At 40.1% G+C, this 225,504-nt stretch overlaps 3 protein-coding genes and 1 pseudogene across 15 annotated transcripts; 2 read left to right on the forward strand and 2 right to left on the reverse strand.

Moving 5' to 3' along the window:
* The first annotated feature begins 20,379 nt into the window (after positions 1 to 20,379).
* On the forward strand, positions 20,380 to 64,060 carry FBXL5 (F-box and leucine rich repeat protein 5). 6 transcript variants are annotated; one of them, XM_025437054.3, is made up of 12 exons: positions 21,239 to 21,368; positions 25,539 to 25,571; positions 29,365 to 29,580; positions 32,427 to 32,522; positions 34,049 to 34,235; positions 36,413 to 36,595; positions 38,584 to 38,709; positions 42,531 to 42,679; positions 43,303 to 43,385; positions 44,445 to 45,170; positions 56,972 to 57,120; positions 63,265 to 64,060. In XM_025437054.3, the coding sequence occupies exons 3-12, from the start codon at positions 29,446 to 29,448 to the stop codon at positions 63,339 to 63,341; spliced, it is 1,911 nt and encodes a 636-aa protein (XP_025292839.1). In that variant the 5' UTR covers positions 21,239 to 21,368; positions 25,539 to 25,571; positions 29,365 to 29,445; the 3' UTR covers positions 63,342 to 64,060. The 6 variants fall into 6 exon arrangements, with proteins under 6 accessions (XP_025292840.1, XP_048964566.1, XP_048964567.1 ...); XM_025437055.3 differs by lacking the exons at positions 21,239 to 21,368; positions 25,539 to 25,571 and adding an exon at positions 20,380 to 20,510; XM_049108609.1 differs by lacking the exons at positions 21,239 to 21,368; positions 25,539 to 25,571 and adding an exon at positions 20,844 to 21,048.
* A 4,004-nt stretch (positions 64,061 to 68,064) lies between these two features.
* On the reverse strand, positions 68,065 to 204,492 carry CC2D2A (coiled-coil and C2 domain containing 2A). Of its 8 annotated transcripts, none has more exons than XM_025437044.3 (38): positions 204,212 to 204,491; positions 198,213 to 198,271; positions 195,978 to 196,061; positions 194,170 to 194,293; positions 175,588 to 175,676; positions 175,156 to 175,257; positions 166,055 to 166,156; positions 165,150 to 165,323; positions 160,229 to 160,400; positions 156,416 to 156,552; positions 155,667 to 155,798; positions 149,400 to 149,609; positions 148,354 to 148,460; positions 144,058 to 144,150; positions 142,930 to 143,070; positions 139,811 to 139,967; positions 138,970 to 139,208; positions 136,351 to 136,528; positions 122,079 to 122,235; positions 119,509 to 119,656; positions 118,330 to 118,468; positions 116,135 to 116,338; positions 113,907 to 113,999; positions 112,518 to 112,609; positions 109,092 to 109,259; positions 105,200 to 105,305; positions 104,648 to 104,757; positions 103,084 to 103,180; positions 102,539 to 102,637; positions 99,496 to 99,672; positions 94,285 to 94,488; positions 88,468 to 88,557; positions 86,576 to 86,689; positions 84,813 to 84,947; positions 73,418 to 73,540; positions 71,667 to 71,725; positions 70,000 to 70,177; positions 68,065 to 68,377 (listed from the first exon to the last, which is right to left on the reverse strand). In XM_025437044.3, exons 2-38 carry the CDS (start codon positions 198,249 to 198,251, stop codon positions 68,189 to 68,191), a joined length of 4,962 nt encoding a protein of 1,653 aa, XP_025292829.1. In that variant the 5' UTR covers positions 198,252 to 198,271; positions 204,212 to 204,491; the 3' UTR covers positions 68,065 to 68,188. The 8 variants fall into 8 exon arrangements, with proteins under 8 accessions (XP_025292829.1, XP_025292830.1, XP_025292831.1 ...); XM_025437045.3 differs by having other exon boundaries at positions 204,398 to 204,475; XM_025437046.3 differs by lacking the exon at positions 144,058 to 144,150.
* LOC112653152 (V-type proton ATPase subunit E 1-like) lies at positions 106,669 to 107,716 on the forward strand (annotated as a pseudogene).
* Positions 204,493 to 211,357: 6,865 nt separating the features above from the next.
* On the reverse strand, positions 211,358 to 211,738 carry LOC112653957 (60S ribosomal protein L32-like; the record flags this gene model as incomplete). Its single annotated transcript, XM_035714111.2, has 1 exon — positions 211,358 to 211,738. A coding segment is annotated over one exon (366 nt), but the record flags the coding sequence as incomplete, so codon positions are not given.
* Positions 211,739 to 225,504: the final 13,766 nt, after the last annotated feature.

Raw genomic sequence — 225,504 nt, forward strand, 5'->3', positions numbered from 1 at the left:
CATAGCATTTCATCTAATATCCAGTGTTTTCTAATTTTCTAAAAAAAGTCTTCACCCTGTTTTCTTTCATTAGGCTCTAAACCATGTCTGTATGTTTCATTTGATTAATATTTTTTACCATGTCTTTTAATACCATAATGGCTGTCCTTCCCTCCTTGAATTTATTTGTTGTAGCAGTTAGGTCATTTGTCCAGTTGAATTTAAGTTTAAATGATGGCTACATTAAAGTTTTGAGGGAGGTGGGAGCGTTTAAAAATGTGTTTGAAAATACGTAGTGGCTCATAAACATTCTGTTATTAAGAGATGAAAGACCGATAACATTTTTTAATCCATGTCCTAATATATATGAATTACGATTATAAAGCAATGATATAATTTCATAAACCAGGTTTCTCATATCTTATTTCCTCTAACCTCCCTATTTATATAAATGGGGAAACTAAGGCTCAGAGAGTTAAGTATTTGCCGAAGGCCAAACATCTCATTTCATAGAAGTAGGGTTCTTGGGTGTCTGGGTAGTGCAATCCATTGAGTGTCTGACTCAGGTGATCTTGGGGTTGTCATGTCAGGCTCAGTGCCTAGCAAGGAATCTGGGGTTCTCTCCATTTGTCCTTCTGCTTGCTCGTTTCCTCTCTCTCTCTCTCTCTCTCTCTGGAATAAAATATTTTTTTTAAAAGGCAGATGGGTGGGCACTTGGATGGCTCAGTCAGTTCAGAGGCTGACTCCTGATTTCTGCTCAGGTCATGATCTCAATGTTGTGAGATCCAGCCCTGCACCAGGCTCCACGCTCTGCAGTCAATTTGAAATTCTCTCCTCTCTCTGCCTACCCCCCACCCTGCTAGAACACTCTTGCACCTTCTCCCCTCCCCTCCAATCTTTAAAAAAAAAAAAAAAAAGGACTCTTCAACCTATTTCTTTTAAAATTTCCTTCAGTTGTAAATAATTCCATCTAAAGGCGTTTGTGCATCAGAAAAGAGGTGGTCAGCATAGCATTACTGCCCACCCAACTGGTTTTTGTAACTGAGAAGGTAAGACATGGTATGTTTGTAAACTTCTAATTCCCTTGAGTGGTTCTGTTTTGCACTGCCAGTGTTGTAACTAAGACCTGACTTTGAAAGTAGTGGGGAAGGGCCTTAGGACCTTGGGCTGAAGCCTGGTATATCTAGGTTAGGAAGAATGCAGGACAATCTTTTTTTTCCTTAAAAATGTATTTATTTTAGAGAGCCTGGGCAAGGAGTTGGACAGACAGCAAAGGGGCATAAACTCACTGAGCATAGAGCCCATCGAGAGACTCAGTCCGGTGACCCTGAGATCATGACCTGAATGGAAATCAAGAGTCAGACACTTAACCAACTGTGCCACCCAGGTGCTCCTGCAATAAAATTTATAGGCCACAATAGTAGTCTGTTATTTGGTCCTAAATAATTTTTTGAAAAGATTTTATTTATTTGAGACAAAGCAAGCGTGAGCAGAGGGAGAAAGGGAGAAGCAGATTCTCTACTGAGCAGGGATCCCAACACAGGGCTGGATCCCAGGCCCCTGTGATCATGACCTGAGCTGAAGGCAGCCACTCAACTGAGCCACCCAGAAGCCCCCTAAATAATTTTTCACTTAGGAATTTGTTCACCTCATTTCTTTTTGTACTAGTATGCTTTGTTTCCCTTTTTGGTTTCTATTTGTCCTATAAATATTAGCTCTAAGTTAATTTGAAGAAAATGAGTTATGTAACAAGATACAGGAAAACTAGAGGGAAGTTACATTTCTCTACAGCTTATGTAACTGAACAGATGCTTTGTAATCAGTGATGCGAAAAAATCTTCTATAAGCCTGGTTACACTTCACTGAAATATCTTAGAGTTGCTTCATCTGTTTGATATGTAAAAGTGGCCTGCAGTGGCAGGCTGTTTTCCTTTCTATGACTCCCAGTGAACTATTAGGAATTTGCAAAAACAATGGTTGTAGGTAATGACAAATTAATTCATTAAAAGCCATTACTTTGATTATTTTCCAACAATAGAAATATGTTAGCTGATAGGGAGAACGGAAGGTTATATAACCAAAAACTTTAATGAAGTGATACCTTTGTAGAAAAAAAAATCACATATAAATTCACTTAATATATAAATGCAACAAAGAATCCCAAGTAAACGCAATGCAAATAAAAACTGGGGAGCATTTTATTTAATATGACAAATGTGCTGTCTTTATAAGTTCATTCCAGTGTGGGATACAGGAAGGCAATTCCCACATGTCTGATACATTATTAACACCTGTTTCTTGTGTTTTTATTTGGATTAAGTGTTAAAAGTACTAATAGTACTACAGTAATTCTGTTTTGTAATGTACAATCTTATCCAAAAGAATGATAAAGTTAATGTCTCATAAGCACTGTTTAGTGTTTATGAAAAGTAAATGAATGTTTTTATGTTCTTTAATTCTCAAGTATAACTCAATTTTTGATTCCAGATGTTAGAGAGCAAGTGACTATCCAGACATTTTTCTTGAATGCTTCAATTTTTTTTTTTCCTGGGACATAATGGTTAAAAGGTTGAGATAGGGGATCCCTGGGTGGCGCAGCGGTTTGGCGCCTGCCTTTGGCCCAGGGCGCGATCCCGGAGACCCGGGATCGAATCCCACATCGGGTTCCCGGTGCATGGAGCCTGCTTCTCCCTCTGCCTGTGTCTCTGCCTCTCTCTCTCTCTCTGTGACTATCATAAATAAATAAAAATTTAAAAAAAAAAAGGTTGAGATAGGACAGTAATAGTAAAAAAAAATTTACAATATGAAACACTGCTTTTCAAGACATAGGGCAATGAAGGATGTAAGCCCTCACGGGGTGGAAGCAAACAAGGTGAGTTCTATGATTGCTCCAGCTCACTGCTTTGAGAGAGTTTGTGTTCTAAACCACAGCACAGGGAGAGGGAGATGGAGAGCCTGGTGGAATGTTTGACAAGACAAGGCTGAGAGTCTGGTGAAACCAAGATGGCTAAAGTTTGTAGCACAGAGTAGTAGAGAGAAAATTGCTGCACAGAAAGAGAACTCAAAATTTGAAAGGACTCTCCTTGACATTTCAGGTGAGCACTAATTAGTGCATGTAGCTGAGGAAAGGAAAAGACAATGCAAAGTAATAGAGCATCTCAAAGAGGGCTGGGAATAATGGCTGTCCCCACACGACTGGAAAATTTCATCAATCTCAGACATTGGGTAGAGTACATAGAAGGGTTTAACCACAGTTGGTAATGATTGGTCCTAGGCTGAGCATCGTTCTGTCCTGCCTTGTGTTTAAATCAAGACCTGAAAGCATCAAATTGTTTCCAAGTAACTGTAATAGAACAAAAACTATCAAAGATGTAAATAAGTAGGGAAATAGGACATAATGAGACATATCAATTGAAACTGACATAGATTTTAGAATTTGCAGACATACTGTTATTCATACAACTATTCCAATTGTTGAAAAGTAGAGCCATGGATGATGGAAAGACAAACTTTTATTAGAGATAAATGTGTGAAATATACAACACCATTGGGACTACTGGCAGACTTGACATTGAAGCAGCAAAGATTCATGAGTCTGAAGACCTATCAATGGAAACTCCAAAATCAGAAAAAGTTTTTTAAAAGCATCTAAGGTAACAGACTAAGGAGTGGAGAAGAAATATGAAGAACCTTTGAAGAGGTGGTGATAGCTAACAAGTGTCTGATTATGATGAAAATTATAAACCCACAGATCCAAGAAGATCAATGAGTCCCAAGTACAAGAAGCATGAGAACAAAGTACATCAAGGCACATAATTGTTTCATACCAATGAGAGATTTAAAAAAAAAAAGGAATTTCTGGGTGGCTCAGTGGTTGAGCATCTGCCAGCAGCTCAGGTCGTGATCCTGGTCCGGGGATCAAGTCCTGCATCAGGATCCCTGCAGGGAGCCTGCTTCTCCCTCTGCCTATGTCTCTGCCTCTCTCTCTGTCTCTCATGAATAAATAAATAAAATCTTTAAAAAACAAAAACATCAGAGGATAAAGGCACTATCCACCATTTAAGGTTAAAATAGGAGAATGACATCAGATTTCTTTTAGAAAGCAAATTGTTGAAGTCAGTATATATAATATACTACAAAGAATGCTGTCAACCTAAAATTCTATGCCCAGTGAAAATATATTTTAAAAACAAAGGCAAAGGGCACCTGGGTGGCTCAGTCAGTTAAGCCTCTGCCTTTGGCTGAAATCATGATCCCTGGGTCCTGGGATGGAGGCTGGTGTCAGGCTCCCTGCTCAGTGAGGAGTCTGCTTGTCCCTCTCTCTCTGCTCCTGCCCACCCTACTTGGGTGCTCTCGTGCTCGCTCTCAAAATCTTTAAAAAAAAACAAAAAAAACAAAGGCAAAATGCTTTTTCAGACTAAAGGTGAAAGAATTCATCACCAGCAGATCTATTACATAAGAAATGTTAAAGGAAGTCAAATCTTTTCAAGCAGATAGAAATACACTAGAGACCAAAAACTGTGATCTGCAACTTGTTATTTAACTGCCCATAAGCTAAGAATAGTTTGTACTTTTTAAGAAAAGATATTTATTTATTTATTTATTTATTTATTTATTTATTTATTTGCTTGCTTGAGCCAGAGAGCATTCACACAAGAGGGGAGAAGGAGTGGAAGAGGCAGAAGCAGACTCCTCACTGAGCAGGGAGCCCTATGCATGGGCTTGATCCCAGGACCCTGAGATCATGACCTGAGCAGAGGGCAGCTCACCCAACTGAGCCATAAAATCTAAGATTTTATTTATTTATTCGTGAGAGGCAGAGAGGGCTGGGAGCAGAGACACAGGCAGAGGGAGAAGCAGGATCCTTGCAGGGAGCCTGATGCAGGACTCGATCCTGGATCCCCAGATCACACCCTAAGCCGAAGGCAGATGCTTAACCATTGAGCCACCCAGGTGTCTCCCCGCAAAAAACAAATCTAAAAAAAAAAAAGTATAATTTTAGCTTATTTCCAAGTAGCTTTTATTTTATTTTATTTTTTAAAGGATTTTTTATTTATTTATTCATGAGAGATACACAGAGAGAGAGAGAGAGAGGCAGAGATGCAGGCAGAGGGTGAAGCAGGCTCCATGCAGGGAGGCCGATGTGGGACTCGATTCCGGGTCTCCAGGATCACGCCCTGGGCCAAAGGCAGGCACCAAACCGCTGAGCCACCTGGGCTGCCCTATTTCCAAGTAGCTTTTAAATTTTGAGATCTTATGCTTTTATTTTTAAAATGCCAACAATTTGATAAACCCACATACTAAATCATCTTTATTATAATCTTCTGTATTTTTTTCTTTTTAGAATGTGGCTAAAATAACAGGGTGCTTGGCTGGCTCAATCCTTGGAGCATATGACTCTTGATCTTGGGGTTGTGAGTTTAAGCCTCCCACTCTGGGTGTAGATATTACTTAAAAATCAATTTTTAAAAAGATTTTATTTATTCATGAGAGACACAGAGAGAGAGGCAGAGACACAGGCAGAGGGAGAGGCAGTCTCCCTGTGGGGAGCCTAACATGGGACTCGATTCTGGATCATGACCTGAGCCAAAGGCAGACGCTCAACCGCTGAACTACCCAGGCATCCCCAAAATAAAATCTTTAAAGAAAAAAAAATACATAGCTTGAATGAAATAAAGATTTGCTGTTTAAAATAAACATTTTTTTCTCCATATTTCCATTATTTTACCTTCCAGCTCCAGCAGTGAGCTGATTTGAGAGAAAAATACTGTTTTCACTTCATACTTTAAAAAAAATTTTTTTATAAACTTTTTCTTAAAGTAATCTCTACATCCAACATGGAACTTGAACTCATGACCTTGAAATCAAGAGTCGCATGCTCTACCAACCGAGTCAGCAAGGCTCTCCTTCACTTCATACTTAACTATTTTTAAAAATATGGTTTATGTCCAGTTTGTATTAGTTTGATGAAAGTGTAACAAGCTACAAATTAGAATGGGGAAGGAGATGGGGTGACTGGGTGACGGGCACTGAAGGGGGCACTTGACGGGATGAGCACTAGGTGATATGCTATATGTTGGCAAATTGAACTCCAATAAAAAAATTTAAATAAATAATAAATATAAATAAATATAAATATAATACATAATCTAAAATTAAAAATATATACATATAAAAAATAAAATAATTAAAAAATAAATACTGCACATGGGCTGAACATCTACAGCTGAAAATCTTGATACTTTCTGTCTGCAGTAGATGAAATGCCTTCACACGCTAAGCCACAAATAATTGGATTATATTAACCAAACATTTAATTGTACAATTATGAGCCTTCTCAATAAAGCGATAGTTAAATTGGCCATCTTATACCAGGAAAGCGAATGAGAAGGCAGCCATCAAACTATCCTAGCAATTCATATTTTATTTATTACCTCCTTTCCATTATTTGATTCTCATAACAGTTACCAAGGTTGATCCTGGTATTTGTGGCAATAGACATAGTCCTTGCTCAGACTTTAGGCAAGTTGCTCTGGCATTTTCTATTAAAAAGATTTGTTGGTTTCAATTCACAATTATCTTGTGGCCTGTTGTTTAAAAAAGCACTATACTATGCCATTAAATTTGCATTTAGAGGCAATAGAAGACTTTGCTTGGACTCATTTGAATGTAATGATGGATGAGTCTTCCCCAATCTGCCTGTCAAATAGGATACTGCTACTTAGTATGATACTCATAAAGAATACAAGTTGTTTAATATGTGTTAAATAAAACTTCCATTTTAACAAATATTAAATTCCTGTAGAAAATGCCAAGTGTTATGCTAGGCACTTATTTTTTTTAATGAAGATCTTATTTATTTATTTATTTATTTACTTACTTATTGAGCATGAGTTGGGGGAGGAGCAGAAGGAGAGAGAGAGTCTCGAGCTGACTTGACATGCAGCCTAGAGCCCAATGTGGGGCTCAAGCCCAGGACCTTGAGATCATGACCTGAGCAGAAGTCAAGAGTCAGATGCTTAACCAACTGACCCACCCAGGCCTAGCCACTGCTAGACACTTTATGATGTTTTATAATGGATTGCCATAAAGGTTAAAAACCTTGCTTATGACCATGTGGTGGTTTAGTGAAAGAGCCAAAGAATCTAAGTACTGTGACGTGCATTTAAGCTCTTTTAATGAGCTTAATGCTCAAATCATTAAGCATGGGATAAAATTTCTTGATTAGTAGTTTGAAATTGTAATAATACTAATATAATTTATAACTTCACTTAATTTTTTAAAAAAAATTTATATAGTTTTTGAGAGAGGGGGGGAGAACATGGATGGGGACAGAGAGGGAGAGGGAGAAGCAGACTCCTGGCTGAACAGAGAGCCCAGTGCAGGGCTTGACCCCAGGACCTAAGACCATGACCTGAGCTGAAGGCAGACACCTAACCGCTTAACCAAATGAACCACCCAGGTACTCCTATAATTTCACTTTAAACTGGGAAGTACTCAACAACTAGTGATTTCTTTTTAAATGAGTCTTATTTAATACCAATGAACTGGAAACACTACCAATGTTTAAAACCCTGATCTAGTTAGCAATTTGGGTGAATTTTCTCCACTAATACCACATTGTGTAAACAGGTTGCAGTTTCATCAAAATTACAACAAACAACAAATACCTTGTATTTAAAACAGGAAAGTCAAATCAGCCTAAAAGATTTACATTACATATGAACAAGACAACAAAATGGTTTTTATTGTTTGTTTTATCCAAAATGTGTTTAAAGGAATGGTTTCTCATCTTGATTCAGGGTGCTTTTAGTGCTGCTTCCATCTGTAGGAGCGTTCTTCCCTAAGCCTTGCTTTTCCTCCTATAGGCTGGCAAAGGACATTGGAGCAACCAACACACAAAACTACTGTTTATGCATGGTTAACAATGGTGGTGATTTTGTAGCATTCTGGGTACTTCTTACCCATGAAATAGGATTTGGGGCTCTGCCCTAGGCACGTCTTCTTGTGCTTCCTCTTCTCTCTGGAGACTGGTGGAAGAGGTCCTTCACAAGGATTTATGTTCTCATGGGGAGGTCATCACCACCAGGTAAGCATTCTTTTTAAAAGGAGTGTGTCAACAGGAACTTGAGGCAATTTTGTCTACAGTGGGCCTCCAGAAATGTGACCTAGCTTTCTCTCACTTCAACCAAAGGGTTTGGCTTGCAGTCATGAACACTTGTGACCCAGATTCCTTTGGAGGAGTCATTTGGAGAACATAAATGCACATATACTGTAGTCTTTAGAATCCTGGCAACAGTCAAATGCATCTCAGGTGACAGCCCATGTTTTTTGCTTTTTTCCTTAAGTGCCAGAATTTCTTTGTAATTTTGGATTGAGGGCCAGAGAGTCTCATCCTAAATTTGTGTTCCTTCCCTCAGATAAAATTTAGCTCTTCTCAAATGGCATAAAAATCATTTTTATTATGTTTAAAAACATTTATTGAGACTTTAGTATGCACAAAGCTCCGTGTTAGGCAGTGGAATTGGTGAGGGGTGTGGGAAGGGGGAGACAGTTGTAGCTTAGATCATATCCTTTGAGTGTTCTCTGCAGGCACTCTGGACTCAAATAATATTAAATATACTTGGCATACTGGTAGGGTGGCCCCATAAAAGTTTCACCAAATTTTCTTTTTTCTTTCTTTCTTTTGTGTGTGTGTGTGTATGTGTGTGTGTGTGTTGGCTTGGTGGATTCTCCAGCAACCCTCCACCAAATTTTCTGTGATGACTTGAGCAAGGCAGATCATCCTAGGGGAAAAAGAAATGAGTTGGACTGGTACTAAAACCATTGTTGGAGTAAAGGAGGGATTCTGAATACGATGGCGTGGCTGTACCTCAAATTTGTCCTGGCTCAGATTCCTGAGAGTGTATCTGATGCCCAGGGAGCTAGAGGCAACCCTACTTTAACAGTATTTCACAAGGAAGAAAGCTATTCTTTTAGTACTTGTGGCACATAGCTCATTCTGACAATCAGAATACAGGGCTCAAAGGAAGAACGGGAGAACCACAGTGGCTCACTTGTCATGTGGGGTAGCAGCCTAGCTACCGTGGGGAGAGAATCTGCTACTGAGTATGTGGGAAACATTCCTAGGGAGTCAGGAGTACTTTGTAGTATGATGGATTTTGCTGAAGCTACATGTCCTGCACTTGCTAGAGGAGCAATGAAGGAGTAAGATTCATATATTGATGATATTGTGACCTCATTTGTACCTGTGGGCTCTTGGAGCCTGGGGCAATATGGTTATATAAGGATAAACAAAAGTATCCCTACTTTCAAAGAGAGCCCACTTTAGTGAGGAAAAAGACACATTGATAACAATAAAAATAAGATGCAATGTATTCGTCATTGTAAGGGAGATACTGCACTGGTTGCCTTATTGAACAGCACATAGAAGTATTATGTAGAATCCTGGGTCCTATTCTGTAGAAATTGAGGTGCCATTACATGTTTTTAACTAAGAGTCATTTAGCATATCTGTGTTTTAGATATACTTCTGACAAGTTCGTTTGATGGAACAATTGAATGAGAAGCAGCCAAAATTAAGGAGACTGATAGTTCAATCAGAACATCAATTGGCTCTAACTTAGGTCTGTATTAGTGTGAATAGAGAAGAGGGGGTGGATCAGAGATGTTTAAAAGGACTATGTATCTTATTAGATATTGAAGTGATGGAGAGTGAGAGCTTCTAAAATAACTCAAAAATCTTTAGAGGCAGTATTTCTTTTTAAGACTTAAAAAAAAATAATTGCTACACCCAGTGTGGGGCTTAAACTCACAACCCCAAGATCAAGAGTCACATGCTCCAGCCATTGAGTCAGCAAAGCACCCCTAGAGGCAATATTATGTACACTAAAAGATATAGGTTCTGAGACTATACTGTGTAGATTTGAAACTTGACTCTGCTGTTCCAGGATTGCCTTGGGCAAATCATGTATCCTGTCCATCTCAGTTCTTTCATCTGTAAAATGCAGATGATAGTAGTACCTACACTTCATACAGTCATTCTGTGTGAATAGATATAATTTAATACCAAAGGAGTCCTTAGAAGAGTGCCTGGTACTCAAGTTTGTTTGCTATCATTATTTTAGCTAGGGTACACAGCTCATCTAACTAGATGAGCAGCAATAATAGTCACTGAAATGAAAATACAGAGGATTGACAAACTCGGAGGTCAGAGAAAATGGTGAGTTCATTCTTGGATATACTGAATCTGGAGTTCCTGACCCATTGTACTCACACAGTGTTTGTTGAAAAGTAATAGAAATGATGGGATCCCTGGGTGGCGCAGCGGTTTGGCGCCTGCCTTTGGCCCAGGGCGCGGTCCTGGATATCCAGGATCGAATCCCACGTCAGGCTCCCGGTGCATGGAGCCTGCTTCTCCCTCTGCCTGTGTCTCTGCCTCTCTCTCTCTCTTACTGTGTGCCTATCATAAATAAATAAAAGTTAAAAAAAAAGATAATTATTAAAAAAAAAAAGAAAAGTAATAGAAATGAGCAGATTTTTCCTTTTAAAAGCTCTTTGATCATATACCAGACATGGTCATAAACTCTTTACCCGTATAATCTCACTTCATTCTCAGACGATTGTGATAGGTAGTATTATTTCCATTTTACAGTTTATTTAGCAGAATAATGAATAGGTTTGTGGCTTAACAATATTAACAAAATCCTCATTTCCAGAAGGCAAAAGAAGTTCTGATTTACTATGCTAGTGGTGAGAAAGTAGACCAGCTGAGATTTGAACCCAGGCTGACTCTAATTCCAAAGCTGGTGTTCTGGATCACTATAATGGATTGAACCATTTTGAAACCTCTGGTCCCTAATCTCTCTCTCTCTCTCTTTGTTAAAGATTTTGTGTATTTATTTATTTTAGAGAGAGAGTATATGTGTACAAGTGGGGGTAGGAGCAGAGGAAGAGGGAGAGAGAATCCCAAGCAAACTGCACTGAGCATGGAGCCCATGATGGAGCTCGATCTCAGAATCCTGAGATCATCACCTGAGCTGAAATCAAGAGTTGGGCACTCAACTGACCAAGCCACCCAGGTGCCCTCCTCAGTGTCTCTTAATACTAGAGTCTGTTAAGATATGGCATTCTAGGGGTGCCTGAGTGGCTCAGTCGGTTAAGTGTCCGACTCTTGGTTTTGGCTCAGGACATGATCTTGCAGTTGTAGGATCAAGCCCTCCCTGCATTGAGCTCTGTGCTTAGCGCAGAGTCTGCTTAGGTTCTCTCTCCCTCTCACTTGCTCTCTCTCAAATAAAGAAAATATTAAAAAAAAAAAGATATGGCATCCTATTTTATACAGTGTTGGATGTTTAATGATAAGAATACCTATCATTGGGGCACCTGAGTGGCTCAGTGGTTGAGCATCTGCCTTTGGCTCAGGTTGTGATCCCAGGTCCTGGCATCAAGTCCTGCAACAGGCTCCCCACAGGGAGCCTGCTTCTTCCTTTGCCTATGTCTCTCTCTCTCTCTGTATCTCTCATGAATAAATAAATAAAATCTTTTAAAAAAAAAAAGAATACCTATCATTCATTTGACAGCTATTATGTATCAGGCATTACACATATATTGTCTGAGTCTTCACAAGACCCCATAAAGGTGTTATCTATATTTTAAAGCAGTGGAAATTAAGGCTCAGAGATGTTCAGAAACTCATTCAGAATTGCATAACTACTAAGCAGGAGAGGAGAGAGTTGAGCTCAGGTCTGTTTATTCCCAGTTCTGTACTATTTCTAGAGTAATCCATCTTTAGCTATATCACGTTTAATGTATCATGTCACATTTTGCAAATGATACCATGAGTTCCATGAATTCTACAAACACCTCATCAAGTTTGAAAAATAGTTTTAATTGTGAAAGCAAAATAACTGGAATAGTATTTCTCAAACTTTAGTTTCATAAGAATCATATACAGAGCCTGAGACCTTGCCCCAAATTTACTGAATAGACTGTCCAAGGGTGAGTCTTAGAAATCAAATCTTTAAAAGGACCTATTGTGGTTCTAATGAAGGTTCTTCAAGGATCATGTTTTGAGGAATGGTGCAAGGACAGGGTTGGTTCAGGTGCTCTTGGCATTTGAACTCTCTGGGTGAAGACTTATGGCACTTTTATTGCTAGTAGTACCATAGCTTATTGCCTCCTCGTTATTATTTCAGATCTTCTACTGTTAATTTAGCTGATCACAAACACTTAGCTAAGAACCTTGAAGCAGTGTGCACTCTGCCTCCTGTTCTGTCAATATATTATTTCCTACTCTCTCCACCCCTTTTCACTGATGAAACTCCCAGCAAAGCTGCATTGGACTTGTGCTTCACAGAAAATGAAGTGTGATAGCTATATAAGAGGAAGCCCATTGTGGTGTGTTAAGAACATGAGTCCTGGCTTCAAGTCCTACTGCTGCCCCTCTGAGCTTCAGTTCCAGTAAAATTGGGTTGGCAGTGCCTACTTCACAATATTGTGAGATAATGTGAAGCTTGGTATAGAGTTAGTCTTTCAATAATTGGTGGCTATTATCAACGCGTAATACACCCTTATGTTTAGAGGCAGATCGTAGAATACTATGATGTCTGCAAAGGGAGGGATATCATTTCTCATGAATTGGTTCACTTAGAGGTTGGAAAGATTAAATGTACGTAAATCTGTAATTGTGAATGGGACTAATCACAGTAAAATGAACCGCAGTTAAACTAATTACAGTTAAACTAGTTACACAAAGAAAATAATGATTGAGTAAAGGTCAACTAACTCTTGATAGACTTATCTGGGTGGTTGGTGATTGATTTTCCATAATAGGAGAGCAGTTGTCTGGGAGAGTAGTTTTTACATGTGTTGTAGATTCTATGTATTAATTACTTATCACGCCTTATCACTCTCAAAACTGTCCCAGAAAGGGCAAATGATTAGCCCAAGGTTCCATGGGTCGGTAGGTAGTGGGCAGAAGTAGAATCAGAACTTTGGTCTATGTTTTATGTATTAACCAGGCTATTAAAAAACAAAGAGCTATTAGTTAACGGGAATCAGAGGTGTATATGACACTCATGTTTCTTTCTGCCTACAAAGCTGTCAGCATTTAAGAATTTACCAAGAGTTGTCTTATGTAATTCCAGATATTTTTTGTACTGTGTTTTGGGTTTATGAGGGTTTTTAAAAATGTCAGTGGGAAGGAGGAAGGAAACAGAACTGGCACTTCCCTAATACTACCCACTCCACCCCTGCCCTGCAGGGATTAAGCAATTGCCTGCCAGATTTCATCATTACAATAAATGTAAGTCCGACAATTTACAGGAAGCTTATCGGTCTTTTCCATTCCAGAAACTTGTGAGGCTTTTCATGGCTACATGGTACAAACAGCTGAGTCAAGTTGTCTTTAAAAGTAGCCACCTTTCCCTCAGGTTATATATACTGCACCATCCTGTTCCATGCAAGTTAGCCCATAATAGGGCCTTTGACTGAAAGTAAAGGAGTTGGTGTTGACTTGGCAATACTTACTGAGAATAAGATAAGTGACACACAGGTGCGTTTAGGAAATGGAGGGCTTTTAACTGTTTGGAATTTTTGCAAAGAAATGCAAATGTGAACCATCATGCACATTTATATGTCCATATTTGTAATGAAGCAAAATCTGATCTTAGCATTATCTGAACTACTAATTTTCAAAAGGTAACCTGCGGATGGAGACTATTCTATATTTGGACACATGTAGTTTATGATGTAGCCCATACTCTTCCTAGTAACCATTGACTCCAGTTCAGAGAATAAGAGCATATATTAGTCATTTAGTTTGTTGACATAAACTAATGACAAAATTGTTTTTCAGTGTAAGGTTACAGGTATGCTGTGGGATGAGTAAGACATAGATTTATACCCCTTAATTGGTATATTTCCTTTAGCCCCCACATTTTTTTTTTAGAGGGGGGAAGGCAGAGGGAGAAGGAGAGAGAGAATCTTAGGCAGACTCCAAACCCATCCCACAGCCTGATGCTCAGTCTCATGACTCTGAGATCGTGACCTCAGTGGAAATCAAGAGTTGGATGATGCTTAACCCACTGAACCACCGAAGTGCCCCCTTTTAGCACCTTTTAAATGTATTTATAAAATATAATTGTCATGGGACACCTGGGTGGCTCAGAGGTTGAACATCTGCCTTTGGCTCAGGGCATGATCCTGGGGGTCTGGGATCAAGTCCCGCATCAGGCTCTTTGCAGGGAGCCTGCTTCTCCCTCTGCCTGTGTCTCTGCCTCTCTCTCTCTCTCTTTCTGTGTCTCTCATGAATAAATAAACAAAATCTTAAAAAAAAATAATCAGATTGTAATATGCTCATTTCTGTATTTCTGACATTAAAAATAAAACATGTTCATTTAAAGCATTGGAAAGAATAGAAAAAAATGTAAAAGAAGGGGGGATTCACCTATAATTCTTACCACTTAGAGGAGACTTAAGATTTTGCCTCTTTTTTTTTAGATTTTATTTATTTGAGAGGGGGAGAGAGAGAGAGAGAGAGAGAGCGCATGAGGGGTGAGGGGCAGGAGAAGCAGACTCCTCTCTGAGCAGGGAGCCCAATTTGGGGAGCCCTGGGATCATTAACTGAGCCCAAGGCAGATGCTTAACTGACTGAACCACCCAGGAGCCCCTAGATTTTGCCTCATTTATTTCCAATTTTTCTTTTTCTTTTTTAAGATTTTATTTATTTAGTCATGAGAGACACAGAAAGAGAGAGAGAGAGAGAGAGAGAGAGAGGCAGGGACACAGGCAGAGGGAGAAGCAGGCCCCATGCAGGGAGCCCGGTGTGGGACTCAGTCCCGGGTCTCCAGATCAGGCCCTGGGCTGAAGGCGGTGGTGCTAAGCTGCCAAGCCACCCAGGCTGTCCTATTTCCAATTTTTCTTATGCATTCTGTAAACAGGGTAATAGATTATACATTAAGTACAATTTTGGTCTTGCTCATTCCAATTAACATTCTACCAGACCAATTTCCCCAGTGTCATTAAAACACTGTCTGTACCCTCAAAGATGCTTCCAGTCTGATGGGAAAGATGATTGTGGATCAAAGGGTAGTAGTGTACACAGAGAAACCAGAGGCAAAGCAGATGTACAACACACATCAGAATAAAATTTTAGGATAGGGGATCCCTGGGTGGCTCAGCGGTTTAGCACCTGCCTTCGGCCCAGGACGTGATCCTGGAGTCCCGGGATTGAGTCCCACGTCGGGCTCCCTGCATGGAGCCTGCTTCTCCCTCTGCCTCTCTCTCTCTCTCTCTCTGTCTCTCTCTCCCTGTGTCTCTCATGAATAAATAAATAAAATTTAAAATATATTAAAAAAATAAATTAAAAAAAGTTTTAGGATAAACATAAAATGGCTCTATGTCCAATTAGCCCCATTGCTACTGATTATTTGTAACCAAACATTTTTTCTTTAATAGTATTTTTAAAGATTTAAAAGTTATTGCCTTAATTATTTTATTTTTTATTATTTTTTAAAGATTTTATTTATTTATTCATGAGAGACACAGAGAGAGAGGCAGAGACATAGAGGGAGGAGCAGGCTCCATGCAGGGAGCCCAATGTGGGACTTGATCCTGGGACTTCCAGATCACTCTCTGAGCCAAAGGCAGATGCTCAACTGCTGCCACCCAGGTATCCCATTGCCTAAATTCTTTTAAAATTCATTCTTATTAACAAATTTTTACTTTCCAAATTTTAAAACTGCACCAAAGGGTACATATTTAAAAAGTATGTAACTGCTTTCCATCCCAGATACCCCACTTACAAATTTCTGTTTTTATTCTAGAAACATGCTTTTTTTTTTTTTAACACAAAGGAGATCATATTTAACAAAATATTCTCTACATTGTTTTTTTTAACTTAGAAAATGTTGGTTTTGTCCTTCATCAGCAAACATAGATGTATCTTATGATTTTTTTTTTAACACAGAGGCATACTTGTCTAATGAATGAATGTGCTATATTTTATTTATCTGATATCCAGTATCCTACTAAGGGACATCTAGTTGTTTCCAGGTGCTTTGTTGTTGTTGTTGTTTTGGTCATTGTTTGGTCAAAAAGTTTTATCATATCTTTGTGACAAACTTTTCTTTCCATAGTGTTACAGGCTGCATTGTATTCCCCTAAAATTTGTACATTGAAGCTCTAACCCTTAGTATTGCAGAATGGGACTATACTTGGAGATCAGGTCTTTAAAGAGGTAAGTTACAAAGATGTGGTTAGGGTGGGCCCTAATGCAATCTGACTGATGTCCTTATACAAAAAGGAGATTAGAACATAGAGACAGCAGACACATATAGGCACAGAGGAAAGGCCCGTGAGGGCACTGTGAGAAGGTAGCTGTATGCAAGCCAACAAGGGAGGCTTCAGAAGGAATCAAATGTGCTGACACCTCAATATTGGACTTTCAGAATAGTGAGAAAATACATATCTGTTGTGTAAACTGCCCAGTCTGTGGTATTTTGTTATGGCAGCCCTAGCAAGCTCATATACACAGTAACTCATCTATAATTACATAGTGACACTAAAAGGGAAATATCATTCACCATTTAAAATAAAATTTATTAAATATTTTATTTGTTTATTCATGAGAGACACAGAGAGAGAGGCAGAGACATAGGCAGAGGGATAAGCAGGCTCCATGCAGGAAGCCTGATGTGGGACTCATCCCAGAACTCCGGGATCATGCCCTGAGCCAAAGGCAGACGCTCAACTGCTTAGCCACCCAGGCATCCTTAAGATAAATTTTAGAAAGTAAGGATTTAGAGGGGCACCTGGGTGGCTCAGTGGTTGAGCATCTGCCTTTGCCTCAGGATGTGATCCCAGGATCCGGGATCAAGTCCCACATCGGGCTCCTTTTGGGGAGTCTGCTTCTCCCTCTTGCTGTGTCTCTGCCTCTCTCTTTCTGTGTCTCTTATGAATAAATAAATAAAATCTTAAAAAAAAAGTAAGGATTTGGGAAAAACTGCAGGCCTATATATATTTCATTTTCTGAGGGCGATTTGCATACAAAATGTCCTAAAGGAAGATGAAAAAAAGAAAGAAAAAGTAACCTCTGACATTGCATTTCAAGTCTGGTTATTTATTTATTTATTTTTTTTTAAATAATGCTATCACCATCATCCCTACTACAACCTGTACTCCTAAATCAGCCTAGCCTGCTGCAGCAAAATGTTGATTGGCTGTTCTGACTGACAGTGAGGATGAATTCTGGTACTGAGTTAGGATTGGGATTCCAACTGTTTTTGCAAGAGCAACATTCTTTCACTGCTTGTTTTCACAACTCACCCCTTGTTGGGGAAAGTGCTGTGTCACTCAGATAAACAGAGTTAAATGCCTTAGAATTGACTTTCCTTGACCACTAATCCTTTCCAGAGCTCTCAAAACTAGGGTTGGAAAATACTAGCGAGGAGGCTCACCATCATATTTTTAGGTCACCACGAAATGATTTGGCATCTTTTTTTTTGTCTTTCCCCTGTGGCATGCAGTTTTTCATAGAGAATGAGAGCAGGAAAGAAGGAACCATCGATACATCAGGCACCATACGATGTGGATGTTCATGGCTCTGTTCATGTGCCTATCCAGTCTCCTTGTGGTAGCTGATAGATAGATGGTCAGTTAGAACTTTTCTGTCATATATGAAAAAAAAATCATAGAGAGGTGATTAAATTGACAACCTTGGCCTCAGTAACAATGCCTTCTTTCTGGGGCTAAAGTTTAATGTAAATCAATCATTTATTCTAGATATAGCCAGTGATTAATTGCTACATTATTCAGCACATGGAGCTAATGTTAACAGCTTCCTTCAAAGGGAAGAATGACCACAGAACTTATTTTTTTTATCATTGTATTTTTTTTCATTTTGTCATCTTAAGCAAATTCCCTGAAATGACCAGAATCCAGAGGGGCTGTTATTACTGTTGAGCTGACTACACAGCTTTAAATTCTAGGTTACAGCAAAATTGTGTCTGGATGGATTTTTTCCTTGTTGTGAAATACTTATTTAATTTGCTTGCTTCAGGAGGTGCACAGGTGAACAACACGGACACAAACAGGGATTGGGAAATAGAACATGGTGTATTAAAAGTCAGTGAAAATGAGGAAATTAAAGAATGTCAGGAACTTCTCTCAATCCTTCCTTTTTTTTTAATATTTCATTTATTTATTCATGAGAGACACAGAGAGAGGTAGAGGCTTAGCAGAGGGAGAAGCAGGCTCCCTGCGAGGAGCCTGATATGGGACTTGATCCCAGGACTCCAGGATTACACCCTGAGCCAAAGGCAGACACTCAACCACTGAGCCATCTAAGCATCTCTCTTTCTTTTATTTTTTTTAAGATTTTTATTTTATTTACTTATTTTAAAGATTTTATTTATTGGTGAGAGACACCCACAGAGAGAGAGAGAGAGAGAGAGAGAGAGAGAGTCAGAGATACAGGCAGAGGGAGAAGCAGGCTCCATACAGGGAGCCCAATGTAAGACTCGATGTGGGGAACTTGGGGTCACGCCCTGAGCCAAAGGCAGCCACTCAACCACTGAGCCACCCAGGCATCCCTTAAGATTTTTATTTTTAGGTAATCTCCACACTCAACATGGGGGTCAAACCTACAACTCCAAGATCAAAAGTTGCATGCTCCACCGACTGAGCCAGCCAGGTACCCCATTCCTTTTTTTATTCAACAGATTATTGAGTACTGATTGTATGACAGGCATTGTTTTAAGTACTGAGCATGAAACGAAGTGCATGTTCTCATGGAACTCATTTCTCCATGTAACTGGTTCACTTGAAGTCTGTACATTTTAAGACAGCTGGAGTGAAAGATCAGAATGAAGTAAAGAAATAGAGCGGAAATAAGAAAATGTCTTCTGGGGGATAACAAAAAAGTAGAAGCAAAGCCGTAGTGAAAGAGCAGAGTTTAAAAGAAAGGAGGAGAAAGGGGAAGAGGATAACTGAGCTATTAAGAAATCTTATTCTATTACTTAAGTGTTATTCTTGTGTCTTTAGGATAGACTGTGCATAAACCTCATCTCTGTATCCCACACAAGTAATACAGTGTCTGAGAGGGTGTCACTGGACCAAGATTCGTATGGCCAGATTATTCGGTTACTGATTTATGGGATGCTAGGCAATTACCAGAATTTCTTCAAGACTTAGTTTCCTACAGGACTACTTCACAAGTTGTTTTATTTAATAATAACAGCTTATAGACAGTACTTACTATGTGCCAGGTGCCAATATAAACATTTCAAATATATGAACTCTCTTAATTCTCATAGCAGTGCCATAAGGAGGTATTTGTTTTAGCTCAGACTGCTGTAATGAAGATATCATAGACTGGATGGCTTACAAACAACTGAAATTTATTTCTCATGGTTCTAGAGGTTGGAAGTCCAAGATCAGGGTGCCAGTATGGTGAGTGCCCACTTCAGGTTTGCAAACTGCCTTATAAGGGGAAGGAAGCAAGCTCTCTAGTGACTCAGAAGGGCAACAATCCATCATGAGGACTTTTTTTTTTTTCTAAAGATTTTATTTGTTTATTCATGACAGACACAGAACGACACACGCGCACACACACACACACACACACACACACGCACGCAGAGGGAGAAGCAGGCTCCATGCAGGGATCCTGATGTGGGACTCATCCCTGGTCTCCAGGATCAGGCTGTGGGCTGAAGGCCGTGCTAAACCGCTGGGCCACTGGGGCTGCCCACCTTGAGGGCTTTGTCTTCATGACTTCATCTAATCCAACTACCTTCCAAAGGCCTAGCTCCTTATGCCATCACATGGTGAGGAAGAGGGTTCAACAAGTGAATTTGAGGACACAAGCATTTAGTCCATAGTAGTTTTGTCTCCATTTTCTGTATGAGGAAACTGAGGCTGAAAGATCTCATGTAGCTTATTCAAAGTCATACAAGCGGTATCTGGCAAAACCAGGAATCTAATTTTATCTCCAATCCGTGCGTTAGAAACAAACAGATGCCCTCTACTGCAAGGTTCTTTCTTGCCTTCTACGCCATCAGTTCTTGAATATTCATCAAACCTGTCCACCTTGTCATGGAACTATGGCAGATAATAGGAACAAAGGAGCGAACAGAACACATCTGGTTCTTGCCCTCCTGCAGGTTATAGTCACTAAGCAAATAACCAAACACTTCTAGGTTCTTAGCATTCTCTGTTTCCTCCCATTTCTCTATGACTGACTCCGTTAGTTAGTTCTCCAGCCAACCAGTGGAGAGTTGGTCAGGATTCGCAGAGCCCGTAAGAGTCTCCCTAGGCCTCTGGGATGGCCGGGGAGGGGGGGGAGGGGGGTGACCTCTGGGAACAGACTGGCCTTTTGCTTGACCTCGCCTGTCCCCTTACTCCCTGAGCCTCTGCTTACAAGGGAGGGATGCTACTGAGGTTCTTTCGGGCGCGAACCTTCGGGGATTGTTGGCCCTTTGCCCTCAGCGCCCAAGGCCTGACCTCCGTGACCTGGAGTTTCTGTGCTTCAGGTACATTCCTGCCTCCTCGACGCCCAGGGCACATTTCCCCCCTGCTTCCTCGGGCTCCCGCATTCCACGCCGCCCCCGCCCCAGCCCCCAGCCCGCGGCTCGGCGCGCCCACCCCGGGGGCGGCCGGTGTCCAGTCCGCTCGCGCACGCGGCGCCGCAGGCCTCCGAGCCTCGGTCGGTCGGTCCGGGGCACCCACTGCCGAGGCCTTTGGCCTGCGGGCCGGGAGGTCGAGCCTGCCACCTGGGAGCCACCTGGGAGCCACCTGGGAGCCACCTGGGAACGGCAGCGGGGCAAAGTGCGGCCTGGGAGGGCCCGCGGGCGCGCGGAGCAGCCACCCCAGCAAACGGGCGTCTCGCCCGCTGCTCCCGGCCTCAGCGCGGCCATTGTGCTCGGCCGCCCCGGCCTCAAGGCCCGCTGGGCGTAGCGGCAGCGCCGGCAGCGCCCCACAGCGACAGCCCACCCCTTCGGGCGACGTGTTTCATGTGGTGAAACAAACAGGGTAAAAAGACTTGGTTTCTCTCCGAACGCGGCGGCGGAGGTAGGTGCGAGCGGGCCGCCGCCGAGGCCGCCGCCGCGCGCCCGGTCACGTGGGCCTCGGCGACCGCATGGCGGCGGCCCGCGCGCCCCCGCGTCCCGGCTGGCGGAGGGGGCCGGGCGCGCGCGCCGACGGGGCGGGCGCATGCGCAGGGGGGCGCGCCGCCTCTGCCCCGCGGCGAGGGTGTCTATGGAGAGGCGGCGGCCGCGGCTGCTGAGGCGGAGGCTGAGGCAGCGGCGATGGCGCCCTTCCCCGAAGAAGTGGACGTCTTCACCGCCCCGCACTGGCGGATGAAGCAGCTGGTGGGGCTCTACTGCGACAAGGTAACGGCGTGCGAGGTCTCTTGCTCCGGGCGGCGCGGGCCGGTCCCCGGGCGGCCTGGCCTGCGCCGCGCCCGCAGCCCCCGGGGCCGCCCGCGCCGATGTCCGCCTACGCAGCTGTCAGCGCCGAGCTCGCCTCCCCGCACCTTCCCCCGAGAGCCCGCGCCGCCGCCCGCCCGGCGGCCTCGGACGTGCCCTCGGGGCCCGCGGCGCCGCTCCTGCCCCGCTGCGTGCCCCCGGCCGAGGGCCGCGCTCGCTGCGGCTGCGCTGGGCCCCCCGCGCCCCGCCCGCGCCCCCGCCCCCTCCCCCTCGGGGACACAGGCTCCCGGGCGCCCCGCGGGCCTTCGGGGACCCCGGGCCGGCCGCCTGCGCGGGCGCGCCGTTCCTGCAGCTGCCCCCCCCCCCCCCCCCGCCTCCCCAGCACCACCGCCCCTTACCCTGCTCCCGGCCCGTTTGGGGGCTCCCGAGTCCCCTTGCAAACACCCATCCATCCTCGAGAACCTCTAGCTTGCTGCTTCCTGGCTCAGCGGGCAGCTTCTCCCAACCACCCCCTGCTCCTTCCACACCCCAGCTTTTCAGCTGGCTTGACTTGGGGGAGAAAACCCAGGTTTCTTGGTCTAGGGACTGGAGAAGCTGCACTTTTCATTTACGGTTATCTTTTTTTTTTTTTTTTTTAATTTTTCCTTGCAACTTTTATTGTCCTGGAGCATTGACTCTCTGTAGATTTTGTTGTAAGACCGCTATTCTCTCTGGGAATTCTTAACGTGGGCTCGAATAAAAGGGACCTCGGAAAAAGTTGGTTTAACTGTGAAAACCTTTTTGGACTCTTAATTGGTGCAACATTAACTGGGGAAAAAAAAAAAGCACTTTCTGGAGATGATGCAGGGCCTTTTTAATGATTTTAAAACAGTATTAAGTGTCCACATTTTTATCATTTTTGCGTCGGGGGAAGTCCACATATATGCACATATATCCCAAAAACTTCAGGCAGTCCTGTCTCGTGTAGAAATGAACCAGATAAAAAGCATTTAAACAACTATTGTTTAAGCATAGAAACCAACTTTGATGAATTTTCAGAAATTACATAGCATTGAGCAAAACCACTGTTGAGGGAAAAGAGGGGTTCTTACAACCCAGTGGGGTAGTTGGGGAATGCCCCGTATTCAGTGCTAGGCCACATTCAAAACCCACGATTTAAAACGCACTCACAACCATCCTTTTCCTCCCTCCATTTTGAAAATTAAAAAATACCTGATTCAGATGCAGGTTTAAACAGGACAGTCCAGGACAGTGATTCTCAAATCTCGGTTGCTGATTAGAATCATCCTAAAGACTGTTAAAAATCCCAATGTCCAAACCACTGAGAATCAGCCTCTTCTCAAGGATAATTTAAAGCTCCCCAGGTGAGTCCAGTGTGCAGCCAAGGGTGAGAACCATTTATCCAGGGGAAGCGTAAGGAATGTGGGTAAGCCGTATGTTAAGCTGTGTAACCCTGAATTTTTTGAGTTAGATTGCTATAATGTCTTTACCTCCTTTGGCTTTTGAACTTAGTCTGACACTATTCACTAATTGCAGGAAATTTTTGAAATGGGAGGTTTTTTTTTGCTTTCTTAAAATCGAAAAGGGAAAGCTAGTGAGGACGGCTAGACCCAGTCGTCTCTTTAGTTTAGCCTGGAGATCACCTGAATTTGTTATGGAAAATTTTGTGCATGTGTACACTTCCCAAGGGACTTTGCGGCTTTCATTAAATGATTATGATTCTCTCCATAATAGTTAAGAGTCACAATTTTATTTAGTTACATGATAGAATAACCAGCCTCATACAGTGCCATTTAAAAAAAAAAATACGTGAGTCAAATGAGATTCTTTTCAGTAGTTAAATGTTTCTTCTCGCAGTAATTAAGAAAGCATTTTCAATTTGACATAGCATAAGTCAAAATTACCACTAATTCTTAATCAGATGTAGTTAATGAGATTGTTGTATATATTCATCAAGGAAATGAAAAGTGCAGTTTTCCAAACCATAGATCAGAGACCAAGGTGATTTAGGGAGGAAAAAAGTGTATGGGAATTCTACATCCAGATTTCTTGATACTAATGGCTAGTGGAAATCTCTCCTAGGATGATGCCCTTTGGGAGCTAAGGTGGAGAAGTAATTGTTTAATGATGGCTGAGTAATCTTAAAAGGACTATTTTTTTTTTTTTTTATTCATTTGTCATCTCAAGTTTTGCCTTCATCATCTTTCCGTTGTAAAGACCAGGGATATTCAACCCTTATAGCCTATAGTAGAACTTTACAAAATGGGAACTAGTTTTTGTACTCAAACTGAAAAGATACAAGGTATGTTATTTCCCTGTATTCTAAGTGTTGACTCTGAATGCCCAGTAATTGTAAAACAGTTTTATTTTCAGTATCAAACTTTCCAAATACAATATATTTTAGAAGCATTCATGTATTTACTACCATCAAATAGTTTATATGCTTTATACGTTTATATGCTTAGACTAGTTTACTTAGATTTATTTATTCTTGTAGGCCATTTTAAATACTGCTGTGTAATACCTAATTTAATCCTTTGCTCTTGGATTTCCTCTTACATTTAAAACTTTAAGTTTTATGGAAAGGTTTTTCACCGTTAATCTGGACAACATTCCTTTGATGTAGGTAAAGGAAGGGGCATTTCTCTTTTACAGCTGGGGACTTGTAGGCCTAGGTTAGATAGCCTTAGTTTATGTAAGCAGTGAGTTATAGATCCAGATGGAAACCCAAGTCATGATCTTGATTCCTAGTTAATTTTCTTTGTATGAAACCAGAGTAGTTTCTGAAAAATTTTTTTTGGTAACAGCCAGTTACGAAATCTTTTTGCTAATTCACTGACCTTCCAAATTGTTATAATTTTAGTGAACATTTCACTGGATGACATCCTTTTTCCAGTTTACTCCAGTTCTTTGGTCTTTCCTCTAATCCTCAAAATATAACGACATTAATTCTGCCAGTAAGTGTGGAGTCTCTACTGTCCGTTGGCCCTGTGTTTTGTCAGTATCTTGCACTGGTGATGTGCGATGTGGATTTTACTATCTTAAATTTGTGCTAAGGTGGAAATCCAAATGCAGTATAGTGGGAGTGGAGGGAAGCATACAGTTAGCTGGACATTGAAGTGTCAGGAGTGGTGTTACAGTGTCTTTGAATTGAGTTCTGGGAACAAAGTAGGTGGTGGTTCTAATGATGTGTATAATATGGAGATTCCTAGACTTACACATCAGCCAGTTGTAAAAGTTTGAAGTGGTGGAGGCTTTTATAGAGTGTCTAAATTTTTCAGGTAAGGATATTAATAAGTGCCATTTGCTTATCATTTTATAAACAAAGGACATTTTATGACAGAAGTCCTTATAGAGAAATAAGCTTATAATAATTGGAATAGATTATTTAAAAAATTGAATGAATATTATGAAGAATTTAGTTTTTTTTTCCTCTGCATATCTGTAAAAACTGTTGATTGGCATTGGGAAGATTGGTTTATTAGAATATTGAATTGAGAACTAGGGGAGGAAGGAAAAGGTAAATGAGTTCTTACTATATGCTTATGTTATTTCTTTTAATCCTCACAAGAGTCCCATGAAACAAGTATTATCTGTCATTTAAAGATGAGGAAACAGACTTAGTTAAGTAACTTAACCCAACTCAATCAACTAGTAATTAGGAGAGCCTGAATTTTAATTATAGGCTTTTTTCCCTCTTCCAAAGCCCATGTTTTTTTGTATTACCTTACTGGTTCTGCTACTTATTACTTATTACATGATTTTGTGCAAAACATTTCACCTGCAGGCCATAGTTTTTTTTCTGTCCATATAGTTGGTTTGACTAGATAGTTAATTGAGGTTTCTTTATTGAGAATAAATATCCTTTGGTTGAACCAAAGCATTGTGTGACTGAGTGGATAAAAAGTAAAAATTTATTTGTGGTAATAGCGTTTGGGTTTTTGTTGTATTATTTTTCATGTGTATTTTTGAGCTTAATCTAGTGACACAACTTTTCAAGTCAATTTGAAGCCAGGCTGTATGATTTTAGGTTGTAGAGTGTCTGAGACAGAAAGTCAGTTATAAATCTTTTTAAAATACGCCATGTCACTGGTTGTTATTATTCGTTGATTATGTGTATCCTGTTCTATATAGGTTCATCGTTGAATTTGCCAGGCAGCAGACTATGTAAGTTTATAGGTCATTTAGGAACTTTTATATCCTACTGTAGCATAGTGTTTTTCATGGTGTGTCCTATAATCCATTAGTGGGTCATGAAATCAATTTTGTGGGTCAGAAACAGCATTTAAAAAATGAAATGGAAGAGTAAATATTAGAGTACATCACAGGGTAGAGAGGGAAATACTGTTTCCTGAAATTTGTTTGAAGTGTTTGTGATGTGTGTGTGTGTGTGTCTAGGTTGCATTGTATTTCAGACTAACGGGTCATGGTTAAACGCGTTTGAAAAACACTTCTTTAGAGTAGCATTTCTCAACCACAGCACTATTGACATTTTGGGCTAGATGACTTTTTCTTGTGGCTGCTGTCCTGTTCAGTGTAGGATGTTTAGCTGGATCCCTGGCTTTTACCCACTAGATGTCAGTAGCACTTCTGCAGTGGTAACAACCAAAAATGACCTCACCCATTAGTTCCTAGGGGGCAGAATTGACCCTTGGTGAGAACTGTTGCTTTAGAGCAAGCATTCTTTCGGACAGTTTACTCTGTTGGATGTGGAAAGATAACCTTATGATTGGGACTAATACTGTATCTTGTGGAAAGAAGAGTCCTACTAGTTGTATGGTTTTGGGCAAGTTATTTTTTCTGAGCCTCAGGTATTTCATCTATAAAATGGGAAGTATAATACCTACTTTATCTAAAAATGCTTTTATAGTACATAAGTGCATCATGGATCTCAATGTGTCTCATATCATTAGTGTCTAGGTCTATTTTTGTCTCAATCTAGTTTGTATGTTTGAATAGCTTTGTAAAGGCAAAGAAAATTTTAAAAATTCATATAAACAGATTTTTAAAGAGTTAAATTGTATGTGCTCTGGTTATCTTTTTAGCTGCTAAATTTACTGATTTTTAGGTACCACGTTGAAACAGTTGCTCATTTCAAGTGGAGATAAAGTGATTTGGGAGTATAAGGACTTCTAGTGATAGTTTTATTTGGGCTAAGTATAAAAATAACAGAAAAACCCAAGTAGAGCTTATCTACGTTATATTTTGTTTTCTTTAGATATATTATGGAATTATTACAAGAACCCTATGAGGTAGTTAATATTAACTTTATTTTACAGATTAAGAAACTGAGGTACAGAGCATTGTAGTGACTTGCTGGCAGGGATGGATTCATGCCTAAGCAGTCTGGCTCCAGAGTCAGCAGTTTAGCCACTAAACTGGATTGACTCTATGAATAATGTAGAATCCTTTGATGCATCTTATTGGGTTCTCAATCTGTGGTATGAACCTGGTCTTATCTTAGCTTGTTATTAAATCTGAAAGATTTTTTACTACCATGAGAATGTATGCAGAATTTCCTGCATGTCTTTTAAAATGTTATTATCCTTAAGTCATGGAAGGGTGTTACTTATTTTTTTGCTATGCTTTTGGTTTTTGTTTTTTTAAAACTTGCGTAGCTAATACCATGTTTTTTTTTAGATTTATTTCTTACTTCTACTAAGACTTATTTTTAATTAAAATTTTAATTAAAATTTAATTTTATTTAATTTAAATAAATGACCCATGATAGTATTTGCTGAGATTAGCCACTAGTAAATTTTTTTGTGCTCTTGTGTAGCATTTCTTTTCTTTTTAAAGATTTTATTTATTTATTCATGAGACACACACACACACACACACAGAGGCAGAGACACAGGCAGAGGAAGAAGCAGGCTCCATGCAAGGAGCCCGATGTGAGACTGGATCCCAGGACTCCAGGATCACACTCTGGGCCCAAGGCAGACGCTAAACCACTGAGCCACCCAGGGCTTGTGTAGGATTTCTTATGATAAGATCTACAACATTGGTTTAACCGAATCTGTCCTGCCTGTTGTTTTTATATGGCTCAGGAACTAAGAGTGGTTTTTACATTTTTAAATGGTTGGAGAAAATCAAAGGAATAATATTTTGTGACATTTGAAAATTATACAAAATTCACATTTCTCTGTCCATAAATAAAGTTTTATTGCAACATAGCCACACTCATTCATGGACTGCTTCTATGTTACAGCAGGTAAATTAAATAGTTGCTACAGACAGTGTGCCCTGTAGAACTTAAAATATTTACTGTCTGGCCTTTTACAGAAAGAGTTGCCAACCCCTGTTTTAGATAACTTACTTACTTATTGTGGCTGCTGTTCTTTGTGTTACTTCCCTTCACTAGAATATCAGCTTGTAGAGCAGAGATGTTTGTTTTGCTCACTGATGTATCTATCCCAAGTACCAGAAGCAATGCTCAGCTCATAATAACTGCTCATTAAATATTTGAATACAGTAAACAATGCAAGAATGTATAAAAATGAATGATTAGTTTTCAAAATAGTGAGACTTAACATTTATTAAATACCAGTTCATTTTAATTTTACAACAACCATGTAAAGTACAGATGTTATCCTCATTTCTCACCAAGAAGAAACAGACATTGAAGGAAAAAAGTAACTTACCCAGGGTTACACAGCTAAGTAAATGGTAGAACTGGATCTGGTCCTAGAGACTCTGGTCTGGATTCCCATAAATGACTTAATACCTAATCCATAATGCCTTTTCCATAAGATACTTAACTAATTCTGCTATGTATAGTGGAATAGTTTTGCTTTAGGAGTTTACCATTTTTTCTCATGCTTTGTCACGAGCCTGCTACTCCTGCTGAGAACAGGCAATTAAGACAGCTAAGAGTCTACTCCATTTTAGGAAAACAGGATAAGACTTGACAAACCAAGTCCAGAAAGTGTGTTGTTAGTAGCTTCTTCCCCTCTACTTATGGTGTTTTTAATGTAATCAGATTTTCCCCCTTAAAATGAATTTTGAAACTGAAGTTGAATTGATAAAATAGTAAATTTAATATGACAATGGAAGTAATGGAGGATTTGAATATTATTTTGATCTTTAATTTGAATCAAGTTTCTAGATAAGATCTTTGCATGTAAACATGATGATTTAATTTGCCATTAGATGTAAAAAATTAAAATTACATCCAAATAGTAATTTTCTTTTGTTGAACAGTAGAATTAAAGAAGATGACAGTGTATATATTTCTTTGTATTTTTATTATTTGTAGCTTTCTTGAAGTGCTTTTACTTTCTCATGCCCTGAGGTACTAGGTTTCCATGTTGTACTACTTCAGAAAAGTATGTGCTTTCTTATATAAGCTGCTCTTTATCCCATTTTTAAGGGGGAAAGAAAAAACTAGTTCCCCTCAAATCATCTATATTCTAATAGCTTAATACTTTATAATTATTTCTGGAACAGATCAGACTCCTCTTGATATTAAAGTTTAAACAAACTATAATAGGGCATTTTTAAATTTTTACATTGTAAAAGTATTATAATAGCATAAAGAACATTTGAACAAAGACAAAAGCACTTGTAACATTATCCTAGCACAATTATTTTAAAATTTCATATAACTTTATAGAGTATCTATTTAGTATGTATATAGAGTAATGGAATTTTAGGTTTGGAGGGAGTCCGGTCTAATCCTTTACATTTAAAGAAATTATGTGATGTGTTGGTTGGTGCATGCATCATTTAACTATATCATCAAGCCCTTCAGAGCGCAAGCCAGTATCTTTTTGACCTAGCGTACTTTTTATTATACTATTATCATTTGTTAATTTATAAATTTCCCTTATTTGTACTTGAACCAAGCATACAGGATGTATTCTGCTATGTATAAAACTAAATAGAATGCATTTGAATATTTTTATTGGTGCTTATTTACATATATTTATTATGCTTTTCTTTTCAAATTTTTATTCAGCTTTCTAAAACGAACTTTTCCAACAACAATGATTTCCGTGCTCTTCTGCAGTCTCTGTATGCTACTTTTAAGGAGTTCAAAATGCATGAGCAGATCGAAAACGAATACATTATTGGTTTGCTTCAACAACGCAGCCAGACCATTTATAATGTACATTCTGACAATAAACTCTCTGAGATGCTTAGCCTCTTTGAAAAGGGACTGAAGAATGTTAAGGTGAGTTGCAAAAATGGGCATTTATCATAACTTGTGTCATTTGCTTGTATGTCAGCAAAAACTGTTAGAGTTTTATTGTAAATGATGTTATGTTATAGAAAAAATATTCTTACACTGGTTAAAGACTTTATTCAAGGGATTACTGCATTGAGGTTTTGCAGGAGAGGAGAGAGATGGGACTGAATTCTGCATTTATCAAGGATAGCTGGGGATTTGTAGCCAAGGAACAGAGTGGGGTCAGGAAGATTACTAAGAGGAAACATCCAGGCTAGGGAGGATCTTGCTAGACTGACTCAAGAGGGTTTTTGCTGAAGGCAGATCAGGGTGGTAAGATATTGAGGGTGGATAGATGATACTGAGAATGATCAGATGCCAAGGGTAGAAGGATTTCTGCTAAACTGACTCAGAACTTTTGCTAAAACTGGACTTCAGTAGGCCAAGGACAGAGCTCAAAATTGGGACCTAGTTGAGAAGAAGGCTCAGAGGAGCCTGTCCTGGGTTGATGATAATCTTTGTCAGTTACCTTTTCGTTACTATATATAAAATTTTATAGTGGATGTTACTCCCTAACTCTAAAAGTTGGTTTTGTAAATGGAAGTTTTAATCACCGAAACATTTTTACTTTTTGGTAACATTTGCTCAACTCTTAAAGTATAATAAATGCCTAATAAATAATAAATGTTACTGATGACTAAAGGTGAGATTGTTGCAAGAGTGAATACTTTTATTTTATAAAATTTATTTAAAAAATGAATGTTACTTATAATGTTCACTATATTTCCTTATTCCATATTTTAGGATGCAGGGATTGTTAAACAGGACAATTTTTTTTTTAAAGATTTTATTTATTAATTTGACAGAGCACAAGCAAGGGGAGAGGCAGGCAGAGGGAGAAGCAGGCCCGATGCGGGGCCTGATCCTAGAACTCTGGGACCATAATCTGAACTGAAGGCAGATGCCTAATTGACAGAGCCAGCCAGGTGCCCCTAAACAGGACAGTTTTTAATTGTATAACATAAAATTAGCCATTTTTGAGTGTAGTTTAGGATAATGATGCAGAAAGATTTTCCTTTTAATTATATTTACATATTATAGAAATTCAAAATTTGATCTTCGTTTATAGTTTCCCTTGTGGCTTAGTGAAGCATAGACTTAGGTTGCAACTGTCTCAAACTGCCACACACCTTTCACTTACAGATTTGTGTTCTAGAAAACCTGTTCTGCAGCAGAGAAGAAGATGGGCTAAAGGGATAGAAACGACTGAAGTAGGAAGATGATTCTCAAATGTATTGTAATAGTGTCTGGAAGAAGATACAGTAACTCCTTGGTAGGGAGGTAGGCGATTAGGTGAGGATAGGGTACTGGATATTGATGGAAAGGTGGTTTACTTTTTATCGAATACTCCTTTGTACTATTTTCAGTTTTATATTATGTTCCTGTATTACCTATTCAGTAAAATTATTAAGATCTGAACTAAAGTAGAGGGAAGGGGACAGACTTGAGATTTACATAGGACAAAACTGATAGCACGTAGTGCTTGCATAAAAAGGGAAAAGGAACAGAGAAGGAGAGAGGAAATGAGAACTGAGCCTAAATTTTTAGGGAATATAGAAGAAAAGCTTGGGGAATAAAAAGATCCCTTTTGGACACATTGGATTTGAACTGCTTATGCTTAATAAATGGTAGGCATTTATTAATAGGAGGCATAGATGGATTTCAAGGTCAGAAGAATAATTTGATTTGGAAAAGCAAATTTGGTTTATTATTAGCATTTGAAGTGGAAATGGAAGCCACTTGGGCATGCTTAGGGAAAATGCATAGAATCTTCAGAGAAAAGGATGTTGAATGGAATATTGAGAAATACATATATATTTTTTTAAGATTTTATTTATTTATTCATGAGAGACAGAGAGACAGAGAGAGAGAGAGAGAGAGAGAGAGGGGCAGAGACACAGGCAGAGGGAGAAGCAGGCTCCATGCAGGGAGCCTGATACAGGACTTGATCCCAGGACTCCAGGATCACACTCTGGGCCAAAGGCAGGTGCTAAACCGCTGAGCCACCCAGGCGTCCCTGGATAAAATATTCCTATATTTAAAAAGTTTTCTTGTTTTGTTAAATACCACATGTTTTAAGTTGAAAGGGCTGATGTAGAAGTGATAGATGTTATAGGGAGGAAATGGGATCTTAGTTCATTTGAGAAAGAACTTTGTAGTTACTGTCCAGGATTAGAATGTTTTACTTTAAGCTGGTCTGAGCCCCTTACTTTTAGAAGTATGCCTTTTGAAATAGACATGGGTTTCCGTCAGCATAGTATAACAGTTTTGGATTGTGTAGTGATTCTGAAGGGACTCTGTGGTGATACAGTCCACTGAGCACTTGGGGACTGCTCAGATGTAGATTAGGAAAACTGAAACAGAGATTATATAAATGGATACATTAGAAATCAATAGAAGTTTTGAGCAAATATTTGCTATTTTTTTTAGACTTTTTTTTTTTTTTTTAAAGATTTCACCTATTTATTCATGAGAGGTAGAGAGAGAGAGAGAGAGAGAGAGAGAGAGAGAGAGGCAGAACTGATTTCCTGGGCAGCCCCCGTGGCGCAGCGGCCACCTGTAGCCCAGGGCTTGATCCTGGAGATCCTGGATGGAGTCCCACGTCAGGCTCCCTTCATGGAGCCTGCTTCTCCCTCTGCCTGTGTCTCTGTCTCTGTCTCTTTCTCTGTCTCTGTCTCTATGAATAAATAAAATCTTTAAAAAATAAATAAATAAACTGATTTCCTAAGATCGGTACAATATAAATAATGAAGCAAAACTTTTATAGGATATAATTTTTTTTTTGTTTCTAGAATGAATGTGAGCAGTTAAATTATGCAAAACAGTTGAAAGAGAGATTGGAGGCTTTTACAAGAGATTTTCTTCCTCACATGAAAGAGGAAGAGGAGGTAAGCATAATTTTTTTTGCCTTGTGATTTTGATTTATAAAATTTTAAAGATGTTTTGCCTTTCATTCTTCAGAATAATGCATAGGAAGATAAGCCTCTGGTTCATTTTAGGAAAGGAAGAAAATCCGGAGGGAAAAAAGCATTAATTTTGTTCCCTCAGAGAGGTGGTTGCTTTTCACTGAATCAAGGTTTAATTCATTTACTCAACTAATATTTATTTTCTTATTATGTAGATATCACTGTATTGAATGTTAATAACTTTTTATGTTACCTTAATTTCATCTTAGAACCTTTAGAGGATTCTTAAAACTTTTTAATGTTGTATTTTCATGCTAAGTTTAAAGAATTTGTAGTGTTTTTTTTTACATATTTATTTGAAAGAAAGAGAGAGCATGAGGGGGTGGGAGGGGCAGAGAATCTCAAGCTGAGGACTCCTTGCTGAGCATGGAAACTAATGCAGAGCTCCATCTCAGGACCCCGAGATCATGACCTGACCTGACACCAAGAGTTGGACGTTTAACCAACTGAGCCACCCAGGCACCCCTAGTATTCCTTTTTTTTTTTGTAGTGGATTTTGGTAATCTAATGGTAGTGTTAAACTTAACAATTTTATTCCTGTTTACACATGTATTAGGATATCACTGAGCAGATGAGCAAAACATTTTCTCATTCTCTTTCTCTAAAAGTGGGGTGAATATTAGGACTAGAGTAAGGAATAGAAAAATTATTTTATGAGGAACTGGATTCTTACTCAGTTGTTAATCAGTTACTATGGTGATTATCACCTATGGCTTCACCTTATAATCAGATCTGTATTAAAAAAAAAAACAAACAAACCTGCTTTTCAGCTCTTTCCAGACTAATTAAATTAGGTGAGAGATACTGGCCTGGATGTATTTTAAGGGTCCCCAAGTCATTGTAATATGAAACTAGCATTGAAGTCACTGAGTTACTATAGTAGTGTTTCTTAACCTGTGATGCACATCAAAATGATCTGCAGAACCAAAAACAAAACAAAACAAAACTGTGGCTTCAATTCTTAAAGACTCTAATTCTGTAAGTTGGAGGTTGAGACCAAGCATCTGTTTCAAAGAAGGCATATAGATAGTTGAGGGTCTCAGTAGAGCTCTGAGTTTTATGGTTCTTAGTACACTGGGTACCTTTCTCATAGGATTTAGAGGTCCTGTTGAGGTAGAGTTCAGTTACTGTAGTAGCAGCAGAAGGCAGTTAACTGACTGAAGTGTCTACCTATCTGAGACTGAGTAAGTGTATTTGATAGCTCTGCACAGGAAAAACTTCTGATGCTTTTTAATTACTTGGGATTTATTAGCCAGAGAAGCCATAGAAAGAAGGGTCTTTTTGGTGATATTCTTCCCTACACTCTCTTTTAACTAACTTGGTTGCAACAACTAAAACTTTTAGCTCTTTGAAGTATGGTGTCGTAATACTACAACTGAGCCATTAATTAAAAAGTGTAAAGAAAACTAGTTAAGCATCTTTTCTTATGAATATTTTGTTTCATTTAGGTTTTTCAGCCAATGTTAATGGAATATTTTACCTATGAAGAGCTTAAGGATATTAAGAAGAAAGTGATTGCACAACACTGCTCTCAGAAGGACACTGCGGAACTCCTTAGAGGTCTTAGCCTGTGGAATCAAGCTGAGGAGCGACAGAAGTTTTTTAAATATTCTGTGGATGAAAAGTCAGATAAAGGTGAGATTTAGGGGATCCCTGGGTGGCTCAGTGGTTTAGAGCCTGCCTTCGGTCCAGGGCGTGATCCTGGAGTCCTGGGATCAAGGCCCACATCGGGTTCTCTGCCTGTGTCTCTGCATCTCTCATGAATAAATAAATAAAATCTTTAAAAAAAAAAAAAAAAAAAAGGTGAGATTCATACATTTAAATAGTGAGTAAGTTCTGAGGCCATTTGCATCTTGTTGATAGGAACTTTAGATTTTGTTTGAGGAATAATTTAAACCATTTATTTTAAGTGTACATTTAATTGAAGACAGTAATTTCTAAGAATTTGGCTTTATGATACTTTAACGTCCCATATGCATTATAGTGTTTCTTAAGGAACTTATGTAGTAATAATATAATTATTATTTTAGCCAATCAGAATTACTGAAAGCTATCATATACAGCACTTTTGAAGTATCATCCAACTTTTTTTTTTTTCTCTCCCCATCATCCACTTTTCTGAGCTCCATTAGCCATAGTGACTGATTTTATCTTTCCTTGTTTTTTCCATCAGGTTTTAAAATCAGTTATGCTTATAGCTTTATTTTTATCCTTTTTTTTTTAAGATTTTATTAATTTAAGAGAGTGCAAGAGCATGAGCAGCGGGGAGGGGCAGAGGGAGAAGAAGAAGCCAACTCCCCACTGAGCAAGGAGCCTGATGCAGGGCTTGATCCCAAGACCCCGAGATCATGACCTGAGCCAAATCAGATGCTTAACTGACTGAGCCACCCAGGCACCCCATATTTCTGTCCTTCTCCATGTATCATTCTCTTAGCTATATCCAGTAATACACAGGGGAGTGGGTATGAGAGGCATCATTTTCCTGTGTACAGTTACTTTGAGAAAACAAATAAATGTAAATAAAATGTGCTTGGCTTTTTTATTCATAGGCTACATGCTTATTCTTATTGATCTTTGATAGCTTTGCCTTTTAAACCATCATTAAAGAGAATTAGCATCCTCAGGCTAGTAAAAATTTCTTTTCTGCTTCTAGATGGGCAATAGCAATGACATTCCTGTTAACATAGCTTAAAATTCTTTGAAATTGATCCTTTTTCTCTTTATTTAACAAAGTAGGTGAGATGCATGTTAAAACAAAAATGTTTTTGTAAGTGAACCTGTAATTAAAGCCATAAAGCTTGTGTGCTTCACTCTGAAATACAGCTTGTGCCTTAGATACCAAGCCAAGACCTGTTGTGTCTAGTTTAATTGTAATTATAACATGGGATTTAAAAGCATCACACTTATACATTTAGTTTTCCCACTCCTTCAAAGCAAATTATAGCTATATTATGATTAAATATTTGCCTTTTGAAAAGGGTTAGGCTAAAGTAATTTGATCATAGCATTTCTGTATTTAAGTTGTTTTGTGGGGGCAAATCAGAGATACAAGGTGCTTCAAATTTTTCAAATCTTTATTGATGAATCTCCTGTAGTTTATCTTCTTTATTGTAGCATCTTATATGCATTTTTTTGAAAATTGCTACTTAAGTATTTCATTATAGGAAATTGGATATTCAATGACTACTTTTTAAAATAGTTGCTGACAAAAGATTGCTGATAAATGTACACCAGCATTAGAAATGTTTACATTACATTGTCTCAACTGGCTCACAAATAGTAGAAGTAGATTAGGCCACCTGTGGTTATAGAAGTTAGATTTCATAGATCTCTTATATCAAATGTGAAAATCAAAGAGGGAGCACAAGGAAAATATTGACAGTCACATGAATGGAACGTGTTGTGAAATTTGTGTGTGTCATTAAAAATGCCCTGAAGATCTCATAATCTGGCTGACTCCATACTTGAAGCTGTATAACCTGCTGAGTTCCTTTTTCAAATGATGCTTCTTATGCTACAAAGTGAGTATTGTTTTTTCTGTGACACCTTTGTAAGAGGAAGTCACTTTTGTGTTCATTATTGTAGCCGGCTGATGAAGTACGATTTGGGCCATGATAGTTTAACCCCACGGGTTCTTAACAAGTTAAACATCCCCATGTTACCACTAATCCATGTTATTTCCTTTTCGCATCTCGGAAGCAGAAAGAAGTGGACTTTAGGCACTGGATTTTATTTATAGAAATGTGATTATAATTTCTTACTGTATTTGCTCTTACAACCTTTAATTTTGAAGTTTTTCTTTCTTATTTCAGAAGCGGAAGTGTCAGAACAGTCCACAGGTATAACCCATCTTCCTCCTGAGGTAATGCTGTCAATTTTCAGTTATCTTAATCCTCAAGAATTATGTCGATGCAGTCAAGTAAGCACTAAATGGTCTCAGCTCGCAAAAACTGGATCGCTTTGGAAACATCTTTACCCTGTTCATTGGGCTAGAGGTAGGTAAATGAGACTTCTAGTTTGTTTTAAAAAAATAACATCAATCCATTTTTAAAAAATGATTACTGTAGACATTAATAAGCAGGGTCTGGGAGGGAAATTCTGAGAGGTTGACCAAAAAGTAGATTTCATAGATGCTGTGTTTTTTTGTATATACTTTGAAAAACTAGCAATGTTGAGGTGTTCATTGGTGATTTTTGTGATGTGTGCAATTTCTTTTTAAAATAATTGGTAAAAACAGTAGAGAAAATGCAAAATAACTGGCAAAATGTTGATAATTATTGAAGATAGATGATGAGGTCATGGCTATTCATTATGCTACTTTTAAAATTCTACTTCCTCCTACTTCTGACTGTTTGGAGCTAAATTGAAATTGATAGGTTGTCAGAACAGCTTTAAATAATTAGATTGAATATTTTAAAAATACAGAATTCTAAAACATTTAAAGATGAAACATTATGGCTGCCTTGCTAGTAGCTCAAAATAATGTTTTTGTCTGTAGCATATTTTTTTGTGATTGGTAATGCCTTACTTTACAAATCACAATTTCATATTTATTTCATTGTGGTAAGTTACTTTTTCATGTAAATAGTTAAAGAGAATTTCCTTTTTATGAGCATAAAGTGCAGTCATGGAGTAAATACAAGTACTATGGCATACACTATTTTGTATGAAACTGAATTAAAACCGTTTCTTTTAAGTGACTTTTAACTTCACATTTACATTAAATTTTTTTGTTTTCTATAATTTGTCACTTTGATGTGGAAATATATATTTCTCACATAATTATAAATTTAAAAAATTAAAGTTAAAAAATTTTAATATTATATAGCACTTTTAAAATAGCTGTTGTTAAATATTTATTTTTTGAGCAAAGTTGTTTGAAGTATTGAGTAGATTTATTAAATGATTGGAATTTTTTTTTATGTAGAATAATTTTTCCTGTTATAGGAAAATGAAATATTAAGTGAAAGGTCAAGGCTAATGTGGATATATTTAATACTTTATTGTTTAGTTATATTTTTTAACTGTTAATAACTAATTAGTAGGAATTAATACTTAAGTACTACTTGATGTACAGATCAAATGTAAAAATGCTGTACAAGACTTCTATGTTAGTCACATCTTAAGTATGCTTTTTTTGTCTTATATGTTGAGACAAAAAATTTCAATAAAAAGAGTTTTTATTTTTGTTCTTTTTTTTTTTTTTCTAATTTATGGTGTTTATTTCCAGTGACTCTTAATCAGAATTTATTTTACCACCCTCCAGGGAACATTTTGAAATATTTGTGGAGACATTTTTGTTTGTCCCATTTGGGAGGATTATACTAGCCTCCAGTGAGTAGAGGCCAGGGTTGCTGCTGAACACTGTACTATAATGCACAGGACAGCTCCCTATAGCAAAGAATTATCCAGCCCAGAATGTCAGTAGTGTTAAGATTGAAAAATCATAATTTAGGTATAATGTTAAGAGTTCAATAAATTAATTCTGCATTGTCTCTCACTTCACAGTTGTATAATTTAATTACAATGTATTCTCCAGGATCTTTAAATTTATGGTTTAGCTTTACCTTAATCTTTCCCCTTTGACTGTGTTCCTACCTTTTGCTAAATTGCCAACTATTCACTACTGAGCAGAAAGTCTTTGCTTACTTTTATTAGCCATCATCATTTGGAGGGTATTGCTGGTGCCATTGTGAAGCCATAGTAAGGGAAAAGGTTAAGTTCTTTTCAATGATTTCTAAAATTGCATGTAAGACTATTGATAATTATTTTCCATAATTATTTTTAGTATGTCTGAAATTCCTTTGCATATTATTTAAGTGTAATTTTTAAACCATAATTGTACATTTCTAATAATAACTGGCCCATTGCCTAGAGCTCAAGTATTTTCTGTGTGCAGACATTTTTACTGTAAATAGGTTATTTTTTTGTAATGGTAGCCAGTCTAATCTTATTTTGTCCCTCTTATTTATTTGTTGAGTAGGTGACTGGTATAGTGGTCCAGCAACTGAACTTGACACTGAACCTGATGAGGAATGGGTGAAAAACAGAAAAGATGAAAGTCGTGCTTTTCAGGAGTGGGATGAAGATGCTGATATAGATGAATCTGGTAAGCTAGATTTAGAATTAAAATTAGTACATGGTGCTTTAGCAAGTAATATATTTAATAGTTAAGTGCTTATAAATTATTAGGTGTTAAGATTCACATACTTTGTGTCTTCTAAAAAAATTGGTGTTTATAAATAAGCCTAGTACTTTGTAAAATTTGAAAGAATAATTTAAAATTTATTGTTTGATTTAATTGTATACAAGATTATTTCCCATCTATTTTTATATTTAAATACTTAGAAAATAATGGCAGTTCTTACTGAAGTAATGTGCATTCATTACAGCACTTTGCAGTGCAGTTTACTGTGTGTGTGTGTGTGTTATTTTTTTTTTTTTAAAGATTTTGTTTATTCGGGATCCCTGGGTGGCGCAGCGGTTTGGCGCCTGCCTTTGGCCCAGGGCGCAATCCTGGAGACCCGGGATCGAATCCCACGTCGGGCTCCCGGTGCATGGAGCCTGCTTCTCCCTCTGCCTGTGTCTCTGCCTCATTCTCTCTCTCTCTGTGACTATCACAAATAAATAAAAATTAAAAAAAAAAAAAGATTTTGTTTATTCATGAGAAACACAGGCAGAGACATAGGGAGAAGGAGAAGCAGGTTCCATGCAGGAAACCCGAGGTGGGACTCGATACTGGAACTCCAGGATCACGCCCTGAGCCTAAGGCAGACACACAACTGCTGAGCCACCCAGGTGTTCCTTTATCCTTACCTTTAAAGAACTCATATGGAAAAGAATTTAGAATATGTAGTTATTAATTCACAATATATAATAAAGCCATAGTAGAGGTGCAGAAAGATTCCATTTGCTATTTGGGAGTATGGAGAAGGAAGATACAAAAAGTGTTTTAGAGACTATTCTAGGAAATTACTAAAAATCAGTGAAATAGTAAAAAAAAAAAAAAATCAATAGGCAAGACATTCTAATACTTGGTAAAACCTAAACTGTAGGGAATTTTCATTTATAAGTTGCCCACTTAAAAATGATCAAACTGGGGGTGCCTGAGTGGTGTAGTCGGCTAAGCATCTGACTTTTGGTTTTGGCTCAGGTTGTGATCTCAGGGTGGTGGGATCGAGCCCTACTTGGGTTCTGTGCTCAGCAGAGAGTTGGCCTGAGTTTCTCTCTCTCTCCCTTTCTTCCTGCCCCCCCATGAATGAATGAATGAATGAATAAATCACCTAATCTATCTTTTAAAAATATAGTAAGCTAGTTTGGGAAAAGAACTAAAGATGTGGAAAGGGAAGACTATAAATATAAAGATTATTATTATTTTTAAACTTACAGTTTCAGGAGTTTTATTTATTTTTTATAATAAATTTATTATTTATTTATTTATTTATTTATTTATTTATTTTTTATAATAAATTTATTTTTCATTGGTGTTCAATTTACCAACATACAGAATAACACCCAGTGCTCATCCCGTCAAGTGCCCCGCTCAGTGCCCATCACCCATTCACCCCCACCCCCCGCCCTCCTCCCCTTCCACCACCCCTAGTTCATTTCCCAGAGTTAGGAGTCTTTATGTTCTGTCTCCCTTTCCGATATTTCCCACACATTTCTTTTCCCTTCCCTTATATTCCAGTAGCAAGGTTACTTCTGTGAGTTGAATCATTACATCATGTTTTAGTTTTGAGCATTTAGAGGGTGCTACATAAGGGAGAAGTCTGTTCCAGCTAGATTTGGTGAAGCGCTTACCCTGTGGCAAGAACTTTTTTGGGCATAAGGTTAGTAGTGAACAAAATCGGGGAAAAAAAATGCTAGGCCTTAAAATTTGGAAAGCAAAGGGGTACCTGGGTGGCTCAGTCGATTAAGAGTAAAGTCTGCCTTTGGGGACATCTGGGTGACTCAGCGGTTGAGCGTCTGTCTTTGGCTCAGGGCATGATCCTGGAGACCCAGGATTGAGCCCCACATCAGGCTCCCCGCTGGAAGCCTGCTTCTCCCTCTGCCTATGTCTCTGCCTCTCTTTCTGTGTCTCTCATGAATAAATAAATAAAATCTTAAAAAAAAAAAAAAGTCTGCCTTTGGCTTAGGTCATGATTTCAGGGTCCTGGGGTCGAGCCCCACATTGGATGCCTTGCTCATTTGGGAGTCTGTTTCTCCCTCTGCCCCTCCCCCTGCTCATGCTCCCTCTCTCTCTCTCAAATAAATAAAATACAAAAACAAATTTGGAGAGGGGATATAATAAACTCAGGCAAAATATTTGCTATGTTGGATAGTGTCAGTACTGTGGAAAAAAATAAAAAGTGCCAGGAAGAGAGGGAAGTTAAAATTTTAAATAGGGTGATTGGTTAAGATCCTCTGAGAACTTTGAGCAAAACCCATGTGAGTTTTAAAGTCTTTACCAAACTTAGTGTATTTGTCTCAATACTTGAAGATAACCAAAGAATGCTTATCAATAAGCATTCATTTTGAGATGGAAAGGTTAAAGCTGTAATGATTGAGCCTTGATAAAGTAATAGATCTCTTTAGCTGTTTGGTGTACCTAAGAATAAACTTTGGATCTACCAGCTGTGATTTATGTTGGCACCTTTTCAGTTCAGTTATCTTTACTAGTCTTGCAGGAAGATACTGTTCTTCATAGGATGGGTGATTTTTGTTTTTTAAGAATTTCAGAGTAAATAATACAGATTTAGATAGGATCACAGAAACAAACAATTATTTGGGAATAAAATTATAGTAGAATAAATATGGCTTGCTAAAAGTCATTTTTATGTCTACGTCTTACATAGATGTCTGACTAAACAGGGTATTTAAGGTGAATCTGTAAACATAGAAGAACCATTAGTCACAAATTCGGAATTTTTCTTTTTATATTTCGTTTGTTAGTTGTACTCAGTTTTGTTTTAAATGAGACTTTCTTAAAAATGAGACTTTAATTTATTCTGTTAAACTGTTTTATGTTTAGAGACATTCATTTAGGTATTTAGATAAGCATAATAATACTGAGAAAGATGATACAATTATTTATTCTTTTTAGTGTAGTTGGTGTGTTTTTTTTCCCATTTATATCAAATTGGGAGTTTGTAGTGTTTTTGTTGTGTTGGTTGTTACAGTGCTGCATCTTATTGTAAACATCCTAGCTCTATAGAAATTATTAAGCAAAAACCAAAAGCCATGCTTCTTAAAAGTTCTGAGGTACTTTTACTTTTGCTTGATTCATGATAATGAGGCTTGCCCAATTGTTTTAAATCTCTTCTAGCTCTATGTCCCTTTTATTTTACTAAAATAACAAATAATACTTTTTATTATGAGTCATTTTTCTTTTGATATCCTATATTTTCTTGAAGAGCTTCTACTATTCTTTTAAACATTCAGGGTTTTTCCAAAACTTTTTTTTCAAGTTCCTGAATCTGGGGTTATTTTTTCTCTCTCTGCTATACCTACCTTGATATGAAAATTACCTTCATCCTTGAAGCAAGTGGAAAAAAATCTTCCCTTCATTCTCATTGTAAACTTTTTTTTTCTTTTGTCTCTTTTTAGTTGACTGTTACATACTGAATTCTACTGAGACCTTGTTCATTGAAGTTGGCTTTACATACATAAGGGAATTGAAGAATAGCATGAAGTATTAAAAAGAGAAAAGGGGGCATCTGGGTGGCTCAGTCGGGTTAGGTGACCAACTCTTTATTGCAGCTCAGATCTTGATCTCAGGGGTGTGAGTTTAAGCCCTATGTTGGGCTTCACATTAGACGTGGAGCCTACTTAAAAAAAACCCAAAAGAATAGCAAAGAGTAGTTCTTATTTAGTGACTTGGTGATTCCTTGAGTAGCCTAATTATAATTAGTGGTATCCAATTCTTAGATTTTTGAATTCATTTTACAGAAGAGTCTGCAGAGGAGTCGATTGCTATCAGCATTGCACAAATGGAAAAACGTTTACTTCATGGCTTAATTCATAACATTCTACCCTATGTTGGCACTTCAGTAAAAACTATAGTATTAGCATACAGCTCTGCAGTTTCCAGCAAAATGGTATGTATAAATTGGCACTACTTCGGGTATTAAGAAAAAGTAGCAGTGATCTAAATTTGGTTTACCCATTTCTGAATTTAATAAAGGAAAAAAAAAAACCCCCAGCTATTTACCCATGAGAGTGCCCTCCCATGGGCAGGCTTACACTGCTACCTTCTCATATTATTTCACTTCAGTTTTCATAGTAATCTTGGTATATAGATACTGTGTACACATTATAGAAAAGGAAACAGACTAGGAGAGGTTAAACAATTTATTTAGTTTCACAGATACTAAGTTAAGTGATGAAGCCCAGGTTTATAAAATGCTTTTATGTAGGGCATGGTAAAATGGGCAAGTGAGATTAAATCACTGTTTTATAAGTCCATCTTGTAATGTCCTACATCAGAATCTCCTTGAGTATTCCTTAGAAATACGCATTTCCTGGGTCTAATCTCATGGTTACTAAAACAGATTCTCCAGAGTTTTAGTCAAGAATATATATTTGTAATGCAGAATTGAAATGATTTTTTACATGCACAGAAGCCTGAGAACCACTGGCTTATGTTATTTACTAAAAGTTATGTCTTTCTTAATCTACCTAAAAGTCTGCAGATCTTCATGATGATTTTTTTCCCCCTTAGGTTAGGCAGATTTTAGAACTTTGTCCTAACTTGGAGCATCTGGATCTGACCCAGACTGACATTTCAGATTCTGCATTTGACAGGTTAGTTATTTTTGAATATTTCAGTGTAATGTTTTCTACCTCTGAGTTAGTAGTATTTTCTGTAATTTCTTGTTTGCATAATTGAAGTTTAATTGTACTGCTATTTTTTACTATCACATCTCAGTCATGTAGGGCTATAACTTGATAGTACCGTCCAGGACTTTGCTTCTTGTCCATAGGGTCCAGCTGATCCAAAACTTCAATTTGCATCATCCTGTCATCTTTATAATCCTGTACTATGTCTAGACCTTTGAACCTTTCTGTGCAGTCAGTGTAGGATTGGCACTAATTTTTTTAAGATTTTATTTGTTTATTCATGAAGAGAGACAGAGATATAGGCAGAGGGAGAAGCAGGCTCCCAGTGGGACTCGATCCCGATCCCGGGACTCCAGGATCACGCCCTGAGCCAAAGGCAGACGCTTAACCGCTGAGCCACCCAGGCGTCCCAGCACTAAATGTTTTTAAGAAGTTTCCCGTTTCAGTTGGGCTCCAAATGCCAATTGGCAAAGCTTCCTCTTACATTCTTCATATTCTGGAACTGTAACATTTTCCTCAAGCTACAATCTTTATAAGTTTTATTTCCTTAGATGCCACTTTCCTTCTTATTCTACCTCACCTTTCTCTTTCCCACCCTCGCATTTATATTAGCATCTTCTTCCTGTTTCAGAAGGAGAGGTATACCCTTCTCTGGCTCTGGCTAACTCGGAGTTCCTAGAGCTTCTTTTAGATCTTCCTCTTTTAATTATTAGTTATTCTCTTTTGTTGGTGTGTGTGCAGCCTTTCCTTCACTGGTTCCTTTTTCGAATAATAAATTGAGGTCTCTCCCTTCAATACCTTTCTCCTCTCCTACCCTTCTGCTAGGCTAGCAGTACTTAGACCCCAGTTACTCTTACTGTCTTTTCCTATCCCTAGTATCTAAAATGATGCCTGACAGTAGGTATTCAGTAAATATTTGATTATATTAGATTTTAAATCTTCTAGTTCCCATCCACTCAGTGCAGTCAAATGGTTTTGAAGATTTTAACAATATCCACTAATAGTCTTATTTCTTAATTATAGTTGGTCTTGGCTTGGTTGCTGCCAGAGTCTTCGGCATCTTGATCTGTCTGGTTGTGAAAAAATCACAGATGTGGCTTTAGAGAAGATTTCTAGAGCCCTTGGAATTCTGACATCTTATCAGAGTGGCCTTCTGAAAACTTCTACGAGCAAAATTACTTCGACTTCATGGAAGAATAAAGACATTACCATGCAGTCCACCAAGCAATATGCTTGTTTGCACGATTTAACTAACAAAGGTATTGGAGAAGAAATGGATAATGAACACCCCTGGACTAAGCCTGTTTCTTCTGAAAGTTTCACTTCTCCATATGTGTGGATGTTAGATGCTGAAGATTTGGCTGATATTGAAGATGCTGTAGAATGGAGACATAGAAATGTTGAAAGTCTTTGTGTAATGGAAACAGCATCCAACTTTAGTTGTTCCTCCTCCGGTTGTTACAGTAAAGATATTGTTGGACTAAGGACTAGTGTCTGTTGGCAGCAGCATTGTGCTTCTCCGGCCTTTGCGTATTGTGGTCATTCATTTTGTTGTACAGGAACAGCTCTAAGAACTATGTCAGCACTCCCAGAGTCTTCTGCATTATGTAAAAAAGCATCAAGGACTAGATTGCTTAGAGGAAAAGACTTAATTTACTCTGGGAGTGAAAAATCTGATCAAGAGACTGGACGTGTACTTCTGTTTCTCAGTCTGTCTGGATGTTATCAGATTACAGACCATGGTCTCAGGTAAGTAAGCAGTTGCAGAATATTAGGAAATGGGTATGTCCACATTCTCAAATGGAATATAACAATTTGAATCTAAGTCATTCCTTTCAGCTGATTTGTTTAACCAAGAGTTAACCAGAATCTCTCCTACTTCAAAGCATTAGAACAATATAAACTTGAGCTCAGAGTTTCATCTCAGTCTTGTGATAGCAACGCCTCGGTGGCTCAGTGATTGAGCGTCTGTATTTGACTCGGCGTGATCCTGGGGTCCGGGATCGAGTCTCACATCGGGCTCCTGCGGGGAGAGCCTGCTTCTCCCTCTGCCTGTGTCTCTGACTCTTTCTCTCTTTGTCTCTCATGAATAAATAAATAAAATCTTCATAAAAAAAATTCTTTGTGATATATAGAAGAACGTTAAGAATTTATTTTTTATTTTATTTTATTTTTAAAAAAGATTTATTTATTCATACTTCAGGGGATGTTGAATAAAGGTTCTCTGGAGATCAAAGAGAGAGAGAGAGAGAGACCTATCATTCAGTTGTAGTAAATAATCAGAAAATTTAATGAGGCAGGATACCTAGCTGGCTCAGTCACCAGAGCATCTGACTCTTGATCTCAAGTTTTGAGTTCAGGCCCCCATGTTGGGCATGGAGGGAGCACCTACTTTAAAAAAAAAAAAAGAAAAAAACTTAATGTAAGAGATGACACTGAATTGAATCTTGAAGAAAAATGAAGGATTTTGATAGGTGTTAGTGGGATAGGACATCATTCATTCCAAGCAGTGGGGATTATTTGAGCACATAGGATACACAGTAGTAACTGTTATAGTTCTTGTTAGGTTATTTTATTGTTACAGCTGTTCTCAGCATTAATTACGTGCAATAATTACTTCATTTCCTTTGATAGGAACTTTTCAAAATTATTTACGTGTTTTCTCTTTTACCCTGTAATAGACTTGAATTTTATTAGGGTTCTTTAATAATGGGGTGCTAGGCATGATAATGAGAATTCATCCAACATAAAGCCTCTTTTCTTATAAGTACGATTTTTAGCAGATTATGTTGGACTCAATAGGGAATGTTTAGAGACTTGGTATTCTGGTTTGATCATAGTAAAGGATAAGTACTGGGCAATAGTAGGATGTGAGTGTATAAAAGTAGATTGGTGATATATAAGTGGAAGGTTAAGAAAAGCAGAAAAATAGTATTTTTAGAGTAGCCTTCTACTCTATTTTTTCTTTAAGAAGTTAGATCCTTAAAAGAAAGGCATTTATATTTTAGGTGTACCCCGCATGGTTTAATTTACAGAAATGCTATTTGTAGCTAAAACTTTTATAGATAAAATCCTGTTTTAAATCTATAAAATCTTGTTTTAAATCTGAAAGGTAGCAGAAAGATCTTTGTAAAGGTTTTTGGAAAGAAAATAATTATATACTAATTTATTGGCATTTATACTAGAATTTGGCCTACTAAAAATCATTTTTTTCTACTAAAAATCTTTTTTTTTTAAAAGATTTTAGGGTGCCCCCTAAAAGTAATTAAGGAAAGCATTTGGATAATATTCTTTTTTTCATTGGCTTATAAAATAAACACGTAGAGGTTGGTTCTTAAAGAAAGAACATCCTCGAAATGAGTAAATTGCTCAAGAGCTCAGGGAAGCAGTGTGGTCCTCAGCTGTTGATGGCCCCATTAGAAAATATTAGCAGTGGGGTTTGGCCCTGGAGATATGACAGTGGACATCTGAGACAGGAGTGCCCTTGCAGGGTGTCTCAGTGGTTGAGCATCTGCTTTTGGTTCAGGTAGTGATCCTGGGTTCCTGGGATTGAGTCCTGCATGGGTCTCCCCACAGGGGGCCTGCTTCTCCCTTTGCCTGTGTCTCTGCTGCTCTCTCTGTCTCTCATGAGTAAATTCTTTAAAAGAAAAAAAGTTGTTAAGGGGTGCAGACTTACATTTATTATTCCTTCATCATTTAGGATTTTCTTTTCTCTTTTTAAACTTAAAATTAGAGTTTTATTTTGGGGATTTTGGAAAATGTAGAATGTCTGTAGAAGTAATTTAGTGCCATTATATAGCCTTTAAGTCTTAAGCAAAGCACTGTTGAATTGTATTGGAATTGAGTAGCCAGAGTTTAGAGTTTTTGGTTTTTGAGAATGATCTACTTGTACTGCCTTTTAATTTTTTTTTAATTTTTAATTTTTAAAAAATATTTATTTATTCATGAGAGTCACTGAGATAGAGAGACAAAGACACAGGCAGAGAGAGAAGCAGGCTCCATGCAGGAAGCCTGATGCGGGACTCGATCCTGGGACTCCAGGATCACGCTCTGGGCCAAAGGCAGTCACTAAACCGCTGAGCCACCCAGGGATCCCTTGTACTGCCTTTTTAAGTTACAGAGCGACTATGTGGGAGAAGTTCTATATTTTACTTTTTTTTTTTTTTGGTCATTGCAATCTTTAGCAGATGAAATTGATCTGTTTTCCTAGAGCAAAGAAGGATGGAGGTGAAACATTCATTAGCGCAGAGAGGTAGTTCTCAGCAGCTAGATTCTGTCCTATGTTTTATAGGACCCACTTGGAGCTCTGTTAGATTTTAAGTATTCTTATGCAAAATGTTAGAGAAAATACTGTGATTCACTGACTTTGGGGCTAGATAGACTTGGTATAGATTAATCCTGGGTTGTTTTTTTTCTACATGACTGGCATACTTAACCTGAGGCTTATATAAAATGAATAGGTGACACATAGTAGGTTTTCAATAAGTAGTAGTAGCTATGCATGATTAGTTATTTTTGATACGAGCCTTTGGAAATTGATTACATGTTTTCTCTTTTGCCCTGTAATGCAGTTGACCTTTGAACAATATGCATTTGAACTCTGCAGGTCCACTTAAAGACAGAATTTTTTTTTTTTTTTGATAGAGTACATTTCTATAAATATATTATTTTCCTTCCTTATGATTTTCTTTATAATTTTTTCTTTTTTCTAGCTTTATTGTAAGAATACAGTATAGAATACATCTGTAAAATCTGTGTTAAGTCACTGTTTATGTTATGGGTAAGGCTTCCAGTCAGCAGTAGGCTACTAGTAAATAGTTAAATGTTTGGGGGTCAAAAGTTACACTCAGATTTTCTGTTGCATGAAATGAGGATTATTGATGTGCTTACTGCTGTATCGTTCAGGGATAAACTATAGATTTGAATATTACCAGACCTCATTAATAACTGGATGTCAAATATGTTATAATGAAGAAATCACGCAGCACAAAACCTAATATTTCCCTGCCATTATAAAAGATACTAAATATGAGATTATTAAAAAATCTTTCAGAAGTCATATACCAAGAATGTTCTCCCCTGAGGTAACTGTTGTTACTCTGATTTGGTTGCTGTGCATCATTCCATTAATTTTCTTTTTATTCAAACTCAAGTGCATGGATTGTAAGGAAAGCAATAAAACAAAAGACAACCATATTCTCATTCCTTTTTAAACTTTTTATTATGTTTTTCAAATATGTATACCTGATAGAGTTTTAGTTTTTTTTTTTTTTTTTTTTTTTTAAGATTTTATTTATTCATGAGAGATACAGAAAGAGGCAGAGACATAGTCAGAGGGAGGAGAAGCAGGCTCTGTGTTAGGAGCCTTATGCAGAACTCAATCCCGGAACTCCAGGATCATGTCCTGAGCTGAAGGCAGACACTCAACTGATGAGCCAACCAGGCATCCCTGGGTTTTAGTTTTTGAATATAATTTGGTTTTAAAGTAAAAGGAATTTTTGATTCAGTTTAAAACTAATAATCCATTTTCCAATATCATTATCTTTTTCATTACCACTATACCTTATTAAAACTTAGTTGTGGCTCTATTCAGTTGTGTTTTCTTGTTCTTTCTTTTCTTTTTTTAGTTTTATTTTAAGTGATTTCTACACCCAATGTGAGGCTTGAACTCAATCCTAAGATCAAGAGTTGCATGGTCTTCTGACTGAGCTAGCCATAGTGCTTTGTTGTGTTTTCTTTTTAAAAAAATTTCAAATTAAAAGAATTTTTTTTTTTTTTACTTTTATCATTGTTTTATTTTGGGGGTGATACAAAAAGGTGATTTTATTAAAGTATGGGGACAGGACCCGTAGACAGAAAGAGCTGCTGCCACTTTTAAGTAGGCTCCATTGCAGAGTACCCCATGGGGTTTGAACTCATGATTCTGATATCAAGAACAAGCTGAAATTAAGAGTCAGACACTCAGCCAAGCTAACCACATGCCCCCAGTTGCATTTTCAACATGACCAATTTTATTCAAAGAATGAAATAACACATAACAATCTTTTGTGATATTCCAGAGCTGTAGTGATATCTGATTAAATGGCAATTTTCCTATATTTTCTTAGTTTTGTTGGGCTTATTTATTTATTTTTAAATTTTTTATTATTTTTTTAATAATAAATTTATTTTTTATTGGCGTTCAATTTGCCACCATACAGAATAACACCCAGTGCTCATCCCATCAAGTGCCCCCCTCAGTGCCTGTCACCCATTCACCCCCACCCCCTGCCCTCCTCCCCTTCCACCACCCCTAGTTTGTTTCCCAGAGTTAGGAGTCTTTATGTTCTGTCTCCCTTTCTGATATTTCCTACCCATTTCTTCTCCCTTCCCTTCTATTGCCTTTCACTATTATTTATATTCTTGTTGGGCTAATTTAAAATAAGCCAGAATTTATTAAAAATTCTGTATAATTAAAAATCATTTTCAAAGGGAGTCAGAATTTTGATCAATATAATTAAGAGGAATTTTGTATTTGCCTTCACTGGAAGAAGGATTTAGAAATTTCTTGGTAAGTTTTGGAAAATGCTAGAAGAGTGCGGGCATATTTCACCTAAAAGCAGAATTATAGGGCTTCATTTGGATGCGAAAGAATTTCCATCCCCATTTCCCTCCAAGGCAGGAAGTGAATTCCTAAATGAAATTTGAAGAAAAGCATGAAAATGATTTTAGCTCTTACTTCACAGTATGATTTTGGGCCTTATTATTAAATGTTGATATTATTAACTTTAGAAATAACTAAATAGAAAGTTTACTGCTATTGGGATTGGGAATAAGTTACATTTTGCCTTATGGTTTTTACAAGTAGTGATGAGTTTGTATATGAGATGTCCTTGAAATAACACTTTTTTTTTTTAAGATTTCTTTGAGAGAGCATGAGTAGTGGGAGGGGCAGAGGGAGAGAGTCTTAAGCAGACTCTCCATGGATCAGTGAGCCTAACGTGGGGCTCCTTCCCAGGACCCTGGGGGATCATGAACTGAACTGAAGGCAGATAGATGTTTAACCTGCTCAGTCACCCAGGTCCCCTGAAAATCAAGATTTTAAAGTAGATTGAAGCCATAGAGAACAGAGATGGTATTGTGTGTGTAGTCTTAATGCAAGATTTTCAGTTTTTCAGGCTATTAAAAATAGCCTTTTATTTAAATTCTCAACCTTTGGCCCCCTCACATTGCTATTATTGTTTTGTTACACACTACTTCTCTCCTTGAGCCCAAGGCAACTGCTTTTTTAATCTTTTGCAGACAGCATATATTTTTAGGTCTTTAAAAACTCAGTCACATATTCTCTGTTATTTAATTGATCTATGTAGGCCATTTACATTTAGTATAATTATTGATATGGTTATTTAATTTTTATTTATTTATGATAGTCACAGAGAGAGAGAGAGAGAGAGAGAGAGAGAGAGGCAGAGACATAGGCAGAGCGAGAAGCAGGCTCCATGCACCAGGAGCCTGACGTGGGATTTGATCCCGGGTCTCCAGGATCGTGCCCTGGGCCAAAGGCAGGCACTAAACTGCTGCGCCACCCAGGGATCCATGATATGGTTATTTTTATTCCTATCACATTGCTGTTTGTTTTCCTCTTTTTTTTTCTTCTTGTTTTGTCTTTTCCTGACTTTTTTTTGGATTTATTAAGTACTTTTTAGTATCTTATTTTATTTCTCCAATTGGCTAGTACCTCATGTATTTAGTGTTTGCTTCAGAGTTTGTATGCATTTTTAAAAAAATATTTTGGTAAAATATACATACCCATAGAGATGAGCATTTTAGCCATTTTTGAGTGTACAGTTCAGTGACATTAAGAACATTCAGTGTTGTGTCCTTCACCACTACCTAGTTCGAAAACTTTTTTATCACTAGAAACAGAAAATAATGCTACCTACAATAGTATCAAAAAGACTAAAGTACCTATTAATTTAACCAAAAAGGCAAAAGACTTATTCACTGAAAACCATAAAACATTCCTGAAAGAAATTAAAGAACAAAAACAAAGACTCAAACAAATACCTGTATGCCATTTTCTTAACAGCATTATTCACAACAGCTAAAAGGTAGAAACAGTCCAAGCATCCACCAATGATGACATCAATGGATAAATGAAATATGATGTATAAGTACAGTGGTATATTATTCAGCTATAAAAAGAATGAAGTTCTGACACATGCTACAACATGGATAAACCTTGAAAAATCATGCTAAGTGAAATAAGCCAGACACAAAAGGACAAGCGTTAAGTGATTCTATTTATATGATGTATCTGTGATGTAGAAATGATGCAAATAGGGATCCCTGGGTGGCGCAGTGGTTTAGCGCCTGCCTTTGGCCCAGGGCGCGATCCTGGAGACCCGGGATCGAATCCCACGTCAGGTTCCCGGTGCATGGAGCCTGCTTCTCCCTCTGCCTGTGTCTCTGCCTCTCTCTCTCTCTCTCTGTGACTATCACAAATAAATAAAAATTAAAAAAAAAAATTAAAAAAAAAAAAAAGAAATGATGCAAATAGAGAGACAGAAAGTAAAACAGAAGTTACCAGAGGCTGGGAGGGATGGAAAAACAAGGAGTTATTGCTTGATAGTTATACAGTGTTTCTGTTTCTATAGTGATCCTGGAGGATCCTTTCTTAACTCTTCCAGCTTCTGGTAGACCTATGTGTTGATTGGCTTGTGGCAACAGAACTCCAGTTTCTGCCTATGTCTTCCCAGGGCAGTTTCTGTTTCTGTCCAAATTTCCCTCTTCTTATAAGGAAACTCATCATACTGGATTAAGGTGTCAAGTGTGGGCACTCCCTCCCCCCCCCCATCTAATCTTAACTTGATTAAATCTGCAAAGACCTTATTTCCAACTGAAGTTATATTTATAGATACCAGGGCTTAGGATCTCAGCATATTTTGGTGGGGAAGGAGGTGACAATAATTTAATCCATAATACTAAGGTATTTTTTTTTTTTTTTTTTTTTTTTTACCTTTTTTTTGGTGGTGGTAGTGGTGCTTTATTTTGGCTAATCTGGTTGTGTCTTAAAGTACACTCATCATTTCTACAATATCTAATCACTCCTAATCTCATTCAGTGTATTTTTATTTCAGAAATTGTATTTTTCATCTCTAGAAATGTCATTTGATGTGCTTCTTCCCCCTACCCCACTATATATATACATATACATATGAATTTGTAATATATAAGTATACAAAAGCATACAAAAATATTAAAAAATATAAATATTTTTATTCTTATGTTTATATTTTCTTTTAAATCCTTGAGCATATTTTTTTAAATTAAAAAAAATTTTTTAAATCCTTGAGCATATTCAAAATATAAAAGCTGTTTTAAAGTCATTGTCTGCTAATTCCACCATTATCATTTATTGGTCTGTTTCTATTGATTGATTTTTTTTTTTTTCTTGATTCTTTGTCTAGTAGTTTTTTCAGTTAATACCACATAGTGTGAATTATACAATCATATATTGTTGGGCTCTGGATTTTTTTCTATTTTTTAAAGATTACTACTTGTGAATCATTCCCTGGTCTGTAATATTTTTCTATAACTTGTATAATTTCTATAACACCATCTTATTGCATATATTGTCAATAATTTTTTTAGTGTTTCTTTCCCTCGTTGAGGGCAGAACCTATATTTGATTTGTTCTGTATTTTACTGTTTAGGCATGTGCCTGACATACTTGGGCATTGATGACAAAAGATGAGAGTGATCTTCCTAGAATGCATTTCTAATTACTTATTATTACTCTTCTACTTAAACCTTTTAGTGAGTTTTGTTGCACTTTGGTTAAGTCCAAATTTTTGGCCTTTGCTTACCTTTGTAGTTTATATCTTGTTATGTCCCTTAAATCTCTATAAATTTTTATTTGGTCACATCATCACCCCTGCCACAAAAAGACAACAAACAGGTAAATGTCACACACACACACACACACACACACACACACACAGCCATCCTTTCTCTAGCCATACTTAATTACTCTCTTTCTCCAAGGCACCATAGGTCTCATCTTTAGACATTTGTATTTGCTCTGTCTGTAATATACATTATTGGCTAATGTCTGTTCGTTTCTATCACAGTTTAAATGTCCCTTCTTGGGATGCCAGAGTGGCTCAGCAGTTGAGTGTCTGCCTTTGGCTCAGGGCATGATCCCAGTTTGGGGATCAAGTCCCACATCAGGTTCCCTGTGGGGGGAGCCTGCTTCTCCCTCAGCCTATGTTTCTGCCTCTCTCTGTGTTTCTTATGAATAAATAAATAAAATCTTTTTAAAAAAAGAAGAAATGTCCCTTTTTATAGGAAGCCTTTTTGGACTTTCCTCCTTCCCCCCCCCATCAGCACCCTTCTGTATAATTTTGCATATTTATTTTTGACTTTGATTTCCCATTAAGGTTAGTGAGGGCAGTGACTGCACAAGTGGTTTCTTCAAGTATACTTGTGATATGAAGTTTTCTATTCCATGCAGTCTGTCTTCTGTGTGCTGAAAATTCTTAAATTTTAAGAAATGGAGCAGTCTCTGCATTGAGATACCTTCTGAGATCTTTCAGACCACTTTTTTTAAAAAAATATTTTATTAGTTTAGGGGCCCATGGGTGGCTCATTCATTTGAGCATCTTGATTTTGGCTCAGGTCATGATCTCAGAGTCATGAGATTGGACTCCACACTCAGTAGGCAGTCAGCTTGAGAGTCTCTCTTTCTGCCCCCACCCCCCCACCGACTCATGCACTCTCTCTCAAAGTGAATAGATAAATTTTTTTAAAAAAAGATTATATGGATGTATGTATTTATTTATTTAGAGTTAGTGAGTTGATGCTTGTGAGCAGGGGGAGGGGTAGGAAGAGGGAAAGAGAGAGAAGATCCTGAGATCATAATCTGAGCTGAAACCAAGAGTACAGTCAACCAACTGAGCCACCCAGATGCCCTGAAACCACTTTTTTTTTTTTTTTTTTTAAGTAGGCTCCATGCCCAAGGTATGGAGCCCAGCATGGGACTTGAACTCACAACCCTAAGATCAAGACCTGAGCTGAGATCAAGAGTGGAAGGTTTCACTGATTGAGCCACCCAGGTGTCCCCAGGCTTCTTTTTGAAAGCTGTTTTATTTCTTATTATGAGCTATTCAACTTCATAGAAAAAAAAGAATTAACTTTAAACATTGTATTGTCTTCCTTTCAAGACCACTGTCTTTAGCTGCTGTGGCCCAGTCAAGCCACTGAAGTTCTGAACTGTTACTGGTGTTAATTTGAAATTTGAAGGCATGGATCAAGGAAACTTACGATTTAAAAGAAAAATCAATTTAAATTAATTTTTTTTTCAGTCAAAATGTAAGGGGAGTATGAATTTAAATCTCTTGGGGCTTGGAGTTTTGATAAGTTGTGTTTATTTTTTTTAAGACTTATTTATTTATTAGAGTGAGTGTGTACATGTGAGAGTTGGGGAGGGGCAGAGGGCGAGGGAGATAGAGAATCCCAAGCAGACTTCCTACTGAGTGCGGAGGCTGACATGGGCTTGATCCCACAACCCTGAGATCATGACCTTAGTTGAAATCAAGAGTCAGACACTCAACCAACAGAGCCACTCAGGTGCCCTGGTAAGTTGTTTTCAGTAGATAAATTTCATTTTTTTTTTTTTTTTTTTTTTTTTAATTTTTATTTATTTATGATAGTCACACACAGAGAGAGAGAGAGAGAGGCAGAGACACAGGCAGAGGGAGAAGCAGGCTCCATGCACCGGGAGCCCAACGTGGGATTCGATCCTGGGTCTCCAGGATCGCGCCCTGGGCCAAAGGCAGGCGCCAAACCGCTGCACCACCCAGGGATCCCTAAATTTCATTTTTTAAGCATGCAGTTATAAAACTTTAAAATCTTCCCTCCTAGTCTTTGCTAGTCAACAGTCCTTCACTGAATATATAAATATTTCCATAGTTTTAAAATATTTCAATAATTTATATATTTTTACTTATTAACTTTACTTCCTAATTTTCCTTTTTTTTTTTCCAAGATTTTATTTATTTATTCGTGAGAGACACAGAGGGAGGAAAAGCAGGCTCCATACAGGGAGCCAATGTGGAACTCGATCCCGCGACCCCAGGATCATGCCCTGAGCTGAAGGCAGAGGCCCAACTGCTGAGCTACCCAGGCGTCCCTACTTCCTAATTTTTGTGTACCTGCACAATCATGTTAAATTTTTATTTTTATTTTTTATTTTTTTTAATTTTTATTTTTTAATTTTTATTTATTTACAATAGTCACACAGAGAGAGGCAGAAACACAGGCAGAGGGAGAAGCAGGCTCCATGCACCGGGAGCCCGACGTGGGATTCAATCCCTAGTCTCCAGGATTGCGCCCTGGGCCAAAGGCAGGCGCCAAACCGCTGCGCCACCCAGGGATCCCAATCATGTTAAATTTTTAAACAAAATTTATTGTATTGTTAGTCTCTTGGCATCCCTCTTAAGATAGGCTGTTCCAGTTTTCACATTTTTGCTGTAGTATTATTGCTTTAAATATTGTACAGAAAGCTGATATTCCCAATTTTATTGTTGACATTTTCAGCTCTGCCTTTCTCATTTTAGCTAACTTCTCATTATAATCTATTTATATTAATGTTTTTATTCTTCTAGGATATGCCATTAGGTTTTCATTTTTACCAACGTGTAATTCACTACCATTAAATTCATCCTTTTGAACTATACAGATCAGTGGTTTTAGTAGATTTACAAGGTTGGCTGGCATCATCCACTAATTCAGAAACATTTTCATCATACCATAAGGAAACCCTCTGCTCTTTAGCGGTTAGTCCTCATTCCTCTTTGCCCCAGGCCCTGGCAACTGCCAGTCTTTCTGTCTCTATACCTATTCTGTTTTGGATATTTCATATAAATAGAGTCATGCAATATATAGCCTTTTGTGTCTGGCCTTTTTCACTTAGTGAAAATGCTTTCAAGTTCCTCCATGTGGAAACATGTATCAGTAACTTTATGGCTATATAATGTTTATCCATTCATTTTAATCAATTGAAATTTGAATTGTTTCCACTTTTTTGGCTATTATGAATGCTGTTCCTATAAACATTTGTTTGCAAGTTATCATGTGAACATATGTCTCAGTTCTCTTGGGTGTATACCCGGAGAGGAAGTTTTGGGTCATATGCTAACTCTCTAACTCTGAGGAACTGCCAAAACTCGTCAGGAATTTTCTTGATGATTTTCACTTAGACAACCTGTAGGAAAATGAAGATTACAGTTCCAAAAGATTCAGAACTTCTAAGAGTTGAGTTGCTGTAATGTTCTTATGAAGAGAAATTTCATTGTTTATGGAATGTCATTAGGAAAAATACAGGAAGTTTTCCTTAGTTAATTGTATTGCTGCCTTAGGATGAGGTTAGCTGACCATGTTTTATAGAAATTCTTGAATTTCCTCATTACCAAATTGAAAGATTTATGAATAGTGGTCCAGTAGGCCATAGGAAAACATAAATTTTCATAGATTAATACATTCTCATTGTTGGATTGCTTTTCTTACAGGGTTTTGACTCTGGGAGGAGGGCTGCCTTATTTGGAGCACCTTAATCTCTCCGGTTGTCTTACTGTAACTGGTGCAGGCCTGCAGGATTTGGTTTCGGCATGTCCTTCTCTAAATGATGAATACTTTTACTACTGTGACAACATTAACGGTAATGTCTCTTAATGAGATAATTTTGAAGGAATGGATTCAAAAATTTTTGGCAGTTCTGATGATTCTTAGGGTTTCTGTTTAATTTTCTAGATTTCTGATTACCAAATCGTTTTGCTTTCAGAGGTATTTCTTTACACTTGATAAAATTTAAAAATCACATGTTTTCATTAATTAGCTTCTATGAAGGTAAGTTTTTCTTGCAGATAGGTATTTCAAATATATATTCTGCCAGATTTTTGGGATATATCATAATAAATCCTAAAATGGCAAGTTGTAGAAATACTAAATTTTTATAGAATTTTGGGAAATTATTTGAGAGAGATACAGCACTCAGCAATTTAGAGGTATTGTTGTTCTAGATATACCAGTTTCTTAGGGATATGGTGACTCAGTTTTTTTGTAGCACAACTTTGAAAAAATGTAATTGAGAAGAGAAGACTTTGGTAATGCGAACTTGTTGGGGATCCTGGGTGTGGTTTCAAATCAATCTCATGGAAGATTGAGGTGGGATGTGTGTGTGTGTTGGGGGGGCGCGTATTGAGGAAGAAGCTGAGATGCTTTAGACAGGACTAAAATTCCTACAGTATTTTGGAGATTGATTCCTGAACATGTTATAACAATCATCAGGTAAATATTTTTTGATTGTTTTATTTCTTAAACTTACCCCTACCCGGTAGTGGGCATGCTGCATGGTTTTTCAAGGTATATACAGTGCCCTTTTGGGATTTTGATAGTGATAGAAACTGAAGTTTCTAGAAACATAAAAAGCTGCTCCTCAGTTATTAGTAAGCAAATCAACCCCCTGTATTATAACTGGAAAAACATTTACATCGTTCAGATTCTCTTATGTATCTGTCTTTTTACACCATATACTGTTTTCTTTGAAAGCCTGAGTCATCTTAAGATGACAAGATCACCTGAGTTTCTCTCAGGGAAAACAATTGACAGGAATCAGGAAGACTAGAGGAATGGTCTCTTTAATGACACATTTGTAGGCAGAGAAGTTAGCAAATTCCTATTTCTGGAGATTAGGTTTTCCTTAAATACATATAAAGTGACAGGAGATTGCAGCCCTTTTATTTCTGTCATCACATAGGTGATGCAGGAGATGACCTCCCTTGTTCTGGAAGTAGCACACTAAATAGGAGCATCTCTTTACTCTCTCTGGCTTTCAGTGTATTATGATCCAGGAATGATGAAGATGAGCATAATTTTATTTGCAACCTGCTAAGCGTACAAAAATAAACTTTGCTTCCATGAGCCATTTGCTGCTTTTGTAGATACAGTGCATTTGGGTGGGAGTTTTTTTTTTTTTTTTGTAATGTACAGTCATGTCATTGTAGGACAGTATTCTACTTCTTAAGGCTTATAGGACATATTATGAAAAGTAACTGGTAAGCAGTTATTTTTATAAGAAAAACCTCTTATTTGTATGTTGCATATGAATGATCTATAATTGATTTCAGCATAGGTTATGCTTGTGGGAATAAATGTCGTGACCAAATTTATTAGATTCTCTTTTGGGTATGTAGATGTTACAGGATGGGAGAGATTGGATTTCAGTTCATTTTTATGATCTACTTGTTTTGCTTGTGTAATTTTGAAAACTTCTTGAAATAATTTAGGTGATGGGATAAGTTAAATACTTAAAACCTTTTGCATTTTGTTAGGATATTAGAATTCATTTCATCTTAACTGGTTTTGAATATATAAATATTAAAGTGTTCCAAAGGAGCTGCTACATTCCTTTTGTTGAATGCCATTTTTTTTGATAAATGAGTGGTACTTTTCAAAAAATGGATTTTAATGAAGATATCTGACTTTGAAAGATTTGAAAGAAAATTGACAGTGCTTGTATAACTCAATATTAAGTCTCCTTTTTACAGCTTTTTAAAACATGATTTTGGGGAAATGGAAATCCTTTAAAGTTTAGGCGACTTGTCTTATTAACTTGTGTTCTAGAGTTCCAGCTATTTGCTCTTAAAGCAATACTCTGATAGAGTTTTTTCCTTAAAAGGACATATGGACAACCTAAGAAGTATTAGAATAAAGTGGCATTGTATCCAGTTTTCAAGATGACTCAATTGATCCCAGTATCTTTTACTACAGCTCCATTTGTATAATAAATACTTAATGACTGCTTAAGGGGCCCCCTTCTTCTTATTATTTTTATTTTTTTCTGAAAGTAGTTAAAATGTTTTATAAATAGTCTTAGAATAATAGGGAGCATATTTAGGGACAAACTATATTTTAAATATTTGAGTCATACATAACTAAAAATATATTTGTCAAAAAAAGCTTAGTATACTTAGCTCCTAGATTTCTAACTAAAAGAAGTAAATACTGGCAAACAATATTCATTAAGTAAATAATGAATGATAGATAAGTAAAGCAGAATGACCTGTTTCCTAAGCGCTAGCAGAGATTTTAGAGGAGTTAGTATCAGATATTCAAATAATATCTACTGTGAGCAAGATACTGTACTAAGCACTGATTAAAAAATGCCAGTTTTATTCTTTATGATTCCTCATTACATTTAAATTTGTTATTTGATTGATAAAGTTAAGATTTAAACATGGAAAGGCTTCTTTGCAATAAGATTGAAAACTTCTTTGTCATTTAAGAAGTGTTAAATGGAGTCACACAGTTTTGGAGCTCTGAAGAACACTTGAACAATGATAGCAAATAAACTTTTTGTGCTGATTTGCATTTCAATGTCTGTATAATTTATGAATTAAGATAGATTAGTTCATAGTTCTGGAGGTGACACAGTCTCAGATGATTTGCTCTCTTATGTTTCTAATTTAAGTTAAAGAGGAATTGAAGGTAAGTGAAGGTAAGTGCAGATATACAGCATAAATAATATACTTAAAATTCAGGAAAAACAAATCAATAATAAAAATTTGGGAAAATAACTTATAGTTAACATTATAGCTCTTTTTATGTAATATTTAAAAAATGCTTTCTTACAAATTTATTTTTACCGTGCCTTTAAACATTTAATGATTATGCTAATTTTATTTTCCTATTTTCTTTCTTATTCTTTAATATAATTTAGCCCTCAAGTATTACAACCACTTGAATTTTCTATTCTCTGAGGTAGACATTTGCAGGTGATGAGTCAGATATTGAAAGGGAATGTGGCCTTTTGAGTTGTCAGTGTCTGGAAGCACAGCTGTGTGCTGGAGATCCTGGGCAGATAACCTATGAGAGAGTGTAGCCCTGTTCCTGTCCAATGCCTCCTCCCTTTCTGTTGTCCACTTACTCGCTGTTCTCGGCAGTCCTTCTGTGACACCGAAGTCTCACTGTTAACATTGCTTACAATTTTTGTGCTTTGGAAATTGCTGTTCTCTACAATATGAGACTAACCTACATTAAAAACAGTGGTTGTCTTCACTTTTGCTTTGCCCCAGTCCTTTAATAGAGTAAAATCTTCCTCAGTGTTTCTCTTAGGATCAGACGCACCTGGTCTGTAATCGACCTTCAGGTGGAATTGTAGTTTTGAGATAGTTACTGTTTAAATCCTCATAGACTTCTCTAGATAGATCCTACTGTCAGATTTGAAAACACTGATGTATTAATTCCCTCTCTTCACTCTATACTTAAAAACTCAGATATTCTTGTGCATATCTGAAGGAGGGGTCATATTTTATATCATTGAGTGAGGAATTTGTTTTGTGATATTAATAAGATGTTGATAGATGAGCGGGATTGGGTTACTTTCAACCTAATATGGGACACCTGATTTTATTCCTACATTTTTGTTCTCCTGTTACCCCTATTACCATCCTTTAGACTTTGAGACCAAAGAGTGATGAAGTGGCCAGGGTGGCTCTGAGGTTGCTGAGCCTCTCTTTTGGGGAGGATGGTGACTAGCTGTGTGAATATTTGGAAAGATAGGAATCTCTAGAATAGCTTCCTTGGTCCTGTTGGCTCCTTTGAGGCTCCCTTGTATTTCCTGCCTTAAAACTAGTAGCATACTTCACTTGAATTGCTTTCAGCCATCACTTAGGATTTTTCCCAGGTCATAGTTGAATTCAGTGTAAAGGTTTCTTCCTTATCTCTCTGTCCTTTTAAAAAATAGGAATATAGAAATTTTAAAGTATTTTAGGGAGTTTTAGTTAGAAAATTGTCTAAAAATCTCCATGTCTCTTTCCTCTTCTCCCTTTTTAAAAATTTGGAGTAGAATTCCATACTGAGAAATATATTTTTGCCAAATCCACCAGTTCATTTCATCCAGGGACTGAGTGTCAGGCAGGGTATTTGGTCTTAAAGAAGGACACTAGGTGATTGTCAGAGCAGGAACCAGTTTAAGCATTGCAGAAAGGCAAGCTAAGAAGAGTTGGCATGAAGGGTTGAGTAGTGTGTAGGGAAAAAGCTGAAAATATGCTTAGAAAGGAAAACCTGGTCCAAAGGTTGACAGTGGGGGAGTAGTTTCAAACTACAGGGTTCCTTATGAGGACATTTCTAATAAATATGATATGTACTAGGACATTCTACTTTGATTTTGGTTAAGATGACTAACCTTGAGTCTTATTTTAAGGAAACCTAATGACAAATACTACTTTGTGAATTTTAAATATTTGACACATTCAAATTTTCATTTTAAAAATAGATTTTAATTTTGATTAAATAAAAATGGGCTTGTAGTAATTTGGCTTTATATTTGAAATTTTAAGCTTTTTGTTATGGAAAATTTTAAACATATAAACAGAATTTAATGAAGCCTCATGTAATATTTGGTTTGGCAGTTATAAAAAGTATGGCCAGTTTTCTTCCATTGCTCACTCCCATACCTGCTCCCCATATCCCAGGCATCACATCTATTTTAAAATTAAACATACGTTTTTGAAATTAAATGAAGTCCTAACCTATTGCAGTCCTACATATGCTCGTAAAGTTCATTAGTTTCTTTTTTTACTTAAAGATATATTATCATTTCTTTATTGAAATACATGAACATTATATTTCAATGATTATATACCCTAAGAAGCCTGCCCTTAGTATTTTGTGTGTGCCACTTCAGGAATACAGGGAACAGTTCTGGGAAATAAGTGTTTTGTGCATTTCATTGCAAATAGCCATTTCGTTAGGATGGTATTAACACAGATGCCTTCTTTTCCAGTGGACTGCTACTTTAAAAAACAAAGCTCATTTAAAATAGCTTCTGAGTTAAACTCTGATTTTTCAGTTATAATCCATTTGACATAGCCTATAAAATTATACTTCATGTACTTTTTGTATGATTCGTACATATCACAAATGCAAGGATTTTGTTTCTAATTGATGAGTAGAAAAGGAATCAGCTGCTCTTAATTTGTTCATGGTGCATACATACTGAAAGGCTTTGGTATGGTTAAAACATCCTTTTGCACATTTGCCTGCCTTTATGAAAACTGTGATTCATTCAGAGAACTTAACATTTGCTTATGTGCAATATCTCTTCTTTGATATTTCCTAATTCTCAGCTGTGTTCCCTAATGGATCTTTTATCTAGTGTCTGGGCAGCATAATGTGAATGGGATAAAATGTCAGTTATTCCATAGAGTTGCATTCTTCTTTTATTATTGAGTCACAATTTTTATTATGTCTTAGGTTTGTTTATTTAGCTAATCATTCATTATATACTTAATGCTAGAAGATAATTTCACTTAACCCTAGCCATTTATTTCAGCTGCAAATGTTATAAATAAAAATATGGAAAACATATTCACTCTATGTCTATATAATTTTTTCAAGTTTTGACTGTAATGTTTTTGTAATTGCTCTCCATACTGGATTCTTTAGCTGATCTATGGAGGGAGCTGATTTTGTCTTAAGTATATTTTTAGTAAAGATGTTCAGAGTGTAAGAAATCTGTTAAGTAAGCCTGGCAGTCTTGTTTCTGTGAGTTATCTTTTTGTCTTAGGTTTTTGTTTTGTAAGATTGTTGCCAAAAAATCGTTTCTTTCTTTTCTTTCATTTAGCTTTTGGACCAGTAGAGCTGCTGTTGGCTATTTTTGTGTCTAATTTTTATACACTCATTGAGACATTTTACTTCTGTGTTACAAATGTATTGCTAGTAAAAAAAAGTCAAATGTCTTAGCTCTTTCATGTGATCTCTATGAAATTTCCTCCTTTCACACTTTTCTGTTTTTATACAGGTCCTCATGCTGATACCGCCAGCGGATGCCAGAATTTGCAGTGTGGTTTTCGAGCCTGCTGCCGCTCTGGCGAATGACCCTTGACTCCTGACTTTGTCTACTTCATTTAGCTGAGCAGGCTTCCTTTCATGCACTTTACTTATAGCACATTTCTTGTGTTAACCATCCCTTTTTGAGTGTGACTTGTTTTGGCCCCATTTCTTACAGTCTCAGAAATCTTAATTTACCAGTCAATTGTACAGTGTTGTTTCTCTTGCAAATCATATTTTTGTTTTAGAAAGGGATTAGATCTTTTCATGAGGGTGAGAACAGTTTTATCAGTTTTCTTTTAAATGGAATGCTTTGAAAAGAATGTCACTAATGCCATGCCATTTAAAGTATTTTTTAGATTGAGTTTTAAAGTCAATGGGGATTATTGGTTCTCTTTATATATAAACACTGTACCAAGCTTTGCAGATCTTTTCAAACATACATTTTTGAAGTTTTATTTTCAGAGATTGCACATTTGAAAACCAGTCTTTTTTCCATAATGTTTCCTTTATTTGAACAATTCACAGAGGGCCAATTCAAACATACCCACATATAAGGTTCTTTAAGAAAATAGAATAAATTGGCTTCTTGGTGTTAGCTCAGTGAGCTGGCAAAGTACCAATGTATTTGTATTTGCTTTCTTCAAATACTCTTGGTTCCTGCCACTGTCCCTAAATTGTCAAATTTGGGAGGGATTTTTAAAAATTCCACAATCATTTGAAGAAATGTATCAATAAAACCTACTTTGAGGACTTTACCAAATAAATTTTTTGGTGTTTTGATTTCATTAGAAACCTCAATTCAAGATTATATTAGTGTAAAATAGGACTAACTAAATATTTTCTTTTGAGCTCCCATGAAATCATGATACTGGCAATTTTAGATACCTAATTTTGTTGAGTTGAATTGCCTTTTTAAAAAATTAATTATGCAATAGTCAGAGTTTGAATGTGTATGCCTTTCTTCATTGCTGTGTGAAAAGACAATGGGAGTGGGGACGTATCATTCAGAAAGGCACATATTGAGTCAATTTTACATAATGCTATATATAATTTTATGTCCTGAAGAAAAGAGTCAGCAGTATGCCATCTACTTTTGGAAATGCATGCAAGGCTGTGGAAGGAGGAGTTAATCTTGCAGTCTTGTTACTTGTGGTCCTAGGTATTCTTTTGTTTGTTTCATTGAGAGATAGGAAGAGTAGGAAAGGTATATATGATAGACAAGTTTCAGTTCAGGCAGAAGACTTTGTTTTAGACAGAGCTGTCTAAAGATGAACAAAGAGGGGCAGCCTGGGTGGCTCTGCAGTTTAGTGCAGCCTTCAGCCCGGGGCCTGATCCTGGAGATCCAGGATCGAGTCCCACATCGGGCTCCCTGCATGGAGCCTGCTTCTTCCTCTGCCTGTGTCTCTGCCTCTCTCTCTCTCTCGGTCTCTCATAAATTAAAAATAATAATAATAATAAAGGTGAAAAAATAATCATCTGATGAGAATATGAACAAGGAGACTCCACCCCGTTTTAAGTCTCAACTAATATTTTAATTAAACACTCCAGGGGAGATGGAGTTGGGTGGAGGCTGCTCTCTGATGGCTCTCCTGAAGTTGTACCTCCTGTCATAATTGACACTTGGAAAACGTTTCTTGCGTGTGAGACAAGGCAGCTGTGTGAGCAGACTATCTTACCTTCAGAGCTTGTACTTCTTAGGTATAAATAGTCTTGCCTTTTGTGGGACTGTGGCACCTAGCCTTCTCCTTCAAAAGTCTGGCCTAAGCACAAAGTAAGAAATGATTTTTTCTTTTTCCTTTTTTTTTTTTTTTAAGATTTTATTTATTCACGAGAGACACACACACAGAGAGGCAGAGACATAGGCAGAGGGAGAAGCAGGCTCCATGCAGGGAACCTGATGTGAAGAAATGATTTCTTGATTCCCTTACAGAACTTGAAAGGAAATATAAGCTTAGGGAGCACTTATGGTCCGAAGTTTCATTTTGTAAGGTTGATTGTCCTGTAGCTACTGTGTTTGTTTCCTTAAGTGTTTAATAAAGTGTATTTGAAAAGTTCATATCAGGGACTATTTCAAGAAAACAAGCTACAAGAATTTTTCTGAGTGAGTCCAACCAGCCCCATACTTCATCTTATCTGTATTTACATGAATTGTAAGTAAAATTACTCATCTATACTCCTGGCCCTGAGTTATCAGGTGAGGGAGGACTCAAGTTTATCCTCCCTGTAGTCACAAAACACTATAATATATTGGGGCGAGAAATTCTTATAATGACTCAGTAGTGTTTCAGGAGTTGACTTAAATGTTACTCTTTTAAATTAATTAATTTGAGCAGCTAATTTCCTCAGGGGTACCAGGTGATTGAGGTGCCTCCTTTTTGCTTTGTCCTATGCTACTTGATATTAGCAAACCATTAAATAAGACCTGGCAGTCTTGGACTACACTGACTGCACATCATCATGTGGAGACTCACTACTCTCTACTCTCCCTCTCCTTCTAGTTGCATGGGGAGACCAGACAACATAATTTATACTTAATTTTGATACACTAACTTCAGGGTATAGTCTTTGATGAGACACTACAAATACTTGGTTTATTTTATTTATTTTTAAAGATTTTATTTATTCATGAGAGACAGAGAGAGAAAGAGAGAGAGAGAGAGAGAGAAAGGTAGAGACACAGGCAGAGGGAGAAGCAGGCTCCATGAAGAGAACCTGATGTGGGACTTGATCCCAGGACTCCAGGATCACGCCCTGGACCAAAGGGAGGCACTAAACCGCTGAGCCACCCAGGGACCCCCCCAAATACTTGGTTTAAATTTGCCGTGGGATTTGTGATTGATTTAGTGCGTTATTGGAATTATTTATTCTTAGAATAAAACACAAGTTACGTGAACTGCCTTGGGGTGCCTGACAGACATCAGGTGCTCAGTGCTGGGCAGTGTTCTAAGTACCTTATACTTACATATACTGACTTGATTAAACTGTGAGAGGAAGGAAGGAGTGTGATCATTTTGATTCTGTATATGGGGAAATAAATAGCAGGAAGGTTAAGTAACTTGTCCATGCATGGTACTCTGTAATGACGAGGTATTGCCTGGTAATGACTCTTACAGGTCAGTCCTTGAGCTCTCTCTCTTGAAGAGTCCCTAATTGAGGTATCAGAGGCATGCCAACTCCTAATTATAATATAATCTGATAGAGGATGGCTTAAGGGAATAAAGTAAAAGGTGAAAGTTTTTGCCTAATTTGGTCCCTCTGGCTTTATGGTTTTTTTTTTTTTTTTTTTTTAAGTGAGATCGTATTCCAGCTATGTTCTCAGCTGGAGTCAGTTTATCCCTAGAGGACAATAGACAATGTATGGAAACATTTTTGGTCGTCACAGTTTGGCAGAGGGAAAGGATGCAAATGACATGTAGTGGGTAGAGATCAAGGATGCTGCTAAACACCCTCTAATGAACAGGTCAGCCATCCATAGCAAAAAATCACTTGGCCCACAATGTCAGTAGTGCCTCTGTTAAGAAACCCTGCTTTTTAATGTATTTCTATTTTGTGTACATTTTTCCATGTCAGCACATAGATTTAATACCTTTTAGTGACTTAGTGTGGTAGTACCTGTGTTTGTCTTAATCTGTTTGGGCTGGTATAACACAATACTATACACTGGGTAGCTTAAACAACAAACATTGACTTCTGCTATATCTGGAGGCTGAGAAGTCAGGGGTAAGGTTCTGGCAGATGTTTCTGGTAAGGGCTTGCTTTCTGATTTGCAGAGGGCTGTCTTCTCATTGTATCCACACATGGCCTGAAGAAAGGAAGCAAGCTCTCTACTGTATTTTTACAGTAGCATTCATCCCAACACCAGGCCTCCACTCTCATACCTAATTCCCTCCCAAAGGACCCATCTCCAAATACGATTACATAAGGGATTTGGGTTTCAAGGTAGGAATTTTGTGGGAGACACAAACATTTAGTCCATAGCAATGTCTTAGTTTTTTAAATGACTTTCCTTTGGGGGATGTTTAAACATACCCCCCTCCCAATACTATATTGTTTCAATAGGATTATGTGAGATATATATGGGCACTTTGTGTACATAGCGCATGTTTGTTCAGTATTTCTAAAGGATAAGGTCTTACAAGATGTTTGGTGTTAATTCTATATTGCAAAATTGTTCCTGCTTCCCCCAGAGAAGTTGTGTTATTTTGCTGGGTCTTAAAAGTATGGTGGGTATTCTGTTGGACAGGCAAAGAAGGAGGGCATTCCAAGTAGAAGGTAAGTACAAAGGCATAGACGTGGGGTGCCCACTTTTTTTTTTTTTATGACACAATCAGTCATAACTTGATAAATCTTTTATTTTCGCCTTTACATTTCCCTCCCAGGCTGCCTGATGTCTCTGTCCCCACCCAACTCTGGAGGCAGCCTGACCCCATCTTGTGCTTTTTATCGGGGGGATGGAGAAAGGGGGCCAGTGGTAAGCACTGTACCTTTATAGAGCTTGTAAACCTGCACCAGAATAGGGGCCAACCCCTCATCCCACCAGCTGGGTCTGGCCAGGAGATGGGCTCTGGGCAGCTCCTAACCTCCCTGGAGACCCGGAGCCTAAGGACAAGAGCAGCCATCCCCACCCCCTCCACTCAGGACTTGGAAAGGAGGGGGATGGGAAGCGTATAAAGACCCCCAGAGGCACCTGTGAGGGGGAACTCTGGGAAGCCTCAATGGAATGTGGGGTCAGAGTGGCAAGAGACAAGACCGACTACTAAATACAAACTTATTTTGAAAATAATGATAGTTTTATTTCATTATTTACAAATAATTTATGTGATCAGTATCACTTAAAAATCTCCTCATACCTTACAGTTTTTACATGATAAAAAAAGTATACAATGAAAAAATTACCTGTTGCGTATAAGGGAGGCAACATAAATCCAGACAGACAAAACATTTTTGGGGTATGGGTGGATATATACAGCTAAAGCAAATTCAACATTAGGAACATCAATATTATGTACTCCGGTGCTATACACTGCTTCAATTAAAGGCTTCAGTTCAGAATAGGGCATGTGAAGGGGAAATCCAGAGAACTGAAGGAAAAGAACAAAACAAAACAAAACAAAAAAAAAACAAGACTTGTAGTCATTAGTGAAGCTTGAAGATTTCATTGTATTTTTTTCCTCACATGCAATTCTTAATATTCTTGTCTTTCTTCTGCACCTTGAAATCGTTTATTTAGTTCTGCTTTCCTATTCAGCTATGTAGTAGCAATACAGAAAATGGAGGGAGGCCAAATGTCTTTTTTGTTCAATTGCTAGTGTATTGACTTGGTGTATAAGACAGCTGTTAGCACCCAGCCGCCCTCCACTGTTCCCTTCCCTCTGCCTGATAGTCTCTAGTTTGCATAGTAACTCACGTGATTTCAGGGATCTGGATTAATGCTAATCAACACATTACATTCTATCCCATGGCCACAGTGACTGATCTATGGGCTTGTGATAAAAGTGAGTCCCAGGAAACCTGCTAGGAATGATGGCACACAGATGTGCTCTCCTGCTTTGGACAACATGTGTGCAGATGTGAGTCCTGCCTGGAGCTGTTCCACCCGTTTTATTCCATGAAAATGAGCCTGAGGACGGTACCATCACACGGAGGAGGGCAAGTTGGGGAAGACTTACAGAAGAGTGGTACAGCTCTGACAGCTACTTACCTCTAATATTTACTGAAATAAGCCAATAAATTCTTTTCATTGCTCAAGCCTGTTTGAATACATTTTTTGTTACTTGATGACATCCTAGCTGAAAAACTCATTTTTTTTTTTTTTAAGATTTATTCATTTGTTTTAAAGACAGCAAGTGGGGAGGGGCAGAAGGAGAGAATCCCCTAGCAGACTATGCACTGAACGCAGAGCAAGGCAGGGCTTCATCCCAGGACCCTAAGATTAAGACCTGAGCTGAAACCAAGAATTAGACTCAGCCAACTGAGCCACACAGGCACCCTTGAAAACCTAGTTGAGTCACTGAATAGAATTAAATGTCCAGGGACACCTGGGTGGCTCAGTGGTTGAGCGTTTGCCTTTGGCTCAAGCTGTGATCCCAGTCCTTCTGCAGGGAGCCTGGTTCTCCCTCTGCCTATGTCTCAGTCTCTCTGTATCTCTCATGAATAAGTAAATGAAATCTTAAAAAAAAATTAAATGTCCAACTTGACGTAACACTGTTTAGCCAACAAAGTTTACTGTTTTGAGACTTTATTCTAGGTTTTATTATCTAGCTATATGATGTGAACACAGCACTACCGACAGGCAGTGGAGAGGACATGCCTAATGAGAGTTTTTCTTAGCTTTGAGAAGCAGTTATTATAAATCATATCCTTAAAATTGACCAAGAATGGTTGGTTTCACCTTTATGTACAGTTGACTCTAATATGATTTAGCCAGATGTTTTAATTGTATTTAATACTCTTGCAATGCATTTTATTAAAGATATTTTTCGTTGCCTAGTCTTATAGCATTTTCAGTTTATGGAGGCATTTTGCTGTTTAATAATAGCTTAATCACTGAGATTTGAACTTTTAATTACATCTTTTACTCTATGCTGCTTCATCTATGTATTTGGACAGCCAAGTAGGTATTTTGATTCTAAAAGTGTGTTACCAGGCAATTTCCAATTTGAAATGAAATCCACAGGTTCAGTTTAGAGCCATTTGTACTTACCCGGTAGTCTCCCAGCTGTTTGAGCAGCTCTGCTCTATGGTCATCTTCTACATCTTCTCCTCGACTTCTTTCTAACACAGGTAAGAAGTGTCGTAGCGCGGAGGTACAGTACCTGTTCCATCTAGTCAGATGGCGTGGCCTCCAGTCCATGATTTTTTCTTTCAGTATTTTTTCAATCCTGTTTATAAAAATAACTCTATTTTTTGCTGGTTTGACTTTTCTCTTATAAACAATGATATGGTTTGTATGCAGTGGGGATTCGGGTGGAGTTGTCATTCACTACACGTAGTTTATGTTGAAAGCCTTAAATATTTGTAGGGCTTTTATTGCTGCATATTGATTCTTAACCCTGTGCTGTGACTTCTGTTTATGAGGTTCTTTTTCTGAATTTCTTTAAGACTGTTCTTAGAATATCCATCATCACTAAGCTTTATGTCCTATAGATCCAGTACCTATCATTAGGTACAAAGCAGGATATCAAAAATTAAGTGGCAAACACAGAATAAAGGAAAATGTCATTTGTTGAGCCTTTATTTACCAGGTACTGTGTAAAATCCTTTCTGTTCATTTTTATTTAATCTTTTTTTTTTTTTCATTTTTATTTAATCTTAACTGTGACTCCTGAGGGGATCTTGTCCCAATCTTACTTATGTGGGGACAGCTTGAGGTAGGATAAGTGACTTAACAATGGCAGGGGATGTGAGGTTTGAGTTGAAACCCTGCCAATTCTAAGGCCTCTCATGCATCCCTAACCAAATGCACAGATTTAGAGATCCATCCAGCTCCTCACTGCTTAATAGCTGCAGGATCTCCTTCTCATTTGGCACATAACACATGTTTGTCCTGGGTTTCAAGACAGTCTGAGCAAGAGTATGATTGAATTGCCATGCACTTCATCAATGTTGGGTAGATAAATAATGTGGGTCTAAGTAATAGTATCCTGAAACTATCTGAAGAAACAAAGACTTTTTCGAGAATTAGTAGTTCTAGGTCAGTACCTCTAGTAGGGCTTTATTTAAAGTTTGAAATTGAGAATAATTTGGAGTTTTCTAGTAATATCTTAGAAAGGGTCACATTTATCCTTGAGTATTTGACATGCTGCTCTTTACACAGCTTGATATAGTAGAAAGGGCAGACTTTAAAATCAGATCTGACTCGGCTCAGAAGCCCCCTCTAACACTTAACAAGTAAGTTGACCTCTTTGAACCTTGGTTTCCACATTTGCAAAACTGGAAAAGTAAAGTTTTGTTTTACATGATTATAAGGATCATGGGAACTCTTCCCAGCCTTCTCCTTGTGTTAGGTTTATAAACTAGCTGAAGTTCAGTAAGCCACTAATTGGACAAAAGAGGCATATTAAGCTGAGGATTATGGTAAGTCTGAATAAGGCCTATAATAACATGATGCTGAGCTCTAACCTGAGGTGAAGTTTTGGGAGAACTACCTATCATTGCTGAAGGTCACTTCTGTTTGTTCCACACTGTACTGTTGCAAAGGTCTCCCTTTGAGCTGCAGGATTTAGAGATCAGATCTGTATTTTGTATCTCTCTATAAACATGAATTAAAGTTTTAATTGCTCAAATTATTAATCCAGGCCAGGAACCGTTCAGTTTTGGTATTACACTTCTAGTGACAGATTGCATGTGGATTTAAGGGTATCATATGACCTGTCTTGTAGCTCAGCTGCAGCCGCTTTGTCTGTGCGCTGGTAAATTAGTTCTTCTGGCTATGAAAGAGAAAATAGTTCAGAAATTCTAAGAATCACACTTAATTTGAATAACTTTCTAATTCTTTTCTAAATCTTTTAAAAAATTGTGAAATCTCAGACATTCATTCAGATACAGAGCATAGTATAATGGATACCAGTGTACCCATGAGCCATCTTAAGTACAATATCACAAAGAAATTAAAGTGCTGTGTAATTTCCTACCTCTCTCACCATAGAAGTAGCTACGACTTGAATTTATTTTTTAGCACTTTTATTCAACATATATCTACGGTGGGCCAGGCATTTTTTATAGGTGATAGAGATGTGGCCATGAATAAAATCACTGCCTCCTGATGTGTACATCATAGTTGGTGGAGATTAGCAAGTTAATAAAATGTATTTATGATTTTATTATATATCTATGTATCCCCAAACAATGTATTATTTTGGTTTGGGTGTTTTGTAAACTTTATGTCTTTTCTCTTTTCTTTTCTTTTCTTTCTTTCTTTCTTTTTTTTTTTTAAGATTCTATTTATTCATGAGAGACAGAGAGAGAGAGGCAGAGACAGGCAGAGGGAGAAGCAGACTCCATGCAGGGAGTGTGATGCAGGACTCAATCCCAGGACCCGGGATCCCGACTGAGCCAAAGGCAGATGCTCACTGAGCCACCCAGGCGCACCCCCCCCCCCCGCTCCCCCCCTTTTTTTCCAAGTATAGTTGACACACAATGTTACACTGGTTTCAGGTGTACAATGTAGTGATTTGACAAGTCTGTTTATGTAATTTTATCCTGTGAATATGCAGATTGCCTTTCTCCCTTAATAGAGATAATAACATCCACATTTTTAGAGTGCTAAGATTTATTAATGTTTCACTTGTGTAGCTACTATAAAATATTCCAGTATGTACTCTACATAATTTGTCCCTTCTGTAATTCCAGTTCTTAGGCTGTTATAAACAATGTTTCTATGAAAAATCTTATATATGTCACCTTGACACATGGAAGAATTTCTCTAGGGCACTGTTTTTTTTAAACCTCTTTTTGGAAAGGTCTGGATCACAGTAAAAAGTATACCTCATATTATACACTTACTGTACACATACACAGATACATATATAGCTAACAAATTTAATAGAACCCTTACTAAACAATTTTCACACTTATTAAAATCTTAACACTGGTCAGGACCTTCTAAATTAATTTTATGAGATCATGCCCTGCGGTTTGATTTCATGTTTTAATAGCAGTCATGAAATTTAGTCATTTAGTGAATTGAGACTAGCATTTAAGAATATATTCTAATGTACTTTTTAAGTCATGAGGTTCATTTTTTTCCCCCACACATATATATACTGGTTCATGATATGGTGGTAATTTCTTACTGTGAGTTGGGCTCAACTAAGTTTGAAAAATATTATTTTTGACTGAATAGTAGAATTCAGGGTAAAAAACATATCTGGCTATCCAGTATAATGATCTCAAATTCCTTACTTCTTTGCATATATAATTAACAGAAAGGGAGAGAGGGGCAGAGGGAGAGGGAAGAGAGAGAATCCTAAGCAGGCTCCTTACCCAGCAAGGCAGCCTACCTGGGGCTCCATCTCACAACCCTGAGATCATGACCTGAGCCAAAATCAAGAGTTGGACACTTAATTGACTGAGCCACTCAGGCACCCCTTTGTCTATATGTTAATAAAAGAATTATATACCTGAATACTGGAAAGGCCAGGATATGGAAGGCTTCTTGAAAAGAAAGATTTCCATAGCTTGGGTTTGGTGACATCAAAATTTATCCGTAGTGGGGAGTCGTATCGTTGAGTATTAAACCAAATCTAAAAAAGACAAGACTATATTAGCATATATGGCAGCAGATGTTTGTGTGTTTGTGTGTGTGTGTGTGTGTGCACGTGCATGCGTGCATGTATGTATAGAGGAAGCAGAAAGCAAGAGGACACACAGATTGCCTTTTTTTTCACATTTTAATTTGTAAAACCTGCATTTTATAATCCGAGGTATCATAAAATTGTCATTGGTCATTTTTTCAAATTTTTCATATCTGAAGTTGAGGTGCACCTTACCACTGATAATAAGTTGATGAAATAAGATAGTTCCTGATAAGATTAAAAATTTTTAGAAGATAGACAAAGCTATTCCTTTCTTAGTCTGGCTTTCCTAACTGTACTTCCTAACCTCCCAATTGAGTTATATGTCTACCTCTTTGCTTCCACAGCAAAGAGGAATCTCTGTAATAGATTACAGGAATCTGTAATCTCTGAATAGCACCTTCCCTGCTGAGGAATGTAGTAAATTGGTTCTGGAGTCAGGCCATTTTTATTTGAATTCTGGCTCCTATATTTATTAACCATATGATCTTGGATGATTTATTTAACTTCTTTATACTTCATTTTCCTCCTCTATGAAACTGGGATAATAGTACCCACCTCAAGGTTGTTGAGCAGATTAGTTAATTCATCTATACCCCTTGGAACAGTGCCTAGAACATAGTAGGTTTCCCAATAATTGTTAGCTAATTTATTACTATTATTTGTGCTTATCATTGTTAATAATTGCCTGTCCATCCATCTGCCATCCTCACTAAATATTACATTGTTGTCTTGACATTTGCCCTGTGCCTTGTTCACCTATTTTTAGCATTTAGCATAGCTTCTGGCACATAGTAGGCATATTGAATGACTGTGTGCATCAGTGATAAATTTGTCCATTCAACACATTTATCTAGTATTTACTATGTTTGGGCTCAGTTTCAGTCCCTAGAGATAAAATAATGAAACAGAGTTCCTACCCTTATGCAGTAGCTAGTGAGAAGATAATGTGAACAAATAAATAAATATATGGGATTTCAGATGATGTTAAATGATACAGTAGATTGTATCACTGACCTGAGTTCTTCCTGCCTTCCTATACCTACACTTTTTGCCATGTTACTTTAGAGTTCCTCCCACTAAAAGGGTTGAAATGTATTTCCCTGCTCCTAAATGTTTGGCCAATAGAATGAAATGGAAGTGTTAGTGTGTAACTTCTGATCTAAGCCTAAGAGGCTTTGTGTTTCCCTGCTTGCCTTCTTGTGCTTCTGCTATTGTCACTGCTGAGTCCCAGAATAAACATACATGAAGCAGAGCTGTTCCAGCTGACCCAGAGAATCATGAGAATAATTGTTTTAAGCCATTTAGTTTGAGGATGGGTTTTTACTATCTTTATTGTGGCAACAGCTAACTTATACAAGAGCTGTGGAGAAAACATGGGAAGAGATGAAATTTCAGGATCAGTAGGGAAATTCTTGCTGGAACAATGACGTTTGATCAGAAATGCAAGAAGTGAGGGAGAAATTAGGAAGATATCCAGTAAGGGGAAAGGTCATCTATGAAGGGGAAAGAGCAAATGCAAAACTTGCTTGATGTGTTGAGGAAGATGGTAGCTTTAGAGGAGTGAGCAAGTTAGAGCAAGTAAGAGATGACATCAGTGGAGGATGCGGGTGGTGGAGGGAGCAGGATGGCTGTCAGGTTATAAAAGGCCTTGTGAAGTATTTTAAAGATTTAGGCTTTGATTTTAGAGTGAGCTAGGAAGCAATTGGAGTACTTTAGGTGGAGGAGTGACATAGTCTGCCTTTCATTTTAACACTAATATAAAGAATATTATAGTCTGCTTTGAGACTAGACCGAAGAAGGTAAGGGCAAATAGTGAAGTCTCCAGTTAGGGGGCTATTTTCAAATAATCCAGGTAAGAGGTACAGTAGTGTGGACCAAATCAGTAGTGAAATTGGTCAGCTATGGTCAGATTCTGGATATACTATGAAACCAATAGAATTTGCTGATGAATAGGATGTGGGAGAAAGAGGAATCAAAGGTGACTCCAAGGATTTTGGCCTAAGTAACTGGACTGATGGAATTGCCCTTTATTGAGATAAGAAAGACTGCAAAGGAAATTGGGAGCTCAAGTGTGGGCACGTTGAGTTTGAGATACATGTCTGATATCTATATGAAAATGATGGGTACATAGTTGGATATTTGAGTCTGAAGTTCTGGGAGCTAGGTGAGCTAGAGATACACATTTGGGGATCATCAGCATTTATGTTTCTAGGGAGGAAGTGTAGATAGAAAAGATGTTTGATGAATTTGAACTTTGAAGTTCTGATTTTTTGAATTTGGAGAAATAACAAAAAAAGCAGCAAAGGATACAGAGGAGTGATAGCCAGGTTAGGGAGGCTTTGATACTTGTAATTCAAATTGTGAAATTGTTTAAAGAAGGCAAGGTCTTTAAGGACTACAATTTGGATAGAGGGTAGGGAATATGCAGAAAAATTGTGGAAAATAGTGCTGGAAAAAGTTGAGGTCAGATTATATAGGACTTTGAAATCTGAGGCAAGAAGTTTGTTCTTAAATCTGTATGTAGTGCGGTCCCTCCAATACTTTTTGAGCCATAGAATGATGAAGCCCAATGTTCATAAACTTAATCAGGTATCAGTACACCAAATAATGGATTGAGTTGGAGAGACTATTTAGTTGGTTACTTACAGTAATGCAGGATAAAACAATAATGGCATGGCCTAGAAAACAACAGGTAGAATCTATATGATTTGGTATCTGTTAATAGCATTGAAGTAGGAGGTTACAGTAACGGAGAGAGAAAATCAAGGATTCTGAGGTGTGAATCTGGGTAACTGACATCCGTAGAAACAGAAACCAGGAGGAGGAGCTTGTTTTGGAGGCAAGGGGGAAATGATCTGAATTTTGGATGTGCCAAGTTTGAGATTTTTGTAAAAAGATTTATTTATTTTATACATATACAGAAAGAGCAGGCACATAAGCAGTGGGAAAGGGAGAGGGAGAGAGAGAATCCTTAAGCAGACTCCTCAGGGATCACAGAGCCCAACGCAGGGCTCTATCCAAGGACCCTGAGATCATGGCCTGAGCTGAAACTAAGAGTCAGCCACCCAGCTGACTAGACACCCAGGTGCCCTCAAGTTTGAGATTTTGATAAAGCATTTGGGTGTCTCGCAGACAGTTGAAAATTCAGGATCCAAAGAAAGATTCTGGGGCTAGTGAAAGGATTATAACTTCTCTGCCAGGATAGCCTAGATAGAGTTACAATTAATAATAATAGGTGTGGTCCTGCAAGAAATCTAAATATAGAATCTTCAGGAATATTGACTTTTAAGGGGTCGAAGAAGAGCGAGTGAAAGAAACCTAAGAAACTCTTCCAGAGAAAATGTAAACCAAACATTCCTTTATCTGTAAACCAATTGGGAAAGTTTTTTTGTTTTTTTTTTTCATAAAGAGGTTATTAGTCATGTTATGCGCCATAGGAAAGGAGAAGAGAGGGAAGATGAGAGTAAACCTTTGGAGTTATTTATCTATTAGTAAAACAATGGTACCTCTCAGGTACCTCTCAGAGTTGAATTTCTATAGGATGGTCAGGGAAGAGGAGCTAGATTTTTAAAAGGGTTAAAGTCTGAGTTTACTGAGAACATAGAAGCAGGGGATATAATTAGTAATTGAAGAACTTTGGAAGCAAAGGAAAGAGAGGAGATGGTAATTCAAGGTTGGTAGAAGCATACAAGCACACCTCTGAGATATTATGGTTTGGTTACAGACCACTGCAATAAAGTGAATATTGCAATAAAGGAAGTCAAATGAATATTTTGGTTTCCCAGTGCGTATAAAAGTATATTTATAATATACTGTAGCCTATTTAGTGTGCAATAGCATTATGCCTAAAGAAACAATATATATACCTTAATTTTTTTAAGGATTTTATTTATTCATGAGAGACACAGAGAAGCAGACACACAGGCAGAGGGAGAAGCAGGCTCCATGCAGGAAACCTGACACAGGACTCCTGGCATCATGCCCTGATCCAAAGGCAGATGCTAAACCACTGAGCCACCCAGGCATCCCATATATAGCTTAATTAAAAGTATATGGCTAAAAATGCTAATCATCATCTGGGCTTTCAGCGAATTATCATCACAGATTATCATAACAAATATAATGAAAAAGTTTGAAGTATTGCAAGAATTACCAAAACATGACACAGAGACGTGAAGCGAGCAAATGCTGTTGGAAAAGGGTACGGACTGATTTGACTGGCACAGAGTTGCCATAAAATGTTCATTTTGTAAAAAAAAACACAGTGTCTGTGAATATGATGAAGCATAATAAATTGAGGTATGCCTGTATTTTGGTACTGTTGCACTTCCAAGCATATCAATAGAGAAAAAATGTAGGGGCAAGTTGGAATAATGAGTAGAGGCACGTCTTGGAATAAGAGTGAAGACACAAACATGGGTAGAAAGGGGAGACACTTCTTTCCTGGCAAAGGACTATAGGAGAAGAAAGGCTGACAATCCAGAGAGGTTGTGTTTGTGGAGCAGAAGGCAGTGGAGATTCTACAGTCAGTATCAGGCCAACTAGGCAAGTGTGAGGTCCTCTACCAAGAGAGGTTAAGGCTTAGAGCAGGTTCGGAACAGGTGCCATGAAGAATGCCCAACATCGTGAACTGTTGTGCTTCTTGTTAGTGAGGAGGAGGGGTCTTTCTTCCTCACAAAACCTGGGCTTTATGTAATTAGTCAATCACACAGTAATTGTTTTGAGAACTAATAATAATTTAGAGAGAGAATGGAATTATTTGAGGTCTTTTTCAATGCCTGTCGACTCTGCTTGATTCCAAATGGCCTTCACATGGTTCTCCAAACAGGAGGAGCTAGCAGCTTATTCACGATTATGATAATGCTTTTAATTTAAGAATGGTACTCCACAATGCTCTTCACACTTGTAATAAATAATAGTTGCCATTTGCTGAACACCTATGAAAACCAGGTGCTTAGCATATATTATCTCTAATTTTTAGCAGTAACCGAAAAGAGTAGATTAGTGATATGTATGTATGTATGTATGTATGTATTTCACACAAATGGGGAGGGGCAGAGGGAAAGAGAGAATCAGACTCCATACTGGGTTTGGACCCTGATATGGGGCTTGATCTCATGACTCCAAGACCATGACCTGAACTGAAAATAAGAGCTAGGTGCTAAACTGACTGAGAGACCTAAGAACCCCTAGACTAATGATCTTTACAGTAGGGTGCACACACCAGAGGAGAAAGTATTAGATTTCCTAATTCTTTTTTATTTTTAAGAGCTTTTTTTCTGTGTATAATGTAATAATATGTTGATGCACAATAAAAATATATAATTTATAAACAGAAATACATATATTGGGGATGCATGGTCAAGTGATTTGTTTTCTGAAAGATCAATGAAGATTAAAAGTGAAAGTATGAAAAACACCATACAAGTAGAAGCAAGACAAAACTGGGGTAGCAATACTTATATTGGAGGGGCACCTGGGTGGCTCAGTGGTTGAACATCTGCCTTTGGTTCAGGTCATAATCCCAGGGACCTGGGATCGAGTCCCACATCAGGATCCCTACAGGGAGCCTGCTTCTCCCTCTGCCCAAGTCTCTGCCTCTCTCTCTCTCTGTGTCCCTCATGAATAAATAACATCTAAAAAATATACTTATATTGGGGCAGCCTGGGTGGATCAGCGGTTTAGCACTGCCTTCAGCCCAGGGTGTGATCCTGGAGTTCCAGAATCGAGTCCCACATCAGGCTCCCTGCATGGAGCCTGCTTCTCTCTCTGCCTGTGTCTCTGCCTCTCTGTTTCTCTCTGTGTCTCTCATTAATAAATAAATAAAATCTTAAAAAAAAAACTTATATTGGAGAAAATAGAATTTAAAGCAAAGACTATAACAAGAGACACAGAAGAATACAACATAACAAAAAGGGGGATATCCAAGAAGATGATCAAAAATTGTAAATATCTATGCACCCAAGATAGGAGTATCTGAAAACATAAAGCAACTAGTAACAGACATAAAGGGAAAAAAATGACAGTAATATAATAATAGTAGGGGGCTTTTTTTTAAAGAAAGATTTTTTTTACTTATTCATGAGAGACAGAGAGAGAGGCAGGTTCCCCACAGGAAGCTGGATGTGGGACTCAATCCCCAGACCCGGGATCATGCCCACACCCTGAGCTGAATGCAGATGCTCAACCTCTGAGCCACCCAGGCATCCCTAGTAGGGGACTTTAACACAACACTTATATCAATGGATAGATGATCCAGACAGAAAATCAACAAGGAAACAGTGGCTTTGAATGACATGTTAGACCAGCTGGACCTAACAGTTATATATAGAACATTTAATCCAAAAACAGCAGGATATACATTCTTCTTAGGTGCATATGGAACTTTCTCCAGGATAGAACATATATTAGGCCACAAAACTAGTCTTAATAAAATAAAAAAGACAGACCATAATAGTTATGAAATTAGAAATCAATCACAAGAAAAAATCTGGAAAGAACACAAATACAAGGAGGCTAAATAACATGCTATTAAACAAGTGATTGGTTGAACCAAGACATCAGGGTGAATTAAAAAAAAATACATGGAGACAAATGAAGATGAAAAACAAAATCTTTGGGATGTAGTAAGAACTATTCTGAGAGAGAAGTTTATAGCAATTTACAGGCCTACCTCAAGAAACAAGAAAAATCTCTAATAAACAACCTAACCTACTCCTAAAGGAGCTAGAAAGAGAAGAAGAACAACAAAACCCAAAGCCAGTAGAAGGAAGGAAATAATAAAGATTAGAGCAGAAAAAAATGAACTAAGACAAAAAAGTAGAAAAGATCAATGTAACCAGGAACTGGTTCTTTGAAAAGATAAAAAAATTTATAAACCTTTAGCCAGACCCTTAAAGGGAGGGGGGGAAAGACTAAAAATCACAAATGGAGGAGAAATAACAACTGACCACAGATATACAAATGATTTTAAGAAAATATTTTATTTTATTTTATTTATTCATGAGAGACAGTGAGGCAGACAAGCAGAGGGAGAAGCAGGCTCCATGCAGGAAGCCCGATGTGGGACTTGATCCCGGGCCTCTAGGATCACGCCCTGGGCTGAAGGCAGATGCTCAACCACTGAGCCACCCGGGCATCCCTGATTTTAAGAGAATATTATGAAAAATTATATATAACAACAAACTGGACAACCTAGAAGAAATGGATAAATTCCTAAAAACATGTAACTTAAAACTGAATCAGGAAGAAATAGAATATTTGAACAAATTACTAACAATGAAACTGAATCAGTAATTAAAAAAAACTAACAAAATTTCAGGACCAGATGGCTTCACAGGTGAATTCTACCAAACATTTAAAGAAGAGTTAATAACTATTCCTTTTAAACTATTCCAAATGATAGATTTGGGATGAAAGCTTCCGAATTCATTATATGAGGTTAGCAGTACCCTGACACCAAAACCAAAGACCCTACAAAAAAAAAAAAAAAAAAAAACTATAGGCCAATATCTCTGATGAACATAGATGCAAAAATCCTCCACAAAATCTTAGCAAACCAAATCAACAATATATTTTTAAAAATCATTCATGAGGGACACCTGGGTGGCTCAGCGGTTGAGCTTCTGCCTTTGGCTCAGGGTGTGATCCCGGGATCCGAGATCAAATCCTGCATTGGGCTCCATGTGGGGAGCCTGCTTCTCCCTCTGCCTGTGTCTCTGCCTTTCTATCTCTCTCATGAATTAATAAATAAATATTTAAAAAAATCATTCATGATTGAATGGCATTTACTCCAGGGATACAGGGTGGTTCAATATTTCCAAGTTAATCAGTGTCATACATCACATTAATAAGAAAAAAGATAACCATATGATTACCTCAACAGATGAAGAAAAAGCATTTGGTAAAGTACAACATCCATTCACGATAAAACTCTCAACAAAGTAGCTTTAGAGGGAACGTACTTCAACATAATAAAAGCCATGTGTGATGATAAACCCACAGCTAACATCAAACTCAGTGGGGGAAACACAGAACTTTTCCTCTAAGATCAGGAACAAGAGAGTGATGTTCACTCTCATCACTTTTATTCAACATGGTACTGGAAGTCCTAGCTACAGCAATCAGAAGAAAAAGAAAAGGCATTCAAATTGGTAAGGAAGAAGTAAAACGTTCACTATTTGCAGATAACATGATACTATATAAAGAAAACCCTATAGATTCTAGCAAAATACTCCAAGAACTGATAATTCAGTTGCAGGATACAAAATTAATATACGGAAATCTGTTACAATCCTATACACTAATAATGAAGTAGCAGAAAGGGAAATTAAAAAAACAATCTTGTGTACAGTTGTGCCAAAAAAAATAAAATAGCTAGGAATAAACTTAACCAAGGAGGTGAAAGACCTGTACTCTGAAAACTATTAAACACTGATGAAAGAAATTAAAGATGACACAAAAAAAATGGAAAGATATTCCATGCTCATGGATTAGAAGAACAAATATTGTTAAAATGTCCATATTGCCCAAAGCAATCTACAGAATTAGTGCAATCCCTATCAAAATACCAATAACATTTTTTTCATAGAACTAGAATACATAATTATAAAATTTGTGTGGAACCACAAAAGACCCCAAATAGCCAAAGCAATCTTGAAAAAGAACAAAACTGAAAGTATCACAATTCCAGATATCAAGATATACTACAAATCTGTAGTAATCAAAGCAGTATGGTACTGGCATAAAAATGGACAAATAGATCAACAGAACAGAATAGAGAGCCCAGAAATAAACCCATGCTTATTTGGTCAATTAATCTTCAAAAAGGAGGCAAGAATGTGCAATGGGAAAAAGATGGTCTCTAACAAAGGGTGGTGGGAAAATATGCAAAAGAATGAAGCTGGCCTCCTTTCTTACACTGTACACAAAAATTCAAGATGGATTAAAGACTTAAATATGAGACCTGAAACCATAAAAATCCTGGATGAGAGCACTGGCAGTAATTACTCTGACATTGGCTATATTCACATTCTTCTAGATATGTCTAGAAGAGGCGAGGGAAACAAAAGCAAAATAAACCACATGGACTACATCAAAATAAAAAGCGTCTACACAGCATAGGACACAACAAAATAAAGGACAACCTATGGAATGGCAGAAGATATTTGCAAACAATATATCCGATAAAGGGTTAGCATCCCAAATATATAAAGAACAATGCAACCAAAACAACAACAACAAAGCCGGCAACTAATCCAACTAAAAAATGGACAGAAGACATGAGCAGAAATTTCTTTGGCCATACATATGGCCAACAGACATGAAAAGATTTCTAGTATCACTAGTCATCAGAGAAGTGCAAATCAAAACTCCAATGACATCTCACCTCGCACCTGTCAGAATCACTAAAATAGAAAACACAAGAAACAACAAGTGTTAGTGAAGATGTGGAGAAAAAAAACCCTTGTGCACTGTTGGTGGGAATGCAAACTGGTGCAACCATGGTGGAAAATAGTTTTTTCTCAAAAAATTAAAAAACAGAATTACCATATGATCCTATGATTCCATTACTGCGTACTTACTCAAAGAAAATGAAAACAATTACACACACACACAATGGAATATTACTGAGCCATAGAAAAGAATGAGATCTTGCCATTTGTGACAACATGGATGGACCTAAAGGATGTAACACTAAGTGAAATAAGTCAGAAAAAGACAAATACCATATGACTTCACACATATGTAGAATTTAAGAAACAAAACAAAGACAAAAAACCAGACCCCTAAATACAGAGAACTGAGGGTTGCTGGAGGGGAGGTAGGTGGAGGGATGGGTGAAACACATAAAGGGGATCAAGAGCACATATTGAGATGAGCACTGAGTACTGTGTAGAATTGTTGAATCATCAAGTTGTACACCTGAAACTAATATAACCCTGTGTGTTCATTGTACTTCAATAAAAAAAAAAAAACAAAAAAAACATTGGGGATACATGCTGAAATGATTTTTCTAGCAGATGCATAAAGTTCAGACCATTAAGACAGGTAATGACGATAAAAACAATCATAACAGTATAGAGTTTTCCCTGTGTGTTAGCTGCTTTACACTGATCATCTGCTTCATGGCTCACAACACTCTTCGACGTCATTGCACCCATTACCTTCCATTTACCAATGAGACGCTGAGGCTAAATGACATAAGAAACTTTCCCAAGCTCATTCAACTCTTAAATGATGAAGTTTAAACTCAGGTAGTCTGCCCCCATAACTCATGTTTTTAACTACTGTCCTATATGGTACGCTTCATAATTAAGTTTGCCCTCAATTACCTGGTGGGTACTGGGAGTCTCTCTTTAATAAAGGGGGGGCGCCTGGGTGGCTCAGTTGGTTCAGTGTCTGCCTTCAGCTCAAGTCATGATCCCTGAGTCCTGGGATCGAGTCCCACATCGGGTCTCCCTCTTCAGCAAGGAGCCTGCTTCTCCCTTGCCGTCTGCCTCTCCCCCTGACTCACACACTCTCTCTCAAATAAATTAAATCTTTTAAAAAAATAAACAAGTAAATAAATAGGGAAGGGAAGGGGCACCTGGGGGGCTCAGTCAGTTGAGTGTCTGTCTTTGGCTCAGGTCATGATCTTGGGGTCCTGGGATCAAGCCCCACGTCAGGCTCCCTGCTCTGTGGGGAGCCTGCTTCTCCCTCTCCCTCTGCTAGTCCTCTTGCTTGTGCTCTGTCTCTCTGTCAAATAAATAAATAAGACCTTTAAAAAGAAAATAAAAAGGGAAGGGAGGGGAAAAGGAAAAGAAAAAAGGAAGGAAAGATGGAAGGAAGGGAGAAGGGAGAGAGGAAGAAGACGGAGGGACCCAGTCTTCTCAAGTGATAAATTTGCCTCACTTACTTCTCAAAAAGCCCTGAGTTAGGTACTTATAAACTCTATTTTGGAAGAGACAAGTGAGGAGAGAGCCAGGACATAAGCTCAGGTCCTCTGAATCTGAGTTCTATATTCTTAACGTCATTGTGCTTCTCTGCAGAATCCGGTGACTAATTCAACTGAAAGTTTAGGACAGACAGTCTTGCCACTGTGCTTGACACTATATTTCTATAACTGTTCTATGTGTATGTTTATATACATTTTTTGATACATAAAATATTATTAAATCAGTAGGTCTATTAAAAAAAAAAAAAACGAAAGCAACAGTCATCCAAAGGTAATACTTACATTATCAGGACCAATTAAACAGCCCACACTTTTTAAGGGACAGAATGTATCAAATTGACCATAAAAATGTCCACTGCAGGGATTCCATATTAAATAGTGACTTTGCTCCCGAGTTAGCACATAGGCAGTTGGACCCTGAAGGAAAATAGTCATTAAAACAGTTTCCAATTATGCAATTGAGGTCAAGATCAGTTTGCACACACAATTCATTATTTTAGCCAGACCCCTCATTTCTAAAATTTATGGCTAATGATGAAAATTAGCTTGAAGTTCTAGGTTGCACTGGATTTAAAAACTAAAATCAAATGTTCCTTTTTGCAAAATGTTTGCATTTATTAGTTCAGTATAGTAGACCAAATAGGGATAGTTGGTTAAGTACATAGAAGGCTGGGACGCCTGGGTGGTTTGGCAGTTAAGCATCTGCCTTTGGCCCAGGGCATGATCCTGGAGTCCTGGGGTTCAGTCCCACATCAGGCTCCCTGCATGGAGCCTGCTTCTCTCTCTGCCTATGTCTCTTCCACTCTGTGTGTGTGTGTCTCTCATGAATAAATAAATAAAATATTTTTTTAAAGTATATAGAAGGCTGATTATCTCTGAATACTATTTGTTTCTAATACCGTAATTAGTAGTTTAGATATAATAATGTAAATGTGTAGAAGATGTTTTGAAAAGATACACACCAAACTGTTAGTGAATACACCTGGGGCGGGGTGGTGTGTAGATTTGAGAGTTGGAGCCTGAAGAGGGACCTTAACTTTTTATTCTGAATACTTCTATATTATTGGAATATTATTATTACTTTTTTATAGTGAGCATTTATCCATTTATTGCTCATGTATGGATTTCCTTTGATGCTCACAATAGCCTTCCGGGGAAGGCAGGACAAAATTTATTATCCTCATTTCCTTATAAAGCCCAGAGTTGTGAATTGACTTGCTTTGAGCCCCACAGCTCATGAGGAATGGGCAGACCTTTGAACTCAGGCCTTGTGACTTCCTAGCCTAGTATTCTTTTCCTTGTACTCGGCTCCCTGGAAGATAACAGTGGAGAATGAATTAGTTTTTGGACGTGATACTACCTGCCCAGTGGCAACTTGTACTACCTAATTCCGCAGGATTCCTGGAAACTTGTGTCTCTTTTTGATACAGTCTTTGACTACGCTGCTTCAACTCATGAATTTTGTAAACTCACGCTCCAAGTGATCCTAATTCTCCCCAAATTTAGGGACATTTGCATGGGCTGGGGAAACATTCTAATAGTTGCCATCTCCAGTCTAATAAAAGTAACAATAGTATGAAAATATAGCTGCTAACATTATTTTCTTTGCTTCTGGGGTTATCTGCTGTGTTTCCTTTTGCCTGCTGGTTAGTAGCAGAGGCCGGAGGAAGCAGTTCATGACAGGAGAGATCTCTAACCTTGTCACATTTCTTCAGATCCCTTTCACTCATCCCTTAGCATGAGTAACACTCGATCACCAAGGGAATCAAAATTCTTAGGAACGTGAGCAGGTGGGGCCTTTGAGTGGCAAAGAGTTCAGATTTGCCAAAAAAAGCTCCCCCAACTGAAGCAGTGATCAGAGTCCGAGTACCACTAAAAACCATTTCACGTCTCATCACTGCTTTTCTCTGACCTTGGTGGAATCTCTGGGCCACTTCCCTTGGAACTCAAAGGATCGTTATGCAAATTAGTTCATAATCTGGAACATAACACAAGCATGTTAGACAACTATTCTCTTTTGTTGGAGCCAGCCTGAGTGGTCTTACCTCAGGAATAGCATTGCCCATCATGAGCCAGGCCTTCTTTCCCAGAAAGAGAAAATAATTACATAGTAATACTGCATGCTCTTCTTCATCTCCTGCTAGGAGATCCAGAAATTGCTGACAGAAAGAAAAGAAAAAGTATGTTGTATTGAATGACTGCTTCATTTTGGATTGGCCATACAGGATTTTAAAAAATTCACTGTTAAAATTAGTGCCTTAAAGTAGAAGACCTCTTTTAAAAATCTTTTTTCCAGATTTTGGCACTATGTTTTTTGTTTTTGTTTTTTAAAATTTAAACTCAATTTGCCAACATATAGTATAACACCCGGTGTTCATCACATCACGTGCTCTCCTTAGCACCCATCACCCAGTTACCCCATCCTCCCACCCACCTCCCATGCTGCAACCCTTTGTTTATTTCCCAGAGTTAGGAGTCTCTCATGGTTTGTCTTCCTCTCTAATTTTCCCACTCAGTTTCCCTCCTTTCCCTTATGGTCCCTTTCACTAATTCATTGAAATGAACAAACAAACATTGGTATTTTCTCTGACACTGATTATAAGGATTTCTAGAATCAACACTTTGGGTGGGGGAGACAAATTTCAAAGTTTCACTTTTCATTTTGAATTTACGATAGCCCACCATGTGTCGAATAATTTTTTAAAGACTATTTTTACAGCACAGTTTTCATTTCATAGCATACTTGGGAGGAAGAGATTTCCCATCTACTGTTGCCCCCACCTAGTATCAATATCTATCCACAAAGTGGTATGATTGTTAGAACTGATAGACCAACACCCAGAGTCCACAGCTTATGGTAGGGCTCCCTCTTGGTGTTGTACCTCCTCTGGGTTGTGAGAAATGTGTAATGACATGCACCCATCATCAGAGTATCACAGAATGATTTCACTGCCCTAAAAATCATTTGTGCTTTGCCTATTTATATCTCCCCCTGCCCTGCTCCCAAATAGTTTTAAGCACATTGCATGCCTTAACTCCCCCTAGAATAATCCTAGAATAAACTTTTGAGGGAAGTACTCATCTTCCCATTTTATAGATGAGGAAGTGCAAACAGGGAGCGGTGAGGGATCCCTAGGGAGTGGTAAAGTTCGTCTGAGTCTGGAGCACATGAATTATTCTGTTCTTTGTGTATTTTCTTTAGATGTCTTGAGGTTGTAGAAATGCTACCTCTAATACTGTCAACATTATGTTAACAAAATATACAGAGGAATGAAAAAATTTAAAGTGTACTTAAATTTCTTTGGTTTAAAGATATCTTTCAAAGGGTGTCATAGGATATTGTTTAATTTTATGCAAACACAGTACCACATGAAATCCAGAAGCAGAATGAATACCTGTGATAATGTGTTCGCTTCATATAAGATCCATTTGCATGTTATGTAACATACATAGATTGTAAATTCTATGAGGGCATAGGCAATGTTTATTTTGTTCATAGCCCAAACTTAGTACAATGTCTGATATATAATAGTGGACCAGGAAGTACATGCAGAATCAGTAATGACATGGTGTGCCTTAAGAAGCCCATAAACTATGGAATATGCAAGTTCCAAATGTAATAGAGAATGTTAAGTTTTTTTTTAATAAATAAATCTGGGATATTGTTAAGGTCATACTGGGAGGGTAAATCAGTATTAAGACTTCTGAAATGTTTTTTTTTATTTTTGGTGCAAATAGTTTTTTCTTAATTTCTAAACTTGGGCAAACTGAACCAGAAAGAAAAAATACTGCAGAATTTAGCTCAGTATGCTAAACAGATGACCAAATGGATTTTATAAGGACTAATGAATGTTGCAATTTAAGATTATACAAGCCTTTGGCCAATGTTCAATGAAGTCAGCTCAAATTAGTAAATCTGTGAGAAAGAACTACTTACATCAGATGTGCTCCACAGGTCACAGATGCCAGCAAATGAAACAGTGTCAGGTAAGAAAGGAATCAATGACACATATCGAGCCACCAGTTCCTGTTTAAGCAGAAAATAATTGAACAGTTCCTGTTTAAAAAAATAATTTCTGACAAAATAGAAATCTGAATACTCTTTTCTTGCAAGAAAATTTCATAATATCACAAACATTTATGTGTACAAAATGAAGTGAATGCTCACCAAGTGTTTACTGAATGTTGTGTTAACATTATGTCATTTCATCCTCTGCACACATCCTATGAAGGAAGTCACTGTTAATATCCATCTTTTACAGATGAAGACACTGGCTCATAGATCTCTTTGAAATGTCCTCTTTTTTCCCCCTGTACTTCCTTACTTTCCCATATAAGAAGACTTTTCACAATAATCTTGTATTTTCTCTAGCCTAGTCCAGAAAGCAGCCATTTCTCCAAGGAGATTTTAGAGAGCAATAGTAATTAGAAATCAAGATCAGGGAATCATTGTAGTTTTAACTCATATTTCTGCAGTCTCTAAGGAGATTGAACATCTTTTCTTATACTTATTGGCCTTTCAAGTTTATACTTCTGTGAATTTTTTTTTTTTTTTAAGGGAGAAAACTTTTTGGCACAGTCATTCCTATCCTTGTTAAATTAACAGAGTGAAGTAGTGATTTTTGAACAGTTAAAGCTGGTTTCTCCCAAATGAGTTTCACTGAATTAGGTTGGTAGGCCAGTCAGGTTACTATCACCTAGTATTGTTGTAAGGAGAGAGACCGTCTGTGAAGCAAGTATACAGCTCTTCCAATGGTTACTCTTTCATTCACATGATCAGTTGAGGTGCACAAAATAATAAAACTTCTATTTAAAAAGGAATCATGTCAAGGACAAAATAGAGAGGGTGAGCAACACTGCAAAGCTCAAGAAATGCAGGGCTGGCCCTGGGAAAATGGCTTTCTCCAAAAGGGCTGCTCTACTATTTTCCTTCTCAGGCTATTCCAAATCTAACAAGCTACTTCCTTAGAAGTACTGCCATTGGTGAGAATTTGTCTTGTTAGGAACTCCACTTTCTATTCCTTTGGAAAACCTACAAACCCCTGAGGTCTCTGTCTCACTCCCTCGTGTGCATGGATAAGGGAGGATGTAGAAGTGACTGTAAGAGGAGTTGGACCAGCAGGCACCACACAGAGCCCTAGGCTTTGGGGGAAGGCCTTGCTTGCTTGCAACGGTGGCTTACGTGGTCTAAGCATACACTTGGATAGCAGTCTACTGCATGGGCTGGGAGGTAGCCAGGCCTTGGATGTGTTTCCTTGGAAGACAGCTCTGATGGTAGACACGATGTTTAGCCCTACTCTTCAGGTATTATCTAAAAACCTTTTGTATTTTATCGGAACTCAAAGACTAAAAGACATTCCTACCCTGTCTCATCACCAGCCCAACTGGCTATTTAGAGAAAAGTTGCCCCGTGGCTGGCAGGATCAGTCCCACTATGAATTTCTGTTTCAGTATTTTGTACATTTTCTTATTGATTTGCAGGTATTTTTAAAATATATTCTAGTTGGTGTTCATTTGTCTATTATATATGTTGTCAACATCATTTTTGTGGTTTTTCATTCTTTGTGGTGTCTTTGATAAAACCCAAGTTCTCACTCTTAATATGGCCAAATGTATCATTCTTTTTCTTTATAGCTTGTGCTTTTTTCTATCTTGTTTAAGAAATACTTTCTATTTCAAGTCATAAAGATGAAAATGCCTTCACATGTAAGTCCTCAATCTGTCTGTACTTGAGTGATATGAAGTAGAAGTCTATTTTTTATTTTTTCCATATGTAAAAATCAGTAAACTTTGTGTAATAGTCAATCTTTTCCTTACTAATTTCCAATGCCAGCTTTGTCATGTGTCAGGTTTGAGTGGGTCATATTTGAGTGGACTTTTAATTTTTTTCCATTTTTCCCTTTGTTATCTGTGTGCCAATACCATCTGCTTTAATTACCATGGTCTCATAAGTAGTCTGGATATATGGCATGGCAAATCTTCCCACTGAGTTCTTCTTATTCCTCAAGATATCTTGGCTATTTTGGCTCTTTGCACCATCGTATAAATATTAGAATCAGCTTGTCAAGGGCCACTATAAACAGTTTAAAAATCTAGTCTGGGGGCAGCCCGAGTGGCTCAGCGGTTTAGCGCTGCCTTTAGCCCAGGGTGTGATCCTGGAGACCTGGGATCGAGTCTCACATCAGGCTACCTGCATGGGACCTGCCTCTCCCTCTGCTTGTGTCTCTGCCTCTCTCTCTGTGTCTCTCACGAATAAATAAATAAAATCTTAAAAAAAAAAAATCTAGTCTGACAGGCTTTGTCTTTTAACTGTAAAGTTTAATCTGTTTGCTTTGTGATTACTGGTAAGCATTTAGACCATTTCTACTACCTTATTCTGTGCTTATTTTTCACATTTTTTTCTACATTTCTTTTGGTTCTCCCCACTCTCTTCATCCTCTTTCTTTTCTTTTCTTTTCTTTTCTTTTCTTTTTTTTAAGATTTCATTTATTTATTCACAAGAGACACAGAGAAAGGCAGAGACATAGGCAGAGGGAGATGCAGGCCCATTGCAGGGAGCCTGATGCAGGACTCCATCTCAGGACCCCGGGATTATAACCTGAGCCAAAGGCAGATGCTCAACCATTGAGCCACCCAGGCGTCCCCCATTTTATTATTTTATCTCCTGCCACTTTGAAAGTTACATGCACTTAAATTTTTTTTTTTAAGTGATTAATCTAGAAACTTCAACATGGGGGCATCTTGGTGGCTTAGTCAGTTGAGTCCCCAACTCTTGATTTTGGCTCAGCTCATGATCTCAGGGTCACGTGATTGAGCCATGTTGAGCTCCACACTTAGCACAGAACCTGCTTGTCCCTCTCCTCTCCCGTCTGCCCTTCACCTGCTTGTGCATGGTCTCTCTCTAAAATAAGTAAATAAAATCTTAAAAAAAAAAAAGACATTTCAACATGAATATTTAGCTTAAACTCTAAAAGTTAATAAATATCTTTGCTCTCCTCTTGGAAAAATACAAGGGTATTAATATTATCAATCCTATCCTGACATATATGCATTTTACCCCAGGATTTTTGTTTTATCACTGTTTTTCATCCTCATTACTATTATTATTGATTTGAAGATAATGCCTGTTTAGATTTACTCACAAATTTCCCATACCATTATGTGTAGTGTCTAGGATTTTTTTCAGAGTTTTCCTTCTCTTTGAAGTATATTTTTTAGAAATTTCTTAAGTGAGAATCTTCTGGTTGTAAATTCTCTCAATGTTCGTGTGAAAGATGGTTTCACTGGATATAAATAAATAGTTTGATGGCCATTTTCTTTCAGCCTTTTGAAAGCCTTCTCTGACTTTCATTTGTGCAGCTGAAAAGTCTATTGGATGCATCATTGATCTTTTGTAGAAAATCTGTTTTCTCCCCAGCTGCTTTTTTATTTTTTTAATTTTTTTTTATTTTTTTATTTTTTTTTCTCCCCAGCTGCTTTTAAGATCATCTTTGTCTTTGTAGTTCCCTATGGTATGCCTAGATTTTAATTTCATTTTATTTATCTTGTGTTGGATATATTGAGCTTCCTGCATCAGAGAGGATTGTTGTCTACATCAAATTTTATAAATTCTCAGTTTATCTCTTTGAACATTGCCTTTCTCCTTTCATACAGGTTTAGTCCTCCTCCCTCTATCCTCCATGTCTCTTAACCTTTCCTTTTAATCTTCTATTTTTTTGCTATCATTGTGCTATATTCCAAGTAAATTATTTGCATGCATATTCCAGTTAACTAGTTCTCTCTGTACTTATCTGTATGTAACTTAACTCTGTATTTTACTGTATTTAATGTTTTGCTTGAGCCAGTAGCTCATTTTCTAATTTTAATGATTCTATATTTCTATAAATACCATGCAATATTTTTAACAATCTGCCTGTCAGTTCTGATAGTCTACTGTTCTTCTGTCATATTTTCAATTCCCTGGATTTCTTAAACTTAGTAAACATATCTATTTTATATTCTTAGTCTGATAATTCTAGTATCTGCAGTCTTTGTGGCCGGATTCTGCGGTGTGTTATGTGTACTAACTCTCACCATCTTCATGGTGACATATTTCTTCATTGATGATCTTTTATATGGTTGTGTTGCTTGGAACTTTGGAACATTTTCTGTTTGTTTTTAAAAATTGTATTTATTTATTCATGAGAGACATGCAGAGAGAAAGGCAGAGACATAGGCAGAGGGAGAAGCAGACTCCATGCAGGGAGCCCGATGCGGGACTCGATCCCGGGTTTCCAGGATCACGCCTTGAGCCAAAGGCAGACACTCAACTGCTGAGCCACCCAAGTATCCCTTTTCTGTTTGTTTTTAAGGCTGAGGAAATTTAATTTAAATTTCAATTATATTTTCATTTGAAGTTTTTTTGGGGGGGTCCTAGAGGCAGTGTAAATTCCAGTCCCAAATGTGAATAAATACAACTTAGTGATTGGGAATTCTGTGGAGAGACTTTTCACATTTCTCTTCCATCCAGAGTCAAGACTAAGACAGGCAAAATTCCTTGCAGGGTAGTTCCTGATTTAGCCACTGTTGACATTACCTGTCAATGGTCCTAACTGTACCTGAGTCTCTAATTCAACCCTTCTGCCTACGCTGGCACCACGTATTAACTCCTTGCCCTATAGCCTTGTGGCTGTCTTGAAGCCCAATTTGAGGCATTAGGAATTATCAGATGACCTCAGAGCAAATGCTATTTCAGGCTCTCACCCTTATGAAATCTGCTTCGTGGTTTCCTATTTCCTGTCTCTCAAGTTTCCCCCTTCACCTTATTTCTATGTCAGCCATGATTTTAAAGATTTTTTAAAGATTTTATTCATTACTCCTAAGCGTTCTCTCCTGGGAGAAGTTTTCTGCATTATTTACTATGCTAAGAAGAATAGAGGGAAGTCCCTATTATGGTTTTTAATAAAAATTGATTAATAAAGCAAGTGAAATGTGGAACACAGGTTTTTCTTTTGATATATCTTTATCTGCAAATAGATATATCTTCACTGTGTTCCTAAATTATTATGTTAATGACTTATTAGTAGCAACTACTCCCTATACTACCCACTCACTAAAATAGTTATGGGTTACAGTATTCACTTAAAAATAGCCTGCTTAACATATGACTTCTGTTCGTGTGTGGTACCCCATCAGGGTAGGGTGCTTTGCAGCCAGAGAATGTGCATATATATTTAATGGCCCAGTATGGTTATATTCTGTGGTGATGAAGTTACATGTTGTGCATCCTCAAATCTTGGAAATAATTTGCTTAATTTGAATTCAATGATGCCTATAATATTAAGTATAATATTGAATTGTTATCTTGCTATAGTAGAATGTGCATGATTTCTAAAGTGAGAGGCCTAGGATCAAATCCCAAAAACTGATGGAAGACACATAATGAAGACATGTTTATGTAAGACACTGCAAAAGTGTAAAGCATCTTCCAAATGTTAATTTCCAGAACCCAATATAGTGCCAGGGACACAGGAAGCTCTGCATAATTATTCACTGAAACAATGAACTAAGGATTACTACCCTCTCTGGTACCTTCAGACTTTTCTACAGAAAGTGAGCCTCAGGGTAATAAAAAAGTGTTAGTCATTTCTTTCACCACTAATGATCTCAATATAGGGACTACTTAAGTACTATGAAATAGAGTAATTAAGAGGGCAATATATTAAAATTTTAACACATTTTTAGCAGCAGCCCTGATTGGCTATGAAATACTTACTGCCGTTGCCTGAGGATTGTTGGGACAGGCATCCAGGAGCTCCTGTGGAGGGTTTAAAGGCTTCAGGTAACGAGTGACAAAGACAGTTTTTCCACTTATGTCAGTCACTGTTGTGAGGCACTGGCGATGTGGAAACTTTAAGGCACATTCAGTTTGAAACTTCTCTGTTGCTTGAAGCAATTTCTCATCTTCCTGAGAATCAAACTTTAAAAACAAAGATTATGGAGTCACATATGATTACTGGAGACACAGCAGAACTTGTTGAAAACCCACAGTCAACCTGAACTACATATGTGCTTTTAGGAACTATGATTAAGTGACTCCTTACAATATTGTCATGCTTTTATTTAATTATATTTATAATCTAAAAATTAGGTGGATTCATTAAATGCTTAAAATATATTGAACAGAATTGAAAGAAAGTAGTCAATAGGCAAGCAGCCCTATGGAAACTTTAAACACCTCTAAAAATAAACTATGATGTACTAATTTTGATTGATGTGACCAAGCAATAGTTTTATGTGTATTTTGACATTGGTTTTAGAGCGGAGAGGGCTTCAGAAATCTAACATATCAAATGCAAAGCTTGAGCAACTCGTGTTAAATGCATAACAAATTGACAGATATATGTTGGTATGTTAAGTTTTGAATGCATAATCAATGTAATACATAATAGTAATGGGTCACAGGGAAAATGGAAACAACTAAAAAGAACAAATGTATTATGTTTATTTTAAGCCTTTCTTTGATCCAAGATGAGCTACCAGTTCCCAGACTTCTGGTAGTAACTCAAAGCAGATGAAACAGAACAATTTTCATTTGCCTTTAGACACATGTTGTGACTTTTTCCCTTAAAATTATTGCTAAAAAAAAAGTTTGAATAGAGCAGATATTTAAATGTTTTTACAAGATTTTTGTTGCTTAGTGTAAAAGTATACATATAGTTGCTTACATTTCAAAGGGTTTCAAGACAAACTCAAATACAATTTTTTTATTTTTTATTTATTTATTTTTAAAATTTGGACTTTTTTTTTAAAGGTTTTATTTATTCATGAGGGAGAGAGAGAGAGAGATAGAGAGAGAGAGAGAACGAGTTGGGGGAGAGACAGAAGCAGAAGGAGAAGCAAGGTCTCTGCTGAGCAGGGAGCCTAATGTGGAGCTCTATCCTAGGACCCTGGGTTCATGACCTGAGTTGAAGGCAGATGCTTAACCCACAGAACCACCCAGGCACCCCTGATCTTGTTTTTTATCTGCAGTACTAGTACCACCTGGCACATAGTACATGTCGTAATTGTTTCACAAATACTGTTCAGTGAATGAGCAAGTGCATAGAAAATATCCCCTTACTTTTTGATGACTTCAAATTGAATCTAGGCTATCCCTGTTGTTCTTGATTACTGTTACATTGGGGCTGGACTGTGGCTTTTGTTTCTAATTTGATTGCTACATCCTGAAGGATTGGGGTGGCGGTTGTGGGGATTAAGTAGGAAGCACCTCCAGAAGCCTCCCATATATTCTCATGGGATGTCCCTGACATCTGAATTTGAATATCATCATCATCATAACCACCTACTGCTCACCATAGTGCCAACACATGGTAGCTGCCCAGCAGACATTATGATGGAGATATAAATAAATGAAAAAGGTGAGCTCCTAAGACTTACTTGGTATGGGTGTGTCACCGACTCCTGGGATAGAACTGTCACCCCAGAAATAATATAACTTTATTATAAAGATGGGTAATTAGGAAACAAGGGTGGTATGAAACAAAGCACCTAGTGAATTCATCCATTTCCCTTAAACTCATTCATTTACTTACACATCCAATTGTTTGCTGAGAGTCTAAAAGGTTCCAGGCACTGTGAATAAATGAGTATGAAACAGTACCCTCAAGTAACTTCTAGTCTAGAGGAAAGCATTAATAATAATTTCAAGTCAGGCACTTGAAATACTTGACCAGAGATTCTATGGAGATAAACATGGTGTGCTAAGGAAGCACTTAAGAGGCAGAAATAGGCATTGTCCAGAGACAGCAGCAAAAACCTTGAATCAGTCCTGACCATTGGACTTACAGATTGAAGAAACGGTGTCTAAAACTTTTCCTACCACTTGGGCCTGAATGTGCTGTTGTGTTTTTTGAGTACATATCTAGTGCTTCATGAGAGCAGGGCCTATGCTTGAATCATCTTGTGGTCCTCTCTGCACTGAGCATACACAGGTAAGCATTTAAGTAAGTATTATTAATGGCCATTAATACTTGCTTAGGTCATCAGGATGCCATTTAATAGAGCGATGCAGTGATTTAAAGAGGAGTATGCCGTATTGGTAATCCAAGAAGTGCCAAAGGAAAGCTAAATACTAAAAGAAGTTGGGTAAAAAAAAAAAACAAAAAAACAAAAAAGAAGGGATCCCTGGGTGGCACAGCGGTTTAGCGCCTGCCTTTGACCCAGGGCATGATCCTGGAGACCCGGGATCGAATCCCACGTCGGGCTCCCGGTGCATGGAGCCTGCTTCTCCCTCTGCCTATGTCTCTGCCTCTCTCTCTCTCTCTGTGTGACTATTATAAATAAAAATAAATAAATAAATAAATAAATAAATAAATAAATAAATAAATAAATAAATAAAGGAAGTTGGGTTATTACAAAACAAATTAAGGGCTAACTGACAAATTCTCAGTTTGATTCAACATGAAGTTTGGAAGATTTCTTAACTGGGTCAATTTTTTAGCTCTAGGTTAGTGTCAGAGAAAATTGAATGGGTTTAAAACCTCCCTTTGGATAGCTACACTATGACAGCTCCACCCATCAGAAATCATTGTCACAGCTGCACTGTCTCTGTAAGAAGTAGCTCATGGATTTTATAGGCTTGGACACAGTAGAGATAGTGCCCAGGATGCAGGTTACATGCACACCTATAACTTCCTACATTCAAAGCTAAAAATGGGCCAAAAGACAAAGCTGGACATTCTTTAAGGAACTTTAGATGTCTGTGATTCATTGTCAAGAGATCACACATATACTAGGACCTAGCAGCTTCCATAAAGTGGCAAGGGACAAAAAGCAGCTAAGTGAAAGCCTAATAACTACTAACCAACGAATGTAAAACAGAATATTTGGTATACCTTTTTAAGCATGTCATTCATCTATCAGAGGCAAGAAGGAAAAAAAGAAATGAGAGGAAGACTTTATTAACAGAAATAATCTATTTTTAAAAATTTACTTTTATCAAGACAATGTAGTTACAGTAGGAGTTTCAGGAGTTGCTACCGATTCTTACGAAAATTCCATGAGTAAATCCATTTAAAAAGTCACAGGGAATGGGTCCCCATGGGATGATCGTGGAGGGAAGACTCTGATCTGCTAATCCTGGAAGTTGCTGATTAAGTGGAAAAACAGTTCCAGGTTGTAGCCTCTATTATCTTAGGGTGAGAGATTGTCTCTCCTGAATCATCTGCAGGGGAACCACCGAGTAGTGTTTTCTGCCACTGTGTTTAGGACATCTGAGTGCCTCAGTCCACATGCCTTCCTCATCAAATAGCAGCAAAGAACCTGTGTCCTCCAAAGGGTTTTTTAAGCCCTTGTTTCAGAGGCCTAAGAGAAATGCTCCATGCAGCCACAGCGGGGCAGTGAAATGCCACCAAAGGACAGCCTAGTTTACCTGGCTGTAGGCAGGGAAGGTTGCAGGACCTGGGGGCCCTTTCAGAGCCCAACGGGGGTCAATGCTAGGAATTGCGCCAGGTGCTAAGGCGGCTCTGGTTTTCAGGCTTTCAGCCGAGGTCACAGACTGCTTTCACATGTTTTGTAAGCTCACCTCCAGATGGAGTGCTTTTTCTTCATTAGGAATACATAGAAATAGCAAAATCATCTTTTGTCTGAGAGCAGTTTTCTATGTCAACATGCTTGTTGGCTTTCTCTTGAATTTATACATAAAGAAAAAACATTCAGAATACATACTTCACTTCCTAGAAATATTCTGAAATGCGTATATTTTGCCATGTTTTCTAGAGAACGTTTTTGTCACACTGTCAGTGACAAAGGCTAACATAGAAGATTAATTTGAATTTTAGTAGATTTATTTTTCCAATAATCCTTGCAAAGGGCAATAGTATTTTTCCCTGTGAACCAAATTGTAATACTGTAAAAGAAAGAGGAATGTACTCATTTTTCCCCATCTCCATCTGAGTCGTAATAATAGAGTCAGCATGAGAATGCAGTTGATGTTTTTAGTAGGTGACAAGCTGGGTTTAAACATGAACGTGAGCTCTGTGGGATTTTTATCTGCTTTTCTAGGCTGCTGTATCTCCATGCTTGAAAAATGCCTGTCACATAGAAGATGCTCAGTAAATATTTTTGACTATGTAAAGTTTCGAGTCAGACCTTTAATCGTTAGCTCTGCATTTACTGCCTGAATGAACTGGAGAGTTGAGCCTCGTTTTCCTCCTGTCTCAATCGGAGACCAACTGTACAGTACAGCTGTGAGTATTAAGAGAGCACGCGTGTCAAATGTCTGACACGGTGCTGAGGACTGAGTAAGAACTCAGTACATGGTGGTGGTGGTAGTGCCGATTGTATTAGTTTTTAGAATAAAGAGGTCATGATCAATACTTTCTCCCCAGACCAATGAAGGCAGCGCACATCAATGCTGCATAAGCATGTTACATTGAGAAAGTGTCTCCTGGCTATAAGGGTTGGGACACAGTTGCCAACAAAAGGAAATTCTGGAAACTCTTAGTTGTAGATCGGTTCAGAATTAGAGGTACTTTTGCATATATTTATTTGTTTCTGTCCGAAGGCACTGAAATGAGGTAACCCCTGGAGATCTAGCCTTATGATCCTATACATTGATTCAACCCACAGCACAACCAAGGATGTGAGGTTAGATATGGAGATGTATTTTGGCATGCTTGCCAATAAACATCAATATAAAAGAGGAGTCCGCTATTTTTTCTTCCATTAAGAAAATTCTTCTAAACCTGGACCATGTTTATGTTTGTCTTGCTTGAAAGTTTAAGTTGTTGATCAACCGAATTATTGGCTCAATGATACAAATCTGCAATCTCATATTCTGTTCAGACCGTAGAGTAGTGAATGGACAGTGTAAGGAGACCTCTGCATGTGCCATGCAGTCTGCATTTATGAAGCATAGCCTAGCAAGCATCTGTTGTGTCTCATCAACATCAGACATGCAATTCTAAAGTGGAAGTGGTGTTACCTTTTCTCGAACCAACTCCCCGGGAACCAGCTGAGGCTCGATGGTAATGAACAGGGTGATGTAGGAGCCTTCACTCAGGCTTCGTACAGAGTCAAAACCCCGCTCCATAATCATGCTTCGCTCCTTACTGTAGCCCAGAAGAACAGGGGGAATGTCTATTTTAAATGTTCCATCAATCTGTGAAGAACATATGACTTGGTAAACATACTGGTGGTTTTCCAATGGAAAAATGGAAAATGGACTCATCTTTATTGATGAGTCCAATAAAGACTGATCAGCCTGGCCTTCAGGTCTCACCCCATCTCTCACAGGAAGGCCTATGTCCCTGCCTCTGCACAGGTCAGCAGAGCATGTATCAGTTCTGTAGATTGACAGTAACAATAGGTCACCTGGGTTCAAATCCTGGATTACACTCCAAGTACCTCACCTTGTGCACTTATAAAGTACCTATTTGTATGGTAGTTAGGTGTGCTCACTGAATAGATACCTAACACTCCAAAAAATGCCTGTCATATGCTCAGCACTCAATATTGTTGGCCAGTAGTCATTCCCCCTTTTCTGGAATGCCCCAGCTTTTTATCCCCCCTTGCAAAGTATTCATCATTATTTTCAGACTTGAGCCAGATGTTGTCTCCTTTGTGAATTATTTTGTTATCCCCAGCAGCCTCACACATGGTTTGCATCGTCCGTGTTTGTTACTGTGACACGTTCGGCCAGACTTTATAGTTGTGTGCATATTTATCCATTTGTTCTGGATACCTGACTTCTCTGTGAATAGATCTATATATCACTCCCATTTAGACCACCCTTCTCCAATGTATAGCAGTGTTTTGTATGTACAGCAGGTGCTCAATATATGCAGGCTTAATGCACTACAAGTCACTTATATAAAGTGACCTGGTTTCTGTAGAGGCTCCAAAAGACAAGGATTTCCACTCTTGCATAGCCAACACAACAATAAATTTATTAAAGACTGTCTGGTGCCACACAAATATTCAGAGCTGGAATTTGAAATTCACATACTTACGGAGAATCTAATTTCCTTTCAGTCTTTAGTGGCATTTATGTCTCAGGAGAAACAGAGAAAGAAGTTAAACTTTCAGTGATTGCACCTTCCAGGGAGGTATTAAGTGAGCTGTTGTTTATTTTCCTCCTTATACCGGTGCTTTCCCCCAGAGCCTGCACCAGGAGGGCAGGTGAGAGGGTACAGGGAAAAGGATACAGAAATAATGCCGTGAAATGTGCAGCTGAAATAACTGAGCAGATCTGATCTGGGAAATAGGTAGATGACTTAGAAAGGATGGGAAACTATCTCCAAATAGTTGAAGTGTAAGGATTTAAGACAGCGTTTCTCAGCCTGGGCACAGCTGATACTGGGGCCTGATGATTGTCTGTGGTGGGGGCTGTCCTACGCCCTGTGGGGTGTCCACAGCATCCCTGGTCTGCACTGACAAGATGCCAATAACTCTCTCCCACTGGTTGTGACAAACAGAGGTATTTCTAGATCCTGCCAAATGTCCCCTGTGGGTACATGGAAATGCACAAGCTTTGGAGTCAGATAAAATTTTTAAGTGACAAATGTAATAAAATCATTCTCAAAAGTAATACTGAAATGTATAAACCCAAAACTTGAATGGTTCTCTCTCCTTTTACCAGTCTTATTCCCTAGGGATAAGCAATGTGAGAGCATTGTGGGAAGTAGGGAAAATTTGAATCCTGCTCTGCTGTAAGCTTTGGGATTTGAGTAGTGACTTCACCTCTCTAGGCTTCTGTTTATTCATCTGTAAAATGGGAACAATAAAGCTGACTGGCTTGTTGTGAGGTTTAATTGAGGTGACACACAAATCAGCTAGTAACGTCCTGTAATGTGTGTCTAAATATAGCTATTCCTACTGTTAGTAGTGAGTTGGGATTCGACATGTTATATGTAGCTCCAAACCAGGACCTACGAATAGGGAAGCACATAGATTATGGCAAGAAATTTATAACACAGCCTGGCAAAGAGATCAAATTGCCTCATGAAGTCATGAGTTCCCTGTTTGTAGAGACGCTCAGAGTATGGACATTATCACAATACAGTAAAGGACATTCATTTATCAAGAAGGGATTTGGAGTAATTACCTCTGAGTACCCTTCCAAATGTGAAATTCAGCAACGCCAAATAAATGGCTGTTTCGTTTACAAACTCATGTGCTCTTAAAAAAATTTTTTTTCATTTAAGATCTATTCAAAGAGGGAAATGTAAATTTTTTGGCCAGCATATCACGGAAGCTTTACCTGAGACTGACTGTCCCTTTGTCTAGGGGGAGAACTGTAATTCTAATTGTCCCTGAGATTCCAACCCATCCAAGCCTCGGTCTTACTGAAGACTCTGTGGCTGGGGTGACGCTTGCTCTGTGTGGTCATCTCCTGTGGAATTAAACCGCCCCCTCTGTAGCTGTGGGGGATTAGTGGCTCAAAGCCTCCTGTTGCCATGGATTTAATACTAGGGTATTAAAGCCATTGCAGAATCTTTCACTGTCCCAGATTAGAGCTACTAAATCATTCAAGAGTTGTTAACCTAATGGGTCCCCTTCAGCAAAATCATTAAACTCTGAAGAAGGGTGTCTTAGTTGAACGAGCCTGTACCAACCATTTTTCATGTCTGAAATAGTGAGCACTCTAGAAACATTAGTAGAATGCACGTGATTAAATGAGCCATCACTGTCCTGATTGTTCCCCTTACATTACTTTCAGGCACCCATCCACTCCACTTTTGTCATTTTGACAAGTTTCCGCTTTGTCCCACCTCTGCTTCACTTCTATTTAAATGTTAGAAAAATTCTCAGATTGGAACAGTTCTCCATTAACTCCTAACTCTGCAGGAATTGGATGTTTTACAAGTCACGCAAATATGACACAAGATCAATGGCTTTTTATCTTTCCAACTGCGGCTTGCACACAGGTTCTCTCAATGTAGAGGGTAGAGACCTGCAAAGAAAGCTGTAACAGAAGTGGATACAGCCATTCCCTCGTTTCATGGGATTCTGACTTCGATCCTTACCTTGGCTTGGAAATATATTGTGCTAAATGGAATTTTCACACTTCCCAACCAGTGTCTCTCAATACGGGTGTGGATTCCACTTCCTCTTTCACGGTCATCCTGAAGGAAAGTAGGAAGCGGTAACTTTAAGAACTCCAGCCACTCATTTATTTAATCTGCCCCAGGAAAATGGTGGGGTTTAGCTGAAAGCCCATGGGCAACGTTAGACAGACCTCAATCCCGTTCTGGTTCAGACACCTAATCATTTTGCCACCCTGGGAAAGTCACTTAACCCTTCTGCACTCACTAAATTGGAGATTTAACAATCTACTTCACAAAGTTATTCTAGAATCAAGACCATATGTGTAACACACCCAGTGCAATTCCTGGAACCTAGCAGACACTCAGTTGAAAATAAGAAAGCTAATTCTCTTCCTCCCTTCTCCCTTTCCTGTTTATACATGTAAAGTTTGAAACATTTCAAACACCACTAAGAGTATGTGTTAACTTACAGTGAGTAGAGGACATGAACATGAGTGCATGTCTTCCTGAAACTGTGAACTTACCTCTAGGACATCGTACAGCACTTCATCGAAAATGTTAATGAACACGTCATCTTTCACTGACTGCAAACTTGTTGTGCTGTAATCCCCATTGGGAGCCCTGCAAATGGGCACATGTGACCAGGGACCATGAGAATGAGTGAGATAGAAACAATGGGCACTCAAATAGCAAAACTTGAAAAATACTCAAATCTGAGCATAGATATGAAGATTAAAAGCAGTGCTTTCATTTCAAATATTTGTCTTTGCACTGAGATATTATAACATAATATCTATACTCAGGTGGAAGGAGTATTCGACTGGATGCTCTAGGCAGAGAGAGAAACCCCCTGTCTGCTGGCTTGCCCTGCCAAGCCTCACATCATCCCCCAACCTGCATGGTGAACTTTGCCAGGAGCCAGCTGGCCATGATTGAGCTGGCTCAGTAGACAGGCTACATTCAAGACCATCAGCTAACACTCATGCCAGTAGGCAGGTTTCCTAAGCAACTGGGCTCTGGAAGATGCTTCTCCAGCAGACCATTCCCTCCTGGTATTATAAGGCTGGTTGAATGGTCCCTGCCTTCCACTTACTTTCTCCACAGATAACTAGAGCAGTGCAGGGGTGAGGTTCATCTCCTATAATATCACCTGCTCTGAGTCCAGCCAGGCCTGGCCCAAGACTGTTGCATGTATTTTGTTGAGCATTTGCCTTTGTGTTTGCTCATTCTTTGTGCTTATTCTGTGCATAACAGTGATATGTGTCTCTGTCTTCTGACTGGACTAGCTCTAATCCTTGCTCTGTCTTTAAGATGCTATGTGGACTTAAGCAAGTCACCTTCCATCTTTGGATTTTCTTTTCTTTTCTTTTCTTTTTTTTTTTAAGATTTTATTTATTTATTCATGAGAGACACAGAGAGAGGCAGAGACAGGCGGAGGGAGAAGCAGGCTCCCTGCAGGCTCCCTAGGATTGATATGAGACTCAATCCTAGGACCCCAGGAATCACACCCTGAGCCAAAGGCAGATGCTCAACCACTGAGCCACCCAGCTGTCCCTAATTTCTATAGAAGTAGAATGAATGTTGCACTAGGTCATTTCTAAGGTTGCTTCAAGATCTGAAATAAGGGAGTCTTGTAAATATAAAAAATCACTTAAAATTTTAAATGCCTATGTATTATTTCTGGTGAGGAAGAAAGTGTAATTATGAAAAGCAGAGAGTTACAGGCTGGGGAGTTTACTTGAAGCTTCCAGAGTCGGGGAGATGAGGAATAAAAGAAAAGTAGTATAGGGGCCCTGTGGCCAAGGGAATGAGAAGCTTTGGGCCACAGAGGCCAGAGCCTGGAGAGGTGTGGGGGTATCCCAACAGTGAACCCGAGTCTCAAAAGTTGGACATTTTCCCATTTTGCTCTTGACTGGAGTCAGTTGTGGTACCACAGGAGCAGCATGGGACTCAGTGTTAGACTCTTTGATCTTGTCCTGGCTCATGAGCTACAGAAACTTTCACTGTAGTCATTTCCCCCTGGGGCTCCATTTTATTCACATTTCTTTCAAATATCCTGCAGTTACCTAAAGAGTAAAATACTCTTACCTAAAAGGAAGTTCAAGTTCTTCATTCCAGCTGGGATTTGGTCCTTCTGCTGTTGTTGTGTGGCAAATCGTTCGTTGAAAAGAAACTTCCACAAAAGGACGTACTAAAACCTTAAATGTAAGAGCAAGTTATTAGCGTCCATAACAGATTGTTGAATTATTTTGTTCTTAGCAGAGGTAGAATATGTTTACTGACTAGTGTGTTTCCAAAGAAAATGAAGCAGAAAAGAGACTATAAAGTTTGTAGGCAGTTCTGATGGGACAAGGTTCTTCTTCTTCTTCTTCTTCTTTTTTTTTTTAAGATTTTTATTTATTCATTTGACAGAGAGAGAGAGAGAGAGAGAGAGAGGGAGAGAGAGAGCACAATTAAGGGGAGTAGCAGGTGGGGGGAGAGGAAGAAGCAGGTTTCCCGAGGAGCAGGGAGCCCAATGCAGGCTCCATCCCAGGACCCTGGGATCACAACCCAAGCCAACGCAGACGCTGAACTGACTGAGCCACCCAGGCACCCAAGGGGCAAGGTTCTAAGCTGTCACCCAGCATCTAGGTATTTCACCTGGCCGAGGGGGTAGTCCGAACTGTGGGTTGGGCTGTGTGTGGTTGGGGAAGCAGCACGCTTCTCGCTGAAAGTCCTTGAAGATCTTGAAGGCTGCTGGAATTTGCTAGGGGCAAGAAATGCATGACAGAAATTAATGACAAGAAAAATCCAATTAGATACTCAGCAAGATAGCTTCTCCAAAGAGGTATGGCTCTGGTGACAGACATTTTCTTTAAGTTTGTTGACACTTCAGAAAGCTTTTCATATGCATGGGTCCTCTCTGTGACCTAGTAACTAATAGAGCCACCCCAACTTCCATCCCTAGACCTGCATGTCTGGCTGGAACAGAGAACAGTGTTCTCTTCCCACTCCTCTGCTCCCAGAGAATGCCTGAGTGAGGAATCTGTTTTTCCCCCCAACAAATGAAAGCACCCTGGCCAGCCTGCCCTATCTCCACCCAGACGCCTCCCACTGTGTTCTCTATGACCCTGCACTCTCTAATAAGACCCTTCTCTGGGCCCACCAGGCATCACCGGGATAAAAGGATCTCAGGGATTCCTAGCTTGAGTTAGGATCTATGGGTCTTGCCCTATTTCCCTTTGGGATTCTTTTTTAATAGATTTAATTTGCTGTACGATGTGGGTTTTTTTGGATTTTATTTGTTTATTCATGAGAAACACAGAATGAGAGAGAGGCAGAGACACAGGCAGAGGGAGAAGCAGGCTCCATGCAGGGAGCCCGACATCCGACTTGATCCAGGGTCTCCAGGATCAGGCCCTGGGCTGAAGGCGGTGCCAAACCGCTGAGCCACCCTGGCTGCCCTGGGATTCTTATTTTTAAGAGAGAGCTCACATGCAAGCTGGGGCAGAGGGGTGGTGATAGCGAGGGGTGGTAAGGGTGGAGATAGAGGGGAGGGGGCAAAGGGAGAGGGAGAGAGAGAATCTTAAGCAGACTCCACGTCCAGTGTGGAGCCCAAAATGGGGCTTGATCTCATGACCTTGAGATCATGACCTGAGCTGTAATCAAGTTGAATGCATAATGGACTGAGCCACGCAGGCACCCCATCCTTTTTGGGATTCTTAAAAAAAGGAAATGAAGATCATCTCCAGAGAGTCTCTCCCAGATACCTCTCCCCTCATCCTAACAACACACCTGCGTATTTGCACTGAACTTAATGGTTTACCAAGTATTTCATATTCATTACTGGGCAAAATATAAACTGTCTCTACCAGATTATCTTACCTTTTCACGGATAAGGGTATCAGACAAACCATGAGACAATAAAAGTGGAATATTTAACACAACAATTGCCAGAGAAACCCTTTTTCTCTTTGGAACACCACTTGATTACAGTATTACAAAACATCTGTGAAGTGCCTACTATATTTCAGGCCCTGTGTTAGACTCTGGAGCTGCAGAGACAAATCAGACACACTTCAGCTCCAACTAAAAGGCCAGCAGACATGTGAACAGATAATCATGATACAGTGGGACACACGTTAGAACATAGAGATGGGCATGGGCTGTAAGAGTACAGAGAGAGAGATGAAAAATCTGATCTAGTTGGATGCAAGGGTAGAGGGTTAAGATTTGGGCAGGCTTAATGCAAGAGTTGATATCTGAGCTGTCTTGATGAGCCTACACATATATATAACACAGAGGATCAACTAAGCTTCCTTATAATTTGAATGAAATGGTTTAACACCTAAAAAATATTCTATAGGAGCTGGAAGCCAGAATTATAAAGCAAAGGAAGATGAAACCGCCACTGGATTTTCTTTTCCCCTTCCTTCCACCACCCACTTCCAACCTAAGCTCAAGCCAGTGGCCTTCTGGCCCAGCACAGCTTTCGCCATGGTCCTCAACGGTGCTGACATGCAAGAACAGATTAAGCATATGATGGCTTTCATTGAACAAGAAGCCAATGAGAAAGCAGAGGAAGTAGATGTGAAGGCAGACGAAGAGCTCAACATTGAGAAAGGTCGTCTTGTGCAAACCCAAAGACTGAAGATGATGGAATACTATGAGAAGAAAGAAAGGTGGATCGAGCAGCAGAAGAAAATTCAGATGTCTAATTTGATGAATCAAGCAAGGCTCAAAGTCCTCAGAGCAAGAGATGACCTTATCACAGGCCTACCAAATAAAGCAAAACAGAGACTCAGCAAGGTGGTAAAAGATACAACCAGGTACCATGTGCTACTGGATGGACTGGTCCTTCAGGGTTTGTGCCAATTGTTGGAACCCCGGATGATTTATCCGTTGCAGGAAACAGGATTTCCCTCTGGTAAAGGCTGCAGTGCAAAAAGTGATTCCTACGTACAAAATTTCCACCAAAAAAGATATTGATGTCCAAACTGATCAGGGGGCCTATCTGCCTGAGGAAACAGCCGGTGGAGTTGAGATCTATAATGGGGATCGTAAAATAAAAGTTTCCAATACCCTAGAAAGCTGGCTGGATCTTGTAGCCCAGCAGACGATGCCAGAAGTACAAGGAGCCTTACTGATGCAAATGCCAACGGGAAGTTTTTGGACTAAACCTTTGGAGAGGTGGAGTTCATCCACTGCTCTCCTGCTGTGATGTGGAAGTTTCTGATATTTGAAGAAACAGGGTATCTGTGTGGCTTCCTCTTCGCTGTTCTAATATTCTGTATTATTGGTGGATACTCTCTGTAGCTAATGCCCTTAGCTTAATTGTTAACCATGAAAGTTTCACTTAATGCAATCAGGTAAGCTCCTTCCTAGCTTATCTAAAAGTAGCACAACTTTCATTTGCTTCTGTAGCATGAAGGTAAGGATATCAGATGGTGGTTATGGGAGCTTCACCAAGTCTCCACTCTTCCTCTAGTCTTCCGCTTTCAGTTCTAGAGTTTAGAGGGTGATATGTATGGCGTTCTCTGACATTAAGTCTGTTCTTTAGGCTTAAAATGCATGGGGATTAGGGGGAGGGGCATGCATTCCTTCCAGCAATAGTAGCTTCACTGTTAACCTGTTTGGGTCTAGAGTGTCGCTCATCTGTAAATGTGATTTAAAATCTAAGCCATAAATATGTCTTATTTATTAAAACAAAAGATTTACATGGAAAAAATATTCTATAGAGACCAAAATAAGAGAAACACTTATACATTATTTTAGAAAACAGCTTTTCTTCCCACAGTTAAGCTTTGAGTCAATTGAGGTGAAGGGGTGTGGCTATACTCGAGGAAGCAATGCTATGCGCAGATTCAAGAGCTTAAATGGACATTTACCAGCAATCAGATGGTGGGAATAGTTGGTGATGATCAGATGTAATGGGTGGAAGAGTTAGGTAGTAAAAAAAAAAAAAAGTTTAAAATAATGGATAGGGGATAAATTTGAAAAGGAGGATCCTAGAGAGGAAAGAAGATGCCAAAGGCCAGAATGGTGCTCTTCTGTGAATCAGACGGTGCTGGATGACGCTGGACAAGCCACCCATGTGTTTTCCCTTTCGTAAAATGGAGATATTAATAGTAACATGAAATAAGTGAAATAATCTGTGTGAAAGAGCCTCAGCATAGTGAGGGAAACCTGGTGAAGAGACGAGAAAGGTCAGCCTTCCTCATTACACTGATGAAGGCACCAGGAGGTAGAAGTTTTAATACTTGCTCTTTCTTTAATTCTCGCTCATCTCTGTTCTCTAAAGGGAACAAGAAACTCAGGCTCACCTTACCCTGGTTGAGGGATTCCCCATTGCCCCAGGGTAGTGAAACATAGTTGGCATCACTCATGTCTCTGAGCAGATCATTTTTATGCTCATAGCATGTGTGTTTAGAACCTGGGACATAACCCTTCGAGTATCTGCCCCAGCTCACACCTACTTATCTGAGAGCCATTTCCCACCCTCAGGGCTCAGACCCTGTACTTTCCATCCCAGGGCCACCTGGAGGGCTCTCACCTTGTCGTTGGCTTCCTTACGGGAATGTCATAAGCCCGGATAATGTTCACCAACACCTTTATGTCTCCATCGGACAGGTTTTGGGCTGTCACCTTCTTCCGACCTTTTCTCCTTGGCCTTAGTGGTCGCTTTTGTTCTGCCAGCTTGAAAAGGCTTAGCCCCAGAATGCTAATGATCACAGAACAGGATTAGTACTCTAAGGAAAGGAAAGGTCTGGAAAGCTATGAGACAATTTCCCAAACTCTCCCCCCAGGGTCCCTCAAAGGCCCCTGAATGACTCTGTCTTTTTAAGGAGGGGTAGAAATTGTCAAGAAATTCTGAGACTGGGGAGATCCTTGGGTGTGGATCATTTACGTTGATTTTAGCTGCTACTGATCAGAGGAAGAAAAGTATGCTTGGGTCGCTCTTGCTTCCTGCCTTGTGCTCTGCCTTGCTCATCCTGGGTCCCTCGGATGTGTAGGTGCTCTCCTGCTCTGGGCCTTTGCTCGACCAGGCCAGTCCTGCACATGGGGTGCCTTCCCCACTTCCTCTTTGTCTGCCCGGGGCTGCAGTTGTACCACGTTAGGGCCCAGCCATGTCAGCTGGAAGGAGTGTCCCTTTCCTGAGCCCTAGAGCACCCATTAGCCATTAGCCTGCTCCAATCACATGGCAGGTGATCACAGCCTTCCTGGGACTTCCTAGAGTACCTTGGCCTCTGGAATTAGACAAAGCCATGGGACTCCTGGCTCCACTCTTTGACCGTGGGCAAATTATCTCACCTCTTTGTTTCTGTTTCCTCAGCTGTAAAATGGGGGATAATCATACCTACCTCTTGGGATTGTGCAGAGGATAAAGGGAAGGGGTGTATGCAAAGCACCCTGGCACTGGTCTAGCACTTGGTGGATGCTCTAAATATGATGTGACATGATGGCAGTGATGATGCAGGAGGAAGGGGAGGGGCAGGAGGATCCCTCTCCTCTCCCTCCTTCTCACTGAGGTGAAATCCGATAAACACTTCCAAGAGGATGGAAGCACTGTCAGTGAATCATGGTGGGACAAAGGGCCATGAAGCGGATAATTAAATTCCAGCCCAGAGACTGAACAGAAGCACAGATGTGACTTTGTATCTGCAAGCTGACACTGTGCCAGACAGCGCAGGACAAAGCCAGCTGTGCAGAGCCGGCCTCAGGCTGCCCTGTCTCCCTGCGAGCACGGAGCTGCCAAGCAGCCTGCCTGTCTGGGGGCCTCTTTCCAAGGGGCACATGCCAGCTGGGGAGGTGACAGCTCCCGATGGGCTCCCGCTTGTTCCCCAGGGCCTTCTGTCCCGAGGACACAGAGTAGCTGCCATTTATCAACACCTTCTGCAGATCAAGCAGAGTGCTGGGTGCCTTACATAGAATAGTTCTAATCCTGACAAGGGTAACATTTACCCCACTTTTCATATGAAGAAACTGGAGGCTCTGGGAGGTGACAGGATTTGCTGAAGGCTCCTAAGTAAGAGGGAGCTGGGGTTCCACCTCAGGTCACTCTGACTAAACAGACAGTTCCCTCCTCTTTTGAAAAGTCTTATTTTATTTTTAACTCACTTAAGAGCAGGCCCATTACATGTTAACATAATGGAAAGCTATGAAAAATAACTAGGAGGAATGTGAGGAGAGTGACACTGCAAATCTCTTTTCTGTATGTGACTTATTATCTACATTTTATTATTTTTAATTTAATTTTATTGAGATGTAATTGTCATATAACATGTAAATTTAAGGCATACAATGTGTTGGTTTGATACATTTACATATTGGAACATAATTGCCACTGTGGAGTTAGCCAACACCACTATAACTTCACATAATTACTTTTGGGGGGTGGTGGTTGAGGGGGGAAACAATGAAGATTAAAGCACTTAGTAACTTTGAAACTTACAATACAGTATTGACTATATTCACTATGCTATGCTTGAGATCTCCAGAACTTATTTAATCTACTGGTTGTGAGCTTTTACCTTTAGACAACATTTCCTCGATGTTCCCACCTCTTAGCCACTGATAACCACCATTCTACTCTGTTTTTATGAGTTTGGCTTTTTTAGATTCCACATATAAGTGAGCTCGTACCATATTTGTCTTTCTCTGTCTGATTTATCTCACTTAGCATAACGCCCTCAGGGTTCATGTTGCTGCAAATGAAGCCCATCTTATTAATCACTCTGCCAGGACCCCCACTAACCCAAATTTGGAAACCTCAGAGAGACACCATGGCCAGGGGATCCTAACATGGCACATCCCTTCTCTTTGTCAAAATTCCTCCCCTCCCTTCCCCTAGAGGCAGCTCTTTGCTGCCCTGCTAGCAGTCAGCATGGGAACATCTTGGTGGTTGGGACCATTAAATATAAAAACATCTTAGTTTAATGCTAAGAACAAACCAAAATTAAAAGAAGAAAGAACATACCCTGAGCCTTCAGAACTTAATGCAGAAAGTAAAGCAGACAAAGAAAAAGAAAGAAAAGAAATGGAAAAACAGCATGAAAAATCACCATCTATTCTAAAGTATAATTTTCATGACTGAAAAAAAACACATTCAGTGACTGGACTCTGAGCCTGGAATAAAGAGGGAGGGTTTGCATGAGTGTATGTGGGTACAACCTCCGGTATATGGATAGAGGCCAAGTCAAAGAAAGGGGCTGCCATGGATGGACTTTTTTTTTTTTTTTTTTTTTTTTTTGTCTCCTTCTTAGCTTGGTGGTGGAGAGAAAGTACATGCATAGGAAATTAACTTTTTAGGAGACCAATAGATTTAATAATCACAGAACAAGTCAGGAAGTTAATGCACTGCACAAGACCACCAATACAGAAAGTTATTTTTTTGTATTTTATGCCTCCACCTTGAGTTGAGACAATTTGAGGATTATTCTAAGTAACAGAGATAATCAAGCAAATGCAATGGAATCCCAACTTCTATATAAATATTCATTTTCCCTGCTGCCCCTGCCCCGTCACCAAACACACAGCAGCTCTCAGTCTCCCCCCACCACCTGGAACCCTAGTGCTTATTCTGAGCCACCCCCTCAGTCCTGTGCCGGGCAGGGGCGGGGGTGGACTATGGAGCAGTCTAGCAGAGGGAGGTGGAACACAGGAGCCTGTGCAGGAGGGAAATGCTGTCAGACTTAGTCTGATTGCAGCGGGGAAGTGGCAAAGGCTGGTGAAGCTGACTTGGGCACAGTGGGAGATGAGATGTGTATTGGGCGTGATAGAGAGCATCTTGTGTGACCTGTTCAACAAAGCCCCCCAACTAATTTAACCATGAGGCATTAATCAGGTTTTACCAGTTCCTAGCCTTACTGGGGCCCAAAAGCATCCCATACAAGGATAAAATCTTCTATTTACATAAAAATTTTAGTTTAATACCATAAAAATAATATTTATAAGAAACAAAAGATTTGTTTGCTTTTACCTGATATTAGGAACTTCTTCTTCTACTATCAAATCCGAAAGAAGAAAATGGTGTTTTGCAATCAGGAAACGATTTATTACTGATTCTCTAACCTGAGGACAGATAGTTGTGTTTTTTTTTTTAATTTAAATTCGGTTAATTAACATAAAATGTATTATTAGTTTCCAAGGTGGAGGTCAGTGATTCATCAGTCTTATATAACACCCAGTGCTCATTACATCATGTGCACTCCTTAATGTGGACTCCACCCCACCCCCTCCAGTGACCCTCCTATGTTTAAGAGTCTCTTAGGAAGTTTGTCTCCCTCTCTGATTTCATCTTTTTATTTATCCCTCCCTTCCCCTATGATCTTCTGTTTTGTTTCTTAAATTCCACATATGAGTGAAATCATATGATAATTGCCTTTCTTTGATTGACTTACTTCACTTAGCATACTACCCTCTAGGGCCATCCACATTGTTGCAAATGCAAGATGTCGGTTTTTTTGATGCTGAGTGGTATTCCATTGTCTATATACACCACATCTTCTTTATCCATTCAACTCAGGCAGGTGGTTTTATTTAAAATGTTCCTGGTCCATTGACTTTAGGGCTCATTGCCTAGACTCCTTCAAGACTTCACTTCTCCCCAGTACTGACCTCTTCTTATACAAATCATCCCGCTTTGCTCACTAATGTAAGCTCCCTAAGGCAGAGGGAGTTCTTTTCCATTCACTGCTTTATTTGAGGGACCTGGGAAAGTTTCTAGTGGATGATAAGTAAAATTCTGCTGAATGAATGAACAATTGGAAAAATATAAGACCAGTCTTGAAGCACACACATTTCAGATTCTTCTTCCTCTATTCAGACTGAATTACTTTCTAATTATTCATCAAATAGAGGACCTCTTAAATGTCATAAATCTTTTTTTTTTTTTTAATAAGGAACCCAGAGTAGATCATTTGGGTGAAAAAAATGTACTATAGTGACTACAGCATTTCCTACAAGTTACATTTATTAAAAGAAGAAAGGGCAAATGGATACTTCAAGTTTTTAGTGCATTAGGGTAGTTAGTATGTGATTTATAAAATTTTTTCATTACAAAGGTGATATGGTGCAAACATGCAAATTTGAGAGAAATCATGACTTAGAAATCGTGTCCCTTGCAATCATGCCCCACTTAAGATAACCACTGTTAATGAACTGAGACACATCCTAGTATTTCATATGTTCAAAAGATGAAGATGGCTGTTAATTCCATATCTGTAATTATGAGCAAATAAGTCTACAGAGGTTAAGTAACTTTTAAATAACCCACAGATAACTTAGAAAGATAGACACCACCTTTCCCTCATGATAGGGTGCTGGCTATTTTCCCCCTATGAGGATTCTGTAAAGTGATTTTCCTTACCTGTTGGAGGTACTTGGCTACTATGGCCCTATGAGTATCTATGTGATCCTTGGTTTCAATTACATTTCTGTCTTGTAAACGTTTTTCATAGTCCTAAAATTAAAAAGGATTAATTTTATGATTGTAAATTATTATTATTCTCCCATGTGAGATTAAAGAATTTATCCTGAGATGAATTTATCACATGTGATTTAAGTAATAAGTTATGGTTCTAAATGCTTCTTCCACCTTCTTCTTAATTTTTGGCTCAAAATTGATCTTTGATGCAGTATGTAGGTTTTGGTACCAGTTGGTTGAACTGCCTTATAAGTAGAAGATAATTCTTTTATTTATTTTTTATTTATGATAGTCACACACACACACACACAGAGAGAGGCAGAGACACAGGCAGAGGGAGAAGCAGGCTCCATGCACCGGGAGCCCAACGTGGGATTCGATCCCGGGTCTCCAGGTTCAGGCCCTGGGCCAAAGGCAGGCGCTAAACCGCTGCGCCACCCAGGGATCCCAGTAGAAGATAATTCTGTAGAGCAATTATAGCATAAGCTGTTCATGTAGGAAGAAACAGAGGCCATGAAGGTAACAGAAAGACCTGCTACCTCACCCAAGCAACTTAGCCCAAACCTCGGCTTACATTTTTGTCTTTTCTATTTTAAGTAGAGCAATTGCAAAAATAGTAAATAGCATCTGGCTGCAGCTGACTTGGGTCACCCACTTGGAGGAGAGTATGAGTGTTAGTGTTGTCTTCTTAGGCTGCTGACTTTGCTCTATCTATCATAAAATCCCTCATGGGCCCAGGAAGCTGCCATGTTCTGCTTCAGTCCTTCTCTAGTCACAGCTGAATGCCCAGGGTGGCTCCTAACCTAGCCTGGGCAATATAAGCCAGCTGTTCCCAAGATTTTTAAAAAAATATTTATTTATTTGAAAGAGAGAGAGAGCACCCTCAAGCATGGGAGTGTGGGGGGAGAGACAGAAGGAGGGAATTCTCAAGCAGAACCCCCTGCTCAGAAGAGCCCAATGGGGGGATGCATTCATGACCTGAGCTGAAATCAAGAGGCTGATGCTCAACTGACTGAGCCACCCAGGTGCCCCTAGCTGTTCCCAAGAATTTTAAGCTTGGGACAAGAAGACACATCTCTCTCTGCTGGCTGAAGTAACTAGATGTGAACTTGGATAATGTTGGTGACTATGCAGCCAAGTAGAGAATCTGTCTCCAATGGGGACCAATAAGAAGCCCTGACAGGACAGAGAAAAGTCCTGGCAGCATTCAGGTTCTACGTCCGGCCCGGCCCTCACTGAGGCACAGATAAATTCCTGCCATTCATGCATCTTTAGATATTTAACCCTATTTTGTCATTTCATCATCCAATAAACTTCCCTTGCTGCCCAAGGTAGCTCAAGTTGGCTTTTTATCTCTTACTATCATGAATCCAAACTAATACAAAAAGAACCAAGTAGCCAAAAATATTCTTCAATAGTTTCCACATTTTTTACATAAAAAAAAATCACAGTGGTATCAATTTCTAATGGCTCTCCACTTACCTCATCAATACTAACTTGCCTTTCTGGTTTTCATTGGCCTGTCCCTTCACCCCATTATCTGTAGCTCCTCAAAGTCTCCCCACCTGTGGGCACCCCCTCACCTGTGCACCCTGCCCACCTGAGATGGCTGAGACCCCAGCAGCTCTCCCCCAGCTCTTACCAAGCATTATGCTCAGTAAATAACTTAATGTGTTAAAATGGCATTGAATTGACAGGAGCAATGTGGCAGGATCATTTCCCATAGTAACACATAAGATACTTTTCAACCCTACAGTTCTAATTTTTCTTAGTTGATATGTCATTATATTGGGCAAAGAGATTATTTAGACATTAGATTTAAGAAAAAGAATGGAGGGGCAGCCCAGGTGGCTCGGCGGTTTAGCGCCGACTTCAGCCCAGGGCCTGATCCTGGAGACCCAGGATCGAGTCCCACATCGGGCTCCCTGCATGGAGCCTGCTTCTCCCTCTGCCTGTGCCTGTGTCTCTCTCTGTGTCTCTGATAAATAAATAAATAAAATCTTTAAAAAAAAAAAAAAGAAAAAGAATGGAAAGGTTATGGTAAGTACTATAAACGAGAAACCAGTATCACTACTGAGAACACGACAGCAAGAAAATACACAGGTAATAGTATACCGAACGGGACTGAGCTGGTTAATTATCTTATTAATTCCTCCATGGCAATTTCTTACCTGGAATACTTTTTCCATAATTTCTCGGTCATATGCTGGAATTTGTTTATAATTTCGGAATTCTGGCACCTCTTGGCTTCTAAGACAAAGAAGCCTGAATCGTTTAGATCTATTTAATTCCTCATCTGAGACAAAGTTAAATTCTTGTTGCAGCTGTTCCAGTCGAAAGAAATCAGGGACATAGGATTCACCGCTGGTAGCAACCTATAGAAAACAGAAGGGGCACAACTTTAGGTGGCCATGGGCAGACTGTATCTGAAGGAACCTAGCAGTGAGCTTTTGGCAACAGAAGCTGGGACTGAGACTTGAAACATCCTGGATTCGTTTAAGGACAAAAATAAGTTAAAATATCATAGTTATAAGGTAGATGCTATTATATTACTGTCCTAGCTCTAAAAAGTACCCCAAATCATTTTTGCAAAAAAAATTGTAAAGTTCATCTTTTGGTATGCATGCTTCCCTCATATTATGCAAAGATACAGGCTGAAAAGTGAGAGATTTCTATCAGTATCAGTACTAGGTGCCAACTGGAAATAGGATTGCTTATATACACAGTGTATGTAAGATCTAATATATGTATTCAAAATAGATTTAAGATATATCTTATCTTAAAATATTTAGTATAACTTAATATAACTTTAAAACTATATGTAACAAAATATTTTAAAATATTAAAAAAAAAAACAACTATGTACACATGTAGATAAGGGACCAGAATCAACTGATTGGCTTCTCTGGCTCCAGGGTCATGCTCTTCTGTCTTTGAACAGCACCTCATGGCCTTGGTTCACTGAATAAAGAGAGCCAGAGATGGATGTGGGTGCTCACCCCCCTACACTGGCACAGAAAGGATGGTTTCAGGGTACCACTGAGAGTCTGAGCAGGTGGGGCTGCACCCTGCCCACAGTCTGCTTGGACTTTGTCTGGGTGCTTTGCCAGTGGCAACTTCCTCCTCACAGGAAGAAAAACAAGGAGCAGAGATTTGTTGGGGCTGTGCAATAGGAAAGGTGATCCTGCTGTGAAAATCCAGAAAAAGAGACTAGTCAGGAAGGCCAGCTCTGTGCTCTGTCCTTCTATGGGAAGACAAATAGTTAAAAAGGAAAAAATGGAGGTGACATTTGTACTTTCTTACCACTGATTTAAATATAGTAATTGAAGCATGATTTGAAAACTCTACATGGAATAGACTATGCTCTAGGTAATATGGCCTATTCTTTTTAATATTTCTTTCAGTGACATTAAGAAGCATCATGTTGGAAGGAGAGCTTAGAAAGATAAAGGTCAAAATAAGCCAGAACTTACTTTGAGACTTATCTTAGAAAGTCAAAGACAGAAATGAAAATGTAATCCCGGTTATACTTACCCTGCTGATGAACTCACACTAGTAAGTATAATCACAGAATATGTTGCTATGGTCACTTTCCAGATCATCTACTTGTTTATTATGTTTTTGTGGGAATTATGAACTTGGGAGTAAGAACAATTGTATTTGCCACCAAGAACAATCATTTATTGACTAAAGTTCCATTTTATTTATGAATTCACTGAAGAGAGAATTTTGAATGTTATGATAGACACAAGCAATTTATCTCAACATACTTAAATGAAACCTAAATGATAATCTAATTAATCATCAAACAGGAAAACAAGCAAACAAAACCACCATTTCTTAAAACACCCCACCAACTCTTCCAAATGTGATAGACTAAGCATGTGTTCTGAAATCAGATTGATCTGGACCTGAGTTCTTACCAGTCCTGTGAGCTTGAGCAAGGGACTCTGAGGGTCCACACTCAGGCTCCTCTCCATCAGAGGGGCCAAGTAAGACCTTTCCTTATGGTTTTATAGAAGTTGGAGGTAAGAATAACAACAACACTGCAACAACAACTATTATTTATTGCATACTGATTGTGTGCCCAGCTGAGTGTTGAAATGCAGCAGTGCATGTGCTCATGGCCACACTGTGAGGGTGTCACAGCACCTAAAAGCACAGGTGCTTGCTTTGATTGCACAGCCAGGCCGATGCAGAACTGGACTGTCAACCTGTCATTCAACAGCCCACTCATGTTCTAAAACGCTATCACACTGGAGAACACTGTGTGAAAGAAAATGTGTGTAAAGGTCTGAGCCATTTCTATTATTATCGCACCAAGTCAAGAAATGGGAGTGTGTACATGGTTCTCCTGCCACATTACCGAGATTAGCTGCATCAAGGGGGCATTGTTGGGGTCGTTTGGGTCGAGCTTGGACTCTGCTGCCCATTTGGCCAATTTTTTCAAGTCTGTCAGTCCTGACGTACCAATAGACGAGATGGCATCTGCCCTCTTCAAAGCACTGGAAGAAAAGTTAATGCCATGAGATAGACACTTTCACAGGGCAGTTTGACTCAAGCCCCAAAATCCCAGGGACAGCATTGCTTAAAGAGGCTCTTCTTATCTATGGGAGAAAATCTGATCATAAGGAAGGAATTTTGCCAGTTTCCTTTACTTGATGACTGCTACTAAGTATGTCATAGAGATAATAGAGAAGAGTGAATTGGGGAAGAAAATACTTGCAAACCACATGTCTGATAAAGAGTTGATGTTTAAAATACACAAGGAACTCACAACTCAATAGCAAAAAAACAAATAATCTAATTAAAAAATGGGCAGAGGACCACAGTAGACGTTTCTCCAAAGAAGACATACAGATGGCCAGCAGGGATGTGAAAATGTGCTCCACATCACTCACCATCAGGGAAAGGCAAATCAAAACTACAGTGATGTATCACTTGACACCTGCTAGGATGGCCATCATCAAAAAGACATGAGATCAACTCAGGACACATCTGTTGGGGCAGGACCAAAGCAAGACTTGAGCCCTGGCACCTGGCTCCCATAGTGCAGGCTGCTGGGACACGCACCAACCACGAGGAGGTGGGACCCGCCTGGGGGGACCTGCTGAGACCCAGAGTGCCTTTCTTCTGGTCTGGAAAGGAACCAAAGGGGCTAACAATCAAGGAACAAATCTGATAGAAGGGACCTATAATAACCAGAAGGTTCTACCACTGTCATCATTCACGTGGAGGACCACATATACACAACCGTGTGCTGTGCGCTTCCCCTGGCTATAAAGTGGGGACAGGAATCCTTCACAGAGTTACTGGAGAGATGAAATAAGGCAAAATGCTTTTTGCTGTTTCTGACACTGCTAAACATCTAATACTTATTAGGCTATTCATATATTTAATTCTTACCTCAAGAAAATTAAAAAAGCCCTGGAAATACTGGCACATGAGAATAAAAGGAAGGAATGTGATATTGCAAGCTTCTTCCTCCCATATCATTAATACAAATGCTGACATTACTCATAGGATTGTTATAGACACACATTACCTTCTAAATCCGATGTTCTGCTGTGACAGTGGAGGAATTAAAGGTATCCCATTTTCTCCAATGGCCCATGCCACACTGTTGGAGACTTTCCCCGATGTCATTAGAATCAATTGATTACTACCGTCAGCTTCAAATGAGAAGGGCACTCCTAGAGAAACACCAGATTACACAGATGTTGTTTAGAAAAAGGGAGTAAGCCCAGTTCTGGTAAGAAGGCAGACAGTAGACAAATGGAACAGAGTGGAAAGGGCTGGCAGGATGCAACACATAATTCAGGTTAGCATCACTGAACTTCTTCAGGCAATGATGCTCAGAATTGGCCTCTTAGTTCTGTCTCTGACAGCAGAGTGTAGACCATATAATGAATGAGACACTTTGCAGTGGGATCATCTGTGTGCATATTCTGGTTCTGCCACTTAACAGCTGTGTGACCATAAACGGATTGATTAACTTCTCCAAGCCTTCATTTCTTTATGTGTAAAGTAGGGGTAATAATAGTACCTCCTCGAAAAGATTACTATGAAGACATTCATTGATTCACTCATTCAACAGATGCATGTTGGAGCTCCTCCTTCCTACCAGGCACTATTCTAGACTGCAGATACCAGTAAAGGAGCAAAACTGATGAGAATCCCTGTTCTCAAGTTTAAGTTCCAGCCAAGGAGACAGGAAATAAGGAAGAGAAATAAGAGGAATGTGTGGTCCGTTAGAGAGTGATAAATGTGAAAGAGAAACCATAAATTAGGGAATGTAGATGGAATATGTGTGCTTTGGGGGGATGTGGTGGCAGAGGAGCCTCCATGAGAAGGGACTCATGGATAAAGGCCTGAAGAAAATGAGGAAGTGAGACATGCAGATATGTGGGGAGAAAGCATTTTTGGCAGAAGGAACAAGTCCAAGTGGCTGAGGGTGGAAGCACGCCCAAGTGAGGTCATACTTGCAGAGCACTTAGTGCCTGGAAGACAGTGGCTACTTGACAAGCCTTAGCTACTGTTATTAAACTACTGTGACAACAGTAAGTCTCACTTACTTATTTGGCCTCTACTGGTTGGAAATTAATGATAAAAAGTCTCAGGACTGTTTGTTTAATCAACTAAAGGAAGAAAGGATTTCAAGCACTAAATATAGCCACTGCATGCCCTGGAGTTCCAGTTCATATCCATAGCACAAAACAGTACCACTATTAGGCTGTTATAATGTCTTTTTATTTTTCAAAGATCTTTCTTTCAAATTGAACGTATGCTTTAATCTTCAAAATCACCCTAAAAGACACTAAAGGAATTAAAGGAATCTTTAGATTCAGATGATATTCAATAGATTACATAATTATTAGAGTCCTATAGATTATATAATTACTAGAAACCTACAGCTTATCAATGTGAAAGTCAGAACTGAAGCCTAGGTCTCCAGACCTTTCAGTTGGTGAATGGATTTGAACCTTAAAGAATTCTTGCAGATACATTTCCAGATACGAGCTCACAATAAAAAAATCACTAGACATGTAGAAACAAGCCACTATGAATATGAGGGAACAGAACCGGACCAATAAACAGATATATATTAAAATAATCAAGTACAGAACATTAAAAATATGCATAATGTCTTTTTAACAATAAATGAAACATGAATGGATAAAAGAAATGAAATGATCGAGAGTTGGAAGAAAGGACAAATGTTATCAGAACTGACCAAGCAGATTGAAAATGAAATAAATAGAATTCCTAGAGGTGAAAAATAAAATAATTAAAGAAAAGCCTCAATGATGAATTTTGATGATTAGACGCAATCAAAGACTGAATTCATGACTTGGAAGACAGATTTAACGAAGTTTTATAGAATACAGTAGTGAGGGCAGCCCCGGTGGCTCAGGGGTTTAGTGCCGCCTTCAGCCTGGGGCGTGAGCCTGGAGACCTGGGATCGAGTCCCACGTCGGGCTCCCTGCATGGAGCCTGCTTCTCCCTCTGCCTGTGTCTCTGCCTCTCTCCCTCTCTCTCTCTCTCTCTTTCTCTCTCTCTCTCTCATGAATAAATTAATAAAATCTTTAAAAAAAAAAAAAAGAATACAGTAGTGAAAGAAAAAGATAGCAAGTATATTACAGAGATTAAGAAACATGGTGGACAAAGAAGGGCCATCATATATCTAATCACAATTATAGGGGATAAGAGAGAGAATATTAATTAATAACCTCCCTATTATAATTATTTAAGATTTTTCACAATTTTCAGCCCTATGAATATCATGATGTACATTTTTTATGCACAAAGCTTTGTACTCATTTCAAATTATTTTCTTAGAAAAGATTCTTAGAAGAAAAATTAAGGTGTCAAGGCATTTTAAAGGTCTTTATTCGAATTCTCAAACTGCTTTATACTTGCCTAGTTATATGAATTTACTGGCCATGAACAATATATAAAAATGACTTTGCAAAAAATTATATAAATCATTTTAATTTGAATTTCTGAAAGCAATTTTAGAATTACCTGGTTGTTTGAAAATGAAAAAAAAAAAAAAGCTATGTTCAAAACTGACAGTAAAATTATGAGCCACTAATAATAATTAGCTTTTTGTACCACTTCCAACTCCTTCGTGGTCCAGTGTTACATGCTGGTTACTGCTAAATTCCACTTCTTCAATAGGAGCCCTTCCAGTGACAACGGTAGTTTCAGGAATAGGCAGAAACACTTCTGCTAGCAAAGTCGTACCACTGTGTCCAACTGTTTCATATACCTGAAATTGAGGAAGAAAAACAGTCAAATAAAAATAGCAAGAGTGTGCTCACTCCTGGATATTTAATCCATTTATCTATGTTGATCACTGTCTAGCTCAGAGTGGAAAAGTTGAGTTGTGTTATTATGGTTCCCATGGAGACTAAATTACACCCAATTTGTGGCTAAGCTGTTGACATCCTGTCTTCTTGTCTACTCTCCTGGGATAGAGAGATTAAGCAAAGTAGCAGGCTACCACACCAGTTTTTCCATTTCAAATCGATACACAGGTTATCTGGAGAATGGGCTTCCTCTTTTTTCCTGGTTCATGTTATTTCAGAAAGAAATGCCATCAGGTGGAATGGGTGAGATAAAATGGGCATGCCACTAGATGATTTATTATTTACATCAACTGCAAAGTCAAGAGGAAAAGTATTATACCTAGAAGTACTCTAGAGTATCAGGTTCAAATCTACTATTTAGTAAATCTTTCAAATTCTTTCCTTCAAGAGCTCATTTAATTTGTCAGCTGCTGAAACCCTACAAGTTCCTTCACGGACCTTCTCCTAAGAAGGAGCCAACTAGGCTAACTGTAGCTCTAATTACTGTGGCATGTCTCATTATAATGCTGTCACTATGAAATGAAGGACCCATTGCCAAGGCAACCACAGATTATGAATATACAATGCAGCTTCAATAGGACTCTTTGCTTCATTGGATCAAATTTCTCTTGCATCCTTGGATCATTTCACTTTTGTGGCAAGAAGATAGTAAAATATTCCACAGTTCTGCTGGCTTCTTTCCTGTGTTTTATTCTTTCCCTCCAAGAGGTCTCTGGCTGGTACACATTTTTCTAAAATGCTCCTTTCATTTTTACTAATTAAATCTTCATATTTTCTTCTTGTGCAATAGAGCCCCCCCCCCACTGATTAATACTTTCCACTTACAAACTGAAATGCACAAAGATGACCCTACAGATCCTCCTCACCCCCTATTCTCCCTTACAGGGTATATGATATGAATTCTTTTCCAAGGATGAGGATGATTTTGTGCGAGGCTGCCATTCTGGCCTCATCATCTCCCTGGTATCCACCAGCTTGCATTTGACAGATGGCTGACTGAACTTGGTGGGGCTACTGCGGCAAAGACAAAGACATAACAACTGAACTCAGGACCCTAGACAGTATCACTGTGAGCTATTCTAACAGGCTGTGTGCACCGAGAGACCTGTGATTGTCAGGGCCTGCCTGTGCTGAGGGGCCAAGTCTACCTAATTCAGGGCTCAGTGGGAAGCCCATGAATAAATCAAATTCTCCATCTTTCTCAGTAAATAGGTAATATTTTTGTCTCTATTAAAAACTATCTTTTATGGAAAATGTCAAATATATAATCCTAGAAGAATAATATAGTATGAACCCCTCACCTGGCTTCAAATACCATTAGCTTATGGCCAATCAGATTTCCTTTCTATTCTCAGGCTTTCCCCTCTCCACCAATATTTGGAACCCAGACATCACTTCATCTGTAAATATTTCAATATGCATTTCTAAAAGATAAGGATATAAGAAAGCACAGTTATAATATTATTATCATAGTAATTCCTTCATGATGTTAAATATCAGTAAGTTTCAAATTTCCTTCAGGGTCCAAAAAATTACTATAAAACCTTGTTTGAATCAGTATCAAAATATATTCTGTACAATGAGACTGACTGATAAGTTTACTCAAGCCTCTGTTAATTTGTAGGGAATACCCATCCCTTTCTATAATTTTTAAATTTTTAAATTTCTCTTTATTTTTATTGGTTAGAGCTCTAATGGAAAAAGGAGTGCCACTTATTGCTTGCCCCAAACTCCCATCAGAGCCTGTGGGTTGTAACTTTACAGAACTTAAAGAACATTGAGCAGATTATTTTGTCTTGCAACGAAGACCTTGGTTGACCTGTTACATTATGGACTCACTAGCATGAAGTTTTAGCCTGAGAAAATGATATAGTTCCTTTTCTTTTTCAAATTTTTTATTTTTTGCCTACGTCTTAATTGAGACATCCATTTATATGCAGCCCAGTACAGGCTTTGGTCTGGTATTTTGTCTAATCTTTCACATATTCCTATAAAGGATGGTTTCTGGTGAAGACTAAGCAAGATAATAGACCCAAAAATTCTCGATGATGGATTTGAGGATCCAAGAGGAGAAACTCCCCCAGCCACCCATTTGGGGTGGGATTTGAATCCACAACTATTTCACTTTGAAAAAAGCTGGGATTTGAATCCACAAGTATTTCATTTTGAAACTCATACTTTTTTTTTTTTTTGCTATGTCTTCCTTATGGGCCAGGGACAATCAGAAATGCAATCAAAGAATGAAGAATTCTTTTAAAGTAATAGCATGATCCAGAACATATAATTAGTTTAGACAAACTGGTGAGAAATAAGGATTGAAAGAATATTTAAAATCTGAATGAAATAAACAACAAAACATGGAAATACTATAAATACAATGTCTAGGGGCACCTGGGTGGCTCAGTTGGTTAAGCATCTGACTCTTGATCTCAGGTCTTGATCTCAGGGTTATGGGTTCAAGCCCTGTGTTGGGCTCTATGCTGGGCATGGAGCCTACTTTAAAAACAAACAAGCAAAAAATAATCCCCAATGTCTGTAACCAAAACTTAAAGGATCACCTCAGCATATGCAACTGTGATCGAAAGACTACGAGCTATTCCTGTCTCAGACTTCTTAGTTGCTCAGAATTCTCAAGAGGGTTGCTATCTCAGCAAGGCAGGTGTGGCCTGCTCACTTCAGTGCAGGTGCTTTAACTCACTGTAAGGTGCCCAGGTGTACTGGGCACCAAGTGAGGCACCTGTCCTATACCCATGTATGTGCCATCACTATATCCCATGCTCTCCCTAAAGAAATACTTATCCACTCTATCAAAATTCCTTATTTATGCATCATCTGTCTCATTGGACATGGGGATTCCTGAGGATAGGGGTCTTGTTTGATTTCCCTTTGAATGCCCAGTACCTGCCATTTGGGAATTAATGTATTTAGAAGGGAGCATGCTAACTCTGAATAGAAGTAAGGCACTATTATTATTATTATTATTATTATTATATTTTTGCTAAGTAAACTCTACTTCCAACATAGGGCTCAAACTCATGACCCTGAGATCAAGAGTCTCATGCTCCACTGACTGCTTAAGCCAGCCAGACACTCCTAGAAGTGAGGCATTAAATGATAAATCCACTGAATGGAATGGTTTTCTTCTCTGAACAGCTGGTAGATCTGGTGTAGTATGGCTCTCAGATGTTCTCTCTTTTTTTTTTTTTTTGAGATTTTATTTATTTATTTGACACAAAGAGACAGCACAGACAGGGGGAGCAGCAGGTAGAGGGAGAGGGAGGAGGAAGCTCCCTACTGAGCAAGGATCCCGATGTGGGTCTTGATCCCAGGACCCTGGGATCATGACCTGAGCCAAAGGCAGATGCTTAACAGATTGGGCCACCCAGGTGCCCCTCATTGTCTTATTTTCCTTCCTACCTATAACTCCTCTTGAAGCCTGCAGAGGGCAGTGTGGCGGACAGGACAGGGCAGTCTTGTGTTCAGCAGATCTGAATCCTGACATTGACACTTAGTAGCCATATGACCTTGGGCATAACATTCCACGATTTTTGCTTTCATTGTAAAATGAAGATGTTATTTAAAGCTCTGCAGGAAGGCAGTGGTAAAGCTTTGGGACATGGATCAAAAGTCTTCCTCCCTTATGAGTTCAATAAATGTTTATTCTTCTTCCTCTGGGCATACATTTGAGAATAAGTACCTGCATTGTTATAGTACTATGTGGCTCACAAAGCTCTTTCATAAACATAATTACACTTCCCAAATATCTTGTTAAATATTGCTGGTCAACTGATTTTAGTAAACTTTATGAAATAAGAATCTCTTTTTTAAAAATTAAATTTGTAAGATCTGTTTTCTCAAGACACTAATTTTTTTCAAAGAAGACGTTAAGTTGCTGAGGGTTTATAGGAATTTTATGGCATATTCCATATTTGTAATGAAATCATCTATATTTCTGAGTCCCCAAAGACAAGGAGGTAAAAAAATGAACTACATTAAGCCTTAAAAGTGTGCTTTTAAAAAATCAGGAGTTAATGAAGTCCTGATATCACTTCAAGTGAAGGGAATAGAAAGCATACCAATAGTCAGAAAATACCATTTATGAGGGTAAAATGTTTCAGAAATTGACATGAATGCTGTATTTAACATTTCATTAAACCTTGTGTCCCTGACCTCGTGACTCTCTTACCTCCTACTACTTCAGAATTCCAAAATTCTCCAAACTCAATGCAATTAAATAAGTGTGTGAAGCATATTTAAAAATAAGAACAAATCCAAACATTTTTCACATACTTTGCGTCTCTTTCTATAACATAAAAACTTAGTGTTTGCTTACTCAGCTGTATAAGATAAGATTTCTAAATTACATGGCTCCAACGGCTTTACAAAAACATCTTTGTTGGACTTTCATAATTCATCAAATACTTCATTATGAAAGGACCATAAGAGCTGCTTCTAAGCTTTTCTTTCTTTCTTTTAAAGATTTTATTTATTTATTTAAGAGAAACGAGAGACAGAGCATGAGCAGAGAGGAAGGGGCAAAGGGAGAGGGAGAAGCGGACTTCCCACTGAGCAGGGAGCCCAGACATGTGGCTTGATCACAGGACCCTGAGATCATGACCTGAGCCAAACAATTAACTGACTGAGCTATCCAGGCACCCCACTTCTAAGCTTTTCTGTTTGGGTTCTTATTCCCTATAGGTGTGCTTAGTAAGGATCCATAAGACATGCAGTTATTGTAGAAGGGGCATTTCTGGTGGATGTCAATGGAAGGGTCCTCGTTCCCAGTCTCTGGAAACACCTTCCTGTTTAATGTCAGGAGAGGAACTAAATGGGAACTCTTGGGGCTGAGTCTGTAGGACAGAGGAAGTTATGACTCAAGGGGAGTGGAGGGTTTGTTAATTGAGACTCCTGTCTCAAAAGATACTTCTCAACTTTTTTTAATACGGAAAAATGGATTCCATCTGTCAAAGTAAAAAAGAAATCCAGAATTTTCCCACACTTTTCACCCTGCTCTTTCAAGGTGACAGCAATTCTTTTTAAAGCTAGGGTGCAACGCTGTTTTAAAAAAATCAGAAATTGGGCATCTTGGTTTGGGGTTTGTAAACAGCTTTCTGTATAATTAAATTTAGTTTTTGGTTTTCTTTTCTAAGTCAGGGGTTGTCAAACTCAGCACTTTTGACATTTTGGGTCGGACGATTCTCCATTGTGGTGCGCTGTCCTGTACACTGTAGGATGCCTAGCCACATCACTGGCCTCAACCCATTAGCAGAGGTACCAGCTCCCCATTTGTTAGAATTAAAATGTCTTCAGACACTGCCACATATCCCCTGGTTGCAAAATTACCTCTGCTTGAGAAGCACTGCTCTGAGTAAGAAGGGTGCTCCTCTGTGTGTTTGAAGGTGGAATGCTAGTGGAGAAACAAGACAGGAAATATAATTGATTTACACTCAACTGTTCTAAAATGTTTCTGTTGTTGCAGCAGTAAATTCAGAATAGCAATTAGATCCATGGCTACCAATTTGAGATTATTGGTAAAAAAAAATTATTATTGGGGCGCCTGGGTAACTCAGTCGGTTAAACATCTGACTCTTGATTTTGGCTCAGGTCATGATCTCATGGCCTTGAGATCGAACCCTGTGTGGGGCTTCACGCTGAGCATGGATTCTGCTTGAGATGCTCTCTCTCCCTCACCCCCTGCCCCTCTCCTTGCTTGTGCATGCTCTCTCTCTCTCTCTCTCTCAAATAAATAAATCTAAAAAAAATTTATTATTGAACTTTGATTAACATACTATGCTATATTAGTTTCAGGTGGGTGTACAACACAGTGCTCCAACGGTTCTATACATTGTGCAATGCTCACCACAATAGGTGTAGTCATTATCTGTCACCATGCAACGTTATTCTAGTATTATTGACTATGCTGTATTTTTCATTTCTGTGACTTACTTCTTTTATAACTGGAAGATTTTACCTCTTAATGCCCTCCACCTATTTTTTTATTTCCTCACCCTCCTCCCTCTGGCAACCACTAATTTGTTCTCTGTATTTAAGAGTTTGTTTCTGTTTTTGTTTTGTTTTGTTTTGTTTATATATTTGTCTAACTTGGGGTGATTTATGCAATTATTACTACTCTATTTGGAATATTGTTTGCTTTAACTCAACCATCTGGGGTAGGTGGACCTGCTAGCAGTATTTAGAACCTTAGAAATGTAGGGACATTAAGAGAGATAAAAAACAATATTCCCCTGTGAAGCAGAATTTATGTTGCATGGTTTTAAATCATGATTCTCTGCTTTTAAAACAGAAGAGAACAAAGCAGAACACTCCATGTCTTGCACCTGGTAATGCTGGGTCCAGTACAGGTGGCTGTTCTTTAAGCTTGGCTGCTCGTGACATTCTCATCTCATGGTCCCCATTTCCCTCAGGATTGAATCAAACCCTTCTGAGTCTTGTGCCCACATATTCTCTTCCTTTGCTGAAAAGGTGGAGGGCACCTGAGGTGGACCCCCTCCCAGCCCTGTCCTCTACACCATCCCCTGTGACATCATGCCTGACCCAGAGGAACCTCCCGTCATGTCTTGACCCCACCCCTCCCAATACCCTGTGGGGTCTGGTCCCTCTCCCCACCGCTTTCCTTTTTATTTTCAAAGTCACCAATCTTTTCTGTACTGGTTGCTTTTCTCACAGCTAACAAACATGCTCAAATCAACTACACCCAAAGTAAACCACAATCCCTGACAAAACCCTGATCCATTTCCCTTCTTGCCTTCTCTGCCAAGCCTCTGGGAGAGGAGCCTTCTCTTGGCATCTTCCTTTTTTCTCCTACCATCTCACTGGACCTCAGTCACGAGGTCTTCCTGTCATTTTCCTGTTTTCCCTCATCTTTGCATGATGTTTATGCAGTAAGATGCCTGTTGGATCTAAGGTACAGACTATGAGTGGGTGCAGCATGATGAGGTGGATATGAGAGCGTGTTCTGTGGGCTGGGGGCTGGTTCTGCTACCTTCTGGCTGTGGGACGTTAGGGTAGGTACTTAAGTTCTCAGCATTTTAGTGTAACAGGGACAATGATACAGCTACCATGGGACTACCGTAAGGATGCAATGAGGTTTCTTTTGTTGTTTTTTGTTTAAAGATTTTATTTGGCAGAGAGAGAGAGAGAGAGAGGGAGAGAGAGAGAGAGAGCACAAGCAGGGGGAGCAGCAGTCAGAGGGAGAGGGAAAAGCAGACTCCCTGCTGAGCAGGAAGCCCGATGTAGGGCTCAATCCCAGGACCCCAGGATCATGACCTGAGCTGAAGGCAGAGCTTAACTGACTGAGCCACCCAGGCACCCCATAGAATGAGTTTATACACAAAATATGGTGCCTGGCATATTGCAATTGCTCAGGAACTGTTATACAAGACATTACTAAATATCTACACAATTCAGTGTGCTGTGATGCCTGAAGTTGTGTTCTAAGACTTCTCCCATAGTAATTGCTCTCAAAGTGTGGAGATATGTCAAGTTTTAGGCTTTGCTCTTCTTTATCATTATACCCAGTTAACATGGTGAAATGAGAGTGAAATTTAGAGTCAGGCAGGACTGGGTTTGAATTCTCTGCGTCTTGACCTGCTTGATGTTGTAAGGTTACTCGGTATCTCTGAAGTGTCACTGGGAGAATAAAAGTATCTGCGTTTTTTTTTGTTTTTTTTTTTTTTTTTGTTTTTTTTTTAAGGATAACATCAGACAGTGTATGTGAAGAATTTGGTCTTGTGGTTGGATAAGCAATAAGTGTTATTTCCTAGGCCATTTTCACAGGCCCCTGTCCCATTCAAGCCTGCATCTTCTTACATGTAGGTGACCTCACCTGGACCCCTGCAACCCATCCTCCCACTGCATCCACTGGCCTTTTACCTATTCTAGGCTCCTCTGCTCTGCACTCTGTTGGGCTTCCTGGTATCTGCTCACCTCGGCTTTTGGGGTCAGTTTTCAACAGTCTGACTCAGCATCATGCAATTGAGTTCATAGGGAAGATATATGTGTAAAAACTATGTTTTTGTCTAATGTCCACAAAGGACCAGTAGCAGTCACAAAAGTGAGCTGGCCAAGGGCTAATTAAGACACTTCTCCAAATACAATTGTTTCTCCCACTCCAATAACACAGTTCTGTGGATGAGAGGGAGAAATCAGGAGAGGATGTAGGAATGAACTTGAGTCATCACCAACTAGGTTCAAAAGGTGGATTTCCTATTATCAGTCCCCATACTAGGAATATGAAAGATTGACAGGATTGACTCATAAGGAAAAATAATAATGCGACAAAATATAAGTGCCACCCAGCAGTACCATGTGATTGCTGTCAATTTGGGAAGTCAGGAAGACGAATGACTGATGCAGATGTGAATGATAAAGAAATAAAGGTAATCATCACAAAACTATTTTCTTCTTTCTTTCTTCCTTTCTTTTTTCTTTTTTTTTTTTAAAGATTTTATTTAGGGGATCCCTGGGTGGCACAGCGGTTTAGCGCCTGCCTTTGGCCCAGGGCGCGATCCTGGAGACCCGGGATCGAGTCCCACGTCGGGCTCCCGGTGCATGGAGCCTGCTTCTCCCTCTGCCTATGTCTCTGCCTCTCTCTCTCTCTCTCACTCTCTCTCTCTCTCTATGTGACTATCAAAAATAAATAAAAATTAAAAAAAAAGATTTTATTTATTTATTTGAGAGAGAGAGAGCATGCACAAGGGAGAGGGAGAAGCAGACCCCCCACTAAGCAGGGGAGCACAATGAGGGGCTTGATCCCAAGACCCCAGGATCATGACCTGAGCCGAAGGCAGATGCTTAACTGACTGAGCCCCCCAGGTGCCCCTTTTTCTCTTTCTCTCTTTCTCTCTCTCTCTTTCTTCCTCTCTCTCTCTCTTTTTCTTTGGGAAAGGGAGAGAAGGAATCCTAAGTAGCTCCATGCCCTTTGTAAACCCTGACACAGGGCTTAATCTCATGACCCTGAGATCATGACCTTAGATCACACTGACTCAGTCGCTTCACCCACTGAGCCACCCAGGTGCCCCCAAACGATTTTTTTTTCTAAATCAAACTTCATTCTTCTGAAAGGCCAAGCATTTGTTTTGGAAAGACCTCAAAAGTGGGGATTTTTAGGACCTTTCTGGAGGGACTCTGGGCCCGCTTGTACTCCCATGTCCCGAGAAGTCTTCCCCTCCCCTTGGAGCCCGCCGTGATTCAACTCCTTTGTACTGTCACAGGTCCAGCCCTCATGATGGGATTGGATTAGTCCTTCCTTTCAAGGTTGCAGTGCTGTTCTAATTAATTCCTTCTGCCTGTTTCTAGGGCTGGGCCCCATCCTATCCTGCTGGCTTTTCGTGCCAGCTCTGGCCTTATCTCCTGCTTCCTAGGATGACCCTGGCATTCCTTTCTCAAGCCTTGCTTCAGGCTTAGGGTTCAAAACATGCAAGGAATCAAACCCCACAGTCAATGCTCAATACTGTTTCTATCAAGGGTCCCTGACATCCGTACAAAGCCAAGTACTGTTTCTCTCTAGCTCTCTCCTCATCTCCCAGCAGAATTTAAGTCTCCCGGAGGCAGCGCTATGGGAACTCCTCCCACCTGGGACTTCCAGTTCTCCACCACATGCCTGGCTCAGGATCAGACACTCATTGGCTCTTAAGCAGCAGACATTCATGGCTTGGCTGTTGGGTCACCAACTGATGCATTTTCATTTTGAGAATCTCAGAACTTTTTGTGAAGCACGCTGGGCTCTGAAGTTGGGGATTTGATAACACTGGCATAAACAGATGCATTTAAGACAATTTTTCTCACCCTCTTAAAGCTGCCAGTAATTTTGAAACTTTCCTAATCTCACACTTGCAATTATGCAGCGAATTCCCAAATGGCAGTTCTATTCCTAGAGAGTTGAAATATGATAGCCCTTAAATTAATTTCATCTGTAATCACTACTCAATCATAAAAATTAGGCCACTGAGCCATTATGATATGTGATTTGATCCGTTATCAAATCTCTATAGATAGCTTAAGAACTTAGCCAAGGGTCTTTTAGTTTGTAATATTTAAAAGGTTACATGATTCAGTTCTCAGGGCCACGCTAATTGCCTATGAATATATTCTTGGTATTCTAGGATAACTGTTTGCTTGTTTATTTAAAAAAATCCATTTCATAATATTTTAGAGAATTACTTTTTTCACATTACTTAAAAAATGTGTTTTGATTGCAACATCTGAGCAAGCTAATCTCTAAGACAGCAAATAGGAGAGAGGCTAAGAGGCTTCCCTTCTGTTTCAGAATATATGCGAAATAAAATATTGGTGCTCATGGAAAGTGGAGGGTGTCTTTCCTTCCATGGAAATTCAGAAAATGTAGGACTGCCCAGCAGAGAAGCTCTCAGAGATGGCCAAGGAATGTGAGCCCTCAGGGGCACCTGCTAGGAGGGGAGGGGCTTCTCTCCTGCTCTGTGCTCTTCTCCGTGGAGTGTTGGGGAGGAGGACCAGGGCTGCCTCTCCTTTCCACTGGGTGTGGTATCCCATGTTATCATCTGCTTCTCTCCCTCACTTCACTCTGCCCATCTTTCTGCTTTTCCCCCTTAATCTGGTTCTCCTTGGGGGCACCAGGGTGGTTCAGTAGTTGAATGTCTGCCTTAGGTTCAGGTCATGATCCTGAGGTCGGGGGATCGAGTCCCGCATGGGGTTCCCTGCAGGGAGCCTGCTTCTCTCTCTGCCTATGTCTCTGTCTCTCTCATGAATAAATAAATAAAAATCTTAAAAAAATAAACTGTCACTTAAGCACATGCATTCAGAGCCAGGGCAGGAGAGTTCATGTGGGAAGTGACAAAGATGTGGGAGCCAGTGGATTTCAAGCCTTACCCCAAAGGCATTCAGATTTTAAACCATCCAAAGCCCCTGGCCATCCAAACAGAAGGGCACTGCACCCCCCCCAACCCCCCCACCCCCCCGCTGCTCGCTCAAGGAATCCCTGGACAGAAAGGACTCTCTTAATTAATCAGGTCTTAGTAGGACAGAGAGTACTAGATTTTTAAATTTCAGCATATCTGAAATGAGAGTGTGTCTTTTGATCCGTGGTGCATGGTAGCTAAGTGATGCAAATAATGGTATGTCTCATAGGGAGTGGTGATGTGAAACCCAGTGGCTTGGATCCCAGAGTCCCTCAGACACAGCTTTGCTAAGAGAACAGAGGAAGAGGAGCCCTCTGTGTGGTCCAGGCGGTCAGAAGGGGACCCGGAGGAGATCCAAGGGAGCGGGTGGCTCCAGCTCACCTCCCAGCACAGAGTAGGAGGGGACTCTGGGTGCCTCTGAAGGCTCACCTTCTGGCAGCATTGCCCTACTTCACCCTCTGTAGCCATACAGTGTTGTAAACCTAGGGGGAAGCAAGTAGAAACTTAAAGATAATTTTCCCACCTATGATCTTCAGAAAGGGAATTTTCAGGCTTTAAGAAATCTTAGTTTTTCACCAAACCTCCGAATTCAATCCCCTTTCAAATACCATTTTTTTATGTTAACAAAATGTCTTCACTTTCTCCTCCCACCCATAGTGAACTTTCAGGTTAGCAGCAAAATAAGTCCTATTTTTTTCAAGTTCCAGAATGCATAGGTATTTTCTTAAAAATTAGAGTTTTAAAGAATTATAGGGGTTACTGGGCCATGTCAACTCTAAAATTGAAAAAAATACTTTTTCAATTGGGTAGATGTCAGTGCTGTTATCAGAATGGCAGAGAATCTGGATTGAGTCTTGATATGTGGTGCCATGTAAGTGAGGATCACGCCCTCTGCCCTTGCCAACCACCAGGTCACGGATGAAGAGGTACATGATAAAATTGCCACAACCTCTGGGACAATCCCCATCTGAGGTGGTTGACCTTGGGTGCTCAGGGCTGATCCTCTCAGGGTCCCCATCCCATTGCTTGGAAACCCTACCCTCATTCTGAGCATTTCCACTATGCTTCCTTCCCATTTCAAAAGGACAACCTATCTTAGCTGTCCCAAACTTTCTCTACTGTTTTTTTTAAAGATCCTCCTTATTTTTTATATTCATATATTTTTTAGAGAGAAAGAGAGAAAGAAAGAGAGAGAGAGAGAGAGAGAGAGAGAGAGATTGCAAATGTGGAGGGGAGAGGCAGAGGAAGAGGGAGACAATCTTATGTAGATTCTGCTCTGAGTGCTGAACCCAATACTGGGCTCAATCTCATTCCTCTGAGATCATGACCTGAGCCAAAATCAAGAGTCAGACTCTTAAATGACTAAGCCCCCCAGGCTCCATCCTTTACTAGTTTTAATAGGCTTTTAACTACTGAGATCTAGGTAGTGGTTGATGTTCAGAATGTCAAAGAACATTCATGGTCAAGTACTAATCAATCAGAAAAGATGTCAGTCATATAGGAGAACAAGGTCCTGGAGACATAGCCTTGTTCACACAACCTTTAATTGATCCATTGTGGGAAGGTCCAGGGGATCTTGGAAGGGGGGTCTAGTGGCCAGAGTGGGATTTAAGGAATCCAGTACATAGGTATTTAAATATTATAATAATGATAAAGCTATAATCGTACCTCCAGATAATGTCAATTACAACCAATAGGTAGTGGCTGTCTGGAGTGTTGAGAAGGATTCTGAAGCTATATCCAGGCTCAGTGGGGGAAAAATACATGACCAAGTTGTCATTTCTTGCAAGGGTGGTAGATGGGAATGAAAAATTCTGCATAAATGGTGGATGAGGACTAGTGATTTCTAAGTGGGTGGTGGATAGCAAGCAAAGGCATTTGTGCCAGATATTTGCGACCCTAGTTACCAGGCCTATTACTATCATGAAAGAGAATTCTGTTAGCATCATGGGAGAGGATTCGCCATTAGAAGAGCAAGCTTGAACACTGTAGTGGATTAAATAATATCCTCTAAAAATTGCTGTCTACCTGGAACCACGGAATGTGACCTTATTTGGAAATAGGGTCTTTATAGATAACTAGTTAAACATCCAGATGAGCCCACACTGGATTGTGGTTGGCCTAAGTCTAGTGAGAATGTCCTCTAAGAGACAAAAAAGGACACTTAGAGACAGAGAGATAGCCACACGAAGATGGAAGCAGATTGGAGTGGCACTATAAGCCAAGGGACTCCAAGGGCCATCAGAAGCAGAAGACGCAAAAAAAGATTCTCCTCTAGAGTTTTTTGGGGGCATGGCCCTACTGACACCTAGATTTCAGACCTCAGGGCCTCCAGAGCTGTGAAAGAATTAGTATCTATTGTTTTAAGCTACCAAGTTTGTACAGCTTAATTGGGGAGGCCTAGGAAACTAAAACAGGGACAAATAATATATTGCTTATGATGGGATTTGGATTAGCAGTGATATTTCTTTTGGGGAGATCCTATAATCTGTAGCCACCTCATCATAGCCACCTGTGATTATGGTGGTATTGATTTCTGAGGTATATCATTCTGGGATCCAGGTAGACAGTGATATTGATGTACTCCTCCAGTGAAAGAGCCAGGAACCCCCCACGTCTCATCCCCCTTCCCCATCTCCAGGCACGCACAGGAGCACTGTGGCCAGCATTTTCAGGAGGTGAAGGAAACAGATCTTCTTCTGACAAGACCATAAGGACAGATGTGGCTAAGAAGAGGCTGACGTTCTGTTCACATTGAAAATCTATCAGGACACCAGCCTAGCCAATGGATGATTTAAAACCATTTCATATTTGAGTCTAGGTGGCTCAGTCAGTTGAGTGCCCAACTCTTGGTTTTGGCTCAGGTCATGATCTCAGGGTCTTGAGATTGAGCCCCACATTGGGCTCCCTGCTCAGTGAAGAGTCTGCTTCTCCCTCTCCCTAGCTCTCTGCCCCTCCTCTCTGCTCCTGTGGGCACGTGCACAGACACATGCGTGCGCATACACACACACACACAAACACACACACTCTTTTTCTCTCAAATAAATAAATTTTAAAACCATTTTATGCCGGTGATCACCAAAAAATGCTTGGGACAATGAGTATAATTAAAATGCGTACCTGTAATGTTAAACTCTCTGGCCAGTTGAATATTTGCAAATTGAAAATCTGTCCAAAGTGAACTCGGAAGTCTGCCCCTAGTGGCCGACTGTCGGTCCTGGACACTTCCTTGTCATTGAAGATCACCTTTAGATATACTGAGCGCTTCTTGACATCCTCCCTTCGTAAGACCTCCACCCTGCAAGGTGAGACCCATCAGAGATTGGGTTAGTGATTTACTAGGCAAACTGGAGCTGCTGACAAACAGGCACTGAACAGAACAAGATACACTGGCAACGACCCTGTCAGGCACTGTAGCTCTCATTGCACCAAAACAGCCACAAGTCTCCAGGAGCTTCGTATAACAAATTGCCATATGGACTAAGAAAGAGGCACTCAGAAGTCCACCAGGAATGGAGGAACTGCAGTCCAAGCACCATTCACTGTGTTATGGTATCCTGAACTGTTTTCAAAGAAGTGTTAGGTTTGCACTCCAAAGTTTTAGGTAAACAGAAACATAGTCCTTGTAAATGGAGTGAATTCAATCCATAAGGGATAGTAGTGATTTACATTTGGGTGGGATGCTTTATCCTAAAAATGTAGTAGCATATCCTAAACAGGTCAAACCCACTTCTCTAGTATTCAAACTTTTTCTTAACTCCTTCTAACAGTGAGTACTCACTGGATACAGAGGGTTAAGAATTGTTTCTTTTTCTTAAAAGGCCATGTGGATTCCAAAAAAAGGCATCCTGGCAAGCATATCCTTCTTATAGCCAGGCAGTTAAAAAAAATCGAAACCTCCAAGAGTAGTCTTTAATTTTAGTATATGTGCTGCTGAAGCGTGCACAGTAGTCTTTAATTTTATTGTGCATATTTGCAGAGATGCCCATCCAAAGAACCAGTTTTTGGTTAAGTCAATAGCAACTCAAGCTTGGTAAGAACAGGGTAAGTTTAGAAAAATAAAATAAAATCCAAAACACACTCTGGGTTTTTTGGGTGGTAAAGTTTTTTTTTTTTTTTTTTTTTTTAATTGCAGTGAAACACACATAACATTAAACTTATATTTTAAATATTTTTAAGTGGACTGTTTAGTGGCATTAAATACATTCACAATATTGTGCAATCATCCCACTATCCTTCTTCAGGATGTTTTCAGCATCCCAAATAGAAATTCTGTATCCATTAAATTGGGAGGTAGTTTTAACTTTTTATATCTCTGTAATTTAGGCCCATCCCAGATATGGACTTGCTCAAATGACTTAAAAATTTTTTTTTCTGTAAAGGACTTTAACATTAAATTTTAAGAAGTATTCAAGACACCCAATGACTCAACTCAGAATTGTTTTATGATTTATTCCCAGTAACCTTTTGTTACAAACAGACCCAACAGGCCCCCATCCTCCGCATGGCCTCTGTTATGTAATGGCCTGATGAGAAGGGTTGATCATAATCATTGGTTTGGGGAAACCTAGGTTATAGTTCTAAATCCCAGTGAAAACTGAGCAATTTAAGACTGAGGTATATATTCTCAGTCAAAATGAGACTCATGACAAAAGAATGCCAAATCAAGCCCAAATTTTCCCTTTAAAATACATGTAATAAAAAAAAAACATGTAATCATATTTTGGATGTTCATGTTTTATTTTTTTTAAATATGGCATGCTATATGTGGCTTGAAATTAGCTAATTCAGTGTTGAAGAATTATTTATGTGTAGTATCTGAATGCAGTGAAATTGGGAGAACAGAACATAAAAGCCACAATTACAAATACATTATTGGTACATTAACAGAAGTTTGAAAGTAAGGAGGTTGTAGGAAGTTGTATATGGACATCCTATGAATCCCCACATCTTAATTATCACTAAGGGGGACTGAATTTGTTATATATATATATATATATATATATATATATATATATATACACACACATAAAGTAGAGTTTCTGTTTCTTAGGCATCACATGAATGATTAGACATTTATTTCTTCTTTTTCTTTTTTAGAGAGAGAAGGAGCATGGGGGTGGGGGTGGGGGTGGGAGAAGAGGAAGAGGGAGAGAGAATCTTAAGTAGGCTCCATGCCCAGTGTGGAGCCCTATGTGAAGCTCAACGTGGGACTTGATCTCACAACCCTACGATCAGGACCTGAGCCTAAATCAAGAGTCAGACACTTAACCAACAGAATCACCCAGGCACCCCTAGAAATGTGTTTCTATCAAATCTGGAGAATAAGCTTCAGAAGGCTATAGGGGATGTCCACCATTCCTCTGAGAGGCTCTCTGGAGCCTTCAAAGAGAGAAGCTAGCCTCTGAGGCAGCTGAAAACAAGGGCCAAGGACAGACCTGCATGTCTGTGCCAGGGAGCAGAGAATGTGCAATTGTGGACAGAAGACACCCTGATGTTGTAGATGAAGGCTCCCAATCAAAAGCCATGGAGGTAGTGGCTGTGAAGAGCACCTGCTACAGGGAGCTCCCCTCCGTGTGTTCCTAACTAGCCAGTGGGGATGCCCTAGGTGGGAGAACCAGTTGAAATCACCAAAATATGGGCAAATATCTACAATTTCATATAGTTCAATCTGATGCCTATTTACAGAGTTCATGATTCTCCTGATCATACTGTGCTGGTCAGGAGGCATCTGCTCACCTGGGACACTGTTCATTGGGTGTGACGCTCCCCGCCAGGCTCAGCTCTGGGACCAGAGTGGGCTCCCCAGGCCTTCTTCTGCTCCGGGCTGCCCTCTCTCTCACCTGTTGCTCTATCAGGGCCCGGTCGGTGGGTTCCGGGGGCACCGGTTTTACAGGTTCCTCCCCGGGATACGGCTCCTCCATCTCCTCATCGGGATGTTCTTCGACTGCTTGCTTCTTTTTCTTCTTCTTGGCCCTCTGTTGGGTAAAAGGCAATCTTACATCAAACAGAAATTTTGCCATTCCACTTAAGACCACAGTCTTCAGAACCAGACAGACCTGCATGCCAAGCCAGCTCCACCTCGAGCAGCTGTGTGGCTCAGGCAGGTTACTCAGCCTCTTGACCTCTCTGTGCCTGTTTTCTCATCTACAAAGTGGGGACAATCATAGAAAATTCTTCCCAGGGCTGTTGAACTGAGGTAATGCCTGTAAAGTACTTATCACAGTGTCTGAGATGTAGAAGGGTCTTAAAAATGTTAGCTACTCCTGTGATCATTAATATTGGCTCTACAGGCCAAGGACACATCTTGAAAGTATTGTGGGCACAGCTATTGCTGGTTCCCTGATCTATTACTTATTGTAGTTGGATTCCATGTTGCTGGGTTACATGCACAAAGTTATATAATTTCCCAAGGGGAGCCCAGACGCATCAATACCCGACATTCAGTGGGAGACAGAGTGGAGCCAGCAGGGCTCCAGTCTGTCTGTCCAGTTTCCCTCCTCTGGCCTCAAGGGATGACTTCCCAGACCCCTCCTGTCCCCAAGGTCAGCCCTGCTCAAGGCTGAGTGACTTGACAAACTTGGGCTTTCTTCCAGGCTTTCCACTGCTGGTATGCGGCTCTGTATGCTTCCATCTTCTGTTCATGCTCTTCCATGTGCTCTTCCAACAACTCACTTATTTCCGCTTGAATTTCTGCTTCATATGCTTCTTCATCTGCTTTCTGGTCAACTTTTTCCCTTTAAAATAATTTACAGTACCTTAGTTATTTCTTGAAACTAAGTAACAGAATAATAACAATGGCAGACACCTGTATGGGGCTTGCTACGTGACAGGTCCTATGTGACAGGTCCTCTTTTTAAGTGTTGGCGCACGACCCTGGGAGACGGATAGTACTATCATCTGCATTTTACACACTGAGGCACAGAGAGAGTAAGTAACTTGCTCAAGACCCCACAGTTAGTGAGTGGAGAGCTAGAATATGAGCTAGATCGCTATTTACTGCCAAGCAACGATGCCACTCTGAGCTAAGTGACCTGGATGGCAAACAGACATGCCTGTAGATTCTCAACTGGGAGAGGTAGAGTGTCATTGTAGTTATTTTATTAGAAGAGGAGCCACTTCATTACGTTGTTTCTCAGCCCCTGAAACTACTAGCCTAAGTTTAGATTGACAATTTGAGTTTTTCTTTGATAATTCTGCTGATACTGTATCAGGAGCTCTGCTCAGCCCAAAGCAGTGTTTCCCACACTGTACTTGGTAAAACACTAGTTCTGTGAGATCCCCTGCCAAAAAAGGTCCTGTGGCCCAATCAACCTGAGATAAACAGATGTGGTATGCTAATCAGCAGTGTGAGTCTCCTGGAAGGGGGCGGCGGACTCGCTGCATCCAACACCTCCAGCCCAGCACTTAGGGATTGTTGAAGCTCATTACTTGGACTTATGTGGTTACTGCAGTCTGGCCTGCAGGTTCTGCTCCTGTCTCTTAAACTTACTCAGGTGCCTAAGGTTGACATAGATTTGCTTACAACACGTGGGGCCTGGTGGTTTAGCAGTTAACAGTTCCCTAAGGCACAGACTCTTTGGGCTCTAGGATGCTATTGAAGATATCACTTTGGAAACACAGTGGCACCGGAAAGTAATAAATGTTGGAGAAATCTGGCTCATAAATTATGTTCCATCTCTGACATATAGAGAATCTTTTGCTCTGCTCTCTGTTATTCAGAGGCATAAATAAATTAGTGGAAATCTGATGACTTTGGCAGAGAAAAAATTATGCTGTATCATAAAGTGGCCAGATGAATCAAGAGTATGAAGAGTGGCACTCTGAAGAAATTTAGAAGGCACCTACTTATGGGAGGAAGGGGTGTTACGTATCACAAAGTGTCACCTAGAAGTGACCTTCAGGGCAAATTTCCTGTAAAGTTTAGTTTATCCTAAATGGAAGGAAGGAAAGAGAAAACAGGGAAATATTTATATTCTGCTTCTTGGTGGGAAGGGTAGCCTGGGAGATGGAATTGGGAAGCTGAAACACTGGAATTTCTGGGAGCCATCCACAGTTTCTGTGGGGCAGACTGTTTGAATTTGCATGTCATCAGCTAATATTAACTGAGCGGGTACCAAGTGGCAGGTGCTCTGGGACCAGATTTCCAGGTGTGACCAGGTCCCTGCCCTCATAAAGCACGATCTTGTGCTTTGTCCTGGGAACTGTAGGGTGTTTTCTGAGTCTTACGAAAATTACCATCCTAAAAAAAATCATAATTTGTACCTATCTTTGGCTGAAACATGGCTGTCTTCAAAGCAAAGTATCAGATAATTGCCCACATTTATTACTTTTCACGTCGATCTACAGCACAGCACTTACTCTGAAGAAACAATCAGGAAGAGACCAAAGCCAACAGCACAGATAATCTTTAATTAATATAGAGAGTATGGTTTTGTTGTGATAACTGTACTCTTAATCATGTATCAAAGTCTAGCAAATTAGGTAGCATAAATGTTATTCAAGTTTACTTTCTCCACACTATACAAAGATCAACAGACTATAGATGAATAAGGAAGATAAAACTATAAAGATTTTAGTCTACTTGACTCAGGGGAAGGATTTCTAGAGCAGCATACAGAAAGCACTGATCATAAAAGAAAAGATGAACATATTTTATTTGTTTAAAATGAAGAGTTTCTGTTATCAAAAAGCAGCCAAAAGGAGTGAAGAGATAACTACAGAGTACAAGAGGGTATCCACAATGCACACCATCAACAGAGGCCTTGTGCCCAGGGTATACACCAAACTCCTACCAATTATGGAAAAGATACAAAGACAACAGCCCAGTTCAAAAATCAATACAACCCTTGAACAGAAAGAGGAAAACAAAATGGCCAATTCATGAACATAAATTAAACGATGCCATTGGATTGGCAAAATGTAACATTTGACAACAGCAGGTGACGTGGATGGTTTGGGTGATAGGGACCTGCGGAAACTCTGGTCAAAGTATAAATTGGCACAACCACTCTGGAAAAGTGTTTGGAATCAGCATGTGAGTATCAGAGAATCATATCCCCTAAGATGCAACAATTTTACCTCCAGGTATATTTTGGGAAAGCTTAGGCACATGTTCCTAAAAAGACATGTACAAGAATACCTGTCGAAGTGCTGTCTGGAAGCTGAAAAACAGAATCAACTCAAATGCCCATCAACAGTGAAATGGACAAATTTTGCTATATTCATATAATGTAGTATTATAAAGGAGAGAAAATAAACTCCAGCTAGCTACGTGTTATAAAGTAGATGAATCTCATCTCATACAGTATTGAAGAATACACTAAAGAGTACACACAACCTACTTTCATTTGTGGATACAACAAATACAGGTGATATTAAACTACATTTTCTTGGGAGTTACACATAGATGAAAACCTGTAAGTAGAACAAGGAAATGCAGATCATAAAAATCTGGAAAACGATTACTTCTGGGACGGAGGGGGAAGTAGTTGGGGTTAGGAACATGGGGGCTGCCCAAATACTGGCAACATCCTATTTCTTAACCTGGGGAATGGTTACATCATTATTTATTTGTTTTCTCAGTTATTATTATTTGCTAATTATTTATTCATAATTATTTTTTAAGCCGTATCAATGTTTTACGTGTTTTCCCAATGCATTACATAGGTCAATAAAATAACTTTCGAAAACGCTTACTTTCTCAAAACAAGTTTCAAGGGTGTATTTGTAAACCTCTGAAATTCTCGAAGGGATTTCATTTCCTTCCAAACTTTTATGATGGTTTTAAGCAACGTTCGATCTTTCTCCTGTTCAGCGTCACGTAATTTTCTTGTTTGCCTAGAAGATAAAATACATTATTATTATTATATTGTTATATATTAAAAAGTTATTTAGATGGGTTTGCAATAAAAATGAAACTAATAATTCTATAGAGATTATATATTTAATTTGATATCTACAATACTTCTTAAGTACTAGAAGTCCAAGAATGTGAATGGAAATTTGAAGACAATAGGATGCCGATCTGTTTTGAGAGGTTATTTGATTTAGTTTTTTCTAGGTAAATCTGACTTCAATTAAACTAAATTATCTTCTAAACTTCTTATTGATACTATGTACCCTCAGGCAAACAGCCACTTTTGAAGTTATAAAAATAAGAGGCTCAGTAAAATCAGTTCTAATGGACTAAATTATTGTACACATACGAAAGTGTGTTGCTGTCCCAGCTAACAATAAACATATTAAAGTCCATCTCTGTTTTTTTAAAAAATTTTCATTTAGGGATACCTGAGTGGCTCAGTGGTTGAGTGTCTGCCTTCAACTCAGGTCATGATCCCGGGGTCCTGGGATCCATCCTGCATCAGGCTCCCCGCAGGAAGCCTGCTTCTCTCTCTTCCTGTGTCTCTGCTTTTCTCTGTGTGTCTCATGAATAAATAAATAAAATCTTTAAAAATTTTTTTTCACTTATTTGAGAGAGACAGAAATAATAACAGAGATAGCGATGGAGAGTGAGAAGGAGAGGGAGAAGCAGGCTCCCCACTGAGCAGGGAGCCCAATTTGGGGCTTGATCCCAAGACCCTGGGATCACAACCTGAGTGGAAGGCAGATGCTTAACCAATTAAGCCACCCAGGTGCCCCAAAAGTCCATCTCTGTTAACACAAATCACATTTAGGAGATGAAGTTATGTCACTGCCTGCCTTGGTGAGTTTTCAGTGCTAACTAGATTAACAATATTTCAACTTGATTTGAAGAGGGATCAGTTGGAAATGCTTCATGTTTATTCCCACTATTTAAAGTGTGTGGGAATTTATTTAATGCCTTACTTTAAGTCTTCTTTATGAATGATAGTCGAATCCAGAACTGAAAGTAGACACTTCACTGACTGAGCCACCCGGGTGCCCCAAGAAACATTCTTCCTGAGAGGAAGTGAAGCATGTAGTTAGATTAAGGGCACAGATATTGGAACCAGACCCTGTAGGTTTAAATCCTAGTTCTATCATTTGTTGACTGGCCTCGGGCAAACAACTGAACCTCTTTATGCCTCATCTGTAAACTAGGGACGCTAATAGAATTTGCTTTATAAAGCAAATTGGTTGTTGGGAGTAAGACTTAATATTAGAACCATGCCTGACATCTGGTAAATGGTGCACACATGGTAGCTGTCAGTATCAAGTGGTCTGTTCTTCTGTCTTTAGATGCTACCTTCCCTGACTCCTTTTTAAAAACTGCAATATAAAATTGTGTTGCTGAGTTATATGACACCCTTAAGGCTTTCTGATACATTTTCTATTTCCTTTTTTTAGTACTTGACAAAATCGTTTCCCAGAAATGCCAAAAAAGAAGTCTTTGCAAGAAAAATTTGACATCTGCTAAAGAAGCAAGCGTCACAAAAGAATATTTATTTATTTATTTATAAAGTTTTATTTATTTACGAGAGAGAGAGAGAGAGAGAAAGAGTGAGCACCAGTGGGGAGGAGGGGCCAGAGGAGAGGGAGAAGCAGATTCCCTGCTGAGCAGGGAGCCCGATGCTGGGGCTCAGTCCCAGGACCCCAGGATCATGACCTGAGCTGAAGGCAGATGCTTAACCAACTGAGCCACCCAGGCGCCCCACAAAAGAATATTTAATGACAAATTGTGGTCAGGGCTCTGGAGGAAAAGGAAAAGGCAGTTTTGCTTAGGCAGTCAGGTAACCCTTTTCTGAAACCTGGTGCAGATGGGGTCTGGCATGCAGAAGGGAGTTTCAACCAGAAGTGAAACTCTGGGAGCCACTGGCATCTGGATAATCTTTCCAACCACAGGACTGGATTCCAATCTCAGGAGAAAATGCAGATTAATAAAGAAAACAAAAACAAAAAACCTTGTGAGGAACTTCAAATCTTTGGAAGCTGGACAGAGGAGAATAATTAGACAAAGGACGATGGGAAGGACAGGGGTGCGGACATCCAAAAGAAGGTGGTGTAGGGAGGAGAAGGAAAGAAATACACCACCACAGGCCCCTCTGGCGACAATGCCCCTCGCTGTCAAGAGACCAGGTAGCAGGAGGGGCTTAGCAAGGCAGGGATGCCCAGGGACTGTGGCAAGATCAGCCTCAGAGGAAAGTGGGGGAGCGAGTGAGGATGGGTTCGAGTGGACAGGAGGTGAGAGAGTAGAGCAGCAAGAATAGTACAGTGTTTTCCCTAAGATTGGCTGTGAAGGAAAATACAAGGAGAAAGTAAAGTGGTCACCAGATGGGGATCTAGGGCCACAGAATTCTTTGTTCGAGTTTGAGTAGGTCCAAGGCTAAAGACCCAGTAGAGAGGGTTCAAAACAGTGTTTCCCTATCTTGCATAAACACCCATGCTTCCTTCCTTATAAAGCTGGCTCCAGTTTGGAGGACAAGACATGTGGTCATGGTGCCATTTACAGAAAATAGGATGGGGAAGGCCTGATGTGGTGCTGGCTGAGGTGAGCGCCACCTGCCACGGACTCAACAGATAGATGCCCAGTGAGGGCTCATAGTGTGGCAGGGTGGCAACAGCCGGGGACCCACGTGAGGGGACATCCAGGAACAGGCCATCTGCTTAGATTTGTTTTAACAATCATGAAAAGTCAGTAAGTCATTAAGAGAGTGGGTGAGCCAGGAACACTGGATCGCAGAGGTGTTCATCTCCAGGGGCGACAGAAAGACTGTGCTGGGTCTGCCAACCACCAGCCTCGCATCATCTGTCCATCTCACATGGCTCTGCCAGTTTTCAAATACTGATTAAGAAGTATGAGTCCCGGGCAGCCCGGGTGGCTCAGCAGTTTAGCGCTGCCTTCAGCCCAGGGTGTGATCCTGGAGACCCGGGATAGAGTCCCACGTTGGGCTCCCTGCAGGGCGCCTGCTTCTCCCTCTGCCTGTGTCTCTGCTTCTCTCTCTCTCTCTCTGTGTGCCTCTCGTGAATAAATAAATAAAATCTTAAAAAAAAAAAAAAAGTACGAGTCCCTATAAAACCACTGCTGTATTCAGGACGGCCTTGGGTCACTTTCCTTACAAAATTTTTGCAAAAGCAAAATTATTTTCTAATTTTTTAAAATTTACTTATGATAGTCATCACAGAGAGAGAGAGAGAAAGAGAGAGAGAGAGGGGCAGAGACACAGGCAGAGGGAGAAGCAGGCTCCATGCACTGGGAGTCCAATGTGGGACTCGATCCCGGGGTCTCCAGGATCGCACCCTGGGCCAAAGGCAGGCGCACCCAGGGATCCCAAAAGCAAAATTATTTTCACAAGGACGCTGCGCTGTGGGCTTTTTTAAAAAAAGCATAAGTAAGCATTTTCATGTTAAAACGTACTCCTCATACTTTTACAATGACAGTATCTCCACATCACTAATTTCCACTTTGTGGGAGGAATTTCCAACTTGAGGCTAGGATGTAAAAAGAAAAGTAGACATTTAAAGTCCTTGATATATTAATTCCTGTTCTAAGAATTTATTTTGTGGAAATACTCATGCATATAGGAATGTCAATTAGAGTACAGTTTCTATAATAAAAAATAGGAAGAATACAAATGCTTATCACCTGGAAACTTAACATCTACATAATGTCAGCCTTTAAAAATAATACAAGAAGGATGCCTGGGTGGCTCAGCAGTTGAGTGTCTGCCTTTGGCTGAGGGCATGATCCCGGGGTCCTGGGATTGACTCCTAAATAGGGTTTCCTGCAGGGAGCCTGCTTCTCCCTCTGCCTATGTCTCTGCCTCTCTGTCTGTGTCTCTCATGAATAAATGAATAAGATCATAAATAAATAAATAAATAAATAAATAAATAAATAAATAAATAAATAAATAAATAAAATAATATAAGAGCACCTGGGTGGCTCAGTTGGCTGGTTAAGCCTCTGACTCTTGATTTCAGCTCAGGTCTTGATCTCAGGGTCTTGGAATCGAGCCCTGCATGGAGCCCCATGTTGGGCTCCATGTTCGGAGGGGAGTTTGCTTAAGATTCTTTCTCCCTTTGCCCCTGCCCTTCCCCACCTTCGCACTCGCACACACACCCTCTCTTTCTTTCCCTAAAATAAATAAATAAATCTTTAAAAATAAATAAAGATACAGACCTAGACGTATTGTAATAAGAAAAGGCCCAAGATGCATTTTACATAGAAAAGCAAGTTGTGACATGGTAAATGCAGTATGATTCCTTAAAAAGATAAAACATATACACACAAACACATCTGTGTATGTATGCGTGAGTATATATGTATAAACAACTTTGTGAATATACATGTGAAAGAGCTAGCAAAAATCTGCTACCATGATTTTCCCCAAGGGATGGGACTCTAGAAGATACCTTCCACATTACATATTTCCTTATTGTTTGGCAACAATCAGGGTTTAAATTTTTAAATGTTAATTATGAGAAATTCCAAGAAGCAGGAAGTATGTGTCAGAAATAATTAGGATACTTGTTCACATTTTGTCACATTTACTTAGGGCTTTCTGTTTTTATCTCAAGTGTTATAGTTAGGTTTGAAGACCTCTTGGATTGCATTCCCTCCTTTCCCTCCTTGGAGAAAGAAACTGGCACATGTGTCTTTTCCATCCACCTGTACCACACATGTGTGTATCTATGACAGACAAGTGTTGTGTTCGGTACTCTTTAGAGTTCATGAACCATATCACTCGTTGAGTATCCTCTTACACCTAGATATTTTCATTCAACAATGTTTTCTGCATATTGGTACATGCAGATCTAATTCAATTTAACTGTGCTACAGATGTTCATTTAAAACTATACCAGATGTGTTCATTCTGGTATGGGGTGATTCCCAGCTCTTGACATTTGTAAATGATACTGTGATTTTCTTACACATTATGTCTCCATGTTCACATCACACTTGGCTAGGCTATGATCAGACTGCCCTCTAAAGTGGTGGCTGTAGCAATGTTTGTTTACCCCAGCAGAGTAAGTTACAATATCCTACATGCTCATTCTCTTATTGGACTTCAAATTTGGTGTTAATAGGATGGATATATCTCATTTCTTCATTTGGCTTAATTTCTCATGTATTCAGTGCATTTGGAAAAACTGGAAAAAAATCTTTCAACAAGTACACATCTAACAAGAACGAAAATAGAAGTTACAATTACAGATTTTACTCACCGAATTTCAGACTTATACTCATTGATGGTTTTTTGGGTTGTATCGAGAGACTTATGAGTTTTTGCTGGATTAAGTCCTGTCTGAACTGCAATTCTGAGAGCTTGGAGCTTAAAAAAATATGGATGCAAGTTTTGAGTTAGACACTACCACCTACTGCAAATTACATTCCTTGAACCACCCACTCCTCCAGGGCAAATGATGCCAGCAAATCTGTGAATGGATGTTCAAGCTTCCAGCTATTCCCACACTTCCACCAAAATGAACTCTCACAGAGCTCTTTCTTCTATTCTTAAAAAATAAGATGAGTAATAAAGAACAGTGTATGTCCCTCCCTGTTCTGCAGCCCATATAATCACGTTGCTCATGACAAATGTTGCTTTTATGTGTGTGTCTCAGAAATAAGGTTTCTTTCAAGGCTAAAAGTGGATCATTTTGGGTCCTGGATATACAGTGATATTTTTGTGAACAGATCATAAAACCATAGACTCAAAAGAAGGAAATGTGGAATTATCTCTTATTTGGGCAGTAGATTTTAAAGTCAGGGTGTTGGACTAAAGTTGCCCATAGTCAAAATTACTCAAGAAAATTCCATTGGAAATAAATGCCAAAAGCCATTTCTCTGAGCATCATTGGAAACAAATGACTCATGTTTGGGTACCACGTTATGGCATATTACATGTAAAGATGAGAATGTCTCAAAGGACAGAGAGATTCTCAAGCCATGAATGGTCTCAGCATCTGAAATCACGCAAGCAAAACACAGCCACATATCTTCCATTAAATGCCCACCCCTCATAGGTGAGATCACTTGCACTGTTTGCACAAACCTTTCTCTTTAAGCCAATGTGTGCCACTGAATATGTGCATGTGAAATGTACATTGTCATATGCTTCCTTTTGCTTGCAGGTGGAACAATCTATCACACACCCTAGGCCAACAGGGCTCAAGAAAAAAGGTGCATGAACATTTGCTGCTAGCAGGTATTTTTGTTGCTTGGGCTCATCAGAAGAACCAACCCCCTTAGCAGTAAGAATGGAAGAGTGTACCTTATCAGTAAGGAATTTTGCCTTGTTTCTCTGGTGTCTTGCAAGGTACTGGTCATATAATTGCGCCAACTTGGCTGCCAAAACATGCTCTCGGCTAAAACAGGGATGATGAGTGAAGATTAACCCTAAAATATCAATGTCCAGTTGGAAATTTCCAGGGGTGTCTCCAGATCCAATCATATGCTGACTTCTATGGACATATTTTATGGCCTGTTAAAGAGAGCAGAGTATGGGGGGACCCCAGTTAAAGCACTTACTGGATCATGATGATCTAATGTGTCATGGGACAACAGCCAGATGCACCAGTAGCCACAATAAGAATATACAGGTTTATTTATTTATTTTTATTCTAAAAATAAATTCATTTCATATTTCCCACCCTCCTAGATTAATATACTATTAATGTATACTTAGGACTTATAATTTCCTTTAGGACTTCAACACAGTGTATCCTCATTTATTTGAATAAAATTACAAGTTTTCTCCTATAAAATAACATTCAGTCTGTCTTTGATGAGAAAACCAACAGATTCTTTTGCTTCAAAAATATCCTTGTAAAACCGGGATGTGTTTACAAATGGGAGGCTTAAATAGGAATGAATTGACTATATCTCTGTACCTTCCACAATATGCTGAGTTGAGCTTCCATTTGCATTTATAGGGAGGGAAGAACACCCCTGCTGGGATCATATCCCATTGATATTTTGTGTCTTATAGAAACCCTAGTTCTGATTATTAATATCCTTACACTTCAGACTGCCACAATGGAGGGCATAATTCTTCTCTTCCATTCAGATAAAAGTATTCAATTATAACCCACATTTGTGTTAGAAGTTTTTGTTTTTCTGTTTTTTGTTTTTTAAAGAGCAGTCGGAGTGGGGTTCAGGGGAAGGGTGGAAGGAGAAGGAGAGCATCTCAAGCAGGCTCCACGCCCAGTGTCTGTACCCAACACAGTGCTCAATCTCATGACCCTGAGATCATGACCTGAGCCAAAATCAAGAGTTGGTCGCTCAACTGACTGAGCCATCCAGCCACCCCCATGTTAGAAGTTTTTAATCTGCATATGGTCACTATGTGTCTTTTGATTACTCAGACTACAGAGATTAATTAAAAAATTTCCACCTCACAAAGACATGTACAGCTGAATATCATTCCTCAGACTTAACAGAAAATTCCTCTCTAATTGCTTTCCTCCTGTTGGTTCTTGCTTTGCCCTTCCTCTTGCCACGGGGTTCCAGAGTTATGAGATCACTCAGGGTGTGGCTCTCAGGTTCCATCTTGTACTCTTGGTATGAGTAAGAAATGTGGGTAGCACAGACCAATTTACCTGAAATGTTGCCCAGGACACCTATACTTCATTTCTCCTTCCCCAAATCTGCATTAGCCCATGTTCAAATGATTGCTGGTGGTCTCTGCCTTAGACTCTAGCTCACCAATGTAAAAAAAGCTTCCAGGACTCTAGTAGTCACTGGGCTAGACTGCTCGAAAGACCCCAACTCTCTTCCTATTAAGGAGAAAGACTCTCAGTTCCTTGTCTTCATTTTGGTTAAATTTATTGTCTTTTGCTATATACTGAGAACTATCATGAAAATAGTGGAAATAATTTATTCTAACAATAAATGATATTTATAGAACATATTATTTTAATGTTGAAATTGATTTGATTCTTCATTTTTCAATTGAAAACCAAAAACCAAAACTATCAGAGGTGATGCAAATGGATTACCTACTGATGTTCTCAGTGTGTGTGGAGGTGTATGCCAATGGAGAAAGAAATTTAAAAGCTATAGAGGGATGGCTGGGTGGCTCAGGCATTTGAGCAACTGACTTTTGTTTCTGTCTCAGGTCATGATCTTGGGATCATGGGATCAAGCCCCGAGTTGGGCTCCATGCTTAGTAGGGAGTCTGCTTTTCTCTCTTCTCTCTTCCTCTCCTCTGACCTGCTCATGCACTCTCTCTAAAATAAATAAATAAATCTTAAAAAATAAAATAAAAAATAAAAGATGTACAGAAATGAATAAACATCGGTGGGATTAAAACACAAGTTTCTATATTCGCCCTGGGAAAATATAGGAACAGAATTTATTCAGATTCAGAATAAAATTCTATTCAGAATCTATCCGGTCCAGAGCCTGCAGTAGAATCTGTGGCTGTTGTTCTGGTCCTCCCCGGGAAGCATTCTCATTCCCATCTTCTGGGCATACATGTCCTATTGACAGCTGATCAGTTTGTCCTTGGTATTGACAATGTGATTCTTGGAGGAAAAGATGGGATCCTTTCCCCCGGAGCTGTTAAGCTTAGATTACAAGGGTTGTACCTCCTAACACGTGAAGAATTCTGGCTTTTCTATAAGAGGAGGAAATGAAGCCTGTCAACATTCAAGGAGAACCAGAGAAAAGAGAGCTAGAGAGAGAGACTGGCAACATGGAGTCCCAGCCCCTAAGGTCCTGGTTCCCAAAGCCCTTCCTTCATTTTTATGATTTATCTTTAGCTCCTTCTCAGTTTTGTGGGCCACCAAGTTCTCTCTTACCTTAAGCTAGTTTGCACTTGATTCTGTCATTTGCAACCCAAAGAGTGCTGGCACATGCAGTGCTTATAACATAGTAGGTGACCAGTGCTCTATGAAACATTGGTGAGAATGGTGGAGGGGGAGTGGTAATTAACAAGGAGGTTGGAATCATGGTAAATTCCTCAAAATAGTAGGCAGTTTTCCAAAGGGGAGGCTCCTACACATATTCCTGGCCTCCCCGGAATGTCATGCCAACTTCTAATCACAGAATCTTCAACTTTTTAAAAAAGTAAACTCTATGCCCAACGTGGGGCTCAAACTCATGACCCTGACATCAAGAGTCACATGCTCTACTGACTGAGCCAGCCAGGTTCCCCTCACAGAATCTGTAACACATGACATTTCTGTCTACCCATACTAGGGACAATCTAAGGCCATGTTTGAATATTGCTACCTCTATATTCTCTAAGTTTAGGACAACTAAGAGTATAGTGGACTTTCAGTTAAGGATGGGAAGAATAAAAATAAAAGAAAGAAGGAAGGAAGGAATGAGGGAAAGATGCAAGGAAGGAAGGAACAGAGCGAAAGGAGGAAGGGAGGAAGGAGGGAGGTTGTTGGGATCGTTTTCAACAACCCTAACCCTACTTTACCGTCAGGATTAGGTGAACTGCATTTATATTGTTTATGTCTGATGTGCTAGGCCCTTGGCACTTTTATTTTTATTTTTTAAGTTTTGGAATGGTTCCTTCTTAAGAGGTATTTAAGTGCATTCTTTTTCATTTGATGTTTAACTTTGTTTTTTGAGCCATATTGACTTTCTTTTTGTATTTCTCCATTTTTAACAGTCTTAACAAAGGCCTTAATTTAGGAAAAATAGAATATTTCACTTTTAAACACTACTAATGGGGGATGGGTTTGGTCATTCCTGCTGGGTTAGCTTTGAGCCTGAGAGCTCTGAGTCATAAATTCACCATTAATGGCCCAGGGAATTGCCAACTCCCAACCCAGCACACTGACTTGGTTTTCCAACACTTGGATGCCAGGGTTAAACCAGAGCTCAGGAAATCCACTGCTCTGCAGTAGAGAGAGCTACAGAGAGGAATAACAAGGGCATCTCTTCTAGATACATTCAGCCAAGCTGAATCATTTTAATAACATTCAATTTGTACTTTGATTGAGGTGTCCCTATGTGCCAGCCTTCTGCTTGGTGCTAGGGTTAAAAGAAGAAGAAAACCCCATCTTTGCCTTAAGTCATTTTCAGGGTAGTGGGGGAGGGAAAGGGGAGATGCATTAATAAGCTATCAATGAAGCCATCTTGCCCATCCATCTCCTCCTGTGCTCCTGCATCAGGTCAAAACTCCCAGATGGAAGGTATGTTTGGACATAAGACTAAAAATATAGGCCATATGCACTTAACATTTTTTTCTTAAAGGCAAGTCTGTTACATAGAATAGTAGAAAAACATGGGTTTTGACACTGGACAGATCTGAATAAATACAGGAAAAGGTAAAAGTTAGTAATAAATAAAATTGTGAAAATATTAATCCAGAAAGAGATGCATTATGTTTTGAATCACTGGAAGGTTCCACAAACACATTCCCAAAATGACAGAGGTATTTGAGTCCACTGTGAATATAACAGGTAATGTGTAATGGGGGAGCACACAGGGGGAATAATTTAAACCTGTATCCTGCTCACACATTCCAACTATGCTGCATACTTTGCTATGTTCAAAGCCCAACCCTCCAAGAAATGACCTTGAAAGTCTCTAGTCTCTTCTCTAACTTCTTTTGCTCTACAACGCTGGACAGCCAGCGCCTCTGAGTGGGACGTTCTCCTTCTCTTCTTCCACATTTCTGCACACAAGATGGGGAGATCTCCCCTCTCATAGTTATTGGGAGAATGTCCCACCTTCATGGCTCCTTCCCTGGAGAGAAGGAAGAATGTGACTGGAGAGACAGCTGGAGCTTGAGAGCCATTGGTCTGGGTTCTCTGCTATCCCTTCTTCATTCCGGGTTCTCTGCTGTCCCTTCTTCGTTCTCTCCTGAGAGGCTGCTTACTGGCTGGGAGCGTAATTCAGGGGAGATGGAGCAGAAAGCCCATCTGGTCTTGGGTCTGGTGGCATTCTTCTGTCCAGTTTACCCTAAATGTCACTGATCTGCATCCCTCTCTGACCCCCATGCATTTCTCCACTAGCTCACAACTTCTGAAAAGACACAAGATTAATTGGCTCCCTTAATACCCAACTCAACATAGTATTTACTCTTCTATTTTCTCATTGCTATCCATAATTTAATGCCTCATATATCAGTGTTTGCTGCTGAAATGGATGAAAGGTGAAAGGAGACTGGTGTGTTACCAGCTATGTGCTCAAGGTGATGACTGTCTCCATCACCAATTATATCGAGTACCTGTCATGTAAACAACTAGATGACAAATCTCTCAGTGACTGTGACTTGGGCTTATTGTTTTGTGACCATCTAATCCCATGATCACATTTCCACACAAAGTAGCCACTCATTAATAGTTGTCTATAACAACAACACAATTCTAGAGAAATTCACAATTTAAAAAAAGGGGGCGTACAGTTACATCATCATAATACTCACAATGATCCTCCGAGGTAGAGAAGATGATTCTTGTTCCTATTTTTCAATTAAGGAAATGGGCACAGAGGTAAAGGGATCCACCCCAAGTCACAAAGTAGGCGTTAGTAGGACAGTTCAGGTGCTCCAACTTGCACCTGCATCTTCCCTGTTGGTCACCCCGCTTTATAGGATGATTGTTAAATCTCCTCATTCTCTTTCACTTTATCCATGGTGAAATATTACAAATATAAAATTACATGGGTTTCTGAAGGAGGTGATCTTTGCTTAGTTCAGGAAAGCAAGAGCAATATAATTAAGCACTAAGGCAGGATGCTTTGTCTGTTTACCACTACCCATAACTTGCTGAGTCTGTTCCAAGGATTTGAATGTACTATCTCTACCCATCTGCACAACTATCCTAGGAGGTAGGTGCTATTATGATGTCCTCTTTACAGTTGAAGAAATTGCAACAAGGATAGATTAAGGGCCAAATTTGCCCAATGAGTGTTAGTGCCTGCACTCAAATCAGGTGGTTTGCCACCAGACCTTAGGAAAACACAGTAAAAAGGACTTGCAAGAATAGAAAATCCCCAGTTGGGAGCACCTGGGTGGCTTTGTTAGTTAAGTGGCCAACTCTTGATTTTGGCTCAGATCATGATCTTAGCGTTGTGAGATGGAGCCCTTGTGGCTTCCACGCTCAGTGAGGAGCCTGCTTGAGATTATTTCTCTCCTTTTCCCTCTGCCCCTCTCCCTGCTCCTGCACATACTCTGTTTATAAAAAGAAAATCTCCAGTTATATAATAAAGAGACAATGAGTAGGAAATAATCCTGTAGCATCTATGAGACGGCAGAGAAATAAAAAATAAGGCTAGCTAACTGGGATATGCAAAGAAAGTCACTGATTAGCTCTTTCTACCCGGGAACACGGTCCTTGGTTAAGAAAGGATTAGATGAGCATAGCAGATGCGCTCTTATATAATACACCTGCTGCGTGTTCTTTATGTGTAATGTAGTAAACTTAAAAAAAAAACAACCACCACCAAAGTAGAATGTTATGAATTTAGTACCCCAAGGTATTCAAAGAGCGAAGCACTTTCAAGCACATTCATGTATTAAAAATGGGAATAAAAGTCTACTTTTTGCTAAAAAACAATGGGGAGGTGGGCTCACCTTTTTATACAATGTTTCAAGTTCTGCCTTAATGTCTTGTTCCTGTGTCAACATTGGTGGTCTTGAAGGAAACCCCTTGGTGGGATTTGGCAGTGCTAGGATTCTCCCGTCATCTCCAAACCACTTTCTTCCCTGCAGATCAAGCAGAAGGAAGAACACCATCTTCTTTTAACTGGATAGAAAATGGTTACAGAATAAGCAACATTTGCAAGAAAATTCTGGGTTGACACACACATTTCATGCACCCTCCCCTGTCCTGATAGATCTTTAAAAGCCTTGTTTCCACTAGCAACTGAGTCTTCACTAATACCCCCCCCACAATTAGTTTAAGATACAGTCCTTACTCCCCTCCAAAAAAAGCATTTTACAAAAAGCTTACAGGAGTACTTAAGAGAAAATGCACTTCCTATTCATTAAAAATTGGAGAAAAAAAACAGAGGGGGAAAACAATTGAAAACATTCTATCCGTGTACAAGTAAACATTTCTGTGAATTGAGAAAAAGTCGCCAACATCTGACTCAGCAGGAGAATCCCAAGCCCTGCCAGCAGCAGATGGGTTTTGAGCAGGGGAGAGGGTGTGTGGTTTGAGGATCACCAAATGTACTGAAAGACAAATTAAAAAAGAAAAAAAAAAAAAAAACTGAACCACTGTCTGTAGAGAGGAGGAAATAAGCACGAGGGTGTGGTGACTGTCTCCAATAGGGAGAGTCATCCATGGGCTTCAGGTGCCACAGGAGCTGCATGCTTACGGGGTCCTGCGTCAGCAGCCTGTTCTCCACGATGTTCTGACAGGTGCGAGGCACCTCTGGTCTTGCTCCAATATAAAGGCCTTCGTCTTCCAGAAATCTGGGCTGCACATTCTCAGGAAGCTTTTTATACGTGGGCACTAGATAATGCATAAATAAAGACAAGCAACATTGGTGCCAACCTACACATTTCAAATTGCAATTTGGTGAGCTAAAACAACCCCTGGAAACTTCACTTATCTTCTTGGAAGTTGCAAACACTCCGTATTAATTTCTAGAAGCAGAACCAAAGAAAAGAGGAATGTGTTCACTTGTCATATCATGCTGTAGAATCATGACATGATTCCACATCTTACTCACCAGGGTGGCATACTGGGGGGAGGGTGGTATTGAAATCAAAGGAGCTGCTGCACCTCTTACTGCCAGAACAAACCTGGGTGGGGCACTGCTTCGAACACTTTCCTTCTGTACAAAAGGGGTGATAACCTGTACTCACTGGGTTCTTGGAAGAATTTAATGAGATAAAGTATGAGAAGATGCTTTGGAAGTTAAAAAAGAGGATAAGTGAGAGCAGGAAGGGAAGCTTTTCTTGGTAGGCCCCCTGCATTTGCACTTACTCGAGAAGGCTGAGAGGGAAAGAGCTGGGGATGGGGGCCTGATGGCATGGCCGGTCCCAGTTTGTGGGGTAACCCTGAGCACTGTGGGATGGTGTGCAGGGCTGGGGTGGAGGGAGGGCCTTGAAGATCACCAGCAGCATGTGTTCTGGTGAAGAGGGTGGCCCACTGAAGGTTCCCCCGGAAGAGACCGAGTGGGTTTTCAGTTCTGGAAAGATCACTGGGCTTGCTTGGGTAGAGTAGGCCAGAGGAGAAATAAGAAGCAGCCAGGGGACCTGGGAGCGTCCAGAGGTAATTTGGGAATTCATGAGGAAAGGTGGAGAATCTCTTTTGTTTATAATTATCTCACTCTAAACCTCGCCGAATCCCTGAATCTGCTAATTTTCTTGCATGTGGCCATTTGGACATTCAGTTTTCCAAACTCACCCACAAAAAACAACTAATGTCAGCGTTCCTGGAAAAACCAACATTGGAGTCAGGGTGGGGGGGGTGGGGGCTGCGGGTGTAAACCATTGTTTTCCCTTTTCATCTGCTCCCCACCCTCCACTCACAGGGCTGGCACCAACCCTGCACCAACGCAGTGGTCTTCTAAGGTTTTCATGGAAATGTTTTTGAGCACTTGCTCACTCTGTGAACATTTACTGGTTGTGGACACACTATCATGCATACACAATTAAATCAGGAAAGGATGAGATTAAAAATATGTGCCAGTAGAAGCCTTGACATCTGCTTCCTGTATCCCAGGGGGGCGGACACGCTCTACTTTGGCAACCATTTGCCAAGCAGTGACAAGAACAGCATGAGTAACAGAAAGCACCAGTAACAGAAAGCATTATTACTTTTTTTTTTTGCCTTTTTTTTTTTTTTTTTTTGCATTATTACTTTTGATCCCCAGCCCTGTGCTGGTCACAGCACAGGCGCTTTGCTCCTGCGATTCTTCTCAGTGCTCAAAGGAAAAAGAAACGCCCAGAGTCATGTCGTAGGATCGTTTCATTTCCTCCTCTTTTCAGATGAGACTCTGAGAACGGAGGAGCTCGGAGGAGCTCGCTAGAGGTCATACCTCAGGGAGGAGGAGCTGGGGCAGGGTGGTTCCCCAACTCCTGTTTGCCAGGCCAGGGGTCGCCTCCCCAGAGGGCCTTCCCTTTACGCTTCTGCTTTTTCATCTGTAAACTGGGCATGAGAATGAACACTTCTCTAGCTCTGGTGTGGGGCCAAGTGAGCTGGTAACACATCAAGTGCTTAGAAAGAAAGCTGGTGGAAGAAGTACACAGAATGCATCTGCTATTATTGTTACGGCCAAGTTGTAACCCTTGGGTGCTTTTCCCAGCTACCTATTGTATATTTTTATTTTTAAAAAGATTTTATTTATGCATTTGAGAAGGAGAGAGTGAGCATGAGCAGGGGGAGAGGCAGAGGGAGAGGAAGAAGCAGACTCTCCACTGGGCAGGGACCCTGATGCGGGGCTCGATCCCAGAGTCCTGGGATCATGACCTGAGCCTAAGGCAGACGCTTAACTGACTGAGCCACTCAGGTGTCCCCCAGCTACCTACTTTAGAAGGAAACTTGAGATGTCCAACAAATTCTAATACTTAGAACCAATACACGATTCAAGATGATCTATCAAAATGGAACAATAATTTATCCTTGGCTTGGCATTTAATTGGAACTCAGAACATGACAAATGAAAAGAAATCCAACTCCCAGGTAAAATGAGTGCACCCCTTCCCAGCCTGAGGGCGAGCCTGCCATTTTAAGTGTGAACTAACAGCTGACTAACTGGGGAGCTCCTTCAGGCACTCTCAGGAGGAAAGAACATTCCAGGGGAAAAAAGAGTATAGGGAAACCCAGGGCCAAAATGAAGCAAGAGGCAGCCAGTAGGAGTCAATCTGATGGCCCCTGCTCTAGAACCCCAATCCTTGTCCCCCAAGTGAGGAACCTCAGCCAACCTGCTTTGCACCTCCCTTAGAATTTCTGAAGTAATCATGTCCTATTGCACGCTAGTGGGATGCCTGGTGGCTGGGGGCTCCCAGATAGTCTCAGGATGTTGCTGGCACCCACGGGGAACCAGCCATGGAAGTAGAGTGTTGGGACTTTTGGCCACTGCTGCTTTCATCCACCTCTGGGAGAAAGAGAGGGACTAGAGAGTTCAGTAATCAACAATGGCAATGATTTGGTCTCTCATGTCTACATCAGAAGCCTCCAAACAAATCCTAACTGAAGGGGTTTGAGGAGCTTCCTGGTTGATGAACAGGTAGAGGCGCTGGGAGGATGGTGCTTCTGAAGGGGGGATGGAAGCTCCATACCCCTTCACATGCCTTGCCCTATGACTCTTTTCATCTGTGTGCTCTCTCATACCCTAATTTAAAAAAAAAAATTTATGAATTTGAGAGCAAGAGAGTGAGCAGGGGGAGGGGCACAGGGAGAAGACTCCTCACTGAGCAAGGAGCCCAGCACAAGACTTGATCCTGGGACCCTGGGATCATGACCTGAGCTGAAGGCAGATGCTTAACCAACTGAGTCATCAGGCTCTCCCATACCCTTTATTATATGATAAACCAGTAAATATAAGTGTTCCTTTGAGTACTATGTGCTGTTGGACAAATTACCTAACCTGAGGAGGGGGTCTTGGAACCCCTAATTTGTGGAAAAATCAAATAGAAGTATGGGTAACCTTGGGACCTACTACTTGTGTGACTGGTGTCTAAGTAGAGGTAGTTTTGTGGGACTGAGTCCTTAATTTGTGGGGTCTGTGCGAACTCCAGGTAGATTGTATCAGAACTGAATTGTAGGATACCAGGCTGGTCTTGGAAAATTGGTTGGTGTAGGGAAAAAAACCCCAAACATCTGGTCACAGCAGTGTTGTAGAAGGGTTGAGTGTAAGTAGAGGATGAAAGAGAGATTTTCCTTCTCATAGCCTGAATCTCAGAGTCTCTCCTGCTCTCTGCCCCGAGAGCTGGTCACTGATTTGATGAGGGGACACCCCATCTCATCCTTGTTTCTTGTGCTATTCTATCGGTGAGTGTTTGCTCAAAGGCATTTTCTCATGTTCTTTTTTTTTTTAATCTGAAGAAATTTCTTGATTACTAACTCAGATTAGAAATTGGGATCTGCTATGGAAATTGGACTTCCTCAGACAGTAGCCGCAGTTCACGTGAAGGAAAAGTTGCCCATACTGAGCAGGAAGGCAAGAAAGAGCAAGTACCTGTCAGTCTACTAGGTACGAACAGGAGTTCTTTTTCCCTCTGCAGCCTAACGTGAACGCTTTCGTAATCTGCAGGTCTGACTGCCACAAAATCCTCCGCTGCGTGGTCCAAGCCCAGTAGAAAATCCTCGGCATCCTTAGCACTAAGCAGCTCTTCCTCATCCTGCATTACCTTAAACAGTAAGAAAACATCATGCTATGATTACTAGTTTACTTAGAAAAATAATGACATTAAACTCATTAAACAAGGTATCTTATAAGATAGTGTTCTATTTATTTATTTATTTACTTATTTCTGAGAGACACACAGAGAGGCAGAGGCAGAAGCAGGCTTTCTGCGGAGAGTCTGATGTGGAACGCAATCCTGGGACCCTGGGATCACAACCTGAGCCAAAGGCAGATGCTCAACCACTGAGCCATCCAGGCAATCCCCTTTTTATATTTTTCTAAATAAAGCATAAGACTCGATGGCCTTTCTGTTTTGCAAGTGGGTTTTCTTTGTTTTTTACTTTTCCATATACTCGGAAAATGTCAAAATCAGAATGGGCTGAGGTCTGAAGAGTTGTGCTGGGTAAAGCAACTGAAATCTCAGCAACTCTGGCCTCCTTTGAGGGTGTGCATTTTTCCACATTTACTTAAAGTACTTGGGCTCAGAAGTTATGCAGTACGCTAACCTTCCCCTGGCATGGACCCCAGGGCAGGACACTGTGAGTACTGTCCACACGATGCTCAGGCTGCCTGGGTTTGCATCCCAGCTCCAACCCACACCACCTGCGTGATTTTGTGAAACTTATCTACCATTCTAATTCTTGTTTCTTTCAACTGTAAGATGGGCATATTAACAGAGCTCACCTCTTAGGGTTTTGTAAGGATAAAATTAATAGACACAGGTAAAAATTCTAAGCACTGGGACTGGAATCACAAATGCTAGCTTGTAGCATGTTAATTTGGAGTATTTTCTGAACTTTTTCTTCTTCTTTCTTCCTCTTCTCCATCTCCTACTTACTTATTTTTCTCCTTCCTTTTTTTCTTCTCCTCCTCATTTTTTTTTTTTTTAAATTAAAGCCTGATGCCCATTTATGAGCAACAGCCTTTAAAATCCCATGGAGATTTGCTCAGATGGTAGCCTCACTACCTGCTTCTTAATATTTCCTCCCAAATAACCAAAACAATGAGAAGGGGAAGTAAATATATACAAGGTAACCAAGCTCCCAGCACAACTTGAGTACACAAAATGCCAAAAACTTTGAAAAAGTAAAAAAAGTGTCCTAATTTCAGTGGGTGATTTTTCTCACTTGTGTCCCTTTTTGCTTTATGATGAGCAGAGATGGGCTGAGAAAAACTGCAGAGAAGACAGAAAAGGAGAGCTACACATGATCTAAAAGCTCTGCCAGAAAGGCTAAATCCACTTTGAGTATAAAAATACTGAAAAAAGGGTCTGAGCAGACAAGAGCATGGAGTATGGGGGAGGGGTTTCACAGGGGGCATGATTTCAAAGGGCGGTTTTAGGAACATGGACCTACCAGGGAAGAAACATGCCCAAGAGAGGAGGCTTTTGGAGAGAAGTGTCACAATTTCAGAAGCCTACAGATCTGTTGATAGCCCTGCCTTCCAAAAGTGGACCCCGGTTCTCCTCCCTTTCTGTATGCGCTGTACTTAGTGATGCAGGATAAGAGTGCAGTTATGTAGCTTCTGACTCTATGTCAGGAAGAGCACTGTGGCTTCCTCCCTGCTTTCTCTTGGAGCACTAGATTTCGGGGAAATCTGTCACGTCATGAGGACACTCAAGCAGCTTCCTGGGGAGGTCTGAACCGAGGTCTCCGGCTAACACCCAGCGCTTGCTGGGCAGAGGAATAAGCCACGTTGGAGGCAAAACCTCCTGACCCAGTCAAGCTTTCAGATGATTGCATTCTTGGCTGCCTTGTCTGCAACCTCACGAGACATCCAGAGTCAGAGCAAGCTGAATATTGATTTGTGAAACAATTACTATTGAATAAGCTTAAGTATTCCCACATTTCCATAAACCTAGGTAAAAAAATTACATTTTGACTTTGTTGCTTGTGCTTAGGTGTCATATCCAAAAACTCATTACCAGGACCCATGTCAAAGGGCTTTTTTTCCTGTGTTTTTTTTCCCCCTAGGAGTTTCATGGTTTCAAGGTCTTACATTTAAGCCTTTGATCCATTTTGAGTTAATTTTTTTGTAAGTGGTGTAAGGTGGGGGTCTACTTTCATTCTTTTGCATGTGAATATCCAATTATCCCAGCACCATTTATTAAAGAGAGGATCTTTTCTCCATTGGGTATTCTTAACTCCCTTGTCAAATATTAGTTGACCACATGTGCTTGGGTTTAGTTCTGGGCTCTTGATTCTGCTCCATTGGCCTATTTGTGGGTTTTTATGCCATTACCCTGCTGTTTTGATGACCAGCTTTATAGTATAGCTTGAAATCAAAGTTTGATGCCTCCTGCTTTGTTCTTCTTCTCAGGATTACTTTGGCTTTTGGGATCTTTAGTGGTTCCACATAAATTTTAGGAGTGTTTTTTCTACTTTTGTAAAATGTGTCATTGAAAACATTTATAGAGATTGCATGGAATCTACAGATGGCTTTTGACAGTATTGACATTTTAATATTAATTCTTCTGATCCATGAACATGGGATAACTTTATATTTATTTGTGTCTTCTCTGATTTCTTTTATCAGGATCCTACACTTTTCAGAGTACAGGTCTTTCACCACCTCAGGTAAATTTATTCCTAAGTATTTTATTGTTTTTGATACTGTTGTAAATGGGATCAATTTCTTTATTTCTTTTTCAGAAAATGTGTTGTTACTGTAAAGAAACATTACTAGTTTTTGTTTTGTTTTTAAAGATTTTGCTTATTTATTTGAGAGGGAGAGAACATGGATGGGAGGGGAGAAGGAGAAGATGAGGGAGAAGCAGACTCTCTGCTGAGCAGTAAGCCCAATGTGGTGCTTAATTCCAGAACCCCAGGATCATGATCTGAGCTGAAGACAGATGCTTAACAAACTGAGCCACAAAGGCACCCTACACTACTGGTTTTTGTATGTTAATTTTGTATGCTACAACTTTACTGAATTCATTGATTAGATATAATAATTTTTTTGTTGAGTCTTTAGGATTATCTCTATATAAAGTCATAGCATCTGCAAATAGAGATCATTTTTTTTCCAATTCAGATATCTTTAATTTCTTTTTCTTGCCTGATTTTTTTTTCTTTAAAGATTTTATTTATTTACTCATGAGAGACACACAGAGAGAGTCAGAGACACAGGCAGAGGGAGAAGCAGCTCCATGCAGGGAGCCCAATGTGGGACTCGATGCTGGGACTTGATCCGGGGACTCCAGGATCATGCCCTGGGTCAAAGGCAGTATCTAAACCACTGAGCCACCAGGGGGTCCCTTGTCTGGTTGCTATAGTTAAGACTTCTAGTATTATGTTGAAATAGGAGTGGTGAGAGTGGGCACCATTGTCTTGCTCCTGATCCTAGAGGAAAAGCTTTCAACCTTTAATTATTGAGTATGTTACCTGTGGGTTTGTCATAGATAGCCTTTATTATGTTGAACTATGTTCCTTCTATGCCTAAGAGTTTTTATCAAAAATACATATTGAATTTTGTCAAATTTCTTTTCTGTATCTATTAGAATTTCTTTCCTTTTTAAAAATTAAAAAAAATATTAATTTCTTTTTTTCAATTTTATTGAGATATAATTGACATATCCACATCTTTTTCTTTTTCTTTTTTTTTTGAAGTAAACTCTACATTCAATATGGGGTTCAAATTCATGACTTTGTGATCAAGAGTTGCAAGTTTTACCTACTGAGCAAGTCAGGCTCTTTGAATTTCCTTCCTTTTTAATGCTGAATAATTTTCCATTGTATGTATATGCCACATTTTGTTTATCCATTTATCTGCTGATGGATACTTCGGTTGCTTTTACCTTTTGGCTATTGTGAATGCTTCTCTCAGCGTTAAGTATACAAGCATCTGAGTGCCTGCTTTCTATTCTTTTGGGTATATCCCCAGAAATGGAGTTGCTGGAACATAGTAATTTCATGTTTAAATATTTGAGGAATGACCAGACTGTTTTCAGAGCAGCTGCACCATTTTATATTGCCATCAGCAATGCACAAGGGTCTAGTTTCTCAACATTCTTGCCAGCAGTCGTTCTTTTCTTTCTTTCTTTTAGAAAAATAATAGCTATTCTAATTTGTGTAAAATTGTATCTCATTGTGGTTTTGATTTGCAGTTCTCTAATGATTAGTGATGTCAAGCGTATTTCATGTACTTATTGGCCATTTGTGTATCTTCTTTGCTGAGATGTCTATTCAAGTCCTTTCTCCATTTTTTTAATGGTATATTTTATTTTGTCTCATATGTGCCACACACAATTAGAGTCTGAGTCATAGCGCGGGTGTGGAATGGGGCACAAAAAGCTAATCACCTGTGAGGTTGTGGGGAAAGAGAGAGAGAGAGAGAGGGAGAGAGAGAGAGAGAGAGAGAGAGAGAGAGAGAGAGAGAAAGGCTTAATTTGCCTTGGAGGGGCAAACATTTTGCATATGAAATGAATGCTAATCATTGTCTGGAGTCCAGCAAGAAAAATCTGTAAGCTGCCTTGTTCTGCTTTTTTTCTTTTTCCATGAGAGAAAGGGACAGATTTAATCAAGGTCCTTATTACCCAAATTGTGGGGTAAAATCAAAGGCTACTGAAAGTAATGTGAACGTAGTATTCCCATGGCTTTCAACTAAAGCATGGATGAGCTGTTCTGTGTGGTGGTGGCAGGTTTGTCCTCAGCTGCTTTCTTTCTGGCAAAGATGTCATCATCATCATTGTCACCATCATGGTCATTAATGTCATCATCATCCCTCATCTCATTCCCATTGTAATATTAAATACCGTTTTGTGTTCTCCATGCACAGTTGGCTCTTCTTCCTCTCCTTCCTCCTCCTCTTGGTTAGTTTCATCTCTATTTCTGGTTTGTGATTTTTCCTCTGATTCCTCTGGTTCAGGATCATAGTTGAAAGTGAAGAAGTTATAGGCTTCTTCGGCAGAAGGGAAGCCAGGTGGAACCTAAGAAGCAGCGAACAAAAGAATTTCAGATTGTATAAGCTGAGGTGAGTGCCACACAGTTCACTCACAGCAGCTTGATGTTAATGGCATCAGGCACATTCTAGGCATCCTAAGCTTATTACCATTTTTTGAAGGTATGAGATTACTTGTCACAAACTTTAGCAAGCGCAATAGGCAATTGGTGGCTTCCTCTAATAAGTAACTTTAATGAGTTATGTTTTGATAAACCAGCAAACATTCTCAGAGGCACATAAATATATTTTTTCCAGCAGTAAAAGCTTTTGAAAAGATTATTAAAATACCAGAAAGTAATTCATTATTTTATAGACCAATGCTGAGATAGTTTAATTTAATTATGAGCAATCCAGGGGTCTTCTAATAAAAGATAAAAAGGCTTTTTTTGGTTTTGATTCTTCTTGATTGGTACCCCTTTTTTTCCCCATAATGAAAGTTGGTGCAACTTCAGAGCTGAACAGTCTAATTGCTAGCATTTCCTGCCCTTCCATGCAGTTCCTGTCACCCAGTCAGGCAGTATTCTAATCTCTCCTGCTGGATCCTAGCATTTTAAAGGTAGAAATCAGTTCTCATACTTTTTTCTTGTAGGCTTCATGGCAACAAGACTCAGGGTATGTATATAGGCATCTCTCATTGGATATTTTTGAAAAACACAAACAAACTAACAAAAAACATGATTTAAAGCATGCATGATTCAGAAAGACAAGATTTCTCACCGGGGGTTTAGACTTGATTTTTTGTGCAGAATCACGGAACTTTACTCTTGAGTAGCTTTGGGAATCGTCTTCTTGTTTAGTCCTTTGTACCTTTTCACCTGGCTATATGAGTGGAAAAAAGGATAGACTGAACCTTTATTTATTATTTAAGAAATGGATTTATTTATTTATTTATTTATTTATTTATTTATTTATTATTTATTTATTTATATTTATGAGAGAGAGAGAGAGAGCTCGCACCAGTGAGGGGAGGAGCAGAGGGAGAGGGACAAGCAACACCATACTGAGCGTGGAGCCTGATGTGGGGCTTGATCTCATGACCCTGAGATCATGATCTGAGCCAAAATCAAGAGTTGGATAATCATTGGACTGAGCCATCCAGTTGCTCCAGGATATATATAGAACATTTAAATCAAGAAACTAAAGATATTTCAAAACAAGCATTAACTCTTGAAGGGGAAACCCTGTGACCATTGATGCAGACCACCATTCCTAAGCAATGAAATAACTTACAAATGTCAAATATATTTGAAGATTAAGGTTGCTGAGTATCTTCTCACTCAGCTCTCTCTCAAGACTGAACAAATATAAAATTTTATACTCAAAAGACCCTAAAATGACAAATGCTATTTCTTCTACAGATCTATAGATTATCTAGTTCACAGAGGACCATTTCCAAACAACCTATGAAGAAAAGCATCAGTAGTGCCCGGATGTAAATAAATCTGACATACATGCTCCAGGGCACAAGGCCTGTCCTCATGAGCCCCTGGACCTGCTGTCCCCCTGGAAGCCAAGTTCTATGATACCTCAGTTTGCTAATTCTTTTTTTTTTTTTTAAGATTTTATTTATTTATTCATGACAGACACACACACACACACACACACACACAGAGGGAGAAGGTAGAGGTAGAAGCAGGCTCCATGCAGGGAGCCTGATGTGGGATTCGATCCCGAGTCTCCAGGATCATGCCCTGGGCCTACGGCAGGTGCTAAACCACTGAGCCACCCAGGGATCCCTGCTAATTCTTAATATGGGGATTCCCTTTATCCTGTGATGGCCAATCCACGAAGGGTTGTTCCCACTTTATCCTCATCTTTGCTTCTTCTTCTTCTTCTTTTTTTTAAAGATCTTATATTTATTCATGAGAGACACAGAGAGAGAGGCAGAGACATAGGCAGAGGGAGAAGCAGGCTTCCTGTGGGGAGCTTGATGCAGGACTTGATCCTAGTACCCTGGGATCACTCCCTGAGTCGAAGGCAGATGCTCAACCACTGAGCCACCCGTGTCCCTCCTCATCTCTGCTTCTAATCCACCCCTTACAGAACCTGGCTACTCCTCCTTTTCTACCCAGCACAATCCAAATACCAAGCCTTCCTTTTGACTGATTCTAAGCCATTCCAATAATATATCTAGATATTCATAATAGGAAAGGACAAACGTATTCTACATATGATGGAAACTTTGTTATTATCATCTGGACTGAGACTTGTGTCACAGCATGGAATAATTTTCATCAGGGCAAATGGAATGTTTCATCAGGGCACTGGGTTCCTTTCACATATCCTTCTCAAGTCCTACCTGTTTTTCCAGATCATGTAAAGCTACTTCTTTTCTCAGACTCCTCCATCCTAAAATGAAATCTCTTTTCTAGAATCTTATTGTCTGAGGTATTAGGTGTTGTTCTGTAGAGCTTGGTAATCAAATCACAGGCTCTGAAGGCTGACCACCTGGCTTTGTTTTTTTTTTTTTTTTTTTTGTTTTTTTGAAGATTTTATTTATTTATTCACGAGAGACATGCACAGAGAGAGAGAGGCAGAGACACAAGCAGAGAGAGAAGCAGGCTCCATGCAGGGAGCCCGATACGGGACTTGATGCCGGGACTCCAGGATCACGCCCTGGGCTGAAGGCAGGGGCTAAACTGCTGAGTCACCCAGGGATCCCCTGACCACCTGGCTTTGAATCCCAGATTCATCACATACAGCTGAGATCACTTTTTTTTTTTTTTAAGATTTTATTTATTCATGAGAGACACACAGAGAGGCAGAGATATAGGCAGAGGGAGGAGAAGCAGACTCCATGCAGGAGGCCGATGTAGGACTCAATCCCAGAACCTGGGGATCATGTCCTGAACTGAAGGTAGACACTCAACTGCTGAGCCACCCAGGAGTCCCATTGACCACTTGTTTTGAGGATCAAGTAAGGCAATGAACCTAAAATATGCCCATTTTTACCGCTCAATCATGATGGGTCACATTCTTATCACATTCTTAATTTTCCTCTTACATGTCTTTTATCTCTCAGCTTTGTATGTAAACTATATTTTATTTAGTCTGCCAGAAACTAAAGCCTGAAGCAAGGATTTTTCATGCCTTATTTGTGTGGCTTGAAAGGAGTTGGGAACTGGGGAGAAAGAAACCGAAGGGGAAGACAGTTCTGATGAATGTTACCAAGCTGGCTAATAATAGTCTGATAATTAGGACTTGATCCTGCGGTAGCCCCAGGAGAATGCTTCTCAGAATTGCCTGCCTAGGACCCAGAAGAGGGGTGTTTGTCTCATGCCTTCTGTTCACAGCAAGAATTGCCCCAGGCTCCTGGCTTTGCTGGTTTTGTGTAAATCTCATAATGGCTAACTGTGTTTCCAAAGGCCAGTGATGAGAGCTTGAGATACTTGGAACAACTAAAACAAGGTGCTATGAAATTTCATCTATATGCAGCTGATGGCCAGCATGGCCAGAAGAAAAACCAGGGTATCAGTTGGGTGTAATTTGTCATAATATCAAGAGAATATATGCTGTTCCCATTTATGTAAAATTCAATGCTTTTCCTTTGTTCCCTCATTTCATAGTATTTTTTTTTTTTTTAAATTAAGAGAGAGGGCACAAGTGAGAATGGCAAAGGGAGAGGGAAAGAGAATCTTAAGTAGACTCTGTGCTGAGCATGGAGCCTGATACAGGGTTTGATCTTATGACCCTGAGATCACGATCTGAACTAAACCAAGAGTCAGAGGCTTAATCAACTGTGCCACCCAGGTGCCCCATTGCAGTATTAAGTAAGGTTAAATAGTTATGTACCAACTCATACAGAATTTGAAGCTGTGCTAAATAATGAATTCCACACGGCAATGAAAAGTAAGCAGTTGTTTGCCTTGGTAAATTCCAGAATTTCAAATGTTTTGATGAGGAAAGAAGAATAATGTTACTTAGTATAAGAATAAATTATCTTAAAATATTAGAGTAGAATAAAGATCAGATTCCAGTGCTTGCTCGGAAGCTTTCCCAAAGCTCTGCCAAGTCTGATCCTCTTATGAAATGGCTAAACGTTTCTCACATGTTGTTGAAGATGCCATCTTGCTCCTGTCTGCCTCAGAATCCCCCACCTCCTACAGCCCATGGGACAGACTGGTGGGTTTGAAAATATGGAAAAAAAGCCAAGAGGGCAACCGATGAGAGAGGAAGGAAGTTTGGCTTTGCACAGGCAAGCCTTTGTTTTCACCTTACCTTTGTGAGGATGGTAACAATCAAACACAAGATCCAACAGAAAGTCTAACACTGGTAATTTAGGAAAGAAAATCAGTATAGGTTACATTTTGGGTGGTCAAATACGTGTATATGGATGGTTTATTGTTTTATTCATTTTGTTTCTTCCTGTGACTTTTTATACCTGCCTGACTCAAAGGATATTACATTCACACAATATAATTTCATTGACATGTTTCATTGCAGTAGTGATGGCTTTATTACAATATTTATGAACCTGATATAAAAGTTCATTATTTAATTTTTATCTAAATCCAAAAATAAATTTAAATGCAATTATATTATGATTATATTATATTAGTACATTTAAGGCCATTAAATGTACTTAAAATGACTGAGTGGGTGGAATTAAATTTTAAAGAACTATTATCTATAACACATTTGTACAATCTTAAAGTAATAGGTACATTTTTTAAAAGATTTTATTTATTTATTTGACAGAGGGAGAGAGAGAGCAGAAGCAGGAGGAGCAGCAGGCACAGGGAGAGGGAGAAGCAGGCTCCCCATGGAGCAGGAAGCCCCATGCGAGATCCCAGGACCTCGGGATCATGACCTGAGCCGAGGGAAGACACTTACTTAACCGACTGAACCACCCGGGTGCCCCAGTAACAGGTACATTCAATTCAATTCAGCAAACACTGAGTGCCTGTCACCATATGTCCATGTGTCTAGCTAGGCATTCTTTCTTATCCTTGGATTTATTTTATTTATTGTAAGAATGCTTGATACTCCTCTTCTAACTTGAGTAAACATTCTCGAGTCTAATAGCATATATACTATATACTATATACTATAGCATGTATACTATATACATATATACTATAGCATAAATACAAAATATAGTAGTTCTAGCCTGAATCTTCTCTTCTAAACTATTATTCAATATTTTTAATTCTGGGGTGCCTGGGTGGCTCAGTCAGTTGGGTGTCTGCCTTTGGCTTGGGTCATGATTCCAAGGTCCTGGGATTGAGCCCCACGTCAGTCTCCCTGTTTGGTAGGGAGCCTGCTTCTCTCTCTTCTACTCCCCTTGCTTGTTTGTGTACTGCCTCTCTCTTTCAAATAAATAAATAAAAAGTCTTAAAAAAAATGAATGTCTTAAAAATATTTTTAATTCCCTAAAAGGCAATCTAATTTGGAGTGTCTTGCAGACACCTCAAATTTTTATATATTCTTGATACTAGTCAAGATATTAATCAAGATATATGATTTATAAATAATTTTTCCCATTCTGTGTGTTGTCTTTTCCCTTTCTTAATGGTTTCCTTCAAAGCACAAAGGTTTTTAATTTTGATGAAGTTCAGTGTATCTATTTATTCTTTTGCTGATTGTGCTTTTGAAATCGTAGCTAAGAAACCGTTGCCTGAGTTGAGACACCTCAAATTTTATATAACCTAATCTCATGACTGCAGTTAAGTGCCCTTTTTTGTGGGTTCCCAATGGTTCCCAGCACAGATTTCGAACACCTTGTACTGCCATTACCTGTTAATAGTTCATTGTGTGCTGAGAGCCCATTTGACCCGGGCCAGGAAGGAGTCTGCTGCAGATGCTAGCTGGGCAAAATGTAGAATGTGTCAAAGGATCAGGTCTTAGAGAACTTGGGACAGTGAATCAGGCCCACAAGCAGAGGAATAATTCCGGTCTTATTTAGTGGAGGTCAAATATTCAAGCGTTCTGTTATTTTCACTCTGATGTTTTCATGTTTTTAGAGATTTGTGTTTTGCTTTGTTTCCATCATGGGGGGTGTCTGCTGAGTATAAAATGAAAAGAAATGCAAACGAGAATAATCAGAGGTTGGTGTTGGTGAAGTTAGATTACTGATGAAGGTATTCCCAACTGATTTCTCCTTTTTCCTCTTACTCTACAGCTTCTAACAATAGCTAACACTTACACAGAGAGAGCTTACCGTGTGCCAGGCATGTTGAAAATGCTGTAACATTTATGAATCTATTTAATCCTTAAACAATATTTAGAATTAGGTTCTAGCAGTATCACTTTTTACAGTGGTGAGAAGTGGGGTCCAGGGAGGAGATAAATTAACATGATCAAAGTCACACAGCTGGTGAGTGAGGTTGCCAACATTTAATGCTGGGTAGCTGGGGTCCAGCATCTGGGCTTTTCTTGTTCTACATTCTTTGCTCAATAAGATATAAATGGACAACTTTTTCGATATTCCTTCTAGGTTGAGGTATATACATCAAGAAATATGCCTTGTGGGTAGCCTGGGTGGCTCAGCGGTTTAGTGCCGGCTTCGGCCCAGGACATGATCCTGGAGACCTGGGATCGAGTCCTGTGTTGGGCTTTCTGCATGGAGCCTGCTTCTCCCTCTGCCTGTGTCTCTGCCTCTCTCTCCCTCTCTCTCACTGTGTGTCTCTCATGACTAAATAAATAAAAATGTTTTTTAAAAAAAGAAATATGCTTTGTGAGATGTGCTGTTAAACACTTGAGATCAGGTCTAAAAAAAGGCAGCTGAGTCAATTGTTAATGTAACTTGGCTATTTTGAACCCTTGTCCATGGTATCATTGGAACCCAACACTGGAAGGAGAAAGAAACTGTGGAACCAGTCTGTCTGTCACAACTTCATAGGAAAAGGAGCTATTCATTCCTTCCATGTTAGCCTGTGCTGTCAGGGAGGGCCACCATACATGGAGGTCATTAAGACATGAGCTCCATCCCCTGCCCACTCAGTTTTACTCTTCCCCTTCATAAGTTATATAGTCTCTGCAGGCCAAATCAGACTTTAAAAGGCATTATCATGATTAACCTGAATCTAAAGAAATATAAAATACAATGAAATTGAATATTGTAGTTGTTTCATTTTCCAGGCCAAAATTTGCAAGCCTGATGCCTTTTGATCTTCCCTGCAATTGGCTAAGGTAAACACGAATATCTATCTCATTCAGTGTGCCTTAGAAGTGATTTTTCTTTAACAGGACTTTGTGTGTGTGTGTGTGTGTGTGTGTGTATGTGTGTGTAGAACTAAAATCATCCAGTATTGTTATGGTGCTAGGGCAAAAGCAATTTTGCATATCCCTTCCACATTGTTCACTAAAATTTACTTTGACAAGCTTTTGGGATAATCAAGGAGAAAAAACCAAAGTGAGGTGTTTTTAAAAAGCCAATAGAATGGAAGGTGAGTTACAGCCCAGGTCTGAGAGCCCCTGGATTAGCCAAGTGAAGACTGAGAGCTTTAGCCTTGTCCCACTCCTGGAAGTGACCTTGATGCTACATTTTGTCTGAAGTTACAACATCTTATCTCTCCTCTGTTCTAGTTCTCCTTTCCTATCATTTCCATGTTCCTTATTGTTCTTCATTTTATTTCTTAAAATATTTTAAGATATAACTTTTCTATGGTAAATGAAACTTAAATTAACCCCAAAACTTATATGAAGTAACCACTAACTAATTCCCTTTCATTTTAGAAAATTTAATATTGTAGCCCGTCACTACCTCTACATTACATATGCTGATTTATAACGGTATACCTCTGGGCTTCCTTCCATGTTCTGGTTTGATAGCCCATGGCTTGCAAATTGTCTTTTTGGTGTAAGCACAATAAACTTTTACTAATAATACTTCAGGGGAAAAAGCTTTTCTGAAAAAAAAAAAAAAAAAAAAAGGGCGAGGCAAGGCAGTTGATGTTTGCCTCATGTTGTTTTGCAAATGGGCCATGTATGCAAGTAGAAGGCAAGGAGAGTCCGAAGAGAAGTAAACCATTCTAAGATTGCTAGATGGCAGTTTTCATAAGCAAGGGAACTTATGAGGCATGTCTTGGGTGGCTGCAAGATGAGTAAATCCCCGCACCTGCCTGTCAAATCTCAGAAGTTTATACAGAGGTCCTGACTAGGTTCAGCCAAGTACACCAGGCAGATGGTCAACACCACATTTCTATCTCAAGGCTGTATCCCTAGGGCAGCTTCTGGGAGTGGGAAAGGCAAGTGGTATACACATTTCCAGGACAGGGGAGGGGGTAGGGGCCTCCAATTACGTGGGTCCAGCTCACAGGTCAACCAGCGGTCACGTCTTTTTGATGACCTCTTCCAACACCTCAAATCCATAGAATGGCTCTTAGGGGATATGGAATATAACAGATATAAGTCAAAGTCCTGCTCACAAAAAGCAATAAGTACTCTATAAGCCAAGGGAATATATTTTTACTTTTACAACTTGAAGCTTTATTAGGAATCTCGTATTCATGGCTCATAGACAAGTGAGAGCTGCCATGATTTTGTGAAATGATTATCAATCAAAAAGTATAGACAGGCTCAGATAGACGAGACCAAACCATCCTATCACTTGGCGCATCTGACCGGATGCCGGGATTCATACTCTGAACAACACAACTGAAGTGTTTGTGTCAGGCTGATGGGATTTTAGGTAGTTTTTCTTTATTTTCCAATATTTTAAAATTTTGGCTCTTACAACGAAGAAAATAAATGGAATCAAAGAAAAATAAATGTCTCCTCAGCAGAATGGAGCAACAAACTGTCATAATGCTATTTCATCAGACCCATGGAGTGTTCCTATTAAAGAACCATGGGCCATGACACACGTAACTTTCCTTGTAATCATGCAATCTTTGGCTTGTTTGGGATGAATATAGGCAAAATTTTATAACATCCCATCACAGAAAAAGAGAAGGCACCCTCTAAGCAATCAGTGGTCTTTCCACAGAAACTCCTTCACATCTGTACTTCTCTGTCTCAAGAGTGAAAACCAACCCAAACCATCACCATCAACAATAAATAAGTGGATTAGACTTGCAAACACTTCACTGATGTTCTTTTCTTCCTTCTTCTACCCTCTTATAGGCTTGTTCTTCATCTATACCCCTAACAAGACTTTCTGTCTTTCACTTCCTGTCCTCCTTGTGGGCCTCAATGGTCAACTTTTCTCTAAGTGTCAAGACCTCACTCATGCAGTCTTCTTTCTGTCAGGAAACAAAGTCTGCTCAACACTTCAAAACTCACTGCAGTAAAAATGCTTCCTAAACCCATTCCTCCGGGCCTGGTCCCTTCCTTTGTATGTTTCTAGAGGCACATTGAGACGCCCCACCAGCACCTCAGATTTAAACAAAAATCACTCTAATACATTCCAACCACCTCCCCATCCACCGAGGCCCTTTGTGTGACATTCAAGGCCCCACCATCCCACTCTGCTTTCCTCTCTCCGCTTCCCAGCAAGATCCATAGGTCCAGCAACACTGACCCATGAGACAAACTGGGAATGAGAAAAAGCTGGAATCAGACCCCAACTCCTCTGCATGCATGCCCTGTGATCTGAGGATGGCCCTGTGGCTGCTCTGAACTTCAGTTTGTTTATCTGTCAAATGTGAACGAAAACAATAGAACCAACCCCATCGAGGTACTGGGATAATGACATATGAGAACATGGGAGGAACGCCTGGCAAACACCTGGCACTGAGCAGGACTCTATAAACAGTAGCTACAATGATTATTGATAAGCATTGAATGCCTCCTCTGTTCACAGCTCTGGTCTGCTGGAAATGTTAAATTCTGCTTCATGGTCTTTGATTGCAAAGTAGAGAAGGCCTGTTTCTTACCTCTGTGCCAAATTCAGTCTCCAATTCTTTCTTGCTGGGACTTTGTAAGCGCCTGGGCCGAGTGGTGGGGATTTCCTGCAGCAACGTGCTTTCTGCTTTGGACTGCAAAGTCAGAGAATTACTGCTGGGTAGCGTCAGTGATGCCACAAAAAGCTCATTCACCATCTTGGTAGAAAATAATCAATAAAAACTATATGCTGCACTTCTTCTAGAGAAGAGCAAGTGAAATGGTTAAGAAAAACGACACTGAATACTTCTCGAGCATAATTTTCCACCTGTGTCAATGTTAAATACTATATTAATATTTAAAACAAGAAAGACAAATTTAATGGCATTTGAATCCATGCAGTTTTGAGCAAACAGAGCATTCTAGACGAGATCTGAAGAGCTGCAATCAGTACTGAGCAAAATATTCATGTGGTTTTTCCTCACCCTTGCAGCTTGTAATTTCTCCCTCATGCGTTCCCTCATGGAAAATTCTGCAAAGCCTGTCCTGGAAGCTGAAGGAATTGGAGGTAAGCCTAAGAAAACACAGGAAAGTTACTTTAAAACAACATTTTTTTTTCCAAAGGGAAGATTAGATTAAAAAATAACATGAGAATGTAATTTTGTTTTGCAAATTTAGAACTTTACATAAGCAAACATGAGATAATGCTGACAACCATCCATTTGACGTAATAAGTGCATGTCTTGGCTTTTTTGCAATTGACGGGGGGAACCTGGGTCCTGCCAGGAGTGCCACATTGACTTAACCAAGAATGAAACGAATGACATTCGACTATTCAAGGCACAGACACTCCAATTCAAGTACCATTGGGAAGAGACTTTCAAATTTGTTGAATGGAGAAACAGGCTTATAGGTGAAGGGGTGGCTAATGAGTTCAGGGTTCAGCTTTCAACAGCGATGATCACTTCAATCAGAGAAACCTTCCTATAGGCTCAAGCCATTGCCATAGGCTAAATAAATCATAGACACAGCATGTATTTTTGAACATATTATTAAATATGTATGTAAATCTCATGAACTGTTGTGAAGCTAGTAGGTGCTGGGCACTAGGATATACGCTTTGAATGTATCCCTGCAGGGAGGACACAGTTGTTACTATCACCAGGGATCTTGAAGACCAAGACTCTGAGGTCCCTGGAGTAAGTGACTGGCTCTCCGATTGCATACCTGGGATGTGTAATATTCGAGACTGTTCCTGTTTCTCTTATTCCTAATGCTCTAAACCAAAGTGTCAGGGAACAGAATGTTACTATGCTTGGAGCAGAAGGGCTGAAATGGTGTGGAGTAGGATGTAAACTGGCAGGAGGAGTTTGGGATCGAATTATGGGGAGCCTCTGATGTTACACTGAGGAGCCTGGAACATATTCTCCAAGCAGTGGGGGAGTCCTGAGATTGCAGGTAAGAGGTGGGTGGGTGGAGAGAAGAAGGCACCAGAGACCCCAGCTCGGATGTCCCAGTGAGTCAGTGGGAGCAACCACACAGAGGCCACAAGGAGGGAAGGATAACAGGACCCAGTGACCAAGGGGAGGTCATGCGGTTCTCACAGCAGCACATCTTCCCGGCACTTGTTAGGTGTGCAGGTCCTCAGGCCAGGCCCAGACCTACTGACCCAGAGGCTGGAGGTGCAGCTTAGCAATCTGTGTGTGTGTATGGGAGGACCCCTGCTTTGAGAAAGAAGGAGGAAGTGCTGATGGCTGAGCTTTGACTTATTGACACTCATGGGCCTTATTTGGCAACAAGATGCCTCTGAGGTGCTGGCAAGATGTGAAAACGTGTGCTTGTCCAGCACCAGGGGCTCAGGGGCTCTGGGCGAGGCCCAGACCTAGGGGTAAAGACTAAGGAAGCATGTCTGCCTTGGCGGCTGCTGGCATCTCAAGAAAGCCTTTTCCTAGGCAGAGCATGCAGGAAGAAGTGTTTCTGACACCTGTGGCCATCAGCACTGTACATGGGAGAAAGGCTGGCAAGTGCAAGAAAAGGCAAGAGAAGGTATTCTATTGGACGAAGGAACAGCAGTGGGAAGAAGGAGAAGGAGAGATGGCCAGCAAAGGCCTCTGCTAGCAACAGGTTTGCAGCTCCCTCAGTGCCAGCTTCGTGCAGAAGAGAGGAGGGTCATGGGTTTCAAAGCTTATTTCTGCACCCTGGCACTCAGTTTCTTCGGTTGTGTGATAGAAAGACAGAAAATTCTACTTCCATCAGGCTCCAAACATGGCACTCATTCAGTGCCTGTAAGGAGGCAGGAAATAGTTTCAGTAAAGATTGTGGTCTTGCATGTGTGGGTTGAGGTTCAAGTTCTTTTTTTTTTTTTTTTTAGGTTCAAGTTCTTAAGAGAATCTCTGTCAGTGCAATGAAATGGCCTTTGACCATCTTTTTAAACTCGTTTTAAAAAAATGATCAAGCCATTCCTTTCCATTTTCAAGATCATGTAAACATGGTAAATCATACCCGTTATTATGTATACTTAGAGTCCCAAGACTTTTCCTGTATGGCATTGGCCACATTTTGAACTTACATATTTGTGTGATTATTTGGTTAATATCTGTTCCCTTCCCCAGATTCCGTGGTCCCCAGCCACACAGGGCAGGTACAGGGCAAGTGTCAGTAAGCGTGTGTGATTCCCTGATGAGATAATGAAAGGGCTTCTGGACTGGGGCTTGTCAATCCCGTTCTCCTGCTGGCCACCCACCTTGCTCCTGCCCCCAAAAGAAGGATGTTTATAGTCAACAATAAGTGTCTTTAAACACAAAAATGCACCTTGTTTATTTACTTCCCCTACTAAAAAAAAAGAAAGCCAGTTTTTCAAGTTAACTTAAAATAGCTACCATCTAAATGTAGCTCACTAGAATAATTTTATATGTTAGTTTTTAAAAGAGAGACAAGATATTCTATTAAACATTCTCTCTTCTGAATGGAGAAAATGAAGTGACTTCTCTAGGATTAGTTTTAAAAACTGTGAAAGATTTTGAAATGGTAAAAAGTAGTTCTTGCTTGATATTTTAGAGTCCATGCTGGTGAAAGACATTTCAAGGGTATACAGATTTCTGAATCAGATTTGCACAAGCTTGGTGGGGGGTCACTTTCCCAGCTAGAATGTGACCCACTGGAGGGCAAAGACCTTGTTGGTGACCTTCGTACCTGGCACTTAGTAGCACTTAATCAGAGAAAGGAAAACATACAAGAGGGAATGGAGGGAGAACATGCAAACAAAATAAAATGTAATTCTCATTTGGGTAAAACCAGATGATGATGACAACAGTTTTTTCAAGATAACATGATGAACCATGTATACTAACTCCCTTTAACAGAATAACTGATAGAGATGAAGTGCTTTCCTTTTTATCTAGTAGAATACAGTGGTGTTTTCTTAAACGACTTGAACTAAAATAACCCTCCTGAGACATTTTTCCCCCTAATTCATTGTCAGTGACTCCACTACCTTGCTAATCTGCTCTGCGATCCCAAACTGCCGTCTATTTTTCCTGCCCTGGGGATCAGAACAGACTTGCCAAACCGGAGGAAGAGTGTGACCTCACATTTACATTTACAGAGGCTCTTTGACACAGCTGAGCGAACCTGGCATGAGTAAAGTTTCTGCGGCATCAAATGCAAAGAGTGTGATGAAAATAATTATAAAAATTATGAAAGACTTGATTTGGAGACATGCAAGAACTTGCAGATAATGCGAGTGTTGCAAGACATTCCGTTAAACATCAATTGGTATGAAATACGGATTTCCTTGGCAAGATGGCCTTTTTCAGGCAGTAGGATGATGTCCTCACCATGCTGCTCTGGCTTCTCAGGAAACCCATCCATCCCGAGGCTTCATCAGCCTCATGTTGGCATGCTTCCAGATCTTCTCTGCTCTGTCTCTTTTACCCTATCACTCATGTTCACTGTACCCCACCTCTCTGTCCTTACAGGCTTCACGAAACGGTGGACACTTTCCATTTTTCTCTTAACCACTTCTATTAAACCTGAACCCTCAGGAAACACAACCACCTCCTCGGAAGATAGGCACTGCATTTTGAAGTAATGCTATAATCTTCTCATCTGTCCCCAAGTCGATGGGATTTTGTTTTTATGGAGAAGTTTCTACAGTTCTTCCTCCACAGTCCGGAGGTCCTCCCCACGTCCCCTTACTGGTGTCAAGAGATCCCCATCTTTCTTGCAAGGTGTTGTTCTGTGACTCTCACTGCTGAGACCTGAGCTCTCTGTCTATCATGGGGTATACCAGGACTTGGCAAGGACTTGACATAAAATCAGAAATAGAGTATTTTGTTTTGGATTTGAATTGGTATTATCTGGATTCACACGGATTGTAGAACAGGTGAGCATGATGATGATTGGGTAGTGACCTTGTCTTCTACCCGCCCGGTCTAATTAAAGAATATACTTCTAGGGCAGCCCTGGTGGCTCAGCAGTTTAGCGCCGCCTTCAGCCCAGGGCTTGATCCTGGAGACCGGGGATCGAGTCCCGCGTCAGGCTCCCTACATGGAGCCTGCTTCTCCCTCTGCCTATGTCTCTCTCTCTCTCTCTCTCTAATGAATAAATAAATAAATAAAATCTTAAAAAAAAAAGAATATACTTCTAGATGTTTTTATTTTATTTATTTTACTTGTTATGATGAATAAATATTTACCAAATCCTGTGGCACCTTTATGTTTTTATCAATTGGGCACTATTGATAATTGTCAAGATCTTTTTTTTTTTTTGTATATTTTTTTATTGGAGTTCGATTTGTCAACATATAGCATAACACCCAGTGCTCATCCCATTCAGTGCCCCCCTCTGTGCCCGTCACCCAGTCACCCCATCCCCCCGCCCACCTCCCCTTCCACTACCCCTTGTTCATTTCCCAGAGTTAGGAGTCTCTCATGTTCTATCAATACAATAATATTATTGTAATCATAGAACAATAAAAATTTAGTTTGTTAATATGGTGAGTAATAAAAGGCTTCGGCATAGAAATAGGTTACTTAAAATTCTTGGAGCAGGAAGTGGAATGAAGGAGTTCAAGATGAAAAAGGAATGGTGTCAAATTTTCAACTGTTCAGGGAGAGCTTGTTTCTGATTTTTGAAGGAGATAACAGCGCTCGTCAAAGCACTGTGCAGTTTAGATTCTTTGGGATAATTTTAAGAGTGATATAACATTTTTATTTTAAAGCATTAATATTTGTTTTATATATTTATATTTTATTAACATCTGTATATTTATGTCATCAATAAAATATTTAATTTTTTTATAACAACTTACAGAGCATAGTTCTTATAGGCACAGTGGTCGAAAGGGTGGAGAGAACACTGCCTGACCTGTTTTTAATGCCTGCCTCTTTCCTCCAAATAGATAATCTGTCCTTTCCCATTACAAAATTCCTGGATAGAGTGTAAATATGGAGTTGGGGGGTAGGGAGAGCATAGGACAGAAGTCAGCTCAATCTTAGTAGAAATCTGGAGGGGAACAGGGCAAGTACCTGAAAGGCTTGGGAGGAAAAATATGATGAGTTGGACAATCTGTTTGACTGTCCTCAACATTGAACAACTTCATATGGATGTAAGAAAATGGAGGGTGCTGTCAGCCACTGTCAGCCCTCTAGGAACACAGGGTGTCCTTGGCTGTCAGGCAGGAAAACCTGCCACAAGGAAAGGGCTTCGGGTTATAATGGTGGTTGTCACTAGGATGTAAGGAGGTGGGTGATTATTTTCTTGTCTTTCCTTCTCCTGATTTTCTAATTTTTATCAAGCAGAGTAGTATCGCTTGTCAAAATCTTACTACATAAAATGAGAGTCAAAATAAACTTGCAAACAGTAGGCTCTGCCCTGGGTTTTGAGCCTCAGTGCTGCTGATGGATCACATTTGCTGATGGGTCTGGAGGTATTTCCATGGTCATGTTCTCCTCTGTTTCTTTATTTCATGGTCTCATTAATATCACATTTTACATTAACTGAAAACATGGGACCCTTATCTTGGCGCGAGTCTCCTTTTCCCCCAGGGGTGCTTTGAACCCTGGATCTGGATCTGCGCACTGCCCCTTCCTGCATCTCTGTGTGTCAGCACACCTCACAAGCTTGGGGATTGTTTAGGGCTAAATGCTTCTGTCTCCCCCAGAATTCATATGTTGAAGCTCTCCACACCATCCATGATGATGGTATCTGGACGAAGCCTATGGGATCCTGAGGGTGGGGCTCCCAGGATGGGATGCAATAGTGCCTCTCCACCTTTGTAAAGATTTTATTTATTTATTCATGAGAGACGCACAGAGAGAGGGCATGCAGAGACATAGGCAGAGGGAGAAGCAGGCTCCTCATAGGGAGCCCGATGTGGACTTGATCCCAGACCTCAGGATCATGCTCTGAGCCGAAGGTAGATGCTCAACCGCTAAGGCACCCAGGCATCTCACATTAGTGTCCTTCGAAGAAAAGAAAGCCCAGAACCATGGCTCTCTGTCTTTCTACCATGTGAGGATACTGTGAGAAGGTAGCCACCTGCTAGCCAGGAAGAGAGCTCTTACCAGGAACTGAATGAATCTGAGCTTTAATCTTGGAATCCCCAGCCTCCAGAACTGTGAGAAATATCTGCTGTCCGAGCCACTGTCTATGGTATTTCATTATTGCATCTGGAGCTCACTCGGACAGGGATCATCAGCTTGTGCAAGACTAGGCCCGGCCAGCCCAGCCTTCTGTCCCTATACTCCAGGTGGTGGGATAGGGTGAGGGGGATTCAGACAGGGCTGAGATTCTACAAGGCGGCTTCATAGATATTTTGCCATGAAAATTCTGCCTTGGATAGAGTGGGGAAAAAGAAGTAAACCTCATTCACAAGGGCCAGGGACTGCAAGAGAGATGCCAGGGTAACCGACCAGTGTCAGAACAATCTTTGTGAATTTCCAAGAGGGGAAATGGCACGTAAGGCTTCTGAACTTGGAGTATTCTTGCAGGCCTCAGCGCTGCTGATAGATCAGATTTGCTGATGGGTCTGGAGGGATTTCTGTGGTCATGTTCCCCTTCTCTGCTTCTCCTTCTCTGCATCTCTGTCAGGTTACTAGCATTCTCTAAAACCTAATTTTGGACATGCTAGATTAGAGAATCTCTTCTCCAGTTTTCAAACATTCAACCAACAAATATGTATTGAGCACCTATTATGCATACAAGGCACCAAGGATAGAACAGTGAAAAAAAATGAACAAATCCTCATCTTTGTGGAGTGTGTTTTCTGGCACGGAATAGAGAGAGCACAAACAGGCAGTATATTTAATACGTCTGACGGTAATAGGTGATATGAAAACAAATAAAACAGGATCCGGGATAAGGAGTGCCAGGAGGCGGGGTGTACTGCAGTTTTAAGTAGAGTTGGCCAAGCAAAGGCTTCAAGCTGACTTTGGAACAAGTGAAGGAAATGAGAGATCGAGCCACATGGATGGCTTGGGGATGTGCATTTTATAGTAATACCTGGTGCAAAGACCTCTTAGAGCCATACCTAATGCAGGCTCAGAGCAGAAAGGGGAAACATAAAGGGCAGGAGATGGAATACCAGGGTATCAGGTCATAGAGATAAGGGGGAGACAAACAGTGTAAGTCATCCTACAAAATGTGGCTTAAGCTCTGAGTCAGGTGAGAACCACTAGAGGACTGGAAGAGAGGAGTGACATGACCTTATTTTCCTAAAACCATTCTGGCTGCTAGGGTGAGAACAGAAACCAGGGCATCAGCTGGGATGCTGTATGACACTCCAGATGGGAGGCGAAGGTGGCTTGGATTGGGATAAGAGTGGGTGTACGTAGTGAGAAATAGGTGTATTTGAGGTCTATTCTGAAGATAGAGCAAACAGGACTTATAGGAACTTATGAATGGGGACAGATAAAGACAGGAGTTAGGGATGACCCAAACAACAGAAGAAATGAAACGTGTGTTTAGTGAGATGAAAAGATCGTAGGACAAACAGGTTGGGAGGAGGAGATTAGGAGTTCAGCTTCAGTAGAGTGAAATTTGAGTTGTCTCAGGATAGAACACAGACCTAACTAAATGTAAAAGCGAACAGCATAAAACTTATAGAAGAAAATACAGGAGAAAAATTTCATGAACTTGGGTTAGGCAAAGACTTTTTCAATATAATCCTCAAAGCACAATCCATAATAGAAAAAAAGTGATACACTTGACTTCATCAAGAATGAAAGGTTTTTGTACTTCAAAAGATATGATTAAGAAAATGAGAAGATAAGACATTTACTCAGAAAAAAGATCTATGAATTATTGATCTGATTAAGTACTTGTATCCAGAATATAGAGAACCCTTACAACTCTGAGGATGAAGAACCCAGCTAATAATGAGCGAACATTTAAGCAGATATTTTACTAAGATGATACACAAATGGCTAATAAGTGTATGAAATAAACACTCACTATCATTAATCATTAGGGAAATACAAATTGAAAGCACACCAAGATACCATTACACACCTTATAAAGACCATAATTAAATACTGGTAATACCCAGTGTAGACAGTTCTCACATACGGTCGGTGGGAGAGTAAACTGACATAGTGGTTTTGTAAAACAGATCGGTAGTTTCTTAATGAGTTAAATACAAATTTGACCCAGAAATCCTACAACTTCTAAAAAAAAAAAAAAAAAAGAAAGAAAGAAAGAAAGAAAGAAAGAAAGAAAGAAAGAAAGAAAGAAAAGAAAACAGATATCCATGCAAAGACATGCTGCCAATGTGTTTAGCAGCATTATTAATAATAGCCCCAAGCTGGAAATAATCCAAATGTCCATCAACAGGTGAATGAAAAAGTAAAATGTGGTATATCCTTATGATGGAATACAATTCAGCAATAAAAAGGACCAAAATGTGGATAGATGCTACAATATCTATGAATCCCCAAAAAACATAATGCTAAGTGAAAGAAGCCGGACACAAAACACTACATATTTTATGATTATGTTTACAGGAAATGTCTAGAAAAGGCATATTTGTAAGGATATAAAACAAATCAGTGTTTGTCTAAGGCTGGGGTGGGAGTCGGGATTAACCATATATAGGCACAGAGGAACTTTCTGGAGTGATGAAATATTTTAAAACTGGACTGTGGCGATGGTTGTACAAATCTATACATTTAGCAAAAATGTAAGTATACATTAAATTGTATACTCACTTTGGGCAAATTTTATGATACACAAATTATACTGCAATAAGGCTTGTAAAAATATGAGTTACCCCATTAGACACGCAAACATAGATACCAGTAGAAGGCTGCCATTTAGTCTGAAAGAGCTCTGGACTTGGAGGTAACAATTTGGGACTGGCCAGTCTTACATATGATATGTATGTGTTAGAATTTCAAGTCCTGAGATGACCAAGAGAATGAGTATTGATGAAGAACCAGAGGGCCAGGGCCCTGAGCCTGGGCGCTCCGACATCTGGAGGCTGGGGGCATATCAGAACCAGCAAGGAAAGAGGGACAGCCAGCCAGGGAGAGGACAGGAAGAGAGGATTGCTGGAAGCCAAGTGTAAAGGGAGGAGGTGGCGCTGGGCTCCACCAAAAGCTGCTGAAAGTCAGTAAGGCAGAGACTGGCAGGTGACCAGTGAATGGAGCAAACAGGCAATTCACTGGCTGCCTCCACAAGAGCAGCGCCGCTGGGGAGTGGGGATGGGAGTTAGACTGGAGTGGGTTCAGGGATGCCTGGGGGGCTCAGTGGTTGAACATCTGCCTTTGGCTCAGGGTGTGACCCAGGGTCTTGGATTGAGTCCTGCATCAGGATCCCTGCAGGGAGCCTACTTCTCCCTCTGCCTATGTCTCTGCCTCTCTCTGTCTCTCATGAATAAATAAATAAAATCTTAAAAAAAAAGATTGGAGTAGGTTCAAGACTGGAGATGAACACGGGGGTAGATGACTCAGGAGCAAAGTTGCTTAAAGCAGTCTGCTGGAAAACGCCTTTCCTGATCGCTAATCATAATGATGGCTGTATTTCGTACTTGTGCTCTTTCATGATATAGTCAGTGAGGTGTGGACACAAAAGACAGAGGAGAGGCTCAGGAAACAGATTTCCCAGGGAAAGGCAAGACAGGACAGGGTCAACTGGTTAGGCCTGGCTAGTTTGAATGATTCTGGGAGCTCAAAGCTATAGCGGTGGCTCTAGTGGCCTGGTACCTGGCCCTGGGATGATGCAGGCTGAGAACTATTGCTTCCTGGGGCCGTACCTGCCAGAAAGAGTTGGGCTGGGACTGGTCAGCTTGCATTTCAAAGGCACACTTCACTCTGAGCCCTTTGCCATCTCTAAAGAATTGGCTTGAATCTCTTCAACCCAGAAAGGTTATTTCCCCCGCTAAGATGTCAAATATCATAACATGCAGAAAAAAAATGAGAGAATACAATGTACTCTTTATTCATTCTTGTTTTAAAGCTTTAATTTAGTCCCCTTGGTACTGTGTAAGGTAGCGATGGCCAGGGCTGGTGAACTTTTTGACCTTTCCTTACATTCCCCAGCATGCTCTGACTAGAATGTTCTTTCCCTCATCCAGCTGCCAGACTCCAAGGTAACTTCCAAGACCCAGCTTTTATTGGGCAGGTCTCCTTGTGTTCCATATTGTCCTTTGTGACATTTCTTTCCTGGGTCAGTCTCTCCAGGGCTTGATGATTTTTAAAAAGCATGCCTAAAACGAAGCTCTATTTCCTTATGTTTGCATCAGATTTCACTAGATTCCCAACTTTCCTTTCCACCAATACTAAGAAATTGGCTCTGAAATGATGCTTTAATCAGAGAAACTAACACGAATGAATGGAAAACAGATGTCACTAATGAAGAAATTTATGTTCATAAGAAACTACTTAACATTTGATAGTTACTCCCTCAAGAGATGGTGCAAGTTGGAATCATGGGGGAAATGTGTGTACTTTTTTTCTAGATGTTTATTTGATTTGGAGCTAGTGCCTGTTCAGTGAAATGCTTTCTTTATTTGGAATGTCATGACTATATGTATGTTTGAATAGAAAATTAGGAGCCAAAGCCTTCACTGCATGATTTATGCTGCTGTTAATCAGGGAGGTGGCACCTCTGAGCATGCGCCCTGGGGCAGTGGGGGAGGCCATATAATCAGTGTGCTGGTATCTGAGTATCTGAATACAGTTTGACTTTCATGACCCTTGGCCACCTGGAGGAATGCTATAGTGTAGAGAGGGTGGTAGGCTCAAGGTGGGGAGTTGGGGTGCTAGCACCAAAGGGGAGACTAGACCCATGAGAGATTTGGAAAGTAAATGTCAAAGACCCATGTCCAGGAGAGCAGTCCTGGTTGGAAGGATGTGGTGGGCATGGTAAATGAGCATACCTAAACCAGGGCATGGCTTTGCATAAAAAGCGGAGAGACTGGCTTGAGACATCTGTTCACTCAGCAAGCATAATTGAGTGCCATCTGGGTACGAGCCCTGTGCTAAGCAGACCTGAAAGTCAGTGTCTACCCTCAAGAATTTCTAGTCCAGTAGAGAGGGGAGGCTGTGTACCAGAAAAGATGACACTCACATGGGCAGGAGCCTTGAAGCACAGAGAAGGTCTACTCAGCCCACACTGGGGCATAAGGGAAACTTTCCAAAGGAGGTGGTGTATATATATATTGATTTTTGAAAGGTCAGTAGCGAGGCTAAGTTGAACCAATAAACAAAACCCCCAAATAGAGAAGGGGTTAGTTTAGGTAGGGAGAATAAGGTAAGAAATCCACCCAAGTGACAGAAAAAGATGAGGCAAAGCCAGAGTGACAATCTCGGGAAGGCTCTATGCCCCATAGGAGGAGTCCCTGGGGACCTGGGAGCCACCATGGACAGTGTTGGTTGCAGGATTGTTACTGCACCTTCCATGGACAATTGCAAACCCTTAGCTTTAAAGACTAGTTGGGGTTGGGATTTGTGTCAAATGATGCCACAGCGTGGCAATTAAGAGCACAGAGGTCCCCTGACTGGAATTTGAATCCTGGCTCCACCGCCTCTAGCTGGTGGTTCTTTCTGCAGGCAGTTTCCTAGCCTATGAAACAATGCAGATGAGATGATCATGCTGTGCTGAGAGTTACATGATGTAATGCACGTAGCAACCTTAGTGCTCAAGAAAGGTAATTATTTTTGTTAGTTCTTTGGCAACAAGTTCTTCTTTTGGCTGGAGGAGACGACTATGTATGTGCTAGCCCCTCTGCAGGTGCTTTCTGTGTATTGTCTGATTTCATTGTCCTAACTGCTGCATTACGTCCAGGCTTTTATGATCCCCATGTTATAAATGACACTCCAGTGGCTTGGAAAGATTGGAGTTCTTGCTCAAGGTCCCATGACTGAAATTAGTAATGAGCAGCAGTGAGTCTGATTTCAGTTTCTATAGGCTTCAAGGAACATTTGCTGGCTTATAATGTTTATTTCTCTTAATATCTTGACAACATAATGGGATGTGGGCAAAGGAAGAGAATGAGGAATCTTGGTAGAAATCATATCAGAAAGTTTGCTACCTGGCTCTGAATGTGCTCTGAAGTTCTCAGAGTTCAAGATTGCCAAATTTTATCATCTATGTACTCTATCATCTATCCATCTACCCGTCTATCCGTCTATCTTTCTATCTACCTATCATCTATCTATTTTGGCTAGGTGGTACGTGGGATGCCTCAAGTAAACCACTAGATGCTTAGGGAAGAAAATAAAATGGAATTATGTGAGCTTAAAAAGTCCCATAGTGTTGTCAATATAAACTGTCTCGTTGGGGCTAGGGAAACCACTGAAGCTGAGGTTTCGCCTAGGGAAATGTAAACAGTATTTCTAAATTGGTCATGAGAGAGCTTCATGATCTACTTACACAAAGTATTAGTGGAGCCTAGGTTGGGGGGGTTGCCAGGATTGTTTCAACATATCAAAATCAATCAGTGTGATATGCCTCAGTAACAGAACAAAGGACAAAAAAAACGCATGGTCATCCCAACTGATACAGAAAAAGCATTTGACAAGATTCAACATTCTTTTATCATTAAAAATTCAACAAAATACGGATAGAAGGCAACTACCTCAACTTAATAGAGGCCACTTTGAAAGCCCACAACTAACATCATGCTCAGTGGTGAACAACTGGAAGTGTCTCTTTTAAGATCAGGAGCAAGGCAAGGATGCCTCCCCTCACCACTTCTATTCAACACAGCACTGGAAATCCTAGCCAGAACAGTTAGGTAAGTGCTATAGACTAAATGTTTGTGTTCTCCCCAAATTCTTATAACGTAATCCCCAGTGCAATGGTTTTTGGAATAGAGGCCTTTGGGAGGTAGTTAGCTCATGAAGGTTCCACTCTCATGAATGGAATCAGTGCCCTTTTAAAAGAGATCCTAGAGAGCTCCCTTGCACCTTCTACCATGTGAGGACACAGCAAGAGGATAGCCATCTGTGAACCAGGAAGTGGGCCCTCCTTACCAGATATCAAATCTGCCAGTGCCTTGATCTTGAACTTCCCAGCCTCCAGAACTATAAGAAATAAATTTCTGTTCTTTATAAGTCACCCAGGCTATGGTATTTGTTATTGCAGCCCAGACATTCTAGGATAGCAAGAAAAAAAAGCTACAAAAGGCATCCTAATTGGAAAGGAAGATGAAAAACTATCTGTTTGCAAATGACACGGTCTTACATATATAAAACCCTGAAGATTTTACACAAAAACACTGTTCAGCTAAGTTGCAAGGTATAAAATTGACATGCAAAAATAAGTTGTGTTTCTATATCCTAACAGCAAAAAATCTAAAAAGGATACTAAGAAAACAATTCCATTTAGAATAGCATGAAAAAGAATGAAATATTTAGGAATAAGCTTCACCAAGAAGGCAAAACACTTGTACACACTGGGAACCAAAAAGCATTGTCGAAAGAAATTAAAGACACAAATAAATGGAAAGAGAGTTCATGTTCATGAATTGGAAAACTTAATATTGTTAAAATGTCAGTACTACCCAGGGTGATCTACAGATTTAATGCAACCCCTATCAAAATTTTACTGGCATTTTTTTCCACAGGAATAGAGAAATTCATCCTTAATTCATATGAAGTATCAGAGGACCCTGAAACAGCCAAAACAATTTTGAAAAAGAACGGAGTAAGAGGTCTCATGCTTCCTGACTTCAAAACATATTATAAAGCTACAGTAATCAAAACAGTGTGGTGCTGGCATAAAGACAGACATATAGACCAATGGAGTGGATAGAGAACCCAGAAATAAACCCTTGCATATATGGTCAAATTATCTTCAGAAAGGCTGCCAAGGCACTCAATGGGAAAAGGACCATCTCCTCAATAAACAGTGTTGGGAAACTGGCAATTCATATGCAAAAGAGTGAACTTGGACCCTAACCTTACATCATATAAAATAAAACTCAAAGTGGATTAAAGACCTAAATGTAAGACCTAAAATTATAAAACTCCTAGAAGAAAACATAGAGGAAATAATTCATGACATTGAATCTGGCAATGATTTATGAGGTATGTCACCAAAAGCACAGGCAATAAAAGCAAAGGAAAAAAATGGGACTATCTCCAACGTAAAAGCTTTTGTGCATCCAAGGACATAATCAGTGGAGCAGAAATGCCAACTGTGGAATGGGAGACGATATTTGCAAATCATGTATCTGAAAAGAGTTACTATAAAGAATACATAAAGCAGGCCTGTAGCTCAATAACAACCACCAAAACAATGAACTTGATCAGAAAATGGAAAAGGACAGATATTTCTCCCAAGTGTGATACACAAAAGGTCAACAAGCACACGAATAGATGCTCAACATCACTAGTTGTTAGAGAAATGCAAATCAAAACCACAGTGAGAGATGAGCTCACACCCACTAAGATGACTAGTGTAGAAACAAAACAAACAAAATAACCTAACTTTCCTAACCAAACAAAATAACCTAACCTTCCTAACCAAAATAACCTTCTCCACATCGGTAAGGATGTGGAGAAACTGGAAACTTGGTGCAATGTTGGTGAGAATACAAAATGACACACCCACCATGCAAAAAGTATGCCAGTTTCTCAAGAAATTAAGCATAGAACTACCATATGAACCAGCAGTCTCACTTCTTGCCATATATCCAAAAGAACTGAACACAGGAGCCTTGAAGATATATTTGCACATTCACGTTGATAGCGATGTTATTCCCAATAGCCAAGAGGTAGTAGCAACTCAAATATCTGCAAAGGATGAATGTATCAGCAGGATATGACATATACATACAATGAAATGCTATTCATCTTGAAAAAGGAATGAATTCCTGTCACATGCTACAATGTGGACGAAACTTGAGGACATGATTCTGGGTGAAATAATCACAAAGAGAAATACTGTACGGTTTTACTTACACAAGGTACTGAAAATAGTCAAATTCATTGCAACAGAAAGGAGAATGGAATTGCCAAGGGCTGAAGGAAGGAGAAATGGAGAATTAGTGTTTAATGGGTAGAGAGTTTGTGATTTGCAAGATGAAAGAATTCCAGAGATCTGTTGCACAATATATGTGAATATAGTTAACTCCACTGAAGTGTACATTTAAAAGTGATTGAGACAGCAAACTCTGTGTGTGTGTGTGTGTGTGTGTGCTTTACTACCATTAAAAATAAAAATATAGGGGTGTTTGGGTTGCTAAGTCAGTTAAGTGTCTGACTCTTGATTTCGGCTCAGGTTGTAATCTCAGGGTTGTGAGATTGAGTCCCTGGGCAGGCTCTGTGCTCAGTGCGGAACCTGCCTGAGATTTTCTCTTACATTTTCCCTCTGTCCCTTCTATCTATGTATCTATGTATCTATCTATCCTCTATCTATAGATACATACCATATATCTTCTGGCAAAACAAATAGAGAGTAAAAGGATAGTTTTTTTTAAAAGATATTTATTTATTTATTTATTTATTTATTTATTTATTTATTTAAGAGAGAAAGCACATGCAGGGGGATGGGCAGAGGGAGGAAGCAGACTCCCTGTTGAGCAGGAAACCTGATATGGGGCTTGATCTCTGGACCTTGGGATCATGACCTGAGCCAAAGGCAGATGCTTAACTGACTGAGCCACCAGACACCCCAGAAAAATGATACTTAAAACAAACATGGCAAAATCTTGTAATCCTTGAATCTGGTGCTGGGCATATGATGTTTACTGGGTTTTCTTTTTTTAAAGTAAGCTCTACACCCAATGTGGGCCTCAAACTCACAACCCTGAGATCAAGAGTTGCATGCTCTATCAACTGAGCCAGCTAGACGTCCTGAAACTGGATTTTATTTAATTCTGCGCACATTCAAATTTTCATTCTGAAAAATGGAAGCCCCAAGGGGTATTACATGTAGGATCTTAAGGACTTGGCACTTGCCTTGGTGACATCTGATTTACTTTGAGAATATCAGAAGCTATTTTGATAACCAGACACATAAAGCCTTAATAGATGGGCTAAAGAATTGTGAACAGAGGAAATAAATTTGTATTTCCTGTTTTGCTTGGAAAACATAATAAAAAGGATCAAGAAGAAAATGTGCCTGAGTGATGAAAACTCTCCCCAAAGAGCAGTCAGCCTCCTTGAACTCACTGGAGAGCTGTGTGGCCCCAGTCCACGTTCCTGCAGCCGAGCAGCGCAAGGACTGTGCGACCGAGTGGAAGGTGCTCTCATCACTGGGCCCCTGTGGTTTCACCGTCACCTCCTCAATCAGCTGATTCTCCCATAAGCCTACAAAACCTGAGTGGGCAGGGCTGAGGCTCTGGGCTGTTACGCCCCAGCAGAGTGGTCCAACAAATGTCACGGGCCCCCACCCTGGACCAAGTATTGCTCTAGGCACTGGGGTTAGGGTTGGCCATGACTGGAGAAGGCTGTCCTGCTCCCAGGGATAGTCAGCAAACAGTTACCAGGGGACGCCAGGGGGCGATGTGTGCTCTAGAGCAAAACAGAACCAGGAGGACTAGGGGAGAAGGTAGGAAGGTGCTCTTTCGACAGATGGTCAGCAAAGCCCCCCCCCTCCCTCCCCCCAGACTCCTTCATCCATCTCCACTTGACATCCAGCAGGCGTCTCGAACTTTGCAAGTCCTTCCTCGGTTTTACCCCAAACCCACTCTTTCTGCCATCTGCCCCTCTCTGTAAATGGCAACTCGGTTTTCCCAGTTGCTCAAATTACAAAGCTGGCATCATCCTTCCTGCTTTCTTTTTTTTGTTTTTTAAGATTTTATTTATTTATTCATGAGAGACACACAGAGAGAGGGAGAGGCAGAGACACAGGCAGAGGGGGAAGCAGGCTCCATGCAGGGAGGCCGATGTGGGACTTGATCCTGGGTCTCCAGGATCAGGCCCTGGGCCAAAGGCACTAAACCACTGAGGCACCCGGGCTGCCCAATTATTAAAAGTCTTATTATTGGCCAAACCTCTCTGACATCTTTTCCCTTGATTTAAAAATAACTACTTGGGACACCTGAGTGGCTCAGTGGTTGGGTGTTTGCCTTCAGCTCAGGTCAGGATCCTGGGGTCTGGGGATCGAGTACTGCATCAGGCTCCCTGCATGGAGCTGGCTTCTCCCTCTGTTTCTGCCTTTCTCTCTCATTGTGTCTCTCATGAATAAAATAAAATCTTTTAAAAAATAAAAATAAAAATAACTACTTAATGCGGCACCTAGATGGCTCAGTCGGTTGAGTGTTTGACTCTTAATTTCAGCTCAGGTCATGATCTCAGGGTTGTGGGATTGAGCCCCGTGTTGGGCTCTGCACTGGGCCTGGGGTCTGCTGGAGATTCTCTCCCTCTCCCTCTGCCCCTCTCTGCCTCACACATACTCTTTCTCTCAATAAATAAATAAATAAATAAATCTTAAAAAAAATAAAAATAACTACTTAAATATTCAATAATTGTGCTATGGATTGAATTGTGTCTTCCGTAGAATTCATATGTTGAAGCCGCTACCCCTAATGTGACTGTATTCGGAGAGAGGACCTCTGAGGAGGTGATGGATGTTTAATGGGGTTATATAGTGGGACCCTGATAAATAGGATTCCTGTCCTTACAAGCAGGGATATCCAAGTGAGCACACAGGGAGAGAGGCCTCGCTGGAAACCCACCACCCTGGCACTTTGATCTTGAACTTCTTGTTTCCAGAATTATGAGAACATAAACGTCTACTGTTTGAGCCTCCCAGTCTGCGGTATTTTGTTGTGGCAGCCTGGGCTAAGACAAGTTGTAATCTTCAGTAATGAATATTTTTGAGCATTTTGAAAAAGAAGTAACTGTATGGCATGAAGTTTGGTTCTGTTTTCCTAATCTGTAACAGTCCTATGATATCATCTCTCTTAGATGGGAACCACATTTTTCTTAGGGTTGGACTTCAGATGAGTTTGCTTCCAAAGCCCTCTGGTTTCCAATAGTTACTTTATTTCCCAGCCCTGCTACAGGGAAATAGGGTAACAATTGTGTCATGATTACTTAACTGAAAAGTGTCACACACCTTCTCCTCTTGTCTAATTCACTTTTCATGAAAAGCAACAAGGAAGGGATAATCCTTTTCCCAACAGCTGAGCTGCTAATGAATGATGTCCTCTGTCATGGAGGTTCTTGGAAGGGGGAAGAGTGTGTATGTGTGTGTGGGGCGGGGGGCGGTGCTGGGTAATTGCAGGAGTCCTCAAGGGCCAAGGCCACTGGGACCCTCACAAGATCCCTCATATCTTGCAATGTCTGAATCAAGCCCCACATCTTGGACATGCGTGGCTTCCTAACCATTCACGCTCCCTTGAATTCCTACGATTTGATCACCTGTACTATTTCTATTTCAGGTAGCACTTCCAAACTTATGTGGTTATATAACTATGTCCCGAAGCTATGTGTCCTGTCTCCTAGACAGATGCTAACAGACAGAATCATCCAGAGTTGAGGTGACGTGTGTGGAGGGGTGGTGGTCGCGTGTGAGAAATAATACCCCTTAAAAATCCGCATATGGCTCTGTGCTGATCACAGTAGGCAATTAATTCATTAATACTGGTTGAACTCAGTGAGGGGGACACTTACTCCGTGGGCCTCGACGGCTCATCATGCTCAGGGGGCGAGTGTCAGAATCTTCCTGCTCGGGCTCCTGCTGGCCGCCCAGGTGGGGATTTTCAGACACCATCTCCTCGGGGCCAGCGGTGGGCAGCTGTGGGCAGAGAGTCAGAGGCTGTTACTCCCTGGGCTTCGGTTGACTCAGATCCTCTCTGGGGATGGGATGCGTCACTCAGCGAGGGGACAGGCCTCAATACTCTTCAGATCTAGATAACTGTGGGCCCGTCACCAGTGCCAGAAACACTGTGCCAACCCTGAGTTTGTCTAATAGGGTTCTTGCGAAATTACTGAGGCATCCCCACCTAAAATAGTTTCACAAAGTCTTCCCTGGGTACTTCAGGACAAAGAATAGCCTCCGGTTCCTTCCCCGGCTCCTTGAGGAGGGGAGGCTGGTGAGCAGAGGTGGCAGCGGAGGCCAAGGCTGAGCGATGGCCTTTGGGGCCAAAGACTTGCCTTCTGAACTCAGATGAACTGTGGGACTCTGGGCAAGTTACTAACTTCCTAGCTTCCTTCCTTCTCCATCCGTAAAAGAAGGGAGTGTGCAAGGGGGACACTGAGCCGCTTGCTCCTTTGTGTCAGGACTTGTGCAAAGCACAGACATTGTGATTTAAATGAATGTCCTGGGGGTGGATCTGGGGCAGCGACTTAGAAAACAAACAAACAAACACATTCCTCTAAATTCCATTCTGAAGTGCTGCTGGGGCTCGGAAACGCTACTCTGGAGCCCCCCAAAGTGCTGCTGCTCCGAGGTCTGCAGTCGGGCTCCTGCAGTTCGAGCCAGGAGAAGTGTCCGCTCTATGGTCTCCTCCTCGTTCCTGTCTCCTGTCCCGCCCAGGGTCCCAGCCCCGAGCCTGTCACCTCCGGTCACCTCTGCGTGCTGTGCCTGTGGCCCCTGAGCTAAGGACTTGCACTCTTCCCAGAAGTGCTGGGTGCCCCTGCCCCAGCTGCAGGAAGGGGCTCGGTCCCCCTGAGTGGCCGGCGGTGCCCCCGTCGCCCTGGTCCTCCCTGGGCCGCTCCATCCCGGCTGCTGGACACCCGGGGGCCCGCCTCAGCCCCGCGTGGCCACCTGGAGTGTGCGGGGAGGGCGCAGCGGGGACAGGGGCTTCTCCCGGCGCCTCAGGTCCCCACCTCCCTGTGCCCCTCTCAGGCAGCCCATCACGTGGCTGCTGCCTCAAAATGGCGCTCTCTCCCTTCCCTCCCCTGCTGGCATCTCGATTGTTCCAAGCAAATTGCCTGTCGGCAAGATGTTCCCCGCCTCCCCTCCTCAGAGGACAGGGGCTCCTGACCACGGGAATTTTTACCTGGACAAGGCCGGTCGTGCAGGGGGTGGATGCTCCCAGCCAGGAAGGCTCACTCCTGTGGAGGAGGCTGGGGTGGGGGTGGGGGTGGGGGCCTCGGGTCTAGACCGAAACTGAATTCGGGTTTGGGAAAGGCACAAAAGGAGAGTTCCCCATGACTAGTAGTCCTGCACTGCCATCTATCGCCGGCCTCAGTTCATGGAGGAGAACTACAAAGCCTCCTTCCCTCTCTTCTGGACTTCTCTCAGGAGGTGGGAGAAACCTCAGAGGGATGACACCCCCGGGTATCAACCACGGTCTCCTTCTGAGGGTCATCTGTGAGGCCTCACACAGGTCCTACACTCCACACCTTCCACCTGCATCCCTGCCTTTCGGGGTGAGGGGGGCACCCCAGGAGGATGGGTGGTCCCCTGCAGGGTGCGCGAGTCTCCTCAATCAGCCTGGTGCACAGCCAGACCCCTGGTCCCCAGCACTGCATACCCGTTTCTTTCTTTTTTGTCTTGCAACCTTTGAAGTCTTCTTCTGTCTGCCCACCTCTGCGACCTCATTGTTTTCGCTGAACTCCTTTGAAAAAAATGCAAAGGGAAGAGCCATCATTTGGTTTGTGTATAAGCTGGTGAAACAAAAACCAGTAAGAGGGGAAGAGGGGTGCATTTTAGGTATTAAAATTAAAATGGCCATCTTGCCCACTCCCCTAAAGTTGAGTGTGAGCTAAGGGGACAGTTGGCATGGTCTATGCAGCCACCAGCATCTACTCTTCTCAAAATAGACATGGTCTTGAAAAACTGTATCGAAATGGAAACATCATGATGAGGTGATGCTGGAGCCTCCATGGTCCCATGTCCTCCTTTGTGCCCGCAACATCCACTGTGCTTCCAGCTCTGGGGATGCAGAGAGGCTCCCTGCCCTCAAAACTCATGATCTAATGGAGGCCATGAGCATGAGCGAGTGAACCTGCCAGCACAGCCAGTGTGCCTAGACTGAGGAACCCTGCAGAGCATGATCTCAGAATCATACCTGGGGTTTCAAGGGCTGGGATCCTCTGCACCCCCAGCCTCAGTCTCAGGTCCAGGATAATGAAGATGTGTGTTAAATCACCATGAACTTTCAATTTAAAGAAAATGTCTGCAGGTCTTTTTGAAAACAGAGAAATTCTTTCACAGGGCAAGCTTTGTTTTCTTTTTCCACATTATAAATTCTAAAGCTTTAGTTATATAAAGTGTTGGAAGCTGAAGTGTTCAAGCTTTAAACTTTTCTGGTCCTAGAGTTTTACAAACTGGGGTACAAGTATCTCTGGGTATAAAAGAAGCCGCAAGGTAAACCTGGAATCTGTCTCCTCGTTATACCAAATTGGAAAGTGCTCAAAATAAAACTGGGATTTTTTAAAATATGGAAATAAACTTGGAACACACAAAAAAAATGGATTTTAATGATATGACTTAAGATTTCAAAGAAATATCATGCAGGTTTCTGAGCCAGTCTCTGACTGCACATCCTGCCCTTGGTCGTCAGAGTTAGAGATGGCAAAAGCTTTGGTGAGCTGGGGAACTGAGGTCCTAACTAGCAAATGGGCATAGCTTGGGCTTGTCTTCTGTCCAAGGGACTTGATCTCCCTGACTCATCCTCTGGGTGCAAGCCCCACCTCATCGGGACCTCACAATTCAGGCCACAATTCAGGTCACAATTCAGGGCCACCATGTAGGGAGTGTTCTTTTCTTAGGAATTGGCCAATTTAGATTATAGGATGTTGATGAGATTGAGATGTGAAAATGTGGCCCCTAACTCATGTCTAAGTTCTAATTGACTTAGAGAATAGATTTGAGACAAATCTGGGTTTTGGTTTTTTTTTTGTTTTGTTTTTTTCTTTCTAATAATGATTTGATTCTCTATCAGCAGAAAACTGTCTAGTAGGACTGCAAATTAGATAGAATGACAACTCCATGAAGGCACAGGGCTTTCTTTGATCCTATATCCCCAGGGACCAAGGCACCATAAATGTTTGTTTTATGAATGAATAAGCAGATGTAGATTTATGTGGGTTGTCAGGACTTGATACCTTGCTTAAACTGAATCTGCATGGTTTTTGCTGGGTAATGTGTTGCTTCTGGCTTTAGAAGTACTCTATGGAAAACAGAGTATCTTCTCCATTTCTGCTTCTGCGGTCTCCAGTTGGTGGGCCCCAGGGCTAGGAGAGAAGCTAGGGTTGAGAGCAACAGCTTCTCCTCCGTTCAGAGGTCTACAGTCTCTAAATAAGGATCTGCCTTCTCTATTCTAGACAGTGTTTAATGATGTTTTGTACATGATGGGCTGGAAATTGCAGGACCCCATGAGACAGAGGATTTTATTAGTGGTTATAATCTATGATTATTACCTTCACTCTGAATTTCTCTACAAATCAATGGTGCTTCAGCAGAGCTGACTCAGCAGCAGGTGGTAACTTAAAACTGCTGTGTGTCAGAATTCATGAAGTTGTGACTAAGCAGCTTGAGAGCATCCACGTGGAGTTGCGCCCCTGGACAGCCTGCAGGGATGCATTTCTTATACCATCAGCCAGCCCCCTTCGCCACTGCATGCCTGACATAGCACCTTCTGTGTACAGTAGGTGTGCAATAAATGCTTGTTGCTGATCTAACATCCTCACTCACAAACACATGCTACATGAATGCAGGGAACACACAAACATACTTTCAGGGGAACATCTAAGCAACTACTTACCTCTGTAATTATTTTTACTTTTTCTTCCTTGGGATTCATTTTGGCTACAATGGTGGCTCCTGGACAGGAACAAACAAAAAAACAAAAAAAAAAAAAAACCACAAAAAACAAAGAAGTTGGGCCTTTGAAAATCAGCAAAACATCTTTCTTACTATCAATAAATATGAAGCTGACCTTGATGGTTAGTGAAGTGTTGGAACTGAGTAGATAGGTGTTCCATTCCCAAGGAATATGTGCTTGCAGACCCAGATAGGTGGAAATGAGCCCCAGAGGAAAAAGAAGTATGCTAGACCCTTCTGACCCCATGAACCTGGCAATGAGCCCAACGGTGAACCTGGTGCCACTGTGCAGCAGGTGGGAGTGAGAAAGAGTTGTGCCCTGGAGTCAGAGGCCCGTGGTGGGCATCCAGTAGGTAATTTCTCCTTTCCCCTCAAACCACCTTCTTACCACCTCCTCACTCTCTCCCCATGCCCTTGGTTCTCATTTCACTGAACAGAGAGATGACACCAGAGGGGGGCACCCCTCTTCCGCCCTGCTCCCACCCCTTCAAGTCAGGTAACCTCATTTGCTTCCGCTCACTACTGTGCCTGTCCCTGTTCCCATCTAGGCCGGGATCTCAGCCTATGCATGGGCCTCATTACATCTCTCCTTTGGGACGTTGAGCTGACAGTTTCCTCTTTTCCGCCGGATCATAATTTCTTTTTGCTATATTGGCTCGTTTCCCCCTAGTGAAAAAAGTGCTGTAATTGGCCCCTTCTTACAAAGGGCTCTCTCTGGGGTCTCCTGGGTGGCTCAGTCAGTTAAGCACCTGTCTTCAGCTCAGGTCATGACCCCAGGGTCAAGGGATGGAGTCCTGCATCCCACTCCCTGGTGAGCACCACTCCCTGCTGAGCACCTGAGCTGGAGGCCGGCAGCCCCCGGCGCCCCCACCGCCCGCGCCTGCCGAGCTCCCCGCCGGCCCCCCGGCCCGTGCCAGGGCCGCCCGGGACGAGGAGAGGGAGCCGGAGGAGGCCCAGATGCAGCGGGCCCAGTTTTAAATTTTTTTTTTTTTTTTTGAAATTATAACACTTTACTGTATACATGTTTTGGTCCCCTCTCAGCTTCTTTCTTCCTTTTAAATCATTCGGTTAAAGGAGCACCAGCACACACCTGACACAGCACTTGTATGAGCTCGCAGGTCCGAGCTCCTCCGCTGCCCCCTGCCCCCCAACCCTGCCCAGGGCACTGGGTCACAGCCCTACCAGGCCTGGGAAGGGGAAGGAGGACCACGGTTGCAGCTCCAGGACTCTCCGAGTGCCTGCTGGTGCCCGGCCATCCACATAGGTCTCGTCCTGCACCTGTGGCTTGCAGGGTTGCCCAATGCTTCTCTCTTTCCCTCTGCCTCAGTGTGCTCACTCTGTCTCTCCCAAATAAATAAATAAATATTTAAAAAAGAAATAAAAAGACTCTCTCTGGACTTCTCTTTCTAGCTAATGCTCAAATTGTCAACAGTCTACAGGAAAGCTTCTCAAACCCTCTCTTTCCAAATCGGTTTGCTGGGCCCAGTGCACCTCGAAACTGCTCTTGTCTGGGTCTCCAACTGATCCTGCTTTGCCACATCTCATGATCAATTCTCAACACTCATCTTATTTGACCCTTAGAGCCATTAGTAATGCAAGTGACCCATCACTTGCTTTTTTCTTGAAATAGTTTCTTCACTTGGCTTCTGGGATGTGTTCTTTCTTGGTCTTCCTCCATCCCTCTCTCAGGCTCCTAGGCTGGTCTGTATCTGCTTTCATTTTCCTGATCACCACACATGGGGCTCTGCTTTGCCCATATTCATCCCATGGTGGTCTTACTCAGCTCTTGGCTTTATTTATTTATTTTAAAGATTTTATTTATTTATTCATGAGAAACACACAGAGAGAGGCAGAGACATAGGCAGAGGGAGAAGCAGGCTCCCTGAGGGGAGCCCAATGAGGGACTTGATCTTAGGACCCCAGGACCACGACCTGAGCTGACGGCAGACGCTCAACCATTGAGCCACCCAGGCGTCCCTGTCTCTTGGCTTTAAATGCCACTTGTCTACTAATACTCCCCACTTACACCCTGGGCCCACACACCTCCCCAGAGCTCCAGACTCAAACATCTGGATGCTTGATGGATACCTTCACTTGGCATAAGACGCCCCAGATGAGCCTCTATGTCATCACCCCCAAATCTGCTTGTCCTACAGTCTTCCTTGTTGCAATAAACATAACTCATTTGTCTTAAGCCAGAAATGTTGGAGTCATTCTTGATTTCTCTCTGACTCTCACATGACACATTACATGCAATTCATGGAAATCCTGCCAGCTTTGCCTTCAAATCATATTGAGGATCCAATCTCTAAGCACCTCTAAATACCTCAAGCTACCTCTAAGCACCTCCACTGTCATCACCTTGGTCAGGCACCATTGTCTTTCACCTGGCCTCTTATAAGACCCTCCTAAAATCTCTGCTTCCCACCTTGCTCACCTACAGTTTGTTCTTTACATTGAAGAGAGTGAATTGTTTAAAATTCCAGTGTGAACATGTCCTTCCTCCACTCAAAAGCCAATGACTTCCTTTTTTTAACCAAGTAAAATCCCAAGCCCTTTCAGGGGGCTACAAGGCTCTACATGATCTGCACTTGAAGGCTCTGGCCTCAGGGCCTTTGCACTTGGCTGTTTGCTTTGCCTATCTTTCCTAAGATAAAAGCACAGCATTCTGTCTCTCTTAATTCCTTCAGGACCCTAGACACCCTTCAGAGAATTCTTCCCAGAACACTCATAAAACAATGGTAAGCTGCCTCCCTCATCCTCCTGGAACTCCCTAACTACTTTATAATGATTTCTTTTTCCATGGTATTTATCACCACACTCTCTCTGTATATTTATTTGTTATTGTTTGTTTGCCCATTTCCACTAGAATAAAAGCTACAAGAGGGCAGGGACATTTGCTCATGGTTTACCACCAGAACAAAGGAGTATGGCACACAACAAACACTCAATAAATGTGTTTCAAATGAATGACTAAATCACAATTTATTGGCTGTGTTTCCCATGGCTACATTCTGGAGCCCCTTTAAATTTTCATCATCTTCTCTGGGCTGCCTCAGAAATCAAATGGGAGATTAGGAGGAGAAAGGCCAGGGCTGATGAATCCTAAGCTCCTCCTAATATCCTGGGATCTGAAGCCCAGCTGGGCCCTGTCATTTAAGTAGATCATCTGAGGCGTTCAAGGTTACCCTGACCCTGGTGGGGAATTAGCATATTCAAGGGAAACAAAGCATCTAAAATCTGTTGTCTCCAGGCCTCCTTAGAGGCTCCCAGAAATCCTGGAAGGAAACCGATGACCGCAGCTCAGAAAATAAAAGGACGGAGGAGGCCATCCAGTTGGAGAGAGGAGCAGAGAATAGGAACAAAATGCCGAAGGATGAGAAAGCTCTCTTGTGATCAACTCCGGTAATTATGAGCTGGAAAAAAAGAACTGTGATGTATTTTAGGACAGAAAGATTCCTTCTCAATAAATTAAAAAAAAAGTTATATAGGAAAGATACAGAAGTAAAAATGAAAAATGGAACAGAGATGATTTTTTTCTCCTCATTCTTTCCTGATCATTACCTTGAATGAGTTTCTCAGGAAATCAAATGACATCAAAATTTATTTTTTCGTGAGCATAGTTCCTAAGAAAAGATAAATCAATACTGCCTGACTTTAATATGCAGCTTGTCATCGCCAAATGCATTGAGCACTTGTTAATATATTCCTATTGGCAACATCAAAATAAGAGGCACAATTTACTGCAGACTTACTTTGTGCTATCTCTGGATGTATGATCCCCCCGACCTTACAACAGTACTTCCAGCTCGGTTGTACATGCCTCAGTTTACATGTGAGGTACCAAGGCTTCCTCTGAGGTTGGCTTCTGGCAGGTCACAGGATTTGTCCAAAGTCATGGTCATTAAATGTCACATTCAGAATGTGACCCCATGACTTGGTGATTTCAGTCTTCCCCAGGCTGCTCTATCTCTCTTTCTCACTGTTTATTCCTGCTTTTGTGATGATATCAATGACTCACCTATGCTAGTTCACTGTCCTAGAAATTCGTAAAATTGAAAACTTACAGAGTCTTGCCCCACTGAGAAAAGGCTTTGGCTACTTCAGGTCAATGATTTATTTAACTTAATGCAGAAATCCAAAGACATTTTTCTAGGAAATACTGATACCTCTATCCAAACAAATGGACTCTGAGGGTCATGAGTAGCTCAGTCATATCCAGAGGACTCTGTGACAACTTCTACAGAATGTAGGGAAAAGAATGAAGGTATATGATACGAGATGCATGGCATCTCAACTTGGGCTGCTTAAAAAATAATACACTATGAGAGTCCTATTCTAAAACAGTGAGAACTTGGGTGTATAGAAATAGTGAGACCTGGGTTCCAATTCTAGTTCTATTATCAGCTATGTAGTCTCGAGGCCATGCCTTCACCTCTCTGAGATACATTTCTTCTCCTGTAAACTTATGATGATAATTTTTACCTCTAAGAGTGATTACTCTAGAAGAGCTAGGTGATAGAGTGTGTGGGTAAAATGCCTAGCACAGACCAGGCTCTCGATATTGGTTAAGTGCTATTATTAAGACAAGGTGCTATTAGAGAGGGGAAGTAGAAGAAAGGAGTGAGGACGGAAAAAGAGCTTAGAGGACAGAAGGGAAATCATAAGAAAGACTCTAGGTGATATTCAAGTCCCCCATTACCATCTTCAGCTCCCACCCTCCCCACCTTCAACTTCTGAGCTCCCAAACTCAAATTCCTCTCTTTCCCTTCTCCTAGCTAGGCCCAAGGCAGTTTTCTTTCTCTCTGGTGCTTCTGAAGCAGCCCTCACCCCGGCCCCACACACCCATGGGCATTTCCTCTCTGTGTATTGTGCTAAGCTTTTTCTGGCCTAGACTGTTAGGCTAGGAGCCTGGAAACCTGGCAGATGCCACACACCCCCCTTCTAAATTCCGTATCTACTTCTACAAGGTAATCCAGCCACAGCTTCCCTTTGTATAAAGTTAGTGACATATCGCTTTATAGAATTATTTAATCAGCTTGATATAACACACATTGCCCTAGAAGACTACATATAAATGCCATACCTGCGCTGCACTCTGTGGTATATGCCCCGTGCATTTACATGATGAACTAAGGGCTCCCAGGTCCTCCCTGGGAGTAGTCAGCTGTGCTCCAAGCACGTTCGACTCTTTTATAAATATCTGATGGCGCTTAGCTCATTGTACTGTTAGAGTCTGTTCATAGGTCTGTCTTCTGAGTGAACTCTGAGCTTCTGATCTGGTCTAATGCTTTTCTGTACACTCTGAACTCCAGCACGTTGCTGGTGCATCGTTCATGCTGGATATGTGTTGGCGTGAACGACTCTTTAAATGAGCTCTAGGACATAGGCATAGAGAGATATTTTATTCTGGAGCTGAATTTATTTGCAGAAGAGGTTATATGAAAATCCAATAACAGACATGTATTTCCCATTAGACTTTATTAGCTTTCCATAGTGCCTCTCTGCAACGAAGGCCAACTAGTAGTATAAGTAAAACAGCTAGCAGATTTTCTTGTGGTCTTTTGGAATGGTGATCTTCTTCCCTTTGTCCGCAATGGCTGTTTCTCTGTCTAATGCCAAGCAGAATGAGGTGGCGATAGCTAGCTAGCACTTTGCCCTTGAACCAATTTGAACTGAAAGGCTCAGAAATGCAACAGGCAGCAAATGTTTCTGGGACGGAGACTGAAATGCAACAAGATGGCATGAAAAGTCCCAGGAAGGAAGCAGAATGACCATCTGGGAGGAATTCCACCCAGGGGCAGTGATGAGCCAGACTTCCATTTCCTGCAAACCAGACACCAGACAGCCGCTTAAATCAGAGCAGCCCAAGTAATGCTCTAGGGAGTCAATTCCAGAAAGCAAAACCTGAATCATAGTGATGGGAACCCTTACACTTACAATTCATTAAATCCGCTCAGGGTGCCGCCGAGGGGAGCTGAGCTCCAAGGCCGGGTCACTGAAGGCAGGACACCACTGCTGCAGCCCTGCTCCCGGTAAGACAGGATTACCTTAAGGAACTTTACAAAGCACTTTGCAGATTCCGCTTTCTGGGACGAAAGGAAAGTGGAGAGAGAAGAGTCTTACTGTTGAATCTTCTAAAAGAATCCAAAAAGGCTGGATGTTGGGGCGGCTCCCGGGCTGCTCCCTGGGAGGCTGCAGAGCCGTCTGGGAGCAAAAACACCCGCTTAGCAACACGTTCCTAAGGGAGGTCACTCAGTGACTTTTTTTTTCTTTTAAAGTGACAGGTCACTTCCAGAGGGGAGCCGGCAGGAAAAAGACAAGAAGGAATGGGCTTGGGGCAGCTGATCAGAAATTAGGGGAAGCTTTAGGAGCCACACCCTCCTTCTTGTCATCAGAGTCACTGGGCATTTCTGGCAAAAGGCAGGTCACGCTCAGAGGGAGGTGGTTTAAAATCGTGAAAGGTCCCCATTACAGGTCTGGCTTATGTGCAGAAAGGTCCTGTGGTAGTGCTGCTGGCCACCAGCGAGTGTGGTGCAGGAGTGTTTTCCAGTTAAATGTGGAGGCTGAATGCTCAGGATTAATCCTTGCTTATTCTTTGAATCCCACTGAAATCGCTGAAAGAGGATATAAATGGTAGGGCTCAAAAAAGCAAAGGTAATGGGAGAAGAAGCAAAGCAGATGGAAGAGTAATGGAATGAAGAGACCAAGGAAATCCACACTCCAGGCTGTGTGTGTGTGTGTGTGTGTGTGTGTTGTGTGTGTGTGTGTGTGTGTGTGTATCTGTGTGGCACGGAGGAAGCAGAGAGGCATAAGAATGTGAAAATGAGCCCATTCATTCTGCAGGATTCCAGAGAAGGCCAGGATTTGGCTCAGTAGTAGTGTGATGGGCTGCATTGTGCCCCTCCAAAAAAAGATATGCTGGAATCCTAGCCCCCAGGACCTCAAAATGTGACCTTATTTGAAGAGAGAAGGGTCTTTACAGAGGCAATTTATAAAGAGGTCATTAGGGTGGCCTAATCCAATCTGAATGTGTCCTTATAAAAAGGGAAGATTTGGAGACAGAGACAGACATGCACATGGGGAAGATGATGTGAAGGCCCAGAGAAAACAGCATCTACAAGCCAAGGAAGGTCTGAAGCCACCAGCAGCTGGGAGAGAGGCCTGGAACACATTCTCCCTCACAGCCCTCAGAGGGAACTAATCCTGCCAATACTTGATTTCTTTTTTCTTTTATATTATATTATATATAATATACTTTATTTCTTAATACCTGATTTCTTACCTCTTGTTTCCACAATCGTGAGACAATACATTTCTCACCATGTAGGTGGTTCTTTGTTATGGCCTCCCCAGGAAGTGAATACAGTCAGATATCAAGGCAGGTGGGGGCTGAAAATGCAAGAAGATATGAAAGGTTGTATATGGAGGGGCAAGATCCTCAGGAACTTCCCTTACCCCTCACAGCCTGAGAAATATGTCCATCCTCCTTACTCTCCCTTTTTCTCCCTCACCCCCTCAGGAGACTGGAGGCTACATCTCCAAGGAAGTTGAGCCAGAGACACCTTGGTCTCAAGTTCCCAGGTATAGAAGAGGGTGGGTGTGCCTCAGGGCTGAAAACCAGGTAGGAAATGGAGAGGTGCGAAGGGCTCTATCCTCACAGAACTGAAGTAGCCAGATATATACCTTTGCCTCTCCCTGTCCCACCTCTGCCAGCACTAAACTGGAAACATGGAAACTTATTTTCTGGAGAAAGTGAATGGTTACAAAAAACTAAACACAGATGTTGACATTTTTGGATTTTCCAATGAAAAATTAGCATATTGCCCTTACAGAAAAGCATTATTGAGAAAATGAAAGGAACTCGGGTTAAGAAATTCCACATTCTTTAAAGATTTATTTATTTATTTTAGAGAGAGAGAGAAAGAGAGTGTGTGTGTGTGTGTGAAAAGGAGGAGGGGCAGACTGAGAGAGGGGAAACAGACACCCTTGAACACAGAACCCCAGTTGGGCTTGATGTTGGGCTATATCTCATGACTCTAAGCTCATGACCTGAGCTGAAACCAAGAGTTGGACACCCAAATGGCTGAGCCACCCAGGTGCTCCAAGAAATTCCACATGTGTAGTTACAGAAAGAAAGAACCAAGAAAATGAAAAGGTAGAATTTATCAAAGAAATAATATAAGAAAAACTCTCAGAGGTGAAAGAATAAGTCTTTAGATTAAAATAGACTATTGATGTACCTGGATGGCTCAGTTGGTAGAGCATAGGACTCTTGATCTCAGGTCTTGATCTCAGGGTCATGAGTTTAAGCCACATATTGGGCATGGAGCCTACCTGAAAGAAATAAAAAATATAATAAAATAGACTATTTATTGACTAGTGCTGATACAACACCAAAACTAGTCTCAGTTTGTATTTTGCTTGTGGTGGAAAATATATTCTCCAGAGAATTCATAACCATTGGCTTACACCATGTTCTCTGTCCTATTTATGCTACCTGTACTGTTTAGGAATTCCCTAAGTGACACATTTTCAAAGGTGGTCTCAGGTTACTGAATCCCTGTGAGGGTGCTGGGCAAGAGCACATATAAAACTTTTCTGGAAAGGGAAACAGAACATGAGAGACTCCTAACTCTGGGAAATGAACTAGGGGTGGTAGAAGGGGAGGTGGGCAGGGGACGGGGTGACTGGGTGATGGGCACTGAGGGGGGCACTTGATGCGATGAGCACTGGGTGTTATTCTATATGTTGGCAAATTGAACACCAATAAAAAATAAATTTATAAAAAAAAAAACCCAAACTTTTCTGGAGGATTATACTTTTGAGTAATTAGTTCAGGACAGCCATGGATAAACCTTGCTGAAGATGAGCTCACAATCCAAAATTAGGCAACACAGCAGGAAATAATCAGGAGTCCATAGACAACCAGAGGGCATGATTAGATATGAAAGAACTTCTGATAATACAATAATCAGATGGAGAATATTAAAAAACAAGGATCATTAAAGAACTTAAGGGAAGGCTTTGAAAAAATGAAAGAAGAGTAAGATACTACCAGATGAGGCAAATGTGAAAAAGAATCAGCTAGAGCTTTTAGAAGTGATTAATAAAGTCATGACTTTTAAAAAAGATTTTTATTTATTTATTTGAGAGAGAGAGAGAGGGAAAGAGAGAGAGCAGGAAGAGGAGCGGAGGGGGAGGCAGAAGGAAGGGGAAAGAATCTCCAGCAGATTCTACACTGAGTATGGAGCCTAACTTGGGGCTTTATCTCACTACCCTGAAATCATGACCTGAGCCGAAACCAAGAGTCAGATCCTTAACCAAATGAGCCACCCAGGCACCCCAGTCATGATTTTTCTTTTTTACAGCAAAAGATGAATCAAATTTCCTGTGACACAGCTGGAAAGAGAATTACTGATATGAAAGAGAGATTTAGAAAGTTAAAGTGTGGTATGAAAGAGGGAAAATAGAGTGGTTGGGGGACATGGAGGAGCACTGAGGAGGCCCATGTCATGTCTGATGACCCCCAAGAAGAGAGTAAGGAGGATGGAGGTGAGTGGTGGATCTGAAATGAGGGACCTTGTTCAACTTCCTTAACTTTCCTAGGTTTCAGTTTCCTCATTTATAAAATGAAGTTAATAGTAGTAACTGCTCCAGAGGGTTGATATGAGAATTATTAAGTTAAGATTTGTCAAGTCCTGGCATACAGTAAATGCTGTAAATCTTATTAAGTGTAAAAAAAGAAATGTGGATTTTGTTGTCTTAGTTAGCTCAGACTGTTTTGACATAATACCATAGGCTGGGTAGCTAAAACAATAGAGATTTATTTTCTCACAACCTGTAGGCTGGGAAGCCCAAGATCATAGTACCAATGCATTAATTTCCAGTGAGAACTCTCTTCTTGGCTTATAGATGGGTGCCTTCTTGTTGTGTCTTCACATGGTCTTTCCATGGTGCATTCAGTTGGAGACAGAGAGAACTCTCTTCCTCTTCCTCTTCTTTTTTTTTTTTTTTTTTTAAGATTTTATTTATTTATTTGAGAGAGAGAGACAGAGATGCTGACAGAGAGTACAAGTGGGGAGGGGCAGAAGGAGAGGGAGAAGCAGACTCCCTACTGAGCAGGGAGCCTACTGTGGGGCTCAATCCCAGGACCCAGGATCATGACCTGAGCTGAAGGTAGATGCTTAACTGACTGAGCTACCCAGGCACCCCATCTTCCTCTTCCTACAAGGCCACTGATCCTATTGGATTAGTACTCCACTCATCTGACCCCGTTTAACCATAATGAGCTCGTCAAATCCCTATCTCCAAATACAGTCATATTGAGGCTTAGGGCATCTATATGTGAGTTTTGGCAGGACACAGTTCAATCTATAGCAGATGTATATTGTACAAGATCATCTATTTGATGCAATCAACTGTCACAAGAGATAGGCTCTGTTCACCACACTTGTGCTAATTAACCTTCTGATTATGACTTCTCTGATATTTTAATATTTAACTGAACTAAATCATAAGAATTATAATGTCAGAATTTTCTGAAATTATTAAAAAGCATAATTCAAAAACATCATTATTTTTTTTTTACAAAATTTCTTATGCAAGCAAAATAAATGAATCTAGCAGATTTATCTTGAATCAAAATGCAAAAATCTCATTCTTTTAGGTTAAGTGTTCTGAGCTGGCTAGAGCTTTTAATCAAGAACAAATGTTGAATCACATCATAAGCTTTTATTCTTGCATTTTTGAGGTAATCAAATATGATTTCTTCTTTCATCTTTTAATGTGGTGAATTACATTAACAGGCTTTTTTAATGTCAAACGTTTCTTGCATTTCTGGGATACACTAAACTTGGTCAAGATAATATAAAAAATAATTCTTTTTTTAAATAAAGATTTTATTTATTTGTTCATGAGAGAGACAGAGAGAGAAGCAGAGACATAGGCAGAGGGAGAAGCAGGCTCCATGCAAGGAGCCGGACGTGGGACTCGATCCTGGGTCTCCTGGATCACGCCCTGGGCTGAAGGCAGCGCTCGCTGAGCCACCCAGGCTGCCCAAAAAAATAATTCTTGAATTTAGTTACCAATATTTGGTATTGATTATTTTTTTGCCTTTGTGTTCATCAGTGAAATTGGACTATTATTTTTTTCCTTTCTTGTATTGTCCTTGTTTTGTTTTAGTGTAAGGGATATATATATTTTTTGTTGTTTAAAATTTTATTTATTTACTCATGAAAGAGACAGAGAGAGGCAGGGACATAGGCAGAGAGAGAAGCAGGCTCCTTGCAGGGAGCCTGATGTGGGATTCAATCCTGGAACTCCGGGATCACGCCCTGAGCTGAAGGCAGACATGCTCAATCGCTGAGCCACCCAGGCATCCTAGTGAAAGGGATATTTGAATCTCAAACAAAGCAGACTAATCTCTCTCTATATCCCTCTCACTTTCTCTCCTCCTGCCTTTCTGTCTTTGTATCTGTTTCTGTTTCTTACACACACACACACACACACACACGCACACACGATCTGTTCTATAAACTTGTCTGTAAAACTGGATCTGGAGACTTTTTTATTGTGTTAAAATACATATAACATAAAATTTATCATTTTAATCATTTTATCCTATTATATTCAGTTATACTTCACATATAAAATTACATTAGTTTTAGGTGTACAACATAATGGTTTGATATTTTTATATATTGCAAAATGATCACAATAAATCCAGTTAACAATCATCACCTCACAGTGTTACAATTTTTTCTTGCAATGAAAACTTAACTTTTAAGATCTACTCTCTTAATAACTTTCAAATATATATATAGCCATTCAAATATATATATATATATATATATAACTTTCAAATATATATATATTTAGCCATTTTTAAGTGTACAATTCGGAGGCATTAGTTCTATTCACAGCATTGTGCAATCATCACCACTATCTCTTTCCGAAACTTTTTCATAACCCCAGAATAGAAACTCTGTACCCATTAAACAATAACTCTATTTTTCTCCCTCTGGTGACCTAATCCTGCCCTTGGCAACCTCCAATTTCCACTCTCTGTCTTTATAAATTTGCTTATTCTAGTTATTTCATATAAATGGAATCACACAACCATTTTCCTTTTGTGTTTGGCTTAATTCACTTAGCGTAATGTTTTCAAGGTTTATTCATGTTGTAGCAGGTGTCAGTATGTCATTTCTTTCTTAAAGCTAAATAATAGTCCATTATATAGATACACCATATTTAACTTAGGCATTCATCTGCTGATGGACACTTGGGTTGTTTCCACTACTGGTCAGTGTGCATAATGTTGCAATGAAGAGTCACATACAAATGTCTGTCTGAGTCCCTATGTTTGTTTATTTATTTATTTGTTTGTTTATTTTATTTATTTATTTATTTATTTATTTATTTATTTATTTATTTATTTTAGTGGGGGCGGGGAAAGAGTGAACAAGAAAGCACAAGCTGGTGGGGAGAGGTAGAGAGAGAAGCAGGCTCCTCACTGAGCAGGGAGCCCAATGTGGGGCTCAATCCCAGGGTCCTGGGATCATGACCTTAGCTGAAGATAGGCACTTAACGGACTGAACCACCCAGGTGCCCCTGAGTCCCTGTTTTGAATTCCTTTAGGTACATACCTAGGAGTGGATCATTGGGTTATATGGTAATTCTTTGTTTACCTTTTTAAGGAACTGCTACTCTTTTCCATAGTAGCTGAGCCATTTTATTTTCCACCAGTCACATGCAAGGGCTCTAATTTTTGCAAATTCTTGCCAATATTTGTTATTTTCCACTTTTTTGATAGTCATTCCAGTAGATATGAAGCAGTATCACACTGTGGTTTTAATTTGCATTTCCCTATGAGTAGTGCCATTGAGCTCTGTAATTCACTGAATTTATTGGCTCATTGTATATCTTCTTCAGAAAATAATGTATTTGTGGAGGGTAGAGGGGTGGTTGTAGCTCAATTTGTGATCAATGATTCTATTTCCTTGATGTTTATAAGCCCATTTGGGTTTTAAATTTCTCCTTTTTTTTTGGTAGTTTTATGGTTTTATTAACACAAATATGACATGCACATAAGCTGTCTGTCTATTCATTTTCTTCACTACACAGTCTGGCATTGGGATTGGTGACTCTGATGGCCAGCTGGGCTGCTCTTTCCACAATGGCTTTGTGGTTCTTGGAGGAGACATTGTGAGCAATCTTTGCACAGTAAGATTTGTTGCACATCAGCAGCACTTCAAGCTCCTTGACGGTGTGGACTAGGAACTTCTGGAAGCCGCTGGGCAGCATGTGCTTTGTTTTCTTGTTGCTCCCGTAACCAATGTTGGGCATCAAGATCTGGCCCTTGAATCTTCTGCATACTCTATTGTCAATGCCTCTGGGTTTCTGCCAGGTGCGCTTAATTTTGACATATCGGTCTGACTGGTGCCGGATGAACTTCTTGGTCCTCTTTTTTTTTAGATTTATTTATTTATTTATTCATGATAGTCACACAGAGAGAGAGAGAGAGGCAGAGACACAGGCAGAGGGAGAAGCAGGCTCCATGCTGGGAGCCCGACGTGGGATTCGATCCCGGGTCTCCAGGATTGCGCCCCGGGCCAAAGGCAGGCGCCAAACCGCTGCGCCACCCAGGGATCCCCTTGGTCCTCTTTTTAATGACCTTGGGCTTCACCAGAGGTCTGAGGGTAGCCATGATGCCCAGCAATAGATGGCTGCCAACCTCCGCAGGCAGTGCTGAGGAAAAGAGCTAAATTTCTCCTTCTTTCAGTTTTAGTATTGTATATTTTTAGGAAATTGTTCTTTTCTTTGTTTTGAAATTAATTAGCATAAGGATTTTCAAAATATTCCTTATTATTTTTAAGTTCTGCCATAAAATAGTTATATTATTTTAAAAATTATTTTAAATAATAAAAATTTGTGCTCTGTGTTCGTATGCTTTTGTGGTTGTTTTAAAACAAAACCTCCAAGTTCTTTGAATTCCTCCCATTGAGAATTGGAGTTTGTTTTCCTTCCCCTTGTATCTGAGTGAACTTATAATCTCATTGACAGTTGGGTATTGTGCAAGTGATGCTGACTTGCTGGCTAATTTCTGAGGCTGAGTCACAAAATATGATGTGGTTTCCATGTTGTTTGCTAGAACTTTTATGCTTAGAGTCCTGAGATGCTATATAAGTTGACTATTCTGAGGCCGCCACACTGTGAAGGATCTAGCCAGCATGGAAAGAGCAGGTGCACACACTCTGTTTGGCAGTTCTAGTCTTTGAGTCATCCTGGCCAAGGTCTTAGACATGTGTGTTAGAAGTCTTTGGATATTTCCAGCCCCTAATTATTGAGTCACTTCTAGGGTTTGACTTTTGTTAATGGAGGCATCAGATATTGTGGAGTAGAGATTAGTGAATCAGCTGTGCTCTATTCAAATTGCTGGCTTTCAGGATCCACGTGCATAATAAAGTGAAAGTTTTAAGCCATTGCATTTTGGAGTCATTTGTTATGTAGCATTAGTGACTGTAGCAGTCACATCTTTAAATAGATGAAGAAGTGAATGAATGAACAAATGAAATATTGTCTTTTTTTTTACATAGGACTCTGAAGCATGTAATTTTTATCTGTATTCTTGAAAAAAATAGGCAAATGTGTTTAATGCCTTAAAAGGTATGCCACTAAAGCATGGTGAGTTAGAACCCTCTTTGGGAGATTAGGACACTGGAATAAACACGGAAAAATCATGGAACTTGAGATAAGACTATCATGCTATATTCTCTTTGGAGGAAAGCTGTCATGGCCCATTTTTTAGATCAATGAATAGTTAAAATATGCTTTTCACACGAACAGTTGGAACACAAGTACAGCTTTGGATGAGTATGTCATTCACACTCAGTTGTTGGAATTTTATAATATATATATATATTTTTTTTAATTTTTTTTTTAATTTATTTATGATAGACACACAGTGAGAGAGAGAGAGAGGCAGAGACACAGGCAGAGGGTGAAGCAGGCTCCACGCACCGGGAGCCCGACGTGGGGGTTCGATCCCGGGTCTCCAGGATCGCGCCCTGGGCCAAAGGCAGGCGCCAAACCGCTGCGCCACCCAGGGATCCCCTATAATATATTTTTTAAAGATTTTATTTATTCATTCATGAGAGACACACAGAAAGAGAGAGAGAAAGAGAGACACAGGCAGAGGGAGAAGCAGGTTCTATGCAGGGAGCCTGACGTGGGACTTGATCCCAGGTCTCCAGGATCACGCCCTGGGCTGAAGGTGGCGCTAAACCGCTGAGCCACCCGGGCTGCCCAAGAATTTTATAATATTTTTGATTGTAGCTGATACTTTCTCCATGAAAGAAAAATATGTCATAAGGGAGAACACATCACTAAAATAAAGCTCAGCTTGGAAGCCAAAGTATCACCTTTGAGTCATTAATGATATAAAATCATGCTCTTCAACATTTGATTCATATTTTCCAGTTTACTGAATTATATAGATCTCCTCTGAAATATAACTTGAACTCCATCAAATTTGAACCTCTTGTTTCTATAGTAAGTGGAACATTTATTGATTCAGATATATTGGTTGTGTAGCCTATTTTTATTTTATAGATATTAAAGCATTTAATTTTCTTCCTCCAGGGCAAAGATTTTCAGCTTGTTTTGAATTGCAATGACTTTCTTCTCATTTGCTTCTTTTCAAAAGATTCTCCCTTCCTAAGAAAGTTGTCTGAGCTATTGAGAATAAAATTCTATAAGATTCATTTTATTTAGAGTTACATGTCATAGCTTGAAATAATTGGATATGCTCTTACATATCAGAGAAAACTGCTGTTCTTAGTATGAATTGTGAGTTCTCATATTTTTCTTGTCAAAAAGCTTATTTTCCTCTAATTTTTATATTCTCTCTCTCTCTCTCTCTCTCTCTCCAGCTACTTTCCTTGAAAGCATCTCATTGCTATGACCTGTTTCACCAGCTTAGGATATAAATATCATCACAATACTTTCATTTTTTAAGTAGTTGCTCAAAAATGTATTTGCCTTTATTAGCAGGGCATCCAGTGTCTCCCCCTTGAAGTATCAATTTCACTTAGAATTGTTCATAAAATTTGAGAGACTTACTCCATTTAAGAGGTAGTCCTGTATCCAAATGCCAACGGAGAGAGAACAGAGGAGTCTAGTTCATTACAGCAGTAAGTGGCCCCAAGAAGGCTGAACATTTTTGCTTTCGGATGCATTGATGTGTCTGACAGTCCAAATATTCATACCAGATTCCTCACATTTCCTCACATTTAAGATTTCATGGTTGTACTTTTTAGTTTATACCACTACTTTTCAAACAGTATTGATTTGGTCCTTCCAGGAGACATTTGGCAAAGTTTGAGGATATTTTTGGTTGTCACAATTTAGGGAATCTCTTAGTGGCATCTAGTGGGTAGAGGCCAGGGATGCTGCTGAACATCGTTCAGTGTACAGGACAGTTCTCTATCCCCCACCATAAAAAAATTGTGTCAACATGTCAATAGCACCCAGATTGAGAAACCCTGGTTTCTCCAATATGGTTTACACAAGCATAATCTGCCACTGTTCCCAGTATCTGGAGATGTTTAAGACCTCAGTCACAAGCTATGCCTAAACCAGCAACTACACTTGAAACTTCCTTCCTCTCTCCCCCGAGTCACTTGAGTTCTGATTTGAAACTCTGGTCTCCAGTCTCCAGTCCCTGAACCCCTTCCTTCATGTTGAATTGCCCTCCAGGGTGCCAAGTATCCCTTCTGACTGATCAGCTCAATTAGGACCATCCAAGTTTTTCAGGTTTTATTTATTTTTTATTATTTTTCAAAGATTTTATTTATTTGAGAGAGAGAGAGAGAGAGAGAGAGAGAGAGAGAAAACAAGCAGGGGAGGGGCAGAGGGAAAGGGAGAAGCACACTGCCCCCTGAGCAGGAAGCCCAACATAGGGCTCCATTCCAGGACCCCAGGACCATGACCTGAGCTGAAGGCAGACATTTCACCAGCTAAGGCACCCAGGCTCCCCTATCAGAAAGGTTTAAATGCTGTTGAAATTCAACAAGGAGTCCAGTGCCTAAACCACTTTTGTCCTTGGCCACTTTGCAAATTTGTTCAGTGATGTCAAGGACTATGATGGGCATTTAGAAAGGGCAGCATCCATTCATATCATAGAAAATCCTATTGTATTCCCATTTCCCGAGGTAGTAGGTATGTCCCCTTGTCTTACATTTGCATAATTGAGAGTAGTTTCTCAGATGACCCTTCATCAAAACAAGATCTTATTCAGGGAGACCTTCTGAGCTCACTGGACAGAGGAGTTGCTGACAACATTTCAATAAAAAAACAGGCTCTACTTCATTGGGCACTGATCCATCTATTTTTCTCATATCCTGTGGTGCCAAAAATTGTAATGTATTTTCTTCAAATGCACCAAATGCTAATTATACCCTGGAAACATAGTTTGCTAGACACAATTTAGGAAAAACCTTTTTAATGATTCTGGGTCAAGAATTTTCCTTTTTTGCTGTCTGCAGCCATAGCTCTCTGTAGACATCTGTGCTTTGTCCCTTAATGCAGAATTCTTGAGGACCTGGCAGGAAGAGGATTTGGGTTCTTATATTGGTACCGATGATCTGTTGACATAGAGAGTACCCAGGAGCATCTATACTCACTTCCTCATTTCTGTCAAATTGGGAAGCTATGTTTCTAACATTCTTAAATGGACCAGGATATAAATAGAATTTTCTTGGACTTGTTTCTGACTTCAATCACTGTTGATGCTTTGGGAAATGCATGGCAGATTCCAAATAACTGTCTAGCAAATAGATTTCTGGAGTAAGAGCCATCTGTAAATTGGTAGCTGCCTGTGTTCTCACTATCTGAGAGATGGAATTTAGAGCACAGGGCAAGGGAATACTTGCCACTATGCACCAGTCTGCTCTCTTGGGCTTGGGCTGTGAGGTGCTTTGATGTGCTTGAGGAATTTCCCAGGGCAGTAGGGAAAGATGAACATTGCCATATGCTGGCTAACAGGGCTGGATAGGGAAGCAATCCAACAGGAGCTTGGCCAACCTCATGAGGGTGGCCTCTGGGCCCCAAGTGCCATCATATCTGGTTGCCAGCTTTCTGTAATTCTGCTATAATTCCTCTCTTGTTTGCGGAAGACTTTATTAAAATCTTTTACTTGTTCCAACATAGTCTTGTAGTGCTGTGGGAAATTATAGAAAGGATTTATATCTATATTTGGGACAGAAGGGTAGGGAGAGGAAGAAGAATTTTAGGAGCCAGAAGGTAGGTATCAGCGAAGATCACTAACATCCTCCAAAGACAAGTAAATTTTAGGTAAAATAGTTGGGAGAGGGAAACATGAGTTTTGTTACTTACTATATGGAAATCCTGTCCTTTCACTACCTACTGGATTATTTTACCAAGGGGTCCTGAGGTTTACTCACGTGTTCTTTGAGGTACCAATATATGCTGGAATCCTTCAGGATTATCTCCTAACCCACTTCTCCACCAAGACTAGGGAAGGATTTGCCATCACTACACGTCTTCCATCTTTATCTTTCCAGAGCTTATTACCACTTGCATAGTGGTTGACATATTGTTTTGTATTTCCCACTGGGTTCTTATTACTTAGGGAAATTCCTGGAACATAGTAGACAATAAATATATGTTGAATGATTGAAGGAACAAACGAACATACGAAGGAAAGTTTCCATTGGGTCATTATTTGAGGATAAAACTCAGTAGGACTGAGAATCTGAAAAAGCATAATCTTTTCTTGAATCAGCTGTGTTAACTCAATAGCCACAGAGGCTGCTTCTGTGAAATTCAGGAAGACCATTGTTAGTAGTAGAGGTCCTTGGAGTAAGTGGTTGGGATGGTAGGTTTTAGCCTTTAAGACTGAACTGCTGGCCTCAAATTTTGGGTCTGCCATTTGCTGATAGGATAAAAAGTCAAGTATCTCCTGGTATTTGTAGATTTCCAATTTCAAGTTAAAATATGTCTGTCCATCCATCTGACATTCATTACCTACTTGTCCTGTGGCAGGCATGGTGAAAAGGACTAGATATTAAAAGACGATTAGGAAAAAATTCTTACCTTCTAGCTGTTTACCATCTCATAGAAGGGGTGTCTGGAACTGAACTATTGTCACTGTCACACTATTTGTCAAGTGCAGCACAAGTGGAATAGTAGCTTTGAAAGAAGCGTTAGGCAATGGGAAGAGATGAAACGCAATGAAAGACAGAGCTTGGCTCCAGTTCCATCTTAGCGACCACCGATAAGTTACTCATCTTTTATGGATCTCTAATTCCTCTTCTATAACATGAGGTGGGCAGTGAAAGATGATCTTCAAAGCCTCTCCATGCTTACACCTGGGTTTGTAAAATCTTAGAATGTTCGTTCTCTAGCAGAGAGTAGTCATCATTGCTGGCCACTAGAGGTCAGTACCTTAACAAGCAAACTGGCCATATTCCATTCGGCCATCAAAGTAAACCTTGAAGCAGAAGCAGTATTGCTATTTTCTTACCTTGTTTTGAGAAGGAAGAAATATTCCCAAAGAAACAGTTTTCCTTTTGACATATTGGAGCCTCGGTCTTGACATTCTTAAACTCCTTTTGCTAAATGCTCACTGCAGAGTTTACTAGCAATCTCAGTGTGTGAGATGGGATGAACAAGAAGATAGAACACTAGTTACTGAAGCATTTATGGTTTCTCTACAGACCTAAATGCATTGATATCTGTGTGATAGGATGAAAGAGTAATTGAAAATGATTCTTCTGTGAGCAGGCCCCTCTGCTTGTCTAATGGCTCACTCCTATCTGGTCATTGAGAATTGAAAGGGAAATAGGTTTTCAGATCAGCTCTTCTCACTTAGATGTGGGCTAAGAAAGCATTGTTTTCCTCACCCTGTTTCTGCCACCCTGAAAAATAGGAACTTCTACGCATTTATGGCTTGAAATTGCTAATGACTTATCTGTATCTTTCAATGATTCCTTCCCATGGAGGGAGGGAGGAGGGATAGTTTCTCTGACTGGAGATGGCAAGAGTCTAGAATCCACTAGTCTTTGCATCATTCTTGAGAGTAGGCTATGTGCAAAGGGCCACTTGCAGGTGTGGCCCATCTGGGGTTCTATGAACTTGACTTGAGGCAAGGCAGACCTTGGTCCTTGCTGAGGCTGAATGGGGAAGATTCTGATATGCAAGACAAATAGTCCCCAAAGTCTAGATAGACCAAGAGACAACCATTGGGAAGTTTGTTTCAGCTTCATAACCAAATGATATTCTGTGATTTCATACTATCTGTAGGAAAACCAGTGTTTTGGTTCATTTGTGACTTCTGAGAGTATCTCTTCGTTGGTTCAGCACTGTCACAGAGGAATGGGATTGAGCAGAAGCTTATCTCAAGTCCTATCATTGGATGAAGTTTTGTATTGTGTCCTCACAATGTGTATTACTGTTGTCTTGTTCATGACATGGTTGTTGTGGGTATTAAAACATGTGTATGGCTCAAGATTGTCCTTAAGAACATAGGACCAGGGAAAGAAGACAAATATAGCCCTCTTCTATTCATCATCATTTTATACAGCTGAAAGCAAACTAACACGAGTATAGGGACAAACAGCAGAAGTCATTAAAATACAATTGAGGAGTACATAGGAGAAAGATGTTTCTTCTGCTTTGTCCAAGTAAGTATAGTGGTGCAAAAAGAGTTGGCATTTGTTTGGGTGCTACCTGGTGGTCCTTTGTCCCACTAACTGTTCTCCCTTATTACTGCTTCACATAACACTGGGTGTGTGTTTCACCCCATTTCCCCTAGCTTCCCTTTTGGATGAGCTTCAGGCAGCTACTGTGGCAGTTTCTTAGTAACACACATTACTGTTTCCTCATCTCCCTACTGATGTTTCCTGCACCTCTCAAATGAGCTCCTTACACTCAGATTTTTGCCTCAGGTTCTGGTTTTGGAAGAAACCAGGTAAAACAGTCACTTTTCACATACATGATCATATTTGGTCCTTGAAAAGACCTGTGAAGTTATGAACTGGACATCGTGGTACCTATCACATCCTTTTGAAAAGAAGAAAAACAGAACCCCCTGATTCCCTCTACCCCCCTCAATATCCCCTGCTGATGGACTTTGCCCAGGCAACCATGTTTTATACCAGATATTTACAGTTCTAGGTGACAGGACTAATGGATGCTGACTGAACTAACAGCCAACCCCTGACCGCCCCCTTGGTAAACAGGGGTCAGCTAAGCCTTGACACCCTCAGTCTGGGGCAAATAAGAGAGAATCAGGCAGATTGTACTATTGGAGCTGAAACAAAATGATGTAATGAACCAGCACATTACTACAAGAGGCTATGAGAAGTTGGGATTGTGAGAAAGCAGAATTCATGAGGTAGAAAAGATGTATAGAGGGAGAGGAAGCCAGTGAGTAGTAGGATAAACCCTGCTGTGCAGAAAGAAGTGAAAACATGAAGTGAAGTGGAGTCAAAGTCATTGCTGAAGGTGAGAGTCAGGACCTGCCATGTCCTCCACTGAGGTTGGAGGCATCCAGCTCCCAAAGGGTCCGATCAAAGCAGGACTCCTGTGTCCATTATTCCTGCTCTTGAAAAAGTTCTACTTCAAAAAAGACAGCTGCCATGTTTTGCTTTTAATCAAGGGTGTGAAACTTGATATGATCTTGCTTTTCAGAGTTGAATTAGAATTCCAAAGAATGCCAAACTTCCATTAGAGCCAGAAAGGAAACCCAAGGCTCATTTAATTCAGGGAAGGCAAACAATTTCATCTCAAGGGTAGACTCTTGCCAGTGCCTGATGAATGATGGTTGCCTGCACATTTGGTTGAACAAGATCCTGAGGCTGCCCGTGGGCACAGTGGGAAGGAATACAAAGATCGATTAACAATGTCTGCCATGAGTTCAGAGAAAGAAAGTCAGCTGCGTATTTTCCACTGTGGATATAAAAGTGGAAATAGACTTACTGGATTGATTGATTGATTTTTAAAGATTTTATTTATTTAGTCATGAGAGATACAGAGAGAGAGGCAGAGACACAGGCAGAGGGAGGAGCAGGCTCCTTGCAGGGAGCCCGATGGGGGACTTGATCCCAGGACCCCAGGATCACACCCCCGACTGAAGGCAGCGCCAAACCGCTGAGCCACCCAGGGATCCCCCAGACTTACTGGTTTTAGATGGTTTGTCAGAAAAGTCACACAAGGCTGGTTATCATAACCATTGGGGCTAGATCTTGTATCTTCTGACATTCTAACCAGCCTTTCTTATGTCTTTTCTGATTCAGTTAAATTTAGTTCTTTGAAGCTCTTTTGGGAAGCTAATAATTCCTTCTTATAAGAAAAGTTCCTTCTTATTATAGGACAAACTACATGCACAGTCCTTCTGAAGGTCATTTGGATTCACATTATGCCTTTGCAGGTGAATTCTAGGACAGTAGGGTTGCCAGATTAAGCAAAAACAAAACAAAACAAAAACAAAAAACCTCAGTGAAATATTTGGGACATCCTTATACTCAATAATGAGGTGTTGTGCTACCTAAAATTTAAATTTGATTGGACATCCTAAATTTAATCTGAATTTTATGCCTACGGGACATCAAGTGGGTATGAACTTCATGTGTGTCTCTGTGTGTGTGTATCACGGTATATTGATGAATATGTATTCTGGACCCTGACAATCTCACCTACCAACCATCTAATTATTTTTTGCCAATAATCTGACCAACTGGACCACCTCAGGCCCCTGCACTATAATTTTAGTTGTGAGTATAGTGAGACCTGGGTGTCTTCTGTAGAAAGTACTTGCAACTCCCTCTCATTGTTCCAGAATAATTTCAATAACAGCAGGGATGCACTGCAGTGCCAAGAATGTTATCTGAAGCTGTGGTAGGGATAGATTACAGAGACTTCGCCTTTTCCTGCTGTTTATTTCAGCCAAGGCAGCATCTCACGAGCAATCTGGTAAAAGATAGCACTTTTGTAATGTACGAGTATCTATGCAACCCCTTAGAGTTTATGATTTTTCTAGTGCTAGTGCTTTCAGATCATTTCTTGGAATTCTGACTGTATTGGGCAAGGCTTTATTTCAATAAATTCTACCACCTTCACGATGGCACTGGAACAAAGCCATGGACTTGGTCTTCTTCATATTGCTGCTCATAAATGCCTTTGCCATCCGACAGATGCATCAATTTGGAATGACTTCATACTGTGCCTAATCCATTGGGTTTATAGTTCCGGACTAATAAAAACTCAATAAAATGATGTCAATTCAAGACTCATTTCCTTCCCTGTTCAAGTTAGGGTGGGATTATTTAAAATATATATATATAAACTAGGATTATTTTGGTTTACTCTTGCTTTAAAGAATCCTCTGGAATAGACATCCGGGTATGCCATCAGAAAACTTAAAGGATGATGTTGTTTCACACTTAGCCTACAATTTTAGTTTAGTTTTTTTTTTTTTTTCTATTTCTCCTTAGACTTTTCTCTGCAATCCTTTGGGAGCATAATAGTGTGCAACTATCCTGACTGTCCAAGAGCTTATATAAAAACATTTTATGTAAAATGTTTATTATAAAATGAAAATAAAGATCAAAAGAGTGGAAACTTAAAAATGCCTATTAATCATTCATTTTCATCCATTTTTTTCTATGCACATATGCAAACATACTTTAAAAGTATCATAATTACTGAAATACTTCTCAGTGATCCACTTTGTTCTGTTTGTACTTCATGAAGATCTTATGGGGCTACGCATTTCTATCCTCACCACTTTTAATGACACTCCATATATTCTGTTGGATGAAAGTATCACAGCTCATTTAACCAATATTCTATTATCACTTAGGCTATTTCCCAGTGTTCCATATTACAAACTTTGCTGCAAGGCTTTCTCTGTAATTAAACCTTTGCCCACATTAATAATTATTTTCTTGGCACACATTCTCAGAAATTGGAGACTTTGTGATTTTTGTATCTTAGACAAAACGCAAAAGAAATATTTTGGCCACAGCAAGAAGGAACCGGGATGAGGGCACAGCTTCTTGCTGCTTTTTGTGTGCCTTTGAGGACAGGTTACCCTTCAACTAGAGGATCCCTTGAAAGGGGAAAAAAATATCTTCCTTGAAATGGTGACCAGCCAGGTTGCTTAAGTCCGTTAAAAGAAAAGATCAGCTGGAAAATGGCTGTTGGCAAAAAGGTAGACTGTGGGGACTGAGCAGACTCTGTCACCATGACCAGATTGTACAGAAATGGTTGTCTGCTGGGAACCATTTTGCCCCTCAGGGAACATCTGGTAGTGGTAGTGTCTGTAGATAGGGCTGATTGCCCTGACAGGAGGGGGTGCTACTGGCACCTACTGGGTAGAGGCCAGGGCTGCTGCTATGCATCCTACTATTCACAGGATTGACCCAAGCCACAGAACAAAGAATGATCTGGTTCAAGATGTCAATATTGCTGAGGCTGAGAAACCCTGTGGTAGAAAAAAAGGAAAAGAAACATCAGTGTGTTTCTGGAAACCCTGGTACAGCATTTAAACACTACTCATTGAAGATTTTATGCGTGTGTGTTCTTTAATTTTTTTTCTCCATGGGACTCTTCAGTTACCCAAAATATTTGAGGTGTCTTAGGCTTGAGTACCAGCCACACTCAGGGACACACCAGGCCTGTGCACAGTGTAGTCCTGCTTGCTCCTGGCTTCTATCAGGATTAATCTGGACAAGAATGTGTGTGTGTGTGTCCTAACTATCCTAAGTACAGGGACTGTCTTTTGAGGAAAATGGAGAGGAGTTCAGACTGCCTGATTTTTCTCAGCATAATGATAAACATGGTGATATGATGTAAAAGATTGCCTGAGTTCTCCTTGGCAGAATTAAACCAGACCCATACACTTGGCACCTGTCCCAGGGCCAGTCTTTGTTTCTTGTGCAGAGAAAGGGAGGTGAGTGTAGCTTTGTCTCCCTAGAGTTTGCAGAGCTGCCTGGTCAAGCCACACGGCATATTTTGATCATGCAGGAGCCAGTTCTGATTGTGATGGGCTTAGCTGAAATAGGAGGAAAATGATGATTATAAGCATTAAAGGAAGAGGATGGAGGAACGGGGCACTTTCCCCACAGTGCAATAATTGGTCCGTGAAACACATGTAAAAATTGAGGCTAAAAAGAACTTGGCATTGATCAATTCACCATGTTTTTTTATTGAGCACATATTAAGAACAGCACTGCGTACAGCCCTTGAGTATTAAAGATGGATAGATAGCCAAATGTAGAAATATATGGGTAGTGCAGGGGCACCTGGGTGGCTCAGTCAGCTAAGGTCTGATACTTGATTTAAGCTCAGGTCATGATCTCAGGGTCATGGGATTGAGCCCTGTGTCAGGCTTTGTGCTCAGCACGGAGTCGGCTTGATATTTTTTCCTTCCCCTTCTGCTCCTCCACTTGCTCACACTCACTCTCTCTCTCTGTCTCTCTGAAATAAATAAATAAATAAATAAATAAATAAATAATAAATAAATAAAAAAAAAATCTGAAAAAGAAAGGAAATATATGGGCAGTGCAATGATGCACAGCTGTAGAATGAGCGTGTAATAGGAGAAGGACCCTGCACGATGATTAAGAGTGGACTCTGGTGTCCAACTGCCTGGGTCTTTGTGGCCCTATTTTGTTAACATGTTTCTTATCTTTTCTGTCTCTCAGTTTCCTCATCTGTAAAATAGAGTAATTGCCATGAGGACCAAGTGAGCTAATACACATAAAGCATTTAAAATAGTGCCACATGTTCACTGTGGCTATTGTGACTCTGTACTCATTCAAAGATCATAAGGGAGATGTGTGAGGTCACTTTTGATTTCCCTTGAACACAGGGGAAGAGGGATATTAGAGAAAAGGAAGTAGCTTTCTAGCTGGGTCTTGAAAAGTGAGCTAAGCAGGCAAAGAAGAAAATAATGACATGAGGAGCAAATGAAATAGCATGTGCTAAGGCCCTGAGGCACATGAAAATAAGGCATCCTAGAGCTGCAAGTATCTTCCATTTGCTTGGATTATATGCTATGACTATAAAAGTAGACAGAGGCTGGATTCCCAAGGGCCTAATGTGCCTTGCTAAAGGGTGTCTGTATTAATATGAGATAGGATATCATTTTTAAAAAAAGATTTTATTTATTTATTCATGACAGACACAAAGAGAGGCAGAGACACAGGCAGAGAGAGAAGCAGGCTCCCTGCAGGGAGCCCAATGCCAGACTCAATGCCAGGACCCTGTGATCATGACCTAAGCCAAGGCAGACAGACGCTCAATCACTGAGCCATTCAGATGCCCCTAGGATATCTTTTGCAAGTGGTTGAAAACTCACCCCAAAAGGCTTGATAAAAATGGCATGGAATGACTATCATAACTGAAAAGTCCAGAGGAATACTGGGTACAGGCATATCTAGTGTTTGAATGGTGACTCTCTTTATCTCTGTCCCCACTGTATGTGTCCCTACTGTATGGATCTCTGTCCCTATCTGTATGTGGCTCCATTTCAAATGGTATTATGCTCTGTGATGGTAAGATGGCTCGTAGAGGATCACAGGCTCAAGTCTAATGGGAGAGAATGAGATTCTCTCCTATAGAGTCCCAGTAAAGTCTCAGTATTTTAGTCACCAGGACCTATAATTTTGGTGAGTGGAATGCTATGTTCTGATTGTTCAGCCCAGTGATTTACATAGTACAAGAGTCCATTCTGTTTAGAAGCTCAAAGACTTACCATGTAAAAGAGGGTGGTCCTTCAGAAGAAAAGTTAGATATGAATACCAGAAAAAGGATATGGAATGAATACCAGATAGCAAAGCCCCCAAAAGTTCAAGGCCTCTTTCATACTGCAGGGTTTGGGGGGCCATCACTGGCCTTTAAGCTGTGGATTGACACGATCGGATTTGTATTTGTGGAAGATGGACTGGGGGGTTGCGGCTGGAGGCAGAGAGTCATTTGGAAAGATTTTACTTGTCTAGGGAAGTAACGATCAGTATAGGAACAAAATCTTGGCACTGGGAATGGAAAGGTGTGATGACTCAGAACTGTATGTGTAAGAGCTAGAACCATTAAGAATTTTATACTGAACAAAATTATTCAGTGGGGAGGTGAAGAACAATGGCTACAATGTCCCTTAGGTTTGGCTTTGGTGATAGGCTGGGTATGGATGTTTTTGCTGGAAGTGG

The sequence above is a fragment of the Canis lupus genome, chromosome 3, assembly GCF_003254725.2.
Source record: "Canis lupus dingo isolate Sandy chromosome 3, ASM325472v2, whole genome shotgun sequence".
NCBI classification, from domain to species: domain Eukaryota; kingdom Metazoa; phylum Chordata; class Mammalia; order Carnivora; family Canidae; genus Canis; species Canis lupus.

Excerpts from the sequence above, each read along its gene's own strand:
- FBXL5 (XM_025437052.3), top strand. The coding sequence starts at position 21,285 with ATGGCGCCCTTCCCCGAAGAAGTGGACGTCTTCACCGCCCCGCACTGG. Across the intron at positions 38,710-42,530 it reads TGCTGATATAGATGAATCTG|AAGAGTCTGCAGAGGAGTCG; the intron begins GTAAGCTAGATT and ends TTCATTTTACAG. Across the intron at positions 57,121-63,264 it reads CTACTGTGACAACATTAACG|GTCCTCATGCTGATACCGCC; the intron begins GTAATGTCTCTT and ends GTTTTTATACAG.
- CC2D2A (XM_025437044.3), bottom strand. The coding sequence starts at position 198,251 with ATGAATCCCAAGGAAGAAAAAGTAAAAATAATTACAGAG. Across the intron at positions 94,489-99,495 it reads GGGAGTTGGTTCGAGAAAAG|TTTGATTCTCAGGAAGATGA; the intron begins GTAACACCACTT and ends TTGTTTTTAAAG. Across the intron at positions 71,726-73,417 it reads CTGGCCTTTCCAGTATTCAG|CCAGAAGAACTAATTTACCA; the intron begins GTATATAATTCT and ends TCTCTTTCATAG.